Genomic DNA, 288,358 nt, shown 5'->3' with positions numbered 1-288,358 from the left:
GTCGATTCGGGGCAATCTGCGAGATTTCTGCTGGGAACAAGGGCTGGCTAATATACTGAATATTCACTATATATTTGCAATGATTAATATAAAATTAAAAAACATTTTAAATATTGTTATAATTTTAACATGCTTATTTACTTTGCCATCAGATTGACATTGAGGCTGTACAGCGTTTATTTCGTCATCTAAATCAATGACGGGGATTTTGATTACGTCAACGATAACGAAGATGAGACGAAAAATCTGGACGATAATAAAACGATTTTAATTCAAACATACTGTTGACAATAAGAAAATATGACGATAAAAAAAACAATACTGCAACATATTAAAAGTGCACATTTCACCGGTGATAACGCATTTAATTTACGCAGCTCATGTGGAGAAATCTCCAACATACTGGATTAAATATCTGTCTTCTATATACAGATTCTCTAGATGCTTCTTTTGTTTATATCTTGCAGTATAATTTTTATCTCGTCGTATTTTCGTTAACAGTATGCTTTGGGGCCAGGGTAGCTCAGCGAGTATTGACGCTGACTATCACCCCTGGAGTTGCGAGATTGAATCCAGGGTGTGCTGAGTGACTCCAGCCAGGTCTCCTAAGCAACCAAACTGGCCTGGTTGCTAGGGAGGGTAGAGTCACATGGGGTAACCTCCTCGTGGTCGCTATAATGTATGTGTGGCATGAAGGAGGGTGGGGCCGGGCCGTGATGACGCACGCCCGGCCCCTAATCAGGCTAATCAAGCCCGCGAGAGGGATAAAGGCAGACGGAGGTTGCAGTTCGGGAGAGAGAGAGCTACAGGCAGCTGCTCTGTATGTGTTTATGTTATATGTCTTTTGCTTTAAGTTGATCATTAAATGATTATTTATGTTTTCAAGCCGGTTCTCACCTCTTCCTTTCCATTTTACCCTGTTACATTGGTGCCGAAATCCGGCAAGGAGGAGGGATGTGCCGTAGTAGAGTCCTCGGCACTACCATCCACCCCAAAGGAGCAACCGCGGCCGTCCGCCAGGGGAATGAGGAGCATGGCCGCCAGAAAGTGGAGGAACGACCTCCAACCGCGAGGGGAGGAGGGGCTCCCTACCAACCGCCTGCAGCAGTCGGGTCGCTGCCAGGGGCGGAGGAGACCCCTACTGGCCGCTAAAACGCGGCGGGGTCAAAGAGAAGACCGCCGTCCGCCTGGAGCGGGAGAACCGCTGCCAGAGGCGGAGACACCTACCATCCACCAAAACGTGGCGGGGCGTTCCGTCCGCCAGGAGCCGGAGGACTGCCTCCGATCCACCCGGGGAGGAGTGGCTGTCATCCACTAGAGGGTGGAGGAGTGACCGAGAACCAGGTTACGGCGTATCAGAGAACCGGCGATTAAGTTTTGTTTTTTTTCATTCCCGTCTCCTGCTGTCGCTCCGTGTTGGCCTTTCCCTCTTTTTATTTTTTTCCTCCCCTTGTCTCCCTCCCAAGTCCGAGAAGGCGGGGAGGACCAAGTCCTGAAAGGTGGGGGGGGGGTTCCCCGGCCTGAAGTAAAGGAGGGAGGAGTGTGGCAAGGAGGAGGGCGGGGCCGGGCTGTGATGACGCACGCCCAACCCCTAGTCAGGCTAATCAAGCCCGCGAGAAGGATAAAGGCGGCCGGATCGACTGTCTCAGACGCGGAGGCAATTGAGATTCGTCCTCTGCCACCCGGATTGAGGCGAGTCACTACGCCACCACGAGGACTTAGAGCGCATTGGGAATTGGGCATTCCAAATTGGGGAGAAAAGGGGAGAAACCCCCCCCCCCCCCAAAAAAACAGTATGCTTTAATAAAATCGATTAAACCTTTATCGTCTCGTCTTCGTTATAGTTGACGAAATCAAAAAACCCTTCATCAATGAATGTTTTTGTCAGTGATTTCGTTGGCGAGATTAACACTGCTAATTAAGTATATTAATTTTCTAATATTATTTTAGAAGCGCAGGTTTCCACAACAAAGACAGTTGTACTTTGTGTTTTAATTAAATGTTTAGCGATTTTTCTAAGTTTGGTTTGTTACAGTTTGACACACGTTTTTGTCACTTTGCACATTGTTATGAACTAAATTGACTAAAATGACGTGCCATTTTAGTCTGAGTAAAACTGACTAAAATTATTGAATATGATGAAATATTAAAAAGACTTAAACTATGAATAAAAACCTAAAACTCTAAAAATTTTGTATTTTCTTTTTCCTCCTTCAATGTGTAAGAAGCCACTGACTATAAAAAAACAAACAATTATATATATTTCATATGTTTATCCTGATTTAAACAAATGTTGCATGTTGCAAATCATGATATGCTGGGCAAGTTTTATGGTTCTTCCTTGTCTCGACCCAAGTTATGTTAGGCAGCGTGTTAGTCTCAAAACAATAGGTGTTGGTACTGCGACACAGATTGCACATCACAGCCGATATGGCATACCGTTTCAGAAGAAAGTCATATGGGTTTAGAACAACATGATGAGTAAATGATGACATCATTTTTATTTTTAGCTCAACTATCCCTTTAAGAATTGATATCCTGCTCTGTGTGCACAAGAGTGTGTGTATTTGCTCAGCACTGGTGGAGAAAATGATGTTGTCTTTATCCAGGCACCAATTTCCCAGCGGGCACCAAATGCTGGATTTTGGCCTAAAACGTTGGCCATCGTCATGTTTACAATACTGATTAAGCGGGCAGTGAAAGTGCACCTCTTCTCTATGAATAATACGCTCGTGGATTACTAGAGACACAAATATAGGTTATGTATTCATGTCAGTTGACAGACGCACACAACTGGACGACAGCAGACAGTTATCATCTATTTAAATCAATCTGTGGACCCGTCAATCCACTATGAGATGTGCGGCTGTTTGCTGCCGGATAAATTTCACACGCTCTCACACCGTCGGCTCTGAATGCCGCTGGTAAAGGTCGTCGTGACAGAGCGTCGTTATCACGCGGGACACATGAAAGAGCTGCGGTGTTGGTCTGCTGAACTGTGCATTTGCTTTATTTATTCGTGAGCAGCTGCGTTTGCTCTGATAACAAGGAATATTTGAAATATTAATAAGCGCTTGTGCCCACACGGGCACATGTGTTCTGAACTGCCCGCAGATGTTTAGCGCTTTTATTGCACGTGCAGGTATCAGAGGTCACCACAGGTGTTCTTCTCGGCACAAATTAAGAGACGCTTATTGTGTGTCCTGGTCAATTTGAGTCGAGCTTTGTAGTATTTGCTGTCATGCTGGTTGCAGCTCACAGCAACAGTATGACAAATAGACCTGCTCACGCTTCTAGATTAATCTAAAGCAGATCATTAGATTTCCTGTGCTAAGTGTGTTTTTCATAGTCTGTGTTTTGATATGTTTGCATTGTGATGTCAACAACCTGTTACTGGGGTGAAGTGAATAAATTAGCTTTTTTACAAAACCTAGTGAGCAGCCTACATAAGACGATTTGCCAGTGGGGTTGGAAATATATCCTTAATTGAAAGGGAAAACAAGTTTATATTTATTATCCCATTGGCAAATATTTTATTCATATTTGAAGCATAAACCCCACTACGTTTTGTCATATTTCTCAGAAAACAGCACTTCATTTCTTATGCCATTCTGCTTAAAAAGTAAATATATTTAGTTTTAAGAATGCTTTGATATTTTTACTGGAAATCAGGAAAATATTGAGTACAGAAATGATGTTTTGCCATGTAAGGCCCAAGAGGCATGCTCCATTTGCAAAGCCTTTTCCAAAAAGTTCACTGTGAGTAAATATAGCAGAAACAATATAGTACTTTCCACATTGAATAAGTTGAAGCGGGAACTTAAAAATATTAAATAAATTCCACATTCGACCATGTAAAAATGAATAAATATTATTTATGATTGTTTGTTAAATGTGCAATGCGTCATCATCATGTATTAATCCTAAAGTAGAAAACCTTGTGATATTTATTTGCTCATTTGAGTACATTTAACTGGTAAATAAAATAAGTCAATTTTACTCAACTTTTCAAAGCTGGTGTTCACATTGAATAACTGAGCTTGTGTGGTTTCACTGTTTGCAAGTTAATTTACACTGGGTTTGCTTTTCTACATTTTTGTAAGTAAAAGTTACTGAATTTACTCAAATGTTTAAGTTAAATTTACTCACTTTAATCAATATTATATGTTATAAAGTTAAGTAGATTTTACTTAAGTTTTATACCATTAAGATTTACTTAGAAAACTGTGTGCAAACACTTGCAAAATAAAAATTAAGTATATCATACTAGTATTTTTTATTTGTTATAAAAATATGCAATAAGTATAATTACAACATACATTTCTTTTGGACACATTGTATCCTTCGCAGAGAATGCATTGCAACGAGGTGGACGAGTCAACAAAAATGTTCATTATTAACACACTTTGATTTGATTCAACAGCAAAAAGTAAACATTATTTTAAAAGTTGGTAATAGTTTACAATAAGGTTGTATTCGGTAACATAAGTTACCTACATTAGTTAAAATGAACTAATAATGAACAATACTTTTACAGCACTAATTAATCTTGGTAAATATTAATTTCTACATATACTTTTAGGATTAGTTCACTCAAAAATGTAAATTCAGTCATTGTTTACTCACCCCTGTGTTGTTATAACTCTATATGACTTTCTTTCTTTTTCTGAACACAAAGGGAGAAATTGTGAATAAATGTTGTGCTCAGTGATGTCATACAATGGCAGTTTATGGTGACCAACTCTTCAAGCTTCAAAAGAACACAAAAGTATAATTCAGACGTCTAATAAAATATTCCATGAGACTCATTTGGTAAGAAACAACCAACAAATGTATTATTATACTGGTTGTATTCTACTCTTTGAGAGCTTTCCAACAACATATGACACATGGATATTTGATGAGTTTGATGTTTTTACTGATTACAATAATATGTACAGTGCAATTTTTTTATATATATAAACGATCAAACCGGAAAACTTCTGATTGGTCTGCAAATTTCAAAGCACTTGTTCAGTTTTGGTCATAATGTCTACATGCATTGTAAAGTAGAACTTCTAAACTTTCAAACGATACATATTTTGTGTTGCTCAAGACTGTAGTTATTAATATTTTGACAGTTATTTTGTTTAGCTTAAAGGGTTCAATGCTGTGCTATTTCCAGGGTGGTTTTATTATATTAAACACTCTGTTAATGAAACAGACAGCGAAAATATCACCAAAAATAAAGTGGAGCAAAGTGGAAAAAATGGCAAAAAGCTTGTGTTTTCAGCATTAATTTGTGGCATGTGGTTATTGACAGTCAGCGCTCAGCAATGCCAAAACTGCTCCCGCCAACTCTGAAAGAGGCTGTTCTTTTCCACGACTAAAAGAGAGCATTTGAAAGACTGGCTTTGCTAAATAAGACTCGATTAGTACTGGCAGAATCTGAGACGACTTGAGAGGAAATCAAAACAAACTTGCTCTTTTGGCACGTGTTCGGGCACATTAGGGGAAACACAAACCCCCTCCAGTGTGTTCAGCCGCCCGGTTGGGTGTTTGGATGGGGGATATTTATAATAATCATACTATGGTATGAGACTGTGGGTGTGGTAGTTACAGACCAATCAGATATCACTAAACAAGATGGAATAATTCAGTTGTGCTTCTCCAGGATCGCACTGAGGTTTGATCTCACCGCATGATGGGGAAAATTACATTAGGACATGTGAAGTTTGGGATTCCTGGAATAAAACCTCACAATCTGCAGCAAATACTTTAAGTCTGACTTTTGCACGTTTAGATGCTCAGAGTTAAACCTTCTGTATCTAAACATAGCAAACTAGCGAAACCATGTTCGGATGATCCTATGAATGGCAGAATAATCAAAATATCAAGGAACAAACAGCAGCAAACATCACGTGCTCTTGTTCTAATGGAGCTGAAGAGGATGAAACTAGAAAAGCTGAACTCAAATGTGACTGTGAGGTCAAAATGATCATAAAACATTTTTATAGTTTCTTTCGAAAGCCTTTGCTTGTTTTACTGTTGTGTAACAAAACTTATTTTTAAAGCACAGTCGTACAGAAAGAGAGACAACGACTGCTTTGTGTACATACTGCACACTCACATAACGTCTAAAACAGTGTCAGAAATTGACTTTATTATTAAGGAGTTGATTTTCAGGGGCATATTTACCTTTATAAGCACATATTATGAATCACTCTGCGTGTCATCATTTTTTGTAAAATATGTTTAATCAGTTCAATAAAAGATATTTTTAATCAGAGTAATTTGGCAATTACCTATCAAATTAAATTAGCATCAGTTATGAATTTGCATGACAATACACTGTATTCAGCAAGGCTTAGAATAAAATATATCAGAAGATACAAACAAAACAGAACAATTCATTATGGGGGCATATCTTTGCCCTCACATTTTGGGGGTAATTTTGTCAATTTCGGTGGTATTTTTGCTCCGAGCCCTTGTTAATTTCTGACCCTGGTCCAAACACACACATTCTTTGCAGTATTCCTCTGTGAATATAGTTGCCAGGGCATCACTATGTGGTTGCTATGGTATTCATGTGGTTGCTAGGGTGTTGCAAGGCTCAGACAAACAGAGTAATTTTTTGAAAACACCACAGAACTTGAACGTTTTACTTATTGTTGTCTCTGAACAGTGTTGGGTAAGTTACTTAAAAATACAGTAGTAATCCACTACAAATTACTAATTATTTCTCTAAAATTGTAATCGGATAACTTTAATAATTACTTCGTCGGAAAAGTAATGACATTATTTTTAAATACACACTTTTCTGCTCAACAAATTCAAAATAATGTCTATATTTCATCTTGTTCATTGTTACAAACAAGTCTAAAGCTCAAAGTATTCTTTTGATTTTGACGTGAACACTCAGCGTCTGTGTACAGTCGAATGAGAGTCTGTCAAAGTAAACTTTAGTTTACTGTACACGCATACACAAGCGCACTATGACTGCTATGGGACATCAGAGTTAGACACATAAAGATGTCTATACAGTCCTTCAGACTCAAGTTATATAAATGCAGATCTCTCCGGACCTCCTCTCACACACGCTCTAAACGTGCACATCCACTGCTGTTGCTTTTACTTTCGTCTCCTGATGTTTACCGCCGATTACATATTCTTCTAGCGCTTCTTTTGTGAAAGCAATGGCTCAAATGTGAGTGTTGCCACCTAGTGGACCCATTAATTAGTGCAAATAATTCCAGGCGCATCCACATACTGCATGTTCAAAGACGTGTGGTTAGAAAAATCTGGCTATATTGGGCTATACACTAAATAATATATTAGAAAAAATATATTTATATATTTATTATATTGCATTACACTACTTTTTGACTAAAGTAATTATATTACAGTAAATAATGACTTTAATTGGATTACACCCAACACTGTCTCTGAACATTAACCCTTTAAGCTCTGAAGGTGTTTTTAAAGATTTCCTGTTTCAGTGACATACCCAAAATTAAAGAAAAAAAAACAAAAACCAAAAAAAAAAACAAAAAACAAGTAGGTTTGGTGTTTGGTATCACTGTAAAGAAAACGTAAAAAAAAAAAATTATGATATAGATAATGATATAGATTATGAAACATAAACGGTGCCTGGTCCCAATCACGTCAACTGTAACTGAGAAAAATTTAGTTTTGATACGAAAAAGCAATCAAAAGTTATAGCATTACAAACATAATTTATCATAGTGTCTAAAACATCTCCAAACAAATAAAACATAATAATTGTACATAAGAACTAATTACACATGCAAACACAACAATGACTAAAGGTTTGCATAGCATGCAGACATGATTTTAGTAATGAGATTTCACAGAATGAGTTTCATTCTGTGTCATTTGAGTCATCATTGAGTCTGTGTCATGTATTTGGCGCCATCTCCTGGTGGTCATATGTAACATTGTGCTTCATGTGGATTATCTAATGATCTATACATCTGATTATCTTGAGTGTGGACTCATTTGAAAGATAATCACCTCCTCTAAGTAATGGTATGTGATATTTAATGTTCTGTTTATGTTTCGTAAAGTTATAAGTGAAAACGCGGCATATAAGCAACACCAACATAATTGTCAAACACATATACTTAGCTATTACTCGCTATATTCTTGTCTGTGAGTAAAACAAATAGAGAAATTGTGAAATAATGTTGTGCTCAGTGATGTCATACAATGGCAGTTTATGGTGACCAGCTCTTCAAGCTTCAAAAGAACACAAAAGTATAATTCAGAAGTCTAATAAATTATTCCATGAGACTCATTTGGTAAGAAACAACCAACAAATGTATTATTATACTGGTTGTATTCTACTCTTTGAGAGCTTTCCAACAACATATGACACATGGATATTTGATCAGATTGATGTTTTTGCTGACTGCAGTAAAATTTTTCTTTATAAATTATAAAAACGGAAAACTTCTGATTTGTCTGTAAATTTCAAAGCACTTGTTCAGTTTTGGTCATAATGCCTACATGCATTAAAAATTAGAGCTTCTAAGCTTTTAAATGATACCTATTTTGTGTTGCTCAAAACTGTAGTTATTAATATTTTGACCGGCGGGTTCCGAGAGAGATGATCCAAACAACTGCTTTCATCTTTAATTTATGTTCAGCAAACTTATCTTCAGCACTAAAGATTCTTGTGGAAGTGAGGGTTGTAGTTTTACGCTAGATTTACAGTCATAAAGGTCTTCAAGAGTCAAACTGCATCAGACTTCTGAGGTCAATAAAGTCTCTTGATGATACTACATGACCAGCAGCACACATCAGTGTAGATTTATTGATCTGTTAGTACAAGTATCTTTCGCTGAGATGGAGGCTACAACTCCAACCGCACTCCAAGAGAAACGCATGTGTTACAGGAAACAGCACTTGTGCTAGTCGAGCTTCACACCTGTCAGCAGAGTCGTGAGGGAATGAATGCTTTCATGTCTCAAATGGAGTGCTGATGGAGACACCTGATACTCAAACTACATGAACTACATCCCCATAGCGCCACATAATCTCATCGCTTGTGAGCAGTGAGCTCATCAGAAGACATTAACTTCTACAGTGGTAAAATCCCATGAAACCACCGGTTAGAGTGAACTGAGAGGAAAAACATCTCCTTAAGATGTCTTACACCAAATGCTGAAGTGCCACTTAAAGGTTTGGAACAACATGAGGGTCAGTGAATTATGATACATTTTTAAATGCTTTATTAGGAAAGTTACTAAGTGGTACAGAAAACAGGTTTGCAGTCTGTCCCATTTCTGTCCTGCAGTAGTACTTCTACATTTCAAAGCAGCACCATGTGATTCATAATATGGGGGAGGTGGACAATTCTATTATGAAGACGCTAATGAGAAACATAAGAAAGCTACAGTGAATTCCCAGCTTCCTCCGGGTCAGAGATTCATACCTGCTGTCATCTATTCTTGTTGAAAGCGTGTGTATCAGGGCGTTCAGTCGCTGCCCGCGAGGGTTCTGCCGTTTTCACCGGCCGCCTGTTCTAGAAGTGCCGCCTGACACCAACCAAATGAAAAAGAGCAATATATCGCCACTGCCTTGACCTCGCTGGAAGTGAAATAGAATTAAATAGATAAGAGCCGTCATATATTGTGGAGGGTGAACTATTGCAGACTGACTTGTCATGGTTATATGAGCTTCACATATTGATTACCACTCAAAATCACTTTCACGAGACCATGGTGGCGTTTGGGTCAGCGCCGGCCAGCAGCACCTGTGAGGAACGTTAAGGACACTGGACCGCTGGAATGAAGGGAACATCATGTTCAGGTTGGATGTTTCAAAGTCACACACTGCAGAAATGTTTTTTTTTTTCAAGATGCATTTGTTATTTGAGATAACCGCAATTATTACAAATTCCAGTCACATTTTATTTGGCCAGATAAGGGAATTTTAAGCGATTACATAAAAACCATAAACTCTTTCTTTTTCTCTTCATTTTGGCCTTCCATCCACACTGAGACGGCTTTTTTGATAGCAAAGTCAGAGCTTTTCGAAAATAATCTCCCAAGTGAAAATGCCGTCTTCGTGTTGTAGCGTGGACGGGGAAGACGGAGATATCTGAAAACAATGATGTATTTGTTGTCATGTGACGCGGTCATGTGATCCATTCAACCCAAAACAATCAAGATGGCGGCCCACATTGTAGTGGCGTTATTGTGCCTGTAATTCACTTTGAGAGCATTGTTAAAGATAAATGTTACTTTGTACAGAATTCCTTCAAATGCGACGTGAAGTTTACTCGGAACTGCCATTTGGTGACGAAACACGAGGATAACTGCGTTTCAGATCACACATGGTACGGCGATTTTTCACATACGCAATAAGAGGATTTAAGCATTTTCATAAATTTTAGTTAGGACGAGCAACTTTTGGAAATGCTTGAAAACAGTGTGGATAGAGAGCGTTTCGAAAACGAAAACGCCGTTTTCAAATGTATCCTGATTAATGTGGACGAAGAGTGTTTCGAAAACGAAAACGCCGTTTTCAAATGTATCCTGATTAATGTGGACGAAGCCTTGAAGGACAAATCACAATGACAGTAACAATAAACAGATCATTTTTTGGAACTTCAAACTTCGCAAAACAAGAAGTTGCAAAAAGTAACAAAAAGTAACCATTTTCACAAATGGTGAAAATCAGTGAAACCATGCAAGCTCATTAATTATTCAAGCCAGAAACACCAACTTTGAAAAGTTAACGTAGCTTAACTCAAATTAGCAAATAAGTATGACATGGATTTCTACTTTAGAACTGATATATGATAACAAACAAAAGATTATTGTAAAGATAACAATCATAAATAATTATATAATAAATGTACTTAATATTTAATTAGGAGTCCATGCTTTAACTTATTCAATGCTGAAATTACTTTTCTGCTATATTTACTTCACCACAAAATCCATTTTCTTGTTTTGTTTTGTTTTTTTAGCGCGGGAGGTTACCAAAAGATATTTGAAGTATTTGGAAATATTTCAATATTTAAAATATTATTTTTGTCATTCTTCCCCTGAGCAATATATTCCAAGTTTTTAAAGCCTTAAAGAAAACCATATTTCGTTAAATTATTGCACACATAGACCTACACCATACACATACACCAATTTTTGGAGGGTTTAAAAGGCAGAAATGTGACATTTATAATTTTATAAAACCAAGTTTACAAGTATAAGCATAGACCTTTAAGGCTGTCTTGATACTGTACTGGAAAATAAAACAATAATACTGAGCAAGAAAATAAGTTATTGAGTTGCGAGAAACAGACTGGCATGCAGCAGCTTGACTAATTGCCCACAATTCAGGCAATCAGCAAGATATGGCATCCCCTCAGCAGGGCACTACAGAGAAAACAACATCATATTTTGTTTCTCCAGGAGATGTGAATTAAGCTCTGAGAATCTCCATGCGTGTAGGTCGCATGCCCTGCATCCGGCCTCGATCGAACCTTCAGCAATCTTGCAATGTGTCAGCATAAATCAATTCACTGCAAGAGTAAACACCTCTCTTCCTCCTTAAGACTCGCTGTCAGGTCATTTCTCTGAGAAGCGGTCTTACGTGCCGGTGGAGGCGAGGTGAAATTAGCCAAGTCCTCGCAATTAATTCTGTTCCTGCCGTGGAGACGGTCGGCCACAGCCCTGCGTGGTTAGGCATCAGATTTAAGAGCAAGCGTCACGCTCGCTGCTTCTAATGGAAAAGTTTATTAGGGTGTGACAAAGAGCCTCGATTACCGCCGCCATGTGAGCGCATTTGCACGCGAGTCATTTAAGCAAACACACAGCGTGTTCGCTATAATGCCCGTCTTAATAGCGGTTATAACTTACAAAACCACTAGTTCCTGAAATTGTCTTGAAATTGTCGACCATACGTCTGAATCTATCATCCTCGAGTGAGTGTAAAATGGTTTGGCTTTGCTGAACAGATCAGATAAGTCTGTGATAACGGGCAGATCTCTTAACTATAATTAAACACGTTTATAAGTTCCTGAAATAGAGGCCAACTCTCATCTTCTACAGGAAGAAATCATGACATACAAAAAACGTTATGCATGTTCCAACCAACATACAACACGGTTTACCGGCTGTGATTGGCCCTTAACCACTGCGCAATAGCCCTAGGAAACACAATGGCACGTAACAACAAAACAAACTGTGATTGGTCGTTTACATGTCTTAGACTGCTCTTTACATGCAAGCAGGTGACTCTCTGCGCCATCACAGCTTACAAAACTAATCGGCCAAACGGCAAAATGTATCGGCTGATGCAGAGAATTTAAAAATAAACCAAATAACAGGCGATTTATCGGCCTTGGTGGTATATCTGTCGGCCTCTAGTATGTAAATGGTGACAGGCTTTTCATTTTTGGGTGGATTATTCCTTTAAACATCAATAAATTATTCAAGTTTTCTAGAATGCTTTATGGCAGAACTTAAGCCCGCTATAAACTGTAGGATTTTTACAGTCCTTTAAGATTGTTGCTTCTCAGACTGTACGTTATGAACGCATTGAGATCGCCATGGCACACTGTGCAACATTATGTCAGACTGTAGGATACACATTGTAGACGACAGTGTTCCCAATCGTCCCGATCAGTGAACATGACTCACGTTGCGGAATAGAAGCGAAATGGCGAGATTTTTTTTCTTCTTCTGAAAGTCAGGACATCAGCATTTCCTTTGCTCCAATACCACTCCATCACGAGCATAGGCTAACATTTTGTCAAATAGGTCTGTAATATATTGAGAATGAACGCGAGTGCGGGAGGTAGCCTACAGTCATAATGAGCCATAGAAATAGCTTGAAATGAGCTATAGAAATAAAAAGACTTGTAGCCCAAAAAATTACAAACATCTCTGTTCAAATAGGGGAAAACAAAAACCTATCGCCCATGCAAAATTGCGAAAATTCATAAAGGCTGCTAATATATCACGCTTGGAAATTTCCTACGGATAATGCACAAACATGACAGATTTCTATAATTGTATAAATTGTAATTGTAAAATAGTAATTCAAATAAAGTTGTAAAGAAAATGCATGATAAATGTAAAGAAAAAACGTGTTAAGAAAATGCAATCATTTATTTCCGTTTTGTAAGCTCTGTATTTATTCAATTCAGATAATAATGCTTTCATATTGCTGAAGCGTTACACTTTTCTCCAAGTATTTTCTGCTTATTTATTTATTAAAACTTTTTATATAAAATGAAAAGAAGAAAAAACATCGAAAGAGCTTGAGTAGACATTTTGCTATGGTGGTGCAAACGCGGAGCAGGTTTCTTTCCAAGTGAATTGGGGTGCGAGAGAGGAGCGGACTATCTCGTCTGGCCGTCGTAATAGCAGTCACACTATACGGCTGCGATGCTAAATTTCTAACCCTGCCAGAACTTCGTCGGAGGCTAAAGATCATCGCAAAGGCTATTAATCGGCCGTAGGTGAACATGTCACACTGAACGTTGTTAAATTGCCAATTTTGCCCTACGACATCAGAAATCCTGTAGGATTCCCGAAATTTGTCTCAAGTGGCCAAAATCACACAGTGTGCACCGAGCTTTACACAGATCGACAAGCTTTTTTCTTCTTTTTTTTTTTTAAACAGAGGTTGCTTGTTTGTATTAAAACGTGTAAATATGCAAATCAGTGCACAGTGCGTAGCTCTGAAACATCTGAGCGAAAGCTCGCACATTCCCACGGGAAATAAAGAGCGATGGATTTCACGAGAAACTCCAGCGTCTCTTACAAGTGTCACGATTGTTAGTGAAAATATTAAAGACTGTAGTTTGGGGGCCTGGATAGCTCAGCGAGTATTGATGCTGACTACCACACCTGAAGTCGTGAGTTTGAATCCAGGGCGTGCTGAGAGACTCCAGTCAGGTCTCCTAAGCAACCAAATTGGCCTGGTTGCTAGGGACGGTAGAGTCATATGGGGTAACCTCGTCGTGGTCGCTATAATGTGGTTCTCGCTCTCGGTGGTGTGTGTGGTGAGTTGTGCGTAGATGCCGTGGTGAATAGCGTGAAGCCTCCACACTCGCAGTAAAGCACTCATCAAGCCACGTGATAAGATGCACAGATTGACGGTCTCATACGCAGAGGCAACTGAGATTCATCCTCCACCACCCGGATTGAGGCGAGTCACTACGCCACCACGAGGACTTAGAGCACATTGGGAATTGGCCATTACAAATTGGGGAGAAAAAGGGAGAAAAAAGACAGTGTAGTTTATGAGTCTCAAATTTCGAGTCGAGTCGTATGTCTGCTTATGCGCTACTTAATAGGGATGGGACGATTTATTGAATTTCGATTTAGTGATCGAAAAAATTAAGAACCATATCGAGGCACAATTTGCAACATGTGATCATCAAAAAAAATAACCCGTCAAATATAATCTCTCTATCGCTTGATTTAATCCCTCCTGCGCTTTATTCTACACTGTTTACAGGGTTCACACAAGGTCTTTAAAGTGCCTGAATTTAGCTTTTAGAAATTTAAGAATGCAAATACCTGGAAAAACGCTTGAGATTAAAGTAAAACGTTTCCTCCGTGTAAGTGTCTTCTACAAAACAGATCAGTGTTTTGATTTTACCTTACCATTTAAATGTGTTAAATTGCCGTATCAGGGGTCCGTTCAGCAAATGACACGACAACGTTTATCAAAGCCACTACAATGACTGTGGCCCTGAACATACACTGTAATAATAAATCAAAGAGACACAATGATACAGGAACTGAACCCTCAAACTCCATTCAAATCCATCATGAGGAGTGTAGCTGGTATTTACTGTCATAATGATCTAGAATCAGCCCATTCATTATAACACAGAGCACTATGAGCTGTATCACAGTCTTATACCTGATTCAAGATCAGAATGATGGTTTAAAGGTTGATGGAAGGGTTGTTGAGCAGCGAGCGCAGCTGCAATGCTCCTGTATTTCTCCAGAAAAAGGTTTTTCATATAAACAAGCGATCTTGAGTTTCACATTAGCATTCTTTGAGTTGTAGACTCGACTAACCTGATGGCACCCAGCGGTCTGACGACGGTTTCTGCTTGGTGTTCATCTGCTCCCAGTCGAAGTCGTCGTCTTTACCTTGACTGTAGCCGCACTCCGTATACGACTTTTCCAAGAGACAGTCATCTACAGAGAGGAGAAGAGAGATCAGTGCCGGTTCACAACTTCAAAACAGCATTATATACTCGTGACCAATATTTTAATATTTTAATATTAAACCAATATTTGGTTATTTTGTGATTATCTGTAGCAGTACTTGAATTGAAACTGCACTAGGTTCTCTGGCTCTGTAGTCAAAGACAGAAAAACCTTGGTGTCATTCTTATGTGCAGGATTGATTTTAAGGTTCTTTAATGGTTTTTAAAGCACTTAAAGACCTAGCACCGTTGTACAGATCTGACTGTTTATCAGAATATGTTCCAACTCGTAGTTTGAGGTCTTCCAATGCAGAATTTTTGACATACTGTAATGTAAAGCTTAAGAGATCATGCGAAGCTGCTTTTAGACATCATGACCAAAAACTGGAATGTTTTACCTATTGAAATTAGACAAGCACCAAGCATTCACATTTTTAAAAAGCATTTGAAGACGGCGGGGCCGGGTAGCTCAGTGGTAAAAGACGCTGGCTTCCACCCCTGGAGTTCGCGAGTTCAAATACAGGGCGTGCTGAGTGACTCCAGCCAGGTCTCCTACGCAACCAAATTGGCCCGGTTGCTAGGGAGGGTAGAGTCACATGGGATAACCTCCTCGTGGTCGTGATTAGTGGTTCTCGCTCTCAATGGGGCGTGTGGTAAGTTGTGTGTGGATCGTGGAGAGTTGCATGAGCCTCCACATGCTGAGAAACTCCGCGGTGTCATGCACAATGAGTCACGTGATAAGATGCGCGGATTGACGGTCTCAGAAGCGGAGGCAACTGAGACTTGTCCTCCGCCACCCGGATTGAGGTGAGTATGAATGAATGTTACATTTATATAGTGCTTTTCTGATGATGTGACAGCAGCCATAGTGCACCAGTGCACTCACCACACACCAGCTGTTGATGGAGAGGAGAGAGTAGAGTGACGTAGCCAATTAATAGATGGGGATTATTAGGAGGCCATGATTGAGAAGGGCCAATGGGGGGAATTTGGCCAGGACACTGGGGATACACCTCTACTCTTTACGAGAAGTGTCCTGGGATTTTTAAACTCCACAAAGAGTCAGGACCTCAGTTTAACGTCTCATCTGAAGTAACCGTGCCACCATGAGGACCTACTAAGTAGTGGGAATTGCACATTCCAAATTGGGAGAAAAGGGGATAACATTTTTTTTTTTTAAATGTCATTTCCATCAGTGTCATTTCCAGCACAGAATTCGATTAAACACAATACAGACGTAAGATGTGCTGGAAATGACATAAATGACATAAATCTCCTGTGATATGTACATACACTGTTGGACATTGTTAATAAACTAATTAAATCAACTAGTGAGAGTGTGATAAATGTTTTAATTAGACGTCGAGCAATGTATCGGTTTTACCTATTAATCGGTGACAGTAGTTGTTTTTTGGAATTATCTGTTATTGGCAAAAATCTGTTTGGGACCCAGATTTTTCAGATAGAACAGCTATTTCAACAGAAATACAGCGGCCTTTACAGGTGAAATAAAAACAATCACGTGGGGATTTGCTGTGTCTAAATTGTTCATCATTAACTATTTATCTATATTATAATTTTTCATCATTAACAATATTTATCTATATTATAATTCTCACTTTAAAGTAGGGCTGAAACGATTAGTCAACGTTATCGAGTAGTCGCTTGATGTCATTTAACATAACATGAGATCACATGATGATGCACGAGAGGAGCACCGACTGAGAGGAAGAACACACATGTCCAGATGCACTCTAAACTTTCCAAACAGCTTCAGCTGATGTAGATCGCAAAGTATGAGGGGATTATAATGCAAACATACCAAACAAGTACTGTAAATACAGAAGCACTGTCATCGTGAAATAAAGCAGAGCCGGATCTGGCATTCTGCTCAAGCAAAACTTGCATGTCAGAGCGTCTAAAAAGCAAATAACCTGGTGTTAAATCTTTAATGCATCCTTTATTAAAGTTCAAATAATAAGGAAGTGGGTCATAAACAAACTCTGAAAATGGCATTTCTCTGTGCGGTCCACACCGCTTCTATGAGTCACGTGAATGAGAAATCTGCAATGCTAACAGTACCGGAAGCTGAAGAAACACCCAACTGACACGGGATTTTCAATGGCTACTTTGATATATCAGTATTCAGCCACTCTGTCAAAATTAGCCATTGATAAACCTGTCAATTGACCACTATTTTAAAAGTGAAATAAAAGGGTTAGAAAATATATTTGAGCAGAATGAGACTCTTATGAACTCTGTCACAGAGAAAAATTTAAGTTGCAAAACATGCCAATTCATGTAATTCTTGCACTGCATGTTCCCACACCGCCATAATCAATGCCGATCAAATAATCACAGCGATCAGAACAATATCAATGTTTTCAAACATGCACAGTTTCACAGCTGCAATGTGCACAAATGTAAAACAATGTCCACGTTTGGCGTGCCGGCATGCAAACTCATTCACAACTTATTGTTTATTACTTATACAATATATTCTCGCTTATTTGTGCCAATCTCAACAATCAATCTTGGAAGACAGAAACACATTCCAGCGTTGTGACATTTGTATGAAATTCCAAAGATATATTCAGGGTTTTTTTGTTTGTTTTTGTTTTGCATCTTTTCAATGCATACACCCAGGAGTGTTTCAAATAAGTGTGATTCAATAATTCCATGAATATAAGGAGTAAATTCATTTCAGGGCACCTCAGGCTTTGACACCTTGCCAGGGTTTGAAAGTAATGACTTCTAGGTGTTAGGTAATTCAAGCGCTCGTATGGGCAGGAAACTGTCATCACCTACAAGAATACAGAAACAGCAGGCATGACTCTCATATCTTCTCTTTTATTCTGACAGCACGTAGCATTTTCTGCTCCCTGAAGTGAAAAGGAGATGCCACGATTCACTTGATCAACTACATTTCCTCAACAAATATCAGTATTGTCTGGCAGTTTGGTCGTGGGATTTACCTTGATCTCTGTATGTGTCGCTGTCTAGACAACAATCGCTGGAGAGTTAAGTTGAGGGTGTTGAAACTTTGTTTTTTGTAGTTTTTTATAACATGTTGGTTAAACTTGGACGTGTTGTGTTCGAGCAAACTATATATATATATATAAACAATGTAGACAAAAATGATCTCACACACACAAACAGAAACGGCAGGTGTTTAAAACATTCTTAGGTGGTCCTCTACAAGAGCTATGTTTATGTATTTTATTAATTATGTAGGAGTGTTAAATCTCTTGTGGCGTTATCAGAACACACAGACTCCATCGGAGGCGTCATGCTGAATAAAATCACGCCAGCGTCTCTCTCTGCTAGGGAGGTTAAGACACACCGCCACGCAATTACATCACAACATGTGGGACGCAAACATGTAACATGCATCCTCTTAATTATTGAGTTTTGAAGCTTTGTTGTCAAAGGAATGAGGCGACTTTAAACTGAAGAGCAAATCTGTGTGGCTTCTCTTTGATATCCACAGAAAAGTTTGCTCTGAGAATATTCCAGAAGGGACACTTGGTGTGTAATTTTTAGGGTCATATCACGGTCCTGTGCGGGTGAATGTTGGGGTCATATTTTGCCTTTGTGTAGGACCATTAATGGTGCTTAATGTCATGGAAACAATGTCACAATACAAAACAAATCCAACCCAGTCTTACAACAAGTCGTAATAATAGTACGAGATGACAAAATCATAAGGTGGCTCATACAAAACCTACAACTTTTACTCCCGTAAAGAAGAAAAATAAGCAAACCAACGAATAAGAGTACGAGATGGTAAAATTATGTGAGTTGGCTCATTCAAAAACAAAGACTTTTACTCCCATAAAGAAAAACGAACAACGACGAACAAAATTTTTTCGTAATAATAGTACTCGATGGCGAAATCATACGAGTTAGCTTGTACACAAACGTATCACTTTAGCTCCCATAGAGAAAAATAAACAAACTAACAAAATATTTTTCATATTACTAGTCTTAGATGATGAGATCGTAAGAGTTGGCTTGTTCAAAAACGTACGACTTTTACTCACGTAAAAATAAAAAAATGCATGCACTAACAATTTTTTTTCTCGTAATAATAGTATGAGATGGTGAAATAAAAAAACATAAAAGTTCTACCCCCATGGAGAAAAATAAGCGAACCAACAAATTATTTTTCATACTTGTAGTACAATATGGGGAAATTGTATGAGTTGGCTCGTACAAAACAGAAACGTATTTCCGTAAGAAAAATACAAAAAATAAACAAACCAACAATATATATATATATATTTTTATCAATAGTACGAGATGGCGAAATTGTATGAGTTCGCTCGTACAAAACGGAAACTTTTATTTCCATAAATAAAAATAAACGATCCAACAAACATTTTTTAAATTAATAGTACGAGATGGTGAAACTGTACGAGTTGTTTACGTAATTCCGTAATCAAAAATAAACGAACCAACAAAAATGTTATTATATTAATAGTACGAGATGGTGAAATCGAACATGTTGGCTCGTTCAGAAATGTATGACTTTTACTCCCATAAAGAAAAATGTACAAACTAAAAAAAATTTCTTGTAAAAGGAGTGCAAGATGGCAAAACCATAAGAAATCGTACCAGTTGGCCCGTACAGAAACTTGCAACTTTTACTCACATGAATAAAAATAACAAACCAACAAATCATTTTTCATACTAATAGTACGAGATGGCGGGATTATATGAGTTGGCACATATAAACTGGAAACATTTACTTCCTTAAAGAAAAATAAAGGAACCAACAAACTATTTTTTGTATTAATAGTATGAGACGGTGAAATCATTCAAGTTGGCGCATTCAAAAATGTACGACTTTTACTCCCATAAAGAAAAATACACGATCTAACGCATTTTTTTTTTTTTTTTTTATAATAGTGCAAGATGGCGAAATCATAAGAAATCATATGAGTTGGCTCATTAAAAAACTTAAAATTTTGTAAATAAATAAATAAATTGCAAACCAACAAAGAATTTCATACTAATAGTACAACATTGGCTCTTTTATTTCCATAAAGAAAAATAAAAGAACCAACAAACTATTTTTTGTATTAATAGTATGAGATGGTGAAATCATTCGAGTTGGCTCGTATAAAAACATACAACTTTTACTCCTGCAAAGAAAAACCAACAAAGAATTTTTCATACTAATAGTACAAGATAGCAAAATCATACAAGTTGTTTCAATCAAAACTGAAACTTTAACTCCCTTCAAGAAAAATACATGAATGAACAAAAGTTTTTCGTAATGATAATACAAGATGGCAAAATCATAAGTAATCATACGAGTTGTCTCATTCAAAAACGTAAAAATTGTACTCATGTAAATTAAATAAATAAATAAATAGCAAACCAACAAAGAATTTCATACTAATAGTACGACATAGACTCGTACAAAACGGAAACTTTTATTTCCGTAAAAACAAATAAACTAACAAACAAAAAATGTTTGTATTAATAGTACGAGATGGTGAAATCGTTGGCTCATTCAAAAATGTACAACTTTTACTCCCGTAAAGAAAAATAAGCAGAATTTTTCGAAAAATTTGTCATACTAATAGTACAAGATGAGGAAATCATATGAGTTGGCTCGTACAAAATGAGAAAATGTATTTCCGTAAAAAAAAATAAACGAACCAACAAATAATTTTTTTGTATTAATAGTACGAGATAGTGAAATCATATGAGCTGGCTAGTTCAAAAACATAAAAACTTTTACTCCTGTAAAGAAAAATGCCCGAACGGACATTTTTTTTTTTTTATAATAGTACGCGAAGGCAAAAGTGTAAGAAATCGTATGAGCTGGCATAGAGAAAAATAATAGAGGAAAAAAAACGAGCCAATGTACGATTTTTCATAAATGTAACTAAACATCAGTCATTTGTATTGCACAGATAAATCTAAATGTTTCACAGACGTTTCCCTTCTTAAAATAAAGTGTTGTAGTAAAAAAGTGGCACCATTTCGTACAAGCAAAATCGTACAGTATCTCACAAATTATTACGACGTGTCATGAAACTACGTTGAAAAAAAAAACAACTTTATGGCCCTAAACATAGGCTTTACTTTCTTTTATGTAAAATCTAAGTTCTTTTGACTTTGTGGTGAAATATGACTCAGATATGAGATTCATCCTAGTGGCATTTCACATAATAGATTAGTTAATATCAAGTGTTTGGCTGTACCACATTCCCTACAATCTCTGGTTTAGCTGTCTGAAAAGTATTTGATGACATCAGTGCAAACAGTAACAGTCCACTCTGCTGGGCCAGACAGCGCACTCGAGGCTCTGCAGATCCTGACAGTGTCCAGACGTCTGCGCAGCTCGTGTTATTATCTTTGACACAGAAAACTGTTGCCACAGGGCCTGATGGCACATCAATACTGCAGTACCACGAGCAGCAGATTGCTGCCAAAGCAAACAGCACTAGGACGATGTAAACAGTGACAGGCAGCGACTGGCAGACTTGTCACCCCAAACCAGCTGTGATTGGACAGTTTGACATGGTTTAATGCCTTGAATTTGAGCTGAAGAGTTCGTTTAAGCCTTTGAAAGCATGTAAATAATCTCACTTCACCTATCAAGCAATAGCAAAAAAAAATACACAGACATTTCTGATGAAACGCACAAACACATTGGTTTCTAAGCTACTGGCAGACGCTGATTCAAAACACGGCAGACAGTTACTTTGATGCCAGAGCAAAAGCTTCATTTGCTCCGACATTTGGGTTTACATGAAAGAACCAGCAAGACCAGAGTCTCTTCTCTAGTTCTGTGATCGATAGTCTCTTCCCAAGCATCTTTATTCTCTCAAAAGGAAAATAAAAAACAGGCAAACCAAGCAGTGCTGGTACAAAATCTATGTTTTAAATATTTGAAATGATTCCAGTGTTGGAAGAGCTCTCTTGTCTCGAGTCTTTAAAGTCGTGATGTGTGGAGGGGGCCTCAGTGAGTAAAGACGCTGACTACCACCCCTGGAGTCGCTAGTTCGAATCCAGGGCGTGCTGAGTGACTCCAGCCAGGTCTCCTAAGCAACCAAATTGGCCCGGTTGCTAGGGAGGGTAGAGTCACATGGGGTAACCTCCTCATGGTCGCGATTAGTGGTTCTCGCTCTCGGTGGGGCACGTGGTGAGTTCTGCGTGGATGCCGCGGAGAATAGCGTGAAGCCTCCACATGCGCTATGTCTCCGCGGTAACGCGCTCAACAAGTCACATGATAAGATGCGTGGACTGACTGTCTCAGATGCGGAGGCAAATGAGATTCGTCCTCCGTCACCCAGATTGATTCCAATTTGGCATGCCCAATTTCCAATGCGCTCTAAGTCCTCGTGGTGGCGTAGTGACTCGCCTCAGTCCGGGTGGTGGAGAACGAATCTCAGTTGCCTCCGCGTCTGAGACCGTCAATCTGTGCATCTTATCACGTGGCTTGTTGAGCGCATTACCACAGAGACGTAGCGTGTGTAGAGGCTTCACGCTATTCTCCGCGGCATCCGTGCACAACTCACCACATGCCCCACCGAGAGCGAGAACCACATTATAGCGACCACGAAGAGGTTACCCCATGTGACTCTGCCCTCCCTAGCAACCGGGCCAATTTGGTTGCTTAGGAGACCTGGCTGGAGTCACTCAGCACACCCTGGATTCGAACTTGCGACTCCAGGTGTGATAGTCAGTGTCAATACTCACTGAGATACACAGGCCCCCCCACGTGTGGTGCATTTTTAAAAATATGGCAGTTTTCTTAAAACTACTGTAGGAGTCAAATTTCGATCACATTCATGATGATTCCTGGCAAAAGGATCACGGCAAACTTTTAATGTTGTATCGTTTGTACCATTCAGACAAACATTCCTCTGTAACAGCACGTTTTCAATTTTGGAATTAAACTGTATTTTTACTCAATTATTTATTGTTATTTAATACATGTATTTTATTAGTATCTAATAATCTAATTGATCGATTTTTATAAATACAAATTATTATTATTATTATGTATTTTTTTGGGCTTATAGTAAAAAAAATAATTATAAGACTGGTATAATCACCCGAGACCGCAAGGAAAAATGTAAGTCTCATTTAAAATTCTTGGGGAAACAACCCTTTGGTAGCATGACATATTCTTGTTTCTTTTACTTCTTTTTTACCTTTTTGTTTTTAATAATACTTGAGATGTGTACTCACGTCAAATATTTTCAAGGTGTTAAAGGTGCTTTTAGCCATTCTAGAATTTCCCCAAGCTGAGCCGTTGGAATAGCCACGGCCCTTTTTTCCAACACAACGCACTCCAAAGATACCAAAATAGTTTTCTTAAGACCGTTACAAGCAGAAACGGTTGTCAAAAACAACAGCAGCAATATAGCACCTGTTATGAACAACATGGCATAAAAATGGCATTAAGCCTCAATAATTCGCTGCAACTAAAATACTATGAGAACGTGCAAAATGATTGACAGGTCGAAAGCGTCATTGTCCGCAGACACATTTTTGTTTGCTGTTTACAGAGTCTAGAGCTGTCACAGAGACCGGTGAGATATCATTACAGTCCTACATTCTCACCGTTTCAGCTAGTGTGATGTAAATCACAGATAACCGAATGGCGTTTAGAAACCATCTCCTCTCTTATGATTGTTTGTGTTCTGCTGTGGCATGGACCACAAAAGCAATCTGGTATAATCTGAGTCAGGACCGGCCGTCTTTCTCTCTCCACCGCTGTGAGTTAGTGTGGATCGTTCAGGTTAGCTGCTGTGAGACTGACAGGCCTATTTCAGTCTCAAGACCTCACCAGAGAGCTGCAGATACACCGCTGATCCCAGCATGGCACTGTGGGTAATAGTTTACAAGCATGAATCACCGTCCAAAACAGCTACACTTGATAGAAAACCAAATCAAAAGGTCTTGAAGCAGGGGCGGTGCTACAGGGGGGCCCCAAATGTTTGACCAACCTGTTATATCTTTCACATGTGTACTAGGGATGGGTCAGGATTGGTCAGGATTGGCGAGGTTAACTAGTTTATCTAGATTTTCTTTTATTAGCTTTGATATTTTTTAGTGGCTGTACTTTAAAGGGGATGAATTTAGAGATGCAACTAAATTCCATTTTCTACAGCTGCTTTTGAACATAATAACGCATCCTACATGAACGCCCCTAACAAAGCTGTCTGATCAGGATCTAACTTTAAACTGACTTCTTCCTTAACACTGACAAGTCGTTTAGACAACCCATGTATTTCAATGTCAAATCAAACAAATTTCAGAAACTTCCTCTGCTGAAATTTTTGATTTGTTAATACTTTTTCAGAAGAAAGATAAACAGAAATGATGATGAAAGCCAAAATATGACATGCCTTAGATTAACATTTACTGAGTAATCCATTATTTTGAAGAGGGGGCTCAAAATGACAACTTTCGCTTATGATTTTGGAGCAAAACTACAGGTCAAAAAAAATAACCTTAGAAAGGTGGCAGCATCATGATTTTATTTTTACACAGAGATTGGTAGATCTGTTACTAAAATCAGTTGACTTCATCACCACCTGTTGCATTATATGACAATGGTGTGAGTCCAAAAATGGGAAAAAGCACTTTTTTGTGTTGTTTTTCCAAAGTTAGAGTGCCTATAACTCCAGAAGTATTAAAGATATCTTAATATACTTTTATATTCAGGTTCAGAATAAACTTTCTATTTTATATCTTCATTTTTAAGGCCCTATATGGTTAAATCCCACAGATATAGGCCTCTTAATGTGGCTCCATTTGAAAATGGTAAATTTGTACCCATTTTTAATGGTCGAAAACGAAATGTGAGTCAAATGGTATGAAGCTAGTTTTTCATGTCCAACAACACAAAGGTCTGAAGTACAAATAATGTTGAAAATAGAAATGTATCTCTATTTATTCACATAAAAACAATAATGTCAAAATCTCGATTTTCGAGAGTCCAAAAAATACACTATTAGCGAAAAATGTGGCTCCTCAGTTACTGCAACACCAATAGTTTTAATGAATTACTCAGTAAATATTGATCCATAGCAATTAATATACTGGGCTTTGATCATCGTTTATGTAATTATGTTAATGTAAATTATGAAAAACTAAATTTTGAGCCGGAGACCTCTGGTTGATACAGAATGATCCTGTAGTTGTGCACATCCCAAGACACTACAGGCTGCTATTCAGAGAAAAAATAGATTGAAAAATGAAAACAACACATACACACACACACACACACACCCACGGAGAGAGAGATGCCCTGAAGAGATTTAGATCTATCATGGTATTGATGCATTTACGGCTGCTCACTGCCCAAAACCCTTGCTGCTTCGACACGCTAAATTAAGTAATAACTCTCGCACTGAAAAAGCAGGAAAATGGTTTCGTGGGCACACAGGTTTCTCTAAACACCTCACGATGATGTGCTCTAGCATCAAATCAGGGCATTAAGAGAGACAAAGGGCCTGTAAATCACTCGGCTGGCCTCACAGGAGATGTTTGGTGGTAAAACTCCAATATTTGCTCCAGAGCAAAGCGTCCAACCTTCACAATGTGTTTTAACGAGCAAAATATCTTTGAAATAAAGCCTGGTATGTGCTATACACTAATGACTCTTAATTGACAGAGAGAGAAGACCTGAAGATCAAAGCCAGCAGCTGTGAATCAGACACGGCTAACAGGTCAAGGATTTTAATAATCCAGAAATAATTTGGGAGAAAAGCAGAGTTTGTGATCTCGACAGGTGATCTGGATCAAGTGTGTTGGGGTCGCTCACAAGTTCAAGCACAAAGAGAGGTCATGTGACACAAGAGCACAGACCAAAACCCACTTCCCATATTGGGTGTTCTCACGGCGTTGGGTTGAAAGCTGAAACTGCCTGTATGTTCATTTTCTAATATGTACTAATGTACATTGTAATGTAAATGTACTAAAAAATGTATTAAAGTTTGTTTAAAAAAAATATTTGTTGGCAAAATGGGTGGGTGGTATAACCAAAGTCTAATCTACACTAAAGTAAATTTATTTAGTAAAGTAATTTTAATTAATGGTAATGGTATGTATCGCAATAAAGCAATTATTGCTGGAAATTCAACAAAGTAATGGTTTAAATTAGAGGTCGACCGAAAGTGGATTTTGCCGATACCGATAACTAAGGTGGTGGGGAAAGGCTGATAATCGATTAATCGGCCAAAGGTTTTTAAAATTGATTTATAGAATGTCAAAAAAAAATTCTCTCTTTACTTGGCGGGCGAAGACAGAGTCCAAAATGCAAATTTTTATCCAACCAAAATCCCAATAATAACCCGAAATTTTTTCGTAAGATTTATTCCATAAAAGCGGGACTTTTAAGTATAAACAAGCCCAAAAAACACTGGGGACTCTTATATTGAAATGACAAAATGATGAAAAAACTATCGATCTCGATTTTTGCCGATAACCGATAGTCCCAAAAAGCTACTGTCGGCACCGATTAATTGGTAAAATGGATATATCGGTCTACCTCTAGTTTAAATATTAAACAGCTTAAATAAATGTCTATTTTTTTATTATACAGTGAGTTAAATACTTTATAAATGTAAGGCATTTAATCACATTTCATTTGGAACTTGATGGACACCAAAAGATACGATTATTTATAACAAATGAGTGATAAGTCTGATATAATTCAGCGCAAAAACAGTATCGCATTACGCAACACTTGAAATAAAATCAAAGGACTTAAAACAGTGGAACTAGGGATGGACGATATAAGCAAAAATTTCGATTGCGATATTCTTGGTCCATAACGATATATATCACATTTTTATGGAAAAGTCATAAAAAAAAAAAAAACATCTAGAAAAATAATGAAAGTACCTTATTTTTAATAATGTCTAAAGTAATAGTAGACCAGTCGTACAAACAACCGTAAACAAATAAACTCTGCTTTGCAATGAGGCAAACAAACACTCGTTAACAGCCAAACAACTTCATTCTCGCATGTTTCTTCTTTGTAACGTAAATCATTGTTTCTGACGTCTAGTGGTCCTGCCAACTGATAGTAACACACAAATATATCTATACAAATATAAGGGTCATTGAGAAATACGGTTGTCTGGGGTAATAAAAAAATCTAGTTTAAAACACGTGTCGTAGTTGTAGAAATTTTCATAAAAACATCTATAGCATTTTCTACTTATGTATTTAATGACTTCTTGTGGTGTAACCATCAAGTAAAATGTATTAAAATACTTTCCTTGCACTATGAATGCATGAGTGTACGCAACTTTATCATTAATTAAATTAATAACAATTTTAAAAATCAAGACGTTTTCTGAGGGTTACACCAAAAGACCTGAACAAAGTTTGCCTTTTTATTAAAATGTAAAAAATACTGATATATAATGGTATTACAAAATAATAATATTTTTCTTTTTGGGGGGGGAGGGGGGCTTGGGTTTCTCCCCTTTTTCTCCCAATTTGGAATGCCCAATTCCCAATGCACTTTTAAGTCCTCATGGTCAACAAATGTTGGGAATGTCACTATAAACCGATATTAAAAATCTATTCTTTCCATTTGCTGGATCGCTCAATATCTAAATTACAAGTGCTAAAGATGATAAATTACCAACTACTGCTAACTATCTGTAGAGCATCACCGAACAACATCAACATTGATTCATCGACAGTCAAGCACAGTTATTCACCAGCTCATTATTTATCCGGGAACAAGGGTGTAAACACACAGCCGGTCACTGAACCGCGCCACACACTTACTTAATCACGTTACGCTCTCATCGAGCGACTGGACGATCTGTGACAAATGTATTCACTTTATGAATCACAAGGTCAAATGTTCAATAGCCAATGACTCATGTGGACACATCGTGGGAAGGACTAATCGTCTGCCAAACACAAGTGAACGCTCATGATCATAAGACTGAAATATGACCGCAATGATCACAGATTTTTGCCATTTTGAAAGGCTTTGAAACTTCCTGTTTTTATATTAATATTGCACTACAAGTCTTGGATGTCAACAAAGGGTCTTGTCACGTTTTCCGACGTTATGGATTAGAATTATCTGCAGTAAAACACTCTAACATTGTGTCTGCAAGTTTGGCACAGGCAAGCAAGTTGGGTTTTATCGTTGTTTTCATATTTATTAACTTGATCAGATACTAATCAAATGGTGATACTCAAAACATCGATCACAGACAAATGCTTAAAGCAAACAAAAGCTTAGTCGAGTAGAATGTGAGTGACCGCATAACTGCAGGTGTTCCATCAAACACGACAGTTCCCCGAACGTCAGTAAGGAGACGGGAGGGAACGGCCTTAAATGATGATTGATGAACGAGAGTGATAACAAAGAGACAGTTTGGTTTCGCCGTCTCGCTCTTCCACAGCGTTTATGAAGCACTTCCACTGCATAATTATTCCAGATCCATCTCTGTTTGTATCATCTGTCACTGGACAATTAAGTTGAATTTGAAGCTTCGTGAGGAGAACGCTGACGGCGACACTCACGGCCCGTACAAACAAGGACGATATTTGTGGATGAGAATTATTTTGTGCAGCACTTTCAAAGTGCACACTCAAAATGTAAAGTGTAACATTGTGAGTTTATCTAACCAAGACCCAACGAAATTAAGATTTAATGTTGTCACGGTACCAAAATTTCAGTAGTCGTCCCGATACCAGTGAAATTTCACGGTTCTCGATACCAATTTCGACACCACAAGAACAATATGCTAATATGATAGTGTGCTATTGAACACACCAGTTTAGTTATTTTTAATTATTTGCTAATTGTTTTAATAATTATAGTTTAATAATCAGTTTAATTTCATCATCAAAATGGTGTCTAATCAATAAATTCTTAAAACTTTTATTCAACAGCTGTCTTGCTTGTGATATTTTGATTAATTAGGATTCCTCCGGTAGGAGGAAACCTATTTTTTTTGTTAGCATTCTTATTATTATTCCTGTAGCTCTAAATTGCCCAATAACTCAAGATCTCCTTGGTAAAAAGTTTTGAAATTTGGCACATTGATACTACAGGCCACGAGTAACTAACACACCAAAAATGGCCCACGTGGGCCTATAGGTGGCGCTACAGGCCACGCCCCAATTTGTCCATTTTCAAAGTGATGCCATTTCCACCCCAAAGGTCCAAAAATTCTGAAACCTGGTATATATGCCTCATTTCTCATGAGGAACAAAAAATCCTCTAGAACCCATAAAGTCCACCATGATGGATTTTCCTGTACAATACAAATTTGTCCAAAACTACAAAACTCTACTCCTCCTGAACCATAGCTCCAATTGACTTGAAACTCGGTATGTATGTGTAGGATACATGTCTTTCAATTTGATATTTAGCAAAAATGAATACAATACAAAATGGCTGAAAGGTGCGCATTTATGTAAATGTCCACATTGTCTCAATATCCATATGTCCAAAACATCTAATGCCATTTTGACTAATGTTTTTTCCAACCTAACAGGCCTCAAGATGACATCACTCTGAAGTACTGTGCAAAATTTCACCTTGATATGTCAAAAGATGACAGAATTACAGTTTACTATTATTTACCGCTAACGCTAAAATAATGCTTTACAAATCCGCTAGTCATAAAACCGATACTTTGATTCAATCACCAGTTCATATGAAGACTCTTGCAATGTTTACTAACAAATTAATGAAATGTTGTGTACATGTGTGAAGTACATGTCTCTACCATGTCAATTTTTACATAATTTGCCGTTTTGAGGAGGAATCCGCATTGCTGCTTACAGCTTTAATTATTATTATTATTATTATTATTATATTATTATTATTACAGTGAATATTATATTTAACTATACATTTGTAGTATATTTTTATTCCATTTCTTTAATTTCAGGCATCTAGAGTTTATTTTGAATCGTGCTTTTATTATGACGTGTGTTTTTTGCCGGAAGCTTCACTTTTCTGGATAAACAGTTTGCGTCACATTTCTAGTGGATGAGCGGTCGATTTTATTTAAAGTACGCAGCTCATCCACCGTAATATTGCAGCTTTTAGCAGTTTAATAAATTACACTAGGACATGTCACGATTTTAATTTGATTCATTGTCCATTTCAGCGCAAGGAGTAACAGCACACGCGCAAAATGAGCATTTTAAAGCAGTCGTGTCAGTCATACAGTGTGCTGGTACCGGATTGAGTCGGTGCTCGGTACTACCGGTACTGCAGAAACACTGGTATCATTACATCTTTTTTATTTTAGTATCAACTTGGTACCGAAGTACCGGTACTTTTGACAACACTATTAAGATTCAACATAAAGGTTATTCCATGTCTTTCATTTTGTTTAATCTCTCTTCAGAATTAGTTTTTACCATATATGATGACGAAAACCAGAATATGGAATGCCATGGAAAAACGTTAACCGAGTTGTCCATTATTTTGTAGAAGGGGGTCAAAATGATATGTTCACCTATGATTTTGAAGCAAAACTACAGGTAAAAAACATAACCTTAGAAAGACTGTCATTATTTTACTATGACACAGAGATAGATAGGTCTATTATTAAAATAAGTTGACTTCGGCACCTCTTGTTGCATTATATGTCAATGGAGTCCAAAAACGGTTGTTGAGGGCCTATAACTCCAGAGGTATTAAAGATATCTTAACTTCGTGCGACCCTGCATCCACATGCGTGGACACTGTATTTTGGCTTCGCTATAAGCAACGCGTAATTTAAACACAAGACTCTAGACTGTCATTTAAGGGTTAAAATTATGGCGCACCGGAGACGTGACACAACAACATGACATCGATTTCTGTGAAGCGCTTTAACAGATGCAGCGCCAATAAAAGTGCCTCTGGTAAGAAATCTCTTTACGTTTTTTAATTGCAACCTGTTTGGGTGTAAAGAGTAGCGTCTCTAGTTTTATTTGATATGCCGCTTTAAAAAATGTAATTCATTTTTCACATGTCAGCACGCTGATAAACATGATGTCCACATATGTGGATTTTGGGACAATATTCCCTCAAACGATGAAAAAACATGTTAGATATTTTGAATAACCTGAACAACAACATGAACACATCTGTGCATCATTTTGGTTCATTTTAATATACATTTTGTTATATTTTACTTTATCACTGTACAATACGGTTCTATTCATTAACATTAGTAAATGCATTCCTATATATATACTGTACATTATCACATTGAGAATAAATGAGTTCATCCAAAAGCTGAAAATGTGTCTTTCAGAGGCTTTATATGGAGTTAGGATGAAAATAAGGTGCATTTCAAACTGTTCTGAGACCAGTGCAGACAGACAGCACACTGGAGGTTAAGTCATTCACTAAATAGGGAGCAAGGGAGCATCCTATAGCTCTCTATGCAGTTAAGTGCATTCACTCCTAAAATCTGATCAAAAGTTCAGTTTCAGGCTGCAGATGATGTTTGGATCACTCAACATGTTTGACAGACATGTGACAATGATAATCAGTACATAGATTCAGAATTTATAATGTATCATTTTATTTTAACATGGTTGACAGTGATTGGATGATGCTGGACATTACTTTGAATCAGAATTAATTATGATAATTTCTGATTAACGTATCAAAAACATGAATAATCAACACTCCTGGAAACATAAACAATTTGATGAAAAAAAAAAATCGGATGTTATTAAAAATGTCACAATGTAGTCTCACTGTCCACATATGTGGACATCAATTTTTAGGAAAACTATTTGCTCTAAAATGTCTTTTTTCTTTTCTTTTTTTTTGCTTGTTTATTTTGTGCTACTAGTTACAAATCAAAAAGGGAAAAGAAAATTGCACACAGCAGTCACACTCGGGTCTCAAGACATTAATACCCTTTTAGATTCTGGTTCAGAACACACTTTCCTTTTTGCATCTTAATTTTTTAATATGGTTAAATTCCACAGATATGGGGCTCTTAATGTGGCTCCATCAGAAAAGGGTTCAATTTGACCCATTTTCAAAGGTGGAAAACCACATGTGGGTCACAGAGTATGAAGTTACTTTTTCATGTCAAACAAAATAAAGGTCTGAAGTACAAATTGTGTTAAAACAAGAAATGTATCGATTTATTCACATAAAATGCCAAAATCTCAATTTTCAAGAGTCAAAATATACAGAATTATTAATATATTCACACTGATTTTGCTGGAAGTATATTGTAAGTTTAGGTAACACTGGTTCAAGTATTAAGTTTAGTACTATGTGATCCAAACAGGTGTGAAAAACTAGGTGAGAAATGTCGCATTATGACGCAAATGCTGCGGGTAAAGAACAAAGCTTTGGGGTATCTTAAGGGGGTTTTATCTACCTGATAAAATCTTCTCCACTCCGCATTAGTGTGATCTTTGTTTTTATCCCTCAGAGCTTCCGCTCCATGAATGACAGAAATAGTGGTGTGAAATTTAAAGCCCACAATCCACCCTTCTTGTTTGGAAATAGCGCTCAGTGTTGGCTTTTGTATTGTTTTGGTCAGTGGGTGGCTGCTTACGTCTCAACATCTCTGCGTTTACCGACGGTTCAGATGTTAGAAGAATCGCTCTAAATTGACTTGAGAAGCAAAATGACAAGATATTACGTCTCTGTTTTCAAAAACACAACTTTGTGAGGTATCTACTTAAAACAAAGCAAAAAAATATTTGCCAATGGAGTAAGAAAAATAAACATACTCACAAGGGAAAACAACTTTATTTTTCTCACCCAACTGGCAAATATTGTTTTCTTGGTTTAAAGCAATTTGGTCAGATTTGTTTAAAAACAAGACTACATACTGTATCTTGTGTCATCTTGTCTTCAGGATGTTTAGATATTTTTACTAGAAAACAAGAAAAATATACTTTGAGTGAAATTTGAAGGACTGCTGATTAATACAGTAAACATAGAGATAAATACAAACAAAACCAGTCTGGCCATTCTCGGTTGACCTCTCTCATCAACAAGACGTTTCCATTCACAGAACTGCTGCTCACTGGATGTGTTTTGTTTTTGGCAACAATAATCAACAATCATCCATTCGATTATCTAAATCAGCCAATCGTGTGGCAGCAGTGCAGTGCATAAATCATGCAGATATGGGTCAGGAGCTTCAGTTAATGTTCACATCAACCATCAGAATGGGGAAAAATGTGATCTCAGTAATTTGCAGCGTGTCATGACTGTTGGTCTTATTGTGTATTTCTATATATACTTATATTTTCTATTCGCTTATTATTTTTATTCTATTTTATTTATTATCTCTGTCTTGTTGTATTGTTTGTGCACTGGAAGCTTCTGTCACCAAGACAAATTCCTTGTATGTGTAAGCATACTTGGCAATAAAGCTGATTCTGATTCTGATATATAATAGAACATCACAAATTCATATTATGCATATGTTGGGCAATTCCACATCATGGGAAAAAAAGTTACTAAAGGAACAAAACACCCTTTTAAGTTCTATAGTGCTGTAATGGATAATGGAAAATGCTGTCCAGACCGCTAGAGGGCGCCGCTTGCTTACACAATGCTGACTGAAGAGCTGATTGCAGTCTATTTTTAAAAGCAGCCATCTTTAGTAATCGTGCAAGACAATGGCTGTGTCTCATTTGGAAGGCTGCATCCTCCGAAGTTCACATTTGTCAGCTGCATACGTCATCGAGGCTGTCTCGTTTAATTGTTTTTTTATTTTATTGGGAATGCAAAAAAGGTTAACAATTGTATAAATGTAAGTGCATATACATAAAAGGCATTGACAATAGATACAAAATAAGAAAAAGACAAATAAATAAATAAACGAGACAGCCTCGATGACGTATGTGGCCGACAAATGCGACCTCCGGAGGATGCAGCCTTCCAAACGAGACACAGCCCATATTGCAATTTCAATCTTAACTCAATCAATCGTGCATGAATAACATACTAATTCATGCCTTAATGAATAACATACCAAAGCTGGTTTCAAAGCGTTTTGGATGTTTACTTCAGGATGTAAAGTGTAAGTGCCACTTTCACAACTGTCACGTCTGGAACAACATTTTTTCCTCATTAATGTGAGAACGAGAAAAATAAATATAAATATTACATGTTCTTAGGAGTGCCAACCCTTCTACATTCTGTGGCTATTATTATTTCAGGATTGTGCATTTGAATTCAATGAGTTTTTACAAAGTGTGATGACAATCAATTATAAATGAACCATCGGTTTTTCATATCGGCGTTTTCCTGCTTAAAACCAATTTGTCGGTGGTTTTAGTTTTGTCATTAATTGGCCAATAAATATCGGCGGCCGCTATGTCAGTGCATCCTTAATTGCCACTAAAGTTTGGGGGCATTTTTGTCAATTTCTGTGGCTTTTCTGACCCTGCTATGAATCCACTGTATGTAGCAGTTGTACATACAAAGTGCTGCTGTAGTTTATTAAACTCAACTTCCTCAAGGAGTTATTGGAGTGAGGTCACGTTTGTTCACAGCCTTGCGTGCATACAGTATGTTTCTTGAGAAATGGGGAACTAGCATTTTCAGTTTAAGCATTTTGAAGAGTTCCTATATTAGGAAAATTAACTGCATATACTGTAAAAAATTATGCTTATCCTTCACGTTGGCCACAATGAGAGTTGTGTTTGTTTTAATCCGAATTATTTGCATTAATGTAAAAACTCTAATACAATTAGACGAATTTTGTTATCACTTTAGTAACTCCAGAAGATCATGGTGTTTGCTGATAACTTTGGAACCATTTTGGGAATAACTACTTCCCAAAGACTTATATATATTATGTATAGTTCACCCTCATGTTGTTCCAAACCGGTTTGACTTTCTCTTTTGAAAGAATGGAGAAAAAAAAAATCTTTCATCATTTACCCACCCTCATGTTGTTTCAAACCCATATGACCCGTATTTCTTTAGTGGAACACAACAGTAGATGTTAGTTTGACTGTTCTACCATTTAAGTCACCATTCACTTCCATTGTATGGAAAAAGAATGAAAGTGAATGGTGACTGAGACTTACATATCGCCTAAAATCTCCTCTTGTGCTCCACAAAATAAATACGGGTCATATGGGTTTGAAACAACATGAGGGTGGGTAAATGAAAGATTTATTTATTTATTTATTCATTCATTTTTGGGTGAACTATCCCTTTAAGTACTTTTATTGCAAACAGATTTGCTGTAAAAGTACATGGATCACATTTTGGTTCCTCCCAAAACTAAATAAAGAAATGTTTTTTTACAACCAACATAAGAATAAAGATTAAATCGTCCCTGTAAAAGTACAAGTACACAGTAAACTGAGCAAAGATCTTGCTGCACATTCAAGCTCGCGGCTGCATCGTCTGTTGCGCTCTGCAGGTCTTGATGCCTTTTTTTCTTGCATGCTGCAACAAACAGGCCCAAACAAATCAACATGTACCACCAACGCGGCTGCGCTTCCTGTCACCCCTGCCGCCCCGTGGTTCTGCCAGCGAGAGGCATGATGGATGTTTATTTTTGTCTGGACTGATTCACTTTGCGGTGGCGGTTTCATATCAGGCCGCTCCAGCGATTATTTATTCCCGGCCTGTTCTCATTCGATTAGCCGCGGGCAGCCACCAGGCCGACGGGACCAGGGCGCTCCGAATGAGAGGAACGCACCGCATCTGATGTGGAAGAGGGGGGCTGGGACGACGCTTCTGGTGACCTTACTCCTCTGCCCAGTGAATAAAGACCAAAATCTCCCCCTCCTACCTGAGGCAGTGAGAACTTCCATCAAAGCAAAACCTACTGGAGTCAGACGGGGTGGCGGAGTGTACCACAGTGAGGGGAGGGGGGTGTTCGCACAAGGAGTCTCTGAATTAGGCCCAATTTGTTCAAACCTGCACGTTACTGTGCCAGCGATGACTCTGAGGAATACCCCATGCTCCAGAAACAAGAAGCTTCAATGTTTGATCTCAGAATCAAGAAGGTAAACAACAACATTAATGAGCTTTCTAGTGTTTTGAACAAACTTTCACATTAAAAAGTTCTGCGGGGCTTCAAAAGAGTCGCACTTGTCAAAGCCACTTGTTTTTTCAATTAATCAACACAAACATTTAAATTACTTTTAATCATTTTAATTTCATTTAATTATGCAGGACAAACAGACTTCTGCTGTTTTCGATTTGGATGAACAGTTGTAATTGCTGATTATGTTTAAAAAGCTGCATAGCATAATCTCGAGTTATCTACACAAAGTGGGATGATAAATTACTGTTTTAATACAAGTTAAGCTCAATCAACAGCATTTGTGGCATAATGTTGATTACCAAAAAAATATATATTTTTTAACCTTTATTTAAAAAAAAAAAAGAAAAGAAAAAAAAATCGGTTTATTTACAGTGAGGTTTACAATGGAAGTGAATGTGGCTAATCATAAACGTTAAAATACTCATTGTTTCAAAAGTATAGACACAGCACATAAACAATATGTGTGTTAACATGATTTTACTGTGATAAAATCACTAGGGGAAGTGACCCAATTCAGCCCACATAAGCCCACTTACTGTTTTATTTTGAAATATAAAAAAAGACAGAAAGCAAGAGAGGAAATGCAAACATTTGTTGGTTTCATTTTACTTTTTATTTGGAGCCAATCAAATGTTTCGTTCTTGAGTTATTTGGGAACATGTGCTCCACTGTTCGACGGCCACTGTTTTTTTAAATTAAGAGATTAATAAACCAAATTATACTTGATATTATTTATTTTCTTTGTATTTAACAGAAAAGATGGATTTGATGAGTTTCTGGAGTTAGTGCAGCACACTGTCTGAGTGATGCTCACAAAGATTCAGGAAAAGATCAGGGGTCTGGGTATCTCAGTGAGTACTGACGCTGACTATCACACCTGGAGTTCGCTAGTTTGAATCCAGGGTGTGCTGAGTGACTCTAGTCAGGTCTCCTAAGCAACCAAATTGGCCCGGTTGCTAGGGAGGGTAGAGTCACATGGGGTAACCTCCTCGTGGTCACTATAATGTGGTTCTCGCTCTCGGTGGGGCGTGTGGTGAGTTGTGCGTGGATGCCACGAAGAATAGCGTAAAGCCTCCACAAGCGCTACGTTTCCGCGGTAACGCGCTCAACAAGCCACGTGATAAGATGCACGGATTGACGGTCTCAGATGCAGAGGCAACTGAGATTCGTCCTCCGCCACCCGGATTGAGGCGAGTCACTACGCCACCACGAGGACTTAGAGCGCATTGGGAATTGGGCATTCCACATTGGGGAGAACATTTTAAAAAATGCAGTAAAAGAAAATAAATGCTGATAAACACATTAAAATGAAAATATTTAAGAAGCTTCTTGACCTCAAACAAGTGCTATGTCTCTAATTATAATCCAGAAATATAACTTTATTTTCATGCTCAAAGCTTATAAGCAGAATAATTATGTTATGTGTTTGAACAACAATAACAAACATGCTCTATGTTGTCAATATATTTTATTTTATTTTTTTATTTGGAATGCCCAATTCCCAATGTGCTTTTAACTCCTTGTGGTCGCGTAGTGATTTGCCTCAGTCCGGGTGACGGAGGACGAATCTCAGTTGCCTCCGCGTCTGAGACTGTCAATCCGTGCAGCTTATCACGTGACTTGTTGAGTGCGTGGAGGCTACACGCCATCCACCGCGGCAACTACGCTCAACTCACCACGCACTCCACTGAGAATGAACCACATTATAGCGACCACGAGGAGGTTACCTCATGTGACTCTACCCTCCCTAGCAACCGGGCCAATTTGGTTGCTTAGGAGACCTGGCTGGAGTCACTCAGCACACCCTGTGATTTGAGCTAACGAGCTAGCGAACTCCAGGGGTGATAGTCAGCGTCTTTACCACTGAGCTACCCAGGCCCCCCACCTTGACTCTATTTTAAATTATTGAGGTTTATTTAACACTGACCCCTGTTGTTCCTAATAACCCACTGAATCTCATATTAAACTAATTTCATTGTCAACTCTACATACTGAAACTGTTTTCACTGCAGGGAGAAAAATGAACAGAACAATATTATAAAGACTGTCACATTCAGACATTAAAGTTTTAATTCACTGGTTATGATGTTTGAGGTATAAATCTAAAACATAATAATCAAAATGGAGATGTTTATTTAGTACAATGTGAAGTATTTACATGTTTAAAAGCATAGTGGGCTTATTAAGAACACGTGGGCTTAAATGAGACACATGTTCCATATAAGCTCACCCCAGACTTTTCACGTTTGCAATTAAATGAAGTAACTTAATTTTGTCAGTTTATCACAAAACATGAGTGTTCAGATGAGAGATTAATCTTTAATACTCATTACATTGGAAGGCTGTTAACATTTATATAGGAAAACATGTAAAACTTAGATTTGGGTGGGCTAAATTGGATCACTTCCTCTAATTAAGCTTTTTGTGTAAAGCTATATCCAATTTAATAACTTTGTTGCCATGACAAAGGAACACTGGTAAACCCTATAAGAGATTTTAGATAGTCATGTTAACACATATAATGTGTGGCGTATACTTTAAAAACTTTTGAAAAGTGCTTATTTTAACATTGGAGGGCCTGGGTAGCTCAGTGGTAAAGACGCTAACTACCACCCCTGGAGTCGCTAATTCAAATCCCAGGGTGTGCTGAGTGAATCCAGCCAGGTCTCCTAAGCAACCAAATTGGCCCGGTTGCTAGGGAGGGTAGAGTCACAAGGGGTAACCTCCTCGTGGTCGCTATAATGTGGTTCATTCTCGGAGGGGCGCGTGGCGAGTTGTGCGTGGATGCCGCAGTGGATGGCGTGAAGCCTCCACACGCGCTATGTCTCCGTGGCGACAGGCTCAACAAGCCACGTGATAAGATGCGCGGATTGACGGTCTCAGACACAGAGGCAACTGGGATTCATCCTCCGCCACCCGGATTGAGGCGAATCACTACGGGACCACAAGGACTTAAATGCACATTGGGAATTGGGCGTTCCAAATTGGGAGAAAAAGGGGAAAAATAATAAATTAAAAAAAAAAAAACATTTACAGATTGGCCCCATTCAATCCCATTGTAAGTGCCTCACTGTAAATAAACTGATTTTTGCTTCTTTTTTTTATTCAACTTGAGGGACGAGTTGTTTTTGCGTTATTTCGCGGCACGCACTCATTTGATCTCATCACATTAAATTCAGACTGCAAGCTCACGACTTGAGTTTCTTCTTTTGCTGTGGCGCTGGATATTCAGTAGCGGCGGTGCAGGAAACACTGCTGTAACCTCTCAAAAACATGAATAACCAACACTCCTGGAAACATAATGAACAATTTGATGAAGAAAAACTAATTATATTTCTAGAGCTTGCTATTATTTAAAATTTCACAACTTAGTCCCGCTGTCCACATATGAGGACATACATTTTTAGGAAAAATATTTGCTCTAGAAAGCGTGTTAATTAGGTGCTCCTGTTTACAAATCAAAAATGGAAATTGCACACAGCAGTCACGCTCAGGTCTCAAAACATTTCTACTTCATTACCACACACATGTACACTAAGGTGACAATCCAGAAGTTTCTATGGGATTTTATACCCATATTTTTACTGGCAGATATATCTACACATAAGCTGAACAGATTCAAGACTTTACTCAGCAGAATATGCTGAATGTTTGGATTTTGCTTTGAGCCACACATCGACTTTGGTGCGAGTCCATTGCAGCTCCGAACAGTTCTGCATAGTTTTGGCCATATGGGGATTTTCAAGCATGCTCTCCATTATGTCACAGCCAAACTTAGATGTTCTCGAGCTTTAGATGTGACAAAAATATCCACATAGTTAACATTTATCCAGTCATATGCTTACAAAAAAAAAACAATGCTGCCAAAATAGACCTTGAAATAATTGGCTATGTTCAGAATGGAATACTAGTTTACTACTGGCTGAATACTGCACAGTATATACTGTTTTAGTAGTAGGAATTATGCAAATTATAAACATTTAAACAGCTGTATGGCATGGTGTAATAAAATCTTGTACATTCTGGCAGTCCGAGACAATGTTAGAAATTGCAGCTGTGTCCAGTATGCATACTATATGTATATAATAGTATTGTTGAATGCAATTCCAAACACAGTCATTGTACTGAACCAGCTCTGGCAGAGGGTTATTAGTGTCATATTAGCAACCTAGTGATCAAATGAGTGTCCAGATTAATTACTTGTTAAATGCCGATCAGAACACATACTATACAACAACTCTCTCTGAACTCAAAACGGAGTTTAATCATGTCTTCATCGTGAAGTTGGTTTATTCAGGGCCTTGTATTGTTCTCAAGCATCTATAGACCTGCGTTAAGTTTCTAACCTCAGGATATCCCTTGACCCATTTCTCCTCTGATGAGGGGAAGTGATGTCGTATGAGTAGCCATCTGTTTTTTACTGGGTATATTTTAATAGAATTCTGCTCATCGGTCTCGGTGTTCAATCAGGAGTTTAAGCTGCCGGCAACATTTTGGCGATTTGAAGGATTATCATGGGGATTTATGGAAAGGAAGCTGTTTTCTCTGAAATATCATTATGGCTAAAGAACCGTCTTGTAAATTGTGAATTGGTGAAGTTTAAAGTCACCCCCGTTTCGTATTACTAAAGAGTGGCTACATTTATCTGTAATCCGTTTTTGGGCAGACACTCATATGAGACTTCATTCACTAATCACTCTAATCTGGTCAGTTGTGTTATACGGAAAAGATTTAACTTCTTTATACTACTAGCAAAAAAGAAAAACATACTGTAGATTTACATAAATCAATAAACAAATGTAACATGTTTATTTGTCGTGTTTGTTAAGGCAAGTATCACTTTTACTATTGCTCAAGTTTGGGGAGCTCACTGACATGAATGATTCCTCAAATCACGTGTCTTGAGGAGAGTTGCGCTGTTACTTTACTAACAGATCACATTTACCATTTTGAGCTGGTGGACAATAAAACAGGTGAGAAAATCCCATTGATCTTGAGACCAGAATATCATAGAGACTTGGGCTAATAGAGCACAACAGTGCCTGCCCACTTCTTCAGCCGTCTTGGTTCCGGAAGCATTTTTCCCATTCCTTTTGTCCATAGGGAATTTATAAAATCCTTCATAAAAGAGTTGTAAGCTATGAAACAAACCGACCAGCTTCAAGGAGAATCACAACGGATTTGAAGCAAAAAAGTATTTGAAAATCAGACAAAAGCGATGGCAAAACAAAACTATTGATTTATAGTTGTTGATTATAAGCCTTCAAAAGTGCATTATGGGAGTGGGCGGAGCTGCAGAGATCTTTCGGCATGATTCTCTGATTGGTGGATCTTTCTCTTTGGGATCATGGGTAGTGTAGTTCTTCACCAGGAATTCCACTAATAAACACGATTTATTTGTATTTTTTTTTCCCCAATGTGGAATGCCCAATTCCCAATGTGCTCTAAGTCACTCGTGGTGGCGTAGTGACTCGCCTCAATCCGGGTGGTGGAGGACGAATCTCAGTTTCCTCCGCGTCTGAGACCGCCAATCCGTGCATCTTATCACGTGGCTTGTTGAGCGCGTTACCGTGGAGACATAGCACGTGTGGAGGCTTCACGCTATTCTCCGCAGCATCCACGCACAACTCACCGCGTGCCCCACCGAGAGCGAGAACCACATTATAGCGACCACGAGGAGGTTACCCCATGTGGTCTACCCTCCCTAGCAACCGGGCCAATTTGGTTGCTTAGGAGACCTGGCTGGAGTCACTCAGCACACCCTGGATTCAAACTCGCGACTCCAGGGGTGGTAGTCAGCGTCAGTACTCGCTGAGATACCCAGACCCCATAAACACTATTTTTTTTAAAGTTGAAACTATAGATCAACTGCTAATCATTTTTTCCGATATTAATTTTTAATAATTCTGATGCCATTCGCAACGATGTATTTACTAGGGATGGGACGATATCTCCCGATTCAGTTCGATATACGATATGAGGTTCACGATTCAATATAATCTCGATTCGATATAATAACACTTAAATGAAAATTTTTTTTATTTTTTTTTTATTTTCTGAAAAAATGTTTGAGCAAAATACACATTATAATTTCTCATCAAAATAAAGTTCTTTAATACACAATATAAATGCTCAACGTTTAAATAATAAGAGTTTCTCTAAAAGAAAAGATCACAAACAATTAAGCTTTCAAAAATAGCGAGATACATTCAGTCTGATCAGGTGCAGAACAAGCAAAACCTGTCCTGAAAAAAATATGTGAAAGTCAATATTAATATATTTGAATAATTTGTTTCTCATATTATAATCAAAATTTCACTTTGTAAAAATACTAAAAGTCTATATTATATTAACTGATTTTATATCATGAAATTGTATATATAATAATGATATGAGCTATCGCTGTTTGAAATAATATGTACAATTTACAAGTAATAACACTGAGTTTACATTCATTTGTATAAGAAACCCTAAAAAGGTGACTGTCACTTTAAGAGTTCAACGAGTGGCTCACAGTGTTCCAGTTCAGCGAACATTAAGACACATTATTCAATGAAAGTAGAGTCGCCTCATCTTTGATGGACACACATTACACGGAGGAAACAATCTGCTTTAATGTCAAGCACTTATTACCAGGTATTCCAGTACTTACATTTCTAAAAGCTAAATTCAAGCACTTTAAGGACCTTGTGTGAACGCTGTAAACAGTGTAGAATAAAGCGCAGGAGGGGTAAAATCAAGCGTTAGAGAGATTATGATGTTTGACGGGTCATTTATGATCACATGGACAGAAAACAATGTTGGAAATGTCAAAATATTGAAGCTGCTTACAAATAAATCTCTCTCTTCCTGGTTTGTCTCAAGTTTGTCCTATAAGATTTGTGGACATTCATGGCAGCTATTGTGTTTAGTCTATGGCAGTGATATTTACACAGCGCTTCTTTCACTGGCACAACTTTCCCGTGTCTTCACATTACTCTACAAAGACAAACGGATCACCTTTCTTAAATATTTAAGGGTTTTAGTGGTTGAAAATCATGAGAAATCCACACCCCCATCCTGCCCAGTACAATCTCTCTTCTCCATTCCAGCATTCCAGAGAGAATTCATCTCAGTGTGAGACAAGCTCTTCAAAAAGCTCCCCGAGATCATAAATTCTCTGGTTCCTGGTGTGAAGAGCCGCTGGCGGTGGTTTACACCAGTGATTACTGCCTGTGCTTCAGACGCATGCCTGTCTAGAAAGTTCCTCTCATCTCCAAAACAACCAGCAGGAAAGCCAAATCACAAATGAGATTTCTTAAATATCTCTATTGCCTTTCATAGAGAGCAACGATATTAAATGGAGAGCAAATGGAGACGTCTCCTGCTCATCAGATGTTTCTCCTGAGAAAAAGTTTCCATTAGTCTCACAAGTGTCTCCTCTAGAGTTTCACAAGAGATCTCAACAATGTCTCAAACTATGTTCAAATCTGCCAAGATACCAAAGTCTTCAAACATTTATTTTCAAACTCTCACAAGAACGGTTTTACGATTATGACAAATAATCTGGTGCATTTTTGGGCTGGCGCCCACAATTTTCCGCACTCAAGTTTAAAAGCTCACCATTCACACATACTGTGGACTAACTGAAAAAAAAAAAACATTTCTTATTTTTCAGAGAACCCCCCCCCCCCCCCATATAAAAAAAAAGATTACAATTATTCATAAATAATATTGTGTATGTGTTTTTGAAAAAAAAAAAAAAAACAATTCTGTTCACTCACTCTCACTGTGAAAAGACTCATTTTATTCCACTAAATGGCAGAAATCACTAGGAAAAAAAATCTCCATTACATTCCATCACAATATACAGATCTGAAATGTAGGTGGCGCTCTAACGCATTTTATCCCTCACAGATGTGCTCGTCCATAGACATTCAGTCTAATTTTAAGTTCAAGCACCACCCTCATTATCTCATTGAATATCTCGTCCTCTGAGTGGACTAGAAGATCAATCTAAGTGTCATTATCAGACATCATCAGTAGTCGAAAACATATTTTTCTGATTATTTGTTTTGCATGGTTTTCCTTCTGGATGGCATATTTTGTTCTGGATATCTAAGATATAACTTTGAATTATTCACACAATCAAGCTCACAGACAAGTAAACAATGGCTCATTTTTAGAAAACTATATCTTTTATACCTACGGTAATAGCAGATATAATGTTTTTAGCTATTTGGGGTTTACAGCAGTTATCGGAGCATAAAAGAGACGTTTGTATTTGATGACTTACAGAAATCATATTTCACTTAGTGATTCTTTTGAAAATCTTTTAAACTGTGGTATTAGTGCAACAGTGTAAACTATACAGTCACATTCCTGAGAGTGAGAGCTTTCATTTGATATATGACTTGTCCATTTATGTGCTATGTGAAGGACTTCTATTTTCATATAAATATTTCTACCCCATTACCTCTAGGGGGCGCTAATTTTCAACGCGAATGTGTAAAGGCCTTATTTTGTTATTTTATGTAACATAAATGCAGAAGTGATTGTTATCTCTGCAAAGTTCATTATCTAAGCTTTCAAATTGTACCACATATGCCTGATTTACAGTATACAGAGGCAAAATACAAATTAATGGTGGACTAACTGCATTTTATATAGGCTACACATCTATAAACAAAGCAAGCAACAGACTTTTCTGTGATTCACTTCCATTGTAAGTGCCTCACTGTAACCAAAGCTTATTTTCTGTAATTAAAAGAGACTAAATGAAAATACTTATTGCAGTAATCAATATTATGCAACAAAATATATCAATTGAGCTTAATTTATACTGAGCCCAGAATATTCCTTTAAAGGTGAACAATGGTATCTTGGTGTCAAATGGTTAACTCAGGAAACGTCAACAGTCTGTTTGTTTTTGTGGTGGCTATCTAATGAGGCGGGGTTATTTCGTTTGACCAAATAAACCCATTTGCTTGTGTCTCAGAGTAATGTATCTCTCACAGAAGAAGATTAAACCACTGGCCACTAAATGGGACAGAATCTACTGCACTGGCTTGAGTATCTAAAGCCTCATGTGACTGAATTGCAAATTCAATGCTAATCTTGAGTGTCGCTACATCATGAAAGGTCCTCTGTTCTTCCACTGAAACATGGGTAAGATCGACCTGCAGAAAGCAGAAATTGATCAATGCTCTATTGGCAATTAAATGACTGCACCATAATAAGAAGACTGCAGGGTAACGCAACATATTTCTTCAGCAAACCTGCATCCATGGCGACTCTAAACCTCTGAGCACAATAGCGGCTTTGTTGAGTCACCGTGCAGATTCATGTTGATGCGCTTCACGGTCTACTTCATGGTGGGGAAGCTGTTTGAGCGAGAGATATGCCGGATGATATGCAGATATTATCTCTAAAAGCAGCAAAATAAATACAAGTGTCAAACACAAAGCCCCTCATTCTTAGCAGAGCACACACAGGCGATGTTTCAATGACCTCATGCACCCGCAAGAGAAACTCCACCCACATTTTTGCTCTCATTCACTTCAGCTGTTTGACTCCACAAAAGTCAAGGGGAGTAACTAACAATAAAAGAAGTGACTAACTCTAACTTACAGGAATAGCCTAATTCATCCAAAAATGACTATTCTGTCATTATTTACTCACCATCATGTCATTCCAAACCTATGTGCTGTTTTTTTTATTTTTTATTAAATACTAGAAAGTACATTTTGAGCAATGTTCAAGCAGCTCTTTTTCATTTAATTCATTTTAATTCAGAGTGACCATGGTGGTAAAGCACCAAAAAGGATCAAATTCATTATTCACTGAAAATCTTTCCCTACGCCGGAGTTTCCAAATAGTGCCTCGTTTGGTTACTTAACATGCAAGAACCAAAGGTGTTTAACAACAATGACGTCATTCATGGAGCCACATCAAAAAGCACCACGTTTATATGTGGATGCAAGTGCGAATGAGATTTGTGAGCCAAGACAGAGAGGAAGATTTTCAGTAATTAACTATTTAAATGTTTCACTTTGCATTTTAAAAAAAAATGGAAAAAGTATGAAATAGAGACACACACAAGAAGTTAAAAAAAGTATACTATATATATATATGAACCCTTTGGAATTACAGATTCTTAAAATCTGATTTGAACAAACACAATCTGTTCTAACTAATAACACACAAATTATTGTATTGTTCTTGTACATACTGAATACATCATTCAAACATTCACAGTGTAGGTTGGAACAAGTAAGTGAACCCCTAGGCTAATGACATCAGCGTAACCTAATTAGAGTCAGGAGTTGGCAAAACTGGCATCCAATTACTGAAATGAGATTGGAGGTGTGGGTTAGAGCTACTTTGACTTATAAAAAGCACTCAAACATTTTGAGTTTGCCATTCACAAGAAGCATCTGCTGACGCCTTGCAAAAAAAGAGATCTCAGAAGACCAACGATAAAGAATTGTTGCATAAAGCTGGAAAGTGTTACAAAGTTATCTTGTAGACCTTAAATATTCATCTGTCCACAGTTAGATAAATCTTCTATAAATGGTGATGATTTAGTACTATAGGTACTCTCACTAGAAGTGGCCGTCCAGCCAAGATGACTCAAAGGGAACACCGCAGAATGCTCAATGAGGTAAAAAAGAACCCTAGAGTGACAGATAAAGACTTGAAGGAATCATTGGAACTGGTGAACATCTCTGTTCATGAGTCTAATATACGGAAAACATTAAACAAGCATAGTGTTCATGGTAGGACACCACGAAGGAAGCCGCTGCTTTCCAATAAAAACAAGACAACCTTGACACTCCACAGTGCCACTGGGAAAATGTTTTGTGGACTGATGAAACTAAGGTTGAATTGTTTGGGAAGAACACGCAGCACTACGTATGGTGTAAAAAGTGCACCGCATACCAACATGAAAACATCATCCCAACGGTGAAGTATGATGGAGGGAGCATCATGATTTGGGGCTTCTTTGCTGCTTCGGGGCCTGGACTGCATGCCATCATCAAGGGAAAAATTAAATCCCAAATTCCTTCTGAACGTTGTGCAGGTCTAATCCGCAGCTACCAGAAACACTTGGTTGAGGTTATTGCTGCCAAAGGAGGATCTATCCAAGGGTTCTCTTACTTTTTCCACAGCAATGTGAATGTTTAAAGGGATGTGTTCAATAAAAACACAAAAAAAAAAGCACATTGTGTTTGTCTATACTTGTGACTTTGATGAAGATGACATCACATTTTATGACCAATTAATGCAGAAAAACAGCTAAAGGGTTCACATACTTTTTCTTGCCACTGTATATGATAAAATGCTTCAATATAATTATCTTGCAGTATACCTAACTTGCCTACTTTTTCAAAAGAGCAGCTTAACTGTATTTTAACTACTTCAAATTATGAACATCTTGTCGCTTAAGAAGCTAAACTTTCAAAGTAGCTTCCTGGCTCATCTCATAATCTTTCCCAGGACAAAAGTGTGATTGACTTCCTGACAGTTCAATATGCAGACGATAAGAGTTCAAACTACCACACCCAGTGATGGGGTGGGAAAATCCATTTCCTGTCTTCAAGCTGCTATAATGCTGATGGGACGTGTGTGGGGTGTATAGATTGAGTTGCGTTCTGATTTACTCCATAATCATTTCAGCATGAACAGAAATGTCCTTCCTCTCCTCTGCTCTCCACAGATCAGAAAGTTCCCAGCCAGAATTCACACACCCACATGGAGTGCTCGTCAACAGTTCTGTGTTTTACTTTAGCGACAAAGCCAGAACAAATAACAGGCTGTTGTATACAGTCAACCACAAAAACGATATAGTTGCCAGGGCTTGTTACGGCCCATAGGAAAGAGAAGTCGCAAATTAAATCTCTTCAACATCTGATAGAGTTTTGCTATCCAAGTTCATTTTTCATAGCTATATACTCTGTATACTCTGTATGTCAGCAATTGACTCATTTGAGTCTATTTTTACTTCTTGGAGAAACATCTGAGACAAAGTTGTTCCTTAAATGTAACATAATTAAGACCTAAGTATCCCGAGCTATGAAGAGCAACTTCTGTGTGATAAAAAGTACAGTTTTCTTGCACTAGATCTCAGAGTTACTGGTGCTCAACATGTCTTGCTGGTTATGAGGTCATTTCTGGTAATTATTTGGGATGGGTCCCTCAGGATGGGGGCAGGACCCCTCCCTTCTCCTCAGCGCATTCTTCCCAAACTCATTCACTGCTTCCTGAAGATACGGCTCCGGGGAGAACGACAGCGAGGGCAGGAAGAGGAAAAGCCTGGTGTAGCCAAGCGGAAAATACCAGGCTTGACAACGGGGGCCACAAAATTTGTCATCTACTACCACAAAAAAAAAAAAAAACTTCACAATGAAAAAGTGCTGCATAAACACAACACTAATGAAATTAAAAGTTAAGGCAGAGTAATTAACTGTTTCATAGTCTAACCTTGCTTAATTAATTTAGGGAATCTTGTAGAGGGAAAGAATGCGCTCCAAAGTAAGTAATAAGGAAACGGGCATGTAACGGACAGTCCGCAGCGCTGTGATTTATGACCGGAGGGACTCACAAACATGGCAAAAAAATGAAAACGGGAGATGAGAACTGCTTAAGATCGCCTGAGAAGATGAATATTTACACGGCATGTTTTCTGATTAAATCTCAACCTGGTAGGAGTCATCGAGTCGGGATTAAATTTCACTAAATCCAGATGATCTTTCAGTGGGGGCATAAATTTGACTGAATATTGGTGATGATGTCTGACCATCTGCACAGAGAACAGAAGGTCATCAGAGTGTGATATAAAGCATTTATACTCTTACTACGGTAAAAAAAAAAAAATCCTGGTATTTACTTTAATCTTTTATCACAATATGTCATGATCCCTGTATGGAAGAACAATAAGGGGAAGGAATGTTTCGACTTCCTGTTGACAATGAACCGTCAGGCCAATGCAATCTATGCAACACCACTAGAAAATGTATCATCTATCGACCTCCAGGTCAGCTGGCAAACTTTCTTGAGGAGCTGGATGTCCTGCTATCCTCCTTCCCTAAAGATGGTAGGCCACTTGTGGTTCTTGGTGATTTCAACATACACCAAGACAAGCCCCAGGCCACTGAACTTCATGCTCTTCTGGCCTCATTTGACTTGGAAAGACTAAGCACTGCAGCAACTCACAGATCGTGCAACCAGCTGGACCTCATTTTTACACACCACTAATATTCTTGTTACTCCTTTACATGTCTCTGATCACCACTTTGTTCAATTCAGCATGACCCTCCCATCTAGTCAATAATAATAAAAAAAAAAAAATAATATATATATATATATATATATATATATATATATATATTTTTTTTTTTTATTAATTTTTTTATTATTATTATTATTATTATTATTATTATTATTATATATTTTTTTATATATATATACTGAGATCACTCAATTCAATTTCAGAAGAAAATGCAGCAGATTTGCCAACTTGACAACAAGTATTGCTAAGATGGTTTTCTAGAGCTTTCTAGGTGGTTGCTAGGGCGTTGCTATGTGGTTGATTGGGCATTCTGGGCGGTTGCTAACTGCAGAAAGTAAAAAAGGGCAAAAAATACACTCAAAAAAAGATTTTAGCCTATTTGTAAGATTTACAGATTTTAATTTCATACTAAAATAAAACTGAATCGGTTGGCATGGTGGCTGGCACTGTTGCCTCACAGCAAGATGGTCCTGGGTTCGAGTCCTGGCTCAACTGGGCCTTTATGTGTGGAGTCTGCATGTTCTCCCTGTGTTTGCGTGGGTTTCCTCCGGGTGCTCTGGTTTCCCCCACAAGTCCAAAAACATGCAGGTTAAGTGAATTGGAGACTCTAAATTGTCCCGTAGGTGTGAGTGAGAGTCCCCCAGCCAATGGGGGTTGCATCACACTGTATATATATTGAGTCAATAACTATGTTCCCAGTCAAAGGATTTCTTTTACAAAAAAAGGTTTAGCGCATCAAAATTAAGCTGATGGAAATGCACATTTTCAATAACATTTCACAAGTGTCAAAAAAATTTTTTTTCGTTTAACTTTAGCGCATGAATCCTATGTCGATAAGTCAAATGTCATGAAAAACTGGTTTGGAAATTCACACAAAAAATTTAGTCTCATGGCATAATTTACATCACATCTGTCCACATAACAAACAGCATAGCGGAGAGGAACACTTGGACTGATGAGGAGACTCCGGTTTTCTTCAATTTCATTATAGACAACAACATTAAAGGTGCTGTAAGTGATTTCAGCAGTTCTACTTCCACAAGACTGTGCCGTTGAATTAGCCACGCCCCCTCTTTCCAAAACCCCGCCCTCCAAAGATACCAAATGAGTTTTGTAGAGAACGACATGGTGCAGAAACATTTGTTTAAAACAACAGCAGGAAAATAGCGCCCTCAACTGACAACTGTTATGAACAACATGGCATAAAAATGGCATTAAGCCTCAATAATTTGCTGAAACTACAATACTATGAGAACACGCAAAATGACTGACAGGCAGAAAGCGTCATTGACCGTGCTCCATGGACACAGAGACCGGAGAGATATCTTACGACACTTATTTCATTAATATAGAAATAGTTTTTTTTTACATTTCCATAATTAGTTATTTTTTTTTTTTTTTTTTTATATAAATCGCTTACAGCACCTTTAACTTTATTCTTGAAGTTTCCCAGACTTTTTATGGACTGCGCTATATGACGGTGAATAGGCTTTTTCTATTTTTTTTCCCCGCTGTATTGTGTACGCACCTGGCCGCGATGTTTATTTATAGGTTTAACCGCATTAGCATGGACCATACATTATCAACTGAATGCGATTTTAACGATGCCTATACTAAATTATGAAACTTAAATTATAGAGCTCATATCAAATAAAAAAGGGCATTAATTTATTCGAGAAAATCAAGAACTTCTGCTGGAAAAACGATAAGCAGAGTTGGGAAAAAAATTATACTTTGAAAAAATAAATTCAATCTATTTTTTTTCTTATTTATGTTACTTTTTTTATGTAAATTTCACTTATTTAATTAGTAGTTAATTTTTTCATGACTTAATTTCATTTCTATCAAAAAGCAGTCATGACAGTTTGCCTGAAAGAACACAACGCGTTCGGATTACGCATGATTTACATGTGGTCGGGAGCAGGTGTAAATTTCAAGCCTACAAACTAACGTTTTGAAAATACGAAAACGTTCATGAATCAGAGAATTTACGTCAGAACGGTTTTACAACGATTTACACAAATTCGTTATGCTCGTGTTTCATGAATGAGGCCCAATGTGTTTTTTTTTTTTTTAAAGAATGATGTCATGACACACACTATTTTATTTTTAAAAGTCCATTTTAATGGAAAAGAGCAGGAGACGGCAATTTTCGCAAAAACATTTTTTACGCATTCTCACTTTGTCGACAACAGAACAGCGCAAAAAGTGGATGGAAACTTATTTTAAGTTGTTGTAGCACCTCTGGTGTTCATTTCACTAGGAAACTGCTACAAAACATACAACGAGTGATGTAAAAATAATTTTGCAAAAATATAAGTATACTCACGTGATCTACGAGACCTAGGTGGATATTTAAAATTTTAAAAAGTGGTAAAATACATTTTGTTTATAAGAGATATTTATATACAGTTTGTTGACATGACAATGAAACTTTGGATTGGATATAACTTTACACAGATATGGGTTTATCATGTTAACATGTATAATGTTTACGATTGGCCCCATTCACTTCCATTGTAAGTGTCTCACTGTAACCACAATTTATGTTTTTTATTAAATATGAGCGACGAATCAAAATAATTTTTTTGTGGAAACCAACATTATGTCACAAATGCTGTCGGTTAAGCATAACTTGTATTGATCCCAGAATATTCCATTAAAAAAGCCGATTCAGATGCCTGGATCACAAAGGTGAGGTGATGCCGTACAGTCCCAGTAAAAGTCTATCAGTCGCGCAACTCATTTTTAGTAATTTAACCTCTGGGAGTTTTCCCAGCTCTTGGAGACAAAACTCTTTAAAGTTTCTATTTCTATTGTTTCTATAGTCTCAGGCTAACGCCCGCTTTATGTCTCAATATATGTCTCTTTCCATCTTTCTATATTTCCGTTCTCTTCCTCCTAACACAAACCAGACGTGTTTCGGTTGGGGAGGCCAGCGCTGGTCTCATGTTTCAGAGCTGTGTATGATGACTCGCACTCCTCCAACATTTGCCCTCCGCATTGATTTCTATAAATGGAATGCTGATAGTGAACAAAGTTCAGGAAAGGAAGCCAAAACTCCACCCAGAGCAAGCTCACTCCATCTCTGATACCATACTGAAGACCAGAGCAGTGAATTTATAAACACAGCGGCTCATAGAACACTTGCTTGTTCATGTGTCCTTTCTTGCGGTCCTAAAACTACTTCGGGTTAGGGTTTTGTTCAAATCAACAAAAATAATCAGCAGTAATAAACTGTCAGAGCTGCAGGTCAGTAAAATAACCCCTAATGATGACTGCTTCAATACAGTCTATCCTGTCTATTGACTAAACTTTATGCAATCATGTAACGGCAGAGTCTGTTTTTCAGCTTTATTCCCCCATCGGCTGTGTCTGAATAACTCGTCTGATACACTAGAAGCATCAGTCTTTGATCTGACACGGTTTCAAAGCTTTTCCCTCTGATCCTTCGGCTTTCAAGGGCAAAGGAGACTCCGTCAGATCAGTTAGACCATCACTATTCCCTTTTGGAGTTAGTTAAGGGGGAATATAATCACCACAAACAAACACTAATTGGAAGCTAATTTTGTTAGCTCTAGCTCGGTTGATTTATCGCCTCTGGGCTGGTATGAATAATTAACAGGCGTGGCACGCGGCTCGAGGCCACTGGATGCATTATGACATCACGTCAGCTAATGTTTGGGCAGTATGACTGTAATAAGATGCAAATAGGTTTTTACAATTTTCTGGAGGAAATGTGAGTGGTGCTTGGCCATGCAAAACTCTCCCCCACTATTCTAGAGTGGATTTTAGCTTGGATTTTAGAGTCCTCAGAGACAAAAGTGTCCTGCACCTTCAAGTCTAGATGATATACTGTCTCTAGATATTAGAGGTACACAGATATCTCAGTTTTACCGATTAATCGGTGCCAATAGTTGCTTTTTGGAACTATCGCTTTCAGCAAAAATCAATGGTGATAGTTGGCGACAGATTTTTTTTCCCCAGTCATCTGTGGCCGGTGCTGGAGGAGTCTACAGTATAACGGCAGCCTCTAGAAGTGCACCAAATCTTCATTTGTTTCTAGTTATTATTGGGATTTCTGGATGCACAATGAACTGCATCTGGGATTTTATTCATTTCTTGAGGCCTCTGTGTTTGTGCCCGTAAAAAAGTAGGATTTTTTATAAATGAATTTTAAAAACTATCGGCCGATTAATCTGTTTTCGGCATTTTCCACCTTAGTTATCGTATCGGTCGAACCACTACTAGATATGACTTGCAATACATTTTGTGTTCCTTTGTTTTTATTTTGGGTTCCCTCACAATACAAGGTAAACAAGGTTATTCCAGTTTTACTATAGTAACACCATGGTTAATTTGTGGTACATGTACCACGGTTTTAAAACTATGGTTTCCACCAAAAAAGGACATGCCCTTATAAAAATGTACCATGGTTTCACTATGGTAAAATTGCCATAACCATGACTGTAGTAACCCTTTTTGTGGTAAGAACCATTTTAAAAACCATGGTACATGTACCATAAATTAACCATGGTGTTACTATAGTAAAACTTACCATGTTCATTATGATTTTTATTACCATAGTTTTGGTTCTTCCTGTATTATTACTATGGTTTTACTACAAATATAATAGTACATCTACGGTTACTGTAGTAAAACCATGGTGAATTTTCATAAGTGATGGATACAGCTATTGAAAGGGAACCCAAAATAATTGGTTATAATAATTATTATTGAGAAAATACAAAACTATTGCAAAGGAATGCAAAATAAATCACCTCCCTGTCCTAAGGGGCTCTGTAGCAAGACATATGATTGGAGGAATCATTAATATCTGGAGCACAAACACTGCAGGACGACTTGCACTGAACGTTTAATACTTAGTGTCAGAGGTTTGTTCAAACCACTATGAGCATTTTTAACAGTGATGCTTCCTTAAGCAAACTCAGCTTAATAGCGTCCATCACTTTGCTCTTCCTTGGTTCATCATTTTCTTCCTCTCATTCAACAGGCAGGACTTTGGCATGCTCTCTGTTGGCACAGAACAAGAGGATTTGAAAGAGAAGACCAAAGAAGGGTGAAGTATGGCTGTTTCAGTCTTTCAATAAGTGCACGAGATGCTCGTGTAGACAGAGGACATCTCAGAAGGCCATTTGACATTTGGATGTTGTTTGTCTGGAGGAGTTTACAGGAAACACAGACCGCCTGAAGTGTGTGAATGTCAGATGTTCAGTGTTCACCTTGAGGCCACACTGAGAAACTGTCCACCAGATCTTCTGCATTTATTCTGAAGAAACATGCAAGATGACAACGAAGGTCAAAGTGTTTTGCTTGAATGAGTGCTGTAAAATCAACCATCATCAGCGCTGGTACAGGGAATACAGCATCTCGAGTAGACGATACAAAGCGATCATCGCAGTGGCATGCCCATCATAAGCCCTATCCGCTTTGAGATGCTACATATTTAATGAGGACAAATTTGCAAAACAGAACTTACAAGCAATGTTTGAATATTTCATGGAGTCTCACGCTGCTCTCCCATGTTTATGGCTTCTATATGCCTGTTATTAGAGCAGAAATAAAGGATTCTGCTGTGTAAATGACCCTTGCTGTGTTTTGAACTTTACTTTTTAACCACACCTGTCAACAGCCGGGGAATAGAGGAAATTTAGAGGCCATAATCGTTTCATACCTGCCATGAAACTGTATTTTTCATTACTTTTATTATAACCATATTTTTGGCACAATGGAAATTGAATGTGTCAGTGCCAGTCTTCAGCAAAACGACACCTGTCACACAAATGTGAAGACACGTCGTGATTTAGTTCCTCATTTTGGTTGCTTAATGCGAGGAATATTACAAATGTGAGTTCTGGAGAATTGTTTATTTTTTTTCCCAATGAGACCAAAGTTGATAGACGTAGTCATGATATATTATCTTTAGCCGATATTTTGATATGATTCGCTCATGTCTCTTCTATCGGCAAGGGTTTTTAGAATTAAATTTATATCATATATTACTTTGCAGTTCCTAATAAAGTTACTGGCAAGTCCTTTTCTCCCCAATTTGGAATGCCCAATTCCCAATGCGCATGGCTACATTGTGACTCGCCTCAATCCGGGTGGCGGAGGACAAATCTCAGTTGACTCTGCATCTGAGACCTTCAATCCGCGCATCTTCTCACATGGCTTGTTGAGCGCGTTACAGTGGAGACCTAGTGCATGTGGAGGCTCACGCTATTCTCGCACAACTCACCACGCGCCCCAACGAGAGCGAGAACCATATTATAGCGACTACGAGGAGGTTACCCCATGTGACTCTACCCTCCCTAGCAACTGGGCCAATTTGGTTGCTTAGGAGACCTGGCTGGAGTCACTCAGCACGCCCTGGATTCAAACTAGCAACTCCAGGGGTGACAGTCAGATTCTTTACTCGCTGAGATACCCAGGCCCCACTGGCAAGTAATAGTTAAATTTTCTCACCAAAGCCAATATTGACATATTTAGCACTTGGCGAATGATAAATCTGGACCTGTCTGCATGTACGGTGGGTAGGACTGCACTATTATGACAAAAACAAAAATTATAATTGTCGATTATTTTCTTCAAATTTTAATTACAATTAATTTCAACTTTGGAGAATTAACATATTACTGTACTATAGTTGCACAATGTGTACTATATGTAGGCTACATCCAAAACATGATGAGAAATGTGTTCCTAATTTAATTGATTGCTGTTTTTATACATCAGTAAATCAAGATGGTGGCTGAACAGTCAAGCAGCATGAGAAACAAAACTGTTATTCCAATAATAACATTGAAATAATTAGTAAATATGCATTTTTGACGCAACAGGAGTTGATCTAAATGGAATACTGGAATTTTTATTATTAGTTAATTGTGGTAGTTATAACCGTAATCTTGATGATTTATTCAATTTGTTGTGCAAAAATGTCTGAAACCAACAGTGAAAATTATTGATAGACCGATTTATCGAGCAGGCTGATTAATCGTCCAAATGCCGATAATCGCAAAATGGTGAAATATCGGCCAATTAATCGGTTGCGTCAAAAATGCATATTTATATTAAATGTATATTATTATTTGAATCAGGGACTAAAAACAGCACAACAATTTTTTGTGTAGAACGTAACGAAAACCGGAACAAAGTGATTTTCAATTGTTCCGGAGTGAAAACGTTATTTTTAAATGCTGGTAACCGCTTATAACTGGTTAATTTTGTTCTGATAACTTTTTCATGAAACTAAAGGCCAAAGGGTTTATCACAGTACATTTTTGGAATTACACCACTTCATGTTGGCTGAAAAAATGAAACACATGCTTTAATCCTGAAGGAAACTGATGCATCACAGAGTTGTGGATGTCGCATTCTGTGAACGAAAACCTTTTTAACAACTATGTATAATTACTACATATACTGTAAATGCACGACTAATCCAGATACAGTGAAAACATTATGAGAGGTAAAAGTACATTTCTCCATTGATTCCAAGACTTCACTGAATTATTCTTAGATAAGATGCATTAATACAGATTTGATGCTGTTGGGTTTTGACTCAGAAGCAGATCTGTAAATAAAATGATACTTTACTGTTAATTAACTAATGGTTTTGATTTCTATGCCGATATATCCACCACACAGGAAAAAAAGAATTGCTTATTTTCAATATTTTGTTGAGGCAAGTGGCTTATTTTGGGCTTGTTTTTCCAGATATGTTGCTCGTTTCTCTTGTGAGATCTGGCAACACTGCAGTTGCTATTTCACGCACCCCTTAGTGCAGAGTACTGTCACTTTAAAAAGAACGTTCTTTTAGTTTGTTCTAACTGGTAACCTTTTCGAAAGGAGGCTACTTCTGATCCGGAACAAAAAAACAGTTTTTGCTCAGAACGAACCGAAATGAAAAACATTTCGTTTTTAGTCCCTGATTTGAATAACAGTTTAGTTTCTAATGCTGCTTGAGTGTTCAGCCACCGTCTTGATTTATTGACATATAAAAACAGCAATAAATTAAATTAGGGCCATGTTCTAACCATGTTCCCTCGGCCGAATATCAGAAGGATTAACATTCACTTGTGTCAGTTCCAAAATCTACCAATAGTTTTGTCAATGCATAGTCAACACTTTCTGTTTCAAGGTTTTTTCTTTTCAAAATGTGAGTAAATATTGCATAAAATACGTGTTATTTACAAACTGAAATTTTGTGCACATCTGATTTTCTGTTGTTAAATTGTATTATGTTTATTGGCATTTACATCGGCCATCCTGCTCTCTAGATCTTGGTTTTGACCATTAGTGAAAATGCTTCTATATTCTGATTGAATTCATTTTTATTACAAATTATATTAATAGAATAACGATTAACATACATTTGGAAATGTCTCAGTATTTGTTATGTGTCTCTTTTGCTTTAATGGCAGCATGCACTAAAGCTGGCATTAACTAAACCTGATGCTCATGTTATCCAGCATGATTTGAGAATGTTCCAAAGATCTCATGATCAATGAGACTTATTTACTTTGATTAGTCACCCAGAATAATACAGAATCGAAAACCTTATTAGAACTAAAACTTTACTTCATTTCCTAATTTTTTATGTGGTCTCACACTTTTGGACGCCACTGCATATGATCAGATGGAAATTCCGGTTTGTCCTCATCACATTCTTTAGGGGACAAGAGTGAGGGATGGATGGATGGAGACAGGGATGATAGAAATGTCAGCTGCTAAATGGCAGCGAGTACCCAGCAGAGGTGTTTGGTCCCTCCTTGCCCTGCTTGTTTGCTCTGATCCATCACCGTCATGAAGGCACAACATCTCAGGAGACGTGCTGTTATAGCCCAGGGGAAACCTTTACCCCTCCTTCACACCGTATTACCCCCATTCTCTCTCTCTCTCGCCCCAGGGCCATGGAGCTTCTGTCCCCGTGTGCTGTCAAAGTTGCTCTTCGGCTGTCTCGTTACCGTTCAGGATCAGGCCAGTAGCCACTGTGTTTCTGTGAGACGCGCTGAAGATGCTGTCGGCAAACTCTGCATCACCAGCGATACCAGACACACGCTCAAACCTTCACACTCATAATCACCTCCTGAGGCTTCTTTCCCAAGACCGTAAACAACCCGGTTAATCTCTGCTTGCTTTCGATACTTTCCTCACTTTTCACTCGTTTTGCAGACAGATCGTCTATTTTTAATGTTTGCCACTGACGCTGGAGATTACACACATGAAGATATCAAAAGATCAGAATTTAATTCTCTGAAATGTTTGAGAATTTTGATCCTTCCTTCAAGCTAACAATTAAAAGTAACACAGTTCACTTCAATTAAGGCGCAGCCTGCCTGCTTTACATCACATCTTTAAGTTTTCTGATGTTTGACAGGCCATCTTAAGGGTGAATCTCACTAAAACATGTCCAGGACATATTTCACATCAAAATCAATATATATATATATAAATATATATATTTATTTTATTTTTATCTGTGTGTGTGTGTATATATATATATATATGATTTATATGTATGTGTGTGTGTGTGTGTGTGTGTGTGTGTGTGTGTGTGTGTGTGTGTGTATATATATATATATATATAATATAAACACAGTATATTTCAATATACACACAAAAGACACAAATACACACATATATACAGTATATATATATACACTGTATATATATAAATATATATATACACACACACACACACACTGTACATATACTTAAATACACACACACACACACGATATATATATATATATATATATATATATATATATATATATATATATATAAACAGTATATTTCAATATACACACAAAAGACACAAATACACACACAGATATAAATATTTATACACACATATGTACAGTATATACAGGTGCATCTCAATAAATTAGAATGTCGTGGAAAAGTTCATTTATTTCAGTAATTCAACTCAAATTGTGAAACTCGTGTATTAAATAAATTCAGTGCACACAGACTGAAGTAGTTTAAGTCTTTGGTTCTTTTAATTGTGATGATTTTGGCTCACATTTAACAAAAATCCACCAATTCACTATCTCAAAAATTTAGAATATGGTGACATGCCAATCAGCTAATCAACTCAAAACACCTGCAAAGGTTTCCTGAGACTTCAAAATGGTCTCTCAGTTTGGTTCACTAGGCTACACAATCATGGGGAAGACTGCTGATCTGACAGTTGTCCAGAAGACAATCATTGACACCCTTCACAAGGAGGCTAAGCCACAAACATTCATTGCCAAAGAAGCTGGCTGTTCACAGAGTGCTGTATCCAAGCATGTTAACAGAAAGTTGAGTGGAAGGAAAAAATGTGGAAGAAAAAGATGCACAACCAACCGAGAGAACCGCAGCCTTATGATTGTCAAGCAAAATCGATTCAAGAATTTGGGTGAACTTCACAAGGAATGGACTGAGGCTGGGGTCAAGGCATCAAGAGGCACCACACACAGACACTACAGTTGTTGTATTCCTCTTGTTAAGCCACTCCTGAACCACAGACAACGTCAGAGGCGTCTTACCTGGGCTAAGGAGAAGAAGAACTGGACTGTTGCCCAGTGGTCCAAAGTCCTCTTTTCAGATGAGAGCAAGTTTTGTATTTCATTTGGAAACCAAGGTCCTAGAGTCTGGAGGAAGGGTGGAGAAGCTCATAGCCCAAGTTGCTTGAAGTCCAGTGTTAAGTTTCCACAGTCTGTGATGATTTGAGGTGCAATGTCATCTGCTGGTGTTGGTCCATTGTGTTTTTTGAAAAGCAAAGTCACTGCACCCGTTTACCAAGAAATTTTGGAGCACTTCATGCTTCCTTCTGCTGACCAGCTTTTTAAAGATGCTGATTTCATTTTCCAGCAGGATTTGGCACCTGCCCACACTGCCAAAAGCACCAAAAGTTGGTTAAATGACCATGGTGTTGGTGTGCTTGACTGGCCAGCAAACTCACCAGACCTGAACCCCATAGAGAATCTATGGGGTATTGTCAAGAGGAAAATGAGAAACAAGAGACCAAAAAATGCAGATGAGCTGAAGGCCACTGTCAAAGAAACCTGGGCTTCCACACCACCTCAGCAGTGCCACAAACTGATCACCTCCATGCCACACCGAATTGAGGCAGTAATTAAAGCAAAAGGAGCCCCTACCAAGTATTGAGTACATATACAGTAAATGAACATACTTTCCAGAAGGCCAACAATTCACTAAAAATGTTTTTTTATTGGTCTTATGATGTATTCTAATTTTTTGAGATAGTGAATTGGTGGGTTTTTGTTAAATGTGAGCCAAAATCATCACAATTAAAAGAACCAAAGACTTAAACTACTTCAGTCTGTGTGCACTGAATTTATTTAATACACGAGTTTCACAATTTGAGTTGAATTACTGAAATAAATGAACTTTTCCACGACATTCTAATTTATTGAGATGCACCTGTATATATACACTGTATATATATATATACACACACACATACATATAAATATATATATACACACACACACACTGTACATATACTTAAATACACACACACACACACACGTATATATATATATATATATATATATATATATATATATATATATATATACACACACACACACACACACACACACACACATATATATATATATATATATATATATATAAAATAAATAATATATATGTAATATATATCATAAAAAGCCTATTTCAGGACCATTTTTTTTTTTTTTTTGCATTGTAACAATACATTCATGACAATTGAGCATTTTCTCATTAGGTTCTTATTATTGTAATATATTATTTTTTATACTATAAATACTATACTATAAAAAATAAAAAAAATTACATATTATGGAAAAAATTACTGTTATGCAAATGTTTTTATTTGGATCAACAATTTAAATGTATCACAACAATAACTACCATAATATATACTTCAAATGTAATTATAATTTATTGCACATTACAGTTATGATATTATTTTTGCATTACAGTAATGAGAATTTGGCGGGAAATGTGCTTAATTGTCATGAAAATAATGTCACAATGGAAAAAATCTTAAATGTTCCAAAACATTGGCATAATTTTGTTAAAGTAAAATGTAATCATTTCTTTATTTCTTTTGATTTTGGGGTGAAAAATGACCTGCACATGTTATTGACAGATTTCGTGAGATTCACCCTTAAATCCGGACACAATCTCCTCCTGACCTCACGTCAAGACGAGTCCTGTGGTCGGACTGAAGCGTCAGCCACCTGTCAATCATCTCTGCCTCGTGGATTCATATCATAAATGCAAAGAGTGCAATGTTTAAGAGGATCATCAAGACGCTGTGTCTTAATCCCCAAACCGAAGGAAAGAGTGCCTTTAAGAATACATATAATAAACTTCAATCTGGGCTGGCCTCCAGTCAATGATATTAATCGAGTTTCTTGATGCAAGATAATCAGACTCAATCTAAGAGCACCTAATCCTGACCCGCTTTCAATGGGGCTTTTCTTCAGTAGCCAAAGGATGGAGAAAGTAGCAGGGCATCAATAGCAGATGATTATTAAAAGAGAGAATTTCCATTTCATTTCCACTCCATGTGCACTCTAAACAGAGTAAATTACCATTCAAACTCACAAGAGCTTTTGGCTAAATGTATTCTTGTTAAATATGCACTAAAATGTACCAATGTCTGTCATCTGAATTTCATCCCACTTACAGTGTATTCTGAATACAACTAGATTTTTACATTCCTGAAAAACAAAACTGAGTGGACCTTGCCTGTACAAACATCACAGTCACAAGGTTAGGGCATTGTGGGTGGTTGCCAGGGCACTGTTATGTGGTTACTAAGGTGTCCTGAGTGGTTATTAGGTGTTTTTTACTGGTCCCAATTAACCTTCCTGTCATGTTCGGTTCATTTTTGACACATGTAAGAGTTAACAGTGAAAACCTCATCGACCCACCATTGTAAAAAACATAACCTATATTTAATGTATCCTGGATAGCATTTTCTTTTACATAGTTTTGTTCATGGTTTTCAAGTATAAATGCATTTATCAAGTGACATTATTTTTTATTGATGTCAACAACAAAAATAAGTTCTCATCCCCTTTTTTAAAAGTTGATATTTATTTATATAAGCCCAGTATATTTATTATCCAGTTTACTTCCTAATATCAAACATCATTCTAACAGCACATATTTTACAAAGGAGGAAAACTTTCTTCATAATTTGTCCACAAGTCCAGATTTTATAGTCCTTTATGTATTTATAAAGTGTATATATATATATATATTTACCATGTAATGATATATAAGTACAGGCATCAGACCATGATGGCCCCTCATTACCATGACTAGGTCAATCTAGCTAGTCTTTCTAATAATAATAATAACAATAATAATAATAAGTTATAGTGTTCATGAAAAATAGGATAGATTCTACCTAATAGAGTATTTAATATGAAACTATAACATTTGTCAAAAGATCACATTTACTGTTACTACTGTAAAATTGGGAAACATTTTTGTATGGGTAATGATGTACTTTTAAAAACAACAACTATATTTTGGCACATAGCACAGTATTGCTATGTTCCACCTCACTGCTGTGTATAATGTCAGTGCTGCCTGTTTGAGAGGTTTGACTTTGATACAGTTGATCAGAGAGCAGATTATTGGCATGAGCTGTTCCTTTACACTCACGCAAAAACAGGCTTAATCACACCGCGAAAGTATCACGTTGCAGAAGCTTTTTTGCATGTATAAAGCACTGAAATTTCACTTAGGGGGCCGGCGAAACATTTTCAATGGGAGAACAATGGAACACTCTTTCCCTGCTGTCCGCGACCCAGTCCGAATTGACCTGTGACCCCCTTTTGGGTCGCGACCCACCTGTTGAGAAACACTGGCCTAAATGTATTAAAATACACTGAACAAAGAATATTTTAAGAGGAAAATGCCAACACTTGCATTTCTTAAGTGTGTCAATTTAAATTATATTTAAACAGTAGGCTACATGCACATATTATTTGGAGTCCTCCACGTGCGTTTTGCGGTATTAACATTAACAATTAGTCGATTAATTGATCGTTAATTTCCAGAACAATTGATTATGAAAATGTCTGAAAATTGACATCTCTAGTTGTTAGGATATTGCTAGTGCTTTACTAAATGGTTACAAGTAGAAGTTGACCATTAGTGCATTTTGCCAATACCGATAACTAAGATGGTAGAAAGACAGATAACCGATTAATCAGCCAAAGGTTTTTAAAATCTATTTATAGAAAGTCAAAAATTTTCTTATTCTTTCTTTACTTCTTTACTTTCTTTAATTCTTTTTTTTTTTTTTTACCAAAATCCCAATAATAACCAGAAGAATTGGTGCATAATGCAAGACTTTTTTATTTTTCTCCCCTTTTCTCCCCAATTTGGAATGCCCAATTCCCAATGCGCTCTAAGTCCTCGTGGTGGCGTAGTGACTCGGCTCAATCCGGGTGGCGGAGGATGAATCTCAGTTGCCTCCACGTCTGAGACCGTCAATCCACACATTTTATCACGTGGCTTGTTGAGCGTGTTACCGCGGAGACCTAGCGCATGTGGAGGCTTCACGCTATTCTCCGTGGCATCCACGCACAACTCACCACGTGCCCCATCGAGAGCAAGAACCACATTATAGCGACCACGAAGAGGTTACCCCATGTGGCTGTACCCTCCCTAGCAACCAGGCCAATTTGGTTGCTTAGGAGACCTGGCTGGATTTGAACTTGCGACTCCAGGGGTGGTAGTCTGCGTCAATACTCGTTGAGCTACCCAGGCCCCCCATAATGCAGGACTTTTAAGTATAAACAAGCCCAAAACACACCGGGGACTCTTTATTTTGAAATGACGAAATGGTGAAAAAACTATCAGAAACTATCGACAGATTTTTGCAGATAACCGATAGTTCCAAAAAGCAACTATCAGCATCGATTAGTCGGTAAAACTGATATATCGGTCTACCTCTAGTTGCAGGATGGTTGCTTACTGGCTCAAGTCAAAAGAGACCATCCCCAAGTCTCTATGATATCCTAATCCCTAGATTTGTGTGGCCTTTTCAATGAAAGTCTATGGGATTTTTCACTTATTTTTCATCAGGCAGCCATTTATATACATTTATACTCTGAAATAAAATGTTTTTGAATAAAAATCATGATTCTGCATTTGTTTCAAAACAAACATAATTTGTAAGCATTCTAATTATCATCTTTTCTTTGCTCAGAATGAAGTGTTTACTGTATATTTACCCTAAAGTCTCACCATTGATATATAGGTGGTGCTCTTTCCATATGTAATGCTCTTATAAAAGCCATGTGAGTGTTTATAATCAAAAGGGAGGTGTTGTATATCTAGCAGGTCTTTTTTTAACTCGAACAAAACTGTTGTTTGGAATTTTCTCCCCAAAAAACGCACTCTACTCACAATAGCTGTACGACAGGGAGTGTCTCCATTGCAACACCTACATTTACTGGAAATTGTTGCTTAAAGTATCCTGCAACTGGCACTTTTGGGCAGTACCTAACAATGGTGAAATATATGTGGGGGAGAAATGCACTTATACATGTTTTACCTAAATGCAGTCCTGCAGCGCTGCTGACATGGACGTTTCCTCACAGAGGGTTATTAAAAAGTAATGTGGAGGTAAAGACAAGATCCCAGTGGAGAATGGCCAGCCAGCTGAGAGAGAGACCTGAAGCCATCAATCCCAGGAGAACAAGGAATGATGAAATTCTTCAACTCATGAACCCACACACACACACACATTGTTCTTCACCCTCGGAAGGCCGTTTGCCTGTAAGGCCACACACACACTCGGATGTAAGAGGTGTAATCAATAGGGTGACAAATGAACCTGCACAATTGACTTCAGCTTGTTCATTTATTATTAACGGCTCAGACAAAATGAACTTAAATTAAAGTAGCAGGCGTTTGACAGCCGTAAGCTTCTCATTTAGCATTCAGCAACAAATCTTAATGCGAGGACCGCTGAAACACAGATATACAACTTCCAAGACGTTGAAGTTTACCAATTCAGGACAGATAAATGGTGACTGAGACTAATATACTGCATAGCATTTGTGTTCCACAGAAAAAAGAAAGTCAAAGTTTTGGAACAATATAAGGGAGATTCCTTTAAGGACTATGGCAGATTTTAATAGATATAAGTGTCATGTTTATCTGCGGTGGTAGATTCCCCCTTAAATATCCCAATTATCGTATCCTCAAGAGTTTTCTTGCACTTTTTTCCACTTGCATGTTCCAGCTTCATGTCACAGAAATCAGGTCACAAAGCGCAACATTTCCCAAAGGTTTTCCAATGAATCAGACGCAATTATAATTGGAGCTATCAGCGATACATCAAAAGAGATTCCAGTGGGAATAACAGTGGGATTGTTGTGCACGTCAAGGTTAGTCGTAAAAGACTCTTCCATGTGCTAAATCGGTACTGTCTCTTTAAGACTCGGGGCATCAGCCTGTAAGCACGTATAACGAGAGAAGACATGCACGGTTTCTTTAGCGCATCCATGTGTGATTACAATTAAATGTTTCTTTTTTGTTGTTTTTAATCAACAACTGACTGTAAAAAACAGTCACAGGAAAATCTTTCATCCATTGCACGAAATTCACGATCGCATAGATTCCTGTTGAGATGACTGTAATTCGCCCTCAGATTTCGCTGTGCGAAGGTAAATGTAACCGCGCCTTTAGTTTACCATGGATTTACTATTGTAACAAGAAATCTCTTCATACAAAAATGTATTAGCCCATATTATTATTTATCTTAAATATATTAGGGGTGTAAGGAAATATAATTAGTTAAACTATGCAAGGTTCAAAACTTTTATTTTTTGTATTTTTAGTTCCTAAATGTGTTTAGGATACTGTTTTTCATAACAAAAATACCATTGTTTGCTTTATAGAAAGCACAGTCACATCCAATAAAAACATTGAAGTAACTGGCTTTGTTTGCCTACAGAATATCAATAATATTTTATTCAGCCCTATATAATAAGATGTAACTTTTGTTGATATTTGTAAATTTACAGCAACCCAACTCTCAACGCTTTACTGTCAAATGTGCCTTTTAATGGGAATAAAATATCCAATATTATTCATAAATGGCACTTATTTGTGCAATACAATAATATTACTATTTTTATATTGTGATTAAAGAGCACCTATTATGGTTTTTCAAATATTACCTTCCATGTAGTGTTATATAGCTGTTTGTGAATGTAAAAAAAAGTCTGCAAAGTTTCAAAAATCAAAGTGCATGACAAATGGAGTTATTGACTCCCAAAAGAAAGAACCGATTCTGAACACCTGAAACGAGTTGTTAGTAATTCCAGACTTACTTCCTGTACTAACCTACCCGCTTCTGGTCTTCATTGGCTGCTCGCGAACAGCTCTGACCCGCCCTCAAACACTACACTAAGCGGTAGACCGATCACAACAGACTGGGACATCTGACCAATCAGAGCAGAGTATGCTCTCTGAAAGGAGGAGTTTAGAATGAATCCTTTAGAACGGATCATTGAACGAGTCGTTTTTGACACTGGGAAAATTAAGGTAATGCTGCAATTTAAATTATGAGCAAATTAAAGTGTTTTTTGACCTTGGATGCATGTAAATCTATTGTATGAGACCTTTAAAACTAAATTAGGCACGTTTAAAAACCATAATAGGTGCTCTTTAAATGTATACGTTGAATGCACTGCAAGTCGATTTGGATAAAAGCCTCTGCCAAATGCATAAATATAAATGTGGTTTTAGCCTCTGTCCTTAAATGTTTCATCTTATAGGCCCTGTAGAACTTACATGTTATGCCCTGTTTAGGTATGGGTAAAGGGTCAAACTTTGAGGAAATCGTTCTAACGTTGTAAGTTGGTTCGTTTATTTTTCTCTATAGAAGTAAAAGTTGTGGTTTTTTATACGAGAAAACTCATGATTTCTCACAATTTCGCCAACTCGCACAATTATTACGACTTGTCATGAGACCAGGTTGGTCTCTACATGACAGGTGGTCAAAACAAAGGAGGGCTTGGTGACGTCAGCCGAAAAGCAAAGTTGTTTAATGGGTGGAGCAACTTATTACATTTAGATTTTTCTTGACTTGGAACATGCATAAAGTAAACTTTGATTTCATGCTGACTTCAAATGTTGATGTTGGGCTTTCTATTACTCTGGGATTGCCTCATGGCTTGATGGGATCTACTTAGATATTTGTCTGCTCTGCTGTTTCCTTTGGCTGGTTTCCTGTGTCTCCGTGCCGCCCAGAGAGATGGCTGAATTCACCGCTGGAAACTCTGAGCGAGAGAAAGCAGGAAAGGAAGCGAAGAGGGGAGGGCTGCGAGAGGCATGCATCACTCTGCGTCTGTCAAAGCAGCTCCTTCACCTTTCAGGGGGTGTACGCTAACAATAAAGCTAGAGCTGTGGACACGGTGCAGCACATATTCATGCAACCGGCCGGGAACCCGAGGCATCCATCAGCGTGGGGGCTGAAAACATTCAAAGATGACAGATCTGAGCGGCTCCACTGAAAAGATCAGAAACCAGGGAGGGGGCTGAGCTCTGAAGGGTCCTGACCCAAAGAAACACGCACCAGGTGGTTTGACAGTGTGCCACTAACACACACACACAGAGGCAAATGTCTGTGAAAGGTCAGAGCTGACTTGCCATCTCCCCTGATGGCGACACAATCCAGTGGAGTGGCGGGTCTGTGGCGTTTTGTTGGTGGAGTGATATTCCCACCGCACTCGCGCTGAGAGAAGGTCACGTCCAGCCTGCAGCAACCAGAGAAGTCCTGCGCTGCTTAACGTCACTCACAAAGGTCTCATCCCGTGCGGCATTAGCCGTGAAACCGCCTCTGTATCGCTGGCTTGCCTCAAACTATGTTGACACATACAAACAAACCAGTCGTGAACATTCTTGGCTAGGGAGTCAACGGTTTAAATCTTCATACCTCAGAAAGAGTAAGCGATAGAAGGCAATATATAAATGTATACTGTTTATAAAGGAATTGCTCACCCACATGACAATTCTGTGATTATTTACTCCTCTTCCAAACCTGTATGACTTCTTACCTCTATGGATCACAAATCGAGATATTTTGCAGATTGGCATCCTCAGTCACCATTCACTTTCATTGTACGGAAAAAGTGCAATGAGAGTGAATAGTGACTAACATAGTGCCTACACTGTAAACCCCAATGTTGTCATTACTTAATCAAACAGTACTAATTAAAGATTTCTTGAAGTGTCAATAACTCAAATTCTTAAAAATCCATAAAATTAAGATTAAATGTTCACAACACATACAATCATGTACAAAACTGAGGCTTCGGGGGAATACCCATAAGTCCGTGTGCTTGAATATTTTAGTTATGTTTGCTTGGTCAAATGAAACTTTTCAGGGCATTTAATTAGTTTTTATTAAGAATTCATTGTGGGTTTTAACTCTTTTAAGTATTATTAATGTTGTTTACTAAAGATGGGACGATATATCGAATTTGATATATCACGAACCAAAAAAAAATTACGAACCATATCGTTGCATAACTCGATATTTTGAAATTTGCAACATTGTTTTCTGTCCATGTGATCATAAATGAAATCACACATCAAACATCATAATCTCTCTAACGCTTGATTTTACCCCTCCTGCGCTTTATTCTACACTGTTTACAGGGTTCACACAAGGTCCTTAAAGTGCTTGAATTTAGCTTTTAGAAATGTAAGTACTGGAATACCTGGTAATAAGTGCTTGAGATTAAAGCAGATTGTTTCCTCCGTGTAATGTGTGTCCATCAAAGATGAGGTGACTCCACTTTCATTGAATAATGTGTCTTAATATCCTTTCTATGAAAAGAAATATGAATTTTAATCTCACACAGCGTGGATGCGCTAAAGAAACCGAGAGATTCTCGCTGATGTTCGCTGAAACGGAACACTGTGAGCCGCTCGTTGAACTCTTAAAGTGACAGTAACCTTTTTAGGGTTTCTTATACAAATGAATGTGAACTCAGTGTTATTACTTGTAAATTGTACACATTATAACAGTGATAGCTCATATCATTATTATATATACACAATTTAATGATATAATATCAATTAATATAAGGCATAATTTTTATATTTTTACAAAGTTTATATTAATGAGAAACAAATTATTAAAATATATTAATATTGACATATTTTTTTTCAGGACAGGTTCCGTTCACATCTATTGTTTGTTCTGCACCTGATCAGACTGAATATTTTGTAATTTAAGTGTTATTATATCGAATCGAGATTATATCGAATCATGAACCTCATATCGTATATCGAACCAAATCATGAGATATCCATATCATCCCATCCCTATGTTTTACTGTAAATAACTGTTTCGTGTAAAGTCACTATTAGCATGGTTAGTGTTGCCTTTGGTAAAGTTTTATACATGTGCTTGTGAATGCGTGAACTAAGTTTTACACTTAGTTCTAAGCGGAATCAAGTTTATTTAATGACTAACCTACAATCAGAGCCAGTTCAATAGAAATTATTAGACAGAAACAATGATACATTATTTTAATAGCAAATCTGTGTTAAATCTACATGCATCTAGTTAACTTAAATGGTTAAGTTCACTCTATGTGAATACCACATTAAAAGGAATATTTCGGGTTCAATGCAAGTTAAGCTAAACGACATCATTTCTACAAAAAAAATCATTTTGACTGGCCCCATGTTAATGAAAAAAAAAAACAACGGTTACAGTGAAGCCATTACAATGGAAGTGAATGGCACCAGTCCAACAGTATGTGTGTATAACTTGTCTCTTCAGTAACCTGTGTCATATGCCAAATGTACATATAGACTCAGCAAAACCAATCTCAAGCCCTTAAAAACACACACAACAGTGAACGCTCTAAATGTCCCACTGTCTATATAATCACAGGCCTGTCGCTGGCATACAGACGGGAAATGAACTCTTGCTTCACACTGTTAAGGGTCCGTCCATGCAGCGTGGCATTTTGAACACTAACTGTTGAGCTGTGCGTCTGTCATGCCCCAATTTAAGTGTCAGAGAGATGGAGAGTGGAAATGGATTCCTCCATGACGGGATGACATTGCGTCCGGCCCACTCTTTAAAGACAGAACAACCCACAGGAGGAGAGCCGGGCCGCGGAACGAGCAGGTTTGGGGACCAACAGAAACATCGACTGCTGCCAAAGTGGTGACAGGCCATGGCAAACCCGACACACATGTCCTCCCTTTACAGCAATTAGCAGTGTCAGAGTTTCATTAAAGCTTCAGCTATCAGCTTAACCCGCTTCTTTAAAGCGGAGATAATAAGACATCTATTCTTGCTTTAAGATTCAGGCTTAGTTTGGGGAGTGACAAGAGTTGATCTAATGGCCATAAAGAGGCAAAAACAAAGAATGTGTCAAGGCATTGGGGGAAAAAGGTGTCTAGATACAGTGGCAAGAAAAAGTATGTGAACCCTTTGGAATCACCTGCATTTCTGTATAAATTTGTCTTAAAATCTGGTTTGATCTTCATCTAAGTTACAATTATGAAAAACACAATCGTTTTAACTAATAACACAAATTATCATATTGTTATTGTACATATTGAATACATCATTCAAACATTCACAGTATAGGTTGGAAAAAGTATGTGAACCTCTAGGCTAATGGCATCTACAAAAGCTAATTAGAGTCAGGAGCTGGCAAACCTGGCATCCAATTAATTAAACAAATTGGAGATGTGGATTAGAGCTACTTTGACTTATAAAAAGCACTCAAACATTTTGAGTTTGCCATTCACAAGAAGCATCTGCGGATGTTGAGCATTCCTCACAAAAAAAAGATATCAGAAGACCTACGATCAAGAATTGTTGCATAAATCTGGAAAGGGTTACAAAGTTATCTCGAAGAGCTTAAATATTCATCTGTCCACAGTTAGACAAATTGTCTATAAATGGAGATGATTTAGTACTGTGGGTACTCTCTCTAGAAGTGGCCGTCCAGCCAAGATGACTCAAAGGGCACACCGCAGAATGCTCAATGAGGTAAAAAAGAACCCTTGAGTGATAGCTAAAGACTTGAAGGAATCATAGGAACTGGTTAACATCTCTGTTCATAAGTCTACTATATGGAAAAAAAATAAACAGGTATGGTGTCCATGACAGGACACCACAAAGGAAGCTGCTGTTTTCCAATAAAAACAAGACAACCTTGACACTCCACAACGCTACTGGGAAAATGTTTTGTGGTACTACCTGTTTGTTAGAACAATGGCAACAAGTTATAAGACTTTTTGTCAGTTGCTTGGTTTTTATTTCAGTTTCGTTAAACTGGGTAGCCCTGCCTACATTGAAATCTCATTGGTCCAAAATCTGGCATCGTGTCTTTTCATCTAAAGACGATTAGTATTAGTAAAATGGTGTTTCTTCAACTTCAGGCAATTTTAATGTCTCTTTACCAGGTTTTCATTATTTATTTTTGTTACTTTTCAATGGCTTTTATATACAGATTTGACAGTTTTAGCCATTGTCCCAGACCCAGACTTTTAATGTTTAACAATGAAAATTAACGATAAAAATACCATCTACTAGGGATGCACAGATGGGAAAAGTTTTGGCCGATATCAATACCGATATTTTGCCACTTACCTTATCAATCATGCAGCATTAATGGATGTCATACAGATGTCTCAGAAGTCAAAGTCTGCTGGTTTCAAAAGGTTTTGGATGGTTTCTCTTATCATGTAGCTAATAGGTAAGTGCTGCTTTCACAACTGTCATGTTTGTTTCCTTTACTTTCTAGAAGTTTACAGTGATAAAAGTGCCTGAAGGAAAACCCATAAATTATTTTGAATTCATTCATTGGATGGAACAGAACAAAACTAGTTCTCACACCTACACTGGGAATCTTCATTGGGGCAGCTCCTCTGCCTGTGGGGGCAGGTCTCACATTCTCAGGGCAGTGTGGGGTCGTTGATGGGGGAATGAGCGCAATGCTTAAGTCTTAACCTGGTGAGCCGCAGAGGTGAAAAGGAATTATCCCGTGAGAAAGAGGTCGGTGAGTTCTGAATGTCTGTCATGTCGAGGCATCCAGGTCAATTGAGGAGCTCTAAATCTTTTATTGCTCTTTGAGTTCATCTCTGTGTGCAGGAGTACATGTGTGTTATGGGTTTGTTTGTATGCACACAGCTTTGTTCCCTTCCATACAGACCTGTCCCGCTGTTTGCTATTACTGCACCTCCAGTGACTAAACAGAGGCTCTGGAACAGCCCGACGCTGGACTCAATTAGCTGCGAGAGACCTCCCTATTCAGTTCCACTGAGTAAACCCTCTGCAGGGGCCTGAGGACAGTTCATGCTTGAAAACAACACTTTAAGAATCTGACAACAAACCAAACTGCTGCAATTTAATCCATCTCCCTGTGTGAGAGGAGTCAGAGGTAAACATATGCCCTCATCATTTGCACTGTTGAGTCTTCAGATTGGACTCTCGCTGTGGATATTTCCAGACATCGAACTGCCATGGATTTCAAAACGACAACTCTAAATTCACAGCAGGGATTGATGTAACTTTTTAGCTAGATTACACACACAAACAGTTAAAGCTGCCATGACCTTTAAATCAACATGAAATCAAAAATGTCTGGTTTTATTGTGAATGATTCATCAATGCATGTTTTTTGTCTTTGTAATCTTTCATCAAAACGTAATTACAGGGCCTGGCTATTTGATAATGTTATTTATGCCTTGTTTTCCCAAACTCTCACATTCAGGTTTAGCTCCATTTTGGTACAAAACTCCCACTTTTCACAATCAACTCAATTACCAATGCACTGTAAAAAAAAAAAAAACCAACTTCAATTTTGTCAGATAAATTCAATTTTCAAGGTTGAATAAACTGTCTAAATGTAGGAAAAGTTGAGATTACTTAAGTCAATTTTTGTGTTATTTAAATCAATTAAAAATTTTGAACAGTGAGCACATACAATTTGGGTATTGATACAGATTTCCCAATTCTATTCGATTCTGATTCATATGGGTACATTTCTGTTACAATGTCCATTTTGCTTACATATCAAATAAATTCTCTCTCAGCTTATGCTATTAATCATAAATAAACCTTTTAGGCAACCCTTCTAGGTACAATTCAAAAATATCAATTTTACAAATTATATTTTATCATTAGTTTTATCAAATTGGTCATTTTAGCTTTTGAAAAATTATCAAATTCAATCCATTCCATCAATAAATGTCTTTAATAAATTTACTTGCATAATTTGTACTATTTAGTAGTATTTACATTGATATGTAGAACACGTGTTAAATCGGTACTGTCTCTTTAAGACTAGAGGCATCATCCAGTAAGCGTATATAATCAGAGAAGACGTGTGGTTGTATTTGTGTGATGTTTTGCTGTAAAAAAAAAGTGTTGTTTAAAGTCATCATCAGGATGTTTAGTGTTCGTTTTGATGAAGTGTCTTCTATTATTAAGTTGACTTCTAAAAGTGCTGAGTAATTTTTAACTACACCACTTTTTAAGTTGGATCAATTAATTTGGTACCTTGGTGGGGCTGATGATTTTATATAGACATGTAGATGTGCTAGATAAAGAATATATTTTTCTGCCAAGAATATTGAAAATTATGGTCAGCTGTAGCCTACTTAAAAATGCACGTTTATTGAACTTGGAACTACTTTTAAAAATCATTAATATTTTTACGTTTGCAGAACTTATTGTATTGCGTTAATGGAACTTACAATCAAACTTGAACTGTTAAGTTGATACAATAACTTGCCTAAAGTTGAGTAAACTCAAAAATGCTTTGCAGCTGGTTATCTACACAACTTTTTATTTTTTTACAGTGATAAAAAATAAGACCTGCCCAACAAATGCCATTTCATGTTGACTTTAAGTTTAGCTACATCATGAAGCTTGCTAAACACAAAAAAGGGAGTGGGAGTCAAACTCATACTTGGATGAGATTGTATTGAATATTGAGCGAAAGCCAATGACCCACATATTTATTTCAAGGCAAGTCTTACAAAATATCCAGCCTATCGAGATGGAAACAAATAAGCCATGGAGGGACGCAATCAGCAGAACAAGACACTCTGTATCACTACGTAGAGAGGAAAAACATAATAGCTAAACCCAAGAGAAGAGTGTCTCGTTCAACAAAGACAACCATGACTGTCCTGTTTAAAGGAGAACTGTATTAAAGGTATAATTCTCTCATCATTTACTCACCCTTATGCCATCTCAAACTTTCTTCTATATGGAACACAACAAAGATTTTTTATATCAGATATGATTTAGCGCACACCACGACCAGGTATAGCAACTACATGTCCATTCATCCCCAACAAAAGTTACAATTCCAAACCTCCTTCACAAACTCACGCACAGGAGAGTTTATTCATGAAAAAAAACAATATGAACGTAAAGGCTTGCACCCGTTTATGCACTCTATCTAGAAGTCGAGCTCCGTTGTGCATTCGCTTCATTGCAGATTTAAGTTAAAGGTTTTCATAGCATGCAGATATGATTTTAGTAATGAGATTTCATAGTATGAGTTTCATTTTGTGTCATTTGAGTCATCACTGAGTCTGTGTCATGTATTTGGCACCATCTTCTGGTGGCCATATGTAACATTGTGCTTCGTGTGGATTATCTAATGATCTATGCACCCGATTACATTGTGTGTGGGCTCGTTTGCAAGATAATCGGTTCCATAGTAATGGTAATGGAAAACGTGGAATATAAGCAACCCCAACATGATTGTAAAAGATATATACACTGCCTGGCCAAAAAAAAGTCGCCGATTAGATTTAAATAAGCAGATACTTAAGAGCATATGATTGGATCATTATTGCAGTGAATAATATGTTTCAGCTGGCAACATTCTTTTAACCCTAACTGATGCAGTGTGTAGCTTCTCATTTCTTAAACAACTTCAATTTGCTAGGGAGCATAAAGATTTGACTGTGGAGCAATGGAAGGTCATGTGGTCTGATGAGTCCAGATTTACCCTATTCCAAAGTTATGGGTGCATCAGGGTGAGAAGGGAAGCACATGAAGCGATGCACCCGTCATGCATAGTTCCCACTGTACAAGCCTCTGAAGGCAGTGTTATGATCTGGGGTTGCTTCAGTTGTCAGGTCTAGGCTCAGCAACGTTATGCAGCAATAAAATGAAGTTAGTTGATTACCTGAATGTACTGAATGACCAGGTTATCCCATCAATGGATTTTTTTCTTCCCTGACGGCACGGGTATACTCCAGGATGACAATGCCAAGATTCATCAGGCTCGAAATGTGAAAGAGTGGTCCTGACCTTAACCCCATTGAAAGTCTTTGGGATGTGCTGGAGAAGACTTTACGGAGTGGTTCGACTCTCCCGTCATCAATAAAAGATCTCAGTCAAAGATTAATGGAACTCTGGATGGAAATAAATGTTGTGACATTGCATAAGGTTGTTGAAACAATGTCACGACGAATGCATGCCGTAATCAAAGCTAAAGGCGGTCCAACAAAATATTAGATTATGCAATTTTTTTTCTTTTGGCCAGGCAGCGTACTTAGCTGTTACTCGCTATATTTTTGTCTGTGAGTAAATCAAATATGGTGCTTCTATGAATAAGGTCTATGACATGAGGGTGAGTAGATAAATGACGGCTATCCTTTTAACAGCTGATGCCTATTTATGAGGAAACGCAGGACAGAGAATGTACAGCAGCAAATGCATTAGTGCTTAGCTCTGAGGCAGCTTTCGGATCGGTTCCCTGTTAATGCAGAAACCCTCTGGACAGGCCTGCGGCACTGCACCTCCATCTGCCAGTGTGTCTCGCATCTTATCTGCCTGCCTGTCCAAATGACCCTCCACCACTCCTCCTGTTCCTCATATCTCTCTTTCCATTGGCCTTATCTTCCAGATGTTCCTCCAGCATCTCGTCTGCCTGTCTGTCTCTTGTCAGAGAACTAGAAATCTTTTTCACCTGACAGAAACTCAAGCACAACTCTTACAAACCCAAGTTTAGAGCTTGCTGTTGTGCTGGTGCCATCTCTGTCACTGCTTTTCATCTTCAACTCATCCTGAACAGATGAACAAACAAACGCTCACAGTTGCCTGGGCTTTGTGAGACACACTTGACTTTTTCTCCTCATCTCTGGGATGTAGGGTATTAGGAGGAGAAGTTTGGGTAAGAAGTTGGAAGCATGGCTCTCGGGATCAGTCGAGTAGCACCACACAGAATGATTTTCCTTTCTTCAATGATCTAAACAGGGATTTGCTTAATTTGGCATCTATTGGATTTCCCCAGTGAAGATTTGCCTTGTTTATCATTGTGGAGGGGCTTTTTTCATGCTGTTGGCTTCTCGACGAAGCTTTGAGCATTTCAGTACTGCAACAGTGGTGCTGCCCACTTCGTTACAGAGGCGGTGGCGGTCATCAATTGAAAGGATCTGCTAGACTAACCCTGCACTCTATTGGGAGGAGCAAGGAAACTTTTTGTGTCTGTGCTGTGCAAATCCAACAAACCCCATGTCAGAAAGCAAGAGCAAGATAGAGACCCAAGAGCAGAGGAACAGTCCAAAGGATTTATTTACAGTAAATAATAAGTTCAGCAGAAACGTGAGGAATCCTCCGTGAAGTGCGTGCCTGCAGGTGAGTGGCAGATCCATGAGGAATCTTCTGCTGAAGAGTAGGGTGTGCCGCTCACACACTCCCGACATGCGGGCAGAGAAGAAGAATCCTCTGTTGAAGATTCATGAGCGCAGAGAACAAGAGTACAGCAAACTTGAAAGCAACCACACTCCGACATGCAAGCAAAGACGGTCATCCAAACAGATACACGAGACAGGACCAACTAGGCAGAGAGAGTGAGGTTTGTTACTTGGTACTCAAACTAACATCAATACACATCAACACTAAACACTACAACATTCAACAATACAGCAACGACAATGACACAACAAAGGCTTTAAATGGACAGGGAATCAGCGAGGAGACAGGTTCCCATGGAAACACTGATCACGCACGCCGGCAGCGTGAGAGACATGAGGGAGAGAAAGAACAAACAACAGAACATGGAGCCTGAGTGTCCGGATCCCGACACAGACCGAAACCGAACCAGATAGGAAGTCAGGATCCAGCCACCATGCTACGGACACAAACAAGACCGACCGAAGAGCGCACAGCGGTAACTCACACCTGGACCCGTGCGCTCACACAAAGAACGTACACGAAAAACAAGACAAACAGGGAATGAAGATGTCATGCTCCCGTCATACAAAAACCACAACCTGACAGAGTGACAGGACCGCGACATCCCACATATAATCCGAGATGACTAACATAGGAGCGATTCTCTGTTCCAAAGCTCCAAGATTCACCACCACATGCAACAACACGCAGCATGGTAAAACATGTGAATAGAATCGTCTGATAATACTGCAAAAAAAAAAGGAAAGTTGTTTCAGAGGGTAACCTTTTTTCTTTGGAATAATATGCATTGATGTATCACACACAATAAGACAAAGAATGTGTATTAAGAAAGTAAAGAGTCAATTTTGGATTTCATATTGACTCATATTTGCCCCTATTTTGACTATTTCACACCTGAACACTATGCCCCTATCTAACTTTGTTGATAACCACTGAATAGAGTCTGGTATCAAAGCATATCTATAAAGATATCGACTTAAAGGACAGCCCGCTCTGGTTCTCCTCTGAGGGCCCTCCTCCTGGTAACATGTTTAGCCCCTAAAAAGCTCAGCTGCTCTAATTTTCAAGAGTCTTCTTAACCTCACTTAACTTTGCCCACACCACAAGAGATTCCCCTTTGGTTCCTTGAAAATGTCCCTCCTCGTCTGCTCACATATAAATGGATGACATACATACAGGGTTTCATCCATCAAGAGCAGATGAAATATGAGGTGTTAAAGAGCGGAGCATGTCCTGGGGTGCTTCATAAATCCATATATCCTTCCTGCACGGAGAACAGCAGCAATGACCCAAAAACAGGCACATGGAATAAGTGCCACAAAAATAAGAATACTGAATACTGGCATCAAAACTGAACAAAAATGTACCAATAAAATTCTGTTCTGTTGAGACAAGCAGCTTCAACCAGTTTACAATTAGTATATAATCCATATATTAATTTGAATGTTTAAGGCTGTGATGAAGGTAAAGCACGACAGCCTTTTCTCTACTATTCATAAAGCATTTCTCTTGACAAACATAAAATAGGTATCGTTTGAAAGCTTAGAAGCTCTACTCATGTAGGCATTATGACCAAAACTGAACATGTGCTTTGAAATTTGCACACAAATCAGAAGTAATTTATTAATAATTTTACACTGTACATATTATTGTAATCGGTAAAAAGTTTAAGCTCATCAAATAGCCATGCGTCATATGTTGTTGGAAAGCTCTCAAAGTGTAAAATACAACCAGCCTACTTGTTTTACTCACAGATAAAAATATATTGAGTAATAGCTAAATATATGTCTTTTAAAATTATGTTTCATTTGAACAGGTGTTGCTTATATGCCACATTTTCACTTATAACTTTACGATATATAAACAGAATATAACATATCACATACCATTATTTAGAAGAGGTGATTATCTTTCAAACGAGCCCACACACAAGGTAATCATATGCATAGATTATTAGATAATCCACACGAAGCACAATGTGCACACAGCATCTGGCTATCTGGCATCTTGCAATTACGTTATCTTTCCTGGATCAGATGACGTCAACGGAAATTATGTAGCATCATGGAATGCTAAACCAATTGGATTGGGTTCAGACTGTTGCAAAAATCATCCATATTTGGGCAGAGAGACATGATTGATGATTGGAGTTGCATATGGCCACCAGGAGATGGCACCAAGTACATGACACAGACTCAATGATGACTCAAATGACACAGAATGAAACTCATTCTGTGAAATCTCATTACTAAAATCATGTCTGCATGCTATGCAAACCTTTAGTCATTGTTGTGTTTGCATGTGTAATTAGTTCTTATGTGCAATTATTATGTTTTATTTGTTTGGAGACATTTTTGGACACTATGATAAATTATATTTGTAATGTTATAACTTTTGATTGCTTTGTCATATCAACACAAAGATTTTCTCAGATACAGCTGACATGATTGGGAACAAAACAAAAGCAGTTTTTTGGAGCCAACTTCTTTACTCCTAGAGATATAAGTCAAATAAGAAAAATAATGGGGGAAAAAAAGTAAATTTTTGGTTTAAGACTTTGTGATTTTCCAGCAGTTTCTTAGGCTGAGAGTCTCAGAGTGTATTACAATCTCTATCATTAAAAAATCTGATTTTTTTTTAAAAAAATTTTTTAAATGATACCAAACACTTGACCCTCTTTGTTTGTTTGTTTGTTTGTTTTTTTGGTCGAGTTATAAGACTTTAATTTGGGGTATGCCACTAAAACAGGAAATCTTTAAAAACACTTTCAATGCTTAAAGGATTAAAGGAATATTCCGGGTTCAATACAAGTTAAGCTCAATCGACAGCATTTGTGGCATAATGTTGATTACCACAAAAATTAATTTCGACTCGTCCCTCTTTTTCTTTAAACAAAAATAAAAGCAAAAATCTGTGTTACAGTGAGACACTTACAATGGAAGTGAATGGAGCCAATCCATAAACGTTAAAATACTTTCAAACGTATAGCCACAAGACCTAAACAATATGCGTGTTAACAAGATTTTAGTGTGATAAAAATCACATACTAACCATTTCTGTAAAAAGTTATATCCAAAGTTATATCTCACTGTAACCTTGATTTTTGCTTCTTTTCTTTTTTTCTTTTTTTTTTCTTTTTTTGTCCGTTCAAAGAAAAGGAGGGACATGTCAAAATAATTTTTTGTGGTAATCAACATTATACCACAAATGATGTCGATTGAGCTCAACTTGTATTGAACCCGGAATACTCCTTAATGCCTCTGGTGCTCCAAACTTTTATTTTATTTCCTACAGTCCGATTCCTCCTCCTGGACAAGCTCAAGTTAAAAACCGTATAATGCCCAATTAAATATTTACACACATTTGCCTTTAAGCTATTATTGGATCTTTTTTTAATATAGAATTCCCTTTACCTCGGTCTCAAAAGCCCCTAGAGTCACTTCTGTGAGCAACTTCTCTATTCCACCCAATTCAAGGTTTAAAACAACGTCCCGCTCTGAGCATTACTCCAAACATTGCTCCAATAAGAAATACTAATGCTGCAGTTTCATTCCGGTTCAATATTAATTTTACAAATTACATACATATTTTGCATTATGTTTATTAATGATCTTACTCCCTTTGGTGCATACCTTTCCGGCGCTCTGCTCCACAGTGAATGCTTGCATCAGCAGCATCTGCTTCACTGTTCCCCTAATACAACAGCCTGCAGATGTTACAGAGATGTTTAAGATTTTATAGTTCTGTTCCAAAAACCTAGACAGCATTTCATGACATTATAGGTGTGCTCCAGACACAAAAGGTAGGCAGCAAAATTATGCTTCTCTGTATCAATCTGTATCAGTAACCAGCCCTACTGCTTGTGTATGCCCGGTATGGAATCACAGGTTTAAACTACTTAAATCTATTTAATCTAACATTTATATGTGCTATATTGCTATTTGTGTAGTATGGGGAGTTGCTTATCTGGAGAGGTCACTTATGAGGTTCCATTTCAGTAATAATGCTTCCTTAGAAGGCAGCTGCCTATGTAGACAGCAAGGCAGCTCACTAGTTTTTTGCACTGAGCAAATGTGTTCCTGAGTACCATCATCATCTACTAGCCCTAGCTTGTGAGCAGTGCTGCTTTCAGATGGCTGTTTAGAGTCCTTGATAGGCAAATGAGTGATTGCGGCTATAACAAGCCACTCAAAATAACATAGAATTACACTCAGTTAAGGAGACCAAGTAATATTTAATATATTGAGTTAATAAGCATATGGAGTGATGGAGTAAACTGTGTGAGAAGTATATCCAGCTGATATGAACTCATATTAAAATATAAAATGCACCATAACTACAAACCATACCAACATTCCTTTCCTTGTGTGTTGTGACATTGCCTTTCACTGAGACGTTATTCATGCAGCAGCACGAGACTCTAAACATGTGGTCTTCAACCATTTTCAGGCCAAGGACCCCTTGGTGGGTAGAGAGACGGAGCCGGGACCCATTACATATTGTATAAAATTGAGTGTTGCGTTTTATGCCTATAAAAACGTGTATGGTAGGCTACCATATTATTTTATGTACATGCTTCATGATGTTTACATCGCAAAGCCATTGAAATAGTCATTAAATGCTGCCCTGCTGAAAAGACCAGCTAAAACCTGCATAAGCTGGTTGGCTGGTTTTAGCTGGTTGCCCAGCCTGGTCTTAGCTGGTCATGCTGATTTTAGAGGGGCTTTGAACACTTTTTCTAGCTAGTAAGGCTCGTCTTAGCTGGCCTTAGCTTGTCTTAGCCGGTCATGCTGATATTAGCTGTCTCCCAGCCTGACCAGCTAAAAAGTGTTCAAAACCCCTCTGAAACCAGCTAACTGACAAGACTGGCCTAACCAGTGTAGGGTGTACAATCCCATGACACTTTATTACATTTTAAATAATAAGGAAGCAGATCATGTAAATAACTACAAACTCCGAAACGGTCATTTCTCTGTGCGGTCAGAGTCTCTTCTATGAGTTGTGCGAAGTGTCCCGATCTAAGGGGAGCGATTGAAACTGCACACGGCTGATGCACACTCTGTCACGGGACGCTCATCCCTCGAGCGCACACGCTTAATGCAGCTAGATTATAACGTGATGACCCGCGACTTATTGAAACATAATGTGTGTGTCACTGTGCATTTCTTATCATGAAGAAAACTGGCAATACGCAGCTTTATTAATAAGAGAGAGTTTGTTTGAGTTAAAGATGGATTGAAGTGAACAGAAATGTGAGAGAGTCTTCGCCTCATTATACACGGCAACAAAATACATTTTTGATTTTTGTTTTGGCTTGTTTTCCAATATAAATATCTAAAACTCCTTAAAACAACGTACATTTACTTTAGCAGCTATACTGCAGAAGAAAAAATTGTTATCTGAGAATGCTGAATATAATATTAAAAATACAAATATTTAAAAAAAGATGCATTGACCTGAGAAACAGCATATAAGATATTTAGACTTGCTTTTAGAGAATAGATCTTGAATGTAAGTATATTTAGTCTTTACTGCACTCACAGAAGTATAAAGTGAAAAAATACACTTATATACAAAATACACTAATATTTAAGATATATTCTCTTAAAGCAAGACTAAATATATCTTATATGTTGCTTCTCAAGTAAATGTATCTTGTTTTAAGGATTTTTAGACAATTTTAAATGGAAAACAACACAAATACACTTGATAACAATAGGATTTATTGCAGTGAATTTCTTTACTGAATTAAACTTAATAAAAAGTATTAATAGTATTAATTCAGTGAATGTCATTTAGAGGTATTTTTAAAAGGTGATTTTGTCCTCTATTGTAAATAAGCACGTTTAATACAACCTTTTAAGTCGGGGCACAAGCTGAATAATTGGTTAAGGGCTAATGATTAATCATTGCAATAATCGCCAAATAGTCGAATAATCGTTCTAATAATCATTAGATTCATCGATTATCAAAATAATCGTTAGTTGCAGCCCTATTGGACATGTTTTGAGGATTGTAGATAATTATGTTTATTTTAAAGCAGATATAGAGTCTAGTCAGAACCTGAAGAGTCCATTCTACCGAACCAGTGTACTTACTGCAGAGACAGGAGAGGTCCTAACAGCAGGATGCTAATGCATTGCAAGGTTCAGAGATGATACAGTCATGCTGCTGTTATTGTTTGGATAAAATTTTGCGAGAGATGACTGGGTAGTTGTCTCAATTTAGCTTTATAATTGTTAGTTTACATACTGTACATAATCTCCGTATCTTAATACTAGCCTAAACCTAGATGAAATCTTTTGGTGATGACATAACGATTGATCCTGTTGATAGATTGAATTTATTAATCTTGTGTGGGAAATGGGGATGCATTAGCGGCCACACAATAAACTGTGCCGTACAAAAAACAAACAAAAAACACATATAATCCACATGCATTGATTTGGACAAACATTATAAACATTTTACACAAAAGTGCAATGTTCCCTATAAAGCCACCTTAAAACAATATGTATTGAAAAACACCATACAAATCAATTTAATTGATACTAAATTAATGTCCACATTATTTTCAAAAATCTCTTTTTTGATTGAAAATCAGGTTTATTCCACCAAATGTTGATTTCTGAACTTTTCCTAAGTTAAAACATTAGTATTGTGTTGTTTAAAAATGAATATGAACTTGTTTTCTTTCCATTATTTGAGGTCTGAAAACTCTGCATCTTTTGTGTTATTTTGACCAGTTGTAATTTTCTGCAAATAAATGCTCTAAATGACAATATTTTTATTTGGAATTTGGGAGAAATTTTGTCAGTACTTTATAGAATAAAACTAAAATGTTCATTTTACTCAAACACATACCTATAAATAGTAAATCCAGAGGAACTGACAATTTTGCAGTGCTGTATATCATGTATCGCCATTCAGCCTAAAAATACAGTGATATGATTTTTTTGTCCATATCGCCCAGCCCTAGCAGGAACTGGTGAGCCCAGTGACATCTGGGCCATCAACGTCCACTATGTAATTCAAAGACCTAACTACTTTAAAGCAAATTATAGGACTGTGAAAAATTTGTGAGTCTCTCTAATTTGTAAGTCACTTTGGCAACTATAAAAGCATCTGTTAAATGACTAAATGTAAATGTAATACTCACCCCAAGGAAACTTGTACAACCCTGATGAAACCATATTAGGAGGTTTTGTAAGAACGACTAGCTTTGTTACAATTGTGATCAGTTTGGTGTTTTGTCCTTTGAGTTTTGAAAATGTACCACTTGCATGTGAAATTAGTAACAAAGTGATTAAAAAAATAAAACTGTAATTTTGAACGTCATAATACATCTTTTTAATGTACTTGTCTCATCTTATAATTACGGTCTTCCAGTGTATAATTCATCCATTAAGCATCAAAGCAATCATTACTCACAGTTCAGGAATAACACCATTAATTTTTATGTAATAATGTAATATTAAAACAGGTGAAGCATTCACAACGTCCGACGATGAATAGAAATGAACATACTCAAAAAGTTTCTAATGAATTTTCAGCACATGTACAAACACATGTTGGCACAATGATGCTATCACTCATAATTCATGGAGCTCCGTTTCTGGACATCTAACGTTGCCGAGCCATAACATTGGATAAGTACTCTCCACTGTTGACTTCTTGCCAATAAAGGGGAAAAAAAGCATACAAACAAATTTTTCGGAGGCTTTTCTAAACATATGTTCCGAAGCCAATCCTTCTGTAGGCAGCCGATGGACGGAGAAGCATCGGGGTAAAGGAGCACTGTGCTTTCACGAGTGGTTTCTGATCATAACATTAAGTTTAAGCCAAAACTTTAGTTTCGATCGACTATTGGGAACGCCATTAACTGCACACATAGTCCAAAAAGTTTTCAAAGAAATCTTACAGTGTTTAAAAAGCAAGAATATGGGGAGCCTGGGTAGCTCAGCGAGTATTGATGCTGACTACCACCCCTGGAGTCACGAGTTCGAATCCAGGGTGTGCTGAGTGAATCCAGCCAGGTCTCCTAAGCAACCAAATTGGCCCGGCTGCTAGGGAGGGTAGAGTCACATGGGGTAACCTCCTCATGGTCGTGATTAGTGGTTCTCGCTCTCAATGGGGCATGTGGTAAGTTGTGCATTGATCACGGAGAGTAGCATGAGCCTCCACATGCTGTGAGTCCCCACGGTGTCATGCACAACGAGCCATGTGATAAGATGCGCGGATTGACGGTCTCAGAAGCAGAGGCAACTGAGATTTGTCCTCCACCACCCAGATTGAGGTGAGTACCTGCGCCACCACGAGGACCTACTAAGTAGTGGGAATTGGGGATTCCAAATTGGGAGAATTTTTCATCATTATATATGAAAATAATTAACAGGTAAGCCAAATCTACGAGAGAAAACAAATGCGCTGAAAAGTTGTGCGTATTTCACGACGTGCAGTCGTGCATTAGCCATTGATCTAATATGACAGCTGTTTGGTAAAGAACATTAACCAATAACAGTTATGATGTAAAAAAAAAAAAAAAAGTAGCCATAGAATAGGAAAAATAGGCCTGTGATGCAGCCCATAATAAACCTAATGTATTCTAAACATGACATGCACACAGAATAAAAGATAGTTTAACCTGTTAAGCAGTCGGCACTTTGTTGAAAAGAATTCATTTTCTAGGCTACTTACTCAAAATCATACATTTTTTGATGAGCAAAATTAACATCGACATGGTCCAGTGAAAGACAAGACTTGACTCACCTGAGGCGGCTATCCTGCGCTTGATAAAGCCTGCACTGCGGAAAAATAACGTAAAAGTATGCACAGATGTCAAGAAGACTCGAATGTGAAAAAATCCATAGGGACTTTCAAACGTTTGGAAATCCGTTCCCGCACCACCACCAAAGTGATTTCATAACTACTTTGCTTGTCTTGTGAGACGACATTTTTCTGCGTGCATGGTGAGTGAGAGAGGGAAGAAGCATGCGCAGCCTGAGGTCATTTGAAACTTTGTATCTGCTCCAGATATCCTCTTTTTAAAATAATATTTGTATTGTTAATTCTATTAAAATATGTATCTATTAAAATATGTAACATTAATATGACAGTAATTTAAGCGCAGCCTCTGTAAAAATATAAAGCCAAACGTAAATGTGTAAAAATGATGATCAGTTTAATGGGGGGGAAATGTTAACCGACTAGTAATTCCAGTGTCGACTAGCAGCATCAGAACTGTTTAGTCGACTAGTCTCACACATCCCTAGATTTGACATGCAGTTGCAAGGGACTTTAACAAGTCGATAAGATTAAAATAGATACTCCTCTCTCTCACTATAGCTCGCGTATGAGTGAGTGGTTATTAGAAATGCCAATGGTAGATCAAACAATAATTTGCAGACCCCCTGTTGAAGACACTTGCTCTAAACAACATGTGTCATTATTAAAAAGGAAAAGGCCTCCATTTTGGCTCAAACAGTTTGTTCAGCTCTGGCATTTCCTGTTCTTGTGACCAGTACTCTGAAAGGGCAAGTTGAATGTCAGCACACAATGACTGGAATAAATCTCACAGACTGGGCTCCTCAAGTACAGCAGTTATATGAAGTGTAATATTACAGTGTTAAGTGTCAAAATAATATGAATAAAAAAAGAGAAAAAAATAAAGGGCACATTTTCAGGTTTAGCTTGGATTCAGTGGCTGAGAGAAACATTTGCTATCATGTACTATAAAATGCACAGTCATTTCAAGCTGACAAAACTTTCACAGCAATTGTATTGTGTACTTTAAATTAATTTGTATTGAAAGCTTCATATTAATTCTTGCTGACACAGGAACAAAAACAGTGAAACAGAAGGATAAACATAAACTAGCGCTAATGGAGGACAGCAGAACTAAACATAAAACTTTAATTATTCCAAAGCTGAACCTGGCATCATCTTCAATTAAAAAGACTAAGAAAGATCCTTTCAGAAACCTCTCTTATGCTGGCGTCGCAATAAATACCAGCCGAGTGTGCAAAAAAAACTGGGCGAGAAATAATTAGAGTGTCATTAAAAAAACAATTTGGCTCTACATGGTCCTTGCGTACAGCTCAAATATTTACGCCTCCTCTATTTAGCGCAGACGTAAATAAATCTCTGGGATTAACGCCGGGCATTGATGCTTGGCAACAATTAAAAATGTCACCAAATGCAGGAGAGAAACACATGGCGAGTGAGTTCACTAGAGCTTCTCATATGGCCGTGAACGAACCGTGAGGAGGAAACTTCTGCTCTCCCGTGTGGCTTTCATCTCCCGCCTTGGGCAGCCGTACAATGCGGAAGTAGGCCAATTTCCTGTCAAAAATCTCTGTGTTGTGTGTGTCAAGAACCTGATCATAATTAGGTCAGGAAAACATTGAAAAATGCTGCAGGAGTTAAACTAGGCCCGGCAAATTGTTAATGACTCATAAGAGGGCCATTAAACTAAATAATGGACATACCTGCTATGAGCACGACAACACAACCGAGAGCATCAAAAAAGCCTTTGAAATTGGGACATTGGCCCTTTGTGGATTAATTAGCTCTGTTTTTGAGCGCACTTGGCCTAACACGGTCACCTATAAAGGAGCTTAACTTAGCTAAACAGCAGCCTTCATATTATTTCTGCTTAATCACCTAGTGTTTGTTTATTTACGGTCGTTTATTAAGCATGATGATATTGTACGTGCTGCTGGCAGAGCACCTGTCCACCTTGTGTGCCCCAGCAGGTCTCTGTTGATGGAAGCAGCTGATTCATTAGCTTTTATGCATGTTTGTAGCCCACTGGAGGACGAGACAGCTTTTATTAGTACAGTGCTGTTAACTCGGCAAATAAGAACAATCCAGCACACATTGCTAATACAAACATGCAGCGGCTGCAGGTGAACATGCTATATTGTGCATGTTTTGGAGCATATACTTATACAACCTTGTCTCATAAAATCACATTACTATACCTACATTTTTGGGCACTGATTTTTACCTTTTTTACGTTTTGCAGACTAGACTAGAGGAGCTACAACAACAATGACTTTTAATCACTAATATCACACAAATCACGAGTAAAACAGCAGATTATCAGTTCATAAACATGTATTTTTTCGCTCTGTTCTTCACACAATGCTATCTTATGACATCTAGCAGCCATATCGCCCTGTAGCTCAAGACTGGTTCCCACTGAAGCTAAGCAGGGTTGAGCCTGGCCAGTATCTGGATGGGAGACCTCTTGGGAAAACTAAGGTTGCTGCTGGAAGAGGTATTAGGGAGTCCAGCAGGGGGTGTTTACCCTGCAGTCTGTGTGGGTCCTAATGCCCCAGCATAGTGACAGGGACACTATACTGTAAAACAGCACCATCCTTTGGATGAGATGTTAAACTGAGGTCCTGACTCGCTGTGGTCATTAAAAATCCCAGGACACTTCTTGTAAAGAGTAGAGGTGTATCCCCAGTGTCCTTGCCAAATTCCCCCCATTGGTCCTTATTAATCATGGCCTCCTAATAATCCCCAGCCATTAATTGGCTCTATAACTCTACTCTCTCCTCTCCATCAACAGCTGGTGTGTGGTGAGTGCACTATGGCTGCTGTTGCATCATCCAGGTGGATGCTGCACACTGGAGGTGGTTGAGGAGATTCCCCTGTTCACTGTATAAAGCACTATATAAATGTAACATTCATTCATCCATCTAAACACTTACTGTAGTGCATGACTCATTTTAACGTTTGCATTGCATAACCAACTACATTTACAAGCTTGTTCGAGTGACCAAATTGTGCGGTAGCTCGACTGAAAGTGTTGCACTTGTGATGTAAAGGAGCGGGATACGAGTCATGAAGAGCACGTGAGTCCACACGTGTGCTCAAAGTGTCATAGAAGTGCCACAAAATGACATAGTTGTGTTTTTCATCTCACATTTGCTTTTTACAACACTTTCAGTTAGGTTTAGCTTTAGGGTTTAGCGTAGGATGGTCAGTTTTGTTGATTTAAATCTCAATAGAGCATTAACCTTAAACTAATCTAAGATTGTAAGAGCATTTAACTCGCTTTGAGTGCCACACAGTGGACATTTCACCTCAGAACTGTCACGATACATGTAATGAACCATGTAATATAATTTTGTAAAAATATCGCCAGAGTCACAAAATTGTTATTTCAATGATATCAGGTTGAACTAAAATAATGGCAAATGCGTCCAAAAATACAAATATGCAAGAATTTGAATGGTCAAATCACCAATGGTGAAAATTTTCATCAGGTTTTATAGGGCTGTCACGATTATGAAATTTGGCTGATGATTAATTGTCAAACAAATAATTGCGATTATGACGATTAATTGTCTCCTTTAGGGCTTTAACGATTAATTGTCATATAAATTGTCATTTCTTAAGGTGTTTTTTTTTTTTATTCACTTTAATTTAAAATATATTTTACATATTTAACTTCAAATACAGTATATAAAACAAATAATAAAATAGGGATTTATGATTTCCTTTTAAAGCTTTAAAAACGTATATCATCATATATCAAATATACAAATATTTCTTAATACTTAAAATATATAAGTACTTAATTTACTAAATTAATTTTGGTCAATTTTACATTTACATTGTAGTTGTTGAAACTCATATTTTTCAATAAAAAATACAATAATAAAAATATATTAAAATAATTATATAATATTATACTATGCAATAGTAAAATATTTCTCTCCTAATTTCTTCACTTTCACACATTATTTTAATTCTCTTAAATTCCACCCACGAGCCCTTATTTCTTATGAACCAAAACCTTTGAGATTTTGTTTCATCATTTAATTACGCTACAGAAATAAATTGTGCGTCTCCTTCTCCGTCACTGTGTAATTAACTGTTTACATGCACACCAATACACTGATAACAACTAAAAATCATCAACGCAAGAAAACCATGGTTACGTGTGATTTGAAATCTTCAGGTTATTCTCTGCTTTTGATGTCAAAACACAAACATTCATGCACGCAACACTCAAAAGCCGGTTAGAATGCCACACTCTAAAAAATGCTAGGTTATTTTTAACCCAAATTGGGTTGTTTTTAGCCCCGTCACTGTTTAAATATGGGACAGAACACACGTTGGGCTAAACTAACCCAGCAAGTTGGGTTGTTCATTTTAACCCTGCAAATGGGTTATTTATTCAACGCTAATGCTGGCTCATATTTACAGGAATGCTGGGGTAATTTGATCTCATAAGTGGGTTAATATTTTCAGATTGTTTTATCCTTAAAAATATTGTAAAATAAACCACACCATAAACAAATGTGTAAACATGGTAGCTACTTTATTTTTGGATGAATATAAATATGTGCAATAAGTACATATAAACTATTTTACAAAAACAGCGTGTAGAACAATAAAGTAACATTTATAAATAATGTTAAATACACTAGGCAATAAAAACATTAAACACCAGTTGTATTATTAAAAGGATAGTTAACCAAAAAATAAAAAATCCCAGATGTGTATGCTTTTCTTCAGCTTCTAAAATTATTTGTTTTTGTTCAGAAAATCTCAGCTCTGGGGGCCTGTGTAGCTCAGCGAGTATGGACGCTGACTATCACCCCTGGAGTCGTGAGTTTGAATCCAGGGCATGCTGAGTGACTCCAGCCAGGTCTCCTAAGCAACCAAATTAGCCCGGTTGCTAGGGAGGGTAGAGTCACATGGGGTAACCTCCTTGTGGTCGTGATTAGTGGTTCTCGCTCTCAATGGGGCGTGTGGTAAGTTGTGTGTGGATCGTGGAGAGTAGCATGAGTCTCCACATGCTGTGAGTCTCCGCGGTGTCGTGCACAACAAGTCACATGATAAGATGCACGGATTGATGGTCTCAGAAGCGGAGGCAACTGAGTCTTGTCCTCCACCACCCGGATTCAGGTGAGTAACCGCACCACCACGAGGACCTACTAAGTAGTGGGAATTGGGCATTCCAAATTGGGAGAAAAGGGGATAAAAAAATTTTTTAAAAGAAAGAAAAAGAATATCTCTGTTTAGACAATTCAATACAAGTGAATAGCGGCCAGAATTTGAAGCTCCAAAAAGTACATAAGGGCAGCATTAAAGTAATCCATAAGACTCCAGTGGTTTAATCCATGTCTTCAGAAGTGATATGATAGATTTGGAAACAGATCAATATTTAATGCTTTCTTTTCTCTGAATCTCCACTTTCACATCTGAAAGAAAAACTAAATAGGTGCCATGTGTGACTTTTAGATGTGAAAGTTAAGATTTATAGTAAAAAAAAAAAAAGAAAAAAAAAAGAAATAAAAAGGACTTAAATATTGATGCGTTTCTCTTTTTCTCACTTTCAAAGTAATTTAACCAATGGAACCATATGGATTTTATGGATACTTTTATGCTGCATTTATGTGCTGTTTGGAGCTTCTGGTCACCATTCACTTGGACCAACAGAGCTGAGATATTCTTCTAAAAATCTTCATGTGCGTTCTGAAAGAAAGTCATACACATCTGGGATGGCATTTAGGGTGAGTAAATGATTTTTTTGGGTGAACTATCCCTTTAAATGTTACTTATAATTCTAGTGTCTATTACTAGAAAACTATTTATGTAAGGAATTAATACAATTCATAAATTAATTAAATTAAAATAAGAATTCAAAATGTATCTATGCGCAGGCCTGTTTTGCTGAGAGTATGATGTAGGGGAATCCACCATAACCCAATAAAATGACCCAACAGGCCCAACCCAGCGTTTGGGTTGAAAAAAATAACCCAGCATTTTTTTGAGTGCAGTAAATATGTTTATATGGAATACAAAATTGGTGTAAAAGAAAAAAAATCTACCGGTGTCAATTGGTTTAATCTTAAACTGTTTACGTCCTTACACCAATAAAGAAAAACCATTTAAAGCATTAAACTGGATCCTAAATGTTTTATTTTAGAAGCCAGTGCTTCCATAGTGGCCTATTTTTTTTTAGTCTGGATCCCTAATGAGTGTGTGTGAGAGCGTGTGTGTGTGAGAGTGTGTGTGTGAGAGTGTGTGTGTGTGAGAGTGTGTGCGTGTGTGAGAGAGTGTGTGCGTGTGTGAGAGAGTGTGTGCGTGTGTGAGAGAGTGTGTGAGAGAGTGTGTGCGTGTGTGAGAGAGTGTGTGTGTGTGAGAGTGTGTGCGTGTGTGAGAGAGTGTGTGCGTGTGTGAGAGAGTGTGTGCGTGTGTGAGAGAGTGTGTGAGAGAGTGTGTGCGTGTGTGAGAGAGTGTGTGTATTGCTGGAACAGAGGCATAGGAAGTCACACACACCTTGACAGAAAAGTTTGCAGAGCTCAGCCACAACAAATACTCAGAGGCTGAGCTGGAATTCTGCACAAGGGTGCAAAAAATGCTTTTGGCAGACGCTAGTAAACTATCGGGACCATGTGGCTCATGCAACCTTTCACGAATGTGACTGCAGCGAGCTGCTCCACAATCACACACAAACACAATCGCTTGACAACAACCTCATATTCAACACTAATTCAAACATGGATGTTCGTTTTGTTCTTATAACTGGCCTCCAATTAAAACGGAGATCTAGTTTCAGACTCCCATGAGTCTTGGAAAAGGCTCCACGAATATTACTATGGACTAATTAAAGAAAACGAACACAGCTGTACCCATTGGTACTGAAAAATAGGGTTGCCACGGTGTACGGTGTTACCGGTTTTACTTGGTACAAGGGACAACACAGGTGTGAAACTTTATACTGGTGGAAACATTATGAGTGGAACTTCCAATATCAACACAACAGCCTAACGAATAGAATACCCTTAAAGAATAGTTGCCTAATGAAGAGTTTGTGACTCATGATAAATGAACCTAAATAACACACTGAAAGCCAGATGTTCTTTACCAACGTTTCAAATTACACAGGCAGCAAAGTAGAAGACGTTTAATCACAGGTAGTCAATATAATGTGCATGGTGAGTAACTGGAAGACGTCTCGGATTCGGAATGACACAAGAAACGCTGTTAAACACACAGACACTTTATTATATTATTAAGAACAGATGACAGAAAAGCCGTCTATGCGCATGTATGACACGCTGTTTGTTCGGAGGCGTGCAGTCTCACGTATGTAAAGGGTTTTCACTCTTTCTTTGTTTCAGTCTTAAGAATAGTATCGTCTATGAGTGCTGTAAATGACCTCATGTTTTGAGTTCAGTTCACTTTATTTCCACAGAACAGTTCATTGTGAACGCAACTCTGCAGCCTATACATCTGTGATTAAATCATACACATTCACCTCGAACCATGAGTTATATCTCAGTGATTATTATCATCATTATAATTATTATATTTACATTTAGAATTGTTTTTAGATCTTAATGTGTATTAGTAATTTTCCACCTGTTGTGATAGACGGATGCTTGTAAATGGAAAGGTGGTTATATATGGGTTTTGTTTTTGTTTTTTACAGCTTTGTTATTTTAATTGCTTTTTCGTTTCGTTTGAAGTTGAATTTTAATTTAGAAAAGTCTTTGGTGTAAGTTTTTCGTTTTTTAGGGTTAGAGTTAGGGTAATTTAATTTTCAGTGCAAAATCACTAAAGTAAGAATATTCACCGATCCCTCAGCCGGGGGGCTGACAATGTAATTGGATTTTGTGATTTTTTTTTCTTTTTTTTTTTTAAATAAAAATATCGTGAACATATTTCTTGCATATTGCCCAGGCCTATGAGGGAACTAAACAAATTTATTCATACACAAAGTCATTACCCTTCTGAAGCAGCTAAACTGGGTCCTGGGATGAAAGGTAATAAAACATCAACATTAAACCTGCAACAACCCACAATAAGTGATGTATTTGCCCGGACAACGAAACACCTGACCGGTCGCCCATGATGGAGAGAATGCACAGATGAAGTCGGTTCGTTGCCAAAGAGATGTTGCCCTTCACAACTGTTGAAAAGACATCTTTCAAAAAGTTGAACAACACACATTTTAATTGCACTTGAAATTTGACATTTTTGTTAAAATAAATAAAAAATAAAGTTCAAAGTTTGAAATCAATCCGCCTTGCGTTTTTGTGTAGGCTATTGCTTAACGAAAATTACACCATAGTACCACTTAGCGTCAAAACCAACTAACACTGGTATGAACGTGAACACCGCACCAGTGTGAAAATTATGATACCGTGGCAAGTCTACTCAAGAAGATGAACAAGCTCAGAAAAGATGCAGCGGATGCCCTTTGTGACTAATGCATGCATGTCAACAACAAAATCAAACCAGAACAATGCAAATCAAACACAACGTTTGCCCCTGGAATAACAAACATCAGTGTTGAATCCACGGAAGAGGCTGTTTAAGGTTGTGTGGCTCAGGATATCCTCTGCGTCACCAGTCAAAATAATCTCCATAATGCTCATCCTACACTGAGGGCAAAGGTCAATCAACCTGAACAGAGTCCTGACAACTGAATCATTTGTTTCTCTCTTCCTCCAATGGGTGCGTATTAACTCGAGCAATGACACAAGTATGATTTCTAGGGCTGGACAAAAAAACATTAGATTTTTCTATTAAATTAAAAAAAAAATTAATAATTCTTTGGTCGATTCAATATCGATTCTCAAACGCTGTGGATCAATCTTTTACTTTATGCGCAACCCTCCACTGCAATGAGAGGAAATCACATGCATTTCCAACCAAATTTCGCACTATGTGGCTAATGTTTGTTTATTTGACAACTGGCTGTTAAATGTTTAGATTTCACTCACCAGTAATTGTGTAGTATTATTCCATGTAATGTGTGTCCAAAGACGAGATCCACGCGATCCATTTGTTATTGGCTGCAGTTGGGCGTTCTAATTTCTCCCATTCATTTTAATAGAAGTGGCCCGTCTCTAGTAAATAATCTCTGGTACAACTTCAATGTAAAAGCGCTTCACGTGTGCTATAAGTGCATGTCTTATTCATTATGCACTGTATGTGCAATTGGTGTGATTCGGTATTTTTTGAGTAAATGCAATTGCTAACGTGGACATGCCATCCATGGTTGCTGGACTACTGTGTGTAATGTTATTTCCTTCCTAATATATTAACAATTTCTTCGTGTGCAAATAAATTACTAAAAATTGATGACTAAACAGAAGAAGCTGCTATCTACCATATAAAATACAATATTTTTTTAGTTAACGTTTAGTGCGAAATTGAGTAAATATAGTGCTAAATAAGAGTTTATAATTTTTTTAGCAATTGTATGTTTATGTTATTTACTATATTAAATTGTGTGATGTATCGGCCACCCTGCTCTCTGGATATCGGCATCGGCCATTAAAAAACCCATATCGGTCGGCCACTACTTCTAACTAGGTTCATTACGAAAATATTAATTTAATTAATTAATATTCATCATTTTGGTCATGTTTTAGCTTTTAATAATAAACAAATCCATGTATTAAATCAATAAATATATTACATTGCATACGTTATATTTCGTTACATTTTTATTGTTTACTTGCATAATTTGTACTATTTAAGTATTTACATTGATTTGTTGAACACGTGCTAAAACTGGTACTGTGTCTTTAAGGGAATCTGGCATTTCTGTAAACTGTGCTTTTAATTGAGCACATGTTAACGAGAGACTTAAATGGATTTATCTCATCTGTGCTCTGACTGATTAGAATTAAATGTATATTTTTGTTGTTTTTAATCAACAACTGAATGTAAAGAACAGAAAGAGTATTAAACAAGACATTATTCAATAACAAATGGATTGTGTGGATCTCGTCTATGGACACACATTACATGGAACATTACTACACAACTACTGGTGAGTGAAATCTAAACATTTAACAGCCAGTTGCCAAATATACAAACTTTAGCCACAAATTGGGTTGGAAATGCGAGTGATTCCCACTCGTTGTAGTGGAGGGTTACGCACAGAGTAAAAGATCGATCCATTGCTTTTGAGAATCGATATAAAAATTACCAAAATAAAAAAATATAATTATAAATAAAAAAATAAAAAAGATTTTTACGATTTACACATTTAAATTTCATACATTTCCATCACACTGAATTGTGTAAAACCAAATTGAAACAATAAATCTTAATATATTTTATTTTATTTTGTTAAAGACTATTCAAGTCAACTTGATGGAAATTTGTTATGAAATTTAAATGCGTAAATCTTGTGTGTGAAATCTTCCATTTCTTTATTTCAAAATTCCCATATTTTTCCAGGTTTTCCATGACCGCAGGAATACTGATACTTGCAGAACTACTAATTATGTGCCACAATAACAGCATTTACGTTTCACATTTATTGGATTTTCCTGATTTGTGTGAGCTGGAGTTAATCTCACATCACATGTGCACTGCTGCCACCATCAGGACACAAATATACAAAATAAAAGAGCAACATCTGCAAAAAGTGAGTCAACTTGCCAAGATTAAAGGACAATATAACTGCATTATTTAAATACAAATATAGTTTTAAAAAATCATAAGCAGCAAAGCCCCGGACAAAGTTTTATTTATATATAATGATGTAAAGTGAGAAAATCTGTCTGATCTGATTCTGATCTGACACAATTTACCCTAAATCTTAAAACGACACACATTATTACATTAAACTCATTCATAAAAACAAATTATACAGCACAGTATGAGCTCATTTAAATGGAGCTGCAAAATCATTTCAAACAGTTTCATGCCGTTCATGGTTTTCATTAAATCTACAGATGTGAGTTTGAGTTTCAAGACATGCTCAGAAGTGTAAGAAATAAAAGTAAAAGGACAATAAACCCTAAAGAATATCACAGACGTCTGTAACTAAACCATGAGATTCAAACTAACTAAATAACGGAATTTTGGACAGTTTTGGCGGCAAACTTGGACTGAGGTAAAGTGAAGATTTGGCTGTTAGACTGTTTCCCGTCAAATATTTAACTATATTTGACCGTTTTCCATTTTAAAATGGTTATAGTGGTTAAAGCGTGTCATTAAAGCAACTTTGTCAAGTTTATTTGGTCAGTTGGAACCGCTGCAGTGCATGAGGAGAATCTCTTACGAAGTTCGCAAGACGAAGTTCGTACTCATCTCTGCGCATCTCTTCAGGGGCGAAAAACCCCCACACGGTCTTACCTTGAAACTGTTGAACTGCTCCATTTGAGATCGATAAAATAACGGGAGAAAGGAGAAGAACCGTTAAAAGTCTCCGATCCATTGCGGGAGTCTCGCGAACGCCACCCCGCGCTCCTCTCGTTCTCCGCGCCGAACCGAAATTATTCCCGTTTGTGTGAGCAGTGACGCGCCTGGATTCGTGCAGCCCCGTCAGTGTCTCTGGACTTGTTTAACTGTGTCTGTCAGTCTTTACCGACTTCAGGACCGCCGCCGGAGGGGCGTGACGTCACCAGGCGCGCGCGCGCACTCTCTTGTAGAGGCGCGTTCGTGTTTGGAGCTCCGCGAGCGCGTTCCGTCTCAGTGGAGAGAATTTAATGCGGTTTAATCAGAGAGAATTAAATGGAACCAGACGGAAATTGAACTGAAGCTCGTAAAACAGTTGCACTGCTGTAGTTCAGCAGACGTAGAGCGAGTAGATCGGACCGAATTGAAGTTGAGATCATTCAGAAATATATAGTTGTGTTTCTAAACCTAGAGATCTGTCTACCTAAACTGCATCTTTGTGCGCGTTCCGAGTCATTTTTGGGAATCATTTGCGCGCTGACTTGGAACGCGCACACAGATGCTGTCTAAGTAGCTCACTATGTTTCGAGACACTGCCTATTTGTCAATATTAATCCTTGTGCGTCAATTTAAAAAAGTTACTCAGAGGTCCTTAGAAGACAAATATGTTTGCGTCAAAAAACTGCCATAAAAATATTATATATTAATATTATTTTCCACTTTCATTGACTTAGATTTTTTAATCAACATCATTCCTGATCATAACTACCAAATATTCGTTAATTTTCAGGATTTTAACCCTTTAGATGCCCGTTTGTTTACATAATGAGTAATAAGTCGTCTTATTTTGTGTATACTGTATATTGTATATTATTTTTTATTGTATACAGTCGTCTTATTTTGTGCATACTGTATATTGTATATTATTTTCATTGTATACAATCATCTTATTTTGTGCATATTGTTTATTGTATATTATATTTATTGTATACAGTCGTCTTATTTTGTGCATATTGTATATTGTATATTATTTTTTATTGTATACAGTCGACTTATTTTGTGCATACTGTATATTGTATATTATTTTTTATTGTATACAGTCGTCTTATTTTGTGCATACAGTATATTGTATATTATTTTTTATTGTATACAGTCGACTTATTTTGTGCATACTGTATATTGTATATTATTTTTTATTGTATACAGTCGTCTTATTTTGTGCATACTGTATATTGTATATTATTTTTTATTGTATACAGTCGTCTTATTTTGTGCACACTGTATATTGTATATTATTTTTTATTGTATACAGTCGTCTTATTTTGTGCATACTGTATATTGTATATTATTTTTTATTGTATACAGTCGACTTATTTTGTGCATACTGTATATTGTATATTATTTTTTATTGTATACAGTCGTCTTATTTTGTGCATACTGTATATTGTATATTATTTTTTATTGTATACAGTCGTCTTATTTTGTGCATACTGTATATTGTATATTATTTTTTATTGTATACAGTCGTCTTATTTTGTGCATACTGTATATTGTATATTATTTTTTATTGTATACAGTCGTCTTATTTTGTGCATACTGTATATTGTATATTATTTTTTATTGTATACAGTCGTCTTATTTTGTGCATACTGTATATTGTATATTATTTTATTGTATACAGTTATTTTGGCCATGCTAGCTATATTGTATATTATTTTTTATTGTAGTCTGATCGACTTATTTTATTGCATACTGTATATTGTATATTATTTTTTATTGTATACAGTCGTCTTATTTTGTGCATGCTGTATATTGTATATTACTTTTTATTGTATACAGTGTCGTCTTATTTTATTATACTGTATATTGTATATTATTTTTTATTGTATACAGTGCGTCTTATTTTATTACACTTTGTATATTGTATATTATTTTTATTGTGTACGGTCGTCTTATTTTGTGCATGTATACTGTATATATTGTGAGCATAGTCTTTGTGCACACTGTATATTGTATATCATTTTTTGTCTTCTTATTTTTGTGCACACTGTATATTGTATATGGATTTTTCATTGTATACAGTCGTCTTATTTTGTGCACACTGTATGCTGTCATCTTATTTTCGTTGCATACAGTCGTCTTCATTTTGTGCATACTGTGCATATCGTATACAGATTTTCATTGATATACAGTCGTCTTATTTTGTATGGCTGTACTGCCATTTTATATATGTCGTCTTATTTTAGCATAATGGTATATTTTCACAGCAATGTCTTGTGCATACTGTATTGTATACATACTGTATATTGTATATATTTTTATTGCATACAGTCTTCTTATTTTTGTGCATACTGTATATTGTATATATTTTTCATTGTATGCAGTCGTCTTTATTTTGTGCATACTGTATATTGTATGTATATTTTTATTGTATACAGTCATCTCATTTTGTGCATACTGTATATTGTATATTATTTTTTACTGTATACAGTCATCTTACTTTTGTTGCATACTGTATATTGTATATATATTTTTACTGTATACAGTCGTCTCATTTTGTGCACACTGTATATTGTATATTATTTTTATTGTATACAGTCGTCTTATTTTGTGCATACTGTATATTGTATATTATTTTCATTGTATACAGTCGTCTTATTTTGTGCATACTGTATATTGTATATATTTTTTATTGTATACAGTCTTCTTATTTTGTGCACACTGTATATTGTATATTATTTTTTTTGTATACAGTCGTCTTATTTTGTGCACACTGTATATTGTATATTATTTTTTATTGTATACAGTCATCTTATTTTGTGCATACTGTATATTGTATATTGTTTTTTATTGTATACAGTCATCTTATTTTGTGCATATTGTATATTGTATATTGTTTTCATTGTATACAGTCGTCTTATTTTGTGCATATTGTATATTGTATATTATTTTCATTGTATACAGTCGTCTTATTTTGTGCATACTGTATATTGTATATTATTTTTTATTGTATACAGTCGTCTTATTTTGTGCATACTGTATATTGTATATTATTTTCATTGTATACAGTCGTCTTATTTTGTGCATACTGTATATTTGTATGTATGTTTTTATTGTATACAGTCGTCTTTTGTGCATACTGTATATTGCATACTGTTTTTACTGTATACAGTCATGTTATTTTGTGCATACTGTATATTGTATACATTTTTTATTGTATACAGTCTTCTTTTGTGCATACTGTATATTGTATATTATTTTTTATTGTATACAGTCGTCTTATTTTGTATAATTCTTTTGTGCACACTGTATATTGTATATAATTTTTTATTGTATACTGTCGTCTTATTTTGTGCACACTGTATATTGTATATTATTTTCATTGTATACAGTCGTCTTCTTTGTGCACACTGCATACTGTATATTATTTTTTTTTTATTGTATACAGTCATCTTATTTTGTGCATACTGTATATTATTTTCATTGTATACAGTCGTCTTATTTTGTGCATACTGTATATTGTATATATTTTTTATTGTATACAGTCTTCTTTTGTGCATACTGTATATTGTATATTTTTTTTACTGTATACAGTCATCTTATTTTGTGCATACTGTATATTGTATATATTTTTTATTGTATACAGTCTTCTTTTGTGCATACTGTATATTGTATATTATTTTTACTGTATACAGTCATCTTATTTTGTGCATATTGTATATTTTATATTATTTTTTATTGTATACAGTCTTCTTATTTTGTGCATACTGTATATTGTATATTATTTTTTATTGTATACAGTCATCTTATTTTGTGCATATTGTATATTGTATATTGTTTTCATTGTATACAGTCGTCTTATTTTGTGCATATTGTATATTGTATATTATTTTCATTGTATACAGTCGTCTTATTTTGTGCATACTGTATATTGTATATTATTTTTTATTGTATACAGTCGTCTTATTTTGTGCATACTGTATATTGTATATTATTTTCATTGTATACAGTCGTCTTATTTTGTGCACACTGTATATTGTATATTATTTTTTATTGTATACAGTCGTCTTATTTTGTGCATATTGTATATTGTATATTATTTTTTATTGTATACAGTCGTCTTATTTTGTGCATACTGTATATTGTATATTATTTTTTATTGTATACAGTCGTCTTATTTTGTGCACACTGTATATTGTATATTATTTTTTATTGTATACAGTCGTCTTATTTTGTGCACACTGTATATTGTATATAATTTTTTATTGTATACAGTCTTCTTTTGTGCACACTGTATATTGTATATTATTTTTTATTGTATACAGTCGTCTTATTTTGTGCATACTGTATATTGTATATTATTTTTTATTGTATACAGTCGTCTTATTTTGTGCATATTGTATATTGTATATTATTTTTTATTGTATACAGTCGACTTATTTTGTGCATACTGTATATTGTATATTATTTTTTATTGTATACAGTCGTCTTATTTTGTGCATACTGTATATTGTATATTATTTTTTATTGTATGCAGTCGTCTTATTTTGTGCATACTGTATATTGTATATTATTTTTATTGTATGCAGTCGTCTTATTTTGTGCATACTGTATATTGTATATATTTTTTATTGTATACAGTCTTCTTATTTTGTGCATACTGTATATTGTATATATTTTTTATTGTATGCAGTCTTCTTATTTTGTGTATACTGTATATTGTATATTATTTTTATTGTATACAGTCATCTTATTTTGTGCATACTGTATATTGTATATAATTTTTTATTGTATACAGTCTTCTTCTTTTGTGCATACTGTATATTGTATATTATTTTTACTGTATACAGTCGTCTTATTTTGTGTACACTGTATATTGTATATTATTTTTTATTGTATACAGTCGTCTTATTTTGTGCATACTGTATATTGTAAATTATTTTCATTGTATACAGTCGTCTTATTTTGTGCATACTGTATATTGTATATATTTTTTATTGTATACAGTCTTCTTATTTTGTGCACACTGTATATTGTATATTATTTTTTATTGTATACAGTCGTCTTATTTTGTGCACACTGTATATTGTATATTATTTTCATTGTATACAGTCGTCTTATTTTGTGCATACTGTATATCGTATATAATTTTCATTGTATACAGTCGTCTTATTTTGTGCATACTATATATTGTATATTATTTACATTGTATACAGTGTCTTATTTTGTGCATACTGTATATTGTATATATTTTTTATTGTATACAGTCATCTTATTTTGTGCATACTGTATATTATTTTCATTGTATACAGTCGTCTTATTTTGTGCATACTGTATATTGTATGTATTTTTTATTGTATACAGTCTTCTTTTGTGCATACTGTATATTGTATATTATTTTTACTGTATACAGTCATCTTATTTTGTGCATACTGTATATTGTATATATTTTTTATTGTATACAGTCTTCTTTTGTGCATACTGTATATTGTATATTATTTTTTATTGTATACAGTCGTCTTATTTTGTGCACACTGTATATTGTATATATTTTTTATTGTATACTGTCGTCTTATTTTGTGCATACTGTATATTGTATATAATTTTCATTGTATACAGTCGTCTTATTTTGTGCATACTGTATATTGTATATTATTTTCATTGTATACAGTCGTCTTATTTTGTGCATACTGTATATTGTATATATTTTTTATTGTATACAGTCTTCTTTTGTGCATACTGTATATTGTATATTTTTTACTGTATACAGTCATCTTATTTTATTCATCTTATTTTGTGCATACTGTATATTATTTTCATTGTATACAGTCGTCTTATTTTGTGCATACTGTATATTGTATATATTTTTTATTGTATACAGTCTTCTTTTGTGCATACTGTATATTGTATATTTTTTTTACTGTATACAGTCATCTTATTTTGTGCATACTGTATATTGTATATATTTTTTATTGTATACAGTCTTCTTTTGTGCATACTGTATATTGTATATTATTTTTACTGTATACAGTCATCTTATTTTGTGCATATTGTATATTTTATATTATTTTTTATTGTATACAGTCTTCTTATTTTGTGCATACTGTATATTGTATATTATTTTTTATTGTATACAGTCATCTTATTTTGTGCATATTGTATATTGTATATTGTTTTCATTGTATACAGTCGTCTTATTTTGTGCATATTGTATATTGTATATTATTTTCATTGTATACAGTCGTCTTATTTTGTGCATACTGTATATTGTATATTATTTTTTATTGTATACAGTCGTCTTATTTTGTGCATACTGTATATTGTATATTATTTTCATTGTATACAGTCGTCTTATTTTGTGCATACTGTATATTGTATATATTTTTTATTGTATACAGTCTTCTTATTTTGTGCACACTGTATATTGTATATTATTTTTTTTGTATACAGTCGTCTTATTTTGTGCACACTGTATATTGTATATTATTTTTTATTGTATACAGTCATCTTATTTTGTGCATACTGTATATTGTATATTGTTTTTTATTGTATACAGTCATCTTATTTTGTGCATATTGTATATTGTATATTGTTTTCATTGTATACAGTCGTCTTATTTTGTGCATATTGTATATTGTATATTATTTTCATTGTATACAGTCGTCTTATTTTGTGCATACTGTATATTGTATATTATTTTTTATTGTATACAGTCGTCTTATTTTGTGCATACTGTATATTGTATATTATTTTCATTGTATACAGTCGTCTTATTTTGTGCATACTGTATATTGTATATATTTTTTATTGTATACAGTCTTCTTTTGTGCATACTGTATATTGTATATTTTTTTTACTGTATACAGTCATCTTATTTTGTGCATACTGTATATTGTATATATTTTTTATTGTATACAGTCTTCTTTTGTGCATACTGTATATTGTATATTATTTTTACTGTATACAGTCATCTTATTTTGTGCATATTGTATATTTTATATTATTTTTTATTGTATACAGTCTTCTTATTTTGTGCATACTGTATATTGTATATTATTTTTTATTGTATACAGTCATCTTATTTTGTGCATATTGTATATTGTATATTGTTTTCATTGTATACAGTCGTCTTATTTTGTGCATATTGTATATTGTATATTATTTTCATTGTATACAGTCGTCTTATTTTGTGCATACTGTATATTGTATATTATTTTTTATTGTATACAGTCGTCTTATTTTGTGCATACTGTATATTGTATATTATTTTCATTGTATACAGTCGTCTTATTTTGTGCATACTGTATATTGTATATATTTTTTATTGTATACAGTCTTCTTATTTTGTGCACACTGTATATTGTATATTATTTTTTTTTTGTATACAGTCGTCTTATTTTGTGCACACTGTATATTGTATATTATTTTTTATTGTATACAGTCATCTTATTTTGTGCATACTGTATATTGTATATTGTTTTTTATTGTATACAGTCATCTTATTTTGTGCATATTGTATATTGTATATTGTTTTCATTGTATACAGTCGTCTTATTTTGTGCATATTGTATATTGTATATTATTTTCATTGTATACAGTCATCTTATTTTGTGCATACTGTATATTGTATATTATTTTTTATTGTATACAGTCGTCTTATTTTGTGCATACTGTATATTGTATATTATTTTCATTGTATACAGTCGTCTTATTTTGTGCATACTGTATATTGTATATATTTTTTATTGTATACAGTCTTCTTATTTTGTGCATACTGTATATTGTATATATTTTTTATTGTATACAGTCATCTTATTTTGTGCATACTGTATATTATTTTCATTGTATACAGTCGTCTTATTTTGTGCATACTGTATATTGTATATATTTTTTATTGTATACAGTCTTCTTTTGTGCATACTGTATATTGTATATTTTTTTTACTGTATACAGTCATCTTATTTTGTGCATACTGTATATTGTATATATTTTTTATTGTATACAGTCTTCTTTTGTGCATACTGTATATTGTATATTATTTTTACTGTATACAGTCATCTTATTTTGTGCATATTGTATATTTTATATTATTTTTTATTGTATACAGTCTTCTTATTTTGTGCATACTGTATATTGTATATTATTTTTTATTGTATACAGTCATCTTATTTTGTGCATATTGTATATTGTATATTGTTTTCATTGTATACAGTCGTCTTATTTTGTGCATATTGTATATTGTATATTATTTTCATTGTATACAGTCGTCTTATTTTGTGCATACTGTATATTGTATATTATTTTTTATTGTATACAGTCGTCTTATTTTGTGCATACTGTATATTGTATATTATTTTCATTGTATACAGTCGTCTTATTTTGTGCATACTGTATATTGTATATATTTTTTATTGTATACAGTCTTCTTATTTTGTGCACACTGTATATTGTATATTATTTTTTTTGTATACAGTCGTCTTATTTTGTGCACACTGTATATTGTATATTATTTTTTATTGTATACAGTCATCTTATTTTGTGCATACTGTATATTGTATATTGTTTTTTATTGTATACAGTCATCTTATTTTGTGCATATTGTATATTGTATATTGTTTTCATTGTATACAGTCGTCTTATTTTGTGCATATTGTATATTGTATATTATTTTCATTGTATACAGTCGTCTTATTTTGTGCATACTGTATATTGTATATTATTTTTTATTGTATACAGTCGTCTTATTTTGTGCATACTGTATATTGTATATTATTTTCATTGTATACAGTCGTCTTATTTTGTGCATACTGTATATTGTATATATTTTTTATTGTATACAGTCTTCTTATTTTGTGCACACTGTATATTGTATATTATTTTTTTTTGTATACAGTCGTCTTATTTTGTGCACACTGTATATTGTATATTATTTTTTATTGTATACAGTCATCTTATTTTGTGCATACTGTATATTGTATATTGTTTTTTATTGTATACAGTCATCTTATTTTGTGCATATTGTATATTGTATATTGTTTTCATTGTATACAGTCGTCTTATTTTGTGCATATTGTATATTGTATATTATTTTCATTGTATACAGTCATCTTATTTTGTGCATACTGTATATTGTATATTATTTTTTATTGTATACAGTCGTCTTATTTTGTGCATACTGTATATTGTATATTATTTTCATTGTATACAGTCGTCTTATTTTGTGCATACTGTATATTGTATATATTTTTTATTGTATACAGTCTTCTTATTTTGTGCTCACTGTATATTGTATATTATTTTTTATTGTATACAGTCGTCTTATTTTGTGCACACTGTATATTGTATATTATTTTTTATTGTATACAGTCATCTTATTTTGTGCATACTGTATATTGTATATTGTTTTTTATTGTATACAGTCATCTTATTTTGTGTACACTGTATATTTTATATTATTAGGTGTCTATTGTATATTGTGTTGTGTAACAGATGTGTAAATTGTGTTATGTGTAAATCGGATGTTTATTGTAATTGTCATACTTTTATGTTGCTCAGAACTGCACCCAAGACTTTCACCAACTGTTGCACTTGTGTATATGGTTGAGTGACAATAAAGGGATTTGATTTGATTTGATTTAATGCCACTGTTGTTTTTAACACACACACACACACACACACACACATTTCTCAATACATACATACAAAACACTCTCTGACATCCATACCAACACACCCACACAATTTTATCTGCATCATTTATTCAGTTGGTCTGCAGTGCTCTATAATACAGCAAACAGAAAATAGGGGAAAAGCATGTTTTTGCTCCATAGGCTAAACATGTGAAAAATGGCGCCATCTGGTGGAAAATATTAAACATTTAATTTTGAAGCCGAAATGAAAGCATAATATCATAGAATTCATAATTTTATGCTTTTATGCTGTTAATCAACATCAGGGGCGTGACTTGGCCCTGACTATTGGACTATAGCCCCGAATGTTTTTTCTATGACCCCCGATCTAATTTTCTGTTTGTTTGTTGTTGTTTTTTTGTGGCGGGAGTGAAAGATTTTTCAAATAAAATGAGAACATAATGATCACATTTAACAACATTAAGCAATGCATATTTTACATATATAAGATATTTAGCTATGTAAGGTTGAATATAAAGTGACCAAGAGGTGAAACAACTAAAGAGGGCTGTTCAGTAACGTTCAGGATAATGCAGCAGTGTTGTCAGTGGGTCCTTGATGCAGACTGTAGCGTGATGACATAGTGGATGTTTTGGTTTTTATGCATTACACTGAGTACATTATTACTTAGTATTAAAGTATTACACTGAGACATTTGTTTAATATCGCTTAGCTTTTAAAAATGGTCATAACCATGGATTCCATAAATTATTTTTCCTTGTTTTCCTCTTCACCCACAGAAAACAAATATATAAATTAAGCAATATACTCCTCACTATAATGTGCTCCTCATGTTAACATCTCCTCCGCTGTACATAAATGCCATGGGGTGAATTATTTGTATTTGTATATTAACATGTAGTGGTCAAACATACTTGGAAGTTGCAAAAGTGAAATAAAAATGAATCTGGAACGCTTTAAATATGATGCGTTCAGTACACGGAACCGAATGGAGCGCAACTGTTACTCTGATTTGTGGAGTACAGAAACGCTCTAAATACACTGTAATAATGCTTATACACAATAAAGACAGGACAGAACAGCTTGCATAGACTTTAAAGCGAACAGCTTGATTTACCTATTAATTAAATTAAATCACCGTAGCCCTTTGTGGTTAAATAATCACACAGTGTCAGACAGCAATTTTATTTTAATTAATTGTGCAGCCCTAATATATAAATGTGTGTGTGTGTGTGTGTGTGTTGTATGAATATATACTGTATTAATGACCATTAAATATGCTACAGTAATAAAACAAATCATTAAAATGTGAATACGCATATGCATTAAAACATCCACTACATCACTAAAATCCGATATGCATGGGCAGGGGCAAACTGGGACAAAAAAGTGGCCCTGGACTTTCTGGCCCTGAGCGGCCCACCAAACCCAGCCTGCAACACACCACACCATAACACACCGGCTCATTGATTTAATTTTCCGGCTCAATTAAAATTTTTGTGTTGAAAAAAGTCATTTCTATTGACTGCTATTCATGACAACAGATCCCACAGTGCAAAAACTGTCACAACTTTAAATCATATAAAACCACTGTAAATGTGATGAGTGGATTTTTTAGGGAAAGCACTAAAAATAACACTTATAAAATGCACTTTATAAAATGTACATGAACAAGTCAGCATTTCTTCAAAGTTTTAAAGATTTTAATGACTTTTCAACTTTTTTCTAGAAGTAAAATAAAACTATTAAACTGAAAATAAACTATTGTCTTAGTTAATATGAGGTTGTGGAAACAACAAGTATAATTATAATATATTATATCTGTATATATAGCTATACAAGATCATAAAATGTTGTTTAAAATAGTTAGATGAAGAAAGTGTCACACCGCAGGACACTGATGACAATGCTTAAAATTTAATGTCAATTACTCACAAAAAAATCAATAAAAACAAATATGTAATATATTTATAAAAATATATATGTATGTAAAAATTAATTTCTTTCCACAGATTATTCTTGAGAAAAAGTGAAAAGCCCAATACAAGCACTGTTTCTGCTATCCTTTAAACAAAGTAAGCCTTAAAGACTCAAATAGCCACAAAGTAATATTTTTCATGACTTATTTTCTGCATTTTTATCAGGTGTGAACATTGTTCAGCCAGCAGCACTTCACTGCTGTTATTGTATTTGTTGTAACTTGCAGTTATTTGTCATTTTGTGAATATTCAGAGGTCATCTTATACTTAATATGTTATTTTTGGTTGTCACCATTATTGTGATTTTTATGTCAAATAATGAGGTCCATGCGAGGTACAGAGTAAATGTGCTTATACACATGTGAGCTCCAATGTGCAAGTAATTCCAAATAACAGTTATTGTTTTGGCTTACCTTGCAGAGATTTTTGAGTTTTCTCTGTGTTAAGGAGTCTATGTGGGCATGTTGGAGCCCAGGACGGCCACCCATATCACCTGTAGGATGGGCTGGTACTTGCGCAGCAGTGGGCTTGTCCAAATTACCCTGCGGCCCACTAGGAAAACTCCCGGTGCTCCCGATGGCCAGTCCGCCCCTGCACATGGATTAGATCCACTACGTCATCATGCTTCAGTCTGCAGCAATGAGTACTTGGGACAGGTACATCAGGTTGTGCTTACCATACCAGTCACTAGCTACACATGTGAGCGATCTTTCAGTACACTGAGATGCCTCCACACATGGCTACACAGTACTATGGGCCAAACCCATCTGAACAGCTTAGTGATTTTCTCAATTGAAAGGAATGTGGTTGACATCATTGATGAAGATGCTGTTCTTAACCGATTCACAAATCTTCATAAACAATGTTACTCTCTACTTCCTCAGCTCACAAATAAATTGTCTTTTTACTTTACTGGTTCTCATAAAGTACTATTATATATATATTATATCTTATTATATATGTATATTGTAAATATATCTAAATCTATATTGATATAAGAAATGTATATTGTAAATAATCATCATATACTGTAAATCATCATACCCAACACCCACAGTTATACGGTGTTAAATGACAGAACTGAATTTTCATTATCTGTACTGTTTATCATTTAATTCCATTTGTTCATTCATTCATAGAAAATGATGATTTCTATATGATTGATTTTTTTTTTCCAATCATAAGAATCACTTGTTAATATTAAGGTTGGTAGGTAGATTTTGTATTGAACTTGATCTGGAAAGTGATCAAAACCCCTCTAAAACCAGCCAACAGACCAGTCTGACCAGGCTGGGAGACCAGCTAAAACCAGCAAACCAGCTTAGGCTGTTTTCTTTTTTTTTTTTTTTCCAGCAGGCTAAAGTTCACTCAAAAATTTAAATTCTGTCATTATTTACTCACCCTCATGTCCTTCTGTATGACTTACTTTCTTCCGTGGAGAAAAGGAGATGTAAGGCGAAAGACAGCCTCAGTCTCCATTTACTTCTATTGTATCTAAAAAATGGATTCAATGAAAGTGAAGAGTGACTGAGACTAGCATGCATCTCCTAATATTTCCTTTTGTGTTCCACGAAAGAAAGAATTCGCATGGGTTTGGAACATCATGAGGGTGGGAAAATTATGATAGAATTTACATTTATGTGTGACCTACCTTTAGCAGGCATTTAGAAATATATTATTATTATTATTATTATTATTATTATTGGATAATTAATAATGGTTAAATGTCCTAAGAATTATATACTCTTATAGCAAATAAAACTGCATTTGCAAGGGGATTAAAGATTTAGCAGGGCTGGAAACTCATTTCACAGTATACCTCTTATGTCTAAAATGGACCATGGGCTCAGCCCCTGAATTTGGCAGACTCTAGTCACACCCCTGATCAACAATATACCACAGATGCTGTTGACTGAGCTTAAAGGGATAGTTCACCTCAAAATTTCATAATTTACTCACCCTCATGCCATCCCAGATGTGTGACTTTCTTTCTTCTGCAGAACACAAATGAAGATTTTTAGAAGAATATTTCAGCTCTGTAGGTCCATACAATGCAAGTGAATGGTAACCAGACCTTTCAAGCTCCAAAAATCACATAAAGGCAGCATAAAAGTTATCCATATGACTCCAGTGGTTAAATCTATGTCTTAAGAAGCGATATAATAGATGTATAAATCTCCACTTTCACTTTCACTTGAAAGTGAAAGTGGAGATTTATGTTGAAAACATTTTTTAATATTGATCTGTTTCTCACCCAAAGTGATTGCATCGCTTCAGAAGACATGGATTAAACCGCTGGAGTTGTGTGGATTACTTTTATGTTGCCTTTATGTGCTTTTTGGAGCTTCATAGTTCTGGTCACCATTCACTTGCATTGTATGGACCTACAGAGCTGAAATATTCTTCTAAAAATCTTCATTTGTGTTCTGCAGAAGAAAGAAAGCCATACACATCTGGGATGACATGAGGGTGAGTAAATGATGAGAGAATTTTCATTCTTGGGTGAACTGTCCCTTTAATATGTAGTAAACTTGTAAATGTTCCTTTAATCTTTCAAGCAGTCACTGTTATTGGTCGACGCCAGTAATCTCAAATGGCCAAATATCGGCCTTATTCGATATACATCAGTCACACCTAACGCTTGTCATGTTTTTACCAAATTCACAGACAGACACTCAAATCAGACTCTTCATTTCTTTGCTGCTTTTATCTATTCAAACATGACAACAATTAGCTGAATGACCAAAAGCTCTTTAATAAGTTGAATGCGGCATTTCAATGTTTCTTAAAGACACAGACGCACACTTCCATGAAGACATCTCACACTTTAGTCTAATGACATTGAATATCCTGTTTCACTCAGAAATGTGTCTCATCTCTGAAGAAAAGTGAATTTTATGTTTCAAAAAGGAGCATATGAATCTAGAATGTATTAATCTGGCAGATGTTTTCTACATTGACTCAGTATTAGAGAATTAATGTGAACATTGTCAGGTACAGTGCATTTAATGTTTTTATGAGGGTAGAACAGACTGATGTGGTCAGAAAGAGTCTCGTTTAGAGATATACTTTATCAACAGAGTAATAGCACATAAGTGCCTCTATATTTAGTGCCTTGAAGGGAACCGCAGCGAATGGAACACACTGTAAGCGTTAGAGTGATATTTAGTACTACCGGTGCTGTAAACACAATGGAACAAACATCTTGCTGTAGTTTTACGTATTTAGGCCAAAGACCTTGAGATGAACCAAACACACACATAAATGTTGATTTCCACAAAAATTTATTTAGACTCGTCCCTCCTTTTCTTAAAAAAAAATTAAAAAAATAAAATAAAAATCGAGGTTCCAGTGAGTCACTTACAATGGAAGTCAATGAGGTCAATTTTTGGAGGGTTTAAAGGCAGAAATGTGAAGCTTATAATTTTATAAAAGCACTTACATTAATTCTTCTGTTAAAACTTGTGTATTATTTGATCTGTAAAGTTGTAAATTCAGTTGGACCCGCCGGGCGCTATATCGTGAAAAGATTTTACGCTTAAAACGTTAAAGTCTCCATGTACATAAGTCAGGCATATGAGGTATCATTTTAAAATTTAGAATCTGAACTTTTCAGAGATAACATCACTTCTACATTTATGTTACATCAAATAACAAAATAAGGCCTTTTAACATTCGCGTTGAAAATTAGCGCCCCCTAGAGGTAATGGGGTAGAAATATTTACATGAAAATAAAAATCCTTCACATAACACACAAATAGACAACTCATATATCAAATGAAAGCTCTCACTCTCAGGAATGTGACTGTATAGTTTATTTTGTTGCACTAATACCACAGTTTAAAAGATTTTCAAAAGAATCACTAAGTGAAATATGATTTCTGTAAGTCATCAAATACAAACGTCTATTTATGCTCCAATAACTGCTGCTGTAAGCCCCAAATAATTAAAAGCTTTATATCTGCTTTTACCTTAGGAAGGTTTCTAAAAAATAAGCCATTGTTTACTTGTCTGTGAGCTTACTTGTGTGAATAATCCAATGTTATATCTTAGATGTCAGAACAAAATATGCCATCCAGAAGGAAATGCATGCAAAACAAATAATCAGAAAAATATATTTTCAACTATTGATGGTAAAACATTATATATCATCATAAAGCTTTCTAATGACACCTAGATTGAGCTTCTAGTCCACTCAGAGGACGAGATATTCAATGAAATAATGAGGGTGTTGCTTGAACTGAAAATTAGACTGAATGTCTATGGACGAGCACATCTGTGAGGGATAAAATGCGTTAGAGCGCCACCTACATTTCAGATCTGTATATTGTGATGGAATGTGAAAGAGAAAAAAATATATATTTTTAGTGCTTGCTGCCATCTATTGGAATAAAATGAGACTTTTCAAAGTGAGATAGAGTGAACAGAACCAGAATTACATGTTTACAAATTTAGGACAACAAACAATTTTTTTTTTTTTTTTTTTTTTTTTACTTTCTGTTTATCATAAGATTATAAACACATACAATATTATTTATGAATAATCAGAGTCTTTCTTTTTATTTGGGGGGGTTCTCTGAAAAATGAGACCAATTTTTTGCAATTAGTCCACAGTATGTGTGAATAGGGAGCTTTTAAATTTGAGTGTGAAAAATTACGGGCAGCAGCTCAAAAATGCACCAGAGTATAAGGGGTTAAATCGTCATTTTTACAGTCGTTTCAGGGTTTTAGGGTTTGTTGACATTACATCATCATGGCAAGGAAGTTGTAAAATTGGCTCTAACTTTCCACAGATGTGATTAGTAAGTGATTTTTATGACAGTAAAATCATGTTAACACACATATTGTTTATGTCTTGTGTCTATACTTTTGAAACAGTGAGTATTTTAATGTTTACAGATTGACCCCATTGACTTCCATTGTAAGTGTCTCACTGGAACACACATTTGTGCTTTTTTATAGAAAAGGAGGGACGAGTGGAAATACATTTTTGTGGTAATCAACATTATGACACAAATGCTGTTGATTGAGCTTAACCTGTACTAAACCTGGAATATTCCTTTAACAAGGTCAGACACAGTAAAGATAAACAAACTCCACAAAAATCAGTGAACTGCAAGTGATGTTGTTGTGTCTCATTGTCATTTTCTGAAGTAACTGGGAAATTATACCTGGAGGAAACAAAAGAGAGAACATCACAGGATAATGATAAACATCTCAAACTTAAAGAGATAGTTCACCCAAAAATGAAAATTCTCTCATCATTTACTCACCCTCATGCCATCCCAGACGTGTATGACTTTCTTTCTTCTGCAGAGCACAAATGAAGATTTTTAGGAGTATATCTCATCTCTGTAGGTCCATACAGTGCAAGTGAATGGTGACCAGAACTTTGAAGCTCCAAAAAGCACATAAAGGCAGCATAAAAGCAATCCATACGACTCCAGTGGTTTAATCCATGTCTTCAGAAGTAACATGATAGCTGTGGGTGAGAAACAGATCAATATTTAAGTCCTATTTTTTAAGTCCTGTAATTTTGTGCGGCACCAGAGTGGTTATTCAGATGACATTTACAACTCAGGTAACTGGCTAAAAAACTGGGTCCACTGGCTCTTTCTTAGCTGCATGTCAGTGTGGATGATTTTATAGATTTTATATATGGTCTTTGAATTGTACTTTATGGCAGGAGAAAACCTGCATTTCATTATTCTACTAATGCAACAGAAGTTGCTCAAGGCCTTTGATTGCTTCAAAACATCTCTTCTCTCTATTCATCTTTCAGTCTACCTCTTCTATCTATTCATGGGTCAAATGAATGGTCATATCAAGCCTGACTGAAAGCATGCAGACATGAAGGACATCTATTTATTTCAATAATCCCCTTTATTATGTTGTTCATTGAGCCTTTTTACTTTATTTCAAAATCAAAATTCAATGCATTTTCTGCATTTACAACAGATTGTATTGATTAAGAGGACAAAGGACAAATAGAGAAGGGTTCAGGTGTGTTAATCAATGTGTGTCATTTATAAAGCTTTGCTTATGTTATACATTCGCTCATAGAACAGAACCGGCTCATGGTCGCAGTTTACAACAAACAACATTGTGCTACAAACACTATCGATTGAGCTTAACTTGTGCTACTAACTCAAATGCAGTTGATTATACAGTATATGATGATATACAGTAAGATTCCTATTACTATGATTAAAGTAAAATCCCTTTTGCATCTGATTTGGTGGTGCTTTGACATTTAAAACTGCAAGCTGAAGTATTTTTGGTGACATGATCATAGAAATTTAAAGGTGAAAAGTTGAATGTTGGTGGACATCCTGCACAGCATTGCTTACACATCCTTTGTGTTGTTGCAGGTCAGATGTGATTCAGGACTGTTATAACATCAGTTCACCACTAGAGGGCAGAATTTACACTGGAGTCAGATGGCATCAGTCTTTAGTACATGTCTGCAGCTTTAAGATCATCTACTGTATATGCTTTTTTGATGCCAAGGACTCTTAAATATGATTATCCCCTTGCAGAGGATCCCGGCTGTGTCTGAACATGCATACTTCTTTACTATTTACTATATAGTGTGCCAAAAACTGTATGTCAATGGAGAACGTTTTTCAGATCCTCAATATTCATAAAATAGTAAACGAGAAATACTCGGATGACCTACTACATCCGGTGAGATTATTTAGTGCGTATCGACTGGACACTTTACTATCCCATAATCCCTCGGGAGCAAAGGAGACATCACGTTCATTCAAAAAAAACTCAATTTAAACAAACGGCGGTGAACCATGAGTAAGTGATATACCAAGAAAGTTCCTTATGGTTAAATGGTGCTTCTTTTTACAAAACTAGAGTAAACTATTTAGTGGTTGTTGTTATTATTAAGCTCAATCAACAGCATTTGTGGCATATTGATGATTACCACAACAATTTTATTTCGACTCGTCCCTCCTTTGCTTTAAAAAAGCACAAATCTGTGTTCCAGTGAGACACTTACAATGGAAGTCAATGGGGTCAATTGTTGGCGGGTTTAAAGTAGCGGTCGACCGTTAGTGGATTTTGCAGATACTGATAACTAAGGTGGTGTGAAAGGCCACAAAGGAAATTTTAAAATCAATTTATAAAATGATTAAAAAAAATTATTGGTCTTTCCTTACTATGAAGGGCACATACACTGAGGCTACAAGAGTCCAAAATGCATAAAATCCCAAAAGCAGTTTCTTGTGAAACCAAAATCTCAATAATAACTACAAAAATTAAGTATTGGTACATTACGGGGGACTTCCAACTTAAAACAAGCCTGAAATACAAAAGGGACTTGGCTAACTTACGATGCTATTTATGCAAGTATTTACCATTTTTACAGCCAATATATTCAACAGATGAAGAGTTTAGATGTATATGTGTCACCAGATGAGGTTTATTAATGAGGAATAAAAACATGAGGAAAAAATATTTATTCTTAGTAAATAATTACTAAGAAAATGTCAACACCATGTGTATTATTATCAATCATATAAGGTTTATTTACTCATACATATATATATATATATATATATATATATACACTGTAAAACATTTTCATAATTTGAACAGTAAAAGACTGTAAAAATGCTACAGTAAAAAAACTTTCATTGGTTAACGTGTAGTTACTTTAAAATATACAATAATTTTTTAAAATATATTTTAAAAAAAACAATACATGTAGTTTTACGGTAACATTTTGTAAAAATATATATTTTTTAAAATGTAAAAAGTATGATTTTCTGCATAATTAACAGTAAAAATTTATATTATGTTTAACAAGAGAGTTCATGTACTTTTTACAGTAAATTATTGTTACAATTACGGTGAAAAACAATAATCGGGTGTTCCCAGAATTCCATGTGTGACCCAGTTCATTTCATTATATTTCATGTGAATAGTTCTGTTTCTTATTTTTAATATCCGTTATGTTCATTGGGGTGTTCTGCGTTATATGTAGTTTAGTTAATGTTTACTGCATTATTTTAATTTCACATATGTTATCCTGATGGTGTTTAGTGTGTGTGTGTGTGATTTAGTGTGTGTGTGATAACGTCTCGACATGTTTATTGATCATTATTCCTGAGGGTCACTGTTAATGATTCATGTCATCATGTGCTCTTCTGTAATTACTACAGTGATTAACAATACATTATAAAGTGAAAAGCAGATTTTTACAGTTTCAGAAGGTTAATATATCAAGTTTATTATTTAATAATAAGCCTGAAACGTGGTTACTAGGGATGGGCGATACCACTTATTTTCTTTTCGATCCAGTACCAAGTACTTTTAGGCCAATATCGCCGATATCGATACCAATACTGATACCTCTAATAAACTGAATTTTTATGAATTCTTTGGATAAAATTAGTAACTTAAATTATTACTTAATTATATATATTTATAGGCCTAAACAGTAAATGATTAGGCTGCTTTGTTTACCCTTTAAAAATAAGTATAAGCAACATATAAAACCACAAAATGAACCATAGATATTATTATATGATCACTATTACTAAAACCAAGTTACCATATGGATACTACAGTAATGCCGTAGTAAAACCATGGTTACTGCCAAAAAAAACATGGTTACTACAGTCGTGGTTACTAGTCATGATTAATACAATATTACTACAGTAAATGCATGGGTAGTTTTCATAAGAGTATCATTAACGAGGATTAAAGATCATTATCAATGTTTTAACAACTCTGAATTTAAATAAACCTGTAAAAATTGTCACACAAGCCCATTATAATACATGTTATATTTAGGTTTGCCATTACTCGGTGTGAATAACTCCAGATGCTGTTTTTCAGTCATTATCTCAGGGAAGCACTGCTCCATCTTTGAACGAGCGCTGTGAGGGTGAGCGCTGTCTGCTGGTGTATTTTAGCATTTCTATGTGTCAAGATGAACGGAAGAAAAAATAGTTCTGTTGCCATGCAACAATTCGCTAATATATTAATTTTTTTCCATTTTGAAGCACACGAAATGCATTAATATTAATGTTATCTAAATAATAAGATCACTAGTTAAAAAAAACAACTTCAGAAACGATATTCTTATGTGAGGATCAATATTCTTGATACCACATGAGTATCGGAAATATCGATACTTTAGTATCGATCCGCCCATCCCTAGTGGTTACCGTATTTTTTACAGTAAATTTCTGGCAACCACAGCTGCAAGTTTTTTTACTGTAAATTTAACAGGATTTGTTTTACAGTATATATATATATATATATATAAGAGGTAGACAGATATATCGGTTTTATATCGGTGCCGATAGTTGCTTTTTGGTACTATTGGTTATGCCGTTTTATGTTATGCCGATAACCGATAGTTCAAAAAGCAACTATTTGCAACGATTAATCGGTAAAACCGATATATCGGTCTACCTCTAATTGACAGGCAGAAATGTGAAGCTTATAATTTTATAAAAGCACTTACATTAATTCTTCTGTTACAACTTCATTAAAACATAAAACTTCTATTATTTGAGCTGTAAAGTTGTTTAACCCTTAAATGCATGGCAACTTTCCCAAACACTCTTACATATTTGGGTCTTTAGAGACCCGGCACTTATATCTATCACAAATGAATGGACAAAATGCCCAGATAGTGTAAAATTGTAAAAATATTTTTAAGACAATTAGAAAACAATAAAATGAAATATATTTTCATGTTTTATTTTTCATAAATTAAAGAGATTATGCACCAAATCAGGACAAATATAGAACAGCACTGTTGCACAGAAATTCAACGTGATACAGTATTTATTTGTATGAACATAGTACTCGTTCCTCTTGTAATACACAAAAAAATAGATATCCTAAGATAATAAACTTAAATAGATATGAAATAATTATAAAAAATAAAATTTATGGAAGTTTTTTTTTTTTTTTTTGCAACTTTGCCATTTTTTGTGTGTCACACTATTAATAACTGAGGAATACTAAAGAGATGTGGGCACAACTCCAAAAAAATGGATGAGGTACAGGGGGTGGAGCGAGGTCCTGGGTCTCTAAAGACCTGATGTTTGCGTTTAGGGTTAAATCATCATTTTTAAGGTCGTTTTAGAGTTTTTGTTGTAAAATTGTGTATCATTTTATGCAGTAAAGGTTAATAAGTGATTGTATCACAGTAAAATCATATTAACACACATATTGTTTACGTCTTGTGTCTATACTTTTGAAACAGTGAGTATTTTAATGTTTACAGATTGACCCCATTGACTTCCATTGTAAGTGTCTCACTGGAACACACATTTGTGCTTTTTTTAAAGAAAAGGAGGGACGCTGCCACACCTGGAGTCGCGTGAGTTTGAATCCAGGGTGTGCTGAGTGACTCCAGCCAGGTCTCCTAAGCAACCAAATTGGCCCGGTTGCTAGGGAGGGTAGAGTCACATGGGGTAACCTCCTCGTGGTCGTGATTAGTGGTTCTCGCTCTCAATGGGGCGTGTGGTAAGTTGTGCGTGGATCGTGGAGAGTAGCATGAGCCTCCACATGCTGTGAGTCTCCGCGGTGTCATGCACAACGAGTCACGTGATAAGATGCGCAGATTGACGGTCTCAGAAGCGGAGGCAACTGAGACTTGTCCTCCACCACCCGGATTGAGGTGAGTAACCGCGCCACCACGAGGAGCTACTAAGTAGTGGGAATTGGGCATTCCAGATTGGGAGAAAAGGGGAGAAAATTAAAAAAGAAAAAGAAAAGGAGGGATGAGTCGAAGTAATTTTTGTGGTAATCAATATTATGCCACAAATGCTGTTGACTGAGCTGAACTTGTATTGAATTCTTTTAAAATATTAGGCTATGTATAAAATATTATCTCTGAAAGTATTTTTAATAACTTTTCATTTATTATTAAGTTTACAGTGTATCTTTTTACTTATCTTATTTTAACTATTAATGTTAGATGTGTAAACCTGGAGAGAAACATTTTCAATTAAATTAAAAATATATCTGTAAAGTTCTTTTCCCAGTAAATATTGTTCCAAAGCATTTACAGAGAATATGGCCTTACGCAAGCTAAAGGTTCTATAAATATCTTTTAATTAACTAAATCAACTAATAAAAACAACAAATAAAAATAGATTCGTTTTTTTACATCTTACAGTCATTAATATCGTGATTTCCAACCAAACTTTAGACAGCAGAATGAAAAAGTCCCCTTCCAGCCCCTGTTTCCAGATTGAAATCTGTACTAGTGCACACCTAAAAGTTGACAAAAACTTTAGTAGATATAAAATGTGCACTCTTTCTCTTCCAGGGAAACTGACCAAAAATTTTGATCTTTCACTCTCGGGTGAATACAACATTTTTATCAATAAAATGTTCTCGAGACTGAACGAATCTTCCACTCTTAAAATTTGGAATGTTTCCTTCCTGTTAAATCAATGAGGAAGCACCGCTGCAGTGAGAAATGAACCTAAAGACACACAAAGAAACGAAGGCAAACAGGTCCAAATCTACTGCATCCAAAATCCAGAACACAGCTGACAAAGACAAAGTAGTTTAATCAGCGTCCAGGAAGAACAAGATGAGGAAAATGAAATAGGAGCAGGCCAAGAGCGTCTTTCTCCTCCAGATAACTGACCCTGCTGGTGCAATAACCTGAGGAGAGGTCACCGATTCACACAAACAAATGACTTCAAGGCACAGGCCCAGAATCAATCCAAAAATCTCAGTGTATGCGAGAACAGCCCATTATAGGCCAGCTCAAGGTGACTGTTATCTACTGCCACCACACAAACACACACATTCAATACTCTCCTCATTAGTAAAACTGTCATTGCTCATACACAAACTCAATGGTTTTCACCGGGTCAGCCAGTGTAGTATAGAACATGTTAATAAGGAAACGTGCAATTCATGCAAAAGTTGCAAATGCATCAACATAGTAGTTTAATGGACTGCAGTCCTTTGCAGCAACATAATGCAACTCAAGCAAACACAGTTTTGAGCTGTTTTGGTTCCAAGAGTATTTTTCCCATTAATTTTTTTCATAGGGAATACATAAAATCCTTCATAAAAGAGTTTTAAGTCATGAACCAAACCGACTAGCTATGAGGTGAATCACAACATTATAAAACATGTCATTTGTTGATCTGAAAATCAGACAAAAAGACAAAGATTCAAGACTGCGTACTTAACCCACGAAGCATTGCGAATGATGTAATTGAATTAAACATGATGGAAAGGGGGCCTGGGTAGCTCAGTTTAGGTTTAAAGTTTAGGGTAGGGATGTCGGTTTTAAAACCCTTTAAAACCCTCATCTGTTTAAGAGAACATTTAACTCGCTTTTAGCGCCACACAGTGGACATTTCACCCAGAACTGCCGCGATACGTGTGATGAATCACGTAATGTCATTTTGCAAAAATGTCACAACAGTTTTCACATCAGACTCTCTGCAGCAGATCGTGTCTGGGCTTGAAGCTGCTTTACACTGGGGTTTGTCAGGAGGGGCTCTGGAGGTGTTTGTAACCCACCGGCGTGCCTGAACTCCGCCGAGACGATGTCAGTGTTGATAGAGAGGTTCAGTGTTCACAGAAGATTTGATTGTGTTTCCTCTGGCCAGATGAAATCATGCAAAACAATTGAGATATTAAAAGAATCTCTTCTTAATTTTATTTTCCTAAGGGTGGTTATGGATGGAGTTTTCATGAAATTTATAGCCCTAACCCTACAAACCCATACAAACAAAGCTACATTTTATATGTATTTTCTGTACTTGTATACTTATTTTTGCAATAAAAACACAGTTTATGCATATTTTTCAGTGTTCAAACATTGAGATGCACTGAGAGCCGATGTTTGTTCAAAACTGAAGTTTTTGCCTGGAAGGTTTGATTGCTCGACTGACTCTCATGAAATAATAAAGATTTAACACACAGAGAGCAGAACAAGTCTGGATGTATACTTAATGTTTTTATTAAATAAATATTTATTTACTTTTCCATTAAGGGGCAGTATTTGCTCCTTAGATTTGGATCTCAAGGGCATTTTTTGCCTTTACGAGGGCATCATATAATTGAAAATAATGACAAATACTATAATTTAATCAATTTATTAACATAAATTCTCAATCTGAGTGATTATTCCTTATGTTTCTGTTTGTATACCTAGGCCTAGAATACACTCTTAGAAAAAAAGGTTCTTTGGGGTTTTACAAAAAAACAAAACAAAAAAGAACGCTTTTTGCACTCTTTTTGCATATGAACTTTTTAATTCACATATAACAAAACTAAAACAAAAACGAAATGTAAAAACTAAACAAAAACCAAATGTTACGATTCCATGTTGGCATCCCCTAAAAGGTTCTATATAGAACCTTTGCACTTGGCTTAAAGAACCCCTTAGGGTTCTTTTGATGGAACTCTTAAAAAGGGTTTTATTTAGAAACTTTTAGGGGTTCAAAATATGAAGCGAGTGATAGAACCCTTTTGGGTTCTATATGGAACCTTTGCACTTGGCTCCTAGAACTCCTTAGGGTTCTTTTGATGGAACTCTTAAAAAGGGTTTTATTTAGAAACTTTTAGGGGTTCAAAATATGAAGCGAGTGATAGAACCCTTTTGGGTTCTATATGGAACCTTTGCACTTGGCTTAAAGAACCCCTTAGGGTTCTTTTGATGGAACTCTTAAAAAGGGTTTTATTTAGAAACTTTTAGGGGTTCAAAATATGAAGCGAGTGATAGAACCCTTTTGGGTTCTATATGGAACCTTTGCACTTGGCTCCTAGAACTCCTTAGGGTTCTTTTGATGGAACTCTTAAAAAGGGTTTTATTTAGAAACTTTTAGGGGTTCAAAATATGAAGCGAGTGATAGAACCCTTTTGGGTTCTATATGGAACCTTTGCACTTGGCTCATAGAACCCCTTAGGGTTCTTTTGATGGAACTCTTAAAAAGGGTTTTGTTTAGAAACTTTTAGGGGTTCAAAATATGAAGCAAGTGATAGAACCCTTTTGGGTTCTATATGGAACCTTTGCACTTGGCTCATAGAACCCCTTAGGGTTCTTTTGATGGAACTCTTAAAAAGGGTTCTATTTAGAACCTTTTAGGGGTTCAAAATATGAAGCGAGTGATAGAACCCTTTTGGGTTCTATATGGAACCTTTGCACTTGGCTCATAGAACCCCTTAGGGTTCTTTTGATGGAACTCTTAAAAAGGGTTCTATTTAGAACCTTTTAGGGGTTCAAAATATGAAGCAAGTGATAGAACCCTTTTGGGTTCTATATGGAACCTTTTCTTCTAAGAGTGCAGAAAATAGAAGAAAAACAAAGAAAATCATTGCAGGGACATTTTTTGCCCCGAGCCCTCATTCATTTCTGACCCTGATATATATCACTTCATCATAGATTCCTGTGCATTACATAGTTTTGTGTTGATGTCTCCCTGAATTCTCACATAAACTCGGTCAAAAACTGATTCATTATTTTAAGTTGGAAGTTTACGTTAATGATGTCATTTATTCCAGTAGGTTTAATTTGTGTCTTGGAAGCTGAATTTTGTCATACACCCCAATAAAGTTTTCATCTGAATGATTTTGGAGAGTCATATCAGTCACATCAGCAAAAGTTTATAGTATGTTCTGTCAAAGGCGATCATATCAGCATTAATATTTAATCTCTGTGATCGTGACTGCAAACAACTTTGAATTTATTTCCTAAATGGTAAAAAATCATTTTCACATTTTTCTTAAACACCTATTTCACCATGTCAAAACATCATCTTAATATATATATATACACACACACACACACACACACACTAATATACACACACACACACTGTACGTATATATTTTCCATTGACAGTTACAAGCTGTACTGCTGGTCTGACTTCTACTGAAACGGGGCAATCGAGTGACAAAACTACAATCTCAAACAAATGTTGATTTCAAAGTCCTTTTATTGCATTAAAAAGAGAGAAAAATAGCCTCACTGTGCACCGCTGCTCTCATAAAAAATCAACAATATGAATCAAGATTAAGACTTCTTCTTATGCTTCTTTACAAAAGTATGATGGTAACAAACCAAGTCACTATTGTTAATACTATTGGATCTCTTCTGAACAGTGGTGGCTAATATCAAGTTATAATATTTACACAGTTCACCATTAAAATAATAATATTACATTTATTATATTACTTTACTTAGAATAACTGTAATAGCTTATTCACAGTATAGCGCCATCTTTGATTTTGGCGGGAATGACAATGAGGCTGTGAGGGATGGACGTACAGTCACTTCAATAGGTTTTACAGTTGTTTAAAGTGATTTTAGATAGTTCCACTGACAAAACATAGAACAAATATTTTTCCAAGAAATTTCAGTAAACAAAAGAACTCCAGACAATATAAGTTAGATGTGCTCTAGGAGCTTTTTATAGCATGATACAGTGCGTGTCATTGAAGAGACAGAAAGTCCATCTCTCACAGCGTCATTTTCATTCCCGTCAAAAATCAAAGATGCCGCTATTGTGCTGAAGGTCTATTTTGGCAGAGACCATGTTACATTTTATGTAGTGGTCTTTATTTCTTGATAGAAAAAAATCAGAGAGACAATATCGCATTAAAGGCTTTATAATACGGATTTAGTGCATAGAATATTTTTACATGTGAGCATTAATTATTCAAAGAGAACTTAAAAATCATACTTTTCTTCAAATGTATCTCACATGTATTTCTCTATTTCTCTAATAAGATCAAAACGACCACAGCTTTAAAGCTGTTTGAATCTGGTCTTTGACATAAGAAACACAATAAATCATCAAAGCGGAATTCATCAATTTCCAGGAAAACAAACTGAACTTGTTCAATAAAGAGGTCAGAGACTCGAGCTGGGGAGACTGACCTTTCTCTCTCAGTAATGGAGGTACTTTTACTCTGTTTGTACTATGGTGTTTGGCTACAGCTACAGCAAGTCTTTCTCTCCAGGGGCTTTTTGCAGATCGAGGTGAGAAGCAGAAATCAGCATGTCAGAGCTCACAAGGAACCGCACAAAGGAAAGAGGAAATCATTGATCGTTAAGCTTGGTGTCGTTTTGTTTTAGTGTCCTCCTGTAAAGCCTTGAACGTGCCCTCTGTCTCAGATCTCAATACTGCCACTCATCATTTCAATATGAGCAACTGGCTCAGAGAGATGTTTGTGTGACTTTACGACCCTCTTTTGAAGTCCGTTATTGTCTTTGTTTTGAAGATCTCGTTTAAATACACCTAAAGGCACTCTTCAGAAAATCTTTAATTTTGTACTTTTTTTAATAAAGCCATTTTCAGATGTAATTATATATTTCGTAAATATCAGTTAATGATATAATATGATAAAAAAATATACTTTGATGACTTTACATTGCTATCAAAAATCCAGAATAGTAGGCTAATGTAATGTTTTCTGTGTCAACAAGAAAACAAAATGTTTCTAAAATGAGCTCTAATAGCAGTCAAAAAAATTATTCTCAATGAGAGTCCTTCATGAAGTCACTTCACTCAGGTTATTCCAAGACTCCTCTATCGTATTTCACGTAGCCTTCAAATAGCTGTAGAGCGCTTGGAGACCTCCATCCAGAACGTCTTTGATGGGCTTCAGAAGGGGATTGTGCATAATATGGAGACCTTTATCCAGCGGGTGGCATGCCAACTTCTCCAGACATCTCAACTGATGCATCTCCTCTGGCACATTTTGAATATCATTAAAGTCCACATTCAGAAGCTCCAGCTTGGTGAGACAGCAAAGCATCTTGGGAAGTGAGTGAATGCAGTTGCCCTCTACGATGAGGATCTTCAGGTTGGCCAATGCCTGGATCTGATCGGCGATGTTTTCAAGTCTATTGCAGGCCAGCTGCAAAAACACGAGGTTTTTCATGGTGTACACACACCCAGGGATATAAGTAATTTGATTGTGACTCAGGTTAAGCTTTCTCAGTCCGGTGAGGGCCGACAAGGACACTGGGAGTCCAGTGAGCTGGTTATTGGCCAGACTCAACACCTCCAGTTTCGTGCAGTAGCCCAGTTCTTCAGGAACTTCACTTAAATGGTTGCGGTATGCAAAGAGAACCTTCAAGTTCCTGAGTTGGCCGATTTCAGGAGGCAAGCTGGTCAGCTGATTCCCCCACAGATTGAGCACCACCAGATTCTGCAGTGAACCCAAAGAGGACGGCATGAATCGGAGGACGTTAAGCGATAAGTTGAGTTTTTGCAGTTCTGTCAGCTCCCATAATTCCTCTGGAAGTTCAACCATTCCACGGCGAGCCAAACTGAGCACGTTGTAGCCGAAGTGTCTGATCGTGTGCTTACGGATCTGGTCGACTGTCGGAAGGTTTTCATCTTGAGCAGCGCTCTTTCTTCCAGATTGATTCACCTCCTTGTCTGGTATATTCTTTGATTGCTTTCCTCCCATTTCTGCTCTCCTTCGCCACTAGATTCTCTTTGTCATTTAGAGAATATATTCCTTATGTCTTTTGCAAGAGTCTCACGCACACTGCAGCCAAGTAGCGTCAACAAGAGGTGAAGAAATGCAAAGGACGTTCACTGAGCTGTGTGGCATCACAAATACTTTGGACATCCACCTGGAGGAGGCTCTCTGTGAATGCTCCTCAAAAACACACATGCATGTTTGTGTACGGGAGTCAGTCTGAGGAAGTATGCTGACTGTCCAGGGGCCGAGAAAGGATTGGAAACATCTCACGGTGTCAAACAACATTGCTGTGGCAACACTTACTGAGTTACAGCACTCCTCTGCAGTTGTTCCTGTCACTCAAGTCTGAGCAGTTAGTGATAATTACCCTTGATAGTGTTCAGAGTAGAGGAAGCCCATTTCTGGGGGTGAAATATGATGGTGTTGTCCACCCTCATGAACCTCAATCTTGACCCAAAATAAAGTAAAGTGTGAAGTCCAAGTTATACATTGAACAACTGTTTATGATAAAGTTAGCCTGCTTCAATAGACTTTAGAAACTTTATTTCACTTTGGTTTTTCACTTGGTGCTGGCATTGCGATGTGATGATGTTAAGTTATTAGTTTATGTTATGATGTTATGATGTGATGACAGGGGTGGATTGGCCATAGGGAGAACCAGGACTGGGCTGAATGGGCGGTGATAAGCTGAAACGGGCCACCGCGTTATGCCGAACGGGCCGTGACTGCCTGAGGAGGGCCGCAAAATGGTGCCGCAATATGCAGAAAAGCCCCCCCACTAAACAACATTTGGGCCAATTTCTCTTCCCAGTTTGCCCCTGTGTGATGATGTTATGTAGGTATGTTATGTTGTGATGATGTTATGTTATGTTATGATGTTATGTCGGTGTGTTATGTTATGTTATGTTATGTTATGTTATGTTATGTTATGATGTGAAGTTATGTTGTGATTATGCACTATATCAGGTTATATAGGCTATATATGTTATGATGTTATGTTATGATGGTGTGATGAGTTGATATGTTGTGATATGATGTTATGTTATGATGTTTTGATGATAAGTTAATATGTTATGATGTTGTTTTATGTTGTTATGTTATGTTATGTTATGTTATGTTATGCTATGTTATGTTATGATGTGAAGTTATGTTGTGATTATGCACTATATCAGGTTATATAGGCTATATATGTTATGATGTTATGTTATGATGGTGTGATGAGTTGATATGTTGTGATATGATGTTATGTTATGATGTTTTGATGATAAGTTAATATGTTATGATGTTGTTTTATGTTGTTATGTTATGTTATGTTATGTTATGCTATGTTATGCTATGTTATGTTATGATGTGAAGTTATGTTGTGATTATGCACTATATCAGGTTATATAGGCTATATATGTTATGATGTTATGTTATGATGGTGTGATGAGTTGATATGTTGTGATATGATGTTATATTATGATGTTTTGATAAGTTAATATGTTATGTTGTGATGTTATGTTATGATGTTGTTTTATGTTATGATGTTATATTATGTTATGTTATGTTATGTTGTTATGTTGTTATGTTGTTATGTTATGTTGTTATGTTGTTATGTTATGTTATGTTATGTTATGTTATGTTATGTTATGTTATGTTATGTTATGTTATGTTCAGGGTTGGGGAGTAACGGAATACATGTAATGGGATTACGTATTTAAAATAGAAAATATAAGTAACTGTATTCCACTACAGTTACAGTTTAAATCATTGGTAATTAGAATACAGTTACACTTAAAAAGTATTTTGATTACTGAAGACATTACTTTGCATTTTATTGCCATTTGTTTAATTTAATATTTAGTCCTTTCAGATGGAAAACATTTATACATATAAATGATGTGATCCAAAGTGCATTTGAACAGCGGTGAAACATTTTCTTATGATGTGTTACATTCATACGAGCAGACAGAGAAGTAAGTTTGAAGTAAGTTTGGAGCAGAAGAAATAGAAATAAACCTTGTGTAAATTGTCAGCTTTACGCTAAACTAAAATGCTATTTCTAGCCATTTTACATGCACATGTTACCAGACACGATCATGTTTTTTTTATCAAGAAATTAGGGCAAAAATCATATTCTTGATAATAATATTTTTATTGTTTTCCTGTAAAAATATCTAAAAATCCTTAAAACAAGATCAATTTGATTGATGCATAAGATATTTATATTTTTCAGAGAATGTATTTTTAACATGTGTATTTTGTCTTACTGTACTGACAGAGTTTTTATAGTCAAAACAAGTGAAAAAATCTACCAGTGCTGAAGAAGTAATCCGAAGTATTTAGATTACATTACTGACCTTGAGTAATCTAATGGAATACGTTACAAATTACATTTTACAGCATGTATTCTGTAATCTGTAGTGGAATACATCTCAAAAGTAACCCTCCCAACCCTGGTGATGTTATGTTATGTTATGTTATGTTATGTTATGTTATGTTATGTAGGTGTGTTATGTTATGTTATGTTATGTTGTGTTATGTTATGTTATGTTATGTTATGTTATGTTATGTAGGTGTGTTATGTTATGTTATGTTATGTTATGTTATGTTATGTTATGTTATGTAGGTGTGTTATATTATGTTATGTTATGTTATGTTATGTTATGTTGTTACGTTACGTTACGTTACGTTATGATTTGGACATCCGCCTGGAGGAGGCTCTCTGTGAATGCTCCTCAAAAACACACATGCATGTTTGTGTACGGGAGTCAGTCTGAGGAAGTATGCTGACTGTCCAGGGGCCGAGAGAGGATTGGAAACATCTCACGGTGTCAAACAACATTGCTGTGGCAACACTTACTGAGTTACAGCACTCCTCTGCAGTTGTTCTTGTCACTCAAGTCTGAGCAGTTAGTGATAACTACCCTTTATAGTGTTCAGGCTGGAGGATGCCCTTTTCTGGGGGAGAAATATGATGGCGTTGTCCACCCTCATGAACCTCACTCTTGACCCAAAATAAAGTCAAGTGTGAAGTCCAAGTTATACATTGAACAACAGTTTATGATAAAGTTAGCCTGCTTTAATAGACTTTAGAAACTTTATTTCACTTTGGTTTTTCACTTGGTGCTGGCATTGTGATTTGATGGGATGTGATGTGATGATGTTAAGTTATTAGTTTATGTTATGTTATGTTATGTTATGTTATGTTATGTTATGTTATGTTATGTTGTGATGATGTTATGATATGATGTTATGTTATGATGTTTTGTTATGATGATGTTATGTAGGTATGTTATGTCATATTATGTTATTAAGTTTTGTTGTGATTATGCACTATATCAGGTTATATAGGCTATATATGTTATGATATTATGTTATGATGGTATGATGTGTTGATATGCTGTGACAATGTTATGATATGATGTTATGTAGGTACATTATGTTATGTTATGAAGTTATGTTGTGATTATGCACTATATCAGGTTATATAGGCTATATATGTTATGATGTTATGTTATGATGGTGTGATATGTTGATATGTTGTGATATGATGTTATGTTATGATGTTTTGATGATAAGTTAATGTTATGTTGTGATGTGATGTTATGTAATGATGTATGTAATGATGTTATGTTATGTTGTGATTATGCACTATATCAGGTTATAGAGGCTATATATGTTATGATGTTATGTTATGATGGTGTGATGTGTTGATATGTTGTGATATGATGTTATGTTATGATGTTTTGATAAGTTAATATGTTATATTATGATGTTATGTAATGATGTGATGATGTTATGTTGTAATGTTATGATGTTATGTTGTAATGTTATGATGTTGTGTTGTGATGATGTTATGTAGGTATGTTATGTTATGATATGATGTTATGTTATGATGTTATGTTGTGTGTTATGATGTTATGTTGTGATGATGTTATGTAGGTATGTTATGTTATGATGTTATGATATGATATGATGTCATGTCATGTCATGTTATGATGTTATGTAGGTATGTTATGTTATGTTATGATGTTATGATATGATATGATATGATATGATGTCATGTTATGTCATGTCATATCATGTTATGTTGTTATGTTATGTTGTGATGATGTTATGTAGGTATGTTATGATATGATGTTATGTTATGATGTTATGTTGTGATGATGTTGTGTTATGTTATTATATGTTGTTAAGTTTTGATGTTATGAATTGATGTTATGTTATGAAGTTATGATATAATAATTATAGATCAAATCCCTTGAGTAGTTTGAGACTGGAATTTGTTTCTATACTGAGTTACATGCATGTAAACAAACTATATAGACACACAAATAGTTTGCAGGAACTTTGTGTCATGGTCCTGTCACTCTGTCAGTCTGAGATTTGGTCTGACAGGACCGTGGCATTATCATCCCACGTCTGTGTTGTGTTTCGTTGTCTGTCTTTGTGTGAGCACGCGATTTCGGTTTTATTCCCTGCTGTGCGCTTTTCGGTCTGTCTTGTTTCGTGTCTGGAGTATGGTGTCTGGGTCCTGACTTCCTGTCTGGTTCAGTTTCGGTCTGTGTCGGGATCATCATCGGGATATTACAGATATTACAGCTTCATTTTCTGTAAAGCTGCTTTGAAGCGATGTGTGTAGTGAAAAGTGCTATACAAATAAAAATGACTTGACTACTTGACTTTCAAAATTTGAGCATTCCTGTTCGCCTTCACCAGTATTATTGCCCAGTTCACTTGGAGGAGGATTCCTCGGTCTCTGCCCGCGTGTCGGGGGAGAAACTCGCCTGGACTTTGCTTCGCACCACACCAGCTTCAACAGACTCACTTCGGATTGCTCCTGACTTCCACAACGTATGCACTCATCATACTAACACACTCATTCCTTAGCCCGCTGAGCGGCTATAGCTTTTGACACATCACTGCAGCCGGTGCTGGGTGCGCCTGTCCTTGTTTACAAACGTTGTTGTTAATAAACTCATTGACTCTTTCCCTCTGCGTTTGGGTCCCTTTGTCTCCCCCCACCCTCTGACAGATACAATCACTTTGCGTGATTGAACAGAACGAAATTTACAACATTATTCAGTCTGATATAATTTGGCTTTAGTACAATGAAAATATTAAAGCCAATTATTTAATTTTGCAAACGCCATGTTGTCTTTATGATATAACACAATAACTGTATTTTCCTCACACAAGGTCTTTATGCATGAAAATATAAAGATCAATCTCACTTTTCTACTGCTGACTTAAAAACACGGATGTTGCCTTCAGCAGTTTAAACTTGAAGTACCCTGTAACTTTCCTAATTATTTCTCACTGTATTAAATGGCCACAGATGAGGATTAAAGGGTTATAAATGGTGTTTGTATGAGGTACAATATCAAGTGGCATTTGTGGGACATCTGTTGAAGGATCTTGGCATCTGACCACGGCCCGTTGCCAAATAATCAGAAAACTGTGACATTCCACCCAGAATAGAAATGCACACACAGAGGAAAACAGTTTATTTCAAGCCAAAATCCAAAGTTCACATCAGTGTTGTGTTTATATATAACGATCAGTAATTGGCTTGTCTCATTATGCAAAAGCAGTTTAACAAATTATCTAGTGAATCAAATTAAAAACAAATCAAGTTTGACTGTTGAAGATCGATTTAGCAATACTGTTGATGTCACCACAGAACGTTTAAAGCTACTTAAATGGAAAGATCTAAAAGTTAAAAAAATCATTTAGCTTTTACTCCGACTGAACGTTCATCTGTCTATGATGTCTTCACATGTTGATGTTGGAATCAAGGACGGATTTAGAACTGAGAGGCCCATGGGCCGGTACACCATGGAGGCCCCCATGACGTATCACGTGACTACGTTCACTTTTACACGTTACAGGACCCTTGCCAGATTTGATTGGATTTTTCAAACTGATGGAAGAAACGTTTGGAGCAATGTCTTACACAGCCAATTATATGTATTTTTTAATTATTACCGATGCAAAATCATGCGTTATATATAGGGATGTGCATGGTATTGAAATACCAAAATCACCATTCAGTTATTCTGCATGTGTTTAGAGGTCTTCAACCCAATCTGAGTCCAACGGTACCCGACAAACCTACAGGTTTTGGGCCAGGTTCGGGTCAGTTTTTCAAGAAGGCTATAGGGCAAGTTACGGGCTGTTAACATGTGCGCCGAGGCCATGTAAACATACACTGGACAGACGTCTTTGATCGTTGAGCCACAACTTCCTTTTTTCAGTGTACCGCCCAGACACTGTGTTAAGTTTAAAATAACTTTTATAATATTTATAACACATCTCGAGGCACTTGTGTTCTGTTTCTCCATTTGTTGCAATTCATGAAGCTTTTTTAGCGCTGATGTCACCAATCGACATTCTGATGAAGTTCAGGTTGCAAAGAGGACTTAATGTAACTGTTACACATGATTCCAGATTGTTTTTCACCTGGCAAAGTTTCAGCATTTGATAAATGGTGAGTGTTTTTCCACCTTTTGCTCTGGTGTGCAGACAATTATTACACAAGTTAAATGCTGAATCATTTAAAAATCAAAGCATCCCGAAGAAGACCTATAATCCGTAGCGTTCGCGGCCTCATGGAAAGTGAACCTGCCCAGGCAGAATTACGCATTTTCCATTGATTAAGAATAGGCCTACTGTGTTGCAGGCAGTAACAGAGATTATTTTTGTTCGACTTCAATTAGATTTTATCATTTGAAGATCTATGTATTGTGCTATTTAGGCTCATAGCTGACTGTGCACTTTATTCCCTGCAATCTGAGATTGTGTTTGACGTATCCATGGCAATAAACCTTCTTTATTCCCGAGTCCCGACTCCCGACAAATAACAGAATAACCGTGAACTCTCAACCTAATATTACAAATGGTTACCGTGCACATATTTAGGGTATTAAGGCACCTTTCTCTTTATCATTAAACATTAAATGTATGCAGGACTTTAACATCTTAAAGTCCTCTATACTGTTGCACGAATTCTGTCGCTTATATGAATTTAAACCATCAGCTTTGTACACAGCCAGGGTAAACTGCACCTTATCTTTGTGTTTGGGAGTGTTTTATAAATCAGACGCTGTTCTCTGTAGTCCTTCAAATAAACTGCACCTGTGAGAAACAGATTCCCTGAGCACGCACTCGAGTAACTGTGCTCGCACTGCTGTCGTCCAGCATACATTTGGCCGAACAAATGGTATTTCACGTAAGGCTGACATTTACGTGGATTTATAATAGATATCTCAAAATAAATAAATCATTGATTTAGAGCTCGGGGCCTTTTGGGTTTAGAGGCCCGTGGGCAATGGCCCAATCTGCCCGGTGGTTAATCCGTCCCTGGTTGGAGTGATCATAAATGTAGGTCACACAACACCAGTGACTGACAGACACAATGATCTCTGGGTTTCGTCCAGGAGTGTCTAAATAGAATATATTGTGTAACTAGACATAAAATGTAATTTAAGAACACATTCTGGTTTCTCTTTGTGTACTATCATGTTTTAAGATCCCCGAAAGCATACACAACTGTCATTTGATTTATGCGAAGAAATTTTCAACACTACAGTCAAAGCCTCTTGAAATGTAAATTTTTTATTTCTTTTTTTCTCCCCTTTTTCTCCTCAATCTGGAATGCCAAATTCCCAATTCCCAATGCTCTCTAAGTCCTTGTGGTGGTGTAGTGACTCGCCTCAATCCGGGTGGCTGAGGACGAATCTCAGTTGCCTCCGAGTCTGAGACCGTCAATCCACGCATTTTATCACTTGGCTTGTTGAGCGCGTTACCATGGAGACATAGCACGTGCGGAGGTTTCACACTATTCTCCGCAGCATCCACGCACAACTCACCACGTGCCCCACCAAGAGCGAACCACATTATAGTGACCACGAGGAGGTTACCCCATGTGACTCTACCCACCCTAGCAACCGGGCCAATTGGTTGCTAAGGAAGCCTGACTGGAGTCACTCAGCATGCCCTGGATTCGTTGAAATGTGCATTTAAGAACATTTTTATTTTATGGTGAGAACATAAGAGATAACGGCTGAATCCATAAACTTGTAAGTAAATAATAAACAAACTAATAATAAACCTGTAAACAATCTGGCCTGGTTACAGTGGTAAGATGTTCCACCTGTTTAGATTCTTAAGACCCTCATAAGTGCTCTTAATATTTTAATCGCTGTTTGTAATCAGCAGAGGTGGAAAGAGTACTGAAAAAATCCTACTCAAGTAAAAGTACTTTTACTTCCCAAAAATGTAGTAGAGTAAAAGTAACTGTCCTAAAAACTACTCAAGTAAGAGTAAAAGAGTAGCTCATTTAAAAGTACTCATGAGTTGTGAGTATTGGGTTGCGAAAGCTACAGTATATGCCCCATTATAATAAACACTGTATGCTGCAATTTCAAAATGTTGCATACATACCATAATTCACATTCCCTTTTATGGCTGTTTGTCAGAAAGAATGAAAAATCTAGGTATCCTCCAACAATTTTATTTCTGACCAACTTTTAAAATACATCACTTATCTATTATAAACACTACATGCATCTGATTCCAAAAAGATAACAGGGATACATGGTTACAGAGATGAAAAGATGAAAAGTTATTTTCAATACACTGATCACCATTTTAAATCATATGAAACAATTACAATAAAATCAGTTTATGTGTAGGGTCTAAATTGCCCTTTATGGTCACACGTAAAACATTATGTTCAAAACAATGCAAAGAATGCAAAAAAATGCTAAGAAAGCAAAAAAAAAAAAATAATAATAATATATATATATATATATATATATATATATATATATATATATATATATATATATATATATTTACATGTCTAGAAGGAAACCTCCCAGTTAAGTCTCATGAGAGCCGCATGTGATGTTCACACACTGTGTTTATTGTTTTTATTTGGAGTCTTACAGAAATTATTTGTAAGTAATTTTATCACAGTAAAATCATGTTAACACACATATAATTTATGTCTTGTGGCTATACTTTTGAAACAGTATTTTAACGTTTACGCATTGGCCCCAATGTCTTCCATTGTAAGTGTCGCACTGGAACACACATTTTAGCCCCCCACCCCCCTTCTCCCCAGTTTGGAATGCCCAATTCCCAATGCGCTCTAAGTCCTCGTGGTGGCGTAATGACTCGCCTCAATCCGGGTGGCGGAGGACGAATCTCAGTTGCCTCTGCATCTGAGACCGTCAATCCGCGCATCTTATCAGTTGCTTGTTGAGCGCGGAGAATAGCGTGAAGCCTCCACACGCACTATGTCTCCGCGGCATCCATGCACAACTACCCTTCCTAGCAACCGGGCCAATTTGGTTGCTTAGGAGACCTGGCTGGAGTCACTTAGCATGCCCTGGATTCTAACTTGCGACTCCAAGGGTGGTAGTCAGCGTCAATACTTGCTGAGATACCCAGGCCCCCTCGATTTTTGCTTTTTTTAAAGAAAAGGAGGGACGGGTTGAAAGAAATTTTTGTGGTAATCAATAATATGCCACAAATGCTGTTGATTCAGCTTAACTTGTAATGAACTCAAAATATTCCTTTAAAGCTGAAGTATGTCATTTCTGCACCACTGAATGCAATAGAGCGCAATAGTTGAGTTCCGGAAGTAAAAATCCCATTCATTTATCCCATAGACGAATTGATTTTCAATGATAACTTATAAATCTTTAAAGACAGATCTACCGTGAGCTCTGAGGTTGTTCATCGATGGTATATGCTTCCGTTGAAGCCATCCGTCCACGTTATTTCAACTTTTGAAATATTGTTTAAAAATCGTGTTTGATAGCAGAATTCATGGTAAACAACTACATTACCCATGGTACAGCAGAGAAAGATCCACCAATCAGAGAGCCGTGGCCAACAAAACCCGCGAAACGTGCCTTGGAACGACCGCGCGCTCCCATGATCTACTGTGAATGACCTAATCGAGTCGGTCTTTCTTCACCCTTAAACTACTAATATATTTCTACATGTCGGAATATTTTGCAATAAACGTAAAATATATTGTTTCTATACTTATAATCAACAACCTAAAATCAATAGTTTTATATATTCCCATCAATTTTTATTCAATGACATCATTCGCAATGCATCATGGGATTGTAGTAATTCCCTCATGAATGACGGTAAGTACACAGTCTTGTTTCTTTGTCTTTATGTTCGATTTTCATATACATTTTTGCCTACAATACAAAGTTCATGATGTTGCGATTCTCCTCAGAGCTGGTTGGTTCGGTTCATGACTTAAAACTCTTTTATGAAGGATTTTATTCTTGATAGAATAGGGCCTGGGTAGCTCAGTGGTAAAATACGCTGGCTACCACCCCTGGAGTTCGCTAGCTCGCTAGTTTGAATCCCAGGGCATGCTGAGTGACTCCAGCCAGTTCTCCTAAGCAACCAAATTGGCCCGGTTGCTAGGGAGGGTAGAGTCACGTGGGGTAACCTCCTCATGGTCGCTATAATGTGGTTCGTTCTCAGTGGGGCGCATGGTGAGTTGGACGTGGTTGCCGTGGTGGATGGCACGAAGCTTCCACACACACTACGTCTCCGTGGCAATGCGCTCAACAAGTCACGTGATAAGATGCATGGGTTGATGGTCTCAGACGCGGAGGCAACTGGGATTCGTCCTCCACCACCCGGACTGAGGCGAATCACTACATGACCACAAGGACTTAAAAGCACATTGGGAATTGGGCGTTCCAAATTGGGAGAAAAAGGCCCAAAAAAAAACAAAACAAAAAAGACTCTATGGAAGAAATGAATGGGGAAAATACTTCCAGAACCCAGACTTTCACTGTTGCACTATATTTTCAAAATAGTGTCGCTTTTCCAGTAACGACAAGCTACATTTCCCAACGAGTAATATTTTGACTAACCATATCTGTAGTAACTATGGTTATTTTTGTGGTTACTTTGGCTTTACTGCACATGCAATGGATAGCCTATACTATACTGTAGTAAAACAGTTAATTAGTGAAAGTAACCCTATTTAAATAAACAACTATCAAGTAATATTATTACATTTATATTATATGACTATATATCTCAAATATTTTTATCTTTAAATAGCTCCAGTGTAGTTTGCTATTTTTTCTTAGTATCTTGTGTTGCTATAATCATTTTTTAAAGAGTAACTTGTAAGATACAGTTTCAAAGTAGCTTCACCAACTCTGTCAGTGTTAACTCCCACCTCATATCTATTTAGGGACTTTAATTTTATAACCACAAAATACTTCTGGCCAGAAAATCTCTTCGATTTAAAAAGAGACACTAAGGTGTAAAACGAGAGGAAACTGAGATAGAGCTTTTCATTTTGAGAAGTATTTAATACCTTTTATCTCTTGAGAATAAAATGGAAAAATGTATTTAATTCAGCTCTTTTAGTCTGATTTGTAAGTCCTGTTGGGACTGTTGTGTAATAAATGTGAACATTCACTGGAGACACTTTAATATCTCCACTTTAATTTCTTCACTGAGTTCTTCTGCAGCAGCAGTGAGGGAGAAAATGGAGATAAAATAAGAGTTGAAGTAGCTGTAGGATGATGAATGGACAGGGAGGATACATGTTATTACACAGTATAAAGATGCCACGTGTAATGTGTGTGCAACTGCAGCGTGGCAGAGGAGCTATGCAGTTACACACCAGCCAAATCTGTTTTGAGATGCTGAAACAGCAGATGGAAATATAAAAGAACAGAATTATCAGTGCAGAAATTCTCCGTTGTCTGTTCTGTTCAAATTGCAAACACTTTCTAGTTCATTAGTGTACATTAATTAAAAGTTTGTTCAATTTTATGCTATCACCCTGTTTGTTTAACCCTTAAAAAGCTGACAATGGTTTTACTACAATATTGTAGTAATCATGGTTCATTTTGTGGCTTTACTACAAGTACTATGGTTAAATTATGGCTACTTCCTAGAAAGTCTCGTTGAAGCATTTTTCACACTCTCACTAGTTGATTTAATTAGTCTAATTAGACTAACAATGTCCAACAGTATATGTACATGCATCACAGGAGATTTATGTCATTTTTGTGTCATTTCCAGCACATCTCAAATTCTGTATTGTGTTTAATAGAATTCTGTGCTGGAAATGACGCTGATGGAAATGACAGTTTTTTTATTTATTTATTTTGGATGTATCCCCTTTTTTCCTCCCAATTTGGAATGCCCAATTCCCAATGTGCTTTTAAGTCCTTGTAGTGATTCGCCTCAGTCCGGGTGGCGGAGGATGAATCCCAGTTGCCTCCACGTCTGAGACCATCAACCCACGCATCTTATCACGTGGCTTGTTGAGTGCGTTGCCACAGAGACATAGCACGTGTGGAGGCTTCACGCCATCCACTGCGGCAACCATGCTCAACTCACCACACACCCCACTGAGAACAAACCACATTATAGCGACCACGAGGAGTTTACCCCATGTGACTCTACCCTCCCTAGCAACCGGGCCAATTTGGTTGCTTAGGAGACCTGGCTGGAGTCACTCAGCACGCCATGGGATTCGAACTAGCGAACTCCAGGTGTAGTAGCCAGCGTCTTTACCACTGAGCTACCCAGGCCCCGGAAATGACATTTTTAACCGTTTGTGTTGCTAAGGCTTGATATGGAAGAATTGTTTATTCCCAAATATAGGGAATTACAATAGTCCAGTCTAGAGGTGATAAAGGCATTTATCGCTGTTTCGAAGTGCTTGATGGACAAAAAGGACTTCACTTTAGCAAGTACTCTTAGTTGATAAAAACTGGAGTTAATTTGCTTGTTAAATTTAAGGGCACTATCAAAAAAGACCCCCACATTTTTCACACAAGTTTTAAATGGAGACGATAAGATCTTCTTGTTTGAATAAAAAACAAACCTTTAAAATAATTACTGGGACATGAAAATATCAGAAGTTGAAGAAACACCCACTGATAATATAGCAAAATAAATGGACTTATGAACATTTAAAAGGAAGAAACACTTCTAGAGTGAAAGGTCATGTGTCCGATCAAACTCTACAGTATTTCGATGCAAATTCATCTGTCATTTGGTAGAAGTTCATCAAATTAGTCAGAAGTTGTGTGATGCTCTTATCCTCAAAAACCATGAACAAAACTGCACATTGTTAAAGACTCTGAGAGCAAGAAACCACTAAATTTCAGGAGACATTCCCTGCATTCCATACGGGAAAAATCACCCTCTGAAGGGCACTTTGAAGGGAGAACAGTCACGATAGTCATGCTGTAAAATCGCTTCAAACAGAACTTCCAATAAAAATAGCTTAAAAAGTGAGTTCCGAATGACCCTTATTCTTTAACCCCACACCTGTTAGCCTTTCAAAGCTCTCACAGTGGATGGTAAAAACTTCGAAGGCAATAGGGGATGATCACTTCTGAACAGAACGCACCCATTTTAAATATTCAGAACATTCAAGCCGCTGATTGGTTAATTGATTGATGTGGGTGGGGCTCATCAGTGCTCACAGGTGTGACACATCACTCTGAAGCTTATAAAAAACCTTCATTTTTTGCGCTCCAGTTAAAGGGAAAGAATGAGTGTGATGAGGTGTGGGTGTTTTGACAAAAGGTTTTGATGGATATGGTGTTTGGGTCATTTTTGACCCATTTTGTTTCTTTAATAAAAATAGTATCCATCATCTAAGTGGGCCAAGGCTTGGTTACTTTTCCTACATTTGCCATCTGAACACACACACACACACACATTGGACTGGGTTTGATGAGTTTAGGCCACATGACAAAAACAGTAACACTCATAGTGTTCCGGGTCATTTTTGACCCACTATAGAAAATTAATGGGAAAGACTAAAACACAGAGCACAGAGTTTTTTTTAAATTGTCAAATAAAATACATAAATCAGCCACAATGCATAACACACACATAGAAATGAAGGGATGAGACTGTAGCACATCCACAATGCAGAACATTTGCACTCGCACACACAAACACACACAAATTCATCTATTACAACCAGGCATGAATTAGTGGATCTATGCAGCCATTTACTGGCCATTTCTTGTGGCAGATGGAAGCATTCTGACCTCATTGCACACACACACACACACCTACTGTTACTTCACTTCACTGACTTATTTTGATGCTTGCAAAAGAAATGCCAATTTTGCCATTGCAAAATGTTTATTCCAAGTCTTCTGTTTATACACCAAATGATTTATCACTATCCATTCCTGTGCATTTATGTTTATTGATGTTTGTTTTCTTGATATTTTTATTGATTTACATTATTAATTTATTTAATTCTGATGTTTGGTGTTTAAATAAATGATAGGTAAGGAAAATCCTTCCTCTGTCTTTGTAACACCATAGTCAGGTTTCACAATCATAATGTGTCATCGTTGCAAAAACTGTCACTTCAGAACAATACTTTAAACAAATAAATGCTAAACTTTCACAAAACATAGTCTTTGATCATGTCTAAACATATTCAAATGCATAACTTGTGATAATGTCTAGAAATCCTGTTCTCTACAACCTGGCACCAGAGAGAGGATCTTTGCAGTCATTTAGTGGTTAAATTTGATATTACATGTGATTTTCCTTTTTCCCCCATCAGAGGGCAGCAATCTGCCCCCAATGCATCATACAGTTGATATTTTCTTCATTTATGAACTTGAAGAATGTATCAAGTGATGGTAACATAAAATGTGTTATTTTATATGAATGAATGCTGCAATTTATTAATTTAGAGGTAAGTAAGACCTAAATATCATTAAATAATCACTTCACAGACACAGACAAACATGCATCAGGACATTCAAATTTCCACAAACATTTACTTGCAAAAACAACAAATAACCAATAAAAAAAAAGGAAGAAGAACAAGAAAGATTTCCGATAAGAGGGTGAATGAACATCATTTAAATAATATGAAATGTAGAACATTTGAGATGTTTTGATTATTTTTGTTTAGTTTACATAGTTTTGATATTGTATTAAAGTGTGTTCTCATTCGTAAACACTGTAAAGAAAGGCTTACAATTGGTATATTTGCATTTGTTAATGCAAAATACACAAAGAAATGCAGAAATAAAATGCCTTTAAAATAAAGAAACATTTTGTAGAACATTACGGACAATAAAGACATTAATATCTTTCCAAAGACTTTGTGTAAATTGGCAAGACCAAAAAGTACATTCAGCATCAATTTCTTATACCTTAAATGTCTTTTGTAAGAGTTGCTATAAAATATAAGCTATAAGAGAAGCAAAGCTAGTTGTGAAACACTACTGCAGACAATTTCACTGTTATTTCACCCCAGTTTTCCATTCATTGATCTATTAAATGTCAGACTACTTGTGAATGTGTCTATTTTTTAGCTACAGATTTCTATTGGTGACCTGGCTATCGTTCACCACATCTCGTATGTTGTTGATTCGCCGCTGGCACACCCGACATCACTGTTCCACTCTCAGCTCTGGCACTATTATCCAAACCGGCCCAGCTGGTTTACGGGCACACTGATGCCCAGGGCAGCCAATTGGACAGCCAGTGTGTTGCCAGGTGGGCACCGGAACGGGGTCTTGATGGAGGCAAACACAGGTGGCCAAAAGCATCTGCAGATGGACTTCAGCTGTGTTTGACTCCATTAGAGTTGAGTGATTTTAACTGAAGCCAGACAGAGATATGAGATCGATATCATGAAGACAAACGGGGCCAAAACAATTCAATATTTCCTCCATTAACATGGTGAAGAACCAGTGCTGAACTTGATGAATTTCACACTCTAATTACAATCTGATGATACGTACAGATGCAAAGCATTCAGTGTTTATTGCAGTAGGCCTATAATGTTTCTGCTGCATGCTGGACAAAGTCATTTTTATTTGTATAGCACATTTCATTATTTCAAAACAGCTTAACAGAAGGTAAATCATGCAAATTATTAATAAAATATTAATAGAAATGATTAACTGGCTCTAATGAGTTTCTAGAAGGTAAAATCTTTTACAAGAATCAATTATTCCAGCAGAGAGTTTATCAGACCCCCACTGCCCCTTGCTGGAGAACATCTGTCACTGCTGCATCCAACAACTCAGTGTATTTATTGTACATAAATATACTGTATCCATTATATTTAATTAAACTGAATTTGTCCGAATTTGTGTAGATATGTGACTGTTTCTTTCAGACACTAGATGATGCTGCTGTCTCTAACTTTACACATGAACATGAGCTCAAACCTGCAGCTTATTCAGAGCAAAGACTATTTAGCCACAGAACACCCAATGTGGCGGATGTATGAAAGGAAGTCCCGCCTTACATGTAAAAGAGCCAATCAAATTTTAGTTCCATTCATAAGTGATCATCCCTATGCCCTATTCCCATCAAAGTCTTAACCATCCAATGTGAGAGCAATTAATTAAAAATTAATATCATTCATTTGGAACTCAATTTTTAAGCCATATTTATTAAAAAGTCAGTTTGAGGCGTCTTACAGCATGACTGGTATGATTGTTCTTGCTGTAGGTAAGATAGTGCCTAAATGATTTGAATGCGCACAGTAAGATTTGTGAAAGTGTAAATGAAGTTACAAGCGTGATAGAAAAATTTGCATGCACAGAGTAAGATTTGTGAAAGTGTTACCAGTCCTGATCGACCCACTCCGAGCGGGATTCGAACTGGCATCTCTGGCATGGGAGGCGGGCACGCTAACGAGGAGGCTAAAGTCTACAGCCTCTAGCATCCATCGCTAGTGCTCCTCTTAAGGCCAGGGGAGTGAGGTTTACACATACCGCACAGCTATCACGTACCAGCTGGCTCCCGTTACACTCACCCCCCTAAACCTCACTCCCATCCGGGTCATGGCACCACTGTAACCGGTCCTGCTCAACTTGCTCCGAGCGGGATTTGAACTGGCATCTCTGGCATGGGAGGTGGGCACGCTAACGAGGAAGCTAAAGGCTACAGCCTCTAATGTCTGTCACTAGTGTGCCTCTTAAGACCAGGGGAGTGAGGTTTACACATACCGCACAGCTATCACGTACCAGCTGGCTCCCGTTACACTCACCCCCCTAAACCTCACTCCCATCCGGGTCATGGCACCACTGTAACCGGTCCTGCTCGACTCGCTCTGAGCGGGATTCGAACTGGCATCTCTGGCATGGGAGGCGGGCATGCTAACGAGGAGGCTAAAGGCTACAGCCTCTAGCATCCGTTGCTAGTGCGCCTCTTAAGGCCAGGGGAGTGAGGTTTACACATACCGCACAGCTATCACGTACCAGCTGGCTCCCGTTACACTCACCCCCCTAAACCTCACTCCCATCCGGGTCATGGCACCACTGTAACCGGTCCTGCTCGACTCGCTCTGAGCGGGATTCGAACTGGCATCTCTGGCATGGGAGGCGGGCATGCTAACGAGGAGGCTAAAGGCTACAGCCTCTAGCATCCGTTGCTAGTGCGCCTCTTAAGGCCAGGGGAGTGAGGTTTACACATACCGCACAGCTATCACGTACCAGCTGGCTCCCGTTACACTCACCCCCCTAAACCTCACTCCCATCCGGGTCATGGCACCACTGTAACCGGTCCTGCTCAACTTGCTCCGAGCGGGATTTGAACTGGCATCTCTGGCATGGGAGGTGGGCACGCTAACGAGGAAGCTAAAGGCTACAGCCTCTAATGTCTGTCACTAGTGTGCCTCTTAAGACCAGGGGAGTGAGGTTTACACATACCGCACAGCTATCACGTACCAGCTGGCTCCTGTTACACTCACCCCCCTAAACCTCACTCCCATCCGGGTCATGGCACCACTGTAACCGGTCCTGCTCGACTTGCTCCAAGCGGGATTCGAACTGGCATCTCTGGCATGGGAGGCGGGCACGCTAACGAGGAGGCTAAAGGCTACAGCCTCTAATGTCTGTCACTAGTGTGCCTCTTAAGACCAGGGGAGTGAGGTTTACACATACCGCACGGCTATCACGTACCAGCTGGCTCCCGTTACACTCACCCCCCTAAACCTCACTCCCATCCGGGTCATGGCACCACTGTAACCAGTCCTGCTCGACTCGCTCCGAGCGGGATTCGAACTGGTGTCTCTGGCATGGGAGGTGGTTGCACTAACGAGGAGGCTAAACACTACTGCTATCACATACCAGCTAGCTTCGAAATTGCAGGCGAATTTTTTTTGCATGCACACAGAAAGATTTGTAAAGGTGTAAATCAAGTTGCAAGCATTAGAAAAAAATATTAGCAATATTTTAATGCTTTGCAAAAGTGTAATTCATGTGTTGTGAATCTGTAATTTCATATTAACACAAAGAAAATGTGGTCTGTATTCTTCTGACATCCTTTTTTCATGTTTACACTCTTGGCACTGTTTTTGTGCCTACACATGGCCAAAAACATCAAAAACCTGCAATCAGCGGTATGCAAGCAAAGAAAGGGTGTCATGAACAGCAAAAAGTGTTGTAGTCTGTATGTGTAAAATAAACTACTGCAAACGTGTAAATGATTTGTGTTGTGGCATAAATATTTTTCAGAAATAATCCGATATACACTGTTCCGTCTTCCCTTTGTTGTGCTCACACTTTTGGAACAAATTTCTCACTGAAAAGAGTTTTGCAAGAGCGAGGGGGAAGGCGGGTCTACCTGCTTCTAGTAACCAATCAAATGAGGTTTTCCTTGACCAGTTTACTCTGATCTGATTGGATTAATAACGTGACAGACAGCTTCTTCATATGGCTCAGCGTCGTTCCTCGGGGTATCTCTCCTCTCTTCATTTTTTTTCCAGCAGGAGTTCTACGATACCAGCTAATTCATCAAAATGCCTTGCCAATGATAATTAAAAGTAAATATAATTAAAATATCCTAATGAACAGCAACAAGAGGAAATATTTGAACACCAGATTTAGAATCATCAGCAAAATAGCGCCCTCAACTGACAACTATTATGAACAACATGGCATAAAAATGGCATTAAGACGCATTAATTCACTGCAACTACAATACTATGAGAACGCACAAAATGATTGACAGGCAGACAGTGTCATTGATCGTGTTCTGCGGACACATATTTGTTTGCTGTTAATAGAGTCTAGAGCTGTCACAGAGACTGGTGAGATATCTCACGACATTTATTTAATATCTTTCTGGGAGTAGAAACATTTCTTGCATACCTTTCCATGAAAAAATCACTTACATTACCTTTACTATTCAGTGTCACCGTAATACCGCTACTGAATCTACAACACAAAACACACATCGTGAGTTTAGTCCGATTCGACTCTTGTGAGTCGGATCTTTTTAGTGAATCAAAAACACTTCAGTCGGACAACAGTCTTTCGAGGGCAGTAAATGCATTCTTCATCCCAAATATAATAATAAAAATACTAAAGCATACCCTGATAGCACGCTTGCATCACCTAGACATCTATTTGATGTGTGTGTTTACATCTGGAAGATGTATTTTTGCTATACTAAGACATATGTCAATAAGTGTGTCTCGGATGTTAAAAAGACATTCAGCAGATGTCTTTGAGACATATACGATTTAGAATTGTTCATAAATCGGATCTTTTTAAGATGTCTAGCAGAAGTTAATTAGATTTTGATGCTTTCCAAATGAAAAAATTCTAAATTTCCTTACGATTCCCATCAGCCCGTAGTCAAAAGAGACGTCTCTTCAATGTATGTCCATTTCTCGTAAGTTTGATTGCTTAGAAAAAACCATAGTAATAATACAGAAAAATGTACTATGCAAATACCATAGTTTTAATATGGTTTTACTAAAGTAACATTGTAGACTGTAACCATAGTTTTTGGCGGAAAAAATGTTTCTATTGTTGTAACAATGACTGTTGTAGGCTAACTATGTTTTGTTTTTTTGCGGAAACCATGCTTTTACTAGAGTAATATTGTAGTAACTATGAAAAGTAAGTTAAGCAACCATGCTTTTTTATTTTTATTTATATTATTTATTTTATTTTTGGCTGGAAACGATTGTTTTAAAACAGTATACTGTATATTATTTCATTTTCATTTATTTATTTATTTCGGTATTTATACAGTTCATGACCGTTCAATGCATCCAACATAATCTTTTTTTTTAAATGTCCCAAAAGGAATATGTTGAAGCCTAACCTTATTATGCATACCTCTCAAGTTTTACATTCTCTCTTTAAATATTTACATTTACAGTCCTCATGAACTCATACAACTCATAAGACAAAAACAAAGAAAATATTAAGAAAACAATTTGAGCAAAATGGCTATATAACATTTATAAGTGTATTCACCCTAACAGATAACTCATTTGAATCAAACGTAACAAAATTTAGTGTTTGCTTTAACTGCTTAATTTCTACATGACACATATATACTACATTTATGCAAACATATATACATATACACCAGTGTTGTGTGTTATGCATAATGTAATGTATTACTATAATTAAATTACTTTTTCCTTGAAAAAAGTAAACGATTACGCTTCATTTTTCAGTAATTTAGTTACAGTTACTTCTGATGTACTTGCGTTAAATACTGTATATATAAAACAATAGTGAATTTAAAATAGAAATTTAACATCTAATGTTTAAATATGTTTTCAAATTTAACGCTGCCCCCTTAAATTCTTAAATTTGAATTTATTTGATTTATTTGAAAGAATTAAAAGAACGGTTTCATGTCTATCCTTGTATTTTTCATCTGGTCGAGGTTGATCAGGGTTTTAGAAAGTAATTAGTAATAAGTAATGTGATTACTTTTCAGACAGAGTAATTAGTACAGTAATGTAATTATACTGTAGAAGATGTAATAGTAGTAGTACTTTTTTGGAGTAACTTACCCAACACTGATATATACATAATGCAATGAACCCACTCTTTCAAACACCATTTTAAACATTCTCTTAATTGTTTTACACAATTGTAAAACATTTTTAAATAGCTTAAATAGCATTGTATTTATAGTAAAAACATAATAACCACAAAATTGATTTTTATTACCATAGTTTTAATTTTTCTGTATTATAACTGTGATTTTACTATGAATATCAAGGTTAAAATATGGTTACTGTAGTAAAACCATGGTAAATTTATTGCAAGGGAATGCAAAACTATTTCAGAAATAGTATATTAATTATTAATAATAATGATGTTTACGTGGGGAAAATAAAATCTAACTAAATAGCCCAATCCATGCTGAGAAATACATGCTTTCTAACCCATTTACACAACAATGACACCCCCCTCAGGCAGTGGTACATTCCGTCAACCCCCGCTCCCTGAACACATGGTACATTCCAGAGCGACACTTTGTAACGGGATTGAATGAACGAGACAAAAGTTTGAATGAGAGAGAGAGACAGAGAGAGAGAGAGAGAGAGAGAGAGAGAGAGAGAGAGAGAGAGAGAGAGACTCCGAGCAGAGCTGGTGGAATTCTTTTTAAAACGCTGTTCATTTTGGCAGATAAAGTAGTTTTTATTGGTTTTGTTTTCAGAGTGACTGATGAAGATGAGGGTTCTGTGGCTGATATTTACATCACTGATGTGTGTGGAGGGCCAACAGAGAGGTGAGCATCTGAAAAACAAAACTAAACATAAAACACTCATCTGTTCTCACTTAGTGCTGTTCTGTGTTTAAGATGCTCAAACTATGTGAATAATGAGTATTGGATCAGCTTTGCATATTTACATGATTATTGTAATTTTTTAAGTGCTTTAATTGTCTGCTCAGTTATTTTTGATGTAATATTTAGATTTTAAAACATTGTCATTCCCCCAATAATGTACTTTGGTGGGTACAGATGGTAATACTACAGTACTTTTGAACATACCATAGTAATGAATGATCACCATTTTTGAATAACATGGTACTTACATGGTACTCCAATGAACTTTAAAGAATACATCATGCTACATCCAGGTGCATGTCCCAAAAAGCCACTATTTACATGGTAAAATGCCAGAAAAGCATGGTGTTTTTTGGACTCTGGTTAGTGACAAAAGATTTAAAGGGGAAGCGACCCATTTTTAAGTCCACCCAAATCTAAGTTGTGTTTTAATATAGATGTGAATACCCTTCCAATATAGTGACTATTGAATCAAAGAAGCACATGTTATCTTTTATCATACATTTTTATCATTTATTTTGTGATTATTGAGTCTTAATTGGGTCACTTCCCCTCAGTGTAAAATGTTTATTTCAGTAAACCTCGTTTTCAATTGATTGCTGAAACAAAAGTTTCATTCAGTCTGATTCAATTAACACAAAGCAAATATCACAAGACTGAAGTTGGTCTCAATCCTGATTAATATGATGTTGTTAACGGCTATTGCATATTTGCATAGATAGTATAGCATTCCCACATTAATGAGATTTTTCACTCACAGGTTTGTTCAACATAGTTAACGTGTACCTGCCTGTGAGGTTAAAAAGCCACTAATGTAGTTTTAGCTGTGAGCCGTAACACCCTCGGGTGTCAGTTTACACTTAAACCTTTTGAAGTGAACAGGAAGTTGAAATGTTGTCACAGTCTGGAGTTACATGGTGGCCGTCTGTGTTCTCAAAGACTTATACATTTATTTACATTTATCCAACTGTATGTATATAAGAGCTTTTAGCCACTGCACTCTCATATGACCGAATTCTGTACAGCTCTATTAACGGATAATCCTAATGAATGTGGTCACGGTTCCCAAATTCGTTACTGATCAAACGAGCCTCCCAGTGTGACTTTTGTCTCTTCCATTTGTGTTATTTAATATGAAACGTTTTCATGAATGGAACTGACCAATTCCAGATTAGGGGGAGAACAAGGTCAGAAATGAAACAGGGGATTGTGACAAAAATACCCCCATAATCAATTTTATTTTTTTGTATATATAAATATATAGCTTATTATTCTGTTTTAGGCCTAGTTATACACCATTTCACATACTTTGACATAAAAGGATGACAAACAGCATATATTTATATAGTTATAATATAAAAAAGGTAAATAATGCCCGTAAGGTGGCCTATAAATGGTAGAAGTTAATTTCTGACACTAGGGGAGAATGATTCTTCAATCATTTCACACTACAAGAAACATGTTTCCATTTAGTACTTACATAGTTATAAAAACATGCACTGTAAAAGTGTTAATACACTGTCTACAGTTACAATAACAAACTTAAGTATAATATAAGTTCAAGTAAAATTATTGTTACAACTTTTAGTGAAAAGTTTATTGCAGATTGAATATTTATGATGATGAGAAATCTCTGAAAACACAAATTCATTAGACATTAATATGACCAGTGTTCACTGTAATCTGATTACAAAGTAATTACTTAAAGTTATCTAATTACTTTTGTAGTTGTTATCCTGACTTTTACAGTCAGTTGTTGATCAAAAACAACAGAAAAGAAACATTTAATTCTAATCAGACAGAGCACAGATGAGATAAAGCCATTTGAGTCTCTCTCATTAACATACGCTCATTTAAAAACGCTGTTTACAGAAATGTCGGTTTTCTTAAAGAGACAGTACTGTTTTTAGCACGTGTTCAACAAATCAGTGTAAATACTTGTAGGGCCCTATGATTTTCGTGTCGTGGAAAACATGGCCGGAATTGACCAAATTAAAACTGTGATATGTCCTAGTGTGATGATTAAGCCACAAAAGGCTGAGATGTATTTAAACAAATATACGGTCTGCATGAGATGCATGCTTCAACATGAAGTGAATGTGAAAAGCCGCTGCTTATACACTAACCACATAATTAACATCACATGTGCTCTGTGTGTGTATAATTTACCTTCGTTCAGAGGTAAAAAGAAGTTCTAAACAGCCAAGCAATAGCAGGGCCTGTGTATCTCAGCGAGTATTGGCGCTGACTATCACTTCTGGAGTCACGAGTTCGAATCCAGGGTGTGCTGAGTGACTCCAGCCAGGTCTCCTAAGCAACCAAATTGGCCTGGTTGCTAGGGAGGGTAGAGTCACATGGGGTAACCTCCTCGTGGTCGTGATTAGTGGTTCTCGCTCTCAATGGGGCGTGTGGTAAGTTGTGTGTGGATCGGGGAGAGTAGCATGAGCCTCCACATGCTGTGAGTCTCCGCGGTGTCATGCACAACGAGTCACGTGATAAGATGCGCGGATTGACGGTCTCAGAACCCGGATTGAGGTGAGTAACTGCGCCACCACGAGGACCTAGTAAGTACTGGGAATTGGGCATTCCAATTTGTGGAGAAAAGGGATAAAATAAAGCAAATAAATAATAGCCAAGCAACGGTATACTTTTCCCGAACATTCAGACACCCGCCACACCACTGTGGGAGGCGTTTAGAGGAGCATTTAAATGTGAGGACGCTCAGTAAAACTAAACTAATGTGACAATAAAATGTGTTATAAATGACTTTATGCCTCATTCTATGAGTAGAATTCACATGAGGTCTGTAAAAGAAGCAGTTTTATCCACTCGATGATGATTTAAAGTAATGTATATGCAATAGATAATGTTTAATTTGTCTTGTTTACATTTTTAATTCATAGTGCTAATGCACTATCATGCTATATGTGGCAATAATATGCACCTGTTACACTTTGTAATTTATGATGACACTGATACTACTGCAAATATCAGTGTATAAAAGTGTTAATGTGCAAAATAAAGACAACAGAATGATTACTTTGGGCAGATGTGTGAATGGCTTTCGCTGCAGATTTCACATGAGTGAACGGGCACTTGAGAGAATTTGAGTAGATTTTATTGCTTCTGTAGACTAATTAAACAAAACAAAAAAAAAATCATATGACATGGTAAAATTTCTCTACATGAACGATCATACAGATGTAGGGAAATTTGCACCAGCTCGCTAATAACTGCACGCCGGTGTGGTCTTGTTGACTGATTTTGACTGACTGAACAACATAAACAGAATGAGCTGTTGGCCTCAAAGTAGGTGGAGCTCCAGGTCACACCTACCGATGACATGGACCAATGGCAGTAAGAAGGTGTTTAGCAGTCGGTTAAAAGTTCGCCCGGGAGAGTTGTTACAAACCACACCCGTTCATTCTTCTATTTTGTATGAAGTTTATTTGGGCCTTTAATGATAAAGACCAGAGCACTTTATTCACTGTGAAGCGTGCAGCACATGCACACTATATTTCTATAATTCAATCAAAGCCTTTCACGGTTTAATAAGCACGTTAGCCCATTTAGCGAACTGCTTTTTTAGAAGTGAAGACATCAAAAACATCCACCAAAAGTTCAAAATAAAAGCCCCATTTAACTAGATGAGTGAACCTGAAAAAATGCGACAGAAATATATTACTTCTGTATGGTAAAATGTAATCTTCAATTAAAATAATATATAAATAATATAAATTAATTAAGCAATATCTCACGCAAGAGTTTAACCGCTTTCATTCATACTGTGCAAAATTCATGGATTGTGTGAGGATCAGTATAGACATAATGTTGAAAAGTTATTTTTTCATTTGATTACTTTTTTTATGATAAAAAGGAATTACATTTTAAAAGCCAGAATTCAGAGAAAATAAAACCGAAAATACGGAATTTGGAAAAAAAAATTAAATGAATTTCATACGGCTCTATACTTGTAAATAGTACCAATTATGCAATTAAACAATAAACATATAAAAAGAATTTTTTAAATATAATATCTTAATTATTGATTGAATATATGGATTTGTTTATTTTTAAAAAGCCAAAACTAATGAAAATGTGACCAAAAATGTGACCAAAAATATCAAATATTATTAGTATAATTTTATATTTTCGTAATGTACCTATTTAGAAGGTCCCCTGAATAATTAACAGCATTAGAGGGAATTTATTTCATATGTAAGCAAAAGGGACATTATAATTGAAATATACCCATATGAATCGATATCGAATCGGAATCTAACCGAGAGCTTAGGAAATATGTATCAATACACAGCCATATTTCTAAGATATTATTTATGTTGGATACATTTAAAACACGATTTATGTTATATAAATTTGTTTACATTTCTGTGACAGCTGAAGTTCGTGCACCAAATAACGAGTCAACGAACAAGAAGGAAATAGACTAAAATTTCTCTGTGTAGTGTTTTAGAAAGTAACGTAATGGTAGAGTAATTAGTAATGAGATTACTTTTTATATTAAGTAATCAGTAAAGTGATTACAATTTAAAGTCATTAGAGAATTACTTATTTTGAGTGACTTACCTAACAGCGAAAATGCAATGTTTGTTTTCATGTAAACAAAGATTGTAATAATGAGCATTTACACATTGTGCGTAACAGAGTTTATCTGTTAGTATATCCCTGAAAGTATAGCGTATTTGAGTGTTTTTATGATTTTGGTAACTTTTAAAATGCCTCCATGAAAACTCACTCAAATGTCTCCAGTTACAAATCTCGTTATCTGTTTGAATCAGTCAAGAATCTTTAATCAGCTGTTTATCTTGAAAGAGTATTTCACACTGAATTGACTCTCAGTTTGTTATCAGATCTACTCACATCTGACTAGACTCTGTTCACATGCAAATGCTGCAGATCTTCCCGTCTGTCCTGAGGGCTTTCAGCCACACGTTTTGATTGGCTGCTTTTGTTTCAAAGTTTGTCATCACACCCTTTATAAAAGCAGCAGTGTCTTAAAGAATGATCTTCTGTAGATGTTTTTATTTTAACTTATTGAAAATGCAGTGTTTAACGATGGCTCGAAAGACAGCAAAATTCATGCTTTTAAACATATCACATACTGTAAGATGCTCTGAACGGTTGAAACACAACTTGTATTTGGCTGTTTTCTAAACCTGAATGAGTTGCTGCAGAGAGTGAGTTGAGCTTTTGGAGTCGTCAATCACAGAGACTCTATTGTGTAAACTGGCGGTAAACTCTGACCCCCGCTTTCCCACCAAATGAGCTCATAAGCCGCTCTGATGGGGGCCCGAGTCTCTGGAGAAACATTAGAGCAATTATCTTGTCTTCCTCAAACTTTACCTAAACCTTCTAAAGCTTGCGGGAGTGCTGAGAGAAAGCGATTGTTGTGTTTAATTCTTGATGAATATAGTAATGTTTTCTCTTTATCTTTTTTGCAACTGTTAGTTTTTGTCCATAAAAGAACAACAAAAGCCCATCCACTGATAACAGTGTCTAAATATTAGAACAAAGTCACATTTGCTAGAAAACTTGATTTATGAGTAACACATTATCTGAGGCTTTTTGGGTTAATGAATGTAGAAGCTCTTTTCCCCATCACGTCACAAATGTTTTGAAGTTCAGTATTGTTTTACACAGTTGGGTCATTGACAAACAAGGTTATCAGAGGTGATAAAAAAGAGAAATCTTCTAAAAATGTAGTTTAAAGCATGTGTAAAGTCCACGTTGGTTTCATACATTTTTGAAAATTCTACAAAAAAAATAAATAAAATAATAATAATAATAAAAATGACTTAAAAATGTCATGTGGTGTAACCATCAGAAATATTAAGTACTTTCCTTGAATTCATGAGCGAATGCAACTTTATCATTAATGTAAAAAATTATCAATAATTTTCAAGGTGAAATATATATATATATATATATATCATATATCATGAATTTGAGTCAGGATTGTCAAGAAGTTTTATCTGGCTTACACCAAATGACCTGAATAAAATGTGTGTTTTCATAAAACTGTCAGTTTTGACATTAAATGATATGACAAAATGATTTTTATTTTAACTTTACACACAGTCATGAGAGTCTAAAGGGCTCCTCTCTGTTTTGTTTTTTTATTGTCACTACATTTTAGTTACACCACATGACTTTGATTGGCTGAATTTGAATTTTTCACTGCTTATTTAAAATAATAATAATAATAATAATAGAAGATTATTCTGCACTACTTCTGCCAACATTATTTCTTTCCAGAATTTCAGCTTTTAATGAGACTTTATACAGTTACACCACATGACACTTTTGACTTTAAACATCAGAAAAAAATATGCAAATGACTTTGAACTTAAAAATGGAAAACATGTTCATCATAGAAAATGTGTATTCAAGGTAGGGTCTGGGTGGGACTATCACACCTGGAGTCGCGAGTTCGAATCCAGGGTGTGCTGAGTGACTCCAGCCAGGTCTCCTAAGCAACCAAATTGGCCCGGTTGCTAGGGAGGGTAGAGTCACATGGGGTAACCTCCTCGTGGTCGTGATTAGTGGTTCTCGCTCTCAATGGGGCGTGTGGTAAGTTGTGTGTGGATCGTGGAGAGTAGCATGAGCCTCCACATGCTGTGAGTCTCCGCGGTGTCATGCACAACGAGTCACATGATAAGATGCGCGGATTGATGATCTCAGAAGCGGAGGCAACTGAGACTTGTCCTCCGCCACCCAGATTGAGGCGAGTAACCGCACCACCATGAGGACCTACTAAGTAGTGGGAATTGGGCATTACAAATTGGGAGAAAAGGGGATAAAAAGAAGAGAAAAGGTGTATTCAAGTCATTGTTTAAATTTGTAATGAACTGTTGAATAATGTAATAGATCTGAAAGAAGAAAATGAGCATCATGTTATTGTTCCCAGTTAATAAAATTAATTAAAAGTGGCAGTAGATATCTAGATGTTGATCGACTGATATCGGTTTTTACAATAGTAGTTGATGCCAAAGTAATGCTAAATGAAACTAGCACTTATTTTACACAATATTTACTTAAAATTCATTAAACATATTTAAGAAATAAAAAAAGTGTCCTATGCATAAACAAGGCTATCGGTAGATTTTGGAACTGATGGAATGACCACTTCTGTTAACCCTTTAAGCATGAATGGGGAAAAAATAAATAATCGTCAAAATATTAACAACTACAGTCTTGACCAACACAAAATAGGTACCGTTTTAAAGATTAGAAGCTCTACTTTCCAATGCATGTAGACATTATGACCAAAACTGATCAAGTGCTTTGAAATTTGCAGAAAAATCAGAAGTGTTTCATTTTGATAATGATGACTCAAATGGCACAGAATGAAACAGATACAGTTGACATGATTGGGAACAAAACAAAATCAGTTTTCGGAGCCACCTTATTTACATATAATGTAAAATCAGAAAAATAAGAAAAAAGTACACTGTTGACTTAATTGTTTTGTGACTTTTTTTCTTCCAGCAGTTTCTGACAGTCGCAGAATGTATCATAATCTAAATCATTAAAAAAAATTGAAAAGTTTTCTTTACAATGATACCAAACACTTGACCCTCCTTGTTTTTTTCTTTTGTTTTTTTCTTGAGTTATAAGCCTTTAATTTTGGGTATGCCACTGAAACAGGAAATCTTTAAAAACACCTTCAGAGCTTAAAGTGTTAATCAACAAATCTGGCAAAATTATCGGTTCGTGTTGATAATGTTAAAATGGCAGAAAAGTATCAGCCTGACCATTTAATCAATCACTAGATGTGACAAACTCATCAAAACTGTCTAATCCTTAGCAGGTATCAAGAAATACTTATTAATTTATCAAGTCAAGAAAGTTCTTTAGGATCAGCAGACAAATGTGTTTGTTTGAAGTGTTTTTATCATTGATTGTTTTTCAGAGGGTGGTTTAAATGCGCTGACAGCAGCGGCCAGCACTCAGTGTGTCTCTGACATGCAAACACGTTGCAGATGTGCAGCTGCAGTCAGTGAAAGACTCTTTATCTGTCAGCCGTTTGAAGTGTGTTCAGCACCACTGGAGGCCATTCGAACATTGTGTGTGTGTATGTGTGTGACTACAAATGGTCTGATTTACAAATATGTGCTCATGCAGCTCTCTAAAATCTCACTTTGACCTCATGACCTTCTGTAGGGCAGAAGATTTTTATCATCCTCATCTTCTTCATGGTTCTCTCTCATTGAGCTGTCTGCTCTCTGTAATGAGCGGTCAGGACGGGATGATGGTTATCTCCTCACACCAAAGACCAGCTCATGAGAATCGATGACTGCCATTGTCAGTTGTCCAAGATGTAGTTATTTGTGTCATGAATGGGGCACACAGACACATGGGAGGAAGAGGGCGTTCTTCAAAGACAGAAGAGGAATTGGCCATTTTCTGAGGAAACATCTCTTCTAGAAGCGCACAGAATAAAATTTCTCTATCTTTCATTCCAGGTCTGTTTCCTGCCATTCTAAATCTCGCCAGCAATTCAGAAATCACCGCTAACGCCACCTGTGGCGAGCCGGACTCAGAGATGTACTGTAAGCTCGTGGAACATGTTCCAGGAAGACGAATCAGAAACCCTCAGTGTCGGATCTGTGATGCAAACAGCCAGAATCCTAAAGGTAGCGTCACTTCGCCGCTCTTCAAATGAGTCGACTCCAAAACCGTAATGGTTTTGAGACACCTCCGAGAATGCACGTTTGGAAAAGCTTATTCCTGTGTGATTTAAAGAGCATCAATGTCTATGTTTGTGGTTACAAAAGTGAGTTACAACAGCCTTGTTCACTAAACTGTAAAACATTTTCTATTCATTTTGGTTCAAACAGAGCAACACCCCATTACTAATGCAATCGACGGCACCAACCAATGGTGGCAGAGCCCCAGCATCAAAAACGGCCCTCAGTTCCACTGGGTCACCATCACATTGGACTTGAGACAGGTACGACGGTCTTTACAATCTTATTTGAAAGCTGCTGTGTGGACTTTCATAATTTAAAAATACTATTGATTTGCAGTATCAGATCATTTACGATAATTAATGCCAGCAGGGACAGCCGGTCCTATAGGCGATATAGGCGGTCCGTGAGAGTGCATAGTCAATAAACATATCATTAAAATGTTGAGAAGCACAGGAGACTTATTTTGAAACCTATTATGGCTCTAAGTATTTCATATCTCACACATTCATAGCGATCGATGTATGTGGACCTCATCATTTAACATTCAGATCTCAATGACTTTGAAAACCTAAAACAACATATTAAGAATAAGATGAGCTCTGAATAATCACCAAATGATAAATAGCTGAAAGTTACAACTAACAGCAGTGTATATAAAATCGGCAAACAGTACACAGTAATCTGCATAATTTATTCATACCGCAATGCATTGCTGGGAACTCCGGTGCTCCTTCTTATCACAGTATTATTTGGCCCCATTTCCACCTGGTGTTAAGATGCGTTTCGGGTGATCCGATCACATGTGGTCAGCGCTAAATACAGGGCTAAACGGGGTCAAAAACGTTTAAACAATGTGGTCAAAAACGCATGTGTCCACATTGCATTTGAGGTGTAAACGCTAATCCGTCCTGTATGCGTCCCGGCAGCAGTGAAGCACCACCCCTCGCCTGTCAATCAAACGCTGCGCTAAAACAACAGTTTAAACTTTGCCAGTTACGAGCGGCTTTAAAAGGAAATAACTGTCCGATCGGAAAATGCAACGAGCACTTCACAGATCTTCTTTAGTATGTCTGATATCAACACAGATGAGAAGCACGAACCCCTGAAGCTCCTTTAATACAGATAATCCACTAAAATAATGGATGATTCTGCTTGACATGTTGCATTTGTGCTTATATTAAATTTCAACCGCATCTGGGAGAAACAGCGCATTTTCTTTGTCTTCACTTACTTTGATGCGCTTTATTATCATGCAGTAACACACTGACATAGTGATTGATGTATGTCGTCATGAAACAGAGACCCTCCCCTCCAAATCTGAACACAAGTGGTCACAGTAGACGCATTTAAATGACCAGGTGTAAACAGCGATGTGTCTCTCCTGACCACATGTGATCACCCGAAACGCATCTTAATACCAGGTGGTATTAGACACAGTTTGCACACCTTACTGAATAATGCCCGAAACCTAAAACCCAGAAAATAAGTCATGAAATTTATTACAGAATATTACAGAATTACCCGTTATTTTAGTGGATTACCTGTATTAACTGGGTTTCAGGTGTTCGTGCTTCTCATCTGTGTTGATATCAGACACACTAAAGAAGATCTGTGAAGCGCTCGTTACATTTTCCGTTCGAACGGTTATTTCAATTTAAAGCCGCTCGTAACCGGCAAAGTTTAAACTTTTGTTTTAGCACAGCTGTTGATTGACAGGTGAGGGGTGGTGCTTCACTGCTGCCGGGACGCATACAGGACGGATTCACGTTTATACCTCAAATGCACTGTGGACACATGCGTTTTTGACCACATTCGTATGAGGCTTCTGCGATCCGATCACAAAACGTTTTTGACCCCGTTTAGACTTGTATTTAACGCTGACCACATGTGATCGGATCACCCAAAACGCATCTTAACACCAGGTGGAAACGAGGTCAAAGACGCAGAAAACTCACACAGAGTGAAAATATGAGCCACTAATCTGCAAAATAACCAAACTGTCCTTCCTGTAAAGATCTGCTCTCTTACAGGTAGGCTATGTGTTTGTACTATACATATATTCATATTTGTTTATTGTTTTAATATTTTTTTATGTTTATAGGCCCCATTTAAAATATGTCATTTTATTTTAGCTACCTGATTTTTACTGATGTTTTATTCACTTTTACACAAATATTCTGGCCAGCTCTTTGGTTTCATTGATTTTGTTGCACTTAATAAAAATGTACGCGTAGTTTTGTGGGTAGTTGATATGAAATTTCAAGCATTGTCAACAGTGTCCCGCAGTGTGACATACATCATCTAAAACTACTTTAAACTGAATTTTCTTGTTTTGTGTACTGTAATGGATAACACTTTACAATACGGTTGTATTTGTTAACATTAGTTAAGTACATTTGTTACCATGAACTAACAATAAACAATACTTTTAATTTTGGTTAATGTTAATTTTTAGATAATATTGCATTTTTAACATTAAATGTTTTATATGTTAACGTTAATTAATGCAATATTGTATTTTTAATGGTGAAAAACTTGTGAAGAAATGCTGACTTGTCACAGCACCTAAAATACACACTTTTCCTTTATACATGTCATTTAAAATAATGCAATTTATTTTATGTACATTTGAACGTAGCATCTTCATGTTGGGGAAAAAAGTTCTAGTGTGAATAAGAGGCAGCGAAAATTCAGGGGAATCATTGCTTTTGGCCTGAGGGACGATGGCTAAAAATACAGGAATTACAGCTTTTTTTAGAAAACTTCTAGAATAAAGTTCAGTTGTGCTTTTAGAGAGTACATTTCAAGTGATGTTTCTTTAATCTCAGTGGAGGGCCATTTCCCCTGTTTTTCATTCACCCCTCCTGCTCTGCTGGTGTAGGTCTGCCATTATCTTCACACCGTTAACCGAAACGCTCTGCTAATTGTACCCTAGCAGTGTTAGCAGGCCATTTGCTTGTTTCCTGTGTGTTTGAATGAAGCAGAGAGAAGGTGTTCAGCGATTTGAGTCCCTCAGGGGCCTCAGAACACAAGTCTGTTTGTCCAGAGAGGTCAAGAGTCACAATAATCCACAGCATTCCAGCTAATACTCTCAAATATTTCAGCTGAACCCACTACACACTTATAACTAATGCTAAAAACTATAATTGTCATCTATTTCCTTTGATATTGTAATCATGCTGTTATTAATTTGTATGAAAGTTGCTTCAGACACTGGCTGAAATGTTTGTCATTTCTCTTTGATGGTTTTGGTTTGTGGTTCTGAGTTTGTTATGACAAACACATTCTAGTCACGGCTGAACACAATGAGCAGTCATGTGACACTGGGTCACTGCTGTTCATGTGCAAATGAACTTTTAGGCCTTTTGTTTAAGAAGACTATTAAAACATGCCACAAAACATGTTTTTACAAAACATGTGTTGGATTTACTTAAAATATATATGTAGCATTTTATGTATAACGCTTTTTCAGTAAATTCAGCTTATGGTCTTTATGTCAGCATAACTAGAAAAACGTTGTTAGATATACACAAATCAGGTTCAGTTCATCCAACTTTATTTACTCTAAAAAGGTAAATAATCATTAATACTAAAAAGAGCTAAAATCTCTATGAATTCTTAATAACAACTAAATAAATGCCCCAATAATTTCTTTTTAAGCAAACAAACGTACATAAATTGTTCAAGTGCAAGGTCTTATGGGTATTCCTCACAACCTCAGATCTGTACTTGATCATTTGAGTTAGTAGTACTTAAAATCTGAGAAGTTCAAGGAACTCATCATTATTCTTTAACTTTATGTATCACTCTAAGTTCACGTTATAATTAATATTTTGTGGTGTACACATTAAGTAAAATTAAGTAAAGCTAGGGTTTTTTATATAAATATGTACGTTTCTGAATAGAAGCTATTTATTTTCTTACATTATGGTTTTTGAGCCAGCAAATCTTTTTTTTCAGTGGTGATTGTTTTTGGGTCACTGCTAAAATATTTTTTTGCCTGCTTTCTTTATTAATCTTAAAAGTTTATGGAGTCGTAGGGAGGTGGGTGACATTCTTTTCTATTTGTCCTTGAGGGAGTCAGAGAGGAAAGTTGTTGTTTTATTAGGTCATTTATTTTGACTCTTCTTTAGTTAGACTTGTATTTTATGTGTTATGTTGGCCTAGATCCCTCCTGAAGTCATGTTGCTTCCTTTTTGGAAATTTGTGGCCATGTTTAGTGAAGGCCGATATATCGGACAGTTTTTGACCATTTTGCAATTACACATCACAACCATGGATAACAACATTCTCTTGGATAGGTTTCAGAATTAATGTTGGCATTTATGGGCAGGCATTACCATAGTTTAGGTCCTATTTATCTGACCACTACCACTTTGTGTGTGTAAACAAGGAATTGTGAGATCAAGCACAAGTTAAATATGGAGTGCCGCAGGGCTCTGTATTAGGTCCTTTGCTTTTCTCCTTGTATATGCTTCTCTTGGGAGACATGATCAGGATTTGGCCATTTTGTGATTATAGACACCGGCCGATAACCGTGTTCGCTTGGCCAATTAACAGAAGTGAATAGAATAACCTTGTGTCATATCCGAAATCTACCAATAGATTTGTCAATACATAGTCAACACTCTGTTTTCAAGGTTTTTTATTTTCAAGTTTATGCAAATCTAAGTCAATATTGAATACAATTTTTTCACAAATTTTGTGTACATCTGATTTGATGTTGTTATGTTTATCACCATTTATATATCCTGCTCTCTAGATATCGGCATCAGCCATTGAAAAACCCATATCGGTCGACCACTAAAAAAGGAATTTCTAAAAGTCTCTCTCCATGTTGGACCTCTCCAACTCTAAACTAAAATAGATTATTGTGCAAAATAAGCTGTTTTACATGTTTTTTTGTGTGGATGTGATTCTATTCAGGTTACATGACAAATCATTTAGCAGACATTTGTATCTAAAGCAACTTTGTGTGATTTATTCAGAAGCAACACAATTATCAGAGTGTAGTCCCACAAAAAATAGTAAACCATGGATTTTTTTTTTCTTTTAGAAATGCTCCATTTTCTTTGCAGTCCTGAACTTTTACCCAGTTAATAGACTTCATTAGATAATCCAGTATTAGTAGTTAAAGATCTGCTTCTGACTTGACAAAACCAAAACCAGCTGTAGTGCTTTGTACTACGGTGGATATTCTAAACCACAAACCCAGTCTGATGTGGCTCTTGCTAAACTTTAGGAATTTGAGTCCCAGTTAAAGCAGATTTTGGCCACAGGCATGTCTGCGGTTCAGATGAGTCAAGCTTTTGTCTGAGTTCACCGACAGACCGAGTGAGAAAACAGACATAAAGCAGGAGTGACCCCCGAGGGCATGAGTTCAGGATTACACATGCTAATGTGACCCTAAATATACACACAGCTGGAGGGTGAAGAGGTGGGCAGGTAAAGCTCAGGTGAACTCAAAAGCTTTACAGTAGCCGTAAAAAGTATTTTTTGAAAGAAAGATAGCACAAGGACACTTTTCAAGTGCAACATCTGACTATTAGAAGTTTGTTATGTTTGAAATGCTGAAACAGTAGATCTAGTGTGTAAAATGAAGACACTTTGTGTTGTTTGTCATTGTGTTGATAGTGAATGTGCTGAACTCCAAGGACACCTGTGTGAACTTCATACACTCATTAAAAATCACAAGTTGATTTAAAATTATTGCAAAAACAAAAGAATGGCAAAATAAGCTAAAATGGCTCAGAAAAGTGAAGTTAGTTCTGAGAAAAGCTCTAGCAATATTTGAGCGCAGATGATAATTACTTTCGTATATTCTTGTCTTATCTAATTCAAAGACATTTTGAAGTGTGACTGAAGTAAATAAAAGGTTTTTAGTTCTTTATACATTTTCACTCTTAAATTGTTCTGAGTTGAAATGCTGCTTTAGAATATTCACCTTTATTATGATAAAACACATCATAGTTATCAAAGGGGGTTATCAAACTGGGCTCCAGTGATCCTCAGGGGGGTGCTGGGGGGTCTGCAAAAAATTAAAACATAAAAGTTAAAAGGTTACATTTTAACACAACAACCAAATTTGCCGTTTTTATGTTTCATTCTGCTTTCTAAAGACTACAATTATATTTCAATTGAACTGAAAATTAGAGGTAGACCGATATATCAGTTTTACTGATTAATCGGTGCTGATATTTGCTTTTTTGTATAAGCTGCTCGTTGCCTATACAGCTGGAGTTTGACTTACTGCCCCCTGGAGAAAACAGATGGTACTTCAAGCACTTGAATTGCTCAGACGGAAAGAATATTTCTTAATACGGTCCGGGGACATGATTAATTGTGTTAAATTTGTAAACAACTCTTATACTGTATATATAATTATCATGACTCCATAGTGGAAGAATTCACAGATTGGTGTAACTCGTCCTTTTTGGACATTAATGTATCTAAAACTAAAGAGATGACAATAGATTTGAGGAGGAGCCCAACGGTTATATCCCAAGTAGTGTTTAATTATCAGGCTGTTGAGTTTGTGCAGCAGTACAGATATCTTGGCACTGTCATTGATGACAAATTGACCTTCGAGTATCAGGTAGATGCCGTAAGCTTTAAAGTTTTAATGTTGATAATACTTTTATGAAAATGTTTTATTCCTGTTTTATTGAATCTGTCCTTACGTTTTCTTTTGTCAGCTGGTACGGGTCACTTAATCTTAAAAATAGAAACAGATTGCAGATTTATTGTTAAAGTGTGCAGCAAAATTGCAGGCACGATCTTGAATGACTTAACTTATTTGTACAAGGTCAGGTTTTTTTTTCTACACTTTTTCTCCCCAATTTGGAACGGGCAGTTTCCAATACGCTCTAAGTCCTTGTGGTGGCGTAGTTGCCTCCGCGTCTGAGACCGTCAATCCGTGCATCTTATCACGTGGCTTGTTGAGCATGTTACCGTGGACACATAGTACGTGTGGAGGCTTCACACTATTCTCCGCGGCATCCATGCACTACTCACCACACGCCTCACCGTGAGTGAACCAAATTATAGCGACCACGAGGAGGTTACCCCATGTGACTCTACCCTCCCTAGCAACCGGGCCAATTTGGTTGCTTAGGAGACCTGGCTGGCGTCACTCAGCACGCCCTGGATTCAAACTCGTGAACTCTAGGGGTGGTAGTCAGCGTCAATACTCGCTGACCTACCCAGGCCCCCCTGACAAGGTCATGGTTTTAAAGAAGGCCCAGTCAATTTTGGCTGATTCTAGACCAACCCCCCCCCCCATCCAAGGAGTTTAAGTTATCTGTCTGTCTGGCCGCAGATACAATCTGCCAACATGTAGGAAAAAAGACTTAAGAACTCATTTGTTCCAGCTGCCATTGTCTTTTTAAATAATTCAATGTGATTTTTTGTTTATGTTGTATTTATTGTCCATTTATTAATGTTGTCTGATGGTTTTGTGTTAATGCTGACTGTACAACAAATTGCCCCTCCGGGACAATAAAGATATCCTTGACCTTGTGTATGTATATATATATATATATATATATATATATATATATGTAAACACAAAACTCTGCATCTGGTGAATATATAGGCTATAAAAAGCTTAATTTGGTTAATACGTAAATTTAGAGCATTGTAACGGAGACATGTCTCCATCATTTCAAAATAAGAGTCCCCGGTGTGTTTCAGGCTTGTTTATAGTTAAAAGTCCCGCATTATGCACCAAATCTTCATTTTTTTCTGCATTATTATTGGGATTTTATTCATTTTGGACTCTTGCTGACTCTGTATCTATGCCAGTCATAGTAAAGAAAGACTAAGGCAGTTTTTATAAATCATTCTGTAAATACATTTCAAAAACCTTTGGTTGATTAATCGGTTATCTGCCTTTTCCACCACCTTAGTTATCGGTATCGGCAAAATCCACTTTCGGTCGACCTTCATGTTTATACATCTAACATTACTCAGTTAGTGAGTAGGAAAAAAGAAATGCTGTCAACTTGATATAAAATAAATGTTTTTCAGATAATTATTAATTTCTTTTTATTTTCGGAAAGAGTTTTGCGTTCCCTCATAATAAACTAAAACAAACTCTCACAATAAACCATATTTTAACTACAGTAATACTGCAGTACCTATATAGTAACCATGGTTTACTATAGTACTAATGGGGTTAACCGTGGTGTTTGTATAGTAAAACCATGGTTAATATTCATAAGGGTTAGTAACCACAGAATTATAATTTTATTAATATAGATTTCGTTTTCCTGTATTTTTACTATGGTTTTACTACAGGAGGTAAAGCGCAGTCGACTAACAAACGCAGAGTTTCTCACAGGTGTGTGTGTGTGTGTGTGTGTGTGTGTCTGTATGTGAGGACCACAACAGCTGTTGAAGACCCTCCAGAGGTGTTTGTACAGCAGACAGTATGTTTACAGTGAGTGCCTGGGGGGCCACACAGGAAAACAGGCCCCAAATGCCCCCTCTGCTTCTGTGTGTTTGGACAGGATGTGTTGATTGGATAAAGACCTGACCGCTGATTCCTCATGCTAATAGTGTTTATTTAGTGTGTGTGTCTGCAGTGATGCTTAAATATTCATGAAAAATTTCTGAGAGACATTGTTGCACATACTGTATGTTGCTTTTGAGATATCCGCATCAAATGACCTTGAGTCTGTCCAGACACAATGTTTAATATCTTCAGGAACTGATCTCACATGACACATGTCATGATTATTGTGTCTAGTGTGAAGTTTAGACTTTTGATAAGGCATGAAATTAGATGCCCAGATTGTGTGTTCCGAGACTGACCTTCAGCAGAGCAAATAATCACAGCAGAAAGAAATTCACAGACCGGTTTTGATCGCTCTATTTATTAATAGTGGTGTGCTGTGATCCAAACATCATCTGCAGCCTGAAACTGAACTTTTGATCAGATTTTAGGAGTGAATGCACTTAACTGCATAGAGAGCTATAGGATGCTCCCTTGCTCCCTATTTAGTGAATGACTTAACCTCCAGTGTGCTGTCTGTCTGCACTGGTCTCAGAACAGTTTGAAATGCACCTTATTTTCATCCTAACTGCATATAAAGCCTCTGAAAACAAAATGTTTCAGCTTTTGTAGGCATCCATTGATGCACAGTGTATACATGATATTTTAAGGAAAATTAGACTTTAGTCCACATACGTGGTCATTGTGTTTAACAGCGTGCCGTTTCACAATAAATCGATGAATGTTTTTAAATGGCGCATCGAATTAAACTAGAGACAGGTTTTAATGTAAAAACGTAATTAGGTTTCTGACCAGATGTAGTTTTGTTGGCGTCTCTCCCAAAGACAAACTCCGCTCGGTGCCATGATGTTTGTCACATGACTCAGTGTGTCAAAAGTTTAACCCTTTACTGACAGAGTCTCCTGAACTGAGATCAGTCCGTTTAAATTAAATTAAATTATGCATTGCCTATAGCGAAGCTAAAACGTAATGTCCACGCATGTTTACGTGGGGTCTCAGGAAGTTAAAGGAGGGACTCAATTCATATCTAGAGAACAAAATATCACAGAGACTCTTTTCACTTAAGCCAATAAACAACCACCTAGAACACCATAGAAACCATTTAACAACATGCCAAAAAAGCCAATCTAACAAATGCATAGTAACGACCTGGCAAACAGGGCAACACCACTCACATATTCTTCGGAAAATTTTTAAATCCAGTTCTCGTTAACTCTAATCAAGTTTTCTTCTCCTGTAATTAATGTTCTATTGAAAGTAGTCTTTAATTTGCTTATCTGTTCCATATAGATGTACTGTCTATAAAATCCAGCTGTTGTTTTCCCTAGCAACCATTCCAATAAACTAACCTATGATTATCACAGGTGAATGTTGAGCCAGGCATGAATTAAAACATCACCCTGTAATCCAACATTTCACTGTCTATATTTGCACTCACTGGTGTCTTCACACACTTCTGTTTGAGGTTCTGGAAATCTTATGAACACAGATCAAACGACTCAAAACCACTAAGACACACTCTCCTAACATTCAGATGAAACGAGTCAGTCACAGGTCAATCATAAAGTTCATCTGACTGGAAATGCATAGCTCTTGTCTGAAGATTTTGGTCCCGTCCCGTATTGAAGCGCTCCAAATGCTCAAGTGTCCCATATTCGCATTGCAAAATATTGGCGACCCTAGTCACGGTAACATTCCTTTAATCTTCTGGAAGTCAAACTACTAATGGATTATGGATAGTGACTCTGAACATTAAACTGAGATACAAGAAAGAACAACCAAACAAATACAGCAGCTTTAAATGTAACAAACAAAACCTCCACGTGACCAAACCACCTTTTGTTTTTCCTCTCACAGATCTTTCAGGTCGCTTACATCATCATCAAAGCAGCGAACTCGCCGCGGCCAGGTAACTGGATTCTGGAGCGTTCTCTGGACGGCGTTGAATTCCAGCCGTGGCAGTACTACGCCACTAGCGACACCGAGTGCTTGACCCGCTACAACATCACGCCTCGCCTCGGCCCACCCACATACAAGAGAGACGACGAGGTCATCTGTACGTCATACTACTCACGACTGGTGCCGCTGGAGCACGGAGAGGTGAGCAGTGTATGACGGGTAACTGGGGTCATGCAGGGCCATAGCTTGTAACTTCTATAACTTTTTGCATGCTGCCATTCATTGCACTGCGTAATATCACTAACTTTGGGTACTTCTCACTAATTGCATGCTCTTATTATTTGCAAAGTTTAAAAGGACTAACTATGTGTTAAAAACGCATGATCTTGTTCACTGGAAAGCTTGACACACAAACTCTGCATGCAAAAACACACATTCTCACTATTTGCTTTCTACAATTCATTACAGCAACTTTGGGTGCAAAACACATATTCTCACGTTTTGCATGCTACTATTCATTGCAATGGCTTATATCACTAACTTTAGATACTTCTCACTAATTGCATGCTTTCTTTATTTGCAAAGCTTAAACTTTGCTTTAGAAATGCATATTCTCATCATTTGTATGCTCTGGTATATTGGAAAGCTTCCTACCATTCATTACAGTGTTTAAAAGCTCTACAATTGCCTACAGAAATACCATTCATTGCAATTCGTAAAATCACTAAATTTGTGTGCAAAATGCTTTTTCATACTAATATCATGCTCTTGGTCTAAATATCAATTTTGTATTCTTTGTAAATTCATTTGGATACAATGGATGCATTAATATATTCTGAAACAAAAGAAACTGATAGAATAAACAGTGCTTTCTCAGTCTATTGAAGCTTAAGATAAAACCTCAGAGCTACAGAGACAAAAAAGCCCAGATAAACAAGATCAGAACCATGTTAACTCCTTGTTAATCACTATACAGAATTCTGATTAGACACTTGAAGTCAACCTAAAACAACGTTCATAACCCATTTTACTTTTGTAATCTGATGTATTTCTGAGTGAAATGGAATATTCAGTGCATTCCAGTGTAATTCAATGTAGCCCAGAACTTGATTTTTCTCCTTGTTGAATTGATTGGATGGTGTAAAGTGTCTCTCTATGACAGCTGGTTGAGAAATAATGATGTCAGCTGGAAAGGAGAGTAATTTCAGAGATGAAGCAAGCTATTAGATTCGTATGGAAGATTAGAAAGGCAAAGATTTCTTTGGAATAACATGCACTGATGAGTCGTGCTTAATAAGACAAGGAACATTAACCATTGATGGACCCATGAGAAAAAAACTTGTCAAAATATTAATAACTCCAGTCTTGACCAACACAAAATCGGTATCGTTTGAAAGTTTATAAGCTCTACTTTCCAATGCATGTAGACATTATGACCAAAACTGAACAAGTGCTTTGAAATATGCAGATAAATCAGAAGTGTTCTGTTTTGATCATTTATTTTTAAAAATTGCGCTACATATTATTCCAATCAGTAAAAACATCAAACTCATCAAATATCCATGTGTCATATGTTGTTGGAAAGTTCTCAAAGAGTAGAATACAACCAGCATATTTGTTTTACTCACAGATAAAAATATAGCGAGTAATAACTAAGTATATATCTTTGACAATTATGTTTCATGTGAACAGGTGTTTGCTTATATGCCGCATATTTGCTTATAACTTCATGAAACATAAACGGAACATAAAATATCACATAACATTACTTAGAGGAGGTGATTATCTTTCAAACGAGTCCACACACAAGGTAATCGGATGTATAGATCATTAGATAATCCACATGAAGCACAATGTTACATATGACCACCAGGAGATGGCGCCAAATACATGACACAGACTCAATGATGACTCAAATGACACAGAATGAAACTCATTCTGTGAAATCTCATTACTAAAATCATGTCTGCATGCTATGCAAACCTTTAGTCATTGTTGTGTTTGCATGTATAATTAGTTCTTATGTACAATTATTGTTTTATTTGTTTGGAGATGTTTTTGGACAATATCATAAATTATTTTTGTAATGTTATAACTTTTGATTGCTTTGTCATATCAACACAAATATTTTCTCAGATACAGTTGACAAGATTCAGAATGAAACAAAAGCAGTTTTTTGGAGCCACATTATTTACACTAAGAGATATATAATGTCAAATAAGAAAACTAAAAAAAGTAAATTTTACATTGATACCAAACACGACCCTCCTTTTTTTTTGGGTATGCCACTGAAACAAGAAATCTTTAAAAACACCTTCAGAGCTTAAAGTTTTAATTAAGAGAGTGCACAGAATCAGTTTTGTTTTCATATTGACTTCAATACAATTTATTTTGGATGTTTTACCTTTTTAATGTCTTTTTAAGGAAGAATTATGTTAATTTAAAGAGTAAATTTAATCCTTGTTTCAGATCAGTAGATGTTGTAAAGTCTCCTTTCTCTCCACAGATCCACACGTCTCTTATTAACGGTCGCCCCAGCGCAGATGATCTGACCCCTGAACTTCTGGACTTCACCTCAGCCCGATACATCCGTCTGCGACTGCAGAGAATCCGAACGCTTAACGCCGACCTCATGACCCTCAGCTACCGCGACCCCAAAGATGTCGACCCAATTGTCACCCGACGGGTATGAAACAGCTCTTTAGAATTGACCTGTGGGTCACTGAGTTCAAAGTCAAGGCAGTGCTGCACTTGAAAACTCTTTAAGTTGATTTAAAACCCAGTCAATCATTGTTTTGCCAATCATATTTTAATATGAAATGATTTAAAAAAAGAAGTGATGCACTAACACTCTCTCCTCGTATCTGTCTTGTTTATAGTATTATTACTCTATCAAGGATATCTCAGTGGGCGGGATGTGTATCTGTTATGGGCACGCCCAGAGCTGCCCCTGGGACCCCGTTACCAAGGTAACTGACCGCACACAAAGTTCTGAACCATCCCACTGGAACTGATGCTGTCAATCAAATGAGAGTGTGAAATTTAGTCCCGCCTCTCTAATGTCATGAAGTGAGCTTGATATCATGATGACATCATTAAAGTCACTGAAATTGGAAGGGGGTATTATTTTATACATATATAATAACTATCAAATTTCAGGGTTTCGATCCAAGGAGCTTTTAAACAGCAGTGAAACACTTTCTTCTGATTTGTTTCATTCATACGAGCAGACAGAGGGCACTTTCACAATGTTATGAGTGAAAAGGTGGATATGACATCATTAAGGAACTTTTTCCCTTTGGAGCTTAATAGAGGAGCTACATCGTGTTTCTATAGCTTAACAAAAAACAGAAACACTTTGACAGATGAAACATACTGTAAATCCAATAAATACATGATTACATGCCATGTCAATGGTTTTTATGCAGTTAGGGTATTTTTACAAGGAATGCTAACCAATGTAGCCTTTAACATCATGCAACATTTTCTGTCTCATTCTATGAACAGAATCCACATACGATCAGAAAAGGATGTTGTTGTGTAAACTCTATGGGGTTTTGAAGTTTGGAAATTGTCATGTGAACGTTTAGCTTTATGCTTAGCTAAAATGCTATTTCTTGCCTTTACATGCATCTTTTACCAGACGCGATGATATTTTATTAATTTGTTAATTCTATAACGGAAATGCATGTTGGAGAACTTTTTTCTCTAGTAAGACTTTTGATATTAGAGCAAAGATGTACTGCAAAATATTATTTTATTTTTGTAATTTTTTTTTTAATAATTTTTGGCCCCTTTAATTTGGAATTCCCAATTCCCACTACTTAGTAGGACAAGTCTCAGTTGCCTCCGCTTCTGAGACCGTCAATCCGTGCATCTTATCACGTGACTCGTTGTGCATGACACCGCGGAGACTCACAGCATGTGGAGGCTCATGCTACTCTCCACGATCCACACACAACTTACCACACGCCCCATTGAGAGCGAGAACCCCTAATCATGACCACGAGGAGGTTACCCCATGTGAATCTACCCTCCCTAGCAACCGGGCCAATTTGGTTGCTTAGAAGACCTGGCTGGAGTCACTCAGCACGCCCTGGATTCGACTCACGACTCCAGGGGTGATAGTCAGTGCCAATACTCGCTGAGATACCCTCAAAATATTATTCTTGATGAGAATTTAAATATTGTTTTTCTGTAAAAATATCTAAAATCCTTAAAACAAGATAAATGTACTTGAGTAGCAAAACTGCAAAAGATATTTAGGCTTTTTTAAGATAATTGTTTTTTATATAAGTGTGTTTTCTTATTTTATTTACTTGTTTATAGTCAAAACAAGTGAAAAAATCTGCCATTGCTGAAAAAGTAATCCAAAGTATCAAACAAATTACATTTTACAGCATGTATTCTGTAATCTGTAGTGGAATACTTTTTTAAAAGTAACCTTCCTAACACTGGTTGTATATGCCCAGCTGTGTTGATTCTAGTTTGTTCATTAAATTGTATTTGTGTGTGTGTTTGTGTGTGTGTGTGTGTGTTTGTGTGTATTTGTGTTTGTGTGTTTATATATATATATATATGTGTGTGTGTGTGTGTGTGTGGTCTTTCTGTTGTGTTTAGAGTGTTGTAACATATTTCCTTGTGCCTTTCACTGTCTCCAGACTCTCCACCCCTATCCCATTCTGTTTGTTATTCATGTGTGTGTTTGTGTCTCATTCTCTTCTCTCTTGTGTCTCCTCAGAAACTGAAGTGTGTATGTGAGCACAACACTTGTGGTGAAAATTGTAATGAGTGTTGCCCAGGATACCATCAGGAGCCATGGCAACCTGGAACGCTTTCCGACGGAAACACATGCGAGAGTAAGACCAACACACACACACACACCTGAATGTCTTTTCTTTCTTCTGTTACACAGAATGTTAACCTCAATCACCATTCACTTGCATTTGTATAGAAAAAGTAACTGAGGCTAACATTATGCATAGCATCTCTTTTTGTGTTCTTGTTCCACAGAAGAAAGTCATCATGATTAATGATTAAAATCAGCATAAAGTCAGTGCAACAAATACTATTGTGATGTTTCCACAATTTAAATGGAGTTTTATAAAGTAAGTTAGGGAGGAGCAAGGTAATTTAATCAGACCAATCACATTGTCAGAGTAAGCGTTTATAAACAGTTGCTTTCCTCTATGTGGCATCGAGTCTTCTGGCATTCAGCCCTGCCCATTGCCCACGAACAGACCCATGCAAGCGACTCGGATCATTGGGTGCAACTTCGCTGCAAAGCATTCGCCTTCACCAGAACAGCTCTTCCATCCAAACAATCTGGTTATTCAACAGAAGCTACCACAGCAGCTCATTTATTTTTTGCAGTATTGACCGCTACCACGTTAAGTGTTATATTCTTACTGTCTTTCTTTCTATGCTCTATCTGCCGAAGCAGTTTATAGCATGACGTTGCTTCCGTATGCATGTCAAACAGCTCTCTACGACTGCTCATATGTTCTCTAAACTTTCCACCCGGAGCGGTCCATCGCATAAGCCTGCCTCCGTGGATGGGCGCTGCTCTGGCTTCATGCCATTTGAGTTCTATTACAGCTTCATTTGAACATGAGGGAAACAAAAGATTATCTATTTAATTCAATCATCATTCCAACACTCCCCAGCGTTTCAATCTGACTCAGCCCGTTCATATCACAAATGCCCATGCAAGCGCATATCCTGACATTGCCTCACATATGTTCCAGGCGCCTTAGTTTTTCCACGCAACCTATTCTCTCTGCCAACATCCATCCCTCTGCCCCTTCCTATCCATGGGCCACTAGAGCGGATTCCCACATGAAGCTACCTCCATTGGAGAACCCCGCTCCAGACCCCGCTCCCCTCCCTTCTACCATTTTAATCTCCCCTACTCCCCTCCCTGTGTGAGGCTGCCTCCGCAAGCGAACTTCATCCCAAATTCTTCCACAAATTAATTTTTGGAATACATTCCCCCACAATAAACCATCCCCAGATCTCACTCCTCATCATGGATATCCCAACCCACCAGAACCAATACTAGGCTACCCCTCACCATCGACCTGCTCATCCAATGTCTAAATACCCTCCACCAGGGCTACATATCTCCAAACACCTCAAAAACACTAGACGCAATGTTTATCCTCACCTTCTTCAGTTTCCTCCAATGTTCAGAACTCACTACCATAGCAAAATTTGACCCAAGAATCCATCCCACCATATCATAGACCACGAGAAAATCAGATACCTTATCAAACAGAGTAAAACAGACCAGACCAAAAGAGGGCATCCAATTTTCATTTTCAACCTGCCCACTCCCATCCAGCCCTTTCAATCACTAGCAATTTACCTCCACTACAGAGGTTCACAATCCAAAAACCCTCTCGATCCACCTTTCATAGATGATAAAAACCAAGCAGTTTCCCGATTCTGGTTCCAAAAACACTTAAAATCTGTTCTGACTAAATCCGGCATCTCAGAAATACTATATTCAAGCCATTCCTTCTGCATCGGTGCCGCAACCATGGGAGCCCAAAAAGGCCTACCCGAGGGGGCCTGGGTAGCTCAGTGGTAAAAGACGCTGGCTATCACCCCTGGAGTTCTCTAGTTCACTAGTTTGAATCCCAGGGTGTGCTGAGAGACTCCAGCCAGGTCTCCTAAGCAACCAAACTGGCCCGGTTGCTAGGGAGGTTAGAGTCACATGGGGTAACCTCCTCGTGGTCCCTATAATGTGGTTCGTTCTCGGTGGGGCGCGTGGTGAGTTGAGCGCGGATGCCGCGGCGGATGGCATGAAGCCTACATGCGCTATGTCTCTGTGGCAACAAGCCACGTGATAAGATACACGGGTTGATGTTCTCAGACGCGGAGGCAACTGGGATTCATCCTCCGCCACCTGGATTGAGGCGAATCACTACGCCACCACGAGGACTTAAGAGCGCACTGGGAATTGGGCATTCCAAATTGGGTGAAAAAAGGGAACACCCCCCCCCCCCGCCTGAGCATCAAATATGATTACTGGGCCATTGGTCATCCGACGCTCACCTTAGCTATATCTGTACCATCCGTTTTCTCATCAAAAATGCTCAACAAGACCTCATTAGCTAACCACGTTACATTCACGATCAGGGTCAGGGGGACGTATGCCTTATCCTTGTCAAACCACCAGGCTGGCCCCCCCATTTAGGGCCCCCCCATCTAACTGATCATTGTATTGTCTGTTTGATTGATCAGAATGTAACTGTCACAACAAGGCGGATGACTGTTACTACAACCAAACTGTGGCAGATCTAAAGTTGAGTCTGAACACACACGGACAGTTTTCAGGAGGAGGCGTGTGTATCAACTGCTCTCAGAACACTGCAGGAGTGAACTGCCAAACCTGTGCAGACGGCTACTACAGACCACACAAGGTGCCTAATGAGTGTGTGTGTGTGTGTGTGATACACTGTGCTGATGTCTGTCTGTTATGTTGTGATTGTGTATGTGTTTTTGTACAGTTAAGGTCATAAACAGGGTCGGTATGCAACAGTTGTTGAAGGGAGTTGTTGAATTAAAATAAGAAATATGACACAAGTTTACATGTTGTACATCTATATTTTTTTAGCATTTTTTATTAAGTAAGATTATTAACACAATGTGTTTTAGTGAATTTTAAGCCATCTTGTAGCCCCTTGTTTACTGAGGCCTCCTGGTTGAGAACCACTGATTGAGAGTTTCTCAAGAGATCTCAAGCATTTCTCAAAATGTGCTCAGATTCAAAAGTCTGAGATTTCAATATGAACTAATTTCTTATTTCAATTCTTCAAGAGCAAGTAATGTGATTTACAGCTCTATACTCTTACTGTATGACTCATTTGTGTCTATTTTTATTTCTCGTTATGGTAAAGTATGTTAAGAAAAACATATGGGAAAAACGTTTAATTCATTTAATAATGTTTATTTATCTTTACATTTCTGTGTTTTGTGTCACAGGTGTCTCCATACTCTGATAACCCGTGTGTCAGGTGTCAGTGTGACATGAGAGGATCAGTCAGTCCTGTGTGTATCAGAGACGATCATCACGCTGATCCAGACACAGGTGAAATGTCATTTAATCTTTGCCCTATTTTATTCCTCTTTCATTTAGATCAGAAATCTCTGAATAAGGTATTAAAGGTATTTTAAAGTTGACATTTCAAAATTATTAATATATGTGTGTTGTGTAGGTTTGACTGCGGGTCAGTGTTTGTGTAAGGAGGGTTTTGCAGGTGATAAGTGTGACCGCTGTGCATTTGGCTTCAGAGATTTCCCGCTCTGCACGCGCTGCGAGTGTAACCTTGATGGAAGTCACAACATCGACCCCTGCCGAGAGTGTGTGTGCAAGGTACATCAAAACACTTCCACAAACATACACATTACTGCACACATTCATTTAATTACACACCTTCCCGAGAGGATAAACATTCAGACCTTTTCAGTTTTAAAATACTTTCTCCTTTCCCAGCTTATTTTGAATAATTAACTAAAATTAAGCCATTTGTAGATTAAATTCTCAAACTGTAAACAAAAATTACTCTGTCACAGCAACACTGACTCGACCAATGGCGTGAGTTGGGGGGCGGGGCTATCTGTTTGTTCGATAAACGTTAGAAGGGGGTAGTTTGAGAATAATTTTTACTTTTGCAATTCTGTGTGGTCACAGTTCAGCTTTAACACTAAAGACTAAATGCTAAAGATTTAGGGGACGTTCACACAAGATGCGTTTTGCTGTTCCATCTGTGATATTTTTTAATTGTTGGTCTATATACAGTTTTTTTTTACCACCTTGGTACATCAAGACCCCATGTCAAGTTAACCTTTTAAGCTCTGAGTGTGTTTTTAAAGATTTCCTGTTTCAGTGGCATACCCAAACTTAAAGGCTTATAACTAAAAAAACAAACAAACAAGGAGGGTCAAGTGTTTGGTATCATTGTAAAGAAAACTTGTCACATTTTTTAATGATATAGATTATGATAAATTCTGAGACTCTCAACCTAAGTAACTGCTGAAAAATCACAAAGAAATTTAGCCAAAAATGTACTTTTATTTTTTATTTTACTTATTTGACATTATATATCTCTGGGTGTAAATAACTGCTTTTGTTTTGTTCCCAATAATGTTAACTGTATCTGAGAAAAATTTTGTGTTGATACGACAAAGCAATCAAAAGTTATAACATTACAAAAATAATTTATCATAGTGTCTAAAACATCTCCAAACAAATAAAACATAATAATTGCACATAAGAACTAATTACACATGCAAACACAACAATGACTAAAGGTTTGCATAGCATGCAGACATGATTTTAGTAATGAGATTTCACAGAATGAGTTTCATTCTGTGTCATTTGAGTCATCATTGAGTCTGTGTCATGTATTTGGCGCCATCTCCTGGTGGTCATATGTAACATTGTGCTTCATGTGGATTATCTAATGATCTATGCATCTGATTACATTGTGTGTGGACTCGTTTGAAAGATAATCTCCTCCTAAGTAATGATATTTTATGTTCCGTTTATTTTTGTGAAGTTATAAATGAAAGCGCGGCATGCAAGCAACACCAACATAATTGTCAAAGACATATACTTATACATATATTTTTGTCTGTGAGAAAAACAAATAGGCTTGTTGTATTCTACTCTTTCAAAGCACTTGTTCAGTTTTGGTCATAATTCCTGCATGCATTGTAAAGTAGAGTTTCTAAGCTTTCTAATGATACCTATTTTGTGTTGGTCAAGACACTAGTTATTAATATTTTGTAAAAAAAAATACTATTCTCACGGGCCCGAGCCTAAAGAGTTAAAAATAGATCAACTTTTTCAAGATGTTTATAAAGTCAAATGACATTTGCGTAACTTTTGTCCATGTGTGTGTCTGTCTCTCTCTGTGCAGGTGAATGTGATGGGCTCTAACTGTGATCTGTGTAAGCAGGGCTTTTATAACCTGCAGGCCAGTAATCCAGAAGGATGTACAGAGTGTTTCTGTTTCGGAGTGTCAGATGTGTGTGAGAGTTCAACCTGGTTCACTGACTCGGTAGGTTACAGATAATTTTATGCTTGTTGAAACAAGCCTCCATTTTGACAAATACACAAGTTCATATCACTCGCAGTGTCAAAAAGAAAAATACTTGCATTTCCAATTTGGACTGCAATAAAATCACTGAATGCCGGTAAATGCTGAAAGTCACCATCCAAAAGTAGCTTTAGACTGGGAAGATTGAAACGTGATGATGTCATTGATTGATTGATTTGTCTCTCAGGTGATGCACAGAGATGCTGTTCTCCTCCGATCGGTTCAGAGTTCCACCATCTTCACATCTCCTATCTCTGAAGAGAACCTCATCATCTCCAACGCCACGGCGAGCATAGGCGCGGTGTCATTGTGGTCGTGGGCCGCACCGGAGTCTTTCCTCAATAATAAGGTGTTCTGATTCGACAAACCTTCAAAACATGTCTGCATTTGCTTAATATCTGCTGATCTGTCATTACACTCTGTGACTGACTCATTATAAAGTTTACAGTTAATTATCTCTCACACATTCACAGTCCCCATTTGATTTATGAAATTAAAGTTAATAATAATTCATAATTCAAAACATGTTCAATGTTTCTTGAGATTCACTTTATACAGTCATTCATAACTACTGTATATGAACAGCATTACTTGCATTTTAAAATATTAAAATGTTTTAATATTGAGTTTAAAACATTGTCACTAGTAGCTGATGGACCTACAATCTTGAGTGAACCATTTTAAACGTATCAACACAATACGCAGACAGTTTTTACTGATTATATCTGTACCATCTCTCTGTTCAGCTGACGTCATATGGAAGTTTCTTGAGCTACAGCGTCGCGTATGACATATCTGAAGAGAATGTGGACAAAACCCTTCATGCACATTTCAGTGTCGTTACTGAGGTAAGTTCAGCTGAAAGAAACACAGAATTGAACTTTCTCTCAGCCTGAATTAGACTTCTACAGTACAGCTAATAACATCAGTACTTCTGTTTCTGGGTCAGTAACAAATAAGGATGCTTGAGATGGTGAAAAGGAGAAATCTTTTAAAAACCTAGTTTAAAAGGTTTTGAAAGGAAGTGTTGTAACCATAGAGTGAACGGTAGTGAAGTACTAGGCTATATTTGCACCTTAAATACATGTGAGCGTACACAAGTTAAGCATTATTTAAAAAAACGAAATATTTTACATTTGTCTTTTTTTTAAACCTTTTGTATTTTTTTTATTTTATCCCCAATTTGGAATGCCCAATTCCCACTACTTAGTAGGTCCTCGTGGTGGCGCGGTTAACTCGCCTCAATCTGGGTGGTGGAGGACAAGTCTCAGTTGCCTCCGCTTCTGAGACCGTCAATCCACACATCTTATCACGTGACTCGTTGTGCATGACACCGCGGAGACTCACAGCATGTGGAGACTCATGCTACTCTCCACGATCCACACACAACTTACCACACGCCCCATTGAGAGCGAGAACCACTAATCACGACCACGAGGAGGTTACCCCATGTGACTCTACCCTCCCTAGCAACCGGGCCAATTTGGTTGCTTAGGAGACCTGGCTGGAGTCACTCAGCACACCCTGGATTTGAACTCATGACTCCAGGGGTGATAGTCAGCGTCAATACTCGCTGAGATACCCAGACCCCCCATATTTTAAGTCTTCAATATCAAGTGTGCTCTGGGTTTTACCTTTTGACATTTGCCATGCTGAAGTAACTCTTTTTAATCTAATTTAAAATGCATATGCTGAGTTTTTGAAAATGTAATCTTTAGCCCTATTCAGACGGGACAAGTTTTCCCTGAGGAGGTTAGGGAAATTCGTGTTTCACAGACGTACTTTGTGATTTTAATAAGTCTGAATCTGACAAGTCTGTGTTTTTCTCATACAGCCTATGTAAAAATTCCAGAGCAAATTACCTTCTGTTATTCGGCTAAATCAAAGAGTCCTCTGAGAAATCTAATCCCGTCCGAATGCGAATGTCTGTGATTGCTGATATTGAATTTTCACAACGCTTTTCCTCATGTATTTTGACCTACATGAACTACCGTTAAGATCACACTTATGCGCGCCAATCTGCCTGCTGCATGCCTTTCAGTTTGGATGTAGATTTTTTGCAGCCTGATCTCACATAAAATCCGGCAAGTGTGTGCCGATTTTACTTTAGCCGAAATCGGTATATGTTGACCGAATTTAAAAACACTGCCCCCAGAGGCTAAAGCGGTAAGTGTTTCAGAGCATATAAACAAGTGTGACATCCATTTATTACCAGGAGGGTTCGCCAGAAGCCAGTTGTAAAAATAATTGTTTTCAGCTGAACAGGGTGTAAAACAGTGAAGAGAAATGCTTATTTTATTTAATCTACCCCCCCAACCAAAACCCAAATCTAACCCTAACCATTAGTAGAGACAAAATACAATGTTGGGGATATCGTGATTGTTTATACAAACGTGATTACTCCTCGTTTGATTGGGGATTGAACTGTGGTCTCCCGTGCGACTGATGCAATGCACTACCAGTCCTGCCACGAGGGAAAGTAATTGTTGTTGAGCCGTTCCAAATATGTCCGATGGGAGATAGGGCATGTCAGTGAGTCGGCATACTGTTGCCGATCCTAGAGTACCGGAACTTTCAGAAACAGCATGCCGACTTCCCATGTGATCATGCTGATTTTTTGCCATCTGACGACAAAAAATACGAAAATAAAATTAACAAGGAGAGACAAATCACGGAAATTGCTAAGAATGGCCACTGTAATATCAGGTAAGATACTCAGCTTAATTTCTCTGCTCAATGTACGTAATGTTATAATTATATAATTCACAGATAAGTATCGTTTATTTCATTGGGCAGCCACGTCTATAAACTCATACCAATTTTATTTTAATAGACTTTTTAAACTAAGTCATTTATAATGTATAGTTAAGAAACAACAAATACTTAATTATTTTAAATACATTTTTAAAATGATAAGCAATTTTAAATGTAAACTGATAAAGTTACGTAAGATATGTTAATTTTTCACCTAAATTAATTCAATGTGTTCAACCTTCTGTAACGCCCACATCTAGAAAACAGACACTCGCACCTCTGTAATAAACACAGAGATCTTTATTCCCGTCCGAATCAACACATGAAATCACAGACGTCGGGTGATAATAATAGTCGTTTAGAAAACATATCCCGTCCGAATAGGGCTTTTGTATTGGTTTCAGAAACGTTTTTTTTCCTACCGTTTTCAACACAACTTTTGATTTAATGACTTTAAAATGTCAACTGATCGAATAAAAAGTGCTAAAATACTTTATTTGCACCTTTAATACACACGTTTACACAATCATCATTATTTTCAATTTTTTTTTCATTTGTCATATTTTTGAATCTTGAATATTATGACATTTGCTCTGGGTTATACCTTTTTAACATTTAATATGCTGAAGTCTCTGGGTGTTTTGTTTGGGTATCAGGGTAACGGTCGTGCACTGAGACAGATGTTGTCTAAACGTTTGCTGCTAAGCGCTCATCGAGAGCAGCACGTCACACTTCAGATCCAGCCACATGCATTCATGGACGCTCACAGTGGAAAGAGAGTTCACAGAGATGAGTTAATGACGGTACTGGCAGATGTCGCTGCGATCAGGGTTCGAGCACAGATGGAGGGCAACACTGAGGGAACGCTCAGGTGAGATGCACACAAACAAATATACATACTGTATGTATGATTAGGATGCCAAATTTACTGTCACTCTCTCAGCAGCTGAATTTGAAACCCCATTGCAGCAATGCTTCATTTGTTTTTTAATAATGCCTTGGTAAGAAAACAAAGATCACTTTATAAAGGAAAGTTACTATAAAGCGGTTCCAGATAAGGTTATAAATGTCCATTAAATAGTTTAAAAAATTGAAAATATTAAAACGTTTGCTAGATTTACGCTCTTAAATAAGGCAGTCATCACAGTCTGTGTTAGCGGTCCATTCTGTTTGGTGACAGTTATGTTGCAGAAATTGCACGCTTTAAATTGCACTGTATTTACTCATTTTTGTACACAAACTTCTGTTATTAAGCCAAGATGGCATGGTTATTGTCTCAGTCTGGTTGGTCTGTCACTAGTTTTATATTTATTTATTTATTATCCCCTTTTCTCCCAATTTGGAATGCCCAATTCCCACTACTTAGTAGGTCCTCGTGGTGGCGCGGTTACTCAATCCGGGTGGTGAAGGACAAGCCTCAGTTGACTCCGCTTCTGAGACCGTCAATCCGCGCATCTTATCACGTGACTCGTTGTGCATGACACCGCGGAGACTCACAGCATGTGGAGGCTCATGCTACTCTCTACGATCCACACACAACTTACCACACACCCCATTGAGAGCTAGAACCACTAATCACGACCACGAGGAGGTTACCCCATGTGACTCTACCCTCCCTAGCAACCGGGCCAATTTGGTTGCTTAGGAGACCTGGCTTGAGTCACTCAGCACGCCCTGGATTTGAACTCGCGACTCCAGGGGTGATAGTCAGCACCAATACTCGCTGAGATACCCAGAACCCCCCAGTCTATCACTAGTCTTGACACTCAACCATGTTCAAAGAAATTATCTACTTAAATGAAACATTTATTTTTGTGTATTTTTTAAGCCTTTTTTAATGTGTGTTTTGTCCACAGACTGAGCACTGTGTCTTTAGGCGTTGGAGATTCAAATTCTGGTTTCTCTAAGATCTCTCCGGATGTGGAGCAGTGCGAGTGTCCGTGGGGATATTCAGGCACTTCCTGTGAGGTAAGACATCATATTTGGGTCACTATATCAAGCCCTGCAGTTTGTGTTTAATGTTATATATGATCAGTGATTGAAGTCTGAATCAAACAGACACACATGATAGAATCAACAAACAGAAACGTTTAGAGAAAAAGGTGATTGATTGTTGAGTTATATCTGTTTCATCTCTCTGTCTCTTCAGTACTGTATTCCCGGGTTCTATCGGGTTGGTGGGGTTTTGTTCGGAGGAAACTGTCTTCAGTGCGAGTGTAACGATCACGCCACTGAATGTGACATCAACGGAGAGTGTCTGGTGAGTTTTATCTGCTCTCAACTTTTGTATTACAGTAAGGGAACATTTGAGGGAGATGTGCTCAACTGGTGTAAAAATAATGTCAAAATGCAAAAGCATCTTATGGTCCAAAAATAGGCTTCAATGTATTCAAACAATTAATAATGTATTATTTTCTTCTTTTAATTTAAGACTGAAATGTGAAATGTTCTTGAACATTTAATTTCATGTTCTTTAGATCAGTGTTTTGGTTTCTGGGTTCTTTAAAGCACATGGCTCATTCTATAATTTTGGGTACATTCACTGTCCATTGATGATAATTATATATTTTCTAAGCATTTTCTTCAGAAATATCCCAGTTTATCTATTAAGGGAAAGCATGTTATAATATCACACAGATACACTATATTGCCAAAAGTATTCGCTCACCCATCCAAATAATTGAATTCAGGTGTTCCAATCACTTCCATGGCCACAGGTGTATAAAATGAAGCACCTAGGCATGCAGACTGCTTCTACAAACATTTGTGAAAGAATGGGCCGCTCTCAGGAGCTCAGTGAATTCCAGCGTGGTACTGTGATAGGATGCCACCTGTGCAACAAGTCCAGTCGTGAAATTTCCTCGCTACTAAATATTCCACAGTCAACTGTCAGTGGTATTATAACAAAGTGGAAGCGATTGGGAATGACAGCAACTCAGCCACGAAGTGGTAGGCCACGTAAAATGACAGAGCGGGGTCAGCGGATGCTGAGGCGCATAGTGCGCAGAGGTTGCCAACTTTCTGCAGAGTCAATCGCTACAGACCTCCAAAGTTCATGTGGCCTTCAGATTAGCTCAAGAACAGTGCGTAGAGAGCTTCATGGAATGGGTTTCTATGACCGAGCAGCTGCATCCAAGCCATACATCACCAAGTGCAATGCAAAGCGTCGGATGCAGTGGTGTAAAGCACGCCGCCACTGGACTCTAGAGCAGTGGAGACGCGTTCTCTGGAGTGACGAATCACGCTTCTCCATCTGGCAATCTGATGGACGAGTCTGGGTTTGGCGGTTGCCAGGAGAACGGTACTTGTCTGACTGCATTGTGCCAACTGTGAAGTTTGGTGGAGGGGGATTATGGTGTGGGGTTGTTTTTCAGGAGCTGGGCTTGGCCCCTTAGTTCCAGTGAAAGGAACTCTGAATGCTTCAGCATACCAAGAGATTTTGGACAATTCCATGCTCCCAACTTTGTGGGAACAGTTTGGGGATGGCCCCTTCCTGTTCCAACATGACTGCGCACCAGTGCACAAAGCAAGGTCCATAAAGACACGGATGAGCGAGTTTGGTGTGGAAGAACTTGACTGGCCTGCACAGAGTCCTGACCTCAACCCGATAGAGCACCTTTGGGATGAATTAGAGCGAAGACTGCGAGCCAGGCCTTCTCGTCCAACATCAGTGTCTGACCTCACAAATGCGCTTCTGGAAGAATGGTCAAAAATTCCCATAAACACACTCCTAAACCTTGTGGAAAGCCTTCCCATAATAGTTGAAGCTGTTATAGCTGCAAAGGGTGGGCCGACATCATATTAAACCCTATGGATTAAGAATGAGATGTCACTTAAATTCATATGCGTCTAAAAGCAGGTGAACGAATACTTTTGGCAATATAGTGTATGTTGTGCACCCCATGTTTCAATTTGCTTGAAATTGCCATGATGTTTCTTAATTGACAGTTTTTGCATTGTCTGTTTTTTTTAAGTGAGGGTCTTAAATTGAAAAATATGAATAAGTCAACATTATCTATATTTGATTTATTTTTAAATTCCTTAGAAAATTTTTTTATTTTTTAGATTGAGTTTGACATTTTAATAAAGAAAATATCTTATTTTACTCATGTCCACAAAAGTTGTCAACTATGTTACTAAACAAAAAACACCCACCTGCAACTAAAAAATGGTGTATCCCAAAACCATGTGACCAGTATCATGTGATGTCATTGTCCTCTGTGGGGGGCATTCTGAACACATAATGGTGAGTGTCCTTTCATTTTTTTTCCCCAATATTTTAACTACAACAGCATATTGTCAAGGAGTATATTAATTGACCGTCAACTATGTTGCGTATATTGTTATGGTTTGCAATATTTTTATGATTTAAAAAAAATATGAATTCAAATTTGAGGTTAACCTAATCAAGAAAATTAAATGTGGTTGGCCAGGTCTACCACTGAAATTATGAGTAAAAATGGGGGAATTGTCAACTATGTTACCATCTAGGGCCAACTCATGGTAACATAGTTAACGTGACCCTGCTGTGTCCACTGATGTCCACTGATGATACTGAATGACAGTTTTTTGTCATATTTTAAGCCTGTATGTGTCAGAGGACACAGGGTGTGTGTGCCCATGCACATGCGTGTGAATCATGATGATTAGTGATTAAGGGACATTTCATTGATTTTACTAAATTAACTACATATTATTCTTTGCAAGTTAAAACAGAGATCTTATGTAAGTGGTGTCAATGGTGTATTTTGTGAAAAAAGCAGGATATTACTTTTTCAACTATGTTACTTTCACTGTCAACTATGTTACATCAGATTTTTTTTTAAACATTTCAAATAACAAGAATGGTGCTTCTGATATCCTTCAAGGTATATTTTACATTCACAAAAGGTTACAGTTTTGCATAGCATTTCTTAAAACTACCAAAATTATATTTAAGGCAGATTTATGATAAAATGTTTTACTGTCACTAGTGACTGTGCTGAAAATATCACATGAATATCTGCAAAAACATACAATTCTTAAAATGATTTTGAAAGGATGACTGCACATATGGCAGAATAGACAAAAGAGCTCTTAATTATGTGTTACTTGAAGTGTTGCATTTAATCAGTGTCTGTAAAGGCATACAGTTTCACCGTAACATAGTTGACAAACTCACTAGGCAAAACATCCTTTCCCTTATTATATCAAAAAGGGTGATTAATGCTTAAGATTTGCAACTAGCAGATATGTTGCATTGAAGAAATATATTAATATAAAACAATAGTTGTTTTATTGAGAAAGCACTTTGTTTTTGTACTTTTTTGTTGACATGAAATGTACCCCCAATTATAGAATGAGCCACATACTCTTGCTGGTTTTCTAAACAACTAGAGACTAAAAAGCTATTTTTAGAACTTTAAAAGGTTCTTATTTGACATCAGACTGTAAAATTGAGCCCTTTATTTATGTAAGTTTGTAAGTATGTGTAGGTATCTAAAGAAATATTTTCTGTTTGTCAGGGCTGTTCACACAACACCACTGGGCCTCACTGTGATCAGTGCTTGCCAGGTTTCTATGGCGACCCCAGCGAGGGGGCAAAGGATGACTGCCAGCGATGTGCGTGCCCGCTGACACTGGCGTCAAACAAGTGAGTGACTGTGTGTCTGAGCAAGAGATGAATTCATCTGAAATCGTCCAGAGCGGAGAGAGGGGGGAACGGAGCGGTCTTTTGTCTGTCTCAATGTTTGTTCTGTTTCTCACAGTAACACAAATATTCGACACACATACACTCAACAGCACTATGATAAAACCGTGATTGTTTTTGGACACGGCCATGATGGTTATACCATGGTATTCTTTGAAGTACCTTAGAATAACATGGTATAAGTATACGGTAATCATGCAGCATCATTATATTACATGACACTATATCGCTTTGTTTCTAAGGTTTATACACAATGTCCAAAGTAGAGGTCGACCGATACAGGATTTTGCCGATACCGATAACTAAGGTGATGGGAAAGGCAGATAACCGATTAATTGTCCGATAGTTTTTCTAATCTATTTATAGAATGTCAAAAAAAGTCAGGGGTTCAAGCCCCAGCACCACCAAGATGCCACTGTTGGGCCCTTGAGCAAGGCCCTTGACCCTATCTGCTCCAGGGGCGCTGTATCATGGCTGACCCTGCACTCTGACCCCAGCCTAGCTGGGATATGTGAAAAAGAAGAATTTCACTGTATATGTGCAAATGTATAATGTGTGATAAATAAAGAAAATTATAAATTATAATTATAATTATAAATAAATAAAATCCCAGATGCAGTTTATTTTTTTAACCAAAATCCCAATAATAACCAGACAAAATTAAGATTTGATGCATAACGTGGGACTTTTATGTACAAACAAGCCGAAACACACCAGGGACTCTTATTTTGAAAATAATAAATGATGAAAAACTATCGGCATTGATTTTGCCAATAACCGATAGTTCCAAAAAGTAACTATCGGCACAGATTAATCGGTAAAACCGATATATCGGTCTACCTCTAGTCCGAAGTTAGCTCACGCCAAGCACCACACATGAAAAATTAGGGGGATTTGGCCAGTAAAATGTTTAGAGATGGCCAAATTGTACATGGTTTAAATTACAATTGTAAGACTATTCATTTGACACGAAAATTATTATTTTATTTTTGTAAGAAAAGAAAACTCCAAGTGGCGAAACGTTCTTTCCATAAAGCCACCACCACATTTGAGGAAGTAGGGGTGGCCGATTATGAGTTTATGGACATTTTTATGGGAAGTAATTCAAAAACATCTGAAAACATAATGAAAGTACGTTTTTTGATTTAAGAGTTTACTTTTATTCTGAAACAAACCCTTTATCATGAAATTGTTTTGGCTTTAGCCTTTCATTGGATACTGGAAACATTTGCCTTATTTGGTTGTGTTAACCGGAAATGTTTTTAAATAATTAATAATTTTTAAAACATTGACGGATAATTCTAAAATGCTGTTTTGACAGATTGGGGAAAAAATTAAATAACAATAAAGAAAACCACTTCAGACTTAAAATATTTTGATGTCAAGGACCCCCAAGTATGATGATATTCTTGTGTGGGACCCCCCTTCCAAAATATAAATACTTCTTTTATAAAGACACAATTGTACTGTGTGAGATAAATAGTTAGTATGATAATATAAAGATAACTTGTTATTGAAAATAAATAATTAGCTTTTATATTGTCATTGTAGTAAAGCCAAAATAAATTATTAAAATACTATCTTTAAAATATGATATACAAAAATATTGATTTTATATATTAATATTGTTAGTTCTTACCATTAAAAACTATTGCTGTCAATAGAATAAATTAATCATGAATATTCTCACAATTTACAATCAGTTTTGTAAAGCAGAATGAAACAGTAATAATATCAAACTAATTTTCTGCAGACCCCCTAGCACCCGTTTGTGGCCACTGGTGGTCCCAGGACTCCAGTTTGAAAACCCCTGATAAGAGGCATGAAATAGAACTAACACATCAGCTTTCATTTGAAACATCTTTATGTGTCTTCACTCTTTCTTTTTGCCTGCGTGCTGTATGTACGTGTGTGACAAAAGAGAGCTGTTTCATCCAAGACCATGAGAAAAGGGCATCTTTTAACCCTTTAAGCTCTGAAGGTGTTTTTAAAGATTTCCTGTTTCAGTGGCATACCCAAAATTAAAGACTCATAACTCGACAAAAAACAAACAAACAAGGAGTGTCAAGTGTTTGGTATCATTGTAAAGGAAACGTTTCAAATGTTTTAATGATATAGATTATGATACATTCTGGGACTCTCAGCCTAAGAAACTGCTGAAAAATCACACAAAAAATTGAGCCAAAAAGTTTCTTTTTTTTTTTTCTGATTTGACATTATCTCTAGATAATGTAAATAAGGTGGCTCTGAAAATCTGCTTTTGTTTGTTCCCAATCATGTCAACTGTATTTGAGAAAAACTTTGTGTTTATACGACAAAGCAATCAAAAATTATAGCATTACAAAAATAATTTATCATAGTGTCCAAAAACATCTCCAAACAATTAAAACATAATAATTGTACATAAGAACTAATTACACATGCAAACACAACAATGACTAAAGGTTTGCATAGCATGCAGACATGATTTTAGTAATGAGATTTCACAGAATGAGTTTCATTCTGTGTCATTTGAGTCATCATTGAGTCTGTGTCATGTATTTGGCGCCATCTCCTGGTGGTCATATGTAACATTGTGCTTCATGTGGATTATCTAATGATCTATACATCTGATTACCTTGTGCGTGGACTCATTTGAAAGATAATCACCTCCTCTAAATAATGGTATGTGATGCTTTATGTTCCGGTTATTATAAGCAAATACGCAGCATATAAGCAACACCAACATAATTGTCAAGCACATATACTTAGCTATTACTCGCTATATGTTTGTCTGTGAGTAAAACAAATAGGCTGGTTGTATTCTTTCCAACAACATATGACACATGGATATTTGATCAGTTTGATGTTTTTACTGATTGCAATATTATGTACAGTTAAATTTTTCTTCATAAATTATCAAAACGGAACACTTCTGATTTGTCAGCAAATCAAAGCACTTGTTCGGTTTTGGTCATAATTCCTGCATGCATTGTAAAGTAGTGCTTATAAGCTTTCAAACGATACCTATTTTGCGTTGGTCAAAACTGTAGTTATTAATATATTGATGAATATTGTTGGTGGGCCCATCCGAGCTTAAATGGTTAATGCAAAAATTGTGCATAAGTATGGATAAAAATAATATTATGTAAAAATTTTAACTTATTGCTGCCATTATATCACCCACCCCTGTGAAGAACAGAATCATAATCAGTCTCGGATGTTTGACACGTGTTGTTTCACATTGAGAATTACTAGTGTATGATATAATGACCTGCATCATTTACTGCAAATATACAAGGGTATCGGCTTAGTAATTCATCAGGAACAACATAATATATTTGAATGAGGCCAAATACTGTTTCACAGCCAGTATGAAATATTTATGGCCATTTATATTCCTCAATTTACTCTGTATTAACAGATGTGGCATATAGTTGCTAATTGACCATAAAGATAATGAAAAGTAGATGGCATCTTAAAATATTTACTTGATTGTCTGCTGCAGTTTTAGCCCTACGTGCATGCTAGAGACTCCTGGAGATTTCACCTGTGATCAGTGTGAACTGGGATACACCGGAACCAAGTGTGAGAGGTACCAGAACTTCCCTTCAGAAAACAACTTTAACAATTTATTTAAATATCAGGTTACCTTAATTTTAGAAACAATGATTCATTTTGAGTGCAAGTTAAAAAATGCTATTGTCTTTTTCATTGTCAGGTGTGCTAACGGTTATTATGGCGACCCAACAGCCCCGGGTCAGCGGTGTTCAGTGTGTGAGTGTAACGGTAACGTGAACCCATCTGAACCAGGTCACTGTGACGCCCTCACAGGAGAGTGTCTAAAGTGTTTGGGTCACACGTCAGGTCGCCACTGCGAGCACTGTCAGGACGGTTTTTATGGCGATGCCGTGACTGAGAAAAACTGCCAGGGTGAGTTTGACCACACTACTGTTTACTTTAGATCTAGTGACATCTAGAGGACAGGTGTGGCACTGCAGCATCTCTACTAACTGTTTTATTGGATTGTGTTTGTCTGTGTTACTCTAGCCTGTGGTTGCTATGGTAATGGCTCTCTGTCCAACATCTGTGATGTGATCACGGGTCAGTGTGAATGTAAAGCCAATGTGGTTGGACAGTCATGTGCCCGCTGTCAGGTATGTCTATTGTGATGTTAAATTAACTAGACATTGTGAATTTCTTGCCACATAATCACTCATTCAGTTATTTAAGGTGTTTTATATATTTATTAATTCACTTTAGCCTGGGAAATGCTGTTTGTGCATGTTTAGAGACACTCGCACGTATCTTTTCTTGATATATTTCAGGAGGGTTATTACGGTATTAACAGCAACGGCGGCTGCAGGCTGTGTGAATGTAGCCAATCGGGCTCTCTGTCTGCATCATGTGATGAGGAAGGGCGGTGCCAGTGTATAACGGGAGTGACAGGCGATAAGTGTGATCACTGTGAGCGTGGATATTATGACTTCAAAGAGAACGGTTGCACACGTAAGTGTGAAAAGTACATCAGGATTTGATTGGATCGTAAACAGTGGCCTGTGATTTTATTGGCTAATGTTATTGTCTCCGCCCATGCAGACTTGATTACATCAGCAGAAGAAACGTTGTTGAATAAAGTTGTTTAAAAGCTGATTTTAATTTAAAAAGTCTGCAAAAATCAATGTATCCAGTGTATATATATATATATATATTTTTTTTTTTTATTATTTTTTTTTTTTTTCCGTTTTAATTATGGGCAAAATATGACCTGGACATAGTCTACATTTAGATGTCTTATTGTGTTTTAAATCAAGTGTTATTCTGTCACTTTAAACGCTGTAATGAGTGTTGGAGGACTAGTTTAGTCTGGTGTAGTTGAAGCTCAGCTCATGTGTGTTTGTGTCTGTGTAGCGTGTGATTGCGCACACACACACGGGAACTGTAATACCTCAACGGGCGAGTGTATCTGCCCCCCCCACACACACGGACTCAAGTGTGAAGAGTGTCAGGAAGATCACTGGGGTCACGACCCCGTGTCCGGATGTAAGGTATGACACTGTCACCCTCACACACATCTACAGAATAATCATGTGATGTCATCAATGATCAGAGAATATCAATAGAAGTTTATTGCTCAGAACATGTTTTTCATACACAAACACATGAGACTCGTATAGAACAGCTTAAAGAAAAGACACAAAAAGTACCATGGTAATATCAAGTTTTTTTTTAACACCGTACCATGGTAATACCATGTTTTTGACATTTGGAAACTCTACCACGGTAATACCATGTTTTTTGACATTTGGACACTTTACCACGGTAATACCATGTTTTTAACATTTGGACACTTTACCATGGTAATACCATGTTTTTTGACATTTGGACACTTTACCACGGTAATACCATTTTTTAACATTTGGACACTTTACCATGGTAATACCATGTTTTTTGACATTTGGACACTTTACCACGGTAATACCATGTTTTTTGACATTTGGACACTGTTCCATGGTAATACCATGTTTTTTGACATTTGGACACTGTTCCATGGTAAAACCATGTTTTTTGACATTTGGAAACTCTGCCCTGGTAATACCATGTTTTTTGACATTTGGACACTGTACAATAGTAATACCATGTTTTTTGACATTTGGAAACTCTGCCCTGGTAATACCATGTTTTTTGACATTTGGACACTGTTCCATGGTAAAACCATGTTTTTTGACATTTGGAAACTCTGCCCTGGTAATACCATGTTTTTTGACATTTGGACACTGTACAATGGTAATACCATGTTTTTTGACATTTGGAAACTCTGCCCTGGTAATACCATGTTTTTTGACATTTGGACACTGTTCCATGGTAAAACCATGTTTTTTGACATTTGGAAACTCTGCCCTGGTAATACCATGTTTTTTGACATTTTGACACTGTACAATGGTAATACGATATTTTTGACATTTGGGGACACTACCATGGTAATACCATGTTTTTTTTTTTTTTTACATTTGGACACTGTACCATGGTAATTCCAATTTTTTGGGGGGCATAATACTACATTAATACTATGTTTTTTGTTTTGTTTTTACTTTTGGAGTCTGTACCATGGTAATACAATGTTTTTGTATGCTGTACTATAGTAATACCATGTTTTTGTAAAGTTGGATAATAACTTAGTAACAGCATCATATTCTTTGAAGTACTTTGGAGTACCATGTAAATACCAGGATACATGAATACAGTAATCATTCAGTGTCATGGTATATTTCAGTAGCGTGTTATTACCATCAGTGTACCACAGTACTTCATGGATTGAATCAGTCTCTCTCTGTGTCTCAAGGCATGTGACTGCAGTGTTGTTGGCTCAAGCTCATCTCAGTGTGATCTGATGAGTGGTCAGTGTCTCTGTAGAACACAGTTCTCAGGTCTGCAGTGTGACCGCTGCGCTTTAGGCTACAAACACTTTCCAGAATGCACCGCCTGTAACTGCAACATCAACGGCACGCATGAGGAGCTCTGTGATTGGACGCTGGGAGTTTGTGGATGTGAAGATCACGGACAGTGTTCATGCAAGGTGAAGAAAAAATCTACATGAGGTTCTGTTGCTGATTGAGTCTGAGATGCAATTTTCAGTTGCATTATTGAGCGCTACTTTTGTGTTTCTCAGGAAAACGTTGGTGGCTCTGGATGTGACGAGTGTAAGAGTGGGACGTTTGGTCTTTCGGGTCAAAACCCATCCGGCTGCAGTCCCTGCTTCTGTTTTGGGGTGTCCAGTCAATGTGAGGAGCTGGGAGGTCTGATCCGAGTGCCGGTGAGCTGTGACACTCAACACATGAACTTGAAAAAAAAAAAAGAATTAAAGAAGAAGCTCATCAAGATAATCAATTATTTGTCATGTTTGATAAGTGTCTGTCTCTCTCTCTCTCTCTCTCTCTCTCTTTTAGATCACGCTGGGTTCTGATCCGGCTCTGTTACGTGTAGTGTCTCAGAGTGACCTGCAGGGGACGCTAGAGGGCGTTTATTATGCCGAGCAGGAGATGCTGTTAGACGCGTCTCACCTTCACAATCTGTCTGTCCTCACCGGACCGTATTACTGGAGACTCCCACAACAATACCACGGTAACAAGGTACAAATACACTCGTAACTCAGTGTCAAGACTTCTGTATTTTACGTCATGAATAATTTTTCGTTTTGGTAGCTTGAGGTTATTGAGATTTTGAGTAACTTCCCCAACACTGAATGTTTTCTCAAATCTCATAGCTGCTGTCATACGGAGGAAAACTCTTCTACACGATCGCGTTCTTCGCTCTCGAGGGATACGGACTGGCCAATCACGAGCCTCAGGTTCTGATGAGGGGCGGACACCTCAGGAAACTGGTCATCTACACAGATATTCCTGCACCGGAAAACGCTGTCCGCACCACACAGGAAGTGCCCCTGACGGAGGTGAGACTGAGATGTTTAACCTCATGCCAGAGTGAGTTTTGTGTCTTTTACATCTGATAATTTGATAATGTTTCTATTATTTGTGAGCAGCACAAGTGGAAATATTTCAACTCAGTGTCTGATAAAGCCGTGAGTCATGCTGACTTCATGTCTGTGTTGAGTAATGTGGAGTATATCATCATCAAAGCATCGTACGGTTCAGGACTGCAGCAGAGCAGGTGTGTATACATACTTATCTATAGTTTGGGGATGTTTTGGGATTTCCTTATTTCATAAAAACTGATTCATAAATGAAGGAAATATGTTTTTTTATATATATTCTAAAAATGCTAAAAAAAATAAATAAAAAAAAAACAGGTCTTCAGCACCAACTAAACGACTATCAGCCCTTGTGTTGTGTTTGTGCTAACACCTTTTGTATTCCTGGGTCAAAAATGACCGGCCCACAAAGGTTGTTAATAAATCTCTCATATTGCATATATTTTACAATGCATGTAGCTGATCCTACCAATTCTTAAATAATGCTTTTTAATTTGCTGACAAATAAGAACAGTTTCATTCTCATCATCTGCAAATTTGTTATCACAACAATTCTATTCAGATTTCAGAAAAGATGAGATAGCCATGTGTTATATATCATTGGAAAGGTCTCAATTTGTTTCACTCAGAGGTCAGACTGCAGTGAGTTTTATTGTATGAAAATCCCACTGACACATATAAAAATAATAAACAGGAGTGTCTCTTTGTCAAGTTTTTCCTTATTACTTCCTGAAACATACATATAACATAGATAATGACGTATCTTAACTTACAGCAGACTATCCTGATTCAAATGAGCCCAAACACAACATAATATGTTGAGTATATCTTGAAATATTCCTCAAAGAGTGTACATGGAAAGACGAGCAACAAAAGTTGTGTGTGTGTGTATCTGTGTGTTTGTGTGTGTGTGCATCTGTGTTTGTGTGTGTGTGTATCTATGTTTGTGTGTGTGTGTGATAGAGCAGTTGTGGAGAGAGTGGAGAGAGTTGAGAGTTTCCCATACCTGGGCAGTGTGCTCATGACCGGCTCCGGTTTAGCAGCGGAGGTCTCACTCCAAATCAGTCGAGCGGCATTATCTTTTCATCGGTTGCATAACCCTGTGTGGAAGCTACCTGGACTGTTGCTCCGCACAAAGCTTCAGGTCTTCTCGGCCACGGTCGTTCCCTCCCTTTCTCTACGCTTGCGAAAACGTGGACCCCGTTAATGGAACATCTTCGCCGGTTTGAAACATTTAGGCTGACCTGCCTACGATCCATCCTGGGTTTAACCAGGCTGGATTGTGTGAGGAGCTCACAAATCCTTGAAAGATCTGGACAAAGTCCCATTGGTGAGCTCCTCCGGCAGGCAAGGCTGTGTTGGCTGGGCCATGTAGCCCGCATGCCCAGCCACCGCGTGCCTAAACAGCTTTTGTTCGCCGGATTGAGGGGGCTAAACGGGCACAGCACGGGTTGGAGAGGAGATGGAGTGATGTGGTACAGGAGGATCTGGAGCTGAGTGGACTTGCTGCTGACTGGTACCAGCGGTGTCAAGATCGGCCCCGGTGGAGGAGGCTTGTGAAGGACGCTACTGGGCCGTTAGAGGCAGTCGCCCTCCAACAACAATGGAGGGCGGAGGAGCGACACTCACAACAACGAGCGGAGCGTCGGGTGGCTAAAGCACAGCGAGTTGGCACAGTAGGGGGCACAGGTGTTCCATCAGCCAGTCGTCTCAGTCAGTCGACCCGTGGCATCTGGGTCTGCCCCGTGACCTCCTGCCAGCGGGCTTTCGACACTTCACGTGGCCTCAAGGTGCACATAGCCTGGCACAAGCATCGTGGTGACGTCACCGCCACTTAGTAGCGAATGGCAGTCGTTGTTGTTGTGTATCTGTGTTTGTGTGTGTGTATCTGTTTGTGTGGGCAGGTTTCAGTGGTTTACGAGGACTTTTTTTATGTTACAAACTGGTAATTACAAGGGTATTATGCTATAAATGTGGTTTATGAGGACATTTCTAGTGTCCCCATAATTTAAATCACTTAAAAAAACATACTAAATGATGTTTTATTGAAAATGTAAAAATGCAGAACATTTTTTTGTGAGGGTTAGGTTTAGGGGTAGGGTTAGGGGTTAGGGGATAGAATCTATAGTTTGTACAGTATAAAAATCATTATGTCTATGGAGAGTCCTCATAATGATAGATGCACCAACATGTGTGTGTGTGTGTGTGTGTGTGAGTGTGTGTGTGTGTGTGTGTGTGTATGTGTGTGTGTGTGTGAGTGTTTAGGGTTAGGGTTAGGGTTAGGGGACAGAATCTATAGTTTGTACAGTATAAAAATAATTATGTCTATGGAGAGTCCTCATAATGATAGCTGCACCAACATGTGTGTGTGTGTGTGTGTGTGTGTGAGTGTGTGTGTGTGAGTGTGTGTGTGTGTGTGTGTGTGTGTGGTTTAGGGGTAGGGTTAGGGGTTAGGGGTTAGGGGATAGAATCTATAGTTTGTACAGTATAAAAATCATTATGTCTATGGAGAGTCCTCATAATGATAGCTGCACCAACATGTGTGTGTGTGTGTGTGTGTGTGTGTGAGTGTGTGTGTGTGAGTGTGTGTGTGTGTGTGTGTGTGTGTGTGGTTTAGGGGTAGGGTTAGGGGTTAGGGGTTAGGGGATAGAATCTATAGTTTGTACAGTATAAAAATCATTATGTCTATGGAGAGTCCTCATAATGATAGTGTGTGTGTGTGTGTGTGTGTGTGTGTGTGTGTGTGTGTGTGTGTGCACATGTCTGAGGACTTTGTGTGTGCAAACACATATCCACATATGTGCAAATCTAAAGGATTTTGATGTTCCTGAACACTTCATATTTTGTAGTCTCATCCATTCATTTTCAATGGCCGGTCATTTTAGACAATGGTCAAAATGTTTTGTGCGTTTTCAGATACCATATGTGAACATAGTCAAGGAATTTTATTCCAGTTGGATTAAGTAAAAAAAAAAAAACTTTGTTAAAAAAGTCGTCTGGGTCCAAATGACCGGAACACAACGTAAGGGTTAAAAATAATACTTGAAAATCGCAAATTTGTTTTCTTTTACATATTTTGCTGCCATAGGTAATGCTGAATTAAGTTGAGTTTACACGGGACGCGGTGGGCGGCAGGCTTTGCTTGCAGTCTTGCCGCTTATCGTTTGTACAGGTGTTTTCCATTCACACGAGTAGCGGTGTGAAACGCCAGTAGAAGTGCAATAATGCTCCCACTGTGTCTATGAGGCGATTACTGTAAATATGATATTAGTTTTCATGTGATTGCACTTAAATAAATGCCATTTATTTTTTCAGAAAATGTTTTATAACTATAAAAATTGTAATAAGCTATTTTTTATATCAATGTAAAATTATAGTTTCAAGGCTAAACAAAGTTATTGTAAATATTTATCTTTATTTTGCACGGTGTTCACCATTAATTATGTAATTAATTAACATTAATTATTATATCATTAATGCATTGAGAATTGTAAGGAAATGTAATCATAATTGAATTAATGCATATTGTTTTTTTTTGTTTTTTTTTTTTTTTAACAAAAACCAAGTTTGTTGAAGTTAGCTTATTTAGAAACCATTCTTGGTGACATTTGTGAATAAAGCAAAATATACATTTCATACCTGTTATTTTGAACTTACATTTTAAATTACTAATTTTTTGTGGATTTGAGTACTCAACTTTAAAATTACTCAATAATTCCTTTATTTAAATAAGTATTTAATGTATGTATGTATATCAAGAAATTAAATAAAGTACATTTTGATTTCATGTTACTGAAGTTGATTTGGCCTCTTTGTAGGATCTGTAATATCTCCATGGAAACGGCGTTGGAGGCGGATGAGGTTCCTCAGGGTGGTGAGACGGCGAGACTGGTGGAGACGTGCGAGTGCCCGCGGGGATACGCTGGACTCTCGTGTCAGGTGAGATATTAACGTCTCACCAATCACACTCAAGTATTCCAGAGAGATGTGTCAAATGGTTTTATAAAAATAAATAAAACTTGATTGGCACACTTGACATTTACTTAGATATAACTAAGAGTTTTCTGAGGAGCGAGTTGAAATGTTTTTACCCATCATGCTGTGTATTGTAGGAGTGTGCTCCGGGATATTACCGTCAGCCCGTGTCTGAACTCAATATGAAGGGCATAAACCGCCCGCTGATTCAACCCTGCGTCCCGTGCCAGTGCAACAACCACAGTCTGTCATGTGACCTGGACACGGGCAAATGTCTGGTGAGAAACACGCTCTACTGCATTTCACTAATCAGGACTCTTATTTTGCCTTTTTATCCAAATTCATATGATAAAACAGCAGTTTAAGATGTTTTCTACTATAATTGTTTCATTCTCGGTTGTGAATCAGGGTTGTCAACACAACACCGCGGGAGAGCACTGTCACATGTGTGCCCCAGGGTATTATGGGAAGGTACAGGGCTCCATCGGGGACTGTTCACTGTGTGCCTGTCCACTGAGGGGTCAAAGGTGAGAGATCACATGACAGTGATATTATAAACAACAAATGTGCATATACTGTATATAGTGCATATAGTATTTTTTCCTGGAAAATCAATAAAGATAGTTTATATATTAAATAACCATATTGTAATGCCTATTTTTGGATAATCCATTCAGTGAATTAAATACTTTATAAATTAAAACTACTTCCTCTTGTGAAATTTTCTCTTTATTTGGAACTTAACAAACATAGTCAAAGTAAATCAGTAAATAAACACTCAGCTTGGTTTTAAATCAACCTTATCACAATGCTAAATTGCACATTATGCCACATTTCAGTTGTTGACTACAAAAACCCTGAACACTAGGTGAAATATATATTTTTTTAAGTGTCTTAGTGCCTTCCTGAGCCTACAAATGTCCTACAAATATTTTTCCCTCTCTTTCGCCAAATGTTTTTCTTTTTTTTTTTTGTTTAATTATTATTTTTTTCTCAAAAAAATGTTTTTTTTTCCTCTCAAACTTTTTTTTCTCAACATTTGTTTTTTCTCCTCAAGAGGAGATTTTTTTTTTTTGCTTGCTAGCTAATGATTAGCATGCGGTACCAGCCTTGTTTTGAAGCCTCTCGCTGTGTTTTCAGTGTTTAGGGGCATGACTCGTGTTAGCGTTGCCCAAATCAATAAACTCATTGCGCTTTAGTGCTGTCGAGTTAAAGGAAGTTGCAGAGCTGCTTGAGAAAACGGTGTGTGCTTTCTGTTCAAACATCGTCCAGCCATCTGGTTGTCTCTCAGTCTGTGAAATTCTCAAGAATATGCATTGTTACTGAGCCGACTACAGCGAGAGGTGTCGCAACGGTCAAAGACATCTATCTAGTGCATGTTTACATGAGCCACCAAATTAAAAAAGCACATTATCAATAGCAGCATCCATATTCCTGGTGGTCAGTGTTAGGGTTGACGTGTTATAAGTAACGCACGTTACGTAATCAGATTACATTTTTGAGTAACGCGATATTTGACCATAATATCTGAGTAACTTTTTAAATGAGTAACGCATTGCTTTTGTACACCTCTCCTTTCCCCATATTGCGAGAAATCAGGAGTAAAAGTGTGCAAACTTCGGGGAGGAGACGTAGTGCATGACGGGAATTGTATGAGCCATGCTTATCAGCGATGGGCAGAACACAACAAGTCTTCTTTTAATCCACCATGAGATTTATGTTTTAAAAACTGCAAAATATTGCTGGTAAAGGAATATAAATCTGAACGCCAGTTGTACTCATCATTTGCAGTGGTGGATTTTTTGTGCACTGGAGCTTAAATGAGCAGCCATCATGAACTTTGCCGTTGTCATGACAATCACAGCAAGAGTTAAGAGATGTCTTCATAAGGAACATTTAGTCAAAAAAGTAACATTCGTGTAAGTGAATCTTTGATTCTCGCGATTGATTCATGCAGGCTGCATTTAAAAGTGTGTAAACACACATTTTCGTGGTATAATATAGCGCAGGCATAAGCCCGGAGAAGTCTTCCCGTGGCCACGGCATGATTATACAGATACAGTAAACAAAGTGGAATGACCGCTGATTTTTATGTGCATCCGAATTGCTGCCCGTAACTACTTCTCTAGGATCAGTTTGCATCCGAACCGCTCCGTGTTAAAGCATTTAACATTCAACATTCGGTTGAGTGAAACGCGACTGATTCATGTGTAAATACACGCTGCATTAAAAAATCAGTAAACGCGTTTAGGCAGAGGGATTATAAGACTAGTCTTCCACTGGCCATGGCATTATATACAGGGTGAAATACTCGCTCAATTCATTGACTTATGCAGCCGAACTGCTCCGTGTTACAGCTCCCCTTAACTGTAAGAATGAGATGAAAAAAGCTGACTCTGGATCAGTGGCTCCGAGCAACGTACTACATCGATTGTGTGCAGAGAAAATGTCTTAATTTCTTAAAATATTCGACATTTTTGTTTTATAGTAAACAAGTAATGTGATTTGTGAAACACCATTTGTATGACATTTTGGTAGCAGCAAAAACGATTCCATTCAAGTTGTATCAACATGCGCCTTTGAAGTTGTGGCATCTGTACACACCGTGGATCAGCTCAAAGCAAGCGTGCACTGACATGACTTAAGTGAAAAATATTCCTATATTATCAGACACATTCCTTGAGCATATTAGAATGGCATTCCCCACTGAATTTTATCATGACTTTTGAAACACATCTCAAGTTGACTCTGGCATTGTCGATGGGCACAGCACATGATGGCATATATGATGCCGGATCAAGTGTTGGACTTTGCTGCTTTAGGTAAGACAGTGGTTATTCTTCATTATTCATGTTGGCTGCCATGTCTGTGGAAAAACAAATCATAGATATTCCTGTTATTGAGTCTTTATTATAAACATGACGTGAAGACCTACTGATTGTAGGCTTTCTAAGTATCTGTTTGTTCAGTATGTTGTTTTGACATGAGTATTGTACAGTAGCTAGCATGACCTGTAATGTCTCTTGTATGCAATACATGGCTTATTTGTATGGAATGCATAGCATAGCAGAAGAGAGAGTGGCTGTGAGAAAAAAGTAACGCAAAAGTAACTTAACGCTTTATATAAAAAGTAACTTTTTAATTAAGCTACTTTTTTAAGGAGTAACGCAATATTCTAACGGGTTACATTTAAAAGTAACATTACCCAACACTGCTGGTGGTGAATGCCATCAAACAACTAGAAATAACTCCCGTTGGTATGCTTGACAATGAATGCCAAATGAATATGTAACCTGAGATATATTTATTTAATTGTGGGATTTCATGTATCAGTAGACTTTAAAACATCATATGTTTCTTTCCTTGAATAAGATTTGCAAAACATTCTTGTTAGAGTATTATACAACTATAAATCAACAGATCATGTATCACAGATATCGTCTGTCACCTGCTGGCCGAGGTTGGTACTGCATGCTAATTGTTCGCTTCTTCTTTGATAGAGAAAAAAATGTAACGAGAAAAAAAAATTGAGAAAGACATTTTTTTGAGAATTTAATTTTTTTATTTTATTTTTGAGAGAGTGAAATAGAAAAAAATATTTGTAGGACATAGGCTCAGGAAGGCACTAAGACACCTAAAAAAAACATTTTCACCTAGTGAATTTGTTTTTGCGCAGTACGGTTCAGGGCTTCCTTGGCTGACCAATATTATGATATTATTAGTGTTATAAACTTTCCTCAAGAAACTCAGCATCTTCACAAAGCAATGCAATGAAGAAAATATATAAGTAAAAAAAAAAAAAAAAAAAGGCTTATAAGCTCTTAATTAAGTCTCTGTATATTCTCTATTGAGAATATATGAATCTCTGAAGGTAAATATGGCCTTTTTCCCCTAATATCAAACACCATTGAATAGAATTTTTGTAAGGGTTTAGTTTAAAAACCCTTTATTTTGGAGTGACACAGTGTTTTAGGTGTTTTCCTCATCAGTGATGCTTAGAATGTCGGGCTGTCGTACCGTTTTTACCTTAGATAACCTTATTTGTCAATGACCCATGAATTGTTGTATGGTTTTTGAAAGTTCGATTCATTTAAAATTTTGTAATCATTAAAAAAGCACTTGATGAAGTCATATGAAACTGAAATGTGGTCGACAAACCTGGAACTACTTCTTATAGCTGTTATAGAAAGTCAATCAACACTGTTGAACGTCTGTCAACCAATCAGAATCAAGAATGAGTGTGTGTTGATGTTTGTGTATGAAGTTTCAGCTCGACGTGTGTTCTTGAGGGTGCTGGAGATTTCCGCTGCGATCGCTGTGAGGAGGGCTACGAGGGGCGTTACTGTGAGAGGTGACGTCATGTGACACTGTACACACAAACACTGCCACATACACAAATACATGTGTACTTTAATACCCTCTCTGCATCTTTCAGGTGTTCAGTCAGTTACTATGGTAACCCCTCGGAGCCGGGTGGGCGGTGCCAGACGTGTCAGTGCAGCAGGGCAGGGTCAGTGCACAACATGTGTGATGGACGCACTGGCAAATGCGAGTGTAAAGTCGGGGTCAGAGGTCATCTGTGTGACCAGTGCGAGGAACGCCACGTGCTGGTCAGCGAGGAGTGTGTTTGTAAGTGACATCTACTTCCTGTCTGTTTGTTTATGGTAAACATTGATCGACCGCATGACATGTCGTATCTGTCTCTCAGCGTGTGATGACGACTGCACTGGCGTTCTGCTAGACGATCTGGACACTTTAGACGGATCCATCACGTCTCTGAATCTGACCGGGGTCATCCTTGCCCCCTACAGTCAACTCATGACCCTAGAGAACCAGACGAGAGAGGTCAAGGTCAGTGACCTCATAACCACTGTTTACATGCTTATGATGCCCAAAAATGCTGTCTACATAGGTGACTCAAAAGAGTTTTTGAAGCTGCTAGTTTAGTTGATCATATAAGTAAGCAATCTACTGTATGTATGAATAATCATAATTACATTTTTATATTTGATAATTTCTCATCCAGAGTCTGATGTCGTGGGAGCAGAACCCGAATTATCAACTGACCACTGGAGAGGAGAACTTGAACAACCTGACCAATCAAATCACTGATCTACAGCAGCAGGTACCACTCGCATCATCCCTGTCTCCTTGACAACCAACGGACTGATGCTGTGCTGTGTTTGACTGAGTGTTTGTTCATCTGTAGGTTCAGGGTTTGTTCAGTCACAGTGAAGATGTGCTGCGTTCTTCTGAAGAGACGTTCACTCGTGGAGAAGAGCTCATGAACTTCATCATCAACATACACTCTGTCATTCAAGGTGAAAATTACTTCAGTATCTATTTATTTAGATGGATGGATGGATGGATGGATGGATGGAGGATGGATGGATGGAAGGAGGATTGAAGGATGATGGATGGATGATATATAGATTGATGGATGGATGGATGAATGGAGGATGGATGGATGAATGGATGATGTATAGATTGGTGGATGATGGATGGATGGATGGATGATGTATAGATTGATGGATGATTGATGGCTGGATGGAGGATGGATGATGGATGGATGATGTATAGATTGATGGATGATGGATGGATGGAGGATGGACGGATGGATGGATTGATGGATGGATGGAGGATGGATGGATGATGGATAGATTGGTGGATGATGGATGGATGGAGGATGGATGGATGGATGATGTATATTGGTGGAAGGATGGATGGATGGATGGATGGATGGATGGATGGATGGATGATGTATAGATGGATGGATGGATGGAGGATGGATGGATGGATGATGTATAGATTGGTGGATGATGGATGGATGGATGGATGGATGGATGGAGGATGGATTGATGGCTGGATGGAGGATGGATGGATGGAGGATGGATGGATGGATGATGTATAGATTGGTGGATGATGGATGGATGGATGGAGGGTGGATGATGTATAGATTGATGGAGGATGGATGCATGGAGGATGGATGGATGGATGATGTATAGATTGATGGATGGATGACGGAGGATGGATGGATGGATGATGTATAGATTGGTGGATGATGGATGGGTGGAGGATGGGTGAATGGATGATGTATAGATTGATGGATGATGGATGGATGGATGGATGGATGGAGGATGGATGGATGGATGATGTATAGATTGGTGGATGATGGATGGATGGATGGATGGATGGATGAATGGAGGATGGATGGATGATGTGTAGATTGATGGACGATGGATGGATGGATGGAGGATGGATGGATGGATAGTTGACACAATGGCAAATAATTGATTTGATTGGCTGCTGTGTTTCTCTGGTTGATTCAGGTGTGATAGATCAGGTGAGTTCTGTGAATGAGACGGATGATGAAGATCTGGACAATGTGAACAGAACTCTCCTGCTGGAGGAGACGAGAATCACGCTGGAGAAGATCAGAGCGATCAACCTGAGACACTGCAGCACAACTGCGCAGACGCAACTCAGGTACGACACTAATACATCATCAATCACAATATAAAACCATAATTATACAGATGTGGAGCCGGATTCACGAAAATGTTATTAAGAAAAAAAAGAAAGTTCTTAGGATAAATATACTAAATTTGTAAGAATGTTCCTAAAAATTCTTAAGAAGTTCTCAAATATTATTTTTTTCTTGACAGGCTTCGACATTGTCTGATTATACTAGCTTGCTCCATGAGGTTGCCTTGTCTAATACAACACATTAAATACTTCAACACTGGTAAATCGTTACAATAAATTATTAACCTTAACCTTTTTTTAAGTGGCAAGCACCTCACAGTCATTTTTTAATATGACATATGTGAGATACTTTATATGTCGCTAGTATTATAATGTTGTAATGCTTAAAGGGGTCATGATATGAAGAATCTCATTTTCCTTATTTTGGCATATAAAAGTGTCATTGTACTATAAAAACACACTGTAAGTTTCAGAACTCAAAACTTCCTTCTCACTGCAGAAACAGCATTTGTTGAAACCAAGCTGCCAAAACGACTCGTCCTCTACTTCGTCCACATTGTGATATCACACTGTTTTAGACATTTGCATCTGACTGCCTCCAGAACAACACGTCAATGCCTACTTTACCTTTAATCACATCCGTAGCCCCGCCCAGTGGCAGTGAGCAGAGCAGGTCAATCAAGAGCGGAGAGCCAATCAGAACAGTGGGTGTGTACTCTCAAGTCTTAAAGGAGCAGTAGCACCAAAACAGAGTGTTTCTGACAGAGGGTCAAAATGAGGGTAGAAACTGATCATGTTTTACAAATATATGGAAAAAACTTTACTAAGATTATAAGTGAACCTTAAGGAACATATTAAAATAATAAAAAAAGGCATGTCTTGACCCCTTTAATATTTGTGACCAGCTCGATCAATTTGAGTCACTATGACCCAGAAACAGATTTGGAGTTTTATGCACCAATGTAAAAAGGACCGTCTCAATTTTCTAATGAGATAATTATTATGTTTCTACGGAATCTAAAGATCGATTAGAGAGACCGCTATGCAGCACATTCATTTAAATTCACTAGCATGATTGATCACCACATTAAGAAGCTTCAAAACAACATTTATTTTTTGAATTTCGTGATAAAATTTACACAGTTTGAAAGCTGAAAATAAAAATAACAAACACAAAACCGTCAAAAGCGTGTTTTGATGTTAAATCACATTTGTACATAAACAGCCCATTGTGACTTCAGACTCAACATGATAGAGCACATCATATTTGAAACAATCCAGTAAATTTATTAAACATCTTACATTTTGGGATTTAAGACAACTGTGAGGTTATCCTAACTTTCAGACTGGGCAACTGTCCACTGTCCATATGATTGTTATGTTACTGTTCTTTATTGTGAAGCATCCTTGACTGGAAAGGCACTATATAAATTAAACATAATATTATTATTATTATTATTATTAACTTTATAAAATTTACTTAAAAATCATCATAAATAACATCTTAAAGTAAAAAGATAAGAACTTTTTTCGGGATTACAAATTATTCTTAACTTTTTTCTTAAAGTTGCACTACGTAACTTTGTGCTCTCTAGCGACATCTGTGGATGAAAGTTAAAATTGCAAGCAATTTGCAGAAGAACACTTTACGTGAGTCGTGTTTCGGCACTGCTCTTCCGGCGGATGAATCTCATGACTGGAGATACTCAGAGCCGGAGTCATAACGTTATGATGTTATACGGTTAAACATTTAAAACTGAAATATTACTTACTTTAATGAAGATAAACAACACTTGTATTCAGTATATTTTAATATTATTATTCAAGTGTTTAATCTACTATTAATGTTTGTTTTGTACACACTTATCAATTTAAGAGGTGATACTTGTGATATGGCTGATACGAGTTCATTTTAAAACTTTATTATTTTTATGGTAAATGGTCTGCACTTATATAGCACTTTATTTAACTGCTTTATACTGTGTCTCATTCACCCATTCACACACACACACACACACACCAATGACAGCAGAGCTGCCATGCAAGGTGCTAGCCTGCCATTGGGAGCAACTTGGGGTTCAGTGTCTTGCCCAAGGACTATTGCTAAGGAATGTGGAGTCATGTGGGCTGGGAATCAAACCACTAACCCTGTGATTAATGGACAACCCGCTTTACCGCCTGAGCCACAGCCGCAACCATAAACTAAAACATAAAACAAGGATTCAATAATGACAGGGATAAAATAAACTTTATTAAACATGAAACAAATATGCTTAAATATGCAATATGACAGTTACAAGAAGTCAATTTCAGAAGTCATAAATATGAGTAAATATGTCACAGTAACTTCCCCTGACATTGTAGATACATCACGATCGGTTAACACACGAGTAATGTTTGATTCATACAGGCGTGACCAGCAATATTAGCTTCAACAACCCTACAAGACAACATATCCAAGCATTAGAGCAGGTAAACAACTTCACCAAATGGATAACAGATATACATCCATCCAGACTGCAGCGATGCTGTCCTGAACTGTGTGAGTGTCTGAACTGAATGTAGTTTCTTTCTTCTTTTTAATTTGACTCTCAGTTTGACTCCATCGAGAGTCAAATTATATTTTAGCTGCATATTTTTAGAGGATTTTGGTCCAATCATTAGTACATCTGTTTTGTCAGAATTGAGTAGAAGGAAATTTCTGGCCATCCAATCTCATTGATACACTCTGGTAATTTGGAGAACTGTGAATTTTCGTTGAGTTTAGAAGAAATATAAAGTTGGGTATCGTCGCCTTAACAGTGGAAACTTATTACACGTTTCCTGATAATATCTCCCAGGGGAAGCAAGTATAAGGAGGCCCTAAAACTGATCCCTGTGGCACTCCATACTTAACTTTTGTTTGATTTGACAATTCCTCGTTTACACATACAAAGTAGAAGCGGTCTGATAAATAGGACCTAAACCATGCTAATGCAAGTCCACAAATGCCAACTTAATTCTCCAGCCTATTCAAGAGAATGTCGAGATCTATCGTGTTGAAGGCAGCACTAAGATCTAAAAGCACTAGAAGAGAAATGCAGCCGCGATCAGATGATAAGAGCAGGTCATTTATAACTCTGATAAGTGCAGTCTCTGTACTGTGATGGGGCCTTAATCCTGATTAAAGTAGTTAATATTTTCCATTTCTCTGTAGAAATGAACATAGTTGGAAGGACACAAGCTTTTCTAGTATTTTCAATATAAATGGTAGATTTGAAATTGGTCTATAATTAGCCAATTCTCCAGGATCAAGTTGTGGCTTCTTAATAAGTGATTTGATAACTGCCATTTTAAAGTTTCTTGGGACATGTCCTAAGGATAAAGAGGAGTTATTAATATTAAGAAGAGGTTTGGTGAGTAACCTCCTCCTCGACCCTTCAGATGAGGCTCATGTTTATAGAAATAATCTGAGGGAGTAGATTCATTTAAACTAATATATTCATCCGGTTTAAACCAGGTTTCAGTCAAACAGAGTGCATCAAAACTATGATCTGTAATAATTTAATTTGCAATTAGTACTTTGGTAGAAAGAGATCTAATGTTTAGTAGCCCTACCTTTATATGATGTTTATCTTCAATTTATTTATTTTTCTTCCAAGTTTGACCTTTATCAGATTTTTCTAAATGATTTAGTAAGGGTTTTGTGTTTGGTAGTTCGGGGAACAGACACAGTCTCTATATGATATCTAGGTGATACAGTCTCTATGTGTTGTAGTTTATGTGACCTGTGTGACATCTCAAGGCAGCTAGCAGACGTACGGATTAACCAGTTTGTCTGCTTCCTGACCTGGGCCCCAGTTAGTTAAATACTATCACTATTAAGACTATGAGCCAAATTACTAGAGAGGAGAGCGGCACCTTCCCTGGAGGGATGGAGTCCGTCTCTCTTTAGCAGGTCAGGTCTACCCCAAAACTCTTCCAATCGTCTATAAATCCTATGCTGTTCTCCAGACACCACTCAGACATCCAGCCATTCAGTGACACTAATCTGCTATAAACCTCGTCACCATGACAAGCAGGGAGGGGGTCCGAGCATATTACAGTGTCTGACATCATTTTTGCAAGTTCACACACCTCTTGAATATTATCTATAGTGATCTCCGACTGGCGAAGCCCGACATCGTTAGTGCCGACATGCCAGCACTTGTAAATTTTATCTGATGTCAGACGCTTGAGCCACAGAAATGCATTTAACGATGGTGGCTGGAGTCTCTCTTTCCACATTCATTACAATAGAATCACCAATTATTAGGGCTCTTTCAACATGATTCTCAGTGGGTGCATCACTGAGTGGGGTGAATCGATAAGAAACCCTAACAGGAACGATAGAGTGGTGTCGCTTTGCTGAATGAGTATGCTGTTGAGACGTCACCCAAACGCCCTGCTGCGGGGGCTCTACTGCCGGAACCAAAGTGTGTGTGTTGCTCGCTGTACTATCTGCATCCGAAACAGTATCTACCAGCTTCTCTTTCTCACTGACCTCCACTAGCGTTCGGATGCGTGTCTCTAACTCATTAACCTGCTCCGTCAGCCTGACTGATTCCTTTCATTTATCACATGAAAATGCCTCACTGCTGATGGAAGAAGCTATAGTAAACATGTGGCATGTAATGCAGGAAGCAATAACATGAGCAGATGCCATGACTTACCGCAATTGTTTGTTGTTGTTGTTGTTATGGTTGTTCTTGAGCGGCGAGAGTTTGAGATTGATGTGGTTCCTAATTAGCAGGTGTTTGAGATTGATGCAGTAATCTGTGTAAAACACAGTGGAGAAAACGAATGCACGCAGTCGAGATGCAAGATGTAGACAAGCGGAAAAAAAACGAGAGAAATTGGTGCACGCGGTAAAGTACACACAGATGAAACTGTAGAAAAGTGGAAAAAACTGAAGCATGTGGTAAAATAGCAAAGGATAAAATGATGAACGTATAAGAATAAGAATAAGCAATGCTAAGCAGGCTAGCAAGCTACAAACACTTGTGCAGCGTGCCGTCAGCGACAGGAACAGGAAGCCAACAGGAATTGTGTTTTGCATTGTGTCTGATATATTGATTTTTATTTGACAAATAAAAAATAAAATTGCTCTGTGTTGTAGTCTTTCCCATTCATTTCCTATGGTGGGTCAATTTTGACCCAGAACAACGTGAGTGTTACTTTTTTTGTCACAAAGCCTTAACTCATCGAATCCAGTCCAAATTGGTTTTGTTTGTGTGTGTGTGTTCAGATGGCTAATGTAGAAAAAGTCTTGGACCACTCAGATGAAGGATGCCATTTTAATTAAAGAAACGAAATGAAAATGGATCAAAAATGACCCGAACAACACATGAGGGTTAAGAATGTTTCGTGAGTCCAGCCCGTGATTGTTACCAAGGTCCAAAATGAACACTCACCAAGCACCAAAAGGGAGTAAAAATTGGATTTGGCAAGTAAATAAAACAAAATTTGACATGAAAACTGTTTACTAAAGGAAAAGTCGAGTGTCTTTAAACAACTTTTATGATTAGATATTTAGCTTTAGGAAGCTTTCTTTATTGTTGTAACCAGTAATATGTGGCAACACATTTTTGTCGTTAGGCCACCAAAATGAAAATATTTTTCTTAAAGCTGAAGTGTGTAACTTTTTCAGTATTATGCAGAGACAACTGTATGTAAGCCATTTGTAGGTTAATTTCCTTGAAAGCTGTAAACACTGTCTCTGTGACATCTGTTTGTTTTGAGCGACCCACCCAGCCCGACACAACAACACTGAGTCAAACAATGGTGTGAGTTGGGGGCGGGACTATCTATTTGTTTGATCAACACCGACAGGGGACGTATTTAGAAATCTGTTTGAAAACCATGTTTCTTTTTGCAATTCCATTCAGCTTTAATGAAATTATAAAAAATTACAGTTTCATGGCCAGTAAACATTTTCAATTCACTTTGCAAAAAGTTACTTTTGGACCAGGTGTGCATGCCTGTTATGTGACTGTACAAACACGATTTGTGTGTTTGGTGTGTGCAGTTCTGCAGTGTCTGTACTCCAGAGAGTTCAAGAGAAGATATCACAACCCTATGATCACATCCAAATCAGACAGCAGAACATCTCCACAATACTCTCCAGACACCACCAACAGCTGCTGGAGGCTCAGGAGGCCCTGAACACGGCCAGAAACCACAACAACCACACTGAACATCTACTGAAGGATATCCACAGAAACATACTGGAGTTCACTGTGAGTTCACAGAATCACACATAGATACACTAAATCTAAAACATCTCACTTTCTCCAGCTGCATGTCAAATTATATATCCATTTCTCCAGATCTTTAAGAACAATGTGAGCGGTGTGAACCAGGAAGTAGAATCACAGCTAGAGGAAGCTCAAGATCTGTTGAGTGATGCTCTCAATATAGCAGAAGACATGAGCAACGCCACAGCTGTGAGTGACGGTTACAAACCTGAAATCTACTGCTTATTTGTACTGTGAATATTGGCTTTGAATACTGATAGAGTCATCAAATGATGATTTAAGGTCATGTGTTGTTTGTTTATTTGTACAGTTGTGCACAAAAGTTTGCATACCCTTGGAGAATTGGTAATATGTACCATTTTTAAAGAAAACATGAGTGAGCAGGCAAAACACATTTCTTTTATTTCTTATGGGATTCATATTCAACTGTAGGTTATAACAAAGGTAACAGAATGAAATGACCCCTGTTCAAAAGTCTGCATACCCTTAGTTCTTAATACTGTGTATTGCCCCCTTTAGCATCAATGACAGCGTGCAGTCTTTTGTAATAGTTGTCTATGAGGCCCCAAATTCTTGCAGGTGGTATAGCTGCCCATTCGTCTTGACAAAATGCCTCCAGGTCATGCAAAGTCTTTGGTCGTCTTGCATGAACCTCACGTTTGAGATCTCCCCAGAGTGGCTCGATGATATTAAGGTCAGGAGACTGTGATGGCCACTCCAGAACCTTCATCTTTTTCTGCTGTAACCACTGGAGGGTCAACTTGGCCTTGTGCTTAGGGTCATTGTCTTGCTGGAAAGTCCAAGAGTGTCCCATGCGCAGCTTTCGTGCAGAAGAATGCAAATTGTCTGCCAGTATTTTCTGATAACATGCTGCATTCATTTTGCCATCAATTTTCACAAGATTCCCCGTGCCTTTAGAGCTCACACACCCCCAAAACATCAGTGAGCCACCACCATGCTTCACAGTGGGGATGGTATTCTTTTCACTATAGGCCTTGTTGACCCCTCTCCAAACAAACTCTATTTTGGTCTCGTCACTCCAAATTACAGTGTGCCAGAAGCTGTGAGGTGTGTGAAGGTGTTGTCGGGCATATTGTAACCGGGCTTTTTTGTGGCATTGGTGCAGTAAAGGCTTCTTTCTGGCAACTCGACCATGCAGCTCATTTTTGTTCAAGTATCGTCATATTGTGCTCCTTGAAACAACCACACCGTCTTTTTCCAGAGCAGCCTGTATTTCTCCTGAGGTTACCTGTGGGTTTTTCTTTGTATCCTGAACAATTCTTCTGGCAGTTGTGGCTGAAATCTTTCTTGGTCTACCTGACCTTGGCTTGGTATCAAGAGATTTTAGAATTTTCCACTTCTTAATAAGTGATTGAACAGTACTGACTGGCATTTTCAAGGCTTTGGATATCTTTTTATATCCTTTTCCATCTTTATAAAGTTCCGTTACCTTGTTACGCAGGTCTTTTGACAGTTCTTTTCTGCTCCCAATGGCTCAGTATCTAGCCTGCTCAGTGCATCCACATGAGAGCTAACAAACTCATTGACTATTTATACACAGACACTAATTGCAATTTAAAAAGCCACAGGTGTGGGAAATTAACCTTTAATTGCCATTTAAACCTGTGCGTGTCACCTTGTGTGTCTGTAACAAGGCCAAACATTCAAGGGTATGTAAACTTTTGATCAGGGCCATTTGGGTGATTTCTGTTATCATTATGATTTAAAAAGGAGCCAAAAAACTATGTGATAATAAATGGCTTCATATGATCAATATCCTTAAATAAAAGATCAATATCCTTAAATTTGCATGATCAGTCATATTTTCAAAATCAATGCCAAAATTTCACAATTTCTGCCAGGGTATGCAAACTTTTGAGCACAACTGTATTTTAGGAAAAAATAGTCCTCTAGTGTCTTACTAATGCTTAATGTATTCAGTGAAAGAAGCCAAACTATTTTCTCCTGAACAAACTAAAGCACCTTAGACATTTATACTACATACAGCGTTATTAGGGGCCAAGCATTGAAGGTGCGGAAGCGGTTATTGTATCTGTTAGTATTCTTATTATTATTATCATTCTTCCTCTGACTGGGAGTCTATGGCAGCCCATAGAACTGTATTTTAAAAAGTTGTGAAATTTGGCACACTGATGGAGGACACTCTGAACTGTAACTGACCCAAATTTGGGGTCTCTAACTCAGACCCTCTAGCGCCACCAACTTGTCAAATTTTCACTTATGTTTATGTTCATAACTTTTTAACCGTAAGGCCTAGAGTCAAATTTATTTTTTCCTCTGATTCCCTGTCTGAGTCGAATGCATACCATGGTTTCAATTTCCACCTTACTAGGTTTGACAACATTTTGAATTTTTGAACTTTTTCGAACTCCTCCTAGACTGTAAGTCCAATTTGCACAAAATGTTGCATGTATCATCTAGGGGCACTGAAGACAAAAAGTTATTAGAGGCTTTTTGAAAGTCCAAACCGTTCTCGTATAACTCATCAACGAATTTGATGGCGAGCATTGAAACAAAACTTGGTATATGTCATAGCCATCATGACTTGAGGGTACCTGCGCAGTTTCGGCACAGAGCCACATGGTGATCAGCATGAAAAATAGCTATTTTTGCTTATAACTTCTGAAAACTGTGGCCTAAAATCATAAGATTGGTCTTGTTAGATTCCTTGGATATCTAATTTTCCTATGTCGGCCATTTTTGGCGTCACCCATTTTGAATTTTGCCATAAAATGCTGTATTTTACAAATGCATTGTCGAACCATTACGAAAGTCGGTGTGCATCATTGGCACTATGCCCTGAGGGTACATATATAGTTTTGGGCCAGTGCCATGTTGTGGTCAAAAGTTATAACAAAATGTTTAAAAATGCTAATAACATCTGATTGTTTTTGCCTATCATCCTGTCACTGCTCTCTTTAGATTCCTTTGGTTGTGCCGAATTTGTTGATACCAAATTTGACATGGTCAGCCATACTTTCTGTCCACCATTTTGAATTTCATTGAAAACCTACCCTAGATTTTCGTTAGACAAAACGGTTCTCAAATAGCACACAAATTTAATGGTAAGTCGCAAAAAAGCATCTGAGACTGTATCTCAGCAACACGTTGCGGTATTCATGAAACTTTTTGTGTGTTATAATGACCACACCCTGACCTCACCATATAAATTTGGTGACAGCGCCACCTATTGGTCAAAGTTATAATTAATTTTATTAAAATGTAAGCACTTCTGCCTATGTTTTTTATGCTGCTTTTCTTAAAGTCATAATCAGTGATGTCTAGTGATACTTCCTTACATGCCGTTGTTGTGCTTGGCCCCGTAATTGCTGCTTGCAGCAATATTTTTAAAATTAGTCTGTTAAGAGTGACATCGTTGAAGGTTGTCAAATCGTTTTTTAATGTTAAAGGGATAGTTCACCAAAAACTATATCAAACTTGTATGACGTTGACTTGTATGACACAAACAAACATTATATGAAGGATATTATGATGTGTTTTTGTCAATACAATGCAAGTCAATGGGGTCCAGTACTTTCAAGCTCCAAAAAGGACATAAAGGCAGCATAAAAGTGATTTTGGGGTGAGAAACAGACTAAAATGTAACTCCTTTTCCACTATAAATCTTGAAATCTTTGCAGAGCATGGTTTGAGATGGCTTAAGGGTGAGTAAATGATGAGAATATTCCTTTAAAATAATAACATAGCAAGCTACATTCTCCTCAGCTGGCACACGTGATGATAAAGAAAAACAATCAGTGCATTTCATCGTAATTTTTCTGTGAGCTAAAAGGAGGCTGGAGAAGAAGTGTAATTCAGGGTTATGTGTTTGTCTGTGTAGAGTCTGGATGAGCTGAAGAATGACCTGGAACTGTTGAGTCCATCTCTCAGGAAACATGTGGACACGTTAGTGATGGAGTTGACGAGCAGAGACGCTCTACAGCTTGTGTACAGAGCTGAAGACCATGCTCAAGATCTCAGCAGAGAAGCACAAGACCTGAACAGGTGTGTAAGAGAGCAGGTTTATCCATCTATATGTATTAGTCTTCAGGATGTTTTTTTAGCCATATTACTCTTCAAATAAAATGACATTCAACTTCATGAAACTAGAGAAATTGTCCATTATTAAACCTCTTTAACTCTGCGGACCCAGCCAGGAGCGTGTAATAAGTTTATGGTTACAAAATAAAAGTCACTTATGTGTGGGACCATTTGAAAGCTTAGACCATCACTTTTGCATTTATGTTACATAAAATAACAATATAAGACCTGAAAGCCTCTGTGTCACATATGATGATGCACCACCTTTTGGTAATGATGTAGAAATATAAATATGAATATTAAAGTGTTTCATATAGCCATTGTCATATATCAAATGAAAGCTCTCGCTCTCAGGAATGTGATTGTGTAGTTTATATTCATGTCGTAACACCACAGTTTGAATTTTTATCAAAATAATCACAAAGTGAAATATTATCTCTGTCTAACGTCTCATGTCTGCTCCGATCTCTGCTTCTGTAACCCCCAAATAGCCACAAACTCTATATCAGCTCTTACCTTCGGATGTTTTCTTTAAAATGAGCCATTGTTTAATTGTCTGTGAGCTCGTTTAGGTAAATAATCCAATGTTATGTCTCAGAAGTTAAGAACAATATAAGCAGTCAAGTAGAAAAATCATTATAGATAAATCATCGATAAAATATTTTCTTAACTTTTAATGATGAAATGTTACACATCATCGCAAAGCTTTCTAACGACACCTTGATTGAGCTTCTACTTGACTTAGAAGACAAAATATGCAATGAAACAGTGAGGAAGTGCAATGCGCTCTTAATATACACTTGATGTCTATGTACAAGCACATGTGTGAGTGTTCAGCTGCGTTAGAGCGCCACCTACATTTCAGATCTGTATATTGTGATGGAGTGTGAAAGAGGAAAAATTATTTTTCTTATTTCTTACTGCCATCTAGTGGAATGAAATAAGACTTTTTGCAGGGAGATAGAGCAAAAAGAACCTGAATTACATGCTTGTGAAGTTAGGACAACAACAACAAATTTGAATAATAAAAAAATTATGTTCATCAAAAGATTGTAAACGTATACAGTATTATTTATGAATTACTGGAATCTTTGTTTGAAATTTGGGGGGTTGTCTGTAAAATGAAACCAGTGTTTTGCAGTTAGTCCACTGTATGTGTGTTTGGTGAGCTTTTACATTTTGGTGTGAAAAATTGCAGGTGATAGACAAAAATCACAAGTTGAAGAGGTTGAACTTATAACCGTTCAACAAAGTTGTCTGTGTACTAATTAGGCCAAATCTTAGTCTGTGTGATCCTCTGGTTATAATGTGTTTCTTGTGTCCATTCAGTTCTCTGTCTAATGTGAGATCTGCATCTCTGAATGCCACCAGTGCCACTTGGGCCAACGCCAACATCACAGCTGATATACAGTTGGCAGAAGATCTGGCTCACGCAGCCAATCAGAATGCAAGCCTCGCCCTCAATCTGGTAAATCAACCAATCAAAGTTTTAGAATGCTATATATCATCACATATTACTCAAAATCATGAGCAATGCAGTGGGATGTTAGAAAATTAATTAGTGCCAGTATATGTGGTTAAAAGAAACCGTAAAAAGCTAAACACAACAGTGTTGTTGAGATGTTTGTCTCCGAGTCTGTGGTGTTGATTTGTCTGAGCTGATCTGAGCTGTCTGTCTGTCTGTCTGTCTGTCTGTAAGACTTCAGGGTCTAAACACTCACTCACTGATCAAGGAAACACAACGCTTCAAACAAGCTCAAAGATTCTGGAGGCCAGCAGATCTCTGATGAACGACACAGAGGGTAAGAAGACACACCAAAAACAGTTTATATATTATCTTTATACACATCCAAATAGAATGGTGGCATGTTAACAGATGTTGGATATATGAATATTTCTGTGTGTGTGTTTGTGTTTCAGGGCTGATGTTTAATGTCAGTGAAGTGTCAAGCAGGTTGAATCAGGTTGGAGCAAATGTTCAAAACTTCACACAACTGCTCCCAGAAGCCCTGAACATCCTACAAAACCTTCCTAATGGTACGTGAAATCTATAGATCTATCGTTCTATCGATCGTTCTATCTGTCTGTAATAACAGATGTATATATCTCTTTCTCAGGCAGCAGAGCTGTAATTCTAGAAGCTAAACATCAGGCAGAGGCGGCCAATGTATCTGTACAGAAAGTTCTGGAACGTTTGGAAGACTATCGTATGAAGCTTAAGGAATCATCATCCACCATCAGCTCAGCCCATAACAGCATCAGGAATGCCAACGAGCTAGTCAGAGATTCAGAGGAGACCAGTGAGTTTCAGAAAATGTTTTTTCTTTATTATTTGCTCAGAAGAGGTCAGTGAAATATGTCAGGTACACATGTATGAGTGATCATCTCACTTCCTGTCTCTCTCTCTCATCAGCCAGTGCAGCTCAAACCAAACTGAATGAAGTTCAAGTGAAAGCCGAGCGACTCTTTGAGCGTCTGAAGCCTCTGCAGATGTTGGGTGAGAACCTGAGCAGAAACTTGTCAGAAATCAAAGAGCTGATCAATCAGGCCCGTAAACAAGCGGCATCGGTGAGTCACACGTTATTGACCTCTCAAAGTAATGTGCATGTTTAAATACAGTTTGCTGATGTTCATGTTCTCTGTAGATTAAGGTGGCGGTTTTGGCTGATAACGATTGTGTCCGAGCGTACAAACCAGAGGTGACGTCCAGTAACTTCAACACTCTCACACTGACCGTAAAGACCACAGAAGCAGATAATCTGCTCTTCTATATGGGCAGCAGCCTGAGCGTAAGTCTACAGATTATTTGACATCTACAAACTTTCATTAAAGAAACACAGAGGGCAAAAGTCAAGAGTTTTTCGTGTCATGTTAGTCTATTACAAACTCAAAAGTTTGCATACCCTTGGAGAATTGGTAATATATGTACCATTTTTAAAGAAAACATGAGTGAGCAGGCAAAACACATTTCTTTTATTTCTTATGGGATTCATATTCAACTGTAGGTTATAACAGAATGGCACAATCATAAAACAAAACATGGTAACAAAGAACAAAATGAAATGACCCCTGTTCAAAAGTCTGCATACCCTTAGTTCTTAATACTGTGTATTGCCCCCTTTAGCATCAATGACAGCGTGCAGTCTTTTGGAATAGTTGTCTATGAGGCCCCAAATTCTTGCAGGTGGTATAGCTGCCCATTCGTCTTGGCAAAATGCCTCCAGGTCATGCAAAGTCTTTGGTCGTCTTGCATGAACCACACGTTTGAGATCTCCCCAGAGTGGCTCGATGATATTAAGGTCAGGAGACTGTGATGGCCACTCCAGAACCTTCATCTTTTTCTGCTGTAACCACTGGAGGGTCAACTTGGCCTTGTGCTTAGGGTCATTGTCTTGCTGGAAAGTCCAAGAGTGTCCCATGTGCAGCTTTCGTGCAGAAGAATGCAAATTGTCTGCCAGTATTTTCTGATAACATGCTGCATTTATCTTGCCATCAATTTTCACAAGATTCCCCGTGCCTTTAGAGCTCACACACCCACAAAACATCAGTGAGCCACCACCATGCTTCACGGTGGGGATGGTATTCTTTTCACTATAGGCCTTGTTGACCCCTCTCCAAACATAGCGCTTATGGTTGTGACCATAAAGCTCTATTTTGGTCTCGTCACTCCAAATTACAGTGTGCCAGAAGCTGTGAGGCGTGTGAAGGTGTTGTCGGGCATATTGTAACCGGGCTTTTTTGTGGCATTGGCGCAGTAAAGGCTTCTTTCTGGCAACTCGACCATGCAGCTCATTTTTGTTCAAGTATCGTCGTATTGTGCTCCTTGAAACAACCACACCGTCTTTTTCCAGAACAGCCTGTATTTCTCCTGAGGTTACCTGTGGGTTTTTCTTTGTATCCCGAACAATTCTTCTGGCAGTTGTGGCTGAAATCTTTCTTGTTCTACCTGACCTTGGCTTGGTATCAAGAGATCCCCGAATTTTCCACTTCTTAATAAGTGATTGAACAGTACTGACTGGCATTTTCAAGGCTTTGGATATCTTTTTATATCCTTTTCCATCTTTATAAAGTTCCGTTACCTTGTTACGCAGGTCTTTTGACAGTTCTTTTCTGCTCCCCATGGCTCAGTATCTAGCCTGCTCAGTGCATCCACGTGAGAGCTAACAAACTCATTGACTATTTATACCAGACACTAATTGCAATTTAAAAAGCCACAGGCGTGGGAAATTAACCTTTAATTGCCATTTAAACCTGTGCGTGTCACCTTGTGTATATGTAAAAAGGAGCCAAACAACTATGTGATAATAAATGACTTCATATGATCACTATCCTTAAATAAAAAAAAAGTGTTTTTGCATGATCAATCATATTTTCAAAATCAATGACAAAATTTCACAATTTCTGCCAGGGTATGCAAACTTTTGAGCACAACTATATGTACACGATATGTAAACAACTTCAGTTTATTAATGAGTGTTATATGTACATCAGGAGGATTTTATGGCTTTGGAAATGCGTCATGGGAAGGCGTCGTTCCTGTGGGATACTGGATCTGGACACACCAGACTAGAGTATCCCAACATACGGATCAACAACGACAAGTGGCACAGAATCAATGCCACCAGGTATGTGACTGAACTATTTTGTAATCCTTTTAGCCTGGATAAAATGTAAAAAAAAAAAACCGTCAAAATATTAATAACTACAGTCTTGATCAACACAAAATAGGTATTGTTGAAAGTTTAGAAGCTCTACTTTCCAATGCATGTAGACATTATGACCAAAACTGAACAAGTGCTTTGAAATATGCAGAGAAATCAGAAGTGTTCTGTTTTGATCATTCATAAAACAATCTGCACAATATTATTGCAATCAGTAAAAACATCAAACTGATCAAATATCCATGTGTCATATGTTGTTGGAAAGCTCTCAAAGAGTAGAATACAACCAGCCTATTTGTTTTACTCAGATAAAAATATAGCGAGTAATAGCTAAGTATACGTCTTTGACAATTATGTTGGTGTTGCTTATATGATTCGTTTTAGCTTATAACGTCACAAAACATAAACGGAACGTAAAATATCACACGCCATTATTTAGAGGAGGTGATTATCTTTCAAACGATAATAACACTCAAGGTAATCAGATGCATAGATCATTAGATAATCCACATGAAGCACAATGTTACATATGACCACCAGGAGATGGCACCAAATACATGACACAGACTCAATGATGACTCAAATGACACAGAATGAAACTCATTCTGTGAAATCTCATTATTAAAATCATGTCTGCATGCTATGCAAACCTTTAGTCATTGTTGTGTTTGCATGTGTAATTAGTTCTTATTTACAATTATTGTGTTTTATTTGTTTTGAGACATTTTTGGACACTATGATAAATTATATTTGTAATGCTATAACTTTTGATTGCTTTGTTGTATCAACACAAAACTTTTCTCAGATACAGTTGACATGACTGGGTTTTTCAGAGCCACCTTATTTACACCCAGAAATATATAATGTCAAATAAGAAAAAAAAGTACATTTTTGGCAAATTTTTTTTTTCCTTTTTCAGCAGTTTCTTAAGCAGAGAGTCTCAGAATGTATCATAATCTATTTCATTAAAAAATTGGAAAAGTTTTCTTTACAATGATACCAAACACTTGACCCTCCTTGTTTTTTGTTTTTTGTCGAGTTATAAGTCTTTAATTTTGGGTATGCCACTGAAACAGGAAATCTTTAAAAACACATTCAGAGCTTAAATGGTTAAAGCAAACATTAAAATAAAAATATTGACTTTATACTTTGTTTCAAAGAACTTGCAAGAATTGGTTAGTCATAATTTATTTTATTTTTATTACTTATGTACATGTTAAAATGTTCAGTTTTTTGCAAACAGATTTAATTAGACAAATCTTTACAGGTATAAATCTTTAATACAAGTATATGTTATAAATGCTATAAAATCAGTGGACATACTTTTGTTAAAAGTTGGGTATCATCAACAAATGGGCAGATTAGTTTCATATCAAGCTTTATTGGCAAAAGAAACTTAATTGTACATTGCCAATGTATTATTAGACACTAAACATCCAGATATAAAACATATTGAATACTGAAGTTTAAAATCTCAGAACTATTATTTTCTCTGGCAGCCATTCTGTAGTCTTTATTACGCACACGCTGGGTCTCGTGCGATGGTTTTCATCTCTCCCACACCTGTCTCACCGCTTGCGGGTGAAGTCTCCATTCTTTGTACTTTAAATCCACTCCTGTGTTTATTATGTCTGGGACATGCATTGTGTGTTATGAATAAGCGTGCACTGCTCTACACAATCCGATTCTGTGCTAGGATGTGCCCTTGAGTTGAGCGTGTACCCCCTGGGAATTTATATATGCCAATTTTAGCCATAGGAAGTGGGGAAAAACATTAGGGAAGTTTCAGGAAGTGAAAAAAATTATATACTGCATTAATTGCATTATGTTAACATGTTAAAAATGTCCGGCAGATTTGGAAAACACGGCACCCTTACTGTGCAGCAGACAGACTCTGAGCCGTTACCTGCGGTGAAGACCACAGCGACTGGTTCCTCCATCATCATGGATGTCAACAAATCCACCTGGGTGTTTGTGGGGGGTTTGGGTGGACAGGTGAAGGTGAGCTGAACATCTGTTTTGGAAGGTGTTTCTCAGGGCTCAGTATCAGCTCTCTTTACGTTCATAATATTGTTTTGCAGAAATCTCCAGCAGTGAAAATGACACATTTCAAAGGTTGCATGGGTGAAGCATCACTCAACGAGAACAACATTGGTTTGTGGAACTACGCTGAGAGGGAGGGAGAGTGTGGTGGATGTTTCATGAGGTAAAAGCATACTTACTCGGGCATACTACTTAGTGGCCATTCAGGAAGAACAGATATTTGAGCTCTTAAAGGAATAGTACACACAGAATTTGATTGAACGCTCTTTTCTATGCAATTACAATGAATGGGGAATGAGGATTTTAAGCTTCAAAAGGGATACAAAATCACTGTAAAAGTAATCCATGCAACTTGTTCACTATATTCAGTGCAGGGTAGTAACAGATTACATGTAATATGGATTACATAATCAGATTACAAAAATCAAGTACATGTAATTAGATTAAATTCCATTTTAAAATACTCATAATCAGACAAGTTACTTTTTAAAAGATTACATGATTACATGTTAATTAGGCAACGGCAGTAAATTGTTCACAATTTATTGACCACCGTAATTTTTCCATTTTTTAAATCTTTAAAATGTTTCACCCTAAATCAGCCTACCTATGAAATATGTAAAATTAGTTTTCGTTTCGTGAATTGTTTTTGTTCCTTTACTCGGCTCCAAAAATGTAAATGAGTGCACTTTTGATTTAGGAAAAACTTTGAGACTGTTAGTCAAAAATATTTTATTTGTATAGCGCCTTTCACCACACATCGTTTCAAAGCAGCTTTACAGAAAATCATGCATTAACAGAAAATGAAACTGTAATATCTATAAAGTCTTAGAGTGATCATTGTGTAGTTTGATTAAATATGATTGTAAATTGTAGATAAAAATAAATAATAATCGTATTTAGACCCCCAGTGAGCAAGCTGAAGGTGACTGTGGCAAGGAACACAAAACTCCATAAGATGTTGATTAATGGAGAAAAATAACATCATGAATATAATGCCAATATTACTTATGTATAGTGCAGGTCATGGTTTAAGATTAGTAAACTAAGTAAGTGTTAAGGGTCAGTGTTTAAACAAAGATTCAGTATGAACTGTAAGATTAATGACTAATGTCTTTGAAGTTCATCCTGGATTAACTGCAGAAGTTCACATAGATGCACTGTCATTTGTTAGTTGGCTGATGAAGGCTTTTGTTGGCAATTAATTGATAGTCTATATATTCCATTATAAGAGTGTAGTCCATCAATAGATAAAGGTGATGCAGGCAGAGATAAGTGAGGTGCATCGCAGTTCATTTATAACTCTGATAATTGCAGTCTCTGTACTGTGGTGGGGCATAAATTCTGACTGAAATTGTTCATATAAACTATTTCTCTGTAGACATGAAGTAAATGCATAAATTATGATGAAAATAAAAAAATGAACACTGTTCAAACAAGTCTTCTGAAGTCTTCAGATGATAGCTTTGGGTGAGGAACAGACCTAAATTTAAGTAATTATTCAGTGAAAATCTGAACAAGTGAACTGTTCATTTAAACCTCCTGTATGTTTCATATAAACCAGTGTACGCACAGAAGACACCTCGTTCCACTTTGACGGCAGCGGATACTCTGTGGTTGAGAAATCTCTTCGTGTGATGTCCACCAGCGCCATCATGTTCTTCAGAACTCTTTCTCCAAATGGTCTGCTGCTCTATCTGGCCTCCAACGGCACGGTACGTTCAGACTCATGCTTGGGAGAATCATAAGTCTTTGTTTTTCCTTGTTCAGTTCACATTCAAGATCTCTTTTGTCTTTGTAGAGAGACTTTTTGTCCTTAGAGTTGGTCGAAGGAAAAGTTCTCCTGACCTTTGATCTGGGTTCAGGAGCTCGCACCTTGACCTCTAACAAAACATACAACACAGGCACCTGGTACAGAATCGCTCTACAGAGAAACAAACGCAAAGGTGGCTTTTAGTCTTTGAATAGTCTGTTTGTTTTCAGTTCATTGTTTTCATAAATATGTCTTAAAACTTCACTGTGTAATGACTGTTTTATGTGCAGGTCATTTATCAGTGATGGCGGCTGATAACCCATCAGACAGAGAGGTCATTGAGGGTGAGTCACCAGGTTTGGCCTCTGATCTCAATCGCTCTGACCTTGACCCTATTTACATCGGTGGCCTGCCAGCCTCTCGACCAATCAGGTGCGATCATCATTACAGCAGCTATTCATTTCATTATAGTCTCAAAACACTGCACACATCTCAGAGATGGCCCAAATCTTTTTTAAGACTCAACATGTCATTGTTATTACCGGTGCTTATGTTACATGCAACTTTGTTTGAAATCATCACAGGCGGCAGGTCGCGCGCTCTTTTGCCGGCTGTATGAAGAATGTTGAAATCGCTCGTACAAACTTCGACCTGCTCAGAGAGTCGTATGGGGTGAAGAAGGGTTGTGTTCTGAAGGTAAGAATCACTGTAACATGTCATGAACAGTCACATCTGCAGTACTGACATTCACCACATGGGGCAGTAAGTAGCTGATCATAGAAGGAGGACTTAAGGATTCTGTGTTTAAAGGTATATCCCAGGTTCAGTACAAGTTAAGCTCAATCCACAGCATTTGTGGCATAATGTTGATTGCCACAAAAATTTATTTAGACTCATCCCTCTTTTTCTTTAACCCCTCCTTGGTTTTAATGATCAATTCCCTACGTTGTCCTTAAGGGTCAAATTGACCCTTTTTTATGTTCAGTTTCAAAAGCTTGTACTAAAGGCTCTGTTTGCTCTAACTCTGTTCTTTTGGTCTTAAGTCGTTCATCTAGGTGCCAGCTAACACTGGAATTCTTTCACAATATACAGATCTGGAAGGCAGGGGGACGCCCCAACTCCACCCATAGACATCCAGTCTTTTTTGAGAAGCCTCACCATAAAATTGTAGAAAAGGTCAACATGTTATTATAAGAACAGTCATAATCAAAATGTCACACACACACATACACACACAGGTTAGTGCAGCTATCATTATGAGGACTCTCCATAGACGTAATGATGTTTATACTGTACAAACTATAGATTATATCCCCTAACCCTAACCCTACCCCTAAACCTAACCCTCACAAAAAACTTTCTGCATTTTTACATTTTCAATAAAACATCGTTTAGTATGTTTTTTAAGCGTTTTGAATTATGGGGACACTAGAAATATCCTCATAAACCACATTTATACCATAATACCCTTGTAATTACCAGTTTATAACCTAAAAAAATGTCCTCGTAAACCACCCAAACCCGCCCACATACACACACACACACACACACGCACACACAAAACACATAAGTACATACACACAGACACCCACAAACACTCATAGACAACAGACACAAATGCAAATACAAAATGCAGTTCAACAAAAAAGTATTATAATCAAATCATTGTTTGAATATATTCCTGAATAATGATGATAAAATGTTACATCATTGCAAACCTGGGGTTCTTAGCTTTCAAATGACATTAATATCACATTTGTAGTCCATTCAGAGGCCGAGATATTCCACAAAACATGGGGAAAGGGCGGGGCTTCCTTTGGATGTCTATGGGTGGAGTCGCAAACCAAATTGTGGCACCCCCTGCTTTTCAGATCTGTATGTTGTGATAGAAAGTGATAGAAAAAATATATATTTTTGCCATCTAGTGGAATGATCTAAGACTAAAATAAGGGAGAGAGAGCAAACTGAAAATGTATTACAAGCTTTTGAAGCTGCGTTGAGGCGTCCCATGCCTTTCAGAACTGTATATTGGAGTAGAAGGCTGGCATCTAGACGAACGATCTAAGACCAAAAGTAGAGAGATAGAGCAAACAGAGCCTGTATTATAAACTTTTGAAATTGAACATACAAAAAGGGTCAATTTGACCCTTAAGGACAACGAAGGGACTTTTTTTTTTTTTTTTTTGTAGCTCTGTGTATAAATACATGAAATGTAAAAAAATGACATTGTCAGGTTCAGATCACCTCTGTTGAGGGTGTCATGAAGTTTCAGGCTGAAAACTTCGTTAAGTTGATGTAAATCAGTGTTAAAAATTCAGTGTTAAAAATTCAGTCACCATTCACTTTCAGTGCATCTTTTTCCATACAATGAAAGTAATGTGTGACTGAGGCTAACATTCTGCAAATGATGACAGAATGTGTATATAATATTATAATATATTATAATAATTATTAAATTATAACATTATAAAAATATTATAGTGTACACTTCAAAAAAAGTTTTTTTTTTTTTTTTTTTTTTGGTAATCAACATTATGCATTAAAACATTATGCCACAAATGCTGTCGATTGAGCTTAACTTGTAATAAACCCTGAATATTTATTTAATTCGCAGTTGAGGCCATTAATCTAATAAAAACAATTAATTAAAAAGATGAGATATTGTCTTCAACTTTAATGATATACAGCTAGGGGGGCCTGGTAGCTCAGTGGTAAAATACGCTGGCTACCACCCCTGGAGTTCGCTAGTTCGAATCCCAGGGTGTGCTGAGTGACTCCAGCCAGGTCTCCTAAGCAACTGAATTGGCCCGGTTGCTAGGGAGGGTAGAGTCACATGGGGTAACCTCCTCGTGGTCGCTATAATGTGGTTTGTTCTCGGTGGGGCGCATGGTGAATTGAGTGCGGATCCCGCGGTGGATGGCGTGAAGCCTCCACACGCGCTATGTCTCCGTGGCAACACGCTCAACAAGCCACGTGATAAGATGCGCGGGTTGACTGTCTCAGACGCGGAGGCATCTGGGATTCGTCCCGGACTGAGGCAAATCACTATGCGACCACCAGGACTTAGAGTGCATTGGGAATTGGGCATTCCAAATTGGGAGAAAAAGGGGAAAAATCCAAAAAAAAAAATGATATACAGCTAAATGTAATCATAGAACTACCATTATTGTTGACATTTCAAATTTTTTGCAAATTTGCTGAAGTATTTGTATTTTTCCACTAATTTTCAAGAACTCTTGGAATAAAAAGAAGAATGTAGAAGATATCAAATATCAGCTGTGTAAGGGGCGGTTCACACTAAAAAAATTAAATACATGTCTACGCTGTTTTTCAATTGTTTCTCAATGTAAACATGCGCTTTTTTAGCCCAAGAACATGTTCAGTCTGACTGGCTCCTAAGAATGGCTTGAAAAGCTGGGGTTATTATCTCAGATAAAGTTGGAGTGATGAGCATTAAAAAACAGGCATGTCCCCTGTGATATAATGATTGCTACGCCCCTGTAACATATTGAAATATTTCCTGAGGTGCTGATTTGGTGATGGAGTTATTTTAGAGGCAGAGATAATAAGAGTTTTTATGAGTGTGATTCTCCGTGTTGTTGTTTTCAGCCCATTCGCAGTGTGTCAGTGTTTGGTGATGGTTATCTGGAGATGCCTGCAGTCATCATGACTTCTCACACTGAGATCATGACCAGCTTCTCCAGCAGACGAGACAGTGGCGTCATTCTGGCAGGATTCAGCAGGACCGCCGGACGCTCACGCAGACAGACGCAGCAGGTCAGTTCTGCATTCAAATGTTATTATTCATGTTGGAACATGTGATTTAGGTCAGTGCAAATTTATCAGTTCATCTATTCCTCCTAAAACAATTACAACTTATCACTGAATTCTCCTAGTTGATCTGCCTCTATTTTCTGTCTCTCTCTTCAGTCCTTCCTGTCCGTGAGGCTCGTGTCTGGCGCTGTGGAGGTGCTTGTGGGCGTGGCAGAGGGCGGGGCTGTGCACAAAGCGGTCGTCAAATCACGTAACGGCTCGTTCAGTGATGGAAGGGAGCATTCGCTCATACTGCAAAGGAACAAAAGGTTCGTTGTGCACTTAAAAAAATTCTCCTTGAATATTTTGTTTTAATTGAAAAATGTGCAGTACAATTGGTTGCAAAGTCAGTTTCATGCTAACTTTAAACATTATCATGTACTGTCGTACAGTAATATAGTGATCAAGTGGCATTTATTTTGAATAATTACAGAAGGCTTTGCTCAAAGGCTAATAATTTATTCATCTTTATATGTTTAATGCAGGACGATCACAGTGTTTGTGGATGAGGAGTATCAGGCCGCAGTGAAGCTCGCCTCTTCTGCTGATAAAACTCTGACTCTGGGTCAGCTGTACATCGGCGGCGTTCCTCCAGGAGAGGGCACTGCAGTTACGGGCTCCAGTCCCTCGTTCTACGGTTGTATCAGGAACATGGCAGTGGACTCCATGTGAGTCACACACACACACACACGCAACCCAACAGTCTTTACCAAATACTCTCATAAAGTCTCTTAAAAAGATGCAGTAATATTAAAAGTGTCCCTTACAAAAAACTACTGTGGTGAAACCGTGGTATAGTGATTGTTTTATACCATTGTAATTTCATATACTGTATACTATGGTAATTTCATAGATACCATGGTACATGTCTAAAAATACTATGGTATTATCATGTAAAAAAAAAACAAGTATTACCATGGTAAACTGTCTAAAAAAAAACATGGTATCACCATGGTACATTTCCAAAAACATGGTATAACTGTCGTACATGTCCAAAAAATGGTATTACCATGGTACAATGTCTAAAACAACATGGTATTGCCATGGTACATGTCCAAAAAAATTTATCACCATGGTACAATGTCTAAAAAATATGGTATTGTCATAGTAAATGTCCAAAAATGTTTATTAACATGGTAATATAAGTAAAAAAGACATGGTATAACCGTCATACATTTCCAAAAGAATTTATTACCATGGTACAATGTCTAAAAAAACATGGTATTACCATGGTACAATGTCTAAAAAATATGGTATTACCATGGTACATGTCCAAAAAATGGAATTACCTTGGTAAAAAAAAAAAAAAACATGGTATTACCATGGTACAATGTCTAAAAATATGGTATTGTCATAGTAAATGTCCAAAAAAAATTTATTAACATGGTAAAATAAGTAAAAAAGACATGGTATAACCATCGTACATGTCCAAAAAAATGTATTACCATGGTACAATGTCTAGAAAAACATGGTATTTCCATTGTAAATGTTCAAAATAATGGTATTACCTTGGTAAAAAAATACAAAAAAGCATGGTATAACTGTCGTACATGTCCAAAAAATGGTATTACCATGGTACAATGTCTTAAAAAAACATGGTATTGCCATGGTACATGCCCAAAAAAATTTATTACCATGCTACAATGTCTAAAAAATATGGTACTGTCATAGTAAATGTCCAAAAATGTTTATTAACATGGTAAAATAAGTAAAAAAAGACATGGTATAACCGTCATACATTTCCAAAAACATTTATTACCTTGGTACAATGTCTAGAAAAACATGGTATTACCATGGTACAATTCCAAAAACATGGTATAACCATCATACATGTCCAGAAGATTTTATTATCTAAAAAAACATGGTATTACCATCGTACATTTCCAGAAAATGGTATTACAGTGGTACAACTGTAACGGTAGCCAGCTGGTAGGTAGCTTTGCAGTGTCTAAACCTCACTCCCCTGGCCTCAAGAGGTGCACTAGCGACTGACACTAGGGGCTATAGCCTTGAGCCTCCTCATTAGCGTGCCCACCTCCCATGCCGGCTGATGCCAGTTTGAATCCCGCTCAGAGCGGGTCGAGCAGGACCGGTTACAGTGGTGCCGTGACCCAGATGGGAGTGAGGTTTAGGGGGTTGAGTGTAACGGTAGCCAGCTGATAGGTAGCTGTGCAGTGTCTAAACCTCATTCCCCTGGCCTCAAGAGGCACATTAGCGACTGACGCTAGAGGCTGTAGCTTTTAGCTTCCTCGTTAGCGTGCCCGCCGGGGATGCCGGTTCGAGTCCCGTTCGGAGCGGGTCGAGCAGGACTGGTTACGCAATGTCTAAAAAAACATGGTATTACCATGGTACATGTCCAAATACATGGTATTGTTACTTTTGGGTTATGTTTTATTAGAGATAAATTGTGTTTAAGATCAGTACTGCACTGTGAAAAATAATGAAGTGCAGCTATAATTCGAGGAAGAGATATGATGTAATGCTGAAGTGTTTCACATGTATCTGTTCGTCAGGTTGTTGGATCTGTCAGGCGCTCTGCGGTATGATAATGTTGATATGGACAGCTGTTTACTGGAGGAGAGACCCAAACGTGTGCTATTGCCTGATGATTTGGAGGTGGAGCCAACCTCTGACCCCATCACACAACCCCTGTCACCCCCAGCAGAGCTCAGCGCAATCACAGTGGGCAGCACTAGTGTAAGTGAACACACAAACATGACATCATTTGTTCCTGAAACTGTGTGATATTCTGTTTATCACTGATTGCTGCACATTCTGAAACATTGTAACATTCAGAGAATATTCAGGCTGTTCCACACATGAACATGTCGTGTTGCATTCTTCAAATAGCACCGTGTAAACGTGTTTTAGTCATATCTGTGATTATGATGAGAATGTCATACCTGTGTCATGCCCTTATATGGTCACTTCACTTCCTCAGTGTGTTGCCATGGATGACACAGACAGCATCCCAGAAGCCCACCAGTTTGGACTGTCCCGACACAGTCACGTGATCATGAGCTTCAAGAACAAGACGGTCAGAATGAGGTAAATACAGTAAATAATATTAAAGATCCCTTTACTGATTGTCACCAAATGAGCTAGTACTAAAACAGGTACAAGCTTTGTAATTAATATATTTAATTTCAGCTCTGAACTGTTAATTAAAGCACATTGCCAGTACATTACAGTAATGTACTAATTTACACTGTTTTGAAAATATTGTTTAAACATTTTATGTGTTTACATGAAACTAGTGTGATAAAATCACTTAATTACCTTAAAGTAATATCAACTCCTGTCATGATCATAGAAATGTAATCTCTGAATATTCATTTAAGCAGTTAATAATGAGTTGTATTTCTGTCATCAGTTTTACAGTGAAACTATCCGTAAGGACGTTTGCTCAGAGTGGTGTTTTGTTCTACATGGCAAACGCAAACCAGCAGGATTATGCCATTCTGCAGCTGCACGCCGGGCGACTTCTGTTCTCATGTGACCTGGGCAAAGGACCCGCCACCGCCTCGCTGCCCGCGATCATCAACGACGGCGTCTGGCACACCGTTAGTTCTTCCTTCTTCATTTTAACACATAATCAAATGAAGTTGAACTCATTTCTGTTTAATGAAATGTGTGATTTTGTTTGTGCAGGTGAGGGCAGAGTTCAGTAAGAAAGCTGTGATGCTGAGTTTGGACGGGTCAGACTCTGAACGCACCCCCACTAAAGGACACACGCTTGATGTGGAGGGAAAGTTGTACATCGGCGGACTTCCTGCCACATACATCACCAAAAGAATTGGAAATGTATGATGAACTTATTTTTACTTTTCTAAGAAACTTCTCTCACAACATAACCAGTGACAGTGTTTGATTTGGGCTGAAAAAGCCTTGTCTGAAAGTTTAAACTAATTTTAAAGGTTTGAAGTTGCAGTATCCAGGTGTTGCTAGCATGTTGCTAGGTATTGCTAGCATGTTTTAGCACTTATCTAGGCATTGCTAACATGTTTTAGCATGTTGCTAGAATATTATAGCACTTAGCCAGGCATTGCTAGCATGTTTTAGCAAGTTTGTAGCATGTTTTAGCACTAAGCTAGGCATTGCTAGCATGTTTTAGCATGTTGCTATCATGTTTTAGCACTTAGCTAGGCATTGCTAGCATGTTGCTAACATGTTTTAGCATGTTTAGCACTAAGCTAGGCATTGCTAGCATGTTGTAGCATGTTGCTAGCATGTTTTAGCACTAAGATAGGCATTGCTAGCATGTTTTAATACTAAGCTAGGGATTGCTAGCATGTTTTAGCATGTTGCTATCATGTTTTAGCACTTAGCTAGGCATTGCTAGCATGTTGCTAACATGTTTTAGCATGTTTAGCACTAAGCTAGGCGTTGCTAGCATGTTGTAGCATGTTGCTAGCATGTTTTAGCACTAAGCTAGGCATTGCTAGCATGTTTTAATACTAAGCTAGGGATTGCTAGCATGTTTTAGCACTAAGATAGGCATTGCTAGCATGTTTTAGCACTAAGCTAGGCATTATTAGCATGTTATAACATGTTGCTAGCATCAAAGAAATGGTGACCACTTGAGTCACATTTTTGCCTTCACAGTACAGGGTGTTTAAAATGAAATAGTGGCATAACATGAGTTTTTAAAAGCAAAAATATTTCATAAACTCTTAATTAATGTGAGGTTATAGAAGCTAAAATAATTAACAGAATGCTTTAGCATGTCACACCTGTTTATGAATATAGATCTTTAATAAATGTGTGAAATGTGTTCAGAATATGTTGCTCTGAACATTAAAGACTGTTAATGACATGTTATTTGTGTCGTATGGTGCAGGTGACTCACAGTGTGGCGGGCTGTCTACAGAACATCAAGTTTAACAGTGTTCAGATGAACCTCAACAGTCCAGTATCTTCTCATGCTACGGGTTCCTGCTTCAACAAAGCTCAGGATGGAACGTTCTTCAATGGCAGCGGATATGCCGCTTTCAGTGAGAAACTCTGATGAGCCTTTAACAAACAGAGATTCACTAACACGATGCAGAACTTCAGTATTTCACAGATACACATCCAGATTAGAGAATTACATTTTTTTTAGTTTTTACAGACAAAGCTATTTATGTAGCTTTGATCTATACGCTAGTGTGCACTTAAAATTGAACAAAATAATTTTAAATGCATGTATCAGCAAAAAGTTTAATAGTCTCTCCTGGGAAAACAAACTAAAATATTGATGACTCATCTTGCGCCCACAGGCATATCCACATTTCTGTCCAATCAAATGCTCTCTAGAATGAGAATGCCCCTCCCCCTACATTGGAACTACTAACTGCCTCCGACTAGCATTTGCAGCGGTGTTATTATCATTGAGGAAAACTAAATGAAAACATTTTCGTTAAGTAAAATATTTAGTTTTTTTAAATTGGCATGATCGGAAAAAACTGAAACTAAACAAATATGTTTCATATCTCCAAACTAACTAAAATAGAATAAAAATGACCTCTAATTAATTACAATTATAGTTTTTAATGCACTGTCTCTAATAAAATTAAACAAGAAAAGCTTTAGCAGCCATAAAATACTAAAACTAAAACAAAGTGTAAAAAAACGAACAAAAACGAAACTGGAATGACAAATAGAATAGAAAGTTGAAATTAAAACTAAATTAAAAATTGAAAACTATAATAACCCGATTTGCAAAAGTTGTTTTTTTTTTTCAATATTTATTGTGTAAAAATGATTTCTATCATCTTTTTTTTTTTATGACTGTCCTACAGTTGTGGAGTCATTTCCACAACACACTGCAAAAATCATGTTCTACTTGAGTATTTTTGTCATTTTCTGGTAAAGAAAATATCTAAACATCCTTAAAACAAGATGAATATACTTGAGAAGCAAAATGACATGATTTCTCTGAAAACAAGACAAAATATCTAAACGCAATTTTGTAGCATTTATGCTTATAAGACGACAAAACTTTTCGTCATGGGGTGAGAAAAAACTGGATTTAAAGAGAAAACAAGTTTCTTACCCAATTGCACCAAATTTTTTTTATTTTTATTTTTTTATGTTGGTTTGTTTTGTTTTATGCATTAACGTCTCTAAACATCTTAAGTAAATTCATGTTGTTTTATGGATGTTTAAATATTTTTACCCGACAATAAGGCAAAAATGCTCATTGAGAAAAAGATTTTTTGCAGTGCACCAAACAATTTTGTGAAATTTTGTGAAAAATCAAGGAAAATATCACTTGTGAGCTGAAGATTTTTATCAATCAAGCTGTAATTGTGCCAAATAATGCAAAAAAAAGTGTGAAAATATTATTTAATTGTATGTATTAAGGTTCCATAAAATGTTAGCTATGAAAATAGTCTTAGCAAGACTGAGTTGATAATTGTATTTATTTATTAAAATGTATTATTCAGCATCATTTCCAGCACATAATTCTATTAAAGAGCAGTTTTCTTTCCTGAAACAGTAATGTGACCCTGCTAACTGGCATTTCTCTGTCTTGCAGTGAAAGAGGGCTATAACGTGGGCTCAGACGTGACGGTGAGGTTAGAGTTTCGCTCTACGGCGCTGGATGCCGTTCTGTTGGGCATCAGCAGCACTAAAGTGGACGCGATCGGCCTGGAGCTCGTTAACGGACAGGTCAGTGTCCGTCTGTATGACACATAAACATGCTCTTTACACTACTGTGGGATTGTTAATAACTCAGTTTAAACATTCACAGGTGTTGTTTAACGTGAATAACGGTGCGGGTCGCATCACAGCCATCACTAGGAGCAGCGTGCCCATGTGTGATGGACGCTGGCACACCCTGGTGGCTAAAAAGCAGAAGCACAGCTTGAGTCTGACCATAGACGGCGTTACCGTGACAACAGAGAACCCGTATTCCTCCTCCACATCAGCTGAGACCAAAAACCCCATCTATGTGGGTGGATATCCAGGTACTGTGTGTTTAAGATAAGAATTATAGATATCTACAATTAAATTTACATTAGATAAAATGCTAATTTTTTATATCAGTAATTAGGTTTGCATTAGTAAAAATGTAATTTTCTTTATCAAAAATGATAATTATTTGATGAAATATACATTCTTGCTATCAAAAATAGAATTTCAGCTAGTAAAAATTATAATTCTTGATATCTGTAAATGCATTTCAATGGTATAATTTCACATTCTTGATATCAAAAATAGAATTTCAACTAGTAAAAATTATAATTATTGATATCTGCAACTGCATTTTTGCTTGTATAATTTTACAATATTGATATCAAAAATAGAATTTCAACTAGTAAAAATTATAATTCTTGATATCTGTAAATGCATTTCAATGGTATAATTTTACAATATTGATATCAAAATAGAATTTCAGCTAGTAAAAATTATAATTCTTGATATCTGTAAATGCATTTCAATGGTATAATTTTACAATATTGATATCAAAATAGAATTTCAACTAGTAAAAACTGTAATTATTGATATCTGTAAATTCATTTCAATGGTATAATTTTACAGTATTGATATCAAAATAGAATTTCAACTAGTAAAAATTATAATTCTTGATATCTGTAAATGCATTTCAATGGTATAATTTTACAATATTGATATCAAAATAGAATTTCAGCTAGTAAAAATTATAATTCTTGATATCTGTAAATGCATTTCAATGGTATAATTTTACAATATTGATATCAAAATAGAATTTCAACTAGTAAAAACTGTAATTATTGATATCTGTAAATTCATTTCAATGGTATAATTTTACAGTATTGATATCAAAATAGAATTTCAGCTAGTAAAAATTATAATTATTGATATCTGCAACTGCATTTTTGCTTGTATAATTTTACAGTATTGATATCAAAATAGAATTTCAACTAGTAAAAATTATAATTCTTGATATCTGTAAATGCATTTCAATGGTATAATTTTACAATATTGATATCAAAATAGAATTTCAGCTAGTAAAAATTATAATTCTTGATATCTGTAAATGCATTTCAATGGTATAATTTTACAATATTGATATCAAAATAGAATTTCAGCTAGTAAAAACTGTAATTATTGATATCTGTAAATTCATTTCAATGGTATAATTTTACAGTATTGATATCAAAATAGAATTTCAGCTAGTAAAAATTATAATTCTTGATATCTGTAAATGCATTTCAATGGTATAATTTCACATTCTTGATATCAAAAATAGAATTTCAGCTAGTAAAAATTATAATTATTGATATCTGCAACTGCATTTTTGCTTGTATAATTTTACAGTATTGATATCAAAATAGAATTTCAACTAGTAAAAATTATAATTCTTGATATCTGTAAATGCATTTCAATGGTATAATTTTATAATATTGATATCAAAATAGAATTTCAGCTAGTAAAAATTATAATTATTGATATCTGTAAATGCATTTTCATTTGTAGAATTTCACATTCTTGATATCAAAAATAGAATTTTAACTAGTAAAAATTGTAATTATTGATATATGCAACTGCATTTTTTGCATTTAGATGAGTCTGATTTCACAATGAGAATGATTTAAAGTTGCACAGAAATTGAAGTTTGTTTACTATTGTTCTTTTCTTTTTTACACTATTTTAAGTGGAAAGTGGAAACAAAATGTGCATCTTTAAAATGTAGACTTGTTCATGTTCTTAATGATTGAGATATTAAAACTAGTATCAATATAACATGGTTAGAACATAAGCTAAAGTAGCACTAGGTAAATGGTTTCTATTTTAACAAGTTTCTCTTTTATCGATCACAGCCGATGTGAAGCAGAACTGTCTCAGCACGAGAGAATCGTTCCGTGGCTGCATGAGGAATCTGCGTGTTTTTAAGGGTCACGTCACGGATGTTCTAGACTTCAGCTCTGCGTTTGCTCATCCTCATGTCTTCCCTCATTCCTGCCCTGCAAATTCTGCATAAAACTCCCATACAGCCTCCTGTTTTACACAAACATTCTCAATACAAATATTTTTTTTTCATCTGAATGTTTTAATTGTGTTAGACACATTTTGTGAACTTAAAGAGATGTTGCTGTGTTTAGATGTGATATTTGTTAATAAAACACAGTACATTTCTTAGTAAAGTGTTTCTTGTTTTACTGGTGATAACATTACTGCTCCATTTGCAACTGCAGTGTTCCTCTGTTATCTAAAACATTCCAGAACATTCCAGAGTGCTGATTCTGACAAATAATGAAACTGCCAATGAGATTTACACAAAGAGCTTTACAATCTAAACCAGTGACAGAAACAAATGAGCTCTTATGTAACAGAAAATAACTTACTGACACTCACTGTTTCATGATTTTAATTAGATGAGCTTTTCATAATGACAACCAGATGACACCCAAATATTACAACATTAATGATGCCAAATGTTATGACTAGTCATAGTGTAGTAGTACATATATCCTGTGCAGTTAGGGAGTATTATGGAAACACGTAGCCATATCATAGTCTTTAACTGTGACATAACTATGTTGTGAATGGGGTTGGCTGACATTTATGCCCATGAGATCATTTGGTTTTGATGAAACTAGGCTACAAATACAACACCAAGAAGGTGTGAGCTGGTTATTTACTCAAAAAGTTTTGGAGTGTGAAAGTGATGAGAAAGTTTTCTATGTTTTTGTCTTTTTCTAGTAAAAATATCTAAACATTCTTAAAATAATATCTCATATTTCACTTCTCCAGTAAATTGATCGTAAGTCATTTTTTTTTAAAGAAAATCTCACAAAATGTAGTGGGATTTATGCTTTCAAAATAAAATAAAAACTATTTGCCAATGATGGGGCTAGAAAAAAAACCCCCACTGTTTTTAGCTGAAAACAAGAATTTTGTAATTCTGCTTCAAGTATTTATTTTTTATTTTTTTCTTGTTTTAAGGATGTTTAGAGATTTTTACTGGAAAATAATTTTTTTGTAGCTGTAAATGAATTCACCTGTATTGAACAGTCAATATTTTGATTAAAGACCAACAGAATGAACAAATAATTTTACAACGGACACAAAACTGACTCTTATTATGAATTTCATGATGCATGAAATAAAGACTTTACACTAAAATGAGGAAAATGTGATTATCTACTAATTAAATTGGCAACGTCAATAATGTTACTGTAAAAATCAAATAAAAAAATAATCACAATCAACTGGAACATGAGTACATCAGACATGTTTAACATAAAAAAACAAAAAGCTTTTAAGTAGAAAATAATCATGAAAACTGCAATAATTTCATCAACAGGCCTTTTCTTTAAATTAAATTCAGATCATCACAGAGGACACTGATGGTGGATTATTTTTGGCAAACATTGATGTGTTCTAGTTAAAAATACACACAGTCCATGAACGTCCTTCTGCAGTTAAAGTTAGTGATTATAATCAAAGTTCAAAGGTCATTTGGCTACTGAATTATCTTCTAGTTCCTTCTTTTAAACACCGTGTTCCTTACAGTATTGAGAGTTCATAATACACAGGTGCTTTAAACACACAATAATACAGTTTAATGTCAGTCTGTTTACACTAGAATCCTTCAAATGTGCATAAATGCAGTTAGTTTGATGACATTGGCATTCATATTTGAGTTCAGAGGTAATATTCACCTGTGAGTGAATCTCACAAAAACTTGTCCAAGTCATATTTCACCCCAAAATCAAAAGAAAAAATATAAAATTATATTTCACCCCAAAATGAAAATAAAAAATAAAAGAAATTATATTTCACCCCAAAATAATAAAAAAATAAAATAAAAAAAAATTATATATACATATATATATATATATATATATTTCACCCCGAAAAATCAAAAAGAAAAAAAAATAAAGAAATTATATTTCACCCCAAAATCAAAAAGAAAAAAAATATATAAAATTATATTTCACCCCAAAATGAAAATAAAAAATAAAAGAAATTATATTTCACCCCAAAATAATAAAAAAATAAAATAAAAAAAATTATATATACATATATATATATATATTTCACCCCAAAATCAAAAGAAAAAAATAAGAAATTATATTTCACCCCAAAATCAAAAGAAAAAATATAAAATTATATTTCACCCCAAAATGAAAATAAAAAATAAAAGAAATTATATTTCACCCCAAAATAATAAAAAAATAAAATAAAAAAAAATTATATATACATATATATATATATATTTCACCCCAAAATCAAAAGAAAAAAATAAGAAATTATATTTCACTCTAAACCAAAACCCCAAAAAGTGCTTTATTTTCTTTGTGAAATATATATATGTATATATTATTTTTTTTTTTACAAAGAAAATGAAGCACTTTTTGGGGCCATTAAGATTATTTGACATTATTAGCATGACAATTAATAATGTTTCCCAAATTTATAATCAATGTAATTAAAAAAAAAAACAACAACATCTCTAATATGTCTGTCTGGACGTTACTTCTGGTTTTTAATTCTCATTCTCATTAGATTCTCATTTATGTACAGTATTTTTTTTTTTTTACAGTATAACAATACATAACTGTATTTCAATGATTATTTGTATTTATATCAATATAAATTAAAGCTAGTACAACAAATACGACCATGATATATAAATACTTCACAACTGAAATAATATATAATTATTTTTAGCATTACAGTAATGAGAATTTGGAAGAAATGTTCTTCATTGTCATGAAAATAATGTCACAATCCAAAAAAATAATTATGGTCTTAGAAAAAGACATCTTTCTTTATGCAAAACGTAATTTTTTTTTTCTTTCTTTTGATTTTGGTGTGAAATATGACCTGGACAGATTTCGTTAGATTCACTCGTGTAGTGTTTGAGTTTATAAGTTCACATGGCTTCAATGCAAACATGCAGCGTATATAAACAATACAAAATGGTTATGATACAGCCGGATAAATTAGTGGTATAAATAGTTTATGTACATGCTTTTTTTTTTTATAAAGTGATGAAACATGCATTCTCACACACACTCGTCCTCATCGGAGGGTTCCTGTTCGTGAAGGTCACACACAGTTTTTGGCACCAAACAAACTCAATGACCCGCACTGAACTGTCAGTGTCGCGCACCACAAACCTTCAGGACTTCATTCAAGAGTTCTGCATACAGGAAACGAGACGTTTTTGGAGGGAGAAGGTGTAAAGCTCCATCTATAGTGATGCGAGGAGGGCAGCAGCATCACCTCTGGTCTGATGTTTGACCTCTGACCTCCAGCAGTCCTTCATAAGTGGTTTATTTAGGGCTTGTAAAGGGTCTCCTTAGCCCCAGTAACGTCATCATGGTCTCTGGGTTCATGACCTTTGACATTTAGGTTCTCCAGTAAACGTTCAGAGCTCCGCTGTGGCCGTCTTCAGGTTGGTCGTGATTTTAAGACCCATTCACATTGAGGATTAACACGGTAAACATCCAGTAAATATGTGTCTGGGTCCAAGCAACGCTCCCCTGGAGTAAACACAAACATTCTCTAGAGTAAACAATAGTAGAGAGTAATGTTTATGGTATGTGTATTATGGGTGTTGACTAAGCTGCTGAAGCAAAGGTTGTGTTGTATTTGTCTTTTGTGGCACCATTCTGACTCTGAATGTGTTTATGAACTAGTTTAGTTTGATTTATCAAAGCTTAACTAAACCAAAACTATTTAATAAACATATTCAGTTTAGTTAGGTAAGTTTTGATAAAGAAAACTAAAATTATGTTTATAGAAATAGCTTCGTTTTCTTTAACAAAGCTAACTGAACGGAGTTAATTAACTAGTTAATATCATTTTGATTTAGCAAAACTTAACTACACTAATGTGTTATTACATAACTGGTGAAAAGGATGGCTGTGAGCAGCTAAACCAGCGAAAGACCAGGAAAAACCAGCATGGAAATATCACACTGGTCTCAGTTGGCATTTTCTGGTGGAAATCTGTCCATGTATCAATAAACTCTTATTAGAAACGTAAAAATCAATTCTGGTCAAATAGATGCGTTCAGTCTGAAACTCACCGATGTTTCCTCCCACCTCAAACAGAGACTGTTTCTGTCGTCGACTGGCGCTGCGTGAACCTCGACTGTAAATGAAGAATCCTTCATTAATGTACATTTAAACATGTGACCTTTGAACTCTACTGGAGGTCACGGTCTGTTCACTCACCCGTTCTCAATTTCAAATCGCGCCGTCACGTCTCTCGCCTTCATCTCGCTGTTCAGCTGAATCGCCATGGAAACCTTCGCATGAAGCGGGGCATGCACTCTGATGACGCCGTCACGAAGATCCGTGACCTGAACACCACCGACAGTGAAATATATATAAATATTTAATAGATCCCCAAAGTCTCAAAACTTTTTTTGTCTCCATTTTCATCACAAGATCTGTTGTTTTATCATTTCAAACTTAAACTTCTGTTTGTGAAAAGTGTGTCTGTGCTATCTTTCTTTAAAATAAATGACACGATGTGATATATGTACTCAAACACACCTCACTGCGGTCTCTGTCTTTCTCCGTGTTCCAGCGTCTCAGTAATCTACGTTTGGTTTTCTCTGATGTCGGAGTTTTCTTCCCTGCAGCCGCTTCGTTCATCTTTCTGACGTGAGAGATGAGGAAACACGGAACCTGATGGCGAAAAATGGGGATTGATCTTTAAACCTTTAATCACTGATGCTTGTTATTCACTCATTGGCCGATCACTATGATTCTCATTAATCTTGATTAGCGGTTTAACCCCTTAAACTCTGGTGAATTTTTGGGCTGCCACTCGCAACTTTTCACACTCAAATTTAAAAGCTCACCATTCACACATACTGCAGAATAACTGCAAACAATTGGTGTCATTTTTTCAGAGAACCCCCCCAAATAAAAAGACTCCAATTATTCATAAATAATATTGTATGTGTTTATAATATATGATGATATACAGAATTTTATTTCGTTGTCTTAACTTTGTAAACATGTAATTCTGGTTCTGTAAGTCTCATTTTATTCCACTAGATGGCAGAAAGCACTAGACAAAATATATTTTTCTCCATCACATTCCATCACAATATACAGATCTGAAATGTAGGTGGCGCTCTAACGCATTTTATCCCTCACAGATGTGCTCGTCCATAGACATTCAGTCTAATTTTCAGTTCAAGCACCACCCTCATTATTTCATTGAATATCTCGGCCTCTGAGTGGACTAGAAGATCAATCAAAGTGTCATTAGAAAGTTGAGATTCTCCCCTTTGTGATGATATATACAACATTTTATCATCAGTAGTCCAAAACATATTTTTATAATGGTTTGTTTTGCATGCTTTTCCTTCTGGATGGCACATTTAGTTCTGGACATCTAAGATATAACATTGGATTATTCACACAAGCAAGCTCACAGACAAGTAAAAATGGCTCATTTTTTAGAAAACTTCCTAAGGTAAAAGCAGATATAAAGTTTTTGGCTATTTGGGGTTTACAATAGCAGTTACCAGAGCATAAAAGAGACGTTTGTATTTGATGACTTACAGAAATCATATCTCACTTTGTGATTCTTTTGAAAATCTTTCAAACTGTGCTATAAGTGCAACAAAATAAACTATACAGTCACATTCCTGAGAGTGAGAGCTTATCATTTGATATATGATTTGTCCATTTATGTGCTATGTGAAGGACTTTTATTTTAATATAAATATTTATACCCCATTACCTCTAGGGGGCGCTAATTTTTAATGTGAATGATTTAAGGCCTTATTTTGTTATTTGTAGTAACATAAATGCAGATGTGATGTTTATCTCCGAAAACTTCAGATTCTATGCTTTCAAGTAATACCTCATATGCCTGACTTATGTATACGGAGACTTAAACGTTTTAAGCGTAAACTGTTTTCGCAATGTAGCACCCCCATTTGGACCCGCCGGCAGGTCCAGCCTTGGTCACGTGTATTTTAACATTTATAAGGAAAAATGCTTGGACATTCGGTTGGTATATAGCTTGGACATTCTACTAAACTTCTTTTATGGTCCATATAATACAGTTTAAGCAGCATGAGCAGGTGAGTAGATAATTAATTTTAATTTTAGTCTAAATAATCAAACTATTCTTTGAATCCTCACCGTCCACAGCAGGTCCTGATGGGTGATGAGCAGACGCACCAGGTGTGCCACGCCGACCGCACCCTGCATCTCCTCCAGTTTGGCGTTTTTCCCGCGGAAGGTGAAGAGGTTTGGAGCGACGATCATGGAGACGTTCCACAAACTCATGCGGTTCTTCTCCTCGAACGCCACCACCTTTCTGAGGAACTCCAGAAAAGCCTGTAATAAAAATACTAACACTGAACAGGAAGTAGCATGTGACTTCATTGGAAATCAACTTCAGACCTGGAAACCCTCATGTCATCATGTTTGTGGTGTTGGACATTTCTCAGCTTCTCAACAATTATAGCTCAGAATGAACAACAGACAACAATATCATTTGTAAATGAGCGGTCAAGTATCATATCAGCTTTAAAACACACAACACGAAAACATTCCTCAAATATGTAAATATTCCAGCTGTAGGAGGATGTGGGTGTGAGCATGACACTTTGACGGCATGTTTGCAATTGTAAACAAGCTGAAAAAACATGAAAACAACATACGGTTGAAGTAAAACTACATCTGAATGAAAAAGCAACACTGCAGCATGCCCAAGATCAGACTCACACGGTCAGTAAATAAAGAGGTTTCTGTAACTACACTGATGTGCTTTGTGGTGGTTTTCATGACCCGTGTCAAGACTCATGTCTGGTATGAAAGCATAGATTCATGTCACCTGTCAAACCTGTTTATCAACTGCACATGAGAACGTGTTTATTTAAATACATCTGACAGGTCACACAAACACTATCTGTATAATTTCTGTATTATGATTTAAGACCAAACAGATCTAAATCATTCAGGAAAAAGTTAGTTCTGTTACTGTGATATAAACTGACCTTCAGCGTGTCTCTGTTGGCTTCAGGAAGCAGCATGATGAGTAGATGAAGAGCCTGAATCTGATGTTTAGGTGAAGAGATATCTGACAGAAACAGAGAGAGAGAGACGACATAGAAAAACATTATTACATGAAGAAACATGAAAAGCTTATTTAATCCCATTTTCTCCCAATTTGGAATGCCCAATTCCCACTACTTAGTAGGTCCTCGTGGTGGCGCGGTTACTCACCTCAATCCGGGTGGCGGAGGACAAGTCTTAGTTGCCTCCGCTTCTGAGACCGTCAATCCGTGCATCTTATCACGTGACTCGTTGTGCATGACACCGCGGAGACTCACAGCATGTGGAGGCTCATGCAACTCTCCACGATCCACACACAACTTACCACACGCCCCATTGAGAGCGAGAACCACTAATCATGACCACGAGGAGGTTACCCCATGTGACTCTACCCTCCCTAGCAACCACGTCAATTTGGTTGCTTAGGAGACCTGGCTGGAGTCACTCAGCACACTATTTAATCATTTAAGATGAATAATAGTGTGTAAAAGAGGTAGTTCATCCAAATATGAAAAAAAAACTATCAGCACTGATTAATCGGTAAAACCGATATATCGGTCTACCTCTATTCGAAATCGTATTTTCCCCCAAAAACAATGATCAAACTTGTACATACAGTGCACACGGATTATGACATTAACAGCGGCCAATTACATACAGATGCACTTTGAATTTAAAGTTGCTCTCACACTCTCTCGCGAGACTCAAGCAACAGCAACAATCTGCCCATATTTTAAAAATATCAAATATAAGCCGATTTCTTGGCCTCTGTTATAACTATTCCAAACTCTTATGACTTACTTTCTTCTGCAGAACACAAAAGGAGATGTTAGGCAGAATGTTAGAGACATACACTGCATAATTTTTCCATACAATGAAAGTGAACGGTGACTGAACATGCTGCTAAACATCTCCTTTTGTGTTCCGCAGAAGAAAATAAGTCGTACCGGTTTAAAACAACATGAGGGTGTGTAAACAATAATAGAATTTGTATTTGTGGGTGAACTATCCTTTTATTAACAGTGTTTTAGATGTATAGACTCACTCTGAGCGGCGCTGAACGCGGGCATGTGTTGTTGTGTCAGTAACGGATACGGTAACTCCCGTATGAACATCTTCAACAGACCGGCCGCATCGTTCTGACGCACCTGATCCCAGTCGAAACGATCCTCATAAAACTTTAGATCCAGCTCCTGACGCAAGTGCTGTCCAGATCAAACACATTGAAACAGATCATCAGGAAAACTGCATTAAAACCGAAAACTTTGTTTTCCCTCACTTCAAAAGTGCCAGTATATTATGATGTTTGGACATGTACCATGTAATATTAAAAGTGCCTCTCACTTCCATGAAAACGGCTCAGAACTGAAGGCTGTTGTTATACAAGAACAGATGATGTGGAGTTCTGGAGGTAGGATTGATCAGAAGTTTTTGCGGATGATTGTGGATTTACCTTCACTCGAGACGCAGATCCCGGAACCCGGAGAATTCCTTCAGTCTGTAAACCAGTCTGCTCCAGTTTAGACAACAACTGTCAATGAACACAACATCACATCAGACACACTGCACATGTTGGGTTTTAGTTACTAGGTTTTTTGGACACGTACTGTACTGTACCATTGAACAATCAAAAAATAAACACTGTTGAGGAAAATCTTTCCATGCAAATCCATTATATCAACAAAAAACTATTGTTTTGTGGGAACTTAAATCTATTTAGTCATATCTACTAGTTACAAATGTGTCCAAGTCATAATTGAAATTATGTTGAGGCAGTGCATCTGTCTTTTTAAGGAATATTCCGGGTTCAACACAAGTTAAGCTCAATCGACAGGGGGGAGAGTGGAGTAAGATGAGCCGTATGTTGTCTCCTATACAAGGACAAATTAAACAGAGGTCAAATAAATAGAGCTATCTTTATTTCAGGGTGTCTTTTAAAAACATTTGAGCCATTGGGTCAACTTGCCCCAGGTTAGGGGTAAGTTGCTCCTGGTCAGTGGGTAAGATGAGCCATCTGGGGGTAAGCTGACCAATTGAATTTTTCCAGTGATACACTGAATAAAATTTCACAAATTATCTTTTATTTATAATTTCTAGTCTAACTTTTTAAATGATTCAATATAATCTCCTGCTTTCTTCTTGTTTCCTTTAACACTGAGGATCTTATTGCATGTCAGTGATGTAAACATTTGGATCAAATCACATAGCAAAAAACTTCAAACTTCAAACAGTTATTACAACAAATTTGTTTCAGTAAAAACCAGTGGCTCAACTTTCCCCAGACTGTTCGGATAATTTTGCCCCTTAGTGGCAATTTTGGAAAAAAGCACCTAGCTTAGTACTTTAGGCTAAAATTGTGCTAATCAAATAATGGGTATGTATACACTGAATATACACCACCATGCATGATGTCATTTTGAATAAATTTGCTGTGGCATAACAATCAGTAAACCAGCACAAAACACTTTCTGTCTGAAAAAATAAGCGTTGTGCTTCTCCTCTTCACAGCCAGACAGAAATGACGACCAAAAATATGTACAGTTGCCTAGATACATGGGGTGGGTCAACTTACCCACTGGCTCATCTTACCCCACTCTCCCCTAGTGCTGATCACCACAAAAAATAATTTTGAGTCATCCCTTAGACACAAGAATATAGGCCAGCTTTCAACAACAAAATGGATAAAATCAAGTCACCACCCTGCATTTGTTATTTTTCGATAAGCTGTTTCACTCGGAAATATGTCACAATACGGAAGAGAAGTCGGATGTAATTTCCGTTTCATGCCGACATAAAGTTGTGGCAAAAGATTCTAGAATTGTGCTGCATTAGCTCATTTAAATTAAAGGAATATTCCGGGTTCAATACAAGTTCAGCTCAATCGACAGCCATTTGTGGCATAATGTTGATTATTACAAAAAAAACAAATTCCGACTTTTCTTTAAAAAAAGCACAAATCTGTGTTACAGTGAGGCACTCACAATGTAAGTCAATGGGGCCAATATTTTGAGGGTTTAAAAGGCACTTACATTAATTCTTCTGTTAAAACTCGTGTATTATTTAAGCTGCAAAGTTGTAAAACCTCATGTGACCCTGCATCCACAAGCGTGGACATTGTATTTTAGCTTCATTATATGCAACACATAATTCCAATTGATTTAAACTGACTGAATACTGTTCACAAGACTCTAGACTGTCATTTAAAGGTTAAACTTCTGGTGCACCGAGTCACATGACACAACAGCATGACGTTGATTTCTGTGAAGTGTTTCAATGGGTTCAGCGCCAACAAAAGTGTCTCGGGTAAGAAATCTCTTTAGGTTTTTTCACTGAAACCTGTTTGGTTGTAAAGAGGAGAATCTCTAGTTTCGTTTGATATGCTGTTTTAAAAAAATCATTCATTTCTTGCGTGTCAGCACGCTGATAAACATGATGTCCACATATGTGGATTTTGGGACAATATTCCCTCAAAAGATGAAAAAACATGTTAGATATTTTGAATAACCTGAACAACAACATGAACACATCTGTGCATCATTTCGGTTCATTTTAATATACATTTTGTTATATTTTATTTTGTTATCACTGTACAATACGGTTCTATTCATTAACATTAGTAAATGCATTCATATATATTTACTGTGCATTATCACATTGAGAATAAATGAGTTCATCCAAAAGCTGAAAATGTGTCTTTCAGAGGCTTTATATGGAGTTAGGATGAAAATAAGGTGCATTTCAAACTGTTCTGAGACCAGTGCAGACAGACAGCACACTGGAGGTTAAGTCATTCACTAAATAGGGAGCAAGGGAGCATCCTATAGCTCTCTATGCAGTTAAGTGCATTCACTCCTAAAATCTGATCAAAAGTTCAGTTTCAGGCTGCAGATGATGTTTGGATCACTCAACATGTTTGACAGACATGTGACAATGATAATCAGTACATAGATTCAGAATTTATAATGTATCATTTTATTTTAACATGGTTGACAGTGATTGGATGATGCTGGACATTATTTTGATTCAGAATTAATTATGATAATTTCTGATGTAATGTCTGTAACGTCTCATAAACATGAATAATCAACACTCCTGAAAACATCATAAACTATTTGATGAAAAAAGAAATCTGACTTTCTATAAAATTTCACAACGTAGTTTCGCTGTCCACATTTGTGGACATTCAATTTGAGGAAATCTATTTGCTCTAGAAAATGTTTGTTTTTTTTATTTTAATTTTTGATTAGGTGCTTCTAGTTACAAATCAAAAAGGGAAACGTAAAATGCACACTGCAGTCACGCGGGGGTCTCAGGAGTTCAGTAAATTAAATAAGCAGCAAAAATCCTTGTTTGGAGTGTAATATTGTGTTTTAGCGCATGGTTTTCATGGTATTTTACAGACATGTTACAATGGACATACCATAATATTCCTTGAAGTACCTTGCAGAAAATCCCATAACATATGAATACAGTTATTACCATCTGATATGATCACTGTACTTTTTGTTCTCAAACTGGAGCTTAAAACATGTTTTCTGTCTTCTGTTGTCTTCTGAGATAATTCAGCACTGCAGCTAATTTAAACATATCAGTGACTGATAAACCTGTCAGACTCACTGTCTCTGCCTCTATCAAACACATCCCTGATTCCTGTCTGTCACATGATCGTTTTCAGCTGTCACAGACGCAGCTGTCTGCAGACGAACATGATCATTTGGGGGGGATTTCAGCAGTCGCTCAGATCTCGAGTTCTCTCCGCTTCTGGTTTGTGACGAATACTGAAACTCTGTTGCAACCCTCAAAGAACCTCACCATAAGCAGATTAATCTTGAACGTTTATTAAAGCATCTACTTTAATCATGTGACTCTGCAGGACACCAGAACTCCTCTGTGAGCATGAACTCACACTTGAGTTTTTTTGACAGTTTCCTCAGTAAATCTTTTAAGCTCTTCAGTGTTTGCAGAGGATTTGACTGAAACAATGAATGGCCTCCTTCATTGTACTTAAAAACAGAGCGAGGCCCGACATCGAGGTCAACAGAGCCGCGTAAAATAAACCAGAGCACTTCTGGTCACCGCCTTTGTTTTTTCGGAAAGCGCTCCGTAACGGAGACGAGCATGGGCAAACAGGTCAGAATGATAATGGATATCACACAAATATCTCAACTCAGAGAAGTGCTGAGCAGGAGGTTTCCAGAAACACCAAACACTCACAATCTTCATGTGAAATGTTCCAATGTGGAACAATCAGTTCATTATTAGTGCTGATTTTAATTAAACCCTCTTACAGTATTAAAGTATTAAACGTTCAGTGTGTCAGTCGTCCTGTAACAGACGTGAATAATCCCTCAAATCATGCGTGTTGTTGAGTTGACGTGTGCTGTAACTTTACTAAGAGATCACCTGGAAAACCCCCATAGACTTACATTAAAGGGGAGGGACTCCAATCCGATCTACTGTAGATTACAGGTTCAGGGTTGTTTTTTCACATATATCTTCGGACTCTGGTTTGTAATTAATGAAAAAATACAATTATTATTATTTTGATAATATATTTAATATATCATATTTTTTATTTGACATGTAACTTGTTTGGTGCACACACGATTTAAGGGCTGTTCACACTGAACACGTTTCTGCGTGCATCTGCGTATGGAGTCAGAAGAATAACTACAGTGTTTTTAATCTGAATTTGGCATTCAAATGTGGCATTTAACAAAATGTATGTTTGTGACATTTTATAAATTTTGGTTTTTAAACAGTTTTTTGTTTTGACATTCTTTAGAGGTGGAATTAGCTGTAAATATTCAGACTATAAAATGACAGGTTCATACATTCAGATCGCAAAAATTCAGATGGTACAAAAACTATTTTGATAATCTCTACAGCACTTTTCCGTGTGGAACGTGGAAGCTTGACCTTTGCAGGGTTCCCACTCTTTTCAGGGCACAGTTTTCCAGGGCATGTGTATGTGCCCAATGGGTGTAATATTTAAGAAAAAACACATGAGAGTTCATGATGTGTATTGTGGTTATTGGATGGTTATTTTTTCAGAATTTCCATATTCGACAGCTTAATTAAATTTTATCGTCAAAATGATTTCTAAACAAAGTCATTAAAGCTTTACTCAAATAAAATAGAATTATCTAAATTAATTTATTTTTAAACATAACATTGCATTATTTTTATCAAATAAAATTTTACAAAATCCTGACAACAAAATCTGAAACACTGGAGATATTTATTGTTATTATTATTATGATTATTATTTACAGTAAACATTACATTACTATACGGTAGTGATAGATACAGATGTGTTTTTAACGGTAGTTTTTCACCTCCCAGCGTGATTATCAAACACCAAAAAGCACGAGTTCAAATCCAGGGCGTGCTAAGTGACTCCAGCCAGGTCTCCTAAGCAACCAAATTGGCCCGGTTGCTAGGGAGGGTAGATTCACATGGGGTAACCTCCTCGTGGTCGTGATTAGTGGTTCTCGCTCTCAATGGGGCGTGTGGTAAGTTGTGTGTGGATTGTGGAGAGTAGCATGAGCCTCCACATGCTGTGAGTCTCCGCGGTGTCATGCACAACGAGTCACGTGATAAGATGCACGGATTGACGGTCTCAGAAGTGGAGGCAACTGAGACTTGTTCTCCATCACCCGGATTGAGGTGAGTAACCGCACCACCACGAGGACCTACTAAGCAGTGGGAATTGGGCATTCCAAATTTGGAGTAAAGGGGATAAAAATAAAAAAAAAACACCAAAAAGCGGAGATTTAATTAAATAAATATAGTCTGTATGTGCTCTTCTCTCTGTGATCTACTACATGCACAGAGCACACATGATGATCACAATGTTTTCTGTGTATAAGCGGCAGGTTTCACACATTCATTTTGAAGTGTGCAGCACACGCAGATTAAATATTTAATTAAATCGTAGCCTTTTGTGGTTTAATGGACCCTTTTCACAGACTGTGATGATGTGTTTCCACCTTATATAGCAGCGTTCCGACCGTTGTCATTATCTAAAGTTTGCACGACAGCCATCGAATAAAATAAAAATTTTTTACACTATATCGATACTTCAACTATTTAGTCGGAGCAAAGCAGAGACGACAGCAGATGAGCAGAGAATTTACTTGCGTAGTTTATGACAGTAAATCAATGATGTGTATTTGACACCTATCCTGAGTCCCGATCATTACAACGTAACAAAAACCCTTTTAGCGCCACAGTCAAACAGTCTTATTACACTAAAATATTTTTTAGAACAAATAATTATTTTCCAGGACATTTAGATATTTTTCAAATTTTCCATGATTTTTTCATGACTGAAAAACTGCATTGCAAAATTCCAGGTTTTCCTGGACGGAGCATGTCCGTGGGAACCCTGCCTTGGCCTAGTCTGTTTTCTGAATTTGGAGGTCTGAATTTACTTGTAATCTGAATATTTACAACTAATTCCACCTCTAAAAAATAAAAAAACAAAAAATCTGGTATTTAAAATATGCCACAAATATCCTCAATTTGTTAAATTAGCAAAATTCAGATTTAAACACTTTAATCGTAGTTCTGGCTCCTATCTGTGATGTTTTTCAATTGGTTTTCTATGTAAACACATGCTGGATGGACGTATTTGACCGCTGCGTCTCATGCATGACCACTGCATTTTTTAGACACCATGTCAAGTAAAAAAAAATCATCTGTTTTCGGTTTCATTTATTTTGTTTTTAGTGCATGTGCCACAAAGATTCGATGTTCCTAAGAAGTTCAAACTTTGTGTGTACACAGCTGTGTTTACTGCTCCTGCACCATTATGAAGGTTGCCTATGATGCTTAAATAAAATACAAGTTATTGCAACAAATCAACGTGCTTAGAGAAGAAATTATAAACAGAGTGATTTCAAGTTTGTACCAGTAGGGTCGGGTCACAAGGCCTCGAGTACGGGCCAGGTTCGGGCTCTAATCTAGAGACCAGAACATCAGAGACTTGAGGATGGACTCTTTTGACTAGCAACCACCCATAACCACCTAGCAACTGCATAACAAAGCTCTGGCAACAAACTAACATCATGGTGTTTCAGAAAATGTAGAAATCTCTTTTCAGACCATGAAAAGATGAGCCACACACCTTCTTGAAAACTAGTGGAACTCTGGATCCAGGAAACTTCTTCTGGTCGTTCTCCAGCAGTATGGTGAGAGGAACTCCGAATATTCCGCTCTCTGTGAGAACAAGACAGCAACATTTACAACTACTGTTCGTTTCAGACGGTTTCTGAGTCACAACATCACTGACACACACCTCGTACTTTAGTGCGCACCACACGGTTCCTCTTCATCTCGATACCCAGGATGTCGTAGAAGGTGGTGAGCTCGATCAGTGAGATGTAGCCGATCTTCTTAATGTCGTCGGATGACAGATCGTTCACTCGCGTCACACCCTGTCTGGACTTCACTATCTGAAAACTCTGAATAACACAGTGAAAACACCTGATTACACATCAACTCTTACCTCAGAATCCACATACAAAATGAATAACATGGTATTCTTTGGAGTACCTGGGAGTACCATAGAAACACCATGTTATTTTGGCTCATTAGTCCATTTTCAACTATTTGTAAGCCTATTTTTTTCATCTGTAAGACTTGAATGAATTTACAGTGCATGCAAGAATATATTTCATCAGTTTGTGTGCTCCCTGGGAATCGAACCCTTGACCTTGCCGTTTTTTGAGCACCATGCCCTGTAAAGTTGTATAATGTACCAATTATCGCCATGTACCATGAAATCTGATACCATCACTCGCCATACCATCGCAGTACTGAAATATCGTATATCAGTGATGGGAGGGGCTTCAACACCTGTTAATGAGGGGTATTATGACATCACAGGTCAAACTCACAGGTAAATCCCTGTCATCTCTACGGATCCTCCTGCAGTCTTGGCATTCGCGGCCTTTCCGATGCGCTCGCACGCTCTCTGAATACGCCACCTCCAACGATAATACGATTGTCTCTGAACCGCCACCTGATCCATTACTTTCAGCTGGATTGAAGAGCGGACACGACTGAGGAACTGGACACACACACACACACACACACATACACACACACACACGTTATTTCAAAACAAAGCATTATATACCTAGCTCACAGGGTCAGGGGTCAAAAACAGTTGTTATTTAGTACTTGACTAGACATGTAGCCTACTGATGCTGTAATATTTAATGCAGGTCAAGGATTAAACGTTGCCTAACCTTTAGGAGGATTCCACTGAGGCAGTTTGGGTGCGATCTGTCCGTTTGGAGAAACAGAAGGCGTCAGTTCAGCCGACTGCAAGAGAACACAACCACATCTTCACTAAACCTTCAAATCAACACAAATATCATTTAATCAGCATGACATCATGTTTTTTGTACAGCTGATCACAGCCCATTTGATGGACTATTTTGGTCTGTTGAATCTGTCATTCATATTTAATCAGAGTATTAGATATTTCAGCTGTTAGAGCAGCTGGTGATGATTCATAATTCACTCTTCAAACGCCTGCGTGCCATCTGTCTTGCCCACTGACCGCTGAACTGAACAGAACACTTGCAATATTTGGCTGTAAAGGACAAACTCAAAATGTTTTAAATGAGCATTTTAGAACATGGTAGAAGATATTTCTAAAGCCATCTTCCCCTTAGTTGTCTTCCATGTGTTATCTGCTGTCATGAGGTGAGTAGTGTCTAGTTTTCACCACGTCTGGAGTTTCCTCATGTGTCACTGTTCATGCCAGCGTCAGTCAGTGGGGCAGTTATTCTGAGACACGGCGAACGACCACAACAACTGAAAAACAATCTGCCTTCTATAATCAGAACAAATGAACCAGCTGTTTAACGACATCTGACATATCATCATGGGATGTTCATAATGGAAAGCTTTGAAATTACCTCATTTTAGTTTATGCATTATTTTGACAGATAAATTAATCTTTTTTTCAGAGGTAGGGTAAAAAATGGTTGTGCAAAATAAAATTAAGACTATTTTCGGTTAGAGGTCATTAAAAACAACCTTGACAAACTTTATAACATCAGATGAACACTACAGAATTCCCACCCTTGAACTTTTTAGTCATTTCTGATTACTGGAAATGGAATTTTAAAATGATTGTAATTCAGACCATTTGGATAATGAATCATTTAGACCGATTTGTCAATGATTTTTTCAGCCAATTTATTTACTGATTCATAAGACCCATTCGCTCACGAATCTGACATCAATACAGTTTACGAGCAGTTTTGCTCTTCACATGCACTTCACAGCAATATGTAGGTGATTATGAATATTTTAGAGCAGAGATAAACTAGGAAAATGTATATTCACAATAGAAATTTCCACGACTTTTCCATATCATTTAAGATGACTTTTCTAAGCCTGGAAAACTTTATTAAAATGTCCTGATGTTTCCAAGTTTATCACGACTGTGGGAATCCTGATTATATATAAACTTGTAGTGTTCTGAAGCAGAAGTGTTGAATACGGCCCCTTTAAATATGTATATTTGTTAGATTTGTTCTCTGGGGGCCTAAAGTCAAAATTTAAGGCATGATTTTCAATATCACTTTAATGTCAATGAAACTGCTCAATGACGTCTTTAAGACATTACAGACATTAAATGCATACAGATATAAATGACGACTTGATTTACGCATTTCAATTTTTCCCAAATTTCCACTAAATTAAATTGAGGAATCTTCAATTAAATACAAATTTAAATATTTTAATGTAGTTTTTATAATTAAATATAGTAATGTTTAAGTTTTATGAATTTTATGAATTAAATTTAGTTAACCCTTTAAGCTCTGAATGTGTTTTTAAAGATTTCCTGTTTCAGTGGCATACCCAAAATTAAAGACTTATAACTCGACAGAAAGCAAACAAACCAACAAAACAAGGTCAAGTGTTTGGTATCATTGTTAAGAAAACTTTTCACATTTTTTAATGATATAGATTATGATACATTCTGAGACTCTCAGCCTAAGAAACTGCTGCAAAATCACACAAAATTTAGCCAAAAGTGTACTTTTTGTCTTTTTTTCCTTATTTGACATTATATATCTCTGGGTGTAAATAAGGTGGCTCCGAAAAACTACTTTTGTTTTGTTCCCAATCATGTCAACTGTAACTGAGACAAAGTTTGTGTTGATATGACAAAGCAATCAAAAGTTATAACATTACAAATATAATTTATCATAGTGTCCAAAAACATCTCCAAACAAATAAAACATAATAACTGTACATAAGAACTAATTACACATGCAAACACAACAATGACTAAAGACATGATTTTAGTAATGAGATTTCACAGAATGAGTTTCATTCTGTGTCATTTGAGTCATCATTGAGTCTGTGTCATGTATTTGGCGCCATCTCCTGGTGGTCATATGTAACATTGTGCTTCATGTGGATTATCTAATGATCTATACATCTGATTATCTTGTGTGTGGACTCGTTTGAAAGATAATCACCTCCTCTAAGTAATGCTGTGTGATATTTTATATCCCAATTATTTATCATTGAAGTTATAAGCCAAAATGCAGCATATAAGCAACACCAACATAATTGTCAAAGACATATACTTAGCTATTACTCACTATATTTTTGTCTGTGAGTAAAACAAATAGGCTGGTTGTATTCTACTCTTTGAGAGCTTTCCAACAACATATGACACATGGATATTTGATGAGTTTGATGTTTTTACTGATTATAATATTATGTACAGTGCAAATGTTTTAATAAATTATCAAACCGGAACACTTCTGATTTGTCTGCAAATTTCAAAGCACTTGTTCAGTTTTGGTCATAATGTCTACATGCATTGGAAAGTAGAGCTTATAAGCTTTCAAACGATACCTATTTTGTGTTGGTCAAGACTGTAGTTGTTAATATTTTGAAACAAAAATTCTCTCATGGGCCCATCCGTTCTTAAATGGTTAAAGATTACACAAACGCTTAAATCTATGTTTTTTAGTGTATTTTAATAAGTAACTTAATTTCCCACATTCTGCTCATGTCTCTGTGCTCACCGATGTGTCAGGCGTGGAGAATACGTCTCGCACGTGTCTCATTGGCTGTCTGTTTCTCTTGCGCAGGGTCTGCGTGTAGTTATCCAGCCGTTTCTTCACCATGGCGGCCTGTGAGCGTGTGAGTGTTGAGAGAAGTGCCTCCGTGGGACCGTCGCTCTGAGTCCCCAACATCAGTGTGGAGAGACCCGCCTCCTGTAGCCACGCCTCCTCAAGCTCTGCCTCTGAAACAATCAAACAAACATGCTAATTTCAGTCTGGTTAGTTTCTATAGCAGAACATAGCAAATATATGATGCATCTGAGATTATTTATGGTATGTAGAGTCATTGTGATATCAACTTTTAAAAATTGTGTTTTAACAATTGTGGTGAGTTTTCCAGGCCAGTGGAGGTTTGTCTGATAGCGTTAGTCAACTGCTTAGATATCTACCTAACCTTGATTAATATGGAATGTTGTTTTGTTACAGCAAAATATATCAGTGGCATTTTCTGAAAATAAAATGAATGAAGAAAACAGATTCAACAGTGCCATTCCTTACTAGAAAATCCAGGTAGCTGTGATTCAGAACATGTTAGCAGGTCATTTGCTTTTGGTTCAAATAAAATGTTATGATGCGATTCATCTCGCAGCTGGTTGGTTTGGGAAGTTTTTTTTTTAACGAATGTATGTGAACCCAAAAAGCCTCCGAGACGTTCTACGCACCATCCACACTCCCTCTCTCCATCATCTCCTCGTGTCCTCCCTGAAAGTCCTCCTCGATGGTCTTCATCTCACTCCAGTAGTCCTCCATACACTCACGAGAGTCACGTGACACGGAGCGCTCCGGGGTCGAGGAGGTCATGGCCCTGGGCAAACTCATGCTGCCTATATGCTGATATTGCGCTTTTCTGCAGAACAACAGAGAGGAACGAAACCGTTTAATGCATGTGTGTCATATATTACATAATCTGTGATCCATAACACAGGTGTGAATGAGGCGTGTCCATCCACATGACTAACAAACAAAAGATTCAAAACCAGGACAATATACCAAATAAACACCCTTTACACACCTGATTACATGCAGGCAGGTGTGTAGGACCAACAGTATTGTAAAAATGATTTTTATTGCTGTAACTTGTAGGATTACTTTTATATTATACAACCTGCAATGTTTTTAGGCATTTCGCCACTTAAATATAGGACAGTATTTGGCCGAAATATATACGGGACAATGCAACCGGGGCAACCCTATGGAAAACTGTCCATTATGCTGTAAGTTAAAACAGAATTGTTTGAACCGCAAGTCTTTGAAAGTCAGTTTACTTAAAACCTGACAACAATAGTAGTCTATATTAAATTGAGATGCACTCAGTAATATTTTCCTCATTAAATATGTTTTATTCCTACAGAAATTAATAGTAATTTTGAAACATATGTATGCACATAAGTCATATCAGTGACCTTATAAAAGCAGTTTTATTCTACATGGAGAGGGTCCCCTAATGGGGTGGCCATGTTTGGATCACATGACCTTTTGTTTTTAAAGATTTCCTGTTTCAGTGGCATGCCCTAAATGAAAGGCTTTAAAAAAAAAAAAAAAAAAAAAAAAAAAAAGATGGATGATTGTTTGGTATCATTTTAAAGAAAACTTTTCATATTTTGTAATAATATAATTATGATACATTCTGAAACTCTCAGCCTAAGAAAACTGCTGAAAACACACAAACAAATTGAGCCAAAAATGTACTTTTTTTTCCCCCCATATTTTTCTGATTTGACATTATATATCTCTGGGTGTAAATAAGGTGGCTCTGAAAAACCCAGTCATGTCAACTGTATCTGAGAACATTTTTGTGTTGATACGACAAAGCAATCAAAAGTTATAACATTACAACAATAATTTATCATAGTGTCCAAAAACATCTCCAAACAAATAAAACATAATAATTGTACATAAGAACTAATTACACATGCAAACACAACAATGACTAAAGGTTTGCATAGCATGCAGACATGATTTTAGTAATGAGATTTCACAGAATGAGTTTCATTCTGTGTCATTTGAGTCATCATTGAGTCTGTGTCGTGTGTTTGGCGCCATCTCCTGGTGGTCATATGTAACATTGTGCTTCATATGGATTATCTAATGATCTATGCATCAGATTATGCTGTGTGTGGGTTCATTTTAACAGGAATCCCCCCCACCATGAAATCATGTTCTGTTATTTTTAGTGAAGTTATAAATGAAAACGCAGCATATGAGCAAACCCTGTATACATGTATGTCAAAGACATACTTATCTATTACTCGCTATATTTTTATCTGTGAGTAAAACAAATAGGCTGGTTGTATTCCACTCTTTAAGAGCTTTCCAACAACATATAACACATGGATATTTGATCAGTTTGATGTTTTTACTGATTGCAATAATATGTAATAAATTAATCATTTAATTATCAAACCGGAACACTTCTGATTTGTCTGCAAATTTTAAAGCACTTGTTCAGTTTTGGTCATAATGTCTACATGCATTGGAAAGTAGAGCTTCTAAACTTTCAAACGATACCTATTTTGTGTTGGTCAAGACTGTAGTTATTAATATTTTGATAATCCGAGTTTAAAGGGTGAACCTCAGTATCACCCTGTTATTAGACTTTTTTCACTCATGGATTAAATCAATCATGGCATGAATCAATAATGAATTTCTACAACAGCAACTAAAATGCATTGCATTTGCATCCACACCGTCAAGATCCAGGATGTCATAAACACAAAGTGCACCTTACCCTAAAAACCCTAAAAACGTTTTTTAGACTGGTCAGCTAACATGCTTCTGCGTTCTACAGTAACCTAACAGGGAACGTTCCAACAACTTTAGCTAACATTACTTAAGGTTTGGAACAAATGTTGTAAATAAAACATTAATGGAACATCCATATAACTTTATTAACCTTAAATAACGTTCAACTAATTTTAAGAAAACTGGAAATGTTTATGTCCCCACAACCACAATGTAACGTTTGGAAAATGTTTTAAGAACATAAAATTGCTAGCTGGGAGACCAGGTGATGTCGGTGACTGGCGGGACTTCCATTCAAACGTCATGTGATTTATCCCATTCGGTTTTCCCCTTATACTGTCTGTGCATTCAACTTCAACTCGCTGATTTTCTATTCAAATATTGATAAGGTAAAAGCAACTAAGGATGTGCTCAGTCAGGAAAAGAACAGGCGTCATTTAGAGGCAGTTATTGATCACAGTCATGCGTGATGGAGTCCGAATTGCGTTAAATGCAGCCAAACCTTTCAGTGGAAACAAACACTGTCCTGTAAAACAAACACATCATGCTCTGGTGTGAATGAAAAAATGCAAAAGTGCTGTCATTCAAATGCATTCTTCACTCAAACATTTATACTCAGAATATAATTGATAGTTTTTTACTAAATCAGAAAAGAATGCAAAGTATTTTCACCGGTGGTCACAGACTTCAGGATCCTGTGCTGTATCTGTCTGCAACTTTCGAGACTTACGGTACATATGAAAGCAAACTTTAGCAGTATGACTAATTGCACTGATGAAATAAGACTCAAACGTTCTGGGAACGTTAGTATTCGATTCCCAGAACGTCCTCAGAATGGACATTCTAACATTTTCTTTTGGATATCAAGGAAAGTTTTTTTTTTTTTTTTTACAAAAATAGAATGTTTCCTTTAGGTTTGGAGAACGTTCCCTAAACGTTCCACTATCCTCTATATTCCATTATCCTATCCTGCTGTACATTAATAATCAATCTACAATCCATGTCTTGTTCAGATCCGTTGTTTAATTACTCATTAAAATAATTTAAACACATAATCACACATAATATGGAAAACACATTAATAGCTAAGAGTTCACATTTAAGATTTGATGGAAAAACAATGTTTTATCTATCATTGTTCCACAATACTGAAAAGTCTTACAGCTTCAGCGAGTTTTCCAAATGAAATCTAGAAATAAAAAGAAACTATTCCAGATATTGGCACCAAACTGGCATTCAATCAAGAGTCTGTATTAACTTCTTCAACATACACACCATAAATCCACAGTGTTTGAACTCAACATCATTTACAAAGCTGAACAAACATAGAAAAGAGCCCCGAAAACATTTCAACTAGACTTCTGAAGAGCTTCATAGAGCGTCATACACACATACAGGAGATAAAAACACACTCAATCTATCAGAATCAAGCAGCTGTTCTCCATCAGGTCCTCTCCTCTCTAATGTTCTACTTCAAACAGAATGGATACACACTGAGCTCAGATTATATTACCTCTCAACGGACTGGAAAACTCCAGAACGGACGTAGAGACATCAGGACGCTCCTGAGAAGACAAAGACACTCAAGAGAGAGACAGAGAGAGTACAGCGGACAGACGCTTGGAGGATTTCCTCATGTGACCTCCTCTCACGTCTCCTCCCACTGATCTGACCATCAGTGAGTTTCCTCACCTCTCTCTTTCTCTCTCTCTCTCTCTCTATCTCTCCCCCCCCCCCTCTCTCTCTCTCTCTATATATATATATATATATATATATATATATATATATATATATATATATATATATATATATATTAGGTCTTATTGTGAATAATTCATCAGTGCATACTTTTACAAAGTCTTTGCAATATTTGATCAAAATTAGGGATGCACACTACAATTTTTTATTTATTTATTTAGAATAGAAACATGCATGAGAAATCGACTAATCGATTACTTGTTCTGCATGCACCAACTAGTCGACTATTAAAAACACTACTGAGTCATTCCGTGTCAACTCAACCAGAGGTCACAATTTTTATTTTTATTTTATTTTTTTTCTGGTGAAAGAAATACATAAATGAAGATGAAAGCCAAATATTAAATGCCATGGTTGAATATTTACTGAGTAATCGATTATTTTGTAGAGGGGGGGTCAAAATGGCAATTTTCACTTATGATTTTGGAGCAAAATCACAGATAAAAAAAATGCCTGTAGAAAGGTGTCAGCATCATTATTTTATTGTTACACAGAGATTGGTAGATCTGTTACTAAAACCAGTTGACTTCAGCAATCCTTGTTGCATTATATGCCAATGGTGACAGTTCAGATATGGGGAAAAAGCACTTTTTGTGTTCTTTTTCCAAAGTTGGCGTGCCTGTAACTCAAGAAGTATTAAAGATATCTTAAAATCCTTTTAGATTCTGATTCAGAACAAACTTTTCTTTTGGTATCTTCATATTTAAGGACCTATAGGGTTCAGTCCCAGAGATATGGGGCTCTCAATGTGGCTCCATGTGCAAATTGTTGACTTTACCTATTTTCAATTATCGAAAACCACATGTGGGTCACTTTGTATACAACTGATACTTATTGTATTTAAAGAGGAATATCTGAAGTACAAATAATGTTGAAACTAGAACTGTATCTTGTTTCCCTCTATCAAAACAATTGCACAGAACACCAATTTTTAACAATGTCTGAGTGCCAAAAATGCACTGAAATGGTCAAGTTGAATAAATAAAGGTACATTTCTAGTTTCAACATTATTTATTCTTCAGATATTCCTCTTTAAATACAATAAGTATCAGTTGTATACAAAGTGATCCACATGTGGTTTTCGACCACTGAAAATAGGTAAAATTCAACAATTTGCACACACAGCCACATTGAAAGCCCCATATCTCTGGGACTGAACCCTATAGGGCCTCAAAAATGAAGATACCAAAAGAAAAGTTTGTTCTGAATCAGACTCTAAAAGGATATTAAGATATCTTTAATACTTCTTGAGTTACAGGCATGCCAACTTTGGAAAAAGAACACAAAAAGTGCTTTTTCCCCATATCTGAACGGTCACCATTGGAATATAATGCAACAAGGATTGCTAAAGTCAGCTGGTTTTAGTAACAGATCTACCAATCTCTGTGTAACAATAAAATAATGATGCTGACACCTTTCTACGGGTATTTTTTTTATCTGTGATTTTGCTCCAAAATCATAAGTGAAAATTGCCCCCTCTACAAAATAGCGGATTACTCAGTAAATATTCATCCATGGCATTTAATATTTGGCTTTCATCCTCATTTATGTATTTCTTTCACCAGAGGGACCTCTGGTTGAGTTGACATGGAATGACCCTACTAGAGTAAATTGATTTTTGTTTGGCATTTTACTGCCGCAAGCAAAACTAAGTTATACTTAAATCTCTCATCAAATCTCTGAACACCGGCAGAGAGCATATTCTGAAAGCCAACTTTCACCACTTGTTTTTCTAAGAACATGTGAAACAATACAAATGTGATAGCCCTTATGTTGACTCAGAGTTTATATATGTGCATTACTCAAATGCCGTTAGTACAGGTTTCTATGTAAGCTCCGAGTGAGTGCAAATGTTTTTTTACCTTTATTTTTAATTTTTATTAATGCATATTGTTCATTTCATTTGCTCACAAAGAAAAGCATAGCTTGTTGAAGTTAGCTTCCTTAAAAGCTATGTATTTAAAACAGGTACATATGATACTTGTTATTTGTAACTTACATTTTCATTTACAAGTAATCGATTATTAGTTTTTTGTGGGTTACATTACTCAACCCATCCCTTATTCAGAACAATCAATGCTGTCATTGTAATCGGCCCTAATCATCAGCGTTTCTAAACATATAGAGACACTTTACACTTTTAAAATGGATTGTGAACTCCATTTAGTGTTGACTTCAAGCAAAACCTCACCAGTTTTACGATTAAAACAAGTCTATTCTCCAAACATTCTCACTATAATCTGCTTTACCTTAAAACACACTGTTTTCTCATTAATAAACACTCTTAAGTGATAAAACACACTGTTCAGCACACAAAGTTTACTCTTCTTTCTCTGTAAATATCTGAAAGTGTTTCAGGCCCCCCGTGATGAATGTAGGTCAGTGTGGAGGGAAATTAAACTGGAAACATGTGGTGCTCTTCAGAGTTCCTGTGAAACCCGAGAAGCTTCTTGAAATCATGAGCTCATTCCTAAAGGAATGTAAACGGCAGGACCAAAACCACAACTGTAACATATCCCAACCAAATTAGATTTTTCTATATGTAAAAAAAAGTTGCATTTTAAATAAAAGTGAAAGGTTTAAATGTCCATTTACTGGACAAACCTTTAGAGGTGCTTTTCAGATACATCACTGGCCATTTATTTAATCAAATAAAAGCCTCTTCGTCTGTGATGTTGATTGAAGTGGGCGTCAATTTCATCAACACAAGTGTGCCAAGCGTCTGACCCTGGCACGTCCTCATCAAACATTAGCTCAGACGTTTGTTTTCACGTTTTGGGTGGCATAAACAACCTCATGATTCCATCAGGAATGGCATATCCAAACGTCTTTTGTCTCCTAAAGACTTAAAGTGAAACATCTGGACTCAAAAAATACTTTTAGAGCATTTAAGAGCAACACTTCAACCAGAACACAACAGCCAGAGTTCCAGAAAAACCTTCCTGATTAGGAAGAACTCACACAGAGGGGCTACTTTAAAGGGACAGTTCACCCAAAAATGAAAACTCTCATCATTTACTCACCCTCATGCCATCCCAGATGTGTATGACTTTCTTTCTTCTGCAGAACACAAATGAAGATTTTTAGAAGAATATTTCAGCTCTGTAGGTCCATACAATGCAAGTGAATGGTGACCAGAACTTTGAAGCTCCAAAAATCACATAAAGGCAGCATAAAAGTAATCCATACGACTCCAGTGGTTTAATCCATGTCTTCTGAAGTGATAGGTGTGTGTGAAAAGCAGATCAATATTTACGTCCATTTTTTACTATAAATGTCCAATTTGACAAGCCCTTCTTCTTCTTTTGTTTTTTGGCAATTTGCATTCATCGTGCACATCACCACCTACTGGGCAGGGAGAAGAAAATAAAGGGAGGGATAAAGGATAACGTAATAATATTTGCACAACAACCCAGTAGGTGTCGATAGCATGAGTAGGTGGCAGCCCAGTAGGCGGACAGTGATTTACTCGCATTGTAGATGTCTGATACTCAAACTCACACAATTAAATCAACACAGTGGTGTGTGAGGAGAGTCCCCTTTTCAGTATGTAAAGGGCTTTGAGTGTAGTGTCAGAAAAGCGCTATATAAATATAACACTTGTTCATTCATTCATTCAACATAAGTGAAAGCACAAGAGTTTTAGTGATCGCGAAAGGGAATGTGGAAGCTGTGATTAATCCAAAACACCCCCACACTGGACAGGGCCCTTAAAGAGGGGCAATTACTCATCAACAGGGTCCGTTTTACCCCCAAGTGTCCCGTGAGCATTAAAGCCCAATGCAGGAGCACATAACCGCTGTCAGCAAAATGCAGCACTCCTGCAGGTTAAAAGTGGCACATTAGCAACAGGACACGCTGCACAACAAATCAATAGAGCGACGCTGGACTTATCAGCATTTGAGACGTTTGCATCAGTGAGCCAGAGTGAATTATGTGTGATTCACCAGCTAATGGAACTGTAATGACTAACAGCGTAACATAAGGATGTTTTCTGGCCAAGCGTCCAGTGAACTTTACATGAGCAGTGCTGGTTCATCCGATGACTAACCCATGTTTCACTTGGAGCAAAAACCACAATCACCAGAAATAATCTTTCATCACCCAGAATGACATTTTCAATCATTTCACTGACAGAACTGAGTGTTTAAACTAAAAGTATCATCCTACTTATGAACAATTATCTAGCCACATTTATCAGCATTCAGGCATCTTCTATTTAAGCTATGAGTGGGTCCACACGGAACTGAACAGATTTCTACCGAAATGGAACGTCCATCATTTACAGAAAGCGCTTTTGCACCATCAAGCCGAACAGTTCTTGTCGCAAGATGCCCATCCGTACCGGTTACTATCACAAGCATTATAGATTTTCTCCCCTTTTCTCCCCAACATGGAATGCCCAATTCCCAATGCGCTCTAAGTCCTCATGGTGGCGTAGTGACTCGCCTCAATCCGGGTGGCGGAGGACAAATCTCGCCAATCCGCGCATCTTATCACGTGGCTTGTTGAGCGCGTTTCCACGGAGACATAGCACATGTGGAGGCTCACGCACAACTCGCCACGCGCCCCACCGAGAGCAAGAACCACATTATAGCGACCATGAGGAGGTTACCCCATGTGACTCTACCCTCCCTAGCAACCGGGCCAATTTGGTTGCTTAGGAGACCTGACTGGAGTCACTCAGCACACCCTGGATTCGAACTCGCGACTCCAGGTGTGACAGTCAGCGTCAATACTCGCTGAGCTATAGGGGGCCTGGGTAGCCCAGTGGTAAAATACGCTGGCTACCACCCCTGGAGTTCGCTAGTTCGCAAGTTCGAATCCCAGGGCGTGCTGAGTGACTCCAGCCAGGTCTCCTAAGCAACCAAATTGGCCCGGTTGCTAGGGAGGGTAGAGTCACATGGGGTAATCTCCTCATGGTCGCTATAATGTGGTTTGTTCTCGGTGGGGCGCATGGTGAATTGGTCGTTGTTGCCGTGAAGCCTCCACACGCACTATGTCTCCGTGGCAACGCGCTCAACAATCCACGTGATAAGATGCGCGGGTTGACTGTCTCAGACGCGGAGGCAACTGAGATTCGTCCTCCGCCACCCGGACTGAGGCGAATCACTATGCGACCACGAGGACTTAGAGCACATTGGGAATTGGGCATTCCAAATTGGGAGAAAAAGGGGAAAAATCCCCCCCCCAAAAAAAAAAAAAAAAAAATACTCGCTGAGCTACCCAGGCCCCCAAAATGCTCATTCTTGAGATCAGCAATGATATTAATTCTAGTAAAAATTATATTTTTTTATATTAGGTTTGCACTAGTAAACATTTTAATTATTGATATCAAAAATACAATTTCATCTAGTAAAAACAAATTATTGATATCTGTAACTGCATTTTTACTAGAATTTCACAATGAAACGAACATATTACTGTTCACAACGCAATTACAGCAGAATCTAACTAACTATCTAACAAATAACAGATATCCAAAATAAACACTTTTACTAGTTGAAATTTAATTGTTGATATCAGGAATAAAATGTACATTAAAAATATGTAATCATATGATATCGAAGATCATAATTTTTACTATTAAGACGTACATAGCTGATATGTGAAGCTAGAATTTCAACTAGTCAGAAGTTAATTATAGATATCTGTAATTGTGTTTTGAACAGGAGGGAATGACAGATCATTGTAAAATTCTACTAGTAAAAATGCAGTAACATATCAAAAAAATTACGGTAACACTTTACAATAAGGTTCCATTTGTTAACATATGTTAACATCAACAGTGCTGGCTAGTAATGGATTATATGTAATCTGTATTACGTAATCAGATTACAAAAATCAAGTACTTGTAATTAGATTCAATTACATTTTGAAAACTTGTAATCAGGTTACAGTTACTTTTAATGGATTACATGATTACATATTAACCAGGTAAATGCAGTAATTTGTTCATAATTTATTGATCCCTCTAATTCATCTTTTTAGATATTTTAAATTCTAAAGCAGCCTACAGTTTATATACGTTCAATAATACGTTCTGATCAGTTACCACACATTGATGGTGTTTGTAATGGCAAAATTGCTGGAGTAAGAACATTTTAAGTGCCTTTTTATTTTACAAAAACAAAAACAAAGAGTGAGTAAAACACACACACACACACACACACACACACACACACAAACATAATACCAATTCTCATATTTCAATCCATAAATTTATATCCATAAATACATAAATTAATTGTTTCTTTACATCTAAGCAGAATTATGTCAAAAGAAAATATGTCATATTTGATATCAAGAATGGGTATTTTGACGAATAATTACATCATTTTTTTTTATATCAATAATTAACGTTTCTACTAGGGCAAACGGAAGTACTTATATAAAAAAAGAGCATTTTTACTAGTAAAAATTAAAATAAAATAAAAATCTCCTGCACGTGATTAAGTGTCAACTGGGCTAGTTGCCATACGGTTTCAGTTTCTTTTTCATGTGTGGCTGTGAAATCAGGATTAGAATGGACTGAGCAAGTGACCAATCACGAGTCGCCACATCACTACAGATATTGCACCAGCACGTTCTCTGTCCTGAGTACTGTTAGCTAAGCGTGCTTAGAAATCCAGACCGGGAACGGTTTGTAATCGTACCGTTCTGAACCGTGCTCAAGTAGAAACGTTACTCATCGTGCTCAGAACCGTTCAGCCCTCAACAGAACTTCAATATTGACATATTAATATACCACAGTAATTCACATAAAGTAAGGTGCTCCAGAAACATGTTATGGAGTGGTGGTGGCGTAGTGGGCTAAAGCACATAACTGGTTATCAGAAGGTTGCTGGTTCAATCCCCACAGCCACCACCATTGTGTCCTTGAGCAAGACACTTAACTCCAGGTTGCTCCAGGGGGATTGTCCCTGTAATAAGTGCACTGTAAGTCGCTTTGGATAAAAGCGTCTGCCAAATGCATAAATGTAACTGTTATGATGCTACCTTGGTACATGTTTCAAAAAACACAGTATTAGCATGATTTGTAATAACTTACAATCTGTTTTCAAAAAGGACAAACAGAGATGGTGATATGAAGACTACAGTAAGAGTGTAGTGTTTACGAGAGTTAGAAAGTGAGTGTGCTTTGATAACATTACGGAGAGGAAGTCGACTGCCACTCAAACTTCCTGTTTTGGCTAAAGCGATCGGAAAGTCTGCTCAGTGTCTGAAATGTGCTATATAATGTTCTGTATTACTCTGCACACACCCACAAAATCAATAATGCAACATTAACTTCCTAATAGCGTCGCTCACGTCTGTTAGACGATAAGATAAAAACACATTTATGCTGAGAGCCTTTTATAGTCACCATGACAAGCTGTGAAACCTTCATCCGAGCTCTAATATTGTCAGATATTCATCTGATTACTAAACCGAATATTTACCATCAGAGGAAATTAATGTGTTCCTCATGTGTTCAGGTGAAACGGCACTTTACAGCCAAACAAAATGTGCTATTTCACTACAATTGAGTCAATGTTAATGTGTCGGGCAGCTCAAATAAACAGGTGAATGTTCTGAAAGTCTCTTTAGGAAGTCAAACTATTATCTGGGATACAAGGAAGTATTTTATCATTGTAATAAATGACATACAGAACTTCAGCTTTAAGCTTATGGTTGTGTCAGGAGTCAGTGGTAACAGAGCGTTCAGGTGTTTAGTGTCAAAATTAACAGAAAACAGCAGGATAAAAAAATGTAACGAATCACTCATCCATTCAGCCAATAGAATATCCTGTTCAACACACGACTGAAACTTCCCCACACTGAAGCCAATAGGGGGAATTTACTTTTCAAATATTGACACCTCACGTTCATGCAAAACAGATCGTGCTTGTCACACAAATATCATGTTTGCGTGAGAAACTGATGCAATAAACACAAACACACCGGCTCTTTCTAAACAGCATTCACCCATAACATAATGTCTTCTCATTGCATTTAATTTCCTAAAAAAATAAAATGCACATCAAACGTCTGTCTGTCTGCTCTCTGCATAAAATCAGTATCCTCTGGTCAACACGAACACAAGCATGTGAGAGTAGATTATTTCAACAGACATTTAGAATCCCACATTAATTAAATCAATCTTTCTGATATGTGAGGTGTTAAGAACAAGACCTCCAAGGACTTTAAAATGGTCTTCCTTTGATCTTATGAGCATGTATACTCTTGTTTTCTCTCTTGAAGTAAAAGTGCCTTCTTAATGGAAGCATTAACATGTTAGCTAAGACAAAACATCATATCAACAAACAAAACCACCAGATGTGAGAGTGTAATTTGATCTTTAGATCTCTTGAGATCTCTTTCTCTCAAACACAAACATATTGAGTTTATAATACGACAATAACACTTCACCTATATCAGGAAAGCTTCTCCGGAAACAATCCACTGCATTAGTAAGTCCAAAAGTATTTATAACACTTATATTGCACCTCATTACCAGCCATTTATCACGTTAAACTCTCCTCACGTTTATCAACTCCATCATCTTCCTCCTTTAAATTGAATCTATGATTAACTGTAGAAAAAGAGCTGTGATTACCCGTGCATGCTGTCGTCGGTGTGTCTCTCATGTTTGTCCAGATGCAAGTGAAAGAGTTTCAGTGTTCTGATTCCTATCAGCTGGAATGCAGTTATGCAGCATTGATGTGATGCCTGCAGGTCACCTATATCATCTCAATGCGTTTAATTCGGCTACGTTTATTGCTCTTTATGGCTTTTTATGACTAAGTCAACAGAATCAGTGAATTCGCATGGATTTGACGTACCAAATGTCAATAGAGTGAGTCAACGAATGTGTCACTGTTTATTCTCCAGTATTGGAGTGATTGGTTTCACAAAAGGAAGTCAGTGATTTTAGATTATATGCATAATATAGGTTATTACATGCTTACAAATGAACTGTGGCTGTAATGAATACAAATGCCCAGAACAAGCATGGTATTACCACAGTACTGAATGGTTACGATTTTCATTTAGCATGGTTTTTGCATGGCAGTCCAAGGCATGACAAAGAATTGCATGGCATTAGCATGGTATATGTCCAAAGAAAGAAACAAAATGTTCCAGACTATAATATGGTCTGAGAAGAGTCTTTAACACTTTAAGCTCGGATGGTCCCACTAAGAAAAAAAAAGTAATCATCAAAATCTTAATAACGCCAGTCTTGACCAACACAAAATCGGTATCGTTTGAAAGATTAGAAGCTCTACTTTACAATGCATGTAGACATTATGACCAAAACTGAACAAGTGCTTTGATATTTGCAGACAAATTTCATAAAACAATCTGCACAATATTATTGTAATCAGTAAAAACATCAAACTCATCAAATATCCATGTGTCATTTGTTGTTGGAAAGCTCTCAAAGAGTAGAATACAACCAGCCTATTTGTTTTACTCACAGACAAAAATATAGTGAGTAATAGCTAAGTATATGTCTTTGATAATTATGATGGTGTTGCTTATATGGCGTGTTTTCACTTATAACTTCAAGAAACATAAAAAGAACATAAAACATCACACATCATTATTTAGAGGAGGTGATTATCTTTAAAACGAGCCCACACACAAGATAATCAGATGCAGAGATCATTAGATAATCCACATGAAGCACAATGTTACATATGACCACCAGGAGATGGCGCCAAATACATGACACAGACTCAATGATGACTCAAATGACACAGAATGAAACTCATTCTGTGAAATCTCATTACTAATATCATGTCTGCTGTCTGAGTTCAGCCACTTATTGTGATTATGTTTTGTTGTCTTTGTGGCTGAGCTCTGACACTCTTGTTTACTGTCTTGTCTAGTCTATGTGAGAGTGCATTGCTCATCCTTTTGGCACTGTAATGCATTCTCTTGTCAGTTATTGGCACGAGTGCATTGCTCTTATTTCATTCTTGCGGCATGCACTCGTGTCAATTGTTTTGTGTTTGTCTCTCATGACCTCGGGCGTACTTCGCGTTGCGCTCGCTTTGTGCTGCGTGTCCGGGTCGCTATCCGTTGTCATGCTGTGCTGGAGTTCAGCCGCTTCAGTCATGGTGCCTGTCTATTTGTGGCTGAACCCTCACACAAATGTCCCGTCTTGTCTGTCGTCTGGCATAAGCGCATGTTGCCTTTGTCTCTGGCGATATGCGCTCGTGTCATTCGCGTGTTGTGTCTGTGGCTTTGTTTAGTTTCTGTATTGCCACGTTGTGTTTGCATGTGTAATTAGTTCTTATGTACAATTATTATGTTTTATTTGTTTGGAGATGTTTTTGGACGCTATGATAAATTATTGTTGTAATGCTGTAACTTTAGATTGCTTTGTCGTATCAACACAAAAATGTCTCAGATACAGCTGACATGATTGGGTTTTTCAGAGCCACCTTATTTACACACAGAGATATATCATGTCAAATCTGAAAAATAGAAAAACAGTAAATGTTTGGCTTGATTTTTTTGTGTGATTTTTCAGCAGTTTCTTAGGCTGAGAGTCTCAGAATGTATCATAATCTATATCATTAAAACATTTGAAAAGTTTTCTTTACAATGATACCAAACACTTGATCCTCCTTGTATTTTGGGTGAGTTATAAGCCTTTAATTTTGGGTATGCAACTGAAACAGGGAACATTTAAAAACACCCTCAAAGCTTAAAGGATTAATGAAAACTCATGTCAGAATGATGTCACTTCTGTGTTCAATGTTGACAGATGACATCACATCAGTTCTCTGAACATCACAACAGCAGCAACGGCTCTCAAACTCTTAATTGTCACAATACAATGGAAACATAATATTTAAACAAAGACTTATTTACAGTCACTGAATGAACCGCAAACTTCCTCGGATACTTGATGTGATTGTTCCAGTATCACTAACAAGAAAGGGAAGTTTGTGAACATTGATCTACCTGTCAGGAACATTTTCAGCTCATATCTCACCACAACACCAAAAGAAAGAAGTTAAAAATTATACTTGGCACAAAGAAAATGAAGCCTCTTTTTAGAAACATTGGGATGTTTTTTCATGACACTTAAGCACGTTTGAAACCAAATCCTTCCAAAAAAACAAACAAACAAAACACTATTCTTACAATTGTGATGTGAAAAAAGTTATTATAGATCATTAAAACCACAATGTTTTCATACAACATGGTAGTATTGTTGTACAAAATCACTGTAATATAGTAAATGTGACACAGTAAAAAGAATGGTTGCATTTGGGTAATGAGTATTTTAAGAGGTAAATTAGCTTAACTGTCATGAAAATCATGTCACAATTAATTGAATAAACAATCAAGATGCCACGATCATCTAATCCTGAAAAGCAACTTGAGTTGCATCAAAATTTTCGGTAACACTTTACAATAAGGTTCTATTCGTTAACATTAATTAATGCATTACAGGTGTCATGAACAAACAATATTATATTACAGCATTCATTAATCTTATAAAAATCCAACTGTTCGTTGTTAGTTCATGTTAACTAAAGCAACCTTACTGTAAAGTGTTACAAACTTTTCTGTTTAATTTTCTAATTAACGTGCATTTTTGCAGCAGTTGAGCATTATAACCAATCACACACAAGTCTGATTTCAGGGTGAAATGAGACCTCAACATATTTCCTTGAGATTCACACGTTTATTGGAACAAAAGAAAGTCATTTTTCATTTCAGAATCACAAACTATTCTAACATTATCTGACACTGTAATATAGTTACACACAAGCGCTCACTGACATCAGCACACGATTATTCAGGAGAAACTATCAGTGTGTGTCAGACGCACAAAGACTCATTCAACACAGTCACACGAGTACCAGCACGTCCTTTTGTACAAGAGATAAAACTCTGACAGACACGAGCTTTCAACATCAAACACACACACACACACACACAGATAAACACACACACACACACACACACACACACAGAGATAAACACACACACACACACAAACACACCCACACATACACAAGCACAGAGATACAAACACACCCACACATACACAAGCACACAGATACAAACAAACACACACACACACACAAGCACACAGATACAAACACACCCCCACACACAAACACACAGATACAAACACACCCACACATACACAAACACACAGATACAAACACCCACACATACACAAACACACAGATACAAACACACCCACACATACACAAACACACAGATACAAACACACCCACACATACACAAACACACAGATACAAACACACCCACACATACACAAACACACAGATACAAACAAACAAACACACACACACACACACACACACACACACCCAAACACACAGATACAAACACACCCACACATACACAAGCACACAGATACAAACAAACAAGCACACACACACACACACACACACACACATACACAAGCACACAGATACAAACACACATATACAAACACACAGATACAAACACACCCACACATACACAAACACACAGATACAAACACACCCACACATACACAAACACACAGATACAAACACACCCACACATACACAAACACACAGATACAAACAAACAAGCACACACACACACACACACACACACACATACACAAGCACACAGATACAAACACACATATACAAACACACAGATACAAACACACCCACACATACACAAACACACAGATACAAACACACCCACACATACACAAACACACAGATACAAACACACCCACACATACACAAACACACAGATACAAACAAACAAACACACACACACACACACACACACACACACCCAAACACACAGATACAAACACACCCACACATACACAAGCACACAGATACAAACAAACAAACACACACACACACACACACACACACACACAGATAAAAACACACCCACACATACACAAACACACAGATACAAACACACCCACACATACACAAACACACAGATACAAACACACCCACACATACACAAACACACAGATACAAACACACCCACACATACACAAACACACAGATACAAACAAACAAACACACACACACACACACACACACACACACACCCAAACACACAGATACAAACACACCCACACATACACAAGCACACAGATACAAACAAACACACACACACACACACACACACACACACACACACACACACACACACACACAGATAAAAACACACCCACACATACACAAACACACAGATACAAACACACATACACAAACACACAGATACAAACACACCCACACATACACAAACACACAGATACAAACACACCCACACATACACAAACACACAGATACAAACAAACAAACACACACACACACACACACACACACACACCCAAACACACAGATACAAACACACCCACACATACACAAGCACACAGATACAAACAAACAAACACACACACACACACACACACACAGCATACACACAGATACAAACACACATACACAAACACACAGATACAAACACACCCACACATACACAAGCACACAGATACAAACAAACAAACACACACACACACACACACACACACACAGATAAAAACACACCCACACATACACAAACACACAGATACAAACACACATACACAAACACACAGATACAAACACACCCACACATACACAAGCACACAGATACAAACAAACAAACACACCCACACATACACAAACACACATACACAAACACACAGATACAAACACACATACACAAGCACACAGATACAAACACACATACACAAACACACATACACAAACACACATACACAAGCACACAGATACAAACACACATACACAAGCACACAGATACAAACAAACAAACACACCCACACATACACAAACACACAGATACAAACACACATACACAAGCACACAGATACAAACACACCCACACATACACAAACACACATACACAAACACACAGATACAAACACACATACACAAGCACACAGATACAAACAAACAAACACACCCACACATACACAAGCACACAGATACAAACACACATACACAAGCACACAGATACAAACAAACAAACACACCCACACATACACAAACACACAGATACAAACACACATACACAAACACACAGATACAAACACACCCACACATACACAAGCACACAGATACAAACACACATACACAAGCACACAGATACAAACACACATACACAAGCACACAGATACAAACACACATACACAAGCACACAGATACAAACACACATACACAAACACACAGATACAAACACACCCACACATACACAAGCACACAGATACAAACAAACAAACACACACACACACACACACATACACAAGCACACAGATACAAACAAACAAACACACACACACACACACACACACACACACACACACATACCCAAACACACACACAACAGCTGTTCTCAACCTGTGGGAATTATGTCACTGAGGATGATACAACACGACACCACTGAAATCGACAGAACAGCTGTGTGAGTGTTTGTGTGTATGTGTGTTTGTTTGTGTAGGTGTATCTGTGTGTGTGTGTGTGAGTGTCTGTGTGTTAATGTATGTGTGTCTGTTAGAGTGTGTGTGTGAGTGTGTGTTAATGATGTGTGTCTGTTAGAGTGTGTGTGTGAGAATGTGTGAGTGTATGTGTGTGTCTGTCTGTGTGAGTGTATGTGTTTGTTTGTGTGTGTGAGTGTTTGTGTTGTGTTAGTGTATGTGTGTGAGTGTAAGTATGTGTGTGTGTGTGTGTGTGAGTCTACACAACTAACACATTCATCAGTACTAAGAATGTGTGAGTGTGTGAGTGTGTCTGTGTGAGTGTGTGTGTGTTTGTGTGTGTATGTGTGTGAGTGTATGTGTGAGTGTGTGTGGGAGTCTACACAACTGACACATTCATCAGTACTAAGAATGTGTGAGTGTGTCTGTGTGTGTATGTGTGTGTGTATGTGTGAGTGTGTGTGTGAGTGTATGTGTGAGTGTGTGTGGGAGTGTATGTGGGAGTGTGTGTGGGAGTGTATGTGGGAGTGTGTGTGGGAGTGTATGTGTGAGTGTGTGTGGGAGTGTATGTGTGAGTGTATCTGTGTGTGTATGTGTGTGTATGTGTGAGTGTGTCTGTCTGTGTGTGAGAGTGTGTGTGTGTATGTGTGAGTGTGAGTGTGTGTGTGAGTGTGTCTGTGTGTGTGTGTGTGAGTGTGTGTGTGAGTGTATGTGTGAGTGTGTCTGTGAGTGTGTGTGTGTGTATGTGTGAGTGTGTGTGTGAGTGTGTGTGTGAGTGTGTGTGTGAGTGTATGTGTGAGTGTGTGTGTGAGTGTGTCTGTGTGTGTGTGTGTGAGTGTGTGTGTGAGTGTATGTGTGAGTGTGTCTGTGAGTGTGTGTGTGTGTATGTGTGAGTGTGTGTGTGTGTATGTGTGAGTGTGTGTGTGAGTGTGTCTGTGAGTGTATGTGTGAGTGTGTGTGTGAGTGTATGTGTGAGTGTATCTGTGTGTGTATGTGTGTGAGTGTGTGTGTGAGTGTGTCTGTCTGTGTGTGAATGTGTGTGTGTATGTGAGTGTGAGTGTGTCTGTGTGTGTATGTGTGAGTGTGTCTGTGAGTGTATGTGTGAGTGTGTGTGTGTGTATGTGTGTGTGTATGTGTGAGTGTGTGTGGGAGTCTACACAACTGACACATTCATCAGTATTCAGAATACATAACTCCAGAAATTAACAAAGGGTCAAACTCTTTAAAAATCTCTCTAGATCATTTATTCGTTGTACCTGGGAGAAAATATCTGCCTGGCAACTTTACTGAAGGAAATGCGCGCACTTTATTCAATTATTGGCTAAAATTGAAATCTTTCTGCTGTTCTTTATCATTCAGTCATTGAACGTCTCTGCCGTATCATCAGATTCCCTTTGTGTTTCTGTTTCCTGAAACGGATCCTGCAGCTCTTTAGCTCGAGGAATAAATCAACAGAACATCAAGGTTGATCCATGCGGCCTTCACAAGAACTGAAAATATCCAGAGGGTCACGCGTCTCTCCACCTCACAACTAGTGTAAATATTTTAAGACATAATGACTGCTCGCGCTCACACTCCCCTGAGAGAGAGACTGAAGCGTGTCCTGTCACTGCCTGACTCTGACATCATCATCTGAGACACTTCAGGAGCTCTAATGTCAACATGCTGATCAGTAATCAGTATATATCAAGGACTTAATAAGACTAATGTCATAACTAACATTTGATGTATCCTAAACACACATTTAAATAATATTTTCACACTTTGTTTAGATGATCAGAGTTTTAAACATGTATTAATTACTATATGTATAGTTTAATATTGAAAGTCTGGCTCTGGGACAAGACTAAAACAGTCAAATCTGTACATTAAACGTGTTAAAAAAATACCAAAAATGATTATGAATTATTACGTATTATTTTTGGAGGCCCGGTAAAATAAGCATTTGTGTATCAAAAAGAAATTGAAACTGTTGTGCTGCTTTATAAACACTCTCGTGTTTTTGTTGCAACTTGTGTTGACTACGTCAAAAACAAAAGTGTAAATGATGATTAATGATCCATTATGACATGAATACACACACACACACACACAGCAGCAACTTCTGTACTGCATGAATGAGTGATTTCTGTGTTAGAGAAGTAACATGCCAGTGTTGCATTTCACTGAAACAAACAAGAGTGTTCTGCATTTATTCATTTAGTAAACACCTCTTTATCAAGCGTGACTCATATGAGGAATATAGGACAGGGTGGATATATAACTGTGTGTGACGCAACACTGTGTGTATTTGATTAGCAAATATTTGAACATTTCTAAGACACATTTCTTCAAGATCAGACACATCATGTTCTAGTCATACACATGCACAGTACATCAGAGGAAATAGAATAAAATGTACATGTGTTATAGTTCTGCTGTCATGTACACAACCATTCAAACTGGACTCATGTTGTGATTGAACAGATTATTTCAGAGAGAAACAGAGAGTTCTGTATGGAAATGAATCATCATAACTGATGACTGAATTCATTACAAACTGTGACAAACACTGCAGGACATGAATGCATGAGTGTTTTACAGAATGCACATGTGAGTCTGAATAATGTGCACATTTAAGAGCAAAACATGCATGCAGTTTCACTAACTATAAATGACTGAGTGCACGAACTTCAAAAAGCATCAAACATAAAAGCACCATTATAGTGAGTGAGTTTAGAGTGTAAAGATGTGTGTGAGTCTGACCTGTTGTCCGGGGTGTATTTCTGTTCATCCCCGTGAATATTGAATGAATGAAACGCAGTTAGAATCACTCCGCCACAATCCATCAGATCCATCATGTGAACACATGAACAGCGCAGATCTGATGATCAGCTGTAATTGAAGCGCGTGTGTGTGTGTCATTCAGTCCCTCCTCTGAACAGCGCTATACGGAGGGCGGAGCTACCGCGCTCGTCCAATCAGAGCGCAGGAGTCCTGCATAAATTACCATATGAAATATCTCCACTAGTTAAAGAAGAATCCTAAAGGGTCCTAATCAAATACGATCCTACAGGATACACTTCAATTCTGGAAAATAAATAAATAAATAATATTGTCAGTTTATCCAGTTAGATTTTTAGATGATACATATCTGTCTCTTCATCAAATAGTAATTATTTTTTATTATAGTGTATAGTTTATTCTGTCCCATTGCACTGGGTCTTTTTTCACTTTTTTTAAACCATTGAAAGAAAAAAAAAAGACTTTCAGAGGAAGAACATTTCTAGGAATTACATTATTTGCATTAAGCACTTAGTGTTTTGATTAAAATATTTAAACATTTAAATGTTTAAGTTATTAATATTTTCGTGACTCATTAGTATGCATATTTCATGAGAAGCCCTTATTAATGTTGAGCATGTTGTTATATATACTGTATTATTACGATGACAGCAGAAGTGTGTAGCTGTGGGGTTTCCCTTTTTAACACACACCTGTACAACACACCTGACCACAGCACACCTGACCTTTAGCCCTGATGATGCAGTGACGTTTATAAGTGGGTAAAGAGACAGTTCACCCAAGAATAAAAATTCTCTCATCATTTACTCACCCTCATGCCGTCCCAGATGTGTATGATTCTCTTTCTTCTGCAGAACACAAATTAAGATTTTTAGAAGAATATTTCAGCTCTGTAGGTCCATATAATGCAAGTGAATGGTGACCAGAACTTTGAAGCTCCAAAAAGCACATAAAGGCAGCATAAAAGTAATCCATACGACTCCAGTGGTTTAATCCATGTCTTCAGAAGTGATATGATAGCTGTGGGTGAGAAACAGACCAATATTTAAGTCCTTTTTTACTATAAATCTCCACTCTCACTTTCACATTCTTCTTCTTTTGTTTTTGGCGATTCGCATTCTTCATGCATATCGCCACCTACTGGGCAAGGAGGAGAATGTATAGTAATAAAGGACTTAAATATTGATCTGTTTCTCACCCACACCTATCATATCACTTCTGAAGACATGGATTAAACCACTGGAGTCATATGGATTACTTTTATGATGACTTTATGTGCTTTTTGGACCTTCAGATCTCTCGTCACCATTCTTAAAAAAATCTTAATTTGTGTTCTGCTGAAGAAAGAAAGTCATAAACATCTGGGATGGCATGAGGGTGAGTAAATGATGAGAAAGTTTTCATTTTGGGGTGAACTGTCCCTTTAACTTCTGTTCCATTAACTGTGTGTTGATTGCATGTGAATATTGTCATCAGAGTGACATTCTCAGTTATGTGTTGCTCTCTTGCAAACTCAATTAAAGTAAATGAAAGCAAATCCAACACATTCTTTGTCTGTTCTAAGTCTCTTCTAAGTCCAAAAAATTGCTTCCCATTGTTGCTCTCATTTACAGCTGTGTATTTTTGAAAATGGCACATGATGAATATGCCAGGTTTGTGAATGATGCCAAACACCACTGATTATATCTGAATATGAATATGTTTTTCAATGTGTGATGACTTATATTTGGGTCTGTTCCACACACAAAGCTATTGAAGGATATAGTGCACAAGTTGTATGAACTACTTCTGTGATACTTGTAGTTTTTTTGGTCATTTCTTGAGCTTTACAGCGCCTGGTCACTGTATGTTTTCATTGTTTTCTGCTAAACATCTCCATTTGTTTTCCACAGAAGAAAGAAAGTTACAGTCTTTACATTGAGTTCAGTTGTGTCTCTCAGCAGCCGATGGATCTCAGTGCAGGAATCAGTTGATTCGTGTTCTATGTTAAGACACGACATTCCAACAAAGACAAATGAGCCGTAAATGTGACATCCTGATCTCACCGAACGACTCTTCAAATAAAAGTCTTTATGTAACTTCTGCCAACATCAGCCTGATGTTCACCTCAACTCTAGTCACATTGATTCTGCTCCTCTGTGGTTTTTAAATCGATTTGCTACTGTTGATTCAGTTCTGTAAGACTGTGATTTACAATATAAAGGATGATGCTGATCGCTGAACTTTTATTGATCGTTTATGACCGACTGTCACTTTAAGAGCTTTCTGAAGAAATAGTGATGCTAGTGTTTTACGACCCTGGCTTTTCTCTCTGTCCTAAGGTGGGATTGTGGGACAGTTTTTGGTTGGCTGAGGGATTGTATATAATTGTTGATGTGTTGTATAAAAGTGTAAACATTTTACTAATTTCTTGGCTCTCTCTTTGTGGTAGGAACACCTTGCCAGAGGAATCACAACTTGAATACCCACCTGCAGTTACCATCTCCACGTGATGCTTGTGTTTCTGTTAAAACACCTAGACATGTGGGGGGGCCTGGGTAGCTCAGTGGCAAATGATGCTGGCTACCACCCCTGGAGTTCGCTAGTTCGAATCCTAGGGCTTGCTGAGTGACTCCAGCCAGGTCTCCTAAGCAACCAAATTGGCCCGGTTGCTAGGGAGGGTAGAGTCACATGGGGTAACCTCCTCGTGGTCGCTATAATGTGGTTCGTTCTCGGTGGGGCGTGTGGTGAGTTGAGCACAGATGCCGCGGTGGATGGCGTGAAGCCTCCACACGCGCTATGTCGCTGTGGCAACACGCTCATCAAGCCACGTGATAAGATACGCGGGCTGATGGTCTCAGATGCGGATGCAACTGGGATTCGTCCTCCGCCACCCGGATTGAGGCAAATCACTACGTGACCACGAAGACTAAAAAGCACATTGGGAATTAGGCATTCCAAATTGGGTGAAAAAGGGGGAAAATCCCAAAAAACAAAAAAACACCTAGACATGTTTTGCTTTATGTTTATTAGGAATTTATTTACAATAAAACTATTTTCTTAATTGCATTTTGTGTCTGACTCCCCTTTTTGGTGAGCTCTTTAATGAGCTGGCCGTAACATAAATTGGGGGCTCGTCCGGGATCATACGGAGATGTGCTGGTGAGTATGTAAATGAGTGTTCACCTTTTGCGAATCAGTTAACTCCAGTTAGGTAGTGTGTTTGTGGGTGGTTGCCAGGGTGTTGCTATGCAGTTGCTACAGTGTCCTGAGTGGATATTGGAAAACTGTGATTTATTTTTGGCTTTTGTGAGTGATTATTGGGTGATTAAAGATCACATGATTGACAAATCTGTTTGACTCCAGCAGAAACTCTTTTTCCAGTGTGATTATGTACCTTTTGGGTCAGTGATCATATGTTTTATTCAGTACATGAGTATTGATTTCTCTCAAGCATCTGTTGTGAGCACTTCCTGTGTCTCGCTGCTTCTCCTCAAAGATCTGAATTAGTGATGACTGTCGAAGAGCCGCAGAGCCGGTGAGAGCAGGGTATTATGTGCTATCTGGTTCCAACGTATGTCAACAACACATTATAAATCCATCCTAAACCCATCTGGACTGATTCTAGAGTGCTGTATCTTTCCCTGCTCTCATACAAACCTTTTAAAGTCAACACAGCGTTCACAACCAATTTTACTTCCATAATGTATTTCTGAGTGAAACAGGATATTTCATTAGAGAAATGTAGGGCATCAGGACTTGATTTTATTCATAGAGAATTGATTGAATAGTGAAAAGGGCTTGCTGTGCCTTGCTGTTTACTACCTACATAGTCTGCTTCTCTTCTAAAGCAGCATCATAACTGAAAGGGAACCTCCCTTACTCCTTTACAGCAGTGTAGAGATAATCGTGACACTTTTTGGCTTTTGCTAATTTATGCAGAAATTGTTAGCCTAAAGCTTTAAAATTTTGCTTCAAACTTCTTTGACATATTAGTGGTCATTTTATGTTTTCATCAGTTGTATAAATTAAAGGTGCTTTAGCTGTTCTAGAATTTCCACAAACTGAGTTGTTGGATTAGCCACGCCCCCTTTCTCCAAAACCCTGCACTCCAAAGCAGCAATACAGCGCCCTCAACTGACAACTGTTATGAACAACAAGGCATAAAAATGGCATTAAGCCTCAATAATTCACTGCAACTCAAATACTATGAGAACACGCAAAATGATTGACAGGCAGAAAGTGTCATTGTCTGCGGACATATTTTTGTTTGTTGTTTACAGAGTCTAGAGCTGTCACAGAGACCGGTGAGATATCTCACGACACTTATTTAATTAATATCTTTCAGGGAGAAGTAAAAAAGTTTGCACCTTTCCATAAAAAAATTGCTTATGGCACCTTTAAGTCAGATACAATTAAGCTACAATTCACAAAGGTTGACATTCAAAACTCCAGTGATGTATAATAGTGTAACAGTGATGTGAGGTAAATGTAACAGTAAATGAGAAAAACTCTATAAAGTGAATTTATTTTTCATGTGTCCTGCTAAAATAATAATAAGAAAAATAAATACATTGTAATGGTTTCCACTAAAAATATCATAGTGAGTGTAGTGTGTTTGGGACCATATTCACTGTAAAAAAAATATTTGTTGACTCAACTTAATCTAGTCATGTTGTTGCATTGACATTTTTGAGTTTGGCAGACATAAAGTGTTGATTCAACTTACCTATAGCTGTTGAAATTGCATGAGGTAAGTTGACTTAACTTACTATATCCGTCTGTGAGAATTTAAAATGTTTAGTTAAGTCAACTGAAAAACACGTTGGTTAAACTTGATTTATTAACTATTTAAAATTGTAGTTGACATTAAATGATTATTTTTCTCAACTTACATTACTGGACTTAACTTAATAGATTATTAATAGAATTTTTTTCAATGTTAAATGGGACTCGCTTTAACATTAGGATTTATTGGTTTCTATTGGTTTCCAGAACAGACATGAGATGTATCCACTAGACAAATCAGTAGAGACCCACAGGGACTATTATAGTTTCTACTGAAACAAATATAATTCCCATTATGAACATTAAAACTATTACAATGTTTATTTCTATTAGGGTTTCAGCAAGGTGCACATATAGCCTACATAATCCTTTAAACAGATTTGTCTTAAAGTTTATGTAAAAGTTTATAATTTGTAAAAATATATAGATAGTTTTTGGAAGGGTAAAACTTTGTCAAAAGTCCTGTAAACTTTTATTAACCCTCATCAGGTTCTGCACAACGGTGTGTATGGTCATTATTACTCGCTGGAGACTCTTGTTTCTCACATGTCTCTTCATACGCTCACAGGAAGTGTTTTCTTGTAGTAGGAATGTGTCTGTATTTAGAATCGCTATCAGATTTCTGGAACACACCTGGCCGCCAAATTTCCATGCTGAATTTGACATGCAGCTCATCCAGAGCACAAACACACTGTTGACTTACAATGAACAAAGTCAGTCACGACTGTTACTTTGAAATAGAGCTGTTCATGACGACCCGGACGTCTAATTGGCCACTGGTTCCCTCTGGATTTCCCTATGGGATTTTAAAATGGGGTTTTTCAACTTATGAGTAAAATAAGGTCTGTGGCAAACATTACATGACGATATATGGATGTTTTGTTCTACAAAATAATTACAGACAGTCATCATGCCTCAAATGGGAATTTGGAAGCACAAAAAAAAAAAATAATTATGCATTGCAATATGGCTTCAGAATTCACGTTTGAGGCATGTTGACTGTGTGTAATTTATGCTGTAGGATAAAACATCCACGTTTTGTCAAGTAAAGTTTACCACAGACCTTATTTTACTCCATTATAACATCCCGAGGGAACCCATGGCCAGTTCTCTTCTGGATTTTTGGACTATAACCTGAACAGCTCTATGAACTTTAAGAAACCTTACAATGAGCACAAAACAAGGAAATGAAAATATAATCATGAAAACAGCACCTGAAACAATGAAGATGATCATCAGGTCAATCCAACAACAAATCACAAATGAAATGAATTGAATTAACTTAAAGGAAATACGTTTTTGTCGAGAATCAGTGACATGCTGTTGATCAACACAGACAATAATCATCTTGTCCCTCAGTTTATAAAAACATACAGAAATGTACAGTATTTACAGTAATACACTTACAGTGGAAGTCTATGGGGCAAGTTTACCGGAGGGTTTACAATGTGAAGCTCGTATTTTTGCGAAAAGTCACCAGTGTTGGATGTAATCTGATTACAAAGTAATTTGCTCCTGTAATCGAATTACTTTAAATCAAAATGTAGTGCAACACGTTACATTTCAAATTCTGTAATCAGATCACAGGTAATTACTTTTAAGTACATTACTTGGGTTACACTGTTCATATATATATATATATATATATTTATGTCTATTTGCATTTCTGTGACAGCAACAAGGGTGTGCGACAATGGATGAAATATAGACATTATTTAGAATTAGTGGAACATGTGTTCAAATAAGTATTTAGCCTATTTTTAAGATTTTTGCATTTCAATTTCATAATACATTTCCATAAAAAAAAAAACATACAAATATTTTTTTTATTATTTAAATTCAATTTGTTGGAATTTTGTTATGAAACTGAAATGCGTATCTTAAAAGGATTTTTCTGAGTGTAGAAAGTAACTTAAAAGTTAAATAATTGGTAATGTGATTACTTTTTTGTTATTAAAGTAATCTAACAGATTAAAGTAATCTTACAGATAGTTACTCCACATTCCTTTCTGGTATCCTTGCACATACTGTTTAGAGTTCACATATTGGTAAAATATTGATTAATTTGCAAACACAAGATTAGTAAGTGATTTAGTCTCAGTATAATCTCATGTTAACATGTTGTCTTATGGCTTTACTTTTCAAACAGTGTGTGTTTTAAAGTTGATCCCAGTGTAATGTCTTCCGATGTAAATGCATTACCGTAAACATTATTTTCGCTTTATTTTATGAATTCTTTTCTGACTCTGTCCAGAGATCTTGACTTGCATTGAACCCATAATATTCTTTTAAGTGAAATAAAGCAGTGGCTGATCTATGGTCAGTGCTTCACTCACTCTTATCACTAATAAGTTCAGGTCATGACCTGTGTGCACTGATCCAGGATCAGTATTCGAGAGCACTGGATCTGTGTGAAATTCTAGCGGCTCCCTCCTCACTGCCTGCTTCCTGTGACCTCTGACTTTTCATTTTCCTTTAAGAGTGAGGACAGAAGAGCAGGCCTGAGAAAACACACAATAACCTGAAGTTACCGCACTGAACAAATGCTGCGGTTAGAATCAAACTGGCTTACAGTAATGCAAACAAATGATTTCAGCCAATAGTGTGTGTGTGTGTGTGTGAGAGTGTGTATGTGTGTGTCAGGTTTTGCCTGCAATATATATGACCAAATTTCAATGACAGTAAAACACTGAAATGTTAATGAAAAACATGTGTTATCCTGGTACGATGCAGTACATATTTGTGCAGGAGTGTACAAGAGCAGAATTCTGGAATGTTCTAAGATACTCCGACCCCTAACCCCTCATTCCTGACAGAGATAACGTCCCTCCCGAGCGTCCCTTTCTCATTCACACATCTCTCTTCTTCTGTAAAGTTTAACCTCACAGGCAATAAACTAATCAGACAAACGCTTGAGTGCCAAATACAGACAGACACAATCTATTCTCCATCACGACAAAATATTAAATCACCCAAAGACTGTCAAACATTCTTAAGAGACACAAGATATACAGTATTTGTACTTTTAGTAGTATTATTAGTGCACCAGTGCTGGGCGGATTACTTGTGAATTGTAATCTGGTACTAATTACAAATTACATGACAAAAAAAAATGCAATCAGTAATGTAATCTCATAGATTACATTTTTGGGGTAATATAATCCGATTACTTTTGGATTACTTTCAACCTAATTCAGTTGTATTTTATGTCACATGCATTTGAGTAGGATAATCATTCTGGCATAATAGTACAAAGAGGGAGAAAATGTTTTGACAGTGCATGGCCAAAGTTTACAGTTCATTTTCAGTGCATCAAACAATAGCAACATTACATGAACAGACAGTAATGAACTTGAAATCAACAGCAATGACAAGCTAACAGCTCAAAACTCTGACACACTTACTTTTAACCCTTGCTACTTATTAATAGTCCATCACCTATTCCTTAGATGAGCTGTTGCAACATAAAAGCAGAAGATGCTCAGAATATTCATCTGTGAGATAATTGCACTTCAGGGTAAGAATATGTAGATATTGATATGAAAACGATCAATCAATTATTAACAATTTAATGGCGTTACCTTTTTAATATGTAATCATGTAATCTATAAAAAGCAACTGTAGTCCGATTACGAGTATTTTAAAATGTAATTTAATCCAATTACAAGTACTTGATTTTTGTAATCTGATTACATAATCCAGATTACATGTAATCCGTTACTACCCAGCACTGCACATACATGACACATACATATAGATTATATATATATATATATATATAGATAGATAGATATTAGAGCTGTTTTTGGGCATCTTTATCAGTGAAGGTCACATGTTTCTGGTGACCTTCAGCCTGTAGCATCAGGATAAAGATCAGTTTGAATGGTCAGATATTTTATATTTCCATCCGTCGACAAAAAGAACATGTGGGTGTTGCTTTGTGTACATTTACATAAGTGCTGTTCGGGATGCAGTAGGTGTTTGTGAACAAAACATCCGATGTGACATTACGAAAAAAATACTTTTCTTACTGAGGATTTGTATCTTATTTTTTTTTTAAGTAAAAAGTAAAAGTATCTAAAGATACATTTAATTGAGAAGCAAAATGACACCAGATATTTACTCTGTGGTTTCTAACAGTTTTCAGGAATCTCGAGTGGAATCCCCAATGATGTGAAATTCCCCCAACATGAATGAGATGCAGATAATGTACAAAACGATGCATTTGAAACACACGATGAGACGAGTTCCTCCTCATATTCTTATGAGCACTTCATTATACCAGCCAACAGGAAGTTGTGTTCTACGAGAAACGTGTTGTATATGTTTCTGTATAGGAATGTTTGTGAGTGTCATAAAACAAACAAACACACCCGTCATCTCCTGCACAAACTTTAGACAGTCAACAACACAATCTGTGACCTAGTTTAGTAGAGTAAACTATCACTGTTTCACAACTAGTTTAAACCTGTGATCTGTCACTTCTGAGGTGTCCGGAGCATGTAAAGATTTCTTAAGATGCTGTATATGTTATCTGAGTGTTCACAGTGTTGACACAGAACTTGATTAATGGCATGTTTACTTTAGATACAGTGTTTTAAACCTTTGTATTATTCAGCTTTCCGAAGCGCTGAAGGATCTTTTAAAAACTTGATTAATGGACAGTTTTGCTGTCATGTGTTTTTGGAATCATTCTAACGTCACTGCTCAAATCTCTACTGTGCAGTAATATTAGACTGCTACATGATTTATGATAGATTAGATTTTATGAATTATTAATGTCCTGGATGAGAACCATTAATGGGATTTTGGAGTCGTGTGACTGTGCAGTCAGAAATATTTATCCCTATTGGTATGCCTTTCAAATGCATTAATAAATAAATCATCAGCTCTTATTAGTGTGTACATTACAGATGGTTTACATTGACTTATTACAGTATTACAGTAAAATGAGCTGTAGTCTCTTCTGCCCTCTACCGGTGAACTACATGTATGACATTCAGTTCTGAGTCACAGGGTCAAAGGTTAAAGCAGAATGTAGAGCTGAAATGTCTTTTGAATGGTTGATTGACCTTTTTAATTCATTCATTGATTCTTGTGTTCAATTTACAGGCTTACAGGTTTGTAATATGTATTGCAAGGTGTCGTTGGCGTTGATTTCATAGAGAGTCTCTGCTGCCCTCTGTCTGACTGACAGTTTGCAATCAGATATTTTCCAGGATGTGTAACACTGGAAAACCTCAGAGAGAGAGAGACAGTCAGACAGACAGACAGACAGACAGATAGATGATAGAGAGACGGATAGAAGGATGGACGGACAGACGGATAGAGAGATAGATAGATAGATAGATAGATAGATAGATGGACAAATGGACAGACAGACAGACAGACAGTCAGATAGATAGATAGATAGATAGATGGATGGACAGATGATAGATGGATAGACGGACAGATGGACAGACAGACAGACGGATAGACAGATAGATAGATAGATGGATAGATGGATAGACGGACAGATGGATGGACAGATAGAAAGACAGACAGACAGACGGACGGACGGACAGACGGACAGACAGACAGACAGACAGACAGTCAGATAGATAGATAGATAGATGGATGGACAGATGGATAGATGGATAGACTGACAGACGGACAAACGGACAGATGGATGGACGGAGACGGACAGATATATATATAGATAGATAGATAGATAGATAGATAGATGGATAGACGGACAGACAGATAGACACATAGATGGATAGACGGACAGATGGACAGACAGACAGATAGACAGATAGACAGATGGATAGATGGATAGACGGACAGATGGACAGACGGACAGATAGACAGACAGACAGATAGACAGATAGATAGATATATAGATAGATAGATAGACGGACAGACGGACAGACGGACAGACAGATATATAGATAGATAGATAGATAGATAGATGGATAGACGGACAGACAGATAGACACATAGATGGATAGACGGACAGAGGGACAGATGGACAGACAGACAGATAGACAGATGGACAGACGGACAGACGGACAGACGGACAGACAGACAGACAGACAGACAGATAGATGGATGGACAGATGGACAGACAGACAGATAGATAGATAGATAGATAGATAGATAGATAGATGGACAGACAGAGACGGACAGATGGATAGATAGATAGATAGATAGATAGATAGATAGATAGATAGACAGACAGATGGACAGACAGACAGACAGACAGATAGATAGATAGATAGATAGATAGATAGATAGATAGATAGACAGACAGATGGACAGACAGACAGACGGACAGATGGACAGACAGACAGACAGATAGATAGATGGACAGACAGAGACGGACAGATGGATAGATAGATAGATAGATAGATAGATAGATAGACAGACAGATGGACAGACAGACAGACAGATAGATAGATAGATAGATAGATAGATAGATAGATAGATAGACAGACAGATGGACAGACAGAGATGGACAGATGGACAGACAGACAGACAGATAGATAGATAGATTGATAGATAGATAGATAGATAGACAGACAGATGGACAGACAGATAGATAGATAGATAGATAGATAGATAGATAGATAGATAGATAGATAGACAGACAGATGGACAGACAGAAGGACAGATGGACAGATGGACAGACAGACAGATAGACAGATAGATAGATAGATAGATAGATAGATAGATAGATAGACAGATGGACAGACGGATAGACGGACAGACAGACACACTCACAACTCTGTCATCATCAGGTGTGTAGGAGGCAGCTTCAGTTTACAGTTTTCTTTTTATGACATGTTTGATATTTACAATCTGTGTAAAACAGGGATGTTAAACAGCTTCCAATGATAACCACAAATCACATTAAAATAATCCTGTTAGCTTTAATATTTCTCTTTTGAAGAACAAGATGACATAAAAATCAGCTGTCTGTCTCTCTGTCTAAGATCACTGATTCAGCTATTTATACATTATATGAAGAACTGACAACTAGAACAACATGAAGAATTAAAAGGAAGCACAAAAGGTCAAAGAGAAGTGAATACAGCAGAGAGAAACTATTTATGTTGTTGAAACAAGCAGATAAAAAGGACTAAACAACATCCATACATTTTTATTCAGAAGATTATAGATTTATGCCCTTTCAACTACAAAAACAAAGGCACACAAAGAAATACACGAGTGTTCAAGTGTTCAATTTATGCAGAAAAACCTGAAGAAACAGGAAATATAGAAATAATTAAATAAATGCATAAATAACAAAACCCACTATATATATATACACACACACACACTGTATATATAAAACGAAATAA

At 36.9% G+C, this 288,358-nt stretch overlaps 4 protein-coding genes across 14 annotated transcripts in view; 1 reads left to right on the top strand and 3 right to left on the bottom strand.

Annotated features, from left to right (window-relative positions):
* The window catches only part of LOC127431906 (receptor-type tyrosine-protein phosphatase mu-like), a 359,297-nt gene extending 261,707 nt beyond the window's left edge, over nt 1-97,590 (bottom strand). For 6 of the 10 annotated variants that reach the window (XM_051682544.1, XM_051682546.1, XM_051682551.1 and 3 more), the window contains exons 1-2: nt 97,368-97,589; nt 15,051-15,173 (exon numbers count right to left, since the gene is read on the bottom strand). In XM_051682544.1, the coding sequence (XP_051538504.1) occupies nt 15,051-15,173; nt 97,368-97,449 (205 nt within the window). In that variant the 5' untranslated portion in view covers nt 97,450-97,589. Of the gene's footprint in view, nt 1-15,050; nt 15,174-97,367 lie in introns of all 10 variants that reach the window. The other 4 variants (XM_051682542.1, XM_051682543.1, XM_051682548.1 and 1 more) reach the window with 1 other exon arrangement.
* Nucleotides 97,591-123,990: 26,400 nt separating this feature from the next.
* On the bottom strand, nt 123,991-126,625 carry lrrc30a (leucine rich repeat containing 30a). The gene has a single exon (XM_051682586.1). It carries the CDS (start codon nt 126,472-126,474, stop codon nt 125,596-125,598), a length of 879 nt encoding a protein of 292 aa, XP_051538546.1. The 5' UTR covers nt 126,475-126,625; the 3' UTR covers nt 123,991-125,595.
* A 21,321-nt stretch (nt 126,626-147,946) lies between these two features.
* Nucleotides 147,947-237,145, top strand: lama1 (laminin, alpha 1). Its single transcript, XM_051682541.1, has 63 exons — nt 147,947-148,050; nt 156,597-156,767; nt 156,972-157,084; nt 167,197-167,439; nt 169,745-169,924; nt 170,118-170,207; nt 171,980-172,097; nt 174,487-174,665; nt 175,228-175,333; nt 175,461-175,618; nt 177,168-177,308; nt 177,535-177,696; nt 178,094-178,195; nt 180,758-180,972; nt 181,958-182,069; nt 182,251-182,361; nt 185,606-185,733; nt 189,278-189,364; nt 189,491-189,702; nt 189,820-189,926; nt 190,098-190,278; nt 190,681-190,817; nt 192,113-192,346; nt 192,440-192,583; nt 192,717-192,899; nt 193,034-193,219; nt 193,310-193,437; nt 197,077-197,197; nt 197,371-197,511; nt 197,642-197,760; nt 201,498-201,584; nt 201,669-201,862; nt 201,942-202,084; nt 202,260-202,358; nt 202,443-202,554; nt 203,563-203,719; nt 209,766-209,976; nt 210,067-210,183; nt 213,857-214,020; nt 215,386-215,524; nt 215,756-215,858; nt 215,977-216,093; nt 216,174-216,356; nt 216,470-216,624; nt 216,702-216,845; nt 218,548-218,681; nt 220,571-220,718; nt 220,799-220,923; nt 222,325-222,475; nt 222,562-222,706; nt 222,804-222,945; nt 223,098-223,209; nt 226,123-226,290; nt 226,444-226,595; nt 226,812-226,994; nt 228,840-229,023; nt 229,268-229,374; nt 229,700-229,889; nt 229,978-230,130; nt 231,167-231,320; nt 232,847-232,980; nt 233,063-233,279; nt 235,116-237,145. Exons 1-63 carry the CDS (start codon nt 147,987-147,989, stop codon nt 235,274-235,276), a joined length of 9,258 nt encoding a protein of 3,085 aa, XP_051538501.1. The 5' UTR covers nt 147,947-147,986; the 3' UTR covers nt 235,277-237,145.
* Nucleotides 237,146-237,281: 136 nt separating this feature from the next.
* On the bottom strand, nt 237,282-276,348 carry LOC127431916 (rho GTPase-activating protein 28-like). Of its 2 annotated transcripts, none has more exons than XM_051682571.1 (15): nt 276,210-276,348; nt 255,112-255,296; nt 254,411-254,631; nt 251,597-251,672; nt 251,243-251,415; nt 250,642-250,807; nt 250,471-250,562; nt 243,793-243,870; nt 243,385-243,544; nt 242,282-242,364; nt 241,422-241,619; nt 239,811-239,945; nt 239,487-239,614; nt 239,339-239,403; nt 237,282-238,790 (listed from the first exon to the last, which is right to left on the bottom strand). In XM_051682571.1, exons 1-15 carry the CDS (start codon nt 276,302-276,304, stop codon nt 238,699-238,701), a joined length of 1,947 nt encoding a protein of 648 aa, XP_051538531.1. In that variant the 5' UTR covers nt 276,305-276,348; the 3' UTR covers nt 237,282-238,698. The 2 variants fall into 2 exon arrangements, with proteins under 2 accessions (XP_051538531.1, XP_051538532.1); XM_051682572.1 differs by lacking the exon at nt 276,210-276,348 and adding an exon at nt 258,705-258,779.
* Nucleotides 276,349-288,358: the final 12,010 nt, after the last annotated feature.

This window comes from Myxocyprinus asiaticus, chromosome 41, assembly GCF_019703515.2.
Source record: "Myxocyprinus asiaticus isolate MX2 ecotype Aquarium Trade chromosome 41, UBuf_Myxa_2, whole genome shotgun sequence".
Taxonomy (NCBI): Eukaryota; Metazoa; Chordata; class Actinopteri; order Cypriniformes; family Catostomidae; genus Myxocyprinus; species Myxocyprinus asiaticus.
This window is presented reverse-complemented; position numbering and strand designations above follow the sequence as displayed.

Excerpts from the sequence above, each read along its gene's own strand:
- LOC127431916 (XM_051682571.1), bottom strand. The coding sequence starts at position 276,304 with ATGATGGATCTGATGGATTGTGGCGGAGTGATTCTAACTGCGTTTCAT. Across the intron at positions 243,545-243,792 it reads GATCTGCGTCTCGAGTGAAG|CACTTGCGTCAGGAGCTGGA; the intron begins GTAAATCCACAA and ends TGATCTGGACAG. Across the intron at positions 239,404-239,486 it reads CGATTTGAAATTGAGAACGG|TCGAGGTTCACGCAGCGCCA; the intron begins GTGAGTGAACAG and ends CTTCATTTACAG.
- lama1 (XM_051682541.1), top strand. The coding sequence starts at position 147,987 with ATGAAGATGAGGGTTCTGTGGCTGATATTTACATCACTGATGTGTGTG. Across the intron at positions 197,761-201,497 it reads TGTCCACTGAGGGGTCAAAG|TTTCAGCTCGACGTGTGTTC; the intron begins GTGAGAGATCAC and ends TTGTGTATGAAG. Across the intron at positions 220,719-220,798 it reads GTTTGGGTGGACAGGTGAAG|AAATCTCCAGCAGTGAAAAT; the intron begins GTGAGCTGAACA and ends ATTGTTTTGCAG.
- lrrc30a (XM_051682586.1), bottom strand. The coding sequence starts at position 126,474 with ATGGGAGGAAAGCAATCAAAGAATATACCAGACAAGGAGGTGAATCAA.